We start from the raw sequence: 288,358 nt of genomic DNA on the forward strand, positions 1-288,358 counted from the left end.
CTAGAAAGACAGATGATACCTGGGAACATCGCCATCTGGAGGTACCCCTCCAAGTCACTCACCATGCTGACTTGGAAACATATTGCTGTCATATTCACTGTCGCTGGGGTAAAATCCTGGAAATCCCTCCCTAACAGCACTGTGAGTGTACCTACACCTCAGGGACTGCAGGCAGTTCGGGAAGGAAGCTCACCACCACCACCAGCAATAAATACTGGCCTAGCCAGTGACGTCCACAGGTTTTTTTGAGGATGTAACTAGTGGAACAGATAAGGGTGAACCAATGGATGTGGTGTATTTGGATTACTGGAAAGCTTTTGGTAAAGCCCCAGATTAGAGGTTAGTGAGCAAAATTAAAGCACATGAGATTGGGCGTAATATATTGGCATAGAATGAGAATTGGTTAGCAGACAGGAAACAGAGTAGGAATAAGTGGGTCTTTCTTGAAGTGGTGGGCAGTGACTAGTGGGGCCTTGCTTAGGTCCCACCTATTCACAGTATTCATCAATGATTTGGATCAGGGAACCAAATGTAACGTTTCCAAGTTTGCTGACTACACAAAATTTGGTGGGAATGTGAGTAAGCATGTTAAAGTAAGCACGTTAAGAGACTTCAAGGTGACTTGGACAAGTTGAGGGAGTGAGCAAATGCACACGGCAGGTGCAATATAATGTGGTTAAGTTGGAAGTTATCCACTTTGGTCGGAAAAATAGAATGGAGAGTATTATTTAAAGGTGATAGATTGGAAAATGTTGACATACAAACGGATTTGGATGTCCTTGTGCATCAGTCATTGAAAGCAAGCATTCAGGTACAGCAAATAGTTAAAGTGAATGGTATGTTGGCCTTCATTGCAAGAGAAGTTGAGTAGAGGAACAAGAATGTCTTACTGCAGCTGTACAGGGCCTTGGTGCGAGTATTGTGTGCAGTTTCCATCTCCTTACCTAAGGAAGGAGATACTCGCCATAGGGGGAGTGCAGCAAACGTTCACCACACTGATTCCTGGGTTGGCTGGATTATCGTATGAGGAGAGATTGGGTTGACTAGGCCTGGAAGAATGAAACAGGATCTAATTGAAACGGGGCTGGACAGACTGGATGCAGGGTTGCGGTTACCCCTGACTGGGAGGCCCAGAACAAGGGATCACATTGTCAGGATATGGGGTAGGCCATTTAGGACTGAGTTGAGGAGAAACTTCTTCACTCAGTGGCTGGTGAACCTGTGGAATTCTCTACCACAGAAGGTTGTGGCAGCTAAGCCACTGAATGCAATTAAGAAGGAAATAAATTTCTAGATTCTAAAGGCATCAAGGGGTTTTGGAAGAGTGTGGGTGTATGGTGTTGAGATAGAGGATTAGCCATGATCATATTGAATGGCAGAGCAAGTTTCCTGATAGGTATATCCTTTCAGTTCTGGTACCATCCTTGTGAACCTTTTTTTGATTCTTCTTCAGTGTAAGTATGTGGACTGGATCAAGTTTGAAATAGATGCTACATGGTCGTATAGCCTATTGACGTCCATTAGACTGCCTCACCTCCTGATCACCCAAAGCTTTTTCACGATCTACAAGGTACAAGTCAGAAGTGTGGTCTCTTCACTTGCGTGGCACCCATCCACCATCTTGAACATTAACTCCGCTGTCATGGGGGCACCATGGGTTGAAGTGTGTACCATCAACAAGATGCCCTGCAGCAACTTGCCAAAAGTTCTTTGATAGCACCTTCCAAACCCTTACCACTGATGACTGTAAGAACAAGGGTAGCAGATGCATGGGAACAAGTTGCAGGGGAGCAAGTTTCCCTCCAAGTCACACAGCTTGCTGATTTGGAACTAGAAACATAGACAATAGGAGCAGGAGTCGGCAATTTGGCCCTTTGAGCAATAAATGCTAGCCCTACCAGCAATGCCTGCATCCCATGAAAGAATAAAGAAAGGAAAACTGAACAGACTGGGGCTCTTTTACTGGGGCTCTTTTCTTGAGGAAAGGTAAGACTAAGAGGCAACCCGGTAGAGGTCTTGGAAGATTATGGAAGGGTTTGAGAAGGTTGACGTGGAAATATATTTCCCAACTAGGACCAAAACTACAAGATAATCACTAAGAGTGATTATAATGTGGAATTTGCTATCACAAACCTCTCCGTTTGGGCGGCACGGTGGCATAGTGGTTAGCAGTACTGCCACACAGCACCAAGGGCCCGGGTTCAATTCCGGCCTTGGGTGACTGTGTGGAGTTCGTATGTTCTCCCTATGCCTGCGTGGATTTCCTCCAGGTGTTCCAGTTTCTTCCCACAGTCCAAAGATGTGCAGGTTAGGTGGATTGGCTATGCAAATTGACTCTTAGTGTCCCAAGATGTGTAGGATAAATGGATTGGACGTGGTAAATATGTAGGGTTAAGGGGATAGGGTGGGGGAGACAGCTTGGGTAAGATACTCTGTCAAGAGAGTCAATGCAGACTTGACAGAGCGAATGTCCTCCTTCTGCACTGTAGAGATTCTACGATTCTGTAAGGAGTGGTTCAGGTGATTGGCATAGATGCAGTTAAGGATAAGTTGGATAAAGACAGTAAGAAGTTTAACAACACCAGGTTAAAGTCCAACAGGTTTATTTGGTAGCAAAAGCCACACAAGCTTTCGAGGCTCTGAGCCCCTTCTTCAGGTGAGTGGGAATTCTGTTCACAAACAGAACTTATAAGACACAGACTCAATTTACATGAATAATGGTTGGAATGCGAATACTTACAACTAATCCAGTCTTTAAGAAACAAAACAATGGGAGTGGAGAGAGCATCAAGACAGGCTAAAAAGATGTGTATTGTCTCCAGACAAGACAGCCAGTGAAACTCTGCAGGTCCACGCAACTGTGGGAGTTACAAATAGTGTGACATAAATTCTGATTCTAGGATCGCATGATAAAGACTCAGGAGGAAAAAAGCAGAAATATTTATGTGAAATAGTGTGACATAAACCCAATATCCCGGTTGAGGCCGTCCTTGTGTGTGCGGAACCTGGCTATCAGTTTCTGCTCTGCGACTCTGCGCTGTCGTGTGTCGCGAAGGCCGCCTTGGAGAACGCTTACCCGAATATCAGAGGCCGAATGCCCGTGACCGCTGAAGTGCTCCCCAACAGGAAGAGAACAGTCTTGCCTGGTGATTGTCGAGCGGTGTTCATTCATCCGTTGTCGCAGCGTCTGCATAGTTTCCCCAATGTACCATGCCTCGGGACATCCTTTCTTGCAGCGTATCAGGTAGACAACGTTGGCCGAGTTGCAAGAGTATGTACCGTGTACCTGGTGGATGGTGTTCTCACGTGAGATGATGGCATCTGTGTCGATGATCCGGCACGTCTTGCAGAGGTTGCTGTGGCAGGGTTGTGTGGTGTCTTGGTCACTGTTCTCCTGAAGGCTGGGTAGTTTGCTGCGGACAATGGTCTGTTTGAGGTTGTGCGGTTGTTTGAAGGCAAGAAGTGGGGGTGTGGGGATGGCCTTGGCGAGATGTTCGTCTTCATCAATGACATGTTGAAGGCTCCGGAGGAGATGCCGTAGCTTCTCCGCTCCGGGGAAGTACTGGACGACGAAGGGTACTCTGTCCACTGTGTCCCGTGTTTGTCTTCTGAGGAGGTCGGTGCGGTTTTTCGCTGTGGCGCGTTGGAACTGTTGATCAATGAGTCTAGCGCCATATCCTGTTCTTATGAGGGCATCTTTCAGCGTCTGGAGGTGTCTGTTGCGATCCTCCTCATCCGAGCAGATCCTGTGTATACGGAGGGCTTGTCCGTAGGGGATGGCTTCTTTAACGTGTTTAGGGTGGAAGCTGGAGAAGTGGAGCATCGTGAGGTTATCCGTGGGCTTGCGGTACAGTGAGGTGCTGAGGTGACCGTCCTTAATGGAGATGCGCGTGTCCAAGAATGCAACCGATTCCGGAGAGTAGTCTATGGTGAGCCTGATGGTGGGATGGAACTTGTTGATGTCATCATAGAGTTGTTTCAGTGATTGTTCACCATGAGTCCAAAGGAAGAAAATGTCATCGATGTATCTAGTGTATAGCACCGGTTGAAGGTCCCGTGCGGTGAAGAAGTCTTGTTCGAACCTGTGCACGATGCTCCACTTCTCCAGCTTCCACCCTAAACACGTTAAAGAAGCCATCCCCTACGGACAAGCCCTCCGTATACACAGGATCTGCTCGGATGAGGAGGATCGCAACAGACACCTCCAGACGCTGAAAGATGCCCTCATAAGAACAGGATATGGCGCTAGACTCATTGATCAACAGTTCCAACGCGCCACAGCGAAAAACCGCACCGACCTCCTCAGAAGACAAACACGGGACACAGTGGACAGAGTACCCTTCGTCGTCCAGTACTTCCCCGGAGCGGAGAAGCTACGGCATCTCCTCCGGAGCCTTCAACATGTCATTGATGAAGACGAACATCTCGCCAAGGCCATCCCCACACCCCCACTTCTTGCCTTCAAACAACCGCACAACCTCAAACAGACCATTGTCCGCAGCAAACTACCCAGCCTTCAGGAGAACAGTGACCAAGACACCACACAACCCTGCCACAGCAACCTCTGCAAGACGTGCCGGATCATCGACACAGATGCCATCATCTCACGTGAGAACACCATCCACCAGGTACACGGTACATACTCTTGCAACTCGGCCAACGTTGTCTACCTGATACGCTGCAAGAAAGGATGTCCCGAGGCATGGTACATTGGGGAAACTATGCAGACGCTGCGACAACGGATGAATGAACACCGCTCGACAATCACCAGGCAAGACTGTTCTCTTCCTGTTGGGGAGCACTTCAGCGGTCACGGGCATTCGGCCTCTGATATTCGGGTAAGCGTTCTCCAAGGCGGCCTTCGCGACACACGACAGCGCAGAGTCGCAGAGCAGAAACTGATAGCCAGGTTCCGCACACACAAGGACGGCCTCAACCGGGATATTGGGTTTATGTCACACTATTTCACATAAATATTTCTGCTTTTTTCCTCCTGAGTCTTTATCATGCGATCCTAGAATCAGAATTTATGTCACACTATTTGTAACTCCCACAGTTGCGTGGACCTGCAGAGTTTCACTGGCTGTCTTGTCTGGAGACAATACACATCTTTTTAGCCTGTCTTGATGCTCTCTCCACTCCCATTGTTTTGTTTCTTAAAGACTGGATTAGTTGTAAGTATTCGCATTCCAACCATTATTCATGTAAATTGAGTCTGTGTCTTATAAGTTCTGTTTGTGAACAGAATTCCCACTCACCTGAAGAAGGGGCTCAGAGCCTCGAAAGCTTGTGTGGCTTTTGCTACCAAATAAACCTGTTGGACTTTAACCTGGTGTTGTTAAACTTCTTACTGTGTTTACCCCAGTCCAACGCCGGCATCTCCACATCTTGGATAAAGACATCAGGGAGAAAAAGAACAGAGGATATGTTGATTGGGTTAGATGAAGTGGGCTACAAGGAGATTCCTGTGGATTATAAATGCCTGCATAGACCAGTTAGGCTGAATGGCCTGTTTCTGTGTTGTAGTCTTTTTAATTCCATGTAACATTTTGTCAAAGGGCACCGGCTGGTGTTATGAATGAGAACTCTGACCAATGACTGCGAAGGGAATACACCGTCTAGTTCCCTGGCTGACATTGGCCCGTTTGTGTACAGAGCAGAGATCAAACGGAGTTCCTACTCTGCATGCCTCACTATGATACGACACACTAATTTACCCACTCAATCGGCAGGGGAGCCCATGAATGTAATAATTGTGTACAGAGGGATTTATTCTCAGTCTATTGTGCATCTGCCTGTGGACAATTGTTTGTTGTGTAAACAGTTTTAAATACACTTAATTAGGTTCTAATGAGATACCTAAAGTGGCTTGTATTAGTCACTGTATTCCTTTCAAAAATTGTAATCTTACATTTGTTTTAAAGTTTATTTATTTGTGGCACAAGTAGGCTTACATTAACACTGCAATGAAGTTACTGTGAAAATCCCCTAGTCGACACACTCTGGCGCCTGTTCAGGTACACTGAGGGAGAATTTAGCACGGCCAATGCACCCAACCAGCACATGTTTTGGACTGTGGGAGGAAACCGGAGCAGCCCAAGGGAAATCCACGCGGATACAGGGAGAAAGTGCAAACTCCACACAGACAGTAACCCAAGCTGGGAATTGAACCCGGGTCCCTGGCACTGTGAGGCAGCAGTGCTAACCACTGTGCCACCGTTGATTATGAATCCTGACAACCTTTCAGTCACCAGAAAACCACAGCTAGATGTTAATTATTTAAGTCAGGGTGAGGTGCATCTATATAAACTTGCAGCATCACCTCCACCTCCCACCCCCACTCCAGTCTAGTTTTAAAAGACCCGGCTGCAAAGGGAAAGCCTCATTTTAATGAATGTTGATATTGAGGACAATTGGTGATCTTACACTACATCCATAGCACCAAGAACGACCGCCGTCTGCGTTCAAACCTTACTTCAGCAACTCCTGTATTTTCTTTCCTGTTATGCTGTAAACATTGTGTAACGCTTAATAATTACTTAGCCTAAATATGATGGGCCAAATGACGACCTTCTGCACCTAACAATTCTGTAAATGGAGGAGGAAGGCTAGGGAAATGTCCTCATGTAATGCGTTGTTAACACTTTCTCACAACTATCCCCAGTGAGCTGGCTTTATTAAAATAAATTAATAAAGGAATGCTTTGTAATTCCAGTAATTTCAAGTGGAAATAAATAGGTAAGGTACGTCCAAGTAAACACTTCTTGAAATGAACTCTCTCTATTAATGCCCATTTATGATTAAATTCCACAAGTACTTTCCTATAAACATGTTTATATATGTTTACTTACTATGTCATAATCATAATGGCTGTTTTAACTGTATAAAGCCATCAAAAACAATCAATACCTCAAGAAGTAGAAAATTAAGTTACTAGATGTATTTGCAGCAGATGTCCCATAAAGTATAAACTTGTAAATCTCACTGTTCAGTACTGAAATACTCATGATATTGTAATAGGAATTAAAATGCAAAGAATGAAAATCTTCAACCAAGTGAATCAAAAATACACACAACCTTTGGTGCAAATGTGAATCTTGTCATCAAATAAATTTTCACATCTTCTTGAAATCCATTGAACTATCTTGTCATCTTTCAATAGTGGTGTATACTATTTATTTAGCTCAGAAGAAGTCATAGGGACTCAAAATGTTAACTCTATTTCTCTCTCCATAGATGCTGCCAGACTTGTTGAGTTTTTCCCAGCATTTACTGTTTTTATTTTAGATTTCCAGCATCTGCAGCATTTTACTTTTATTATACCATTTGTTTTCTCTGTATGTAAGGCTTTGAAATTAGTTTGAGTTTGAATGTTTCTCGTAGAGTTATTACAGCAACAAAGGAGATCATTTGGCCCATCCCTGGAACCATTTTGGTAAATCTCCTCTGTGGCCTTTCATCCTTCCTGAAGTGTGGTGGCTTGAACTGGCCCAATGACTCTGGCTTACCATAGCTTTATAAAGGTTCAGCATAACTTCCCTACTTCTGAACTCAATGCCTCTTTATTTAAACGAATGTGCTACTATGCGCTTTCTTTCATGTTCCAATGATCAGTTTTGGATCAGTGTTAGTATTTTTGCTTCAGAGTAGCTTTGGAGGTCAGGTCCTTCTCCACATCATCTTAGAATAGTTTCAGTAGAGAAGGGGGTTATTCAGCTTCTTGCATCCATACTGGCTCTCTGTAAGTACAGCTCAGCTCCCCTCACTCTCCTGTGGCCCTGTCAATTCTTTCTTTTCCAGTAATTATCCAATTCCCTTATGAAAACCACAGTTGAATCTGCTTCCACCACACTCTCCTGCAGTGCATGCCAGATCCTAACTACTTGCTCAACAAAAAATCTTATGTAATCCAGACTCAAACTTAAGTGGGGTCTGTCAGAGGGGGGGGCCTTTTTGAGAACATTCTCTTCATTTTCAGGTGGATGTTAAAGCTTGCATGGCACTATTTCTCCCAGTGTCCTGGCTCACATTTAGCTCTTGAACAACACCAGTAACAAGTACTGTATGGTCATTTGTCTTGTTATTGATTGTGGGACATGCTGCGCACAAAATGGCTGCCACATTTGCCGACAATACCACAGGCTACACTTCAAAAGTAGTTCATTGTTTGTGAAGCATTTTGGGATGTCATTCTTCACTTCAATCTATTAGGCATGAAATGATTTCTTCTGATAATGTCACTCGCCTAACTATGCAGGAGAATTTGATGCAGAACAGCTTACTAACCAAGGACAAAAGATTTTAAAGCTGATGTCTTGGTGCCAAAAGCATTGTAAAGTGATCCTCTCATCAAACATTTCCATTTCTTTGTGTATTTTTAATCTTTCCTCGGTCTTCTGAAGATGTTAGTTAAGCCCCATTTAGTTAATCATGGCAGATATGTTCCCCAATATAGACTGAAACCATCTCGCCTCCATTTTGGATTTCTGTTTATTTGTTTAGGGTCAGATGGAAAAAAAAATTTTTTTTTAAAAAAATGTTTAACTTCTAACCATTTTTTTCTGGGCCCCTTTCACTCCTTTTTGCTTCCCGCTATTGTTTTGATTTGTATGTTTGTGTTTCCTCTTTGCAACCAGCCAGCGAAAGGAATAGACAACTGACCAGATGGGAAGATAAGAGCTGGGCTGGGATTGTGCAGAAAAAAATGGCTAACAGGAAAGCAAATTGGCCATGGAACAGGAAGAGACGGTTGGGGAAAGGCAAGAGAGCATATGGAGAGCCCAGGGGGAAAGAATAGCAGAAAATTGATTTTCCCCCATTGCCACTTTTGGCAAGGGGAGACACTCAACATTCACTGTAGTGCAGGCTGTGCAGACATTTCAAAAACTAAGTTAACTGCAGCAGTTGTGCATACTGGAACGTCTCTTTTTTTTAGATTGCAGTTTGCTCACGGGCTCACGGTGGTTTCCAAATAAAAAAAACACTTCCCTGCATTGCAGGAAGGCAAATTGTTTTAGAACGGTTTTCAAGTTCAGGAGTGTGTTTGGTCGTTTAGCCTCATCTGTAAATAAGCTAGGCTTGGTCTCCTCCTCAGGTCCCCATGCAGTGTGCACTATTCTACATGAGTGAAGCGAGCAGTTTGAGAGACTTGTCGCTGTGTCTGCTGGAGGGTGTGTGGCAGCACTCTTGGGTTGCTAGCTTGCGCCGATGCCAAACATTTGTTTCCTCCCCTCCCCCCAGCCCACAATGAAAAAGTGAAGGTTTGAAAGAATTTTCCATCACAGGCCTTTTTGTTATTGGAAAAAATATTTTGTGTTACATTGATCGTGTAGTGTGTTAATTTAAAATCTAACAAAGCTAAATGCAACCGTATTGGATTGTTTGGCCTGTTATGACATTTGTACGGATCTATCTTTTGATCTGTATAGACTATACATTACAGTGAATGGTGTTGTGATGTATTAATTAGAAAATAATTAAATCCACCCATACATTTTTCACTCCGGTTGTCTCCCTTCCTTCCCCGAAGATAGTGACAGACTAGCAGTCTGGCCAAGACTGCATTCTTTATGTGTGAGTCTAGGCAGCGCCAACAAGCCATTTGTGGGTCACATCATCACTGAGCTTTCAGCCTGCCCTCACCCGATGCACATGCGTACGTTTTCTACAGGGCTGAACTGGAATAGGAATCCTGGATGATTTCCCTCCTCCCACAACAGCCTGGAGATACTGAGGGCAATTATACTGCCAGTCCCCACACCCCAGGCCAGCTGCCCTGGTGCTGATCAGTGTCACAGAGCATATGTTTACAATTTTATCACTTCCAACAATCCTGTTATTTCTTGAGAATTTTTATTTTGGCTATCTCAATACTTGAATGGTTTTTGTTTTAAAAGCACCATATATATTTTTACCCTTATGTACTGAAACTTGTCCTTATGTTTGCTGAATTTATACATTGTGATTGCGCTGTAACCTGTTTAATGCTAGAACTGGAATTGGTGCTGTGGAACCGATGGATAGAACAGTCAGTTTCCTAAATTAAAAGGTCCCCCAATCGCTGCATTGTACACTTTGAGGAAACATGTCCTGTTATGCATTTTTCAGCCTTCTATGCAATCCTTGCTTTTCTCTATTCATAGCGAATAGCAGCATGGACTAGGGTTCATCTACCTCAAGATCTATAAATATGCTTTGCCTTTGGGTATTCTGACTCTAGAAATGAGACAACTGTACGTTCCTGAAAGTGTTTCTCACTCGTTTTGATTTTGGGGCAGCCAGGGTCCAAAAGAATTGTTAATCCGGCTCAGCGCGGCAGGCACCTTCTTTGCAGCGGCTGGCTACAGCTTTGAGGAATTCCGCTGGCACATTATTGATTTGTCCTGGACAAGATTCCCGCCTGCTGTTTTTAATCCCTTCTGCACTGTGACTGACTTGAGGAGCCACTATCAAACCAGAGCAGGACACCAACGTTTTATTTTGCTTAGCACTGAAGAGCGTTTCAGTCACTGTAAACTGTGCAGATAATTAACGCTGAGTGAAAATGTGGAAACTCTCAAGGTTGCAATCAGTCCTCTGTTCCCCTCCACGCGTGTCTCAATCCCATCAGTCAGACTCTAGTTAATTCTGCAAACGACATTCCTATTAGTGTTTTAGCTTATTTTTGTACCAGCGTCATTAATAAATAGTTCACTCCTGTGGTGTTTAATGGGTAAAAATGCTGTCTACAGTACCACTGAGCCCCACCGAGGTAATCCCTGGACTTGTTCTCTGATCTTTATTGAGGGAGCTGGCAGCAGGTGGGGCAAACAGTTAGATTCGCACTGCTCAAACTTCAAGCAATACCATCTCCTCATCACGTTCAACAGCATTACCATCAGTGAATTTCCCACCATCAATATTCTGGGGGCAGGGGAGGTTGGGGGGAGGTGGAGGTTAATCAAGCACCAGTAACTGGACGAGCCACATAAATACCATGGTTAAAGACAAAATACTGCGGATTCTGGACTCTGAAACAAAAAGAGAAAATGCTGGAAAATCTCAGCAGGCCTGGCAGCGTCTGTGGAGAAAGAATAGAGCCAAAGTTTCCAGTCTGGGTGCAACCAAATGAGAAAATGCTGGAAAATCTCAGCAGGCCTGACAGCATCTGTAAGGAGAGAAAAGAGCTGACATTTCGAGTCCAGATGACCCTTTAAGGGCCATTTTCTCTTTTGGTTTCAGATTCCAGCATTCACAGTAATTTGCTTTTATTGAGTCTGGATGACCCTTCCTCAGAGTTAAAGACAAAGAAAATAGATTTATACTGTGAGGGTGGGCAGGTGGGGAGGGGGCAGTAATAACCATTTACCATCACACTCCCTTTGTCCAATTACAGCCCCCCCCCAACTGCCCTATTCCCCCTCCGCCTTCATTGTATAAATCTTGTCGATTTTCTTTGTCTTTAGCTCTGACGAAGGGTCATCCAGACTTGAAACATTGGCTGTATCCTCTCCCCACAGATGCTGTCAGACCTGCTGAGCTTTCCCAGCATTTTCTGTAAATACCATGGTTACCAGAGCAGGCCAATAGCTGGACATTTTAAGGTGATTAATTCACCAGCTGACTCCACAAAACCTGTCATAGAAACATAGAAAATAGAAGATAGAGTAGGCCATTTAGCCCTTCAAGCCTGCTGCACCATTCCTTTTGATCATAGTTCTCCATCATCTACAAAGACAGATCAGGAATATGGTGGAATAGTCGACACTTGCCAGGATGGGTGCAGCTCCAACAACACTCAAGAAGTTCAATACAATCCATGACAAATAAGTCCACTTATTAGTCACTCCAACCACCACCTTAAAAATGTCACTCCATCAAACAACCGGTAGCACCAGTGGGTACTATCTACCAGTTACACTGCAACAACTCACCAAGGCTCCTTCGACAGCACTTTCAAAACCAACAATCGCTACTGCTTGGAAGAACAAAGCCAGCAGATGTTTGGGAACATCATTGTTTGCAAATTCCCCTCCAAGCCATATTACATTGCTGATCCTTCGCTGTCACTGGGTCAAAAACAGAAACTCCCTTCCTGACAGCTTTGTGGATGCACCTACACCAGATGAATTGCAGCAGTTTCAGAAGGCTGCTTAAGGATGGGAAACAAATGCTAGCTAGGCTTGCAATACCCACATCCCAGACAAAGCTTAAAAAACTGGCCCCTGTGTCTTTGAATTATTGAGGGGCAAAATCGGACAGTGTAGACACCTATGTAGGTCAGTCAAGAGGTATCAATCACAGTTCACTCATCTGGCCTGTGTTGCCACCTAACTATGCTGTGATGGTCATTTTCATGAGAATCATAACTTTTCACTATGTTCTCAGCTTGTTAACTGGCCTGTATTGGTCTCATATATACTATCCAATTATTTCATTGCTGGGAAAGTACATATGCAAATGCCAAATGAGAACACCATTGGGTTTGGGTATGATGCTCGTCACTGTTGAATAGCCCATGATCCCACATTGTCCAAGATCAGTGAATAAGGATATCTTCTGGGGTAAGCTATGTTGCCACTGCCTATGAACCTGTCCCAGCAGAGTTGGTATTTTCAAGAAAGGAAAAGGAAAATTAATGTACATTTTGATTTTTAAAAATAAATTACTTCAAATTAATGCTGAATAGCAATTCTTATTTCATACCATCAAGTGAGAGAGCTACTAGAGTACCATGAAGGCCTGGTACAATAATCTGCAGTAGCTGGTTCCCTATGCCTTGTAGATCAATTGCCCTCCTCACAGTACCTAACTAATTACAGCCAGTCCCTCTATCTACCTCCCATGTTCTAAAATCAGTCACAACTTTAAAAACTTTTTTTTTGATAAGTGGGGAAAGGCCCAGTGGAGATGTAGAGGTGCGCAGGGGAAGCTTTTTACACAGAGGGTGATGGGGGCCTGGAATGCACTGCCAAGTGAGGTGGTTAAGACAGTGACGTTAGCCACATTTAAGACTTAATCTTGATAGGCACATGAACAAACAGGGAATAGAAAAAGCGGTTGGTCTAAATAGGATAACGTGATCGGTGCAGGCTTGGAGGGCCGAAGGGCCTGTTCTTGTGCTGTACTGTTCTTGTTCTCTCTATATAGCAGATATAAAGGAGGTGTTCCCACTTAGGGACAGAGACCAAAACTAGGATAGATATGAAATATTCACAAATAAATCCAATGGGGAATTCAGAATAAATGTTTGTATCCGGAAAATGGTTAAAATGTGGAACTCATTACCACAGAGAGCAACTGAAGTGAGTAGCATGAATACACTTAAAGGGGACGCTAGGTAAGTGCCTGAGGAAGAAAGGAACAGAAGTATATTCTGGTCGGGTTAGATGAAGAAGGGGTGGGAGAAGGTTCGAGTGGAACATAAACTTGTTGGCGCTAAATGGCCTGTTTATGTGCTGTACTATGGAGAGGCGATGGCCTAGTGGTATTATTGCTAGACTATTAATCCAGAAACTCAGCTAATGTTTTGAGGACCTGGGTTCGAATCCCGCCATAGCAGATGGTGGAATTTGAATTCAATTAAAAAAATATCTGGAATTAAGAATCTAATGATGACCATGTTGATTATCAGAAAAAAAACATCTGGTTCACTAATGTCGTTTAGGGAAGGAAATCTGCCGTCCTTACCCAGTCTGGCCTACATGTGACTCCAGAGCCACAGCAATGTGGCTGACTCTCAATTGCCCTCCAAGGGCAACTAGGGATGGGCAATAAATGTTGGCCAGCTAGCAACAAATTAATAAAAAAAGACTTACATTTGCACTATGCTGTCGTTTCTGTTCACCTTATTTCCGTCCTTGGTATTTTCATTAAACATCTACCAGGTCAATTGCTGTACATCCTGGCCAGTCCTTTCTAGCTGCCGTACAGTGAAGGTCAATTACACTGTCCTACTACCTGCTTATCTGCGACGGTGGTCATTAATTAAGTTACCAATGTTTTCTGTCACATTATGATGATTCATCAATCGATCCTATTGATTAACTGCCATGCTACAGGGAATATATCAGTCTTATTTGCTTACTTGCCATGGGTGTTACAGTCATTTATTTTTACCTATCAAGTAATGGAGGTCATTCAATCATTTACACACTATTATATCATGGATGTTAGTTACAGCCAATGCATTAGCTGCTCACAAGGCATTGTGAATCAATCACAGTCTAACAGGCTGGTTTACATTGCAACCTTACTGTGTGCAGCTGTCATTTGCAGTCAATTCTGTAAAGTTCACAGCCCTCCCAAATTGTGTTTCTCATGTTAACCTATCTGTTATAGGTCCCATTGACACTAAATAATAATTCCCAGTTGGAAAGTTCGCACACATGGATGTCGGTTGCTGTTACAGTTTTGTTTGCACTTCAGCCCCACACTCCTGTGGGCACAAAGTGCAGGGGGGTGGGGAGGGGTACTTGTGAATCTGCTCCTGGTCCTGGCCAAATTTGCCATCAACAGGCCCAAGCAGTGGGTGATCGAGGGAGTAGTCCAACCTGACTGTCTGCCTCTCTACCAGTGTCACATTCATGGTCAGATGTCCCTGGAGAGGGAGCATGCGGTATCCATGGGCACCATCGAGGCCTTCCATGCCCATTGGCCGCCACAATGATTGGGGTACCTTTTTGACTCTTTTAATAATCATTTGGTTTAATGTTTTAAAATTTCATTTGTGATTTGCTTTTGTTTCAGGCAGTTCCCCTTTTACTATTTCCCGCAGCTTATTTAATTTAGTTTAATTGGTTAACTCAAAAGAGATGGCTGTCCGTTGCGAACAGGACTGTTATTGGGTGTGATGCTTGTTGCAGTCAAATAGCATGTCACCCTTACACATCAGTGCTGATGAAATGATGAACCATACTGCTGCTTGCTGGGCCGGCGGAAAGCACAGAGAGTCACATTATCTGTCACTTGTACCACCATCACAGACCTACTCATTGTGCTATAGTTACCAGGCTAGGATGATCTGCCTCAGTTGTGAGCTAACATACCACGATTGACCAGAATTGTCAATATTATTTGCCCCTCAACCCCTCTGTGCAGGGAGGCTAGTGATACTACCATGTGTGCATAAACATTTGATCCTATACTTCAGAACACAATTTTTAATACATCAAAATTGTATTGAAAAACATCTATGAATGTGAAAGATGTTGTACTGGGACTATTTGAACTGAATGTAAGTATTAATTCACGTTAATGAACAGTGTGAAGTTTTGCAATGGGACCTTGGATGACCAACTGTGGTACGTCACTCAACCTAATTAAAATACAATCAAAGAGTTAACAAATGACACTTTATAAACTAAGAGCATGGAGTATTATAAAACCGCACAGCAAATACTTGGCAACTGAAGAAGAAAGAAAATTAGGAAATGGCATACTTCCAAAATTAAATGAATGGTTAAACCTGGATTGATGAGCAGGTGGGGACTCAGCTATTATCTGTGAATGAGTAAGGACATTTAATTTATCTAAGATGCTAATTCATAAGCAAGGGATTAGCAACGTGTTTCACAGTCCATCCTAGCTCCCATTCATTAGAATGAAGACTTCAAGTTGGTTATCTCTACATCATGTACTTTATCTTAAACTGACATTACTCTAGTATCCTATACCAGAAAACTGTTGTACTCCTTTGAAGGATATGTTCAATGCAAATTTAATTGTATTGGGTGATGGTGTGTAATTAAGTTTCTCGTAGTTGCAATTTATTTTGCATTTTCCTTGTCACCTCCAGTGATGGTTCCCAGATTCAGCTGCAAATAATTTATGAGGCTTGTTGTTTTTAAAGACTAAAATAACATTGCTTTCTCATCCAATATTTTCTATAATGTGTACTATCCAAGTTCCCAACTGTGTTTTCATCGCACGTTGATTTAGACCGAGGTATCATCCGTGTTCCGGCACTTTGTGCTGTCTGAAGTTCACTGTAAGGTAAATTCATCATAATTCGATGCAACATTCCAAATGCAGTCTCGCCAACTTTCCACTTAATGCATCTCGTCAATTCTCCACTTAACGCATTTTAATGCTGTGCTTTCTTATCACTATCTCACACCATTTATACACTTTACGCAACTTCTCAAAAAGAATTTATAAATCTTTAATATGATACTCCCTTGTGTAATCATGATGTGTATTGTATTATTTTGTGTTTTCTCATTTAATAAAACATTCTCATCCTAGTACTTCAACTCTGTATATTGGTGACTTCTTTGTATGCCATTTTTCATGTTATTTATATGTTGCAGGTGTTCAGATAATGTTCAAGATGACATTCAATTAAAATTTTCAAGATTGAGATTAAGATCAATAGGTTTATATTGGTTAAGAATATCAAGAGCTAAAATGGGTAAATGAAGTTGAAATCTAGTTCAGTCACGATTTAATTGAAGACTCAAGGAGTTGAATAGCCTGCTGTTGCTCCTATTTAATAATTTCCCCTTTTATTTTGCATCCTTTTTTACTATCTCGTCCTGTCTAATCGCATTCAACTTTCCTCGGCTCCTCTTTCACATTATACCTGCACTTTCCATATTAGTTTCAACTCTTCCTTGCAAATATTTTAGTCCCAGTTCCGTTTATAGATGGGCTGTCCCACAATAAATTTAATTCCTGCCCATAACTAGTCTCCCTGCTCCTTGAATCTGAGTCTTCCCCTCCTACACCGTACCGAGCAACATGTTAATCTCGCCTAATCTGGTTGTTTCTGTGCCGGCCAGCTCATTGTGTTAGTATTAAGCTCGTCCATTGCTGGGTCAGGAAAATTGACCCTACAAAACAGTTGCCAACTGTGAATTGGATGTATTCCTGACTGTTTCAATGCATAAACTCACACTTTCAATATCTGTTTAAACAGTTTCTTTCCTCCCATGTTTGTTTATTCATTCCTGGGACATGGGCGTCGCTGGCTGGCCAGCATTTATTGCCCATCCCTAGTTGCTCTTGGAGAGTTGTTGAAAGTCAACCACATTGCTGTGGCTCTGGAGTCACACGTAGGCTAGACTGGGTGAGGACAGCAGATTTCCTTCCCTAAAGGACATTAGTGAACTAGATGGATTTTTCCGACAATTGACAATGGTTTCATGGTCATTACTAGATTCTTAATTCCAGATTTTTCTTTATTGAATTCAAATTCCACCATCTGCTGTGGTGGGATTCGAACACGGGTCCCCAGAAGATTAGCTGAGTTTCTGGATTAATAGTTTAGTGATAGTGCCATTAGGCCATCGCTTCCCCTTGGAGCAGACATGTCCATGTCTACCTATTTACAAATAATAAAATGCTATGCTCAAAGTACATGGAAACAAAAACATTTTTCAAGTCCCCCATGGGTTTTCCTCCTGGGTTGTTTGTGGCAGTGTCTAGAAGATTCATCTTCAATTCCTGGAGGCTCCAGGCCAATCCTGTAAAGTTCTACGAAGATTGAAACATCTGTCATTATTTCACAGTGAAATAGTAACAGGACCTGGAAGAGAGTGGTCATTTGCAGCAATATCTTTCATTCTGGATTGGGCCGGGGGCGGGCGGGGTGGGGGGGGGGAGGGATGTCAGCAAAATGTGAAAGTTGAATTTTGACAAATGGAACAATGTCTTTTTAAATAGTTTATTTTCAGGTTTTCTAGAAATGCGGTTTTGTATACAAGAGGATCATGGAGGCATAATACAGCTTTTAAATCCTGATCAGCAAAACATTAATCAGTTTTTCCAGATTATTCTTCAACAAACAAATGCAATATTAGAGATATAGATGTCTATTATATATATATATATATAGTCCCATTTTGGGATTCCTTATAACAGTTCTGCTGTTATTAAGTCAAAGGTTTGTCGGGAGCTGAAAATAGCTCAGATTAGGGCTTTCTCCTTCTTTCAGTAACCTCCACCCACCACTGGAGTTCAGTTGTTTGGATTAGAGCAAAGCCACATGGTGATGGGATGTTTTCACAATGGTCCAATGGTCAAGATGTTATTAAACCCTGTGTGTGTGTGTCAGAAAGATCATTCTCAATCTTACACCCCTTTAACCCCTCGCCTGCCTCTCTGCCTTGTGTATTACCTGGATCACCTCCCCCATTCTATCCTCTGTAAACTTGAGGTCATCCAAAACTCTAATGCCCATGTCTTAGCTCGCACCAAGTCCTACTCACCCAGCACCCCAAGGCTTGCTGACTTTACGCCAATCAATGTCTTGATTTTAAAATCCTCATCCTGTTCTCAAAGCCCTCCATTGTTCTGTCCTTCCCTATCTCTCATCTCCTCCAGCCCCAAAATGCTCTACGATCTGTGTGCTCGGCAATTTCTGGCCTCTTTTGATTGTTCTGTCATTGGTGGCCACGGCTTCAGCTGCTAGACCCCAAAGGTCTGGAATATTCTGCTTATCCCTCTGCCTCTCTACCTCACTTTCCTTCTTTAAGACACTCCTTAAAACCTACCTCTTTGACTCAGCTAAAAGCAAAATACTGTGGATGCTGAAATCTAAAATACAAACAGAAAATGCTGGAAAATCTCAGCAGGTCTGACAGCATCTGTGGAGAGTGAATAGTTTATTTATTAGTGTCACAAGTAGGCTTACATTAACGTTGCAATGAAGTTACTGTGAAAATCCCCCAGTCGCCACACTCCGGTGCCTGTTCAGGTACACTGAGGAAGAATTTAGCATGGCCAATGCACCCTAACCCAGCACATCTTTCAGACTGTGGGAGGAAATCAGAGCACCCGGAGGGGAACTCACACAGACTCGAGGAGCACATGCAGACTCCACACAGACAGTGACCCAAGCCGGGAATCGAACCCAGGTCCCTGGTACTGTGAAGCAGCAGTGCTAACCAGCCAATGTTTTGAGTCAAGATGACCCTTCATCAGAGCTGGAGAAGGCTCATCCAGACCTAAAACATTTGCATCAGACCTGCTGAGATTTTCCAGCACTTTCTGTTTTTGTCTTTGAACAAGATGTTGGCAACCCGACATAATATCTCCATATGTGACTCAGTGTCATATTTTGTTTTATAATGCTCCTATGAAATACCTTAGGATGTTTTTTTACATTAAATGCATTATACAAATTGTTGTTCTGATACCTGGTGGATACATTGGAAACTCATAGCGACAGTTTTTCATTATATCTGGTACGTGAACTGTTCTGCCATTGTAAAGGACAGTCTTTACTCATTATACTTCATGGACACAATAAATTAGTAATGGTTGATGTGCTACCCAATGACTAACAGTTCGTGACATCCTTTTGGTTAAAAGGACTGCTTCAATAATCTCACAGGAGACTGTTTTCCCAGTTGGAGCTATTTTGAGCTATCACATGACCCAAATTGGGATCCTAATTTAGCCGTACACAAATGTAACGCACATCCTTTTCAATTTGAAAGCTTAAGTTTCTGCTCTGATAGACTGCACATTGGTGGATCCAGTTTCAACTCAGCAAATTGGGGAGATCAATTAACCTTATTCAATTTGGCACTGTGGTTCCACTTGCATTTCCTGCTGGGAATAGTTTGGTTTCAACAAGAGATTGCAATCATTTCTTTCCACCAGTCTCCTCATAAATTGGAGTTAGAATATTGCTTACACTTTATGGATACCAGCAGAGGTGTGCATTCTAGGTGGATGGTACCAGATCACTTCATTAAACGTAAAGTTTATTCATTTCACATGGCTTAAGGAACAAAGGAATAGCATTGGCCCTTCCAACCTGTTCTGCCGTACGATGAGATCATGGCTGATCTGATACCTAGAACCCTCTACCCACCTTTGCCCCATCTCCCTTAATACCTTTGGTTAACAAAAATCTATCAACCACAGATTTACAATTAATTGGCCGAGCATCAATTGCAGATTGTGCAAGAAAGTTCCAAACCTCTATCACCCTTTGCATGAAGATATATTTCCTGAAAGGTCTGCCTCAAATTTTTCAGACTCTGTTCCTTGGTCCTACACTCCCCACCAGCAGAAATACTTATACAACAAAAATACAATACTTTTCACTGTATACTAATACATGTGAAAATAATAAATCAAATCAAATTAGTTCCTCTCTATCTATCCTGAGTGTTCACCTTAACATTTTTGAAACTTCCGCAAAATCACCCCATAAAGTCTAAATTCCAGGGAATCCAATCCTAGTTTGTGTAATCTCTCCTTGTAATTTAACCCGAACCAGGTAGCATTCTGGCAAATCTTCACTGTACTCTCTCAAAAGCCAAGATACCCTTCCTAAGGTGTGGTGCCCAGAACTGTTCCCAGCACTCCAGGCGTGACCTGACCTGGGCTTTGTTTAGGTGAAGCATGGTTTCGATCCACTTATTCAAAGTGAAGGGAAAGTTTCCAAGCAAAGGTTTTGGGGGAAAACACATTGTGAGGTGCCTTCTCCATTACCTTTCCAGCAGGAAACCCAGCAGTTCAGGAAAAAAGGTGATTCTACCAGTTCCAGTGGGATCCTTGAGATAGGTTTTCACTGAGTCTACATAAGGCAAGCCCATCTGTGGTGTGACACTCAGATCTAAACAAAACTGTTCAAGTTTAACAAGGAAATGTGCTCACACTTTTGGTGGTTGCATCTTGTTACTGGAGTGTCTGTTGTTGTTCCTACTCTCCTCCTGATCTTAATTACTTTTGAGTTTGTCTCTATTGTGGAGCTGAGGTTATCTATTTTGTAAGGTCATGTTCATTGTTCGATAATGATGCCACGCAGTGTCCTCATCCACTCATTCCTTCAGGCTTGTTGTAGACTGCCTGTAATAAGATCTTGTTCAAAGGACCATTTTTCCTTAGAGCTCAGCAGCAGTGGTGATATTTGGGTGAGCATTACCAAAGTCTTAGTGACCACCACCAACCACGTGAGTTCCTTGGAACATCAAATCCAGCCTTGATTCAGTGGTGTTTGGAGGATACAGCATACCAAAGATTGAAGGCCCTGTGAGGTAGGTGACCTTTTCCTTGAACAAAGCAATGGTTCCTAGTTCTAAATTACACATTTTATTAAAATCCAAGAGATACAGCAAAACGTACTGCTACTGTAGTCTGCTGAATAAATTATAAATAACGCCGATACCAAGACATAATGTTAATTTTACATGATTATTCTCAATATATATTTCTCCCATATATTAGAGTTGAACAGTAGACTTAAGTGGTCAAATACAATTAAACTAATGATCCAGGAAAAAAGTGTAACTTAGGGGAAATTCGCACCGAAAGTCAATGGATGTTTGGCTGCCTGTGATGGGTCCCAAAAATCCCAGTCTAGGTGTTAGTTGAAATTCACATCTTCTAAAATCATAATGCTAAGCAGGCGAAGGAGATCCCACTCCCCCAGTTTACCAGAGCAATACATGTTGGAAACCAGATTAACTGGCAATAACTTTTCTTGCAGAAAAAAACCTACATAGGTTAACTTTTGCATTTGTTGTTTTAAATAGGTAGCTGCATAGCTAGATAACTTGCATTCTGTTATTGTGAACCTAACAAGCAGCAAAGATCTCAGGGATAACACTGGCAAACAAAGGAGTACATTAATTAAAATAATGATTTTTTAAAAAAATTGCACAAGTAAAATGAAAAGATTCATTAAGACACAAAATATTTTAGTATAATCAAAAAATTAGAAAACTCAAATAGATGTTAGTAAACCTTCAATTTCTTTTTTAAAGTAGGTTTCAAGATGGGTTTCCTTCCCTCCCCAACCTCCTGGTGAGTTTTCTTGCTCTGATCTGCCTCTTTTAACTGTACTGTTGTTACAGCCATCCAGTTGTGATACATGGTTTTGTATCAATTAAACTTGAGGCAGCATTCCATATGACTCCTTTACCTCTCTTACTTTCTCTTGTACCACGCACCCCTATTTATAAAACCCAGAATGCTAGTGGCCTTTGTAAGGCATTACACCCACCTGTATTTGGACTTTCAAGGAAATATTTGTCGACTTTCTTATTTATTTATTAGTGTCACAAGTAGGTTTACATTAACACTGCAAGAGGTTACTGTGTAAATCCCTAGTCGCACCCATCAACTGTCGGATATTTTGTCCATGTCTTCCTGAAATGTTTTACTTTTTTCCAACCTTCTATGTTTTTGTTTTTGGGTGTGGGTTCATTTGACTGGCTTTTATCAAGAACAAAAGTGGATCCAGTACTGATCAATGGGGTATACCACTTCCCTCTTTTTAACAGATGAAATAACAATTCCCCTACTAACTGTTTTCGACTCCCAAACCAATTATCTATGTTTAGGCAATGTGAAAAAACAAAGCAAACAATATACTGGGATGGATGTACAGCCAGAAAAGGGGACGACTTTTCAGTTGAGGTTACGCAATGTGTTGGTCAGATGATGCTTGGTGGTACTTGTGTGTGGCCCTTGATGCCATGCTACAGAAGTGATGCGCAAATATTAGAGAAGAATAATGAAGAATAAACCCAAATGAGAGGATGATGCATTATGGGTGATGGTCACAAAAGCTCAATCCCTTACCCTAGACCGGCGGCATGCTGGCACAGTGGTTAGCACTGCTGCCTTACAGCGCCAGGGACCCGGGTTCAATTCCGGCCTCAGGTGGCAGTCTGTGTGGAGTTTGCACATTCTCCCCGTGTCTGCATGGGTTTCCTCTGGGTATCCCGGTTTCCTCCCACAATCCAAAGATGTGCAGGTTAGTTGGATGGCCATGCGAAATTGCCCCTTAGTAGCAGGGTAAATGCATTGGGTTACGGGGATAGGGCCTGGGTGGGATTGTCGTTGGTGCAGGCTCGATGGGCCGAATGTCCTGCTTCGGCACTATAGGGATTTATGAAAACAGTTTTAACTCTTGAAAATATAAATGGCAACCTTTTTCTGTATTAGCCCAAGAACTCCTGCAGACCATACCTTCTGTGTGTGTAGCATGGATAAGTCAAAGATCTGCCCCTAGCTCCACTGACCAGAATTTAAACAGTCAGTTTAAACTGGGTGAAATCCTGGGAAAGTTAGGTTCCAGATTTCTGCCATTACCACTCCTCCCAAGTCGAACTTTGACCTTCCTTCCTCTCTGACCCCAGAAATTTCCAGCTTCATACATTAGGGGCTTTGAAAATTGGCTGTTAAACTAGAACAAAGAGAACAAAGAAAATTACAGCACAGGAACAGGCCCTTCGGCCCTCCAAGCCTGCACCGACCATGCTGCCCAACTGAACTAAAACCTCCTACCCTTCCGGGGACCACCTCCTACCCTTCCGGGGACCATATCCCTCTATTCCCATCCTATTCATGTATTTGTCAAGACACCCCTTAAAAGTCACTATCGTATCTGCTTCCACTACCTCCCCCGGCAGCGAGTTCCAGGCACCAACCACCCTCTGTGTAAAAAACTTGCCTCGTACATCATCTCGTACAACTGTGAAAGGAAGATGACCAGAAGAATAATGTTCAATGCTGTCACGATGTTAAAGAAAAACCCTTGATTTTTCTCACGTTTTCTAACCGTAAGGTGGTGAGTTTAAATCTGAATAATATTCATCAGTTGAACACACTTCTGAGATATTATATGAATGGTAAGAATCTATAGCCACTCATTGGCATTACTTTGTCTCCTTCTTGGATCACGCTTCCCACCAAATGTTTGTGGGACAGATGATGAATATTAATGCGGTTGTCAGCTATCTAAATATCTCTGCAATTTTATCATGTGCTATAAAGCCTCACACCTTCAGAGCTTTGAAGGACGCACTCCACAGAACCTGAGGATTTTTCCACTTCACAACCATTCATAAATATAAAATTAACAGCACCCTTCTATTCTATCAAATGGTAGTCGTGTTAGAGGCAACACTGTAATAGAATCTTCAGTGAGCTTACACAAGCCTTTCTGCTCATGCATGTTTTTATAATTGCTTCCTAACCTTTAAACATACCCTGAAGCCATTTGTTATCCTGTGGATAATGAAAAAGATAGCGTTAAATATTTCCTTGTCTTCCCTCAAAATGTTGGACGGTCAGCACAGAATGCAAGCACCAGCAAACAATTTGATTTTGGTTTCCAACAGTTCTGCTCTGGAAACAGCTGTCAGAGGTTTTGCGTTGATGATCCAAATTTCTATTTTTTTTTGAGCCTTCCAATGTGCTTTAGGAAAGGTACTTTACATTCCTCTGCAGTTGGCTTTAGGGGAAATTGGTAACCAGAAACATACTTGTTCCCAGGTTTAACAGTCTCCCTTCCCCTCCCCCCATCTCTTCTCTTCTAAAGGCATTCACTCTTTGTTAGTGTTTGTCTTCAGCCCATTGAACCACAAGCCATGAAGAGCCTTGTCTTCTTCTCATCCAATGTCTTCACACACTGACTTCTAGTAAGGTGCAATCAGTAGTTGCAATCCTGGTTGACCTTCCCTCCTCCTTAATTCCGGGCTCTTCAGATCAGAACAGATCAACTGGAAGACCCCATATGTCTGCCAGCAGAGACCGCGCGAGTCTGAATAGAAAGAGGAACATGCTTAGGGCCTGTCTGGCTCTTGTCATGACGCATTGACCTGGTGTGCCATCAGTTTACAGGATATGAAAAATGGGTCTTTACCAGCTTAACACAGGATTCATTTCACAACAGCAGCAGTGAAACTTTTATCTAGATTTTACTCAAGATTATGTACATAATCTTCTTAAAGACTAATGCAGACTACCGGTTTAAAAAAAAAACAACTGAAAGATGACGGTATACCACAAAGCTAAAATAGATCATTTACTTTAAATTATATATGTATACAGTTTAATTGATAAATTAGCATCATTGGAACCAGTGTAGATCATTCAGCCTGTCCAATCTGTTCCACCAATTAACTGGGTTGAGATTGATCGGACACTGCTAATGAGTTTTTAGTTTTCCAAGTCTTTGTTCTTGTTTTAACTACACCTAAAGTAGAAGTGCATCATTTTCTGACAAATAAGGACTAACATACCCTTAACAATAGGTAGCAGGATGATATGCTGATGTTTTGTGTTACAGAAGAGTTCCTCTCTACAAACACCTCACGGCGAGAAGGTAAGATTACGCACGTGGAGATCGCAAAGTGATCTGTGTGGACAATGCCCTTGCAAATGGAGGCCTTCAAAAAGTCTGTAGTGACGATGCAAGTAAGGAGAGATCTACGGTGTGTAGGGTGGCGGCTTCTCATCAGGTGGAAAGTATGCCGGGGAGTAGCGAGGAGGAGTGTTTGGCGGCCACATGTAACTGGAAGCAGACTGTGAAATAGACTGTGAATCGTCAGATGGCGTGGAAGCTGAGAATATACTTGGATGCTGGAAAAGAGAAACAGTACATGTTAAATGCTTCAATTGCACAGTTCACCCTAATGTCTATGATGTTTATTGTTCACCTGGTAAAAGCAAAATACTACTGCTGGAATCTGAAGCAAAAACACAAAAATGCTGGAAAACCTCAGCAGGTTTGACAGCATCTGTGGAGAGAGCCAATGTTTCGAGTAAGGATGACCCTTTGTCAACTCTGAACGTAGCCCAGTCCACCACGAAAACCAGCCTCCTATCCATTGGCTCTGTCTACACTTCCCGCTGCCTCGGAAAAGCAGCCAACATAATCAAGGAACCCATGCACCCCAGACATTTTCTCTTCCAGCTTCTTTCGTCGGGAAAAAGATACAAAATTCTGGGATCACATACCAACGGCTCAAGAACAGCTTCTTCCCTGCTGCCATTGGACCTTTGAATGGACCTACCATATATTAAGCCGATCTTTCACTACACCCTAGCTATGACTGTAACATTATATTCTGCACCCTCTCCTTTCCTTCTCCCCTATGTACTCTATGAAAGGTAAGTTTTGTCTGTATAGCGCACAATAAATAATACTTTTCACTGTATCCCAATACATGTGAGAATAATAAATCAAGTCAAATCAAAAGCTGCAAGACCTGCTGAGATTTTCCAGTATTTACTGTTATTGTTTACATGGTGTTTAGCAGGAAATGTTCTTGTGCTATGCAAACTCACACTTACAGAATTTATCAAGCACTTATTACAATGATGCCTTACACTTTAACCTGATTAGGCACTTGTTTCAAAGACTAAAGCCATAACATGACAAGCACTCAGAGCTTAATAGAGTTAAAAAAAACAAACAGCAAATCTCGCAAATACAATTTTATCAACAAAACTAGCAGTTGCTTTCAAATGTAACAACAGATTGCAAAAGGAGGTATAAAAAGTTAACATTTATTTATTAGTCACAAGTAGGCTTACGTTAACATTGCAATGAAGTTACTTTGAAAATCCCCTAGTCGCCACACTCCGGTGCCTGTTCGGGTACACTGAGGGAGAATTTTATCATGGCCAATCCACCTAACCCGCACATCTTCGGACTGTGGGAGGAAACCGGAGGAAACCCACTCAGACACGGGGAGAACGTGTAAACTCCACGCAGATAATGACCCAAGCCGGGAATCGAACCTGGGTCCCTGGCGCTGTGAGGCAGCAGTGGTAACCACTGTGCCATCATGCTGTTTACTGGCGTTAAAACTTTGAAACATGAACTCTTTCTTTAAGGATATATTCATGTTCAGTTGACTTCCTGCTGGATAATCTGTAGTTTGGAGAGGAGGGTGGCTCTGAACTGAGAGAAACCCTTTGGTAGGGGGTAGCGTTAAGAGACTGCATGGCCAACAGTTATATATTGCTATTAGCTGGTGATGTACCAATCAGTAATTGACTATACCCTTAACTCCCAGGCATCAATCAGTTATACCATCATTGTCTTCCTCACGAGCATTGGAAATTTGATCTTTAGCCAACATTTACTGTGTGTGTCACAATTCCAGAAACCAGCTATTCAGCCCAATTGGCCCAAGCTGGTGTTTAGGCTTTAAGCGAGCTACCTAAGCCTCTTCCTCAGTTGCTAATGTGGATGAAAAAACCCAGCAAGAAAACTGATCTGATCTTTGAGTGAAGATAGGAAGGAAAATTGTGGTTGCGAGGTTTTGAAACTTAACAAAAAACCCCAAATTTGAACCAATAATGCCATGAATACACAACAGATCAGTCTGCATGTTGGAAAGAGAAAAGACTGGCCAATGATTTGGGTGTAAACCTATCATTAGAATCATGTGGAGTTTGTTATGTGCGTCAGTTCATGGGACAGTTTTAAATTGTTGGGAGCATACGACACAAAAGATAAGCCAAAGATACAATAATATCATTGCACTTTCAGAAATAAAGCAGAGTGGAATATGCCCCACTTCTAGGGTGAGGAGCTTACCCAGTTGTAAACTGCAGGGCCAAACTAATTGACAGAGGCAGAGGGGTGAGGATGTGTAAGTGTAACTGGCATCGTCTCATATTACCTAGAAGATATTGGGACTCAAATGGACTATGAAGAGAGTGCAGGGTTTGGGCTAGCAACTACCTGGAGACCTGACATAGCAATGCATATGGAATTTGTTACTGTTTGGGTGGTAGGTTCTAATTATTGTGAACAGTAGATAGAGTGGATGTGGAGAGGATGTTTCCACTAGTAGGAAAAACTAGAACCAGAGGCCACAATCTCAGGCTAAAGGGACGATCCTTTAAAACAGAGATGAGGAGGAATTTCTTCAGCCAGAGCGTGGTGAATCTGTGGACCTCTTTGCTGCAGAAGGCTGTGGAGGCCAGGTCATCCAATGTCTTTAAGACAGAGATAGATGTGTTCTTGATTAATAAGGGGGATCAGAGGTTATGGGGAAAAGGCAGGAGAATGGGGATGAGAAAAATATCAGCCATGATTGAATGGTGGAGCAGACTCGATGGGCTGAGTGGCCTAATTCTGCTCCTATGTTTTATGGTCTAACAGATTCAGCCATTGTAACTTGGATGTGGTTCAAAAGGAATATAAAAGTTAACAGTTGTGGTTCATTGCAAAGGTACATTTAAAATTTCCCAGGAGTGGCAAAGGTTATGTTGCCTGCCCAGTGTCAGGGTTAAAGACATCTCCTCACAGCTGGCAAAGAACTTGGGAGTGGGAGGGGAAAGATCCATTTGTCGTGGTCCAATGACATAAGTAGAACTAGGCATGAGGTGTGGCTGAGGGAGTTTGCCGAGTTTTTGTCTCCATTATATGGGGAATGCCCATGGTGAACGGCAGAAGAATGAAAAGCAAAAGATGCTCCAACCTGAAACTGATGCAAGGCAGTTTGCCGAGCTAGTTTCATTTGCCAGTCGAGAAAAAAATTCCAGCATTGCTCCAGTCAAAGCTGATTGCTAGAAACTTCCTCTGAGACCACGAGACAAATGGCAGATTTTCCGGCTGTTCCCGTCTCCAGAATCCTCTGGTCCTGCTGATGGTGACTCCCCACCACAGGGGAGGGTGCAAACAATGGGAAGCTGGCGGAGAGATCGGAAAATCCCTCTACCGGCCAATGGAAGGCCACCTCCACCGCTTGAAAACATAGTGAGATTGGGGAATCCTCCCCATAGCAGCAGAAGTAGGCCATTTGGCCCATCGAGTCTGCTCTGCCATTCAATGAGGTCATGACTGATCTGAAATCATAGAAATCATAGAAACCCTACAGTGCAGGAGGCGGCCATTCGGCCCATCGAGTCTGCACCGACCACAATCCCACCCAGGCCCTGCCCCCATATCCCTACATATTTACCTGCTAATCCCTCTAACCTACGCATCTCAGGACTCTAAGGGGCAATTTTTAGCATGGCCAATCAACCTAATCCGCACATCTTTGGACTGTGGGAGGAAACTGGAGCACCCGGAGGAAACCCACACAGACACGGGGAGAATGTGCAAACTCCACACAGACAGTGACCCAAGCCGGGAATTGAACCCAGGTCCCTGGAGCTGTGAAGCAGCAGTGCTAACCACTGTGCTACCGTGCCACACTGATATGGTGATCCACTTTCCCGCTTTATTCCCATAACCCTTAATTCCCTTACTGATTAAAAATCTGTCTGTCTCAGCCATGAACATATTCCACCCCAGTCAGCTTGATAAGTCTGATAGTGAGTGAGGTAACTTATCCACGAATCAGTGTAATTTGTAGAATTTCGGGAATACCTGATTTGATCATTGTTTTTGGGTGTTTTGCAGGCGCAGAGCTGGGGGCATTTCTCTGCCAGCAGCCATTGTTTCTGGAATTTGGTGCATTTTAGAATCGCATATGTCCCAAATTGGCACCCTCTTTTGCACTGAAAATGTTGCAAATTCAAAGCCAGAATATCATGCCATAGAGATTAGGGAGACTTCCAACTCATCACCTTGCCGAAAGGGACTGTCACCATTAGGCCAACGTCAGTCATGGAATTAGAAACTTGGTGCACATTGTGATTCCTATTCTGGAACTGGTACATTTTACGCACACCCATTAATGGGCCCCAGGTCTCATTTACAGATTCTTGCCCAGATGCTTGAAGGGCGAGTCTCACAGTTTGTGGCATGACATTTGACAGTGGAACTCAGGACAGCAGAGTCTGACTCCATCTGCTCTCGACACCTACACATTTTGACATAGCAGATCAAGTGCCTTCCCTTTGGAGCCTGACTACACTAAGGCTAATCTTAACAATGACTAGATAGATCAGCTATCTTCAAACAGACCAACCAGCATGTCTAAGAACCTTCTGGCCCATATGGCTAAATGCCTGATTGCATTATCGGAGAAGCCTGACTATTTTCACCTGAAAGCAATGCCAAATCTTTGAAATCAATGAAGTGTGTTTTGTCTGAAGACAGGTCCTTGGCTCATTGACCCACTACGCACCCCGGACATAGCCTCTTCCACCTTCTTCCGTTGGGAAAAAAATACGGAAGTCTGAGATCACGTACCAAACGTCTTAAGAACAGCTTCTTCCCTACTGCCATCAGACGTTTGAATGGACCTACCTTATATTAAGCTGATCTTTCTCTACACCATAGCTATGACTGTAACACTACATTCTGCACCCTCTCCTTTCCTTCTCTATGAATGGTATGCTTTGTCTGTATAGCGCGCAAAAAACAATACTTTTCACTGCATACGAATACATGATAATAATAAATCAAATCAAATCAATTGGTTTAATAATGCCACATGTATTAGTATACAGTGAAAGGTATTGTTTCTTGCGTGCTGTACAGATGAAGCATACCGTTCATAGAGAAGGAAAGGAGAAGGTGCAGAATGTAGTGTCACAGTCATAGCTAGGGTGCAGAGACTATCGTCTTCCAATCTGGAACAGGAATTGAACCCACACAGTTGGGGTTGTTCTGGATCACATGTTAGCTTCCCAGCTAACTAAGCTAGCCACCTGGTCCAATCAAAATAGTAAAGGAAAATGCGCTTAGCAAATATCACATTTCGTTTCATTATGAAGTATATAAGATATTGGAAGAAGATCCAGTAATATCGTCCAACCATTTTGACAGATACCTGAATATCGTATGGACTGTAAGGTGGCAGATGTGGAGGCCCAGGATAGAAGTTGGTATAGGCCAGTACCTGTTGTCCAGGATCGTACATTATGGGCGGAGGTGGAGGTTCCGGTGTGTAGGTGATCCGAGAAGCAGTTGGTGTCTGCTGGGGTAATAGCAGAGAAAGAGAGGTTTAACCATTTGGCTCTAATGGGAGTGAACTCATTTGATATCACTTCTGAAACAGCAACCTCCAGATTAACTAGTTAAACGTTTTACCCTAAGGCCGGAATTCTCTGGCCGTTCACACTGACGGGATCCTCTGGTCCCACCGGCTGTGCTTCCGCGGATTTCCCGGCAGTGTGTGGCGCCTGCAATGGGAATTCCCATTGACAGCGGCAGGACCAGAAGATGCCACCGCCAATGAACGGCACGCTGTCTCCCACCACTGAGAAAAACGCTGAGGGGAGGCCAGATAATCTCACCCTTAAATCTCTTCCGTTAAGCAGTTCTCAGGCTGTTATGGATGAAATCAAAGGTTGGTGTAATTTTTAAAAAAGACGATGGGGGTAATTTTCCCGTCCCGCCTGCCACAGGAATCGTAGCGGGCGGAGGGGCGGACCATGCAAAGGTCTGCTGATCTTGGGCGAGATTTTTGGATGAGTGCGGCCGGAAAATCCCGCCCTCTGTGTATTAAAACAGTAAGAGTTTTAACAACACCAGGTTAAAGTCCAACAGGTTTATTTGGTAGCAAATGCCATTAGCTTTCGGAGCGCTGCCTCTTCGTCAGATGGCAGATATGCACTCCATCTGATGAAGGAGCAGTGCTCCGAAAGCTAATGGCATTTGCTACCAAATAAACCTGCTGGACTTTAACCTGGTGTTGTTAAAACTCTTACTGTGTTTACCCCAGTCCAACGCCGGCATCTCCACATCATTATTAAAATAGGTCAGAATATTTCAGTAATGAAACCTAACCACACAAAATACATCAAAACATGGAACATTATAACCCCACAGTGCCAATGAGACGTAGATAACTAGGATGAGCAGTCAACCGAAAATGTTCTTTTAATCCGAATGCTCCCACAATATTACTCGAGATGTAGCAAATGTTTAACTATTTTGTTTACGTGCACTGTTTCACTTCATAAGTTTTAAAATTGTACTTGTGAGCTGTAGTTTAAAATGATTTATACACAAGAATTCCCCTCTCCTGCTCACCCTGTTTCCCGCTGATGTACATTCTGTTTGACATGGACAAAACTGTACCAACAGCCTTCCTTCTATACGATAAATGTTTCTATTTAGGTATTAGCTGCTCTCTGGCACTCAACACAGTCACTCCTCAGATATTTGAGCATCGAGAGTGAATGTCAGCAAGCTGCACCCCTTTCAGCAAGTATGAGTTGATTGTGACCAAGAGCAAAAGTCCTGGCTCATTCTTCACATTTCATAACTCTGCGGGGGGATATTGAGACCACTTATAGCAAGCGCAGGCCTAGCTAAGACCACCTATATAGCATCAACTGACCAACAGTTGACGAGAGCTGGGATTTTCCTAGTTGTGTGAATCATTGAACAATTGGGAAAAGATATCGACTCAGTGCTATAGGGGTCTGACTATGACTGCCGTTTGCAAACTACAGCTACTCAGCTAACATCTCCGGTTCTAGGCAGGGGATGCAGTTTGAGAAAGTGCTCAACACTTGCAGCTCTCCCAGTATTGTCACATTGAACAGAGTCACTCATATTCAATAGGATTTTGTGCAAGACTTCTAAAGCCTCTCCTCAATTGCTATTTGCCAAATGTCTACGTTTATGTTTAAGTTTATTTATTAGTGTCACAAGTAGGCTGACATTAACACTGCAATGAAGTTACTGTGAAAATCCCCTAGTCGCCACACTCTGGCACCTGTTCAGGTACACTGAGGGAGAATTTAGCATGGCCAGTGCACCTAACCAGCACGCCTTTCCGACTCAACGGCGAGGATGGTAGAGTAGCAATACTGGCAATCCGGCTCCTATCCTTACTTCTTGCATATAGATGGGGTAGCCCTTTGTGGATGATGCAGATTGGGTGATCACGAGTCTGCAGCTCATTTTACACTGTTGCATAAAAGTCAAGATCTGCACCATGGACTTCTCAGCATAGGGAACCCTGAATGCTTTTATTTTCCCCGAGTCCAGGGACTTGAAGAGCCGAATGCATTTCTGCACTGTAGGGATTCTATGGATTCTAACACTTATTGAGGAGGTCAGTGGTATCTTAATACTGTCGAAAAAGGTGCAATTTTTGCAAGAGTTCTTCACCTCTGCTACTTCTAAATGAATATTTAAATTTGATATCTTATTTAATGCTTCACAGACTTGGTCTTGCTCTTCTAGGGTTAAGCAGGCACTAGTCCCAAATGAGACGTCTTCTCAGTGATGATGAGCACTTAGCGAGTATTAGTCAAGACATTTTTTGAAACAGATTCTTTAACAAGGTCAGAATTCATTATTTTTCAAAAGGCAGCACATGGCCCCATACCAGTCTTGTTCCATCATCAGAATTTATTTTAAGCAGAATTTAGGCTTGTAGGATCATTTATTTTAAGAGGAAACAGAGGGAAAAAAAAATCAAAGAAACCACATAAGACGTAGGAGCAGAATTAGGCCACTCGGCCCATCGAGTCTGCTCCGCCATTCAATCATGGCTAATATTTTTCTCATTCCCATTCTCTTGCCTTTTCCCCATAACCCCTGATCCCCTTATTAATCAGGAACCTATCTATCTCTATCTTAAAGACACTCAATGATCTGGCCTCCACAGCCTTGTGCGGCAAAGAGTTCCACAGATTCACCACTCTCTGGCTGAAGAAATTCCTCCTCATCTCTGTTTTAAAGGATAGTCCCTTTAGTCTGAGGTTGTGCCCTCTGGTTCTAGTTTTTCCAAGTTTTTTTTTTCTAGTTTTTTAAGAGCCAAGTTAATTTTAAGATGTTCACTCAACGTACTCCCTAATTACCCCTTGTGGAAGTGCTAATCACTGCTGTCAGGCTAATCCTTGCAGAGGTAAGAAAGTTATAATAATTGTCCATTTATCACCTGGTTTTCAACACTTTGAAGCCAGAATGGTCAAGAGAATCGGCGATGGTTAAAATTCTGTAAAGAGGCAGCTAGAAAATACTAGCACTTTACAGCTCACTCATCTGTCTCTAAGCCATTTGCAATTTGCACTGGAAAGAGTGCAGAAGAGATTCACCAGGTTGTTGCCCAGGCTGGAGCATCTCAGCTATGGAGAGAGGCTGGATAGGCTGTGAAGTGGGAAATTAATAACTCACTAATTCCCTGGGAGGAAGAGTCAATTACTAGGGGGCATTGGTTTAAGGCGCGAGGGGCAAGGTTTAAAGGAGATGCAAGAGGCAAGGCTTTTACACAGAGGGTGGTGGATGCCTGGAAACTCACTGCCAGGGGAAGTAGTGGAAGCAGATACAATAATGACTTTCAAGGGGCGTCTGGACAAATACATGAATAGGATGGGATTAGAGGGATATGGTCCCCGGAAGGGTAGGGGGTTTTAGTTCAGACGGGCAGCATGGTCGGTGCAGGCTTGGAGGGCTGAAGGGCCTGTTCCTGTGCTGTAATTTTCTTTGTTCTGATAACGTTTTAGACAGAATATTTAAGGTACTGACAGTATCACCAGCAAAGAGTTAAATTATTCTTGAAACAAAGTTAACAAGCTAATGAAACAAATAGTTTACACATATGTGGATGCAATAAGAGAATTAATTAAGAAATTATAATTTTCAAACATATATGCTGATATTTTAAATGTATTTGAAATATTGAATGAATCGTTGTCTATTTCAGCCAAAAGAAGTTACTGCAAGGTATGATGGTAAAGGCAAAGAGTTCAGAGTCAAAGGCCTGGGAACCTTGGTAGTTAGCAGAATTCATATCAGAAAGTTTGTGGTGAGGGAACACATGTTGCAACTTTATGAATAGGGACATTCATTGTCTAGACATAGAACAGATATGTACCTGGATACAGGATCATGTGTATATCCAGTATGGCAATGTGGGAATGTTTACTTTGAACTCTAATATGAGCGCCTATAGTTACAAAGCAACAGGGAAGTGAGTTCAGCCAAGATGGGAGTCAGTGTCCAGATTAAATGGACGAACGAGATATTATTATGCCAGATGGTAAAATGCAATTGGCTGAGATATATGTCAGGAATTATTATTGATGTATGTTTACTAAATGTAATTGATTTTAAAATAATATGAGGCGGGAATGATCGATAAAAAAAATCTATAATTGATCAGTTTTTGATTGTACATGTCAGATTCATTGGCGAGGTTCTGTCGCTCTATTCCAGAGCTACTTAACCCTTTTGGTGATCTCCGAGCAGCTGCACATTGTGTTTTTGTTTTAAGTAGGTGTTATGTCCTTATACAGAGATATCTGCCTCGTGAGTTTTGTATTGCCTGTAGTTAAATACAGTATCGGCTATCTCAATTCACTCCATAACAGGCTGGGGTTGTTTCATAGAATCATACAGTGCAGAAGTGGCCCTTTGGTCCATCGAGTCTGCAGCGACACATTAGAAATGCCTGAACTCCCACCTACTCCCATCTGCCAGCACTTGGCCCATTGCCCTGAATGTTATGATGTGCCAAGTGCTCATCCAGATACTTTTTAAAGGATGTGAGGCAACCTGCCTCCACCACCCTCCCAGGCAGCGCATTCCAGACTGTCACCACCCTCTGGGTAAAAAAGTTTTTCCTCACATCCCCCCCTAAACCTCCTGCCCCTCACCTTGAATCTATGTCCGCTCGTGACTGACCCTTCAACTCAGGGGAACAGCTGCTCCTTATCCACTCTGTCCATGGTAGAGATCTTGTACACCTCAGTCAGGTCACCCCTCAGTCTTCTTTGCTCCAACAAAAATAACCCAAGCTTACGTAACTCTCTTGAGAGCTTAAATTTTCCATTCCAGGCAGCATGCTGGTGAATCTCCTCTGCACCCCCTCCAGTCCAATCACATCCTTTCGATAATGTGGTGACAAGAACGGCACACAGTGCTCTAGCTGTGGCCTCACCGAAGTTCTATACAACTCCAACATGACTTCCCTGCTTTTGCAATCTATGCCTCGATTGATAAAGGCAAGTGTCCCATATGCCTTTTTCACCACCCTACCCTACTAACATGCCCTTCCACCTTCAGAGATCTGTGGACAAGCATGTCAAGGTCCCTTTGTTCCACAGAACTTCCTAGTGTCCAACCATTCATTGAGTACTTTGTTGTCAAATTACTCCTTTCAAAGTATCATTTCACACTTTTCGGAGTTAAATTCCATCTGCCACTTATCTGCCCATTTGACCATTCCATCTATATCTTCTTGTAGCCCAAGACACTCCGCCTCACTGTTAACCACCCATCCAATCTTTGTGTCATCCCCGCAAAGTTATTAATCCTAACCCTCACATGGTCATCAATGTCATTTATATGAATGACGAATAATAGGGGGACCAACATAGATCCCTGTGGTACACCACTGGACATTGGCTTCCAGTCTTCACCGTCTGTCTCCTATAACTGAGCCAATTTTGAATCTACTTTATCAAATTACCTTGTATCCTATGTGAATTTAACTTCTTTACAAGTCTTCCATATGAGACCTTGTCAAAGGCTTTGCTGAAATGCATATAAACTACATCGACTGCACTACCCTCATCTACACACCTAGTCACCTTCTTCTCTTAGAGCAGAGAAAACTGAGGGGGAGCTGATTGAGGTGTACAAAATTATGCATGACATAGATAGGGTAGATAGGAAGAAACTTTTCCTCTTAGTAGATGGGTCAATAACCAGGGGGCATAGATTTAAGGTACGCGGCAAATTTCCAGTGTACTTGAGGAAAAACATTTTCACCCAGAGGGTGGTGGAAATCTGGAACTCACTTAGAAATCTTGGAAGATTTCACTGTCTGAAAGTGTGGTAGAGGCGGGAACCCTCACAACATTTTAAGTGCATTTAGATGAGCACTTTAAACATCATAGCATACAAGGCGTTTCCCACTTCTTGCCTCTCTTCTTTCTTGAATAAAGGCGTGACATTAGCATATTTCCAGTGCACCAGTATCTTTCCGGAATCCAGGGAATTTTGGAATATCATAACTAATGCATCCACTATCACTGCTATCACCTCCTTTAACACCCTAGGGTGCAGGCCATCAGGTCCTCAGGACTTATCTACTTTTAAACCCTTCAGTTTACTGAGTACCTTCTCTCTGGTCATAGTAGTTTCACCAAATTCCACTGTATTAACCATAGTTTTTGGGACAGTGTTGATGTAACCAACAAGTGTTGGTGGGGGAGGGAGTGGCATAGTGGTATTATCACTAGTCTAGAATCCAGAGAACCAGAGTAATGCTCTGGGGACCCGGGTTCAAATCCCACCACGGCAGATGGTGAAATTTGAGTCCAGTAAAAATCCAGAATTAAGAATCTACTGATGACCATGAAACCATTGTCGATCATCGGAAAAACCTGTCTGGTTCACTAATGTCATTTAGGGAAGGAAATCTGCCGTCCTTACACGGTCTGGTCTACATGTGACTCCAGACCCACAGCAATGTGGTTGGCTTTCAAATGTCCTCAGAAATGGAGGGCAATTAGGGATGGGCAATAAATGCGGGGCACAGACAGCCTATGAAATGAATAAAACTGCATCTGGAGTACTGTGTACTGTTTTGGTCTCCTTACATAATTGCATTAGGAGCAGTTCAGAGAAGGTTCACTTGATTGATTCTTAGGATGACAGGGTTGTCTTATGAGGAAAGGCTGGACCTATAACCAATGGAATTGAGAGGTGATCTTATTGAAAATATAACTTAGCAGGGTGGATGCTGGAAGGCTAGTTCCTATTATGGGAGAGACTAGAACTAGGGGGACACAAAGATAGGTACGGGAGTAAGTTATGAAGAAGACATGAGAAGTCTGCACGGTCACAGTACTGGGTTTAAAAATGAGAGGACTCCAATTAAAGATGAGAAGAAAACTTTTCTCTCACAGAGTCTTTAGTATGTGGAATTCTCTTCCCCAGAGACTGGGAGAGGCAGGGTCATGAATATGTTTGAGGCTGAGTTACATAGATTCTTGATTGACAAGGGAATCAAAGGTTACAGGAGGTAGACAGGAAAGTAGAGGTGAGGCCACAATTCAGATCAACCATAATCTTATCAAATAGCAGAGCAGGCAGGGAGGGGCCGAATGGCCTATTCCTAACTGAAATGTTACGCATAAAGGCGTAACAAAGGCCTAGACTCAATCCAGATTTAAAATCACTTCAATTCCAGTTTCCAACAGCCTCCCTGATCTATTCATCTTGAAACCATAGAAATCAGCAAAAGAATCAGAATCCCAAATTTACTTTAAAAAGGGAGGATATAGGTTACTTTTTAGTTTCACTCCAACTTGTAAGAAAAAGATCTGTGCAATATTTGGATCTTTAATTGTGCAAAGGATGATCTTTCCCTGCCTATTATTAATGAAAGCTGTTAGCCTTAGCCAAAGCTTCCTTCTCACGTAAGGGCTTAGTTACTTCAAACAAAGCAATAAATAATTTGTATGGCTTCTTCTTAATCCAACAACGAATTCCTCTACATTACTCACACACTCTTAATCACAAATGATGAAATTCCAGAGGATTACATGAGCACAAAATAATGCAGAATTGCAGAAAGAGTGAGACATCAGAGGGCCGCAGCCAGGATGAGTGCGGAGGCGCGTCCTCATGGGGGAACAGAGAAAGAGCGGGCTTTCATTTCAAAGGTTATTACAAATCTTTTCTTGGATCAAGTTACAGGGTAGTGTTAGAACAAATACGAGAGATTGTACCTTCTTGCTCAGTGAATTACTTTTGAATGGACCTACCCTGCATTAAGTTGATCTTTCTCTACACTCTAGCTATGACTGTAACACTGCATTCTGCACTCTCTCCTTTCCTTTTCCCCCTATGTACTCTATGAATGGTATGTTTTGTCTGTGTAGTGTGTAAAAAACAATACTTTTCACTGTTTGTTAATACATGTGAATAATAAATCAAATCAAAATGAAAGAAGAAATGGCTCGCATTTATAGCGTGCTTTTCATAACATCAGGTCACCCTCGGCACTTTGCAGATAATGAAGTACTTTTAACCTGTTGTAATGTAGCAAGTGCTGTGTCACATTCTTCACAGCAAGTTCCCACAAAGAGCAGTAAGATCATGATTCGATAACCAATATTGATTGAGGGATGAATATTGGCTGGGATATTGCGGAGAAATCTCCCGCTCCTCTTCACAACAGTGAATCATATCATCGAATCCCTACAGTGCAGAAAGAGGCCATTCAGCCCATCAAGTCTGCACTAACAATAATCCCACCCAGGGCCCTATCCCCGTAAACCCCACATATTTACCCTGCTAATCCCCCTGAAGAGGCATGGCCAATGCACCTAACCTACACATCGTTGGACCGTGGGAGCAAACTGGAGCACCCGGAAGAAACCCACACAGACACGGGGAGAATGTGCAGACTCCACACAGGTAGTGACCCGAGGCCGGAATTGAGCCTGGGTCCCTGGCACTGTGAGGCAGCAGTGCTAAGCACTTTGCCACCATGCCGCCCAGGTGATATTTACATTGTTTCGAGGGGGAAATTTTAGTTTAACGTCTCATGTTAAAAACAGCTCCTCTGACAATGCAGCCCTCTCTTCAGTACTGTGCTGGGAGTGTCAGCCAAACTGATAGATCGGAAGGAGACCCTCCCCATCCCTGCTCTGTAAAGGAGAAAGGCAAGTTTTTATTTGCTTCTACCTTGCACCAAAAATAATGACATCGTAGGTATTGTGACATTCTTCCAAAATAACTTGTATAGCCAAAGCAGAAAAAGTTCAATACCATATCTTTAAAGGATCCAAGGACTGCCGCTGTGATGATCCCAAGAAATAAGCCCACGATGTTAAGGATTGTCGATGACCATAGCAGATGATACAGGTGGATAACTTCCTGGCAACTTCCGACATCATTATACTCGTAATAACCACCCAAAGTGTCTCGACTGTATTAAAAGAATAAAAATAGATGAGAAAGTCTGGAGACTGTTGCATTCTCCATTCACCATCAAATATCCTCCACTTCCAACCACCAAAGCAAAAACAGGGAAGGTATATTCTTCCATCTCTGATATCCCATTCTACATCTAAGCAGGACATCCAACTTGACCAGTCATTTCATTCACTGACACCCAGGTAGTTCGGGTTTGGGTTTTTCAAGCATGTGAGCCAAGTTTTCAGAGCTGGAGTGGTCAGCATTTAATTGCAGCGAGTGAAACATCCATTTCTCCCACTAGCATCCTCCAGTATGGACGTACAATACTTTTCCAACCAATTAAAGAAACAAACTTGCTTAATGAACAAATATATTACAGCTCCCTCTGATTCAATTCATTCTTCATAAACGCAGTGCAGTGAGAACATCACAATTACAAAATGCAAAGATAACAGCTGAGGTATTAAGACTAATCTGTCACTAGTTACAAATCTGGGTATGAAGGGACCGATACCCTTCTGTGGAGACACATTCCAGCCGTCCCAAGGTATTACAATCCAAACTGAAACCAAACCTCTCTCTATTTATAAATATAAGTGCTTCCTAATGTGTGGGAAAGTTGGTAAAGACGCCGGATTCAATTATTTGTGAGGAATATCAAAACCTGTGCCAGCATACGGAGATACAGATTGAAATTTGTAATATCAAAAAAAGTGTTTGGGAACATGTTTTGGTGAGGAACATTTCTAAATCAATGAAGGTTAATGTGTAAAAGGGCTGATTCCACTTCTGACAAAATAAAATGCATGAATGACAATTCCAAATGGTTAAACACTGCAAAATATTGATGATGTTAACCATTGCATGTGCGATTATATAGCTAAACTGCTTGACGTTAAGTGACATACTCACCATAGTATGTATTTATAGTGCTTCTGGGAAGAAATGCAATTTCTCCTTAATTGTATTCCCAGTCTTCAGAGAGATGCACGATTTTATGTATTTTACCTTGGCACCCATTCATCCATGTCCAGGCAGCAAAGAAAATTGAGACTTGTTGCTTTATATATCCTGACCATAGAGTAGCAAGAAATATATTCCAGTGATTTACAGCGAGTGGCCACTGTTAACAGGGGAGAGGAGGGTGATGAGCCTGAACACACAGTCCTTCCTTCTGTCAGTATGAAGTTCACTCTATAGCCAAAGGTCCATTAATACAACAAATGAGGGAAGCCCATTCTTCCACTGACTTTATGCAACTCACCCAACAGTGCATTTTACTCACTTAACAGGCCAGGAATTGTGGAAGATCGAATGACAGTGCCCACTGTTACTAATTCGTAACAAACTCAGCAATTCCCAGCAAAAGAGCAGTGAGTTAGGGACTTTTAAGGGGCGTCTGGGCAAATACATGAATAAGATGGGAATAGAGGGATATGGTCCCCGGAGGGCAGGGGGTTTTAGTTCAGTCGGGCAGCATGGTCGGTGCAGGCTTGGAGGGTCGAAGGGTCTGTTTCTGTGCTGTAATTTTCTTTGTTCTTTGTTCTAATGCGATGTGAGGTAAAAATGTCCAATTAATGTCGTTCGCTCTGCAATGCGCCATTGCAGCAAATCCTGCCTCAAATTCTAGAAGAAAGGCCTCAGTAATTTTTCCACTGTCAACACAAATATTGAAGAAAACCCAGCACATTTTGAATTGATAACATACATTATTTATCCATAAGCCGCTACTTTCCATGCTGCGATATTTCCACAGTGCCAGGAGCTCAGAAGTTCTTATTTGTGCCAATGCTGATAATCGATCATCCCCAATGTTCAGAAAGGCAGAACAAAGTCCCTTTATCACTTTCTGTACCTGTCAGAATCACCCTGGATTATGCTTGACTTAATTTGCTTAACTTTTTGCTAAGATGAAGGAGAATCATGGAAGTAAATGCTTTGCAAGGCAGTAATCGATTCAAGGAATCCTGATATCATAAACCAAGAAAATCTAATTGTCTAAACTACAGAGGATGCCTTACATAGTATGTAACCGTACTATTGTACATTCGACAGTGCAGATTTGCCCACCAATTCCGATCTCCCTAAAGGAAAGAGGAGATTTTGAAGAACAGATGATATTGGTGGTAGTTTAAGTTAATTTATTTGTGCCACAAATAGACTTACATTAACACTGCAATGAAGTTACTGTGAAAATCCCCTAGTCATCACACTCAAGTTTTCAAGGGGCGGGAAAGTTCTGTCCCTGGAGTATGTTTTCCAGTAGGGGAGGCAGCTCATTGTTTGTGGCAGGATCTTCCAGTCCCGCTGATATCTATAGTGTTTTGCGTGGTTTGCCTGTCCCACTGTTAAGGAATCTGACATAGGAAGATCCCGCTGGTGGGAAGGGCTGGAAAATCCCACCTAAATAGTCACAATGTAGGCCCAAGAGTAACCTACCTGCTTCCTGTCTCACCCCAGGATGGTGCCTGAGAAAGGGTCAAAACTCTTGGGAGAATGTAAATAAGATTCCAAAGATGTGTGGGTTAGGTTGATTGGCCATGCTAAAATTGCCCCTTAGTGTCCTGAGATGCGTAGGTTAGAGGGATTAGCGGGTAAATACGTAGGGATATGGGGGTAGGGCCTGGGTGGGATTGTGGTCGGTGCAGACTCGATGGGCCCAAGGCCTCTTTCTGCACTGTAGGGTTTCTATGATTCTATAAGAATGCTATACTCACTATGTACACTAACATTAGTAGCATAGAAGTGCTTAAACAACTTATTGTTAAATTTTATTATATTTGATGACATTTTCAAATGTTACTAATTTTAACATGCTGCTGTGCCACAGGAGGAAGATTCTCTCCTCTCCCTCCCTGGATAAGCCGGAGAAACACTATTCCAACTGAACATGACCCATCTATGTTTCCCTGAAACCACCTTGTTGCTTTCTTACTGGAAAGTTCCTGAGCTGAAAGAGCCAACATGTTGGTCAGGGTTAAACAGCATCTGTTACATCGTTCGATTGATGTATTCGAATTTCCTCACAGTCACCTTGAGGAGGACAGAGAAAAATTGAAGAGTTTTTAATCCTTTCTTGGACCTGTTATCTGCTGTTATTTGGCTCCCATCAAATCTGCTGAAAGAAACTGGGCCAAGTAAACCAGCAGACCTTTTTGCAAGGAATTTCCACATTTTGCAATGCAACCCTGCATCAATGAATCCACCAATTCTTGTATATTCACAACCGAAGGAGCCATTATTCCTCACAGCATTTGTAGAAACCATAGAGATGTTACGGTGCAGAAAGAGGCCATTCAGCCCATCATGTCGGCACTGGCCCAAAGAGAAACGAGCCACGCATTTTACTCCCACTTTCCAGCACCTGATCTGTAGCCTTGCAGGTTACAGCACTCCGGATGCAGGTGAGTATTTCAGCCTCAACCACCAACTGAGGCAGTGAATTCCAGATGTTCACCATCCTCTGGGTAATAGGTTTTTCCTTACGTCCTTTCTAATCCTTCTAACCTTAAATCTATGTCTGCTGCTAATTGACCCCTCAGCTAGGGGTAAACAAGTCTTTCCTGTCCACCCTGTCTAGACCCCTAATAATTTGATACACCTCAGTTACATCACCCCTCGGCCTCCTCTGTTCTCAGGAAAACAACCCTAGTCTATCCAATCTCTCTTCATAACTGCAATTTTCAAGTCCTGGCAACATTCTTGTACTCTCTCCAGAGCAATTATGTCCTTCCTGTAATGTGGTGCCCAGAACATTATACAGAGTTCTAGCTGTGGCTGAGCCATTATTTTATACAGTTCCATCATTACATCCCTGCTTTTGTATTCAACACTTGGCCCAATAAAGGAAAGCATTCCACCTGCTTTCTTGATCAACTTGACCATCTGTCCTGCCACTTTCAAGGGCCTGTAGCCATGCACTCCAAGGTCTCTCACTTTCCCTACCCCTCTGAATATCTTCCCATATAATGAGTATTCCCTAGCTTTGTGTACCCTCCCCAAATGCATTACCTCACATTCTTCCGGATTGAATTCCATTTGCCACTTCTCTGTCCACTCAATCAAAGCACTGATATAATTCTGGAGACAACAGCTATCCTCTTCACCATCAACTATACGGCCATCTGCAAACCTCCCAATCATGCCACCCACATTTGCTTCCAAATCATTAATATACACGAAAAACAGCAAGGCCTCCAACACTGAGCCCTACGGAACACCACTTGAAACCGCTTTCCATTCAGAAAAACAGCCATTGCCCATTACCCTTTGTTTCCTGTCACTGAGCCAATTTTGAATCCAACCTGCTGTCATCTCCTGGATTCCATGAAATCATCAGTTTTCCAAGCAGTCTGCCATGTGGGACCTCACTGAGATTCATGCAAGCAACATCCTCTGATTACTCTCATCAATCCTCCTTGTTAATTCCTCAAAAAATTCTATTTAGTAAGATGATCTTCTCCTAACAAAAACCATCCTGACTATACCTGATCAATCTGTGCCCAAGTGACAATTTATCCTGTTTCTCAGAATTGTTTCCAATAAGTTGCCCACCACTGGGCGGCACGGTAGCACAGTGGTTAGCACTGCTGCTTCACAGCTCCAGGGACCTGGGTTCGATTCCCGGCTTGGGTCACTGTCTGTGTGGAGTTTGCACATTCTCCTTGTGTCTGCGTGGGTTTCCTCCGGGTGCTCCGGTTTCCTCCCACAGTCCAAAGATGTGCGGGTTAGGTTGATTGGCCATGCTAAAAAATTGTCCCTTAGTGTCCTGAGATGTGTAGGTTAGAGGGATTAGCGGGTAAAAGTGTAGGGATATGGGGGTAGGGCCTGGGTGGGATTGTGGTCGGTGCAGACTCGATGGGTCGAATGGCCTCCTTCTGCACTGTAGGGTTTCTATGATTTCTATGATGATGATTTCACTGAAGTCAGACTGATTGGCCTATAGTTTTCTGGCCTATCCCTCGCATCCTTTTTAAATGATGACACAACATTCACAGACGTCCAATCCTCGGGACCTCTCCTGTATCTAGTGAGTATTGGAGAATGATCCTCAGAGCACTCGTTATCTCCTCCCCAGCTTCCTTTAATAACCTGAGATACAATCCATCTGCCCCAGGTGATTTATCCACTTCCAAGGATGCCAGTCCGTCCAGTACTTCTTCTCTCACTGTGCTTATTGTACCTAATATTTCACACTCCTTCTCTTTAACTAGAATGTCTGCATCATCCCTCTCCTTAGTGAAGACAAAGTACTCATTGAGAACCTTGCCCACATCTTCTGCATCAACCCATGAGTTACAATGCACATCCATGATAGGCCCTAACTTTTCCTTCGTTATTTTCTTGCTTTTAACTCAATTTTAGGATTGTCTTTGATTTTATCTGACAATTTTTTTTCCTATCCTCTCTTTGCTTTCCTAATTTCCATTTTTATTTCACTCCTGCACTTTCGATATTCCTCCAGGTTTTCTGTCTTTTGTGACTGTAATAAGGTTTCTTTTCCTGCTTTATCTTGGCCTGCAAGCATCTGGATAACCAAGGGGGTCTAGATTTGGCAGTACCACCCTTTTTTTTGTGGGGACATGTCTACATTCTGCCTGTAGAATTCCACCTTTGAATGCCTCCTATAGATTTGACAGTTTTTCCTCTAAGAGCTGTATCCAGTCCACTCTTGCCAGCTCATCTCTCAGCTTTGTAAAACTTGTCTTCCCCCAATTTGGACCTTTTATTCCTGTTCTATCTTTGTCCTTTTCCATAATGATGCTAAATCTAACTGTGCTATGATGACTATCTCCAAAATGCTCCCCCACTGCCACTCCATCTACTTGCCCAGCTTCATTTCCCAAGACTAAATCTAGAATTGTGCCCCTTTCTTTGGGTTTGTTACCTGTTGGCTGCAAAAGTTCTCTTCAATACAAGTTCAAGAATTTTGAATCCTCTCTGCCCTTCATACTGTTTGTATCCCAAATGATATTAGAGTAGTGGAAGTACCCAATGATCACTGCCCTATTGTTCATTCACTCAGAAACCTGTCCACAAATTTGCTCTTCTAACTCCCGCTCATTATTTGGCGGTCTGATAATACACTCCTAATAGTGTGGCTGGGCCTTTTTTATTACTGAGCTCAACCCAAATGGCCTCAGTTGATGCTTTAAAAACTCTATATCCAGGGATGTTGAACTGCCAGTTAGAATCATAGAATCCTACAGTGCAGAAGGAGGTCATTCAGCCCATCGAGTCTGCACCGACTACAATCCCACCCAGGCCCAAACCCCATACATTTATCCTAGCTACTTCCCCTGACACTAAGGGAGAATTTAGCATGGCCAATCCACTTAACGTGCACACATTTGGAGTGTGGGAGCACCTGGAGGAAACCCACCCAGACAAGGGGAGAATGTGCAAACTCCACACAGTGACCCAAATTGGGAATCGAACCCAGGTCCCTGGCACTGTGAGGCAGCAGTGCTAACCACTGTGCCGCCATGCCGCCCCAAATTTTGCCCCTCTTTAAGCCATGTTTCCATTACAGTGATGATATCATGCTACCATGTGTCTATCTGCACCCTCAGCTCATTAGCATTATTCACTGTGCTCCTTGCATTTACCTTTCAACACTGCCAAATTCCTGTGCGTACACTTTTGTACACCGTCCTGCTTATACAGGTCCCACCTTCCCTACAACTGGGCCCGAGGCCTCAGAAACCTGATGTCCTCCAACCTGCTGTTCAATCAGTCAGTTCTCCTGTTTTATGCTCACTTGCATGTGGGATTGGGAGCAATCCTGAGATTACAGCCTTATAGGTCCTGTTTTTCAATCTCCTTCCGAAAATATGTTTTCAGGACCTCAGCTTCTTTCCTATCTCAGTCATTGGTACCAATGTGGGCCACGACCTTTGGCTGATCACCCTTTCCCAGGATAAAATCCTGTTGCCTCTCCGTGACATCCTTTACCCAGGCACAAAGGAGGCAACAGACATCCTGGAGTCACGTCTATGGCCACAGAAATGCCTGTCTGTTCTCCTATCAAATCCCCTGTCTCTGCTGCCCCTCCTGCCTTCCCATAGAGCAGAGCCATTGTGGTGCCACAATCTTGGCTCCAACTGCACTCCTCCGAGGAAGCAACACCCTCACCAGTATCCAAAGCGGAAAACCCAGAGCTCAAGGATCTGCAGCTAGTGACACTTCCTGCATATGTGGTCGTCTAGGACACCAGAGGAGCGTCCATTATTTATTACAAGACATGTATTCCATGTGACAGTCCTGCCATAGCTTCAATTTACTTCCCTTACGTTAACTTTATTTAACTTTGATTTACTTATGCAACTTTATTCCACCTGACCATAGCTTAAATTTATTTCCCTATTGCTCGTGTTTCTTATTTAAATGTAAGTAACCCCTTCTTTTAAAAATAATGTGTTTTTCTAATTCTCACCTATCTGATAATCCTCCCAAACAAGTTTCTCACCAACCAATGAACTTATGTTTCTCTTGTGATTTTGGGCGCTGCTGGTTGCCTGTCCCAGTGTCCTCCTCTCGCACTCTCCTCTAGGTGCTGCTGACCACCTATCCCAGTGTCCTCCTCTCGCACTCTCCTCTAGGTGCTGCTGACTACCTATCCCAGTGTCCTCCTCTTGCACCCTCCTCTAGGTGCTGCTGACTACCTATCCCAGTGTCCTCCTCTTGCACCCTCCTCTAGGTGCTGCTGACTACCTATCCCAGTGTCCTCCTCTCGCACTCTCTCCTCTCTTATCTTCTGATCAGACTTTTTCTGTAGCTGTCCCAAGACAATAGCTTTCTCTTGGTCAATAGTGATAGAAGCTATTGTTCTGCCTTTTTTTAAAAATTCCCCTGGATTCCAAATTCATTGAGATTGGTTTAGGAAATGAAAATGTCATATAATTGTAATTCTAAAGAGGTTTTTTGGCAGAGGCACGACATGAGGGACTTTGTGCTAAAATTAAGGCGAACGACATCCTGGGGAATATAACGAGATAGATTGCAAATCAGCGAGAGATGGTTAGAATCTAGTGATTCCCTCAGTAAGGTCTAATCTCTAGGGAGCTTCACCAGAGATCTGTGCCAGGTCACCTCCTGTTCATTAACAATTTGGGTGGAATATTGAAAGCAATTATTAAATTGCATCCCTATTCACTAAAGGAGAGGTTGCTGAAACTGTCACAGTAAAGTTGAAAAATTGGATAGGATAAAAATAGATCAAATGGAAATATGTAAAACGTTAGCAGTGCTTCAAGTTTGAAAGGTCACCTCTTCCAGATAGGATGCATTCTGGGCTGCTGAGGAATTTAAGGCTGGAGATAGCAGCAGCTGAGGCCACAATCTTTCAATCCCCCTTAGACACGGCGAATGCTGCCAGAGGAGAGGAGGATTACAGATGTTACATTCCTGTTCAGAAAAAGAGTGAGGGATAAACTCAGCAACAATAGGCCAATAGGTCTAATGTGGGCAGTAGGCAAACTCTTAGAGACAATATTTCAGGTCAAAATTAATTGTCACATGGAAAAATGTGACCTAATAAATTTGCAAACGGCAAATTATTTTTGATGACTGAGTTCTAAAGTAGCATATAATAGGCTTGTTAGCAAAATTGGAAGTCCGTGGTATCACATCTCTGACTCATCTGTGGAGGTTGGCCAAGCAGGGACCACGGCCGGTCCTGAATCTGTGGAGGATAGACCACTCTCTCCTTGGAAGGTTGAACTGAGGCAGTTGTTGAATTGGGTTCGAGACCACATACTTATTTGTTGTGTCCAATGGTTGTGTCCAATGGGATTTGAGTTGAAGCCCTGTGTGGAAGAGTTTTCCAGATTGGCCTTTTTGATGGGAGTTGTACCCTGGGTGGGCTGAATAGATCAGCATAAAGGGGCAGGTGGGGGGCATTGCAAACCTCTTCCATCATTTTGTGGGTTGTTTCACGTCAGTGGATATGTGGAGGAGTGATGTTTGCCAGGACAGGGGACCAAGGGAATGGTGTTGAGCGTCATGTTCCTGTAATGATACGCATGGTGGCATTCAGTGTGTGTGCCTGCGATGATCTTGACCAAACAGGAGCACAATATTCTGCTACTGAGTATGGGAGTGCGAGTGCTGAGGTTCGGAGGGTGGTGACAGCAGCACTCCACGTTGAGCCTAAAAGCTGTTTCTGGACTTGAACTTGGCTGCAGTTGTTTTAAGGTGTTCCTGGAAGGTGTTCCCAGGAATACAGAGTGACTGGTGGACCATGTCTTGCAAATACTTCAGTCACTGCAGACTCTGTTTTCTCTGCTGATGTCGACTTCATCACAACATACACAGAGTAACAGCTGTAGTTGTCGATCACCATTAGTGTGGACTCTCCTGATAGAAGTGGATCTAAGAACTCAACTGCTACATCCTCCCATAGACCAACCCTTAACAGTGTGCTGCATGCTGGTTCAGGTGGATTAGTTTGCTGACAAGTTGACATTCATGACATGATTTAACAAACTGCTCCACATCTTGCGTTATCCCCAGCTACCATATCTTGGTCTAGAAATTTTGCTTAATACCAAAGTTTCAAAAGAAAGCTTGACATCTTTCTGCTCTTTCTCAACCCTGAATCGTTCATTCTCTGCGCAACTTCCTCAGTCAGTCAGTCAGGGTAGTGAAGTTTGGGATTATATATAACACAATAGTTCACAAGTCTCAGAAAACTTCTCGTTTCACTGGCACTTTGCGGTTCTCTGCTCTCGCTTCTATCTTGTCTTTTTTTGGATTGATTATGTGATTAGCAGCATACCCTTCCAGCTCCTCCAGCTACCTGTCGCACTTCACACTGACTGTACTGGCATCAGCGTCGGATTAAATGGCTCAATGCTCCTGACTGTAGACACACCAGCTGCAGCAAATGCCACGACACAATCCTAACTATCTCTGCATTCTTCCTCATTGCCCACGTCACATCTCAGGCTAAACCGAATCACAGATTTAGCTGCAGGTATCACGTTATTCAATTGGCCATGTTGGTTCACTTTTGACCACGTACTATCTGACCTTGGCTGCCTTCACCAGTGTGTAACATGCAATACAGTACAACACAAGTATCCAAACACATTCTGTTACCATTAGCACACATGGTACGGAGGGGACAGTGACAGCATGGAGATAACATTCTCAAAGTTACGAAAAGCAGAAAGCAGGAGCGAACACTTGCATTCCCAAACTAAAGAAAAATAAAGAGTGATGTCCCCCCAGGGGTAGGTACTAGGACCACTGCTTTCTCTGATCGATATTAATGACCTGGGTGCCGCGATGGCATAGTAGTTAGTGCTGCTGTCTCACAGTTCCAGGGACCCGGGTTTGATTCCCCGGCTTGGGTGACTGTCCGTGTGGAGTTTGCACATTCTCCCCATGTCTGTGTGGGTTTTCTCTGGGTGCGCTGGTTTCCTCTCTCAGTCCAAAGATGTGCAGGTTAGGTGGATTGGCCATGCTAAATTGCCTCTTGGTGTCTCGGGAGCAAATATGTGGAGTTATGGAGATAGGGTCTGGGTGGGATTGTGGTTGGTGCAGACTCGATGGGCCAAATGGCCTCCTTCTGCACTGTAGGATTCTATTCTATGATTCTGTGACTCCCCCTATGTACTCTACGTACATAGAATCATAGAATCCCTACAGTGCAGAAGGAGGCCATTTGGCCCATCAGGTCTGCACCAACCACAATCCCACCCAGACCCTATCCCCGTAACCCTGCTAGCCCCTCTGACACTAAGGAGTAATTTGCCGTGGCCAATCCACCTAACCTGCACATCTTTGGACTGTGATATTATTAAACTAGAAAGAGTGCAGAAAAAATTTACTAGGATGTTACTGGGACTTGATGGTTTGAGTTATAAAGGAGAGGCTGGATAGACTGGAACTTTTTTCTCTGCAGTATAGGAGGCTTAGGGGTAATCTTATAGAGGTCTATAAAATAATGAGGGGCATAGATCAGCTAGATAGTCAATATCTTTTCCCAAAGGTAGGGGAGTCTAAAACTAGAGGGCATAGGTTTAAGGTGAGAGGGGAGAGATACAAAAGAATCCAGAGGGGCAATTTTTTCACACAGAGGGTGGTGAGTGTCTGGAACAAGCTGCCAGATGTAGTAGCAGAGGCGGGTACAATTTTGTCTTTTAAAAAGCATTTAGATAGTTACATGGGTAAGATGGGCATAGAAGGATATGGACCAAATGCGGGCAATTGGGACTAGCTTAGTGATTAAAAAAAAGACGGCATGGACATGTTGGACCGAAGGGCCTGGTTCCATGCTGTAAACCTCTATGACTCTATGAGGGCACAGTTTTGAAGTTTGCTGACAATACAAAAACTCAGAACTACAGTCAACTGGTGAACGTATCAAAATGAATTTGTTGCACTGAAAGAAGAAATGGGCAGATGCATGCCAGGATTTTCTCCCAGATTGACAAAGTCCGATGTTGTGTGGGAAAGATGGTGTTGAGCCAAGTGACAGCAATCACAGCCATGGCTCTTTACACTGTATAATGCGGGACATGGTGCATAAAGGCCAGCTGGGGTTCCACAACATAATACTGACGGGCGACCTCTGATTTACCCGCCCTGCCAACGTCTCAGCGTTTCGATGATCCGGGCGCCATGTTAGAAGGAAACATTCTTCATCCAAGTGCACCCTCTGACAGCGCCCTGGCACCACCCTCTCCTCACTAAGTGCCGTGCTCACCTCCGAGCTTTCCTTGGAGTTCTGCTCACCAGGTTCATGCCTCCTGAGACTTGTCATGCATTGCACCTGTAATGACTTCAATCAGGCCATTGAGGTTGGCCTATTGGAGTATGAACTCCCTGATTAAGGATCCAATTGATGGGTCAATCAGGGAGTCTTTGCCTTGTACTAAACCGGGAGTGTCAGTTCTTCTGGCACCCCCGGGGGTAGGCTGCTAGCACTCTGTGTACTGCTGTTGGAATTGTAAATGAAGGGATTTTGGTGAAGGGACTTCTGCCTCTGTTGGATTATTACAAGCACCATTCTGACATAATGCCACTGTGGACATATTATTTGATGTGGGGGTGCAATTGCGGTGTATGGGCCCAGTAAATGAATTTAATACAATTCCCAATAATGAATGGCCAGAAACGCGACCGGTCACCGACTGGTTGAAGGAATGATGGCTTCCTGCTTTTACATCGACCTGAAGAGCATCTACGGCCTTCCTGCAATAGTCTCAGCTCTCAATCCCAAACAGGAGTGGAAAATCCCAGCCACACTTCATGTCATAGAAGTGTGAAGTGAAGCATTTTGGAAGGGAGACTAAGGAGAGGAAAATAAAAACTGAATGAGAAACTTGTAAAGAGAGGAACAGAGAAACCTGGGGTGCTGTGGGTGAGTGTTAATGTACACGCCAAGTTGAGAAGCATGTTTAAAAAAAGCATACAGCTCTTGAGCTTAATAAAGAGAGGCGCAAGAAAGTTATGCTTAACTATCATAAAAATCATTGGTAAGGCCCCAGACAGAATATTGTGTAAATTCCAAGCAGCAAACTTTCAGAAGGATATGAAGGCCTGAAAGAGAGTGTAGGGATGGTTTACTAGAATGGTATCGGGATGTGGGATTCTAGTTATGTGGAGACTAGAGAATCGGAAAGTTAAAGTTTATTTAAAGTTTTTATTTATTAGTCACAAGGCTTACATTGCCACTGCAGTGAAGTTACTGTGAAAGTCCCCTAGTCACCACAGTCCAGTGCCTCATAGAATCATAGAAACCGTACAGTGCAGGAAGAGGCCATTCGGCCCATCGAGTCTGCACCCAATCCCACACAGGCCCTACCCCATATCCCTACATATTTTACCCGCTAATCCCTCTATCCTACACATCTCAGGACACTAAGGGGCAATTTTAGCATGGCCAATCAACCTAACCCGCACATCTTTGGACTGTGGGAGGAAACCGGAGCACCCGGAGGAAGCCCACGCAGACATGGGGAGAACGTGCAAACTCCAGACAGACAGCGACCCAAGCCAGGAATCAAATCCGCGTCCCTGGTGCTGTGAAGCAGCCGTACTAACCACTGTGCTACCGTGCCGCCCATTTGGATGGCTACAGGAATAGAGTAGGGCAATGGGGCTGATTGGATTGCGCTACAGAGAGCTGACATGGAGTCAATGGGCCGACTGGCCACCTATCTTGCTGTTACAACCCGATATGTTGGGCCTGTTCTCCTTACAGCAGGGAGATTTAATAGAAATGTTCAAGATCTCAAAGGGTTTTGTTAAGAGGAAATGAGAGTTGTTTCCAGTGATCGTGCAGATTAGTGTTATGGCACTTGGCAAAAGAACCAGAGGCGGGATGAAAAGTTGTTTTTAGACGCAGCTGATTGTTCTGGAATGCGCTGCCTGAAACGGTGGTGGAAACACATTCAATAGTAACTTTAAAAAGGAAATTAGATAAATACTTCAAAGGGGAAAAATTTGCACGACTCGGAAAAGAGACAAGAGTGGGACTCTTTTTTTCAAAGAGCGGGGACAGGTGGTGGCATAGTGGTATTGTCACTGGACTAGTTATCCAGAGACTCAGGCTAATGCTCTGGGGACCCAGGTTCGAATCCCACCACGGCAGATGGTGAAATCTGAATTCAATAAAAATCTGGAATTAAAAGTCCACTGCCTGACCATGAAACTAAGATAGATAAGTCGCCGGGTCCGGATGGGATGTACCCCAGGTTACTGTGGGAGGCGAGGGAAGAGATTGCAGAGCCTGTGGCGATGATCTTTGCGTCGTCGATGGAGACGGGAGAGGTGCCGGAGGATTGGAGGATTGCGGATGTGGTTCCTATTTTCAAGAAGGGGAATAGGGATAGCCCAGGTAATTACCGACCGGTGAGTCTAACCTCAGTGGTTGGTAAACTGATGGAGAAGATCCTGAGGGACAGGATACATGAGCATTTAGAGAGGTTTAGTATGCTCAAGAATACTCAGCATGGCTTTGTCAAGGGCAGATCGTGCCTTACGAGCCTGGTGGAGTTCTTCGAAAATGTGACTAAACACATTGACGAAGGGAAGGCGGTAGATGTGGTTTATATGGATTTTAGCAAGGCGTTCGATAAGGTCCCCCATGCAAGGCTTCTGGAAAAAGTGAGAGGGCATGGGATCCAAGGGGCTGCTGCCCGGTGGATCCAGAACTGACTTGCCCAAAGGAGGCAGAGAGTGGTTTTAGATGGGTCTTTTTCTAAATGGAGGTCAGTCACCAGTGGTGTGCCCCAGGGATCTGTTCTGGGACTCTTGCTGTTTGTCATTTTCATAAATGACCTGGATGAGGAAGCGGAGGGATGGGTTGGTAAGTTTGCCGACGACACGAAGGTTGGTGGGGTTGTGGATAGTCTGGAGGGATGTCAGAAGTTACAGAGGGACATAGATAGGATGCAAGACTGGGCGGACAAGTGGCAGATGGACTTCAACCCAGATAAATGCGTCATGGTCCATTTTGGTAGGTCAAATGGGATGAAGGAGTACAATATAAAGGGAAAGACTCTTAGTACTGTAGAGGATCAGAAGGACCTTGGGGTCCGGGTCCATAGGACTCTGAAATCGGCCCCGCAGGTAGAGGAGGTGGTTAAGAAGGCATATGGTGTGCTGGCCTTTATCAATCGAGGGATTGAGTTTAGGAGTCCGGGGATAATGATGCAGCTATATAAGAAGACCCCACTTGGAGTACTGTGCTCAGTTCTGGTCGCCTCACTATAGGAAGGATGTGGAAAAGATTGAAAGGGTGCAGAGGAGATTTACAAGTGGCATGCCTTATGAGGATAGGCTGAGGGAGCTCGGTCTTTTCTCCTTGGAGAGACGAAGGATGAGAGGAGACCTAATAGAGGTGTATAAGATGTTGAGAGGCATAGATCGGGTGGACTCTCAGAGGCTTTTTCCCAGGGTGGAAATGTTTGCTACGAGAGGACACAGGTTTAGGGTGCTGGGGGATAGGTACAGGGGAGGTGTTAGGGGTAAGTTTTTCACACAGAGAGTGGTGGGCGAGTGGAATCGGCTGCCGTCAGTGGTGGTGGAGGCAAACTCAATAGGGTCTTTTAAGAGACTCCTGGATGAGTACATGAAGCGTAATAGGATGGAGGGTTATACGTAGGTCTAGAAGGTAGGGATGTGTTCGGCACAACTTGTGGGCCGAAGGGCCTGTTTGTGCTGTAGTTTTTCTATGTTTCTATGAAACAATTGTCAATTGTTGTAAAAACCCATCTGGTTCACTAATGTCCTTTAGGGAAGAAAATCTGCCGTCCTTCCCTGGCCTGGCCTACATGTGATTCCAATAGCCTAGCAAGTCAATCAGCTCAAGGGCAAGTAAGGATGGATAATAAATGCTGGCCCTGCCAGCGACACCCACATCTCATGAATGAATTTAAAAAAGCTAAAACAAGGGACCAAATCCACCATGGTCTCTCCTGTCAGTGGGGTTCACTGGCAAGCAGGAATCCAAATGTCAGTTTCATCCTGGCGTCAATTTTATTCAGGATCTGCTGCCGGTACCCGCTGGAGGCGGACGTGAAAGTAATTTGCATCCTGCTAATGGGATGCAGATAAAGACCCAACTGGTATCTCCCCATTCCTGATTCTCCGGGACATCAGTGGGATGTCTGGAGCAACACGATGGTTAGCACTGCGGCCTCATAGCACAGGGACCTAGGTTGAATTCTGGCCTCAGGTCACTGTCTGATGGAGTTTGCATGTTCTCCCTACGTCCACATAGGTTTCCTCCAGGTGCTCCGGTGTCCTCCCACAGTCCAAAGATGTGAGGGTTAGGTGGATTGGCCATGCTAAATTGCTCCTTAGTGTCCCAAGGTGTGTAGGTTAGGGAAATTAGCAGGGTAAATACGTGGGGTTACAAGGATAGGGTCTGGGTAAGATGCTACATCAGGGAGTCAGTACAGACTCGTTGGGCCGAATGGCCTCAGAAGATGGGAATTTCCTGAACAATGCCTGGGGCTGCCTCTGGAGTTTGGGATGGAGGCCGTTAGTAACCTTGGCACACCGCAGCAGTAGGTGGAGGGTGAATCTTCTAGTCTCAGTGCCATGAAGAGGTCCACCTTCTTGCCTCAGAGTGTTCCTAGAGATCCATTTTCTTTCTTCAATGATGGGTCAGTGATGTTGGATGTCTTTTCAATATGGCAGCCAGATATGATGATGGGACTCGTGCCACCATGCCCACCCTGCCACTGAGTATGGCACAAAAGCCTCAGGTGAATAATTAACAAAGTCAGGACTGGAGGATATGGTATAGTTTCCTGCCAGCCTCTGCAACTGGAGGCACTCCATGTTCCTGCTCTGCCACAGCACTTAGTCCCAGATGGGAGAACTCTGGCCAAATTTATAGAAAATACAAAATTGTGCTGTAGAATAAAGAGCTTTCAATTATGAAATAGATGAGAAATGGATCTAAACAGGTTGGGTAATGGGCCCAACAAAACAAAAAATGGCAGTAAATATGGTTCAGTGTATGTACCTGTGCAGGTCTGTGCTGTAATTACGTTTGTGCGTGTCCTGAGCTGTACAGAATTACAAGTTGGTGTAGAATGGTTGGATGCAAGTCAAAGATGAAGTGACTCAGAAGATAGAAGGCTATGAGGCTGTGTTGTCCTGGGCACATGTTAATGAAAGGCTTTGGTGGGGCTGCATCTGGAGTATTGTGTGCCTGCTATTCCCTCCACTTCAATGAGGACATTTTAGCTCTGGTTTTGAGAATAATGAGAATGATTGTGGAAATGCATCGAATTACAGAAATAGATTTCATAACCTGAATTTCTCCCGCAAGTGGCTATTTAGGTGGGGGTATAAAATGGAAGGAATGGGCTTCCTGCCTTCCTCAACCCTGGGGCAGGCAAGGCCTCTGATGGGCGACCTGTCCTTGCCCCTAGTTGAGGCCCGTAAGTACCCAGTTAATGAGAACTTAGTGTCGGTTTCCCAGCCAGCCTCAACTTTAGGCTGGCAGGAGGATTTCCTGGGCATGGAGGGAAGTCCAAAACTGATTAGCTCATTGGCTCGATGGCTAGAGTGTGATGCAGAAAGATACTAACGGTGTGGGTTCAATCCCCATACCGGCAGTGGTAGTTCATGGAGACCTTGACTCATGCTTGATGGGAAGTGCTGCTCCTCAAGCTATATAACCATGTGTTTCACTCTAACAGAGACGCCTATGGTCCCTCATAGACAATGGTTAATTACCAGCGAGCACCAATACGTGATATGGAAGATAAAGAATAGGTTCCCTGGAGATCTCAGAATATCATCTGCACATCAAGGATGATGAGCAATAGAAGTGCAGACTGAGAGTGTTACACACTACATCTAAAGAAAATGGCTCTAATACGAAGTCATTGATTGGGATCAGAAATGTGGGTAAGTTATAAAGAATTCTCAAAAAATTAAATGTTTGTAGGAAAATTAATCAAAAAATATATTTTCACAAACTAGATTTTGTTTTTGAAAAGAGACTGAATGGAACAATTAACTTTGAAACCTTATCATTAAAATTGAATGACTCAATTTACCATCCAATTAATCCACTTATATGAATAAATATCCCTACTCTGCTCTCAAAGACATTTCCACAAAACAGGGGGGTGTCATCAGCAACTTCCCATATTCCTTTATGACAGACACAACTTTAGGGTAGTTTTAGGATAGACTGGCTGGAACCAGAGAACAGAAGGTTGAAAGGGGATTTTATAGAGTTTTTCAAGATCACGAGACAGAGTAGCTAGAATAATCAAAATACTCCAGATGTTGGAAATCTGAAATAAAACCAGAAAATGCTGGAAACACTCAGCAGGTCTGGCAGCACCTGTAGAGAGAGAAGCAGAGTTAATGGGTGGAATTGAATTCAGGCGACAGTGGATCTCTATCTGATGGAGAGCTGGCAAGAGCACCACGTTGCCCCCTTTGAGGAAGGCTCATGGTCTTCTGAGCCAGTCAGGCACTAAAGTGGCCAGCAATGCGAAACCTAGGGCAGAAATCCCACCGCTGGAGCTACTAGCCGATCAGAGGTGGCGGGATAAGGCCCTTAAGTGGGCATTAATTGCCCATTTAAGGGCCTAATTGGCATCAGGACATTGTCCACAAGCCACCCCGCCCTGGACTTTAAGGGAAGCAGAGGCAGGAAGGGGGCCAGGTACTCAGCTGGTACTCCCCTGCCTGACTATATGCCCCCCACCTCCAAACTCACCTCTGGCCAAGGGTAGCCAAGGGTAGAATTTTCCCATCCCGCCTGCCACGGGAATTGTAGCTGGCGCCACAGGGAGCTTGCAAAGATCCATTGACCTCGGGCGGGATTTTCCGACCTGGGGGAGGAGCGTGGCCGGAAAATCCCGTCCCCAGTGTTTCAGGTCTGTGTTCATCTGAAACTGTTCTCTTCCTGTTGGGGAGCACTTCAGCGATCACGGGCATTCGGCCTCTGATCTTCAGGTAAGCGTTCTCCAAGGCAGCCCTCACAACACACGACAGCGCAGAGTCGCTGAGCAGAGACTGATAGCCAGGTTCCGCACACATGAGGACGGCCTTAACTGGGATCTTGGGTTCATGTCACCCTATCTGTAACCGCCACAACTTGTCTGGACTTGCAAAATCTCACTAGCTGTCCTGTCTGGAGACAATACACATCTCTTTAACCTGTGCTTAACGCTCTCTCCACTCACATTGTCTGTACCTTTAAGACTTGATTAGCTGTAAAGACTCGCAGTCCAATCATTATTCTGTAAATTGAGTTTGTGTCTCTGTATGCCCTGTTTGTGAGCAGATTTCCCACTCCACCTGATGAAGGAGCAGCACGCTTCGAAAGCTAGTGGCGTTTGCTACCAAATAAACCTGTTGGACTTTAACCTGGTGTTGTGAGACTTCTTACTGTGTTTAGCCCAGTCCAACGCCGGCATCTCCACATCTGAAACTGCCAGCCCTGCTGACCATTTCCTGTTTCTATTTCAGATCTCCAGCAGCTGCAGATGTTGTGATTTGTGCGGACTGAAGGTTCATGGAAGAGGCCAGAAATATAGGAGCTCGGGAGATCTCGGGGCTGGAGGAAGTTCGAGAAAAAGGAAGGGGCTAGGAATCTGAACACAAGGGCAAGAACCTTAAAATCGAGGCAGTGTCGGAGTGGGTGCCAACATACGTCAGTGAACACGGGTGATGCTGAATGGGATTTGGTATACAACTGTGTATGGCTAATGCTTTCGACTGGAAAATACAAGTGCTAAACAGAGAACAGTTAACTCACATCAAAGCAGAAGTTAATTCAAAATGTACAAACCAACAGATTAATGTGAAACCCACCGGCCACACTTATAAAGGTCACAACAGTAACAGGTATTGCTCTTTATTTTCAGTATGCAGGGAGCACTGGAGTGGCTCAGGCACGTCACCTATTGGAAAGAAGAAATCCAGGTCATCTGACACGATGCAATAACATTTCATTTCTGTAATTAACCGGATCGGTTCAGCTGGTTTTTGTTTTCGATTCAACATTACGGTATTCGTTAATATAAATAATTTCCTTCTACTGAGTTTCAGTCAATCACAATCTTTCTGAGCCTGAAGATTTTCCAAAATAGAAGCAGTAAGAAGCCATGTGGCTCCCCTCAAGCTTTCCCTGCCACACCCCCCCCCCCCTCCTCGCCATTTAATAAGATCAAGGCATTTCGTAACATTATCAAACTCGTAACAAACAGGAGGAGGAGGAGGCCATTCAGCCCTTTGGGCCTGCCCCCATCATTCAAGAAGGCGAGGACTGATCTGATTGTGGCCTTAACCCAACCTCCCCCTTTCCCATCTGACCCCCATATCCCTCAATTCCCTTAGAATTAAAATAAAATCCAAAGGTTGCAACCTTGAATGTTCACATTGATTGTGTATTCACAGCCCCCCTGAGCTAAAGAATTCTAAAGATTTGCAAACCTCTGTGACGAAATCTCTCCTCACCTCACTCTTCCCTGAGATTATGCCCCTTGTGTCCGGCTTTCCAGCCCCTACCCTGTCAAACCCTCACAGAATCATTTATGCTTCAATGAGATCAACTCTCATTCTTCTAAACTCCAGAGTACAGGCCTATTCTACACAAACTCTCCTCATAGAAGAAGCCTCCCAGCTTAGGAATCAATCTAATCAACCCACATTACACCCCCTCTCAGGCCTGTGTATCCTTCTTCAGGTAAGGAGACCAAAATTGTACACAGTACTCCAGATGTGCTCTCACCAAAGCTCTGTACAATTACAGCAAGATTTCCTCACTGTTATATTGCCACCCCTTTGAAATAAAGGCCAACATAGGATTTGTCTTCTCAATTGCAGGGCGTACCTGCACTCTAATTTTGTGTTGTGTACAGGGCACCCACATCCCTCTAAACACCAACACTCAATACAACAGCAAAATACTGCACATGCTGAAAATCTGAAATAAGAAGAAGAAAATTCTGGAAACTCTCAACAGAACGGGCAACGTCTCCGGGGTGTGAATTGGGGTGAATGTTTCAGGTCGATGGCCTTTCATCAGGAGGTACCAACAACTGCCGAAGCTCAGGGTTCGAGAGCGCGAGGCATGGTTCCTCTCACAGCTGTGCACACAGGAATCTGAGTGTGTTCTTGATTCCATGTTGGTCACTCTGTAGTGGGTGGAGTGTTCAGGCAGAGAGGATATGGGTGAGCACCAGGCGGGGGGGTTGTAGGGACATATTGGTATTATCACTGAACTGGTATTCCAGAGACCTGGGGAAATGCTCTGGGGACCCAGGTTCAAATCCCACCACGGCAGATGGTGAAATTTGAATTTAATAAAAATCTGGAATTAAGAATCTACTGATGACCACAAAACCATTGTCGATTGTCGGAAAAACCCATCTGGTTCACTAATGTCCTTTCGGGAAGGAAATCTGCCGTCCTTACCTGGTCTGACCTACATGTGACTCCAGAGCCGCAGCAATGTGGTTGACTCTTAAAATGAGCCCTCAAAGGTAATTTTGGACGGGTAACAAACGCTGGCCCAGCCAGCGACACCCACATGCCATGAAAAAATTTTTTTGAAATTACAAACTGGTATTCATAAATATCAGTAATTCCCTTCTACTGACTTCAGTCAAATACAATCCCATACACTTTGAGCCTGAACTATTAACATTAAATCTAAAGATGTATGGGTTAGGTGCATTGGCCATGCTAAATTGCCCCTTAGTGTCAGGGGGACTAGCTAGGGTAAATGCATGGGGTTATGGGGAAATGGCTTGGGTGGGATTGTGATCGGTGAAGACTTGATGGGCCAAATGGCCTCCTTCTGCACTGTAGGATTCTATGATTATTTAAAAAAACAGGAGTTGGCTGTGGGGCCCCTCAAGCCCATCCTGCCGCTTAATAAGACCATGGCTGATCATAAAATTATAAGATCATAAATATAGGAGCCGGTCATTCGGCCCCTCAAGCCTGCTCCACCATTCAAGAAGATCAGGACTGATCTGTTAGTGGCCTTAACTCAACCTTCAACTCCGCTTTCCTATCTGATCCCCATATCCCTTAATTCACTTAGAATTCAAACATCTATAAATTGCAGCCTTAAATATTCACATCGACTCACAGCCCCCCTGAGGTAGAGAATCCCATAGATTCACAAACCTCAAGTGATGAAAACTCTCGGCATCTTAGTCTGAAATGGCCAACACCTTGGGCAAGTGCAGTCAGAAATAAATCCACACTATCACGGCAACTGTACTTCACAAGGGCAGAATTGTAGCTGTTACAGGACATTCGGCAGTCAGGGGATGCTTGGATGTTTCCACTGTCACAGAGGAGGGTCCTGAATGGCGCTTTGTCTCCCTGGTGGCTGGCTGACTGGGTGAACATATCACTCAATAGCCTGACAACAGCCCAAAGTTGTGGTCCATCTTGGAACCACTGACTTAGATAGAAAAATGAGGTCTTCCAGGTGACGATTCAGGGAGTAGGAAATTAATTTGAATTCAATACAAAATATCTGGAATTAGGAATCAGCCGATGACTATGAAACCATCGTCAATTGTTGGAAAAACCCATCTGGTTCACTATGTCCTTTAGGGAAGGAAATCTGCCGTCCTTACCTGATTTGGCCTACATGCGACTCCAGAGCCATAGCAATGTGGTTGACTATCAACTAACTGCCCTCTGAAATGGCCGAGCAAGCCACTCGGTTGTCACCACGACCTTCTCAAGGGCAACTAGGGATGGGCAATAAATGCTGGCCAGCCAGCGAGGCCCATGTCCCACGAATGAATAAAAAAAAAGAACAGGCCCTCAAGAGGTGGTCATCTCAGAATTATCCAGTTACCACGTGCTAGTCAATGTACAAACAGGAAGGTAGTGCAGGCGGGGAAATGGCAAGGAGGGAGATTTCTGGGACACCGGTTCTGGGACTTGAGAGATCTGAACAAGATGAACAGGTTTCACCTGAACAGAGATAGGAAACACATGTGGCTTGTGACAAGATTAACTAATGCTAAATGGGAGGGTTTAAGCAAATTTGATATGGAATTTTAGAAAATTAGGATGGACAAATTGCAATGGGATAAAGAACAACGCAGAAAGAATAGGAATCAGATTGAGGAAGAAGCGAAACAGACAAGCATGGTGTTGGATTGCACCTGTGTTAAGGAATGCATGTGTGAGGGGTTAAACATAGACAAGAAGAACATTAAACACTCCTGGCTATTCTGTACTCACTGGAGAAAGAAAATGAAAGAATCACAGAATCCCTACAGTACAGGAGGCCATTTAGCCCATCGAGTCTGTACCGACCACAATCCCACCCAGGCCCTATTCCCGTAAACCTCATTTACCCTCTAATCCCCCTGACATTAGGCTCAATTTAGCACGGCCAATCAACCTAACCCGCACATCTCTGGACTGTGGGAGGAAACTGGAGCACCCGGAGGAAACCCACGCAGACACGAGGAGAAACTGGAAACTCTGCACAGGCAGCGACCCAAGGCCAGAACTGAACCCAGGTTCCTGGCACTGTGAGGCAGCAGTGCTAACCACTGTGCCACCATGAAGAAGATAGGTAGGAGATGACGGCACTGTTCAAAGTTAACACTGTGGTTCTATAAAGGGTGATATGTTCGAGAGGCCAAAAGCTGATTGTATTTAATTACTGTTAAGGAACAGAAAAGGGGCCAGGAACAGTTACACCTGCACTTGGTTTGTTGTGCCTCTGCTGGCTCACGTCTCACATCAACGAGCTGGTGCACAGACAGCTTAGAACCTGCACAAAGTGAAGTCACTCACTCTCTGCAGCTTGGGGAAGTCCATTGCTTGCCTGCTCCTTCCACCAACTCTCATGAGAGAACATTCATGTCCTAACACAATGACGCTCTCCTCTGGGTTGATCTAGTTTCCTCCAGCATTTTCCTCATTCAATTTCACTGGAAGAATTTCAGATTGTTGGAAAAACTAAAATGTTTCCAAACTCTTATAGGTTTTAATAACTTGAAATAAGGCACTTTCTTTGCACACAGCTTGATCATATAGATTTGAGTCAATGGTTCCTCCACTAAGACTCAGGAGACCATTTCCTGGCTAACGGAGATATATTTTAATTTGCAACATGGTGGCACATTAGGACACAAAGCAATGGTGAGAAGTCTGTCTACTGACGGGATCCAGAGCAGGTGGTTCTGCTAATATGCACTAGAATATCAGATTGAAGTTCCTTCCTTCTTTTTGTCTTTCTAATATCTGTGCCAGTTTTGATGTTTCTGATGTCACAGGCATTGTAAAGACATGTGCAGGAAGTGCGCCCTCTGCAGTTGCAACATTACCAAACTCATCCTATCCTGCTCCCGACCCCTTTGTTGACCCAGTTTGTGACCTGGTGCCCCGCTACTGCCCTCTTGCAACCATGTTCTTGACCCCTCTCTCACTCCTGACCTTCACACCACCCCATTCCCAAACCCTCTCGACTCATTGCTGCCTCACTTCAACCCCTCTTCCCTTCCATCTCCTGACCCCTTCCCCTCTCCTGTTTCAGACCCCACGCTGCAATCGAGGCAGCAAGGGTTTGTGGGGCCAGCAGTAGGGGCTGGGGTTGGGGGAGGGGTGGAGTGAACAGGGAAGTAGAGTGCTGCCAAAGAGGCTGAGGGGTGCATGCTGGCCTGGGACACTGTGAAGGCAGACACCATTTTTGATATGGGCAACTGCTTAATCACTGATTATTCTGTGACTATGATAGCTTCACATGTGTGGAAAGTGCTCCCCATGCCTTTGCGATCTCAATAAATGCAGCCTTTTTTCTAACAATCATATAGAAATAGAGTAATAAAGGTTTACAGCATGGAAACAGGCCCTTCGGCCCAACTTGTCCATGCCACTTTTTTTTAAACCCCTAAACTAATCCCAACTGCCCGCATTTGGTCCATATCCCTCTATACCCATCGTACCCATGTAATTATCTAAATGCTTTTTAAAAGACAACATTGTACCCGCCTCTACTACTACCTCTGGCGGCTTGTTCCAGACACTCACCACCCTCTGTATGAAAAAATTGCCCTTCTGGATACTTTTCTATCTCTCCCCTCTCACCTTAAATCTATGCCCTCTAATTTTTGACTCCCCTACCTTTGGGAAAAGATATTGACTATCTAGCTGATCTGTGCCCCTCATTATTTTATAGACCTCTATAAGATCACCCCTCAGCCTCCTACGCTCCAGAGAAAAAAGTCCCAGTCTATCCAGCCTCTCCTTTTAACCCAAACCATCAAGTCTCAGTAGCGTTCTAGTAAATCTTTTCTGCACTCACTCCAGTTTAATAATATCGTTTCTATAATAGGGTGACCAGAACCGCACAGTATTCCAAGTGTGGCCTTACCAATGTCTTGTACAACTTCAACAAGATGTCCCAATTCCTGTATTCAATGTTCTGACCAATGAAACCAAGCATGCCGAATGTCTTCTTTACTACTCTATCTACCTGTGACTCCACTTTCAAGGAGTTATGAACATGTACCCCTAGATCTTTGTTCTTTAACTCTCCCCAATGCCCTACCATTAGCTGAGTAAGTCCTGCCCTGGTTCGATCTACCAAAATGCATCACCTCGCATTTGTCTAAATTAAACTCCATCTGCCATTCGTCAGCCCACTGGCCTGATTGACCAAATGTGCAACATTAATTGAGCTGGGGCTGTGGTTGAGGTAGCGAACAAGTATAAACTGCAACAAAATGATTGAAGACTGATTTGCTCTGATTAAAAATTTCTATTCTGAATTCGAAGTGGGCGGGAATGTCAGTGTGATACATGCTGGGTGCTGGAATGCTGAACAGACACAATGTTCCGCTGTTAAGCTCATTAATTATGCATCTGCGAGGAGTTCGGCGAATCTTATGGCGGGTGGAAATGCAGATGGAGACATCGCTCTCTGAGCAGGTGATGCAAGAAAGGGACATTTTCCCATTGTCTCCACTGTCCTCGAGACTCTATAGAGAGACCATTGCCTTGGCAGCATAGAAGGACTAACCACATGATCCCTTGTCAGCTATGACCATTCACCCAGGAGGATTAAGGTCTGGAGTTACAAGTTGGCTGCCCTCCACCAGTCGTGCCCCTTGGAGTTGTTTCACCTCCCTCCATCCCTGCCTGACTGCAGCCGAAGGCACATAATGAACAGCAGCTCCACACCTCACTGGGATCTCGATGTTATGAGTCAGGAATAAGCCTGCTGTAATGTGGGTTTCACCATAGAGAGAACACAAGTTGAACATTTTTGACATCCAGTTGCCTCATTCCTCTCCCATAGCAAGATCACCAAAGACCAATCTCTCTGTCACAACTGAACCTTCCCCGGACCTCACTGACTATCTCCTCCACCTTCCCCCCCCCCCCCCCCCCACTTTCCTGGGCACTCTCCTCAAGTCCACTCAGACATTCAATGAGGTCATAAAGATCAGCTTTCCTGCACTAACCCCATATCCTTTGATATTTTAAACATGTAGAAATCTACTTGTCTCAGTCTTGAACACACTCGATGTTTTGGACAGAGATTTCCAAAGGTTCACCAGCCTCAAAATATTCCTCTTCGTCGCAGTCCTAAATCGCTTACTCGTCAGTCTGAGACTGAGACTCTCACCATTTTAAAAATACTCAGTACTTCTGTTTTTCTGACCAAAGTGGTTAACTTCACATTTCACCACATTGCATTTCATTTGTCAAATTTTTTGCCACTTGCTGCACCTCTCCAGATCCCCTTGAAGTGTCTGCATCTTCCTCACAATTCACACTTCCCCCTAGTTTTGTGTCATTTGCAAACTTGCAAATATTACATTTAGTCCCCACATCCAAATCATTGACGAATAGCTGGGACCAAAGCACTGATCTTTGCGGTACCCCATTAGTCACAGCCTGCCAACCTGAAAATGATCCACTTATTCCTGCTCTCTATCCATTGACCATTTCTCAATCCATGCCAGTATATTACCCCAATCCCATGTTCTCTAATTCTGTTTACTAGTCTCTTCAGTGGGACCTTATTAAAAGCTTCCTGAAAATCTAAATACATCCGTCTCCCCCCTTGTCTATTTTACTCCTTACACCCTCAAAAAGCTCCAACAGGTTGTTAAAATTTCCCTTTTATAAATCCATAAGACCATAAGACAGAGGAGCAGAATTAGGCCATTCGGCCCATCGAGTCTGCTCTGCCATTCAATCATGGCTGATATTTTTCTCATCCCCATTCTCTTGCCTTTTCCCCCATAATCCCTGATCCCCTCTCTATCTCTGTCTTAAAGACACTCAGTGTCCTGGCCTCCACAGCCTTCTGCGGCAAAGAATTCCACAGATTCTCTGGCTGAAGAAATTCCTCCTCATCTCTGGTTTAAAGGATCGTCTTTTTATCCTGAGGTTGTGCCCTCAGACTAATGAGGCCATGTTGAGTCTGTCCAATCCTCCCATTATTTTCTAAGTGTTCTGTCATCGCATCCTTTACATTTTTCCTGCAACTGATGTCAGGCTAACAGGTTTGTAATTCTCTGTTTTGTCTCCCCTTTCTTTCTTAAGTATTGGGGTTACATTTGCTACCTTCCAATCTGCAGGAACCATTCCAGAGACCGTAGAATTTTGAAAGATGACATTAATATTAAATTATATTGATTAAATCATAAGATACGAGTCCAAGGTGGTGGAGGTAGTATATTGGTATGGATAGAGAATTGGCTAATGGGCAGGAAACAGTGAGTGGGGACAAGGGGTTATTTTTCAGGTTGGCAGCTGTAACCAATGGGGTTCCAATGGGATCAGTGCTGGAACTACAATTGTTTTCAATATATATTAATGACTTGGAGGAAGGAAGCGAATGTATTGTAGCCAAATTTACTGACGACGAAAAATAGGTGGAAAGGCAAGTTGCGAGAGGGATGGAAGCAGTTTGCAAAGAGATATTGATAGGTTAAGTAAGTGGGCAAAAGTTGGCAATTGGTGTATAATTTGGAAAAATGCAAATTTGTTCCTTTTGGAAGGGAGAACAAATTAACAGAGTATTATTTAAATGCAGAACAACTGCAGAAAGCTGCAACAAGGGTCTTCATAGAATCCCTACAGTGCGGGAGGAGGCCATTCGGCCCATCGAGTCTCCACTCACCACAATCCCACCCAGGCCCTATCCCCGTAACCCCACATATTTACCCTGCTAAACCCCTGGACACTAAGGTCAACTTATCATGGCCAATCACCCTAACCCGCACAGATTTGGACTGTGAGAGGAAACCGGAGGACCCAATGGAAATTCATGCAGACATGGGGAGAATGTGCAAACTCCACACAGACAGTGACCCAAGGCCGGAATTGAACCTGGGTCCCTGGCGCTGTGAGGCAGCAGTGCTAACCACTGTGCCACCGCACCGTGGGGGTACTTGTGCATGAAGCACAGAAAGCTAGCACACAGGTACACCAGGTAATCAGGAAGGCTAATGGAATGTTGGCCCTCCTTTCAAGGGGGTTGTCATATAAGAGTAAGGAAGTCTTGCAGCAACTGTACAAGGTAGTGGTGAGACCACATCTGGAGTACTGAGAGCAGTTTTGGTGCCTTTATTGAAGGAAAGATATTATTTCATTGGAGTCAGTTAACAGAAGGTTCACTCGGGTGATTGTCAGTATGGAGGGACTAACGAAAGGTTAAACTGGTCTAGACTCTACTCATTGGAATTTAGAAGAAGGGGAGGTGATCTCATTGAAACATACAGGATTCTTAAGGGGCTTAAGAATGGGAGTTCTAGGAACAGAGGGCATAGTCTCAGAATTAAGGGGTGCCAATTTCAGACAGAAATGGAGGAGGAATTTCTTCTCTCAGAGGGTTGAGAGTCTTTGGACCTCTTTGCCACAGAGAGCTGTGGGGGGCAAAGTCCTTGTGGATATTTAAGGTTGAGATAGATGGATTTTTCATCAATAAGGGAATTAAGGGTCATGGGCAAAAGACAGGAAAGTGGACGTGAGGAAGTTGGATCAGCCGTGATTTTGTTGAATGGCCCGATACTGTTCCTATTTCTTATGGTCCAATATGAAGTTATATTGAGTCTACAATACAGAAACATTCAGTGACCTATGAGCTTCCTCCCACACCTTTCTTACACTCCTGTTAGCATATCCTATTCTTTGTTTGTCATTTGGTTCCATCGTGTCACAAATGGATCTACAGTATTTGTCTTAACCACGCCTTGTGGGAGGGAGTTGCACATTATTAGTGACTTATATTTATGACCTCTAGTTTTTGAATCCTCTATATGTCGAAACATCATCTCTACACCTATCCTCTCAAACCCCATCATAATTTTATAGATGTCTACGATCATCTTTTCGCTTTCTCCTATAACCAGGTAAAGAATATCAAGCCTTGTTAAATCAGTAGTGACTCATTTGCCCTTAAAGTGACATTTTACATAACTGATGGTGTTTATTCTCTTCAACAAGGAGAAGGCACGTCTGCAGATACACAAAGAGAGCTGAGAGACTCTGCCTAATGTAGTCAGCAAATTAATGTTACCGTCAAAATCTCATTAGATGTCTTTAACATTTAACAGATCACTCATCATAATTATGCAATCATCTCTGCCTCAGTAAGACACTGGTAAACATTCCATTCGAATGAAATGTTGTGAATTTTATTCCAAATGCCCCCTTTATAGCGATAATCCAGAGGTCATAGAATCCCTACAGTTCAGAAAGAGGCCATTTGGCCCATCGAGCCTGCACCGACAACAAACTCACCCAGCCCCTATCCCTGAAGCCCCACGTATTTACCCTGCTAATCCCCCTGGCCAATCAACCTCACCTGCACATCTTTGGACTGTGGGAGGAAACTGGAGCGCCCGGAGGAAACCCATGCAGACACGGGGAGAACGTGCAAACTCCACACAGACAGTGACCAAAGGCCGGAGTCGAACCCAGCTCCCTGGCGCTGTGAGGCAGCAATGCTAACCACTGTGCCACCATCATGCCCTCTCCTTACAGATTCACCAGCACAAACACATTTTCACAATTTACCTATTCATTACTCATCCAATATATTAAATAAAAACCAGGATTTTGAAAAACCCACAATTATTTGAGCTTTTCTCTGTAACTTGTCACTCTTGGTATCTTCCTCGTGAATTTGCTCCAATGACTGATCTCCTTTTTTGAAGGGGTATCTAAGCCTGCACACATTAGTCACTGTAACATCATCAATGTACAAATCCTCCATTACATCCTTGCTTTGAATTCAATGTCCTCGGCACAAGGGTAATCAAAATAGAATTAGTTTTAAAGGCAATACAAATGGAACCTGATTACAACAAAAGGACAAAACATTAAACCAAGGACCTGAAATTAACTCTGCAGGTACATCACGATGATGTGTAAATGGCACACAGAAGGGTTCTCCTGGGATGCGTAAATGCTATTCTAGTCCCCTACAATGCATCAAGAGCACAACTGAAAGGCATGATTATGTTGCATCAACTGCATTATTTCTATCTCCTCTTTTCTTAGTTCTTTCACAATGAACCTCTATTTCTTTACTTCTTGTTAACCAGTCACGCCATCTTTCATTTTTTCTCTCATATATATGCACTTTGTTCCCTAACCCTTTACCCCAACCCATCATTAATCGACCTTTTACTGTCTCCAGTCACTGTACCGCACTTGAATCCCCCTTGAATAACTCCATAATGCCTACGCCAACAGTGTCGCACTCTTGGCATTTTTTGACAGGTCATCAACGCACCTCTCTGTGCAATACCAGTTGCCCCATTATCCTCCAGGTGCTCTGGTTTCCTCCCATAGTCCAAAGATGTGTAGGTTCGGTGGATTGGCCATGCTAAACTTCCCCTTAGTGTTCCAAAATGTGTAGGTTAGGTGGAATGGCCATGCTAAATTGCCTCTTAGCGTCCCAAGGGATGGCACAGTGGCACAATGGTTAGCACTGCTGCCTCACAACGCCAGGGACCCAGGTTCCATTCCGGCCTCAGTCACTGTGTGTGTGGAGTTTGCACATTCTCCCCGTGTCTGCGTGGGTTTCCTCCGCGTGCTCCGGTTTCCTCCCACAGTCCGAAAGATGTGCAGGCTAGATTAATTGGCCATGCTAAATTGCTCTTTAGTGTCAGGGGGATTAGTAGGGCAAATGTGTGGGATTACAGGAATAGGACCTGGGTGGGATTGTGGTCAGTATAGACTTGATGAGTCGAACGGCCTCCTTCTGTATTGTCGGGATTCTATGAAAGAAGTGCAATTTAGGTGGATTGGCCATGCTAAATTGCCCCTTAGTGTCCAAAGATGTGCAAGTTAGGTGAAAATTTGTGGAAAGGTTTAAGAAGGGCAGTGAATGGGGAGAACGTGCAAACTCCACACAGTCATACAAGGCTGGAATCAAACCCGGGTTCCTGGTGCTGTGAGGCAGCAGTGCTAACCACTGTGCCACCTTGCCACGCTGTCCTGCCCTACCTGTAGTAAATAAATCAGTGCACTTTGCTGTGTTTTGGTGAATAATCACCAAGGCCTTTGGGCAGAGAATTCAAGAAGAAGTGGTTAGAAAGATGCTTTGATGCGTAACTGAACCATACAGATCCGGAAGGTCTCATTCCTGAACCTTGGAATGATAAAGCTTCGTCTTAACCGACCTTGGTGTTCATCAGACGGTGGGTAGTGGGAGGGGAAGGAGAAAGAAATGAAAATATTAGCCACTTCTGATCAAAGCCTAAATGAAAACAGGAATGAGTTGTAGCCACAGCTCCAGTGATTAAATGGCCCAATGCCACATGTGTTATAATTTTAATCCAGCTGTCACAATGCAATCACTGTCTAAGCACGCACAAAAAGGCTAACTACTTGAGTGAGGTACTTTCTCTGAGGAAAATGTGCTTCAGGATAAGACACTGATAAGACCATGACACATAGGAGCCGAAATTCAGTCCATCTGGTTTGCTTCACCATTCAGTGAGATCATGACTGATCGGATATAATAGTCCTCAATTCCACTTTCCCGCCTTATCCCCATAACCCTTGTTTCCCTTATTGATGAAACATCAGCTTTGAACATACTCGATCCAGTCTCTACAGCCCTGTGTGGTAAAGAATTCAGTAACAGTTTTAACAACACCAGGTTACAGTCCAACAGGTTTATTTGGTAGCAAATGCCATAAGCTTTCGGAGCGCTGCTCCTTCATCAGATGGAGTGGAAAAACATGGCACATTTCCACTCCATCTGACGAAGGAGCAGCGTTCCGAAAGCCTATGGTATTTGCTACCAAATAAACCTGTTGGACTGTAACCTGGTGTTGTTAAAACTGTTACTGTGTTCACCCCAGTCCAACGCCGGCATCTCCACATCATGGTAAAGAATTCCACAGATTGATTACCCTCTGAAAGAAGAAATTCCTTCTTATCGTAAATAAGAACATAAGAACATAAGAAATAGGAGCAGGAGTAGGCCATCTCGCCCCTCGAGCCTGCCCCGCCATTCAATAAGATCATGGCTGATCTGACGTGGATCAGTACCACTTACCCGCCTGATCCCCATAACCCTTAATTCCCTTACCGATCAGGAATCCATCCATCCGCGCTTTAAACATATTCAGCGAGGTAGCCTCCACCACCTCAGTGGGCAGAGAATTCCAGAGATTCACCACCCTCTGGGAGAAGAAGTTCCTCCTCAACTCTGTCTTAAACCGACCCCCCTTTATTTTGAGGCTGTGTCCTCTAGTTTTAACTTCCTTACTAAGTGGAAAGAATCTCTCCGCCTCCACCCTATCCAGCCCCCGCATTATCTTATAAGTCTCCATAAGATCCCCCCTCATCCTTCTAAACTCCAACGAGTACAAACCCAATCTCCTCAGCCTCTCCTCATAATCCAAACCCCTCATCTCCGGTATCAACCTGGTGAACCTTCTCTGCACTCCCTCCAATGCCAATATATCCTTCCTCATATAAGGGGACCAATACTGCACACAGTATTCCAGCTGCGGCTGGGTGACTCCTTACTCCTGCGATTACGCGATCTGGCCCTCGACTCCCACAAGGGGAAGCAAGGAAGAAAGTTCCGAAGGACCAAGAGGAGAAACAAAAAATGAAGTACTCTCCGTGGAACCTGCACAATTATCAGTGTGGTAGATTCTTCCTAATCTGTCTAAAATAACACTCAAATCCGTAGAATGTTAGAATTTATAAAGGGGGTGGAATATAGCGATCAATAAAGCTACTCAACTATCCCTCCATTCTCAGACCCCACCCACACTGTCTGTTTGAACTGAAATACAATCCTACCTGTCTTGCCTTGGTCATGTGACCTTAGCCATGAGGCACTGACTGGAAGCCGCCATGTTATATTCCGTTCTAATGAACGATGATGACAATAAGCACTGTATTCTTTGAGCTCATAATGTGCCCTGCTTACTCCTGGAAAATTCCAGAAAATAAATAACTGGTTCAATTCCAGACACGGTCTGCCTGGACATTCCCACAGCGCTTTCTATGGGATTATTCATTTCCTCATTCCCAATTAACACATTTACGACAGATATCTGTGAGCCCATTGCCCTTGTACACACTCTGGCCATTAAGACTCTGGGAGACACAAAATGCTGCAAATACTCATCAGGTCGGACAGCATTCGTGGAGTGGGAGATAGAGTTAATGTTTTAGGCTGGAAGTGTTAACTCTGTTTCCCTCCATTGATAGGGTAGAAGCATGCCCTCGCATGAGTGCAAGGGTGGAGATCTCACTGCGCTCCTGCCTCTACCCCAGATAAGTCTGTGGCAGGAAGCCTGTGGATGGTCTTCCTTCTCCATTGGCAATTGAGGCCCTTAAGTGGGCAATTAATGCCCTATCCCTCCACTACTGATATTAACCCAATGGTGGGCAGGGGGCTTGCTGTGCGGAGAACACAAAAAGCAAACAGCCTCTCTGGGGGTGGGTCTCTTGTTCAAAAGGCACGTTATGTGTAACTGAGAGGCCTGGCATCATGAAAGTGGGGGCCCACTGAGAGCCACCCTTCTGCTCTTGCTGCCAACCTCCCTCCCTGCTTCCGTACCCTGCTAACACTTACCTGTGCATGGGTCTTCCTTGATCTGAGACCTCTGATTGGTGCAATACCACAGAGCTGCTGGCCTTTGATTGGCTGGCAGCTGTTGGTGGATGGCACTGCTGCCCATGTGTCTTTGATCGGGGGGGTGGGAGGGAAGTTCTGCTGTTGACCTGTTAAGTGTCGGAGTGGCACAAGATGCAGAGGATGTTCCCAAGAAAAGGCAATGCTGGGGTCTCATCTGCTCCTCAGCTGGTGACCGAGACCCCCCCCACCCCCCCACCCACACCCCTATCATTGCCGACACATGAATCCATCCAGGCTGTGTGGCTATTTCCAGTATTTTCCTTTATTCTTTCAGATTTTTCGCATCTACAGTATTTTGATTTTGGGAGAGACTGGCCGGGGGTGGGCGGGAGGGAGAGAAAGAGAGATTAAAATTAAACCATAAGCAGTCTTGTGGGAACAGCAATGTAGTGATTATGGTATTAGATTACAAACTCAGAGGTTGTGAGTTCAAATCTCAGTCGGACAAATCATGCTGACGTACAGTAATAAATGACATGGACCAGAAAATTCTCATAGAACCATAGAAAATTACAGCTTAGAAACAGGCCTTTTGGCCCTTCTTGTCTGTGCCGAACCATTTTTTGCCTGGTCCCACTGACCTGCACTTGGACCATATCCCTCCACACCCCTCTCATCCATGAACCCATCCAAGTTTTTCTTAAATGTTAAAAGCATTTACCACTTTATCCGGCAGCTCATTCCACACTCCCACCACTCTCTGCGTGAAGAAGCCCCCCCTAATATTCCCTTTAAACTTTTCTCCTTTCACCCTTAACCCATGCCCTCTGGTTTTTTTCTCCCCTAGCCTCAGCGGAAAAAGCCTGCTTGCATTCACTCTATCTATACCCATCAAAATCTTATACACCTCTATCAAATCTCCCCTCAATCTTCTACGCTCCAGGGAATAAAGTCCCAACCTATTCAATCTCATGTTAGGCTTCTGCTCCAGTTATGGCATTGGATGCAAATGGACACTTGCAATTGACCTCTCTGCTCTCAGTATTTGCTGGGGAACTATGATCCAAGCTTCCTGTGCTTGAATGCTCTCCTGTATTACTGCCACTAAAGTTGGTCCATGTAAGTACGAACATACTTATGCTCATATGAATTAGGAGCAGATAGGCATTTGGCTCATCAAGTCTGCTCCGCCATTCAGTGAGGTCATGACTGATCTGATGTGCCTTAACTCCACTTTTCTGCCTTAACCCTATAACCATTAACATACTTAACAACCCAGTCTCTACGGTCTCTGCAGGAAAGAATTCCACAAATTCACTACCTTCTGAGGGAAGAAATTCCTCCTCATCTCTGTCTTAAATGGGTGTCCCCTTACTCTGAGATGATGCCCTCTGGTGCTGGACTCTCCCACAAGGGGAAACAACCTCTCAGCATCCACCCTGTCAAGCCCCCTGAGAATCCGATATGTCTCAATAAGGTCGCCTCCCATTCTTCTAAACTCCAATGAGCACAGGCCCAACCTACCCAACCTCTCCTCAAAAGAAAATCCCTCCATACCCGGGATCAACCTAGTGAACCTTCCCTGGACTGCCTCCAATGCCTATATTTCTTTCCTTAGATAAGGGACCAGAAATGTTCACAGTATTCCAGGTGTGGTCTAACTGCATGACTGTAGCAAGACTTCCCTATTTTTATACTCCATTTCCTTTGAAATAAAGGCCAACATTCCATTTGCCTCCCCTATTACCCACTGAACCTGCATGCTAACTTTTTGTGATTCATTCAATAAAACTAAGGCTCATCTGATTGTGGCCTCAACTCTAATTCCACCTACCTCCAATAATCTTTGACTCCCTTGTTAGTCAAGAACCTATCTACCTCTGCTTTAAAAATCTCCAGTGGGCCGGTCTTCTCCGCTCCCTGAGGAACAAGAGTTCCAGAGATTCAGGACTCTCTGAGAAAAAGAATTCTCACATGGGAGACACCCTGGCCGGAATCTTACCATCGTTCACGGTGGCGGGATTTTCCCAACCCGCCGCAATGAATGGAGATTTGGGCGGCCGCCAAATTCTCCGACTTCGTTGCAGCGGGAGTGTGGCGTGAACGGTTTATGTTTTATACCATGTTCCCTCTTTCTAGTCTCTCCCACATGGGGAAACATCTTTTCAGCATCCACCTTGTTAAGTCTCCTCAGGATCTTGTATGTTTCAGTAAGATCGCCTCTTGTTCTTCTAAAAGTGAGTGCCAGCTTAGGTATTGCGGCCCTTAGTTGGGCTGATAAGGAAGTCATTTGGGAAATAACCATTGAAATTACAGCTGTACCAGCAGATGACAGGCTTCAGAAGCAGAGAGTGGCAAAGGAAGAAAACCTTTTGTAAAAAAAGGAAGGTGAACAAGTGCTGCTTGGAGTGGCACATTCTCTGAATATCCCTCCCTCTGGGGAAGTACCCAACCTCCCCAAGTATCTCCCACTGATCATAAAGTGCTTGTAGGGAGATAGATTAAAATGAAAGGCAGGAACCGAACTGAAGAAACAGCGATAATGAGGCCTGTCCACATGATTGAGAATTTTCAGACTTGCTATGTGTGAACCAGCAGCATTGATCAACCAGGAAGGCCAATGCGGCAGCAATGCTGAGCCAGGGCTGGAAAACATACCTCTGCATTGTAATCATCTGAAGGATATGGGGCACCACTGGAATAATACTGGCATCTCCCTGCATGGAAGGGCTTGATATCCTGTCACAAAAGAAGATAGGATTACTACTTCAAACTGTTGAATGCTTTACTTTCTGTATTTAAAACACTCAGACTTTGAAGAGCAAATTTAATTCACCCCTTTTTAGCAATTATATCAAAAAGTTTTTCTACATTTTTTATTTATTCGTGGGACATGGGTGTCACTGGCTGGGCCAGAATTTATTGCCCATCCCTAGTTGCCCTGGGAGGGCAGTTGAGAGTCATCCACATTGCTGTGGCTTTGGCATCACATGTAGGCCAGACCGGGCAAGGAAAGCAGATTTCCTTCTCTAAAGGACATTAGTGAACCAGATGGGTTTTTCCGACAATCGACAATGGTTTCATGTTCATCAGTAGATTCTTAATTCCAGATATTTTTTTTTATTGAATTCAAATTCCACCATCTGCCATGGTGGGATTCGAACCTAGATCCCCAGACCATTAGCTGAGTTTCTGGATTAATAGTCTAGCAATAATACCACTGGGCCATCGCCTCCCTTATTGATTTAGTTAGAAAGTCTTGTAGGGTAAAAGATCGATACTGGGCAATAGGACAGTCTTCTGTATTTGCCAACTGTTCCCAGTTGATGAGAATTCCTGGAATTTTGAGACATTGACCATTTGTGTTTTGCCCAAAAATCATCACAGGTCAGAATCCTCCAAACTTAGAATTGCTCTGAGCTGCTACTGCCTAATGTCACGAGGGCTGAGTGAGGATGAAGACTGGTGTTTAAGGAAGCTCATCTGTGTCATTTGCTGCAGAAATTACAACAAAAAAAGGGGAAGAAGTGATCGAGATCTGGAGGATGGAGGATGGGGTTGGAAGCTAAGGAGGAAGAGGTGTATTGGTTTCAGCTGGGCACAGGGTGCTGGGGAAGTGCCAGGTTGACTTGGGCAGAGTGCGAGGAAGAGAAGACAAAATGGGGTGAAGAATGTCAATGTGAGCTGGGGTGGATGGAGCCTGTGGAGTAGGAAAGTGAAGGTCTCCATTGGGTGAAGATTGGAGGCAATAAACAGTAACCCTGATATTAGACCATAAGACAATAAGATATAGGAGCAGAATTAGGCCATTCAGCCCATCGAGTCTGCTCCACCATTTAATTATGGCTGATATGATTCTCATCCCCATTCTCCTGCATTCACCCTGTAGCTCTTGAGCCTCTTATTAATCACGAACCTATCTATTTCTGTCTTAAAGACACTCAATGACCTGCCCTCCACAGCTCTCTGTGGCAATAAATTCCACAGATTCACCACCCTCTCGCTGAAGAAATTCCTCCTCATCTCAGTTTTAAAGGGGTATCCCTTCACTCTGAGGTTGTGCCCTCGAGTTCTAGTCTCTCCCACTAGCGGAAACATCCTCTCCACCACCACTCTATCTAGGTCTCTCAATATTTTGTAAGTTTCAATTAGATCCCCCCACATACTTCTAAACTCCACCGAGTATAGACCCAGACTCCTCAACTGCTCCTCATATGACAAACCCTTCATTAACAGAGGAGGAGAGTTTTCAGATGATGAACCCAAAGGTCCAGGTTTTGAGGACATACTGAAAAAAAAACCCTGGATATTTTATAAATTTTTCAACAAGTTTATCTTCTCACTTGACTTACTCAGTTAATGGTAGGGTGTTGGTGAGAGTTATAGAACAAAGAGATGTAGGGTACAGATTCATAGCTCCTTGAAAGTGGAGTCACAGGTGGACAGGGTGGTGAAGAAGGCATTCAGCATGCTTGGTTTCATTGGTCAGAACATTGAATGCAGGAGTTGGGATGTCTTGTTAAAGTTGTACAAGACATTGGTAAGGCCACTCTTGGAATACTGTGTACAGTTCTAGTCACCTTTATTATAGAAAGGATATTATTAAACTAGAAAGAGTGAAGAAAAGATTTACTAGGATGCTACTGGGACTTGATGTTTTCACACAGAGGGTGGTGAGTGTCTGGAACAAGCTACCAGAGGTAGTTGTAGAGGCGGGTACAATTTTGTCTTTTAAAAAGCGTTTAGACAGTTACATGGGTTTCGAGGGATATGGGCCAAACGTGGGCAATTGGGACTAGCTTAGGGGTTTAAAAAAAAAGGGTAGCATGGACAAGTTGGGCCGAAGGGCCTATTTCCATGCTGTAAACCTCTATGACCCCAACACACCCATCCTTGGAGTGGGAGGGAGGGTGTGAAAAAAAGTAAATTTTTTAGCATCTTTCACATCCTCAGGACATCTCAAAGCACCTTATAACCAATTAAGTACTTTTGAAATGCAGTCACTGTTGTAATCTAGAAATTTTGAGCAACTAGTTGATACACAGCAAGATCCCACTAACAGCATTGTGATAATGACCAGATCATCTGCTTTTTGTGATGCTCAAGGGATAAATTTGACTAGAAAAATGGTGATAACTCCCTTTCTCTGTTTGACAATCTTTTACACCCAAGAGGTGGTGGCACAATGGTATTGTCACTAGACCAGTAATGCTCTGGGCACCTGAGTACCAATCCCACCATGGCAGAAATTGAAATTTGAATTCAATAAAAAATATTGTTAATTATTTTATTGTAAAAACCCATCTGGCTCACTAATGTCCTTTAGAGAAGAAAATCTGCATTGTCATTCCAGGCACACTGTTAACTTAGCAGCATTCAGGAACTGGACTGAGATTGATAGTTTCATTTTGCCCTGGATCTTTACTTGTCAAAGAAGAAACTATCCGGTAGCGAGACTTAGCTTTACAATTGGTGCCAGGTCATTAGGAAACATCTCTTCATACAAAAGGGTAGTGGAAATCTGGGACTCTGTCCCCCAAAAGCGATTGAGACTGGGACTCAAGTGAAAACTTCAAAACCAAACTTGACGAATGTTGGTTAGGTAAGAGAAACGGAACCAAGGGGACTGACGGTGGTGTCGATTCAGTTCCAGACACAGATCAGATATGACTAATTGAATGGTCAAAGAGATCCTATTAGTGAGATTACTGGATTCCAACCTAGGCCCCAAAAGCCAATGTACTAAATCCACTGCATCACTCAGTGAATATGTTGTGGCCTCCGAGATAATGGACGGGATTCTCCGGCCTCCCAGCCGCACGTTTCCCGCTGGCGGGAGGTGGCGTGTTGTTTGCTACAGCTGATTCTCCGGTCCCGCTGCGATCAATGGGAATTCCCATTGACATTACCCCATGCGCTGCCAGCGGCACTGGAGAATCCCACTGGCGCGAACGGCCGGAGAATTCCGGCCAATGTATCACTTTGCCAGGACAATGAAGGATGGAAAATAATTGGTGCCAGTATGAATAGTAGGATTAGCAAATTAAGCAGGTTGAGTTCAGCATAAAACAACTCAGTGTGTGAAATGTTTGTTGCTCCGGGGATAAATATATATGGTCCATTATGTAAATATGTTTCTGTTCTCGGAAAGATTAAATGATATCTGCAATCGAAATGACAAGCTAAACAGATGCAACTGAGTGCAGTGATCAGTGTAAATAGATAGCAGCTGTTTCACTGCAGTGTTGATGGATCATGTTCTTACTGATAATTTACATCAAATTTATACACAAACAGGTCTTTCAGCCCAGCAGGACTATGGTAGGTTTATGCTTCACATCAGCTTCCTCCCACCACAGTCTCAAGCAATCAATTTACTCCTTGAAGTATTAAGGTTCACAATATTAAACGTCATGTGTCTCAGACCTATTAAGTATATTATAATTGAACTACACCGGACAACTGCACTAATGACGGATCTCAGCAAGCTTCAGCCTGAGCTGTGGGATATGTTACTAAGCTCAGCTTTACAGGCCGCTCAGAGCTTGAACAAATTAGAAAAATAGAAACTAGGAGCAGGAGTAGGCCATTCGGCCCTTCGAGCCTGCTCTGCCATTCAACATGGGCGGCACGGCAGCACAGTGGTTAGCACTGCTGCTTCACAGCTCCAGGGACCTGGGTTCGATTCCCGGCTTGGGTCACTGTCTGTGTGGAGTTTGCACATTCTCCTCGTGTCTGCATGGGTTTCCTCCGGGTGCTCCGGTTTCCTCCCACAGTCCAAAGATGTGCGGGTTAGGTTGATTGGCCATGCTAAAATTGCCCCTTAATGTCCTGAGATGTGTGGGTTAGCGGGTAGATATGGGGGTAGGACCTGGGTGGGATTGTGGTCGGTGCAGACTCGATGGGCCAAATGGCCTCTTTCTGCACTGTAGGGTTTCTATGATTCTTCCATGACCATGGCTGATCTGCTATCTCAATGCCATATATCTGCCTTCTCCCCATTTCCCTTGACGCCATTAAAATCTCAAAAATAATCAATCTCTTTCTTGAAGACATTCAGTGACTTGTCCTCCACAGCCTTTTCACTATCCGTCGAGTGAAGAAACCTTTCCTCATCTCAGTCCTAAATGGTCCATCCCATATCCTGAGATTGTGTCCCCTGGTTCTCGATTCCCCAGTCAGGGAAACTATCCACCCTGCATCTGTCCAGCCCTGTTAGAATTTGATGTGCTTCAATCAGATTTGATCTAAACCTTCTAAACTCCAGTGAATACAGGTCCAGTCGAACAAATCTCTCCTCATAGGACAGTCCCGCTAACCTTGGTATCAGCCGAGTGAACCTCCTCTGCAATCCCTCTATGGAAAATATATTCTTTCTTAGGTAAGGAGACCAAAACTGTACACAATACTTCAAGGTCTCACTAAGGCCCCGTATAACTGCAGCAAGATATCCCTACTTCCAAACTCAAATCCTCTTGCAATGGAGGCCAACATACCATTTGCCTTCCTAGCTGCTTGCTGCATCTGCCTCTCCACATTCATTGACTGGTGTACAAGGACACCCTTTGTAAATCCACACTTCCCAATATATCACCATTTAAATAATATTTTTCCTTTCTGTTTTTCACAGCAAAGTGTATATCTTCATATTTAGTTGCATTGTACTGCAACTAAATATGAAGTGTTTGCCCACTCACTCAACTTGTCTAAATCACCTTGAAGCCTCCTTGCATCATTCTCACAACTTTCAATTCTGCCCAGTTTTGTGTCATCCATAAACTTTAAAATGTTACATTTGGTTCCCTCACCAGGTCATTTATATCGTGGACTGCTGGGGCCCTGATCCCTGCATTACCCCACTCGTCACTGCCAGCCACTCGAAAAAAAAGATCAATTTCTTCGCAATGTTTCCTGTCTGTCAACCAATTCTCAATCCATGCAATTACCCCCTATCCCGTGTGCTTTAATTTTGCCTCATATGAGGAACCTTAAAGTCCTCTGAAAGTCCAAATACATCACATCCACTGGCTGTCCCTTATCTATTCTATGGTGTCTATTCTAAAAATACTCTAAATTATCTGTTTCAATAGCATTTGTAAGTCCCTTTTTCACCTCTTCTAAATGATAAACCGTAAAATTTCTGCATTGCCTAATACAGCTCCATAATTTTATGCACTTGCTCCTTATTAAAAACTTTTTACGAGGACCGGTGAAACAGCCCAGTTTTCTTCTTCAGGGAGGTACTTATCTTCAAGGTTTCAAAGACCTTCCAATGAATGAACAAAAAATGTTTTACTGCCTGTGTATAGTGATGGGTGTGTCTTTTGATCAGGGTTACTTTCTAAACTCACCATTGCTTTAGGGTCAGTATTAACTCAAACGTTGTGGTCAACGCATCTAAAATTGACTTATAGTCACCACATAACAGACAAGAGCTGAAGGTTACTGTTCCCGCAAGGAGAAAACAGTAGCAGACTGAACTATTTCCTTCCAACTACAACAGAAAAACATAATGGGAAATGCATTGGACTGTAGTGCTTCAGGGCACAATATTGCCACTATAATCACAATGGATCTTTGACAAAGTCCCACATGGGAGATTTATTAAGAAGGCTAATGCACATGGGACACAGGGTGGTCTGATAAGGTGGATTCATAATTGGCTTAGCGATAGGAGACAGAGGGTGGTGGCAGACGGCTGCTTTAGTGGCTGGAAGCCAGTGGCCAGTGATGTATCACAGGGATCCATGCTGGGTCCCCTATTGTTCGTCATTTACATGAATGACATAGATGACTCTGTGGGGCGTAGGATCAGTAAGTTTGCTGATGACACAAAGATTGGCCGGGTGGTTAACAGTGAGGTTGAATGCTTCGGTTGCAGGAAGATATAGATGAGATGGTCAAATGGGCAGATAAATGGCAGATGGAATTTAACTCTGAAAAGTGTGAGGTGATGCACTTTGGAAGGAGCAATTTGACAGGGAAGTATACAATGAAAGGTCTGACACTGGGAAGTTCCGAAGAACAAAGGGACCTTGGCATGTTTGTCCACAGATCTCTGAAGGCGGAAAGGCAGGTTAATAGGGTGGTGAAAAAGGCATATGGCACACTCGCCTTTATCAATCGGGGTATAGATCACAAAGCAGAGAGGACATGATGGAGTTGTATAGAACTTTGGTGAGGCCACAGCTGGAGTACTGTGTGCAGTTCTGGTCGCCACATTATAGGAAGGACATGAACACACTGGAGGGGGTGCAGAGGAGATTCACCAGGATGCTGCCTGGGATGGAGCATTTAAGTTATGAAGAGAGGTTGGGTAGGCTTGGGTTGTTTTCATTGGAGCAGAGAAGACTGAGAGGTGACCTGATGGAGATGTTCAAGATTATGAGAGGCATGGACAGAGTGGATGGGGAGCAGCTGTTCCCCTTAGTTGAAGGGTCAGTTATGAGGGGACACAAGTTAAAAGTGAGGGGTGGGAGTTTGAGGGGGGATTTGAGGAAAAACCTTTTTACTCAGAGGGTGGTGATGGTCTGGAATGCGCTGCCTGGGAAGGTGGTGAAGGCAGGATGCCTCACATCCTTCAGAAAGTACCTGGATGAGTACTTGGCCATCACATTCAAGGCTATGGGCCAAGTGCTGGCAAGTGGGATTAGGTGGGCAAGTCAAGGCATTTCATTCATCGGTGTGGTGGCCTCTTCTGCACTGTAGCATTCTGTGATCTCAAATTTCTCTAGGGTGCTATTAAAACAGTTACACAGCCAGGCAAAGCATTAGAATTTAATTTCAAGTACAGATTTCAAGCAATTGTAACATTAGCCAGATTGAAAGGCATTGTGCAAATATAAATTAATATTTTTATGTAAGACATAACAAACGTCCATGAGATAACTCTTCAGCCAGGACAAATTACATAAGAACGTAAGAATCAGGAGCAGGAGTAGGCCACCTGGCCCCTCGAGCCTGCTCCGCCATTCAATAAGATCATGGCTGATCTTTTCGTGGACTCAGCTCCACTTACCCGCACACTCACCATAACCGTTAATTCCTTTACTGTTCAAAAATTTATTATCCTTGCCTAAAAACAATGAGGTAGCCTCAGTTGCTTCACTGGGCAGGGAATGCCACAGATTCACAACCTTTTGTATGAAGAAGTTCCTCCTCAACTCAGTCCTAAATCTGCTCCCCCTTATTTTGAGGCTATGCCCCCTAGTTCTAGTTTCACCCGCCAGTGGAAACAACTTCCCTGCTTCTATCTTACCTATTCACTTCATAATCTTAGCTCTGAACCTAGCAGAAACTTCAATGGGTGCAAAGACAGCTGACCAATTTGAAAAATCAAAATGACTGAAACATTTGAGACAGAATGAGGATTATTATTACCATTATAACTCTGCCGTAGTTTGGTGAACAGACCACGACCCTGAGGCTGAATGCCAATTCTCAGCTGCCTCCCTCCCAGGACTCCATCATCAAACATAAAACCATCACTTCCCAGACCGTCACTGACCTCATCTCCTCTGGGGACCTTACCTCTCAAGTCCCTCAACCTTATAACCCCTGAACACAAACAAGCGTACCTCTACCACCTTTCCAAGATCCACAAACAGGGCCACCATGGTAGACATGTCATTTAAACCTATCATTACCCCGCCAAACACAATTTCTTCCTATTGCGATTCTTTCTTCTACCCCGACCAAAATCCTCAACTCTCCTGACACTCTCTGTCAACTTATTAGTTCCAAATTTCCTGGCCCTGCCCGTTTCCTTTCCCCCAAAGGCAGCCAGTCCCTTTATACCCCAGTCACCCTTCATTTCCTCCAAATAAAAAGGTGTTGTTATGGAAATCCATAAGTGCGCTAACTACAGCTGTCATTTTATGAGGTGCTCTGTTCATACTTCACTACTTTTGTCAGTACATTGCTCCCTACTCTCACTCTGCCCTGAAAAAATTAATTAGCTTTGCTTCCAATTTCCACCTTAACCTCACTCCTTTCACCTTCACTTCCAATTCTTCTCTTCCCTTCCTCAATCCCTCCATCTCCATCTCCAAAAATAGGCCATCAACTGACAGTGATTTTTAGCCCACAGACTCTCAAAGCTACCTACATTATAAATCCTCTTACGCCGTTTTCTGGGTGGGCTCTGGAGCGGCACGGTGGTTAGCACTGCTACCTCACAGCGCCAGGGACCCGGGTTCAATTTTGGATTCAGATCACTGTCTGTGTGGAGTCTGCACATTCTCCCCGTGTCTGCGTGGGTTTCCTCCAGACACTCCGCTTTTCTCCCAAGTCCAAAGGTGTGCAGGTTAGGTTGATTGGCCATGCTAAATTGACCCTAGTGTAGGATAAATATGTGGAGTTACGGGAATAGGGCCTGGGCGGGATTGTGGTCAGTGCAGACTCGATGGGCCGAATGGCCTCCTTCTGCACTGTAGGGATTCGATGACTGCCAAGTTTCTATGACTCTATTCTCTGTCGCATTTGTTCTAATGATGCCGTCTCCACACCAGTGTTTTCAATAGGTCTTCAATTTTACTAAACTGAGATGTGATTTAGCAAAGGTGGACAGGAATCAGCTACTGTATCCAATGGTAAATCAGCGTGAAGAGTATCCAAGGAGGAGGTAGAGAGAGTTTAGAACAAATAAGAAAAAAAGTGGGGCTGTGAAATCTAGCGCCCCTTAAATGTCAAGGATCATGCGGGATTGGATAAAGCAAAATTAGAAAGCTTACATCAGATAACGAGAGCTGAAAGGCTAGAAAGTCCAGGGGTCAAATTAAAAAGAGAAATTAGGAAAGCAAGGCAAAGGCACGAAAAAGTATGGACAAGCAAAATCAAGGAAAACCCAAAGATGTTTCATAAATAAATAAAAAGCAAGAGGATAACTAACACAGAGGACAGGGTAGACGCAGGCAAGATGTTTCCCCTGGTTAGGAGTCCAGAACTAGGGACACAATTTCAAACAAGTAGGAAGCCGCTTAGGACCGAGATGAGGAGAATTATTTGACTCACAAAGGTTGTGAATCTTTGAAATTCTCTAGCCCAGAGGGCTGTGGAAGCTCAGCCATTGGGTATGTTTAAAGCAGAGATTGACAAATTTCTAAATACCAATGACAGAAAGGGATAGTATGGGAAAAAGGCACTGAAGTGGATGATCAGTAGTGATCATATTGAATGGTGGAGCTGGCTCGATGGGCTGAACGGCCTACTCCTGTGTTCCCAAAAAGTCTATCAAAAAGGCAACCTGCGTGTTCAGGTGGAAGATAAGGACATGGTTCTCAATGAATACTTCACATTTATCAGGCAGAAGGGGACAATGCAGACATTGTGGTTAAGTGTGGATGAAATCTATCCCAGGCTGCTAAGGGACGGGAGAGAATAGTGGGAGTTTTTTACCATTATATTCCAATCTTCTCTGGTTACAGGCATGAAGCCAGAGGATGGAGACTGCTAACGTGAACAGTTATTTTAAGAGGGAGACCGAATTATTGCAGGCCAGTCAGTTTTGCCTTGGTGGTAGGCAAATTATTGAAAAAAATTCCAAGGGACAGTATTACTCATCATTCAGAAAGACATTGATTAATCAAGGATTGTTAGTACGGATATATTAAGGGAAGGTCATGTCTGACTGGATTGAAATTTTAAGGAAGTGACAAGGAAGGTCGATGGCAGTACCTCATTCAATATAGTCGACGTGGATTTCACCAAGGCCTTTGACAAGGTCTCGCATGACACACTGGTCAGCAAAGTAAAAGCCCGTGGGATCCAAGGGAAAGTGGCCAGTTGGATCCAAAATTGGCTCAAACCGAAGACTGACGGTCGGCAGATGTTCTTGCGAGCGGAAGGCGGTTTTCAGTTCCGAGCGCTCAGTACTCGGTCCCTTGCATTTCGTGGCACATGCTAATGATTGAGATTTCAATGTAGGAGGCCTGATTAACAAGTTTGCAGATAACTCCCTGTGTGGCTAATAATGAGGAAGAAAGCTGTAGACTGCAGGGAGGCATCAACGGACTGGTCAGGTTGGGAAGAAAAGTGCCAAATGGAATTCAACTCGGAGATGAGCAAGGTGATTAAATGGGGAGGACAACAAGACAAGGGAATACCCAAAAATGGTATGATACTGGGAAATATAGAGCAACAGGGGCTTTGGAATACATGCCCCTAAATTCCTGAAGATAGCAGGACAGGTAGACCTGGTGGCTAAGTAGACATGCAGAATAATTTCCTTTATTCGAGAAGGCATTGAATTTAATAACAGGAATCAATGTGAGGACTCTATAAAACTAGCTAGGCCACATCCAGAGTCCTCCACACAGTTAGAGTCACATTGTAGGTAAGATCTGATTGCATGAGAGGATACAGAGAGACTTACAAAGATTTCGCCAGCAAAGGAAAATGGATAGGCTGGGGTTATCTTCAAGTGAGGCAGACCTAATTGAGGTGTGTAAATTTATGAGGGAACCGGTCAATAACTGTTGGTTGGTACATTTTGGTGAATAAAAGAATGGGAGAAAGGGGATGATGTGCAAGAGGGAGAGGATTTGGGGCTCATATTCACAAAATACTAAAAGCAACAGCACAAAATGCTAAGGCCATTAAAAAAGCCAAAGGAATGCTGGGTAATTTGCAAGAAGTTTAAAGTATTAAAGTAGAGGTGTAATGGTGAATCTAAGCAAAAAGAACTACCAAGACCACAGTCAGAGGAGCAAATAGGAAGGATGTTGAGGTAATAGAGAGAGTAGAACCCAGATTCAACAGCTAGCTGGCCTGAGGAAATACAAAATATGAAGATTAAAAGGAAAAAAAACTGGGGTCATTTTCTCCGTGGCACAAAGCCAATTATAGGTCAATTTGATCGAGGGGTTTACAATCAAGTGTGAGGGAGGGACCAGAATAGAGAGAAGCCACAGGCGGCACAGTAGCACAGTGGTTAGCACTGCTGCTTCGCAGTGCCAGGGACCTGTGTTCGATTCCTGGCTTGGGTCACTGTCTGTGCGGAGTTTGCATGTTCTCCCCGTGTCTGCGTGGGTTTCCACCGGGTGCTCCGGTTTCCTCCCACATTCTGAAAGATATGCTGGTTTGGTCCGTTGACCCGAACAGGCGTCGGGGTGTGGCGACTAGGGGGATTTCATAATAGCTTCATTGCAATGTTAATGTAAGTCTTACATGTGACCAATAAATAAACTACTTTTACTTTACTTTGCCAACTTTGCAGTGACTGATAGGTCAAGACTGAAGGAGCAAAAAACAGAAAAGTAAGTTGTTTTCGGACAGTGAACAGGAGAAAGTTCTATTTATACCTTGGGTTGTGAGGCACTGCCAAAATGAGATTGTAGCAGAGACTTTGGGAACTTTAAGTAGGGAATAAATGGAAATGAGGGGCATAGATCAGCTAGATAGTCAACATCAAGGAGATAGTCAACATCAAGGTAGGGGAATCTAAAACTAGAGGGCATAGGTTTGTGAGAGGGGAGAGATACAGAAGCGTCCAGAGGGGCGATTCTTTCACTCAGAGGGTGGTGAGTGTCTGAAACGAGCTGCCAGATGCAGTAGTAGAGGCGGGTACAATTTTGTCTTTTAAAAAGCATTTCGACAGTTACATGGGTAAGATGGGTATAGGGGGATGTGGGCCAAATGCGGGCAATTGGGACTAGCTTAGTGGTAAAAACTGGGCGGTATGGACAAGTTGGGCCGAAGGGCCTGTTTCCATGCTATAAATCTCTATGACTATATGAGAACATGGTTTTGTACGAGGGAGGTCATGCCTCACAAATTTGGTTGAGTTTTTTGAGGAGGTGACAAAAATGATTGACGAGGGAAGGGCCGTGGATGTCGTCTACATGGATTTTAGTAAAGCATTTGACAAGGTCCTTCATGGCAGGCTGGTGCAAAAGATTAAATCTCACAGGATCAAAGGTGAACTAGCTAGATGGGTACAGAACTGGCTTGGCCATAGAAGACAGAGGGTAGCAGTGGAGGGGTCTTTTTCTGATTGGAGGTCTGTGACTAGTAGTGTTCCGCAGGGCTCTGTACCGGGACCTCTGCTGTTTGTGATATACATAAATGATTTGGAGGAAGAAGTAGCTGGTGTGATCAGTAAGTTTGCAGACGACACAAAGATTGCGGGAGTTGCGGATAGTGATGAACATTGTCAGAGAAAACAGCAGGATATAGATAGGCTGGAAAATTGGGCGGAGAAATGGCAGATGGAATTTAATCTGGATAAATGCGAAGTGATGCATTTTGGTAGATCTAATGCAGGGGGGAGCTATACAATAAATGGCAGAACCATCAGGAGTATAGACACACAGACGGATCTGGGTGTGCAAGTCCACAGATCCTTAAAGGTGGCAGCTCAGGTGGAAAAGGTGGTGAAGCAGGCATATGGCATGCTTGCCTTTATTGGACGGGGCATAGAGTATAAAAGTTGGCATATGATGTTAGACATAGAACAGTACAGCACAGAACAGGCCCTTCGGCCCACGATGTTGTGCCGAGCTTTATCTGAAACCAAGATCAAGCTATCCCACTCCCTATCATCCTGGTGTGCTCCATGTGCCTATCCAATAACCGCTTAAATGTTCCTAAAGTGTCTGACTCCACTATCACTGCAGGCAGTCCATTCCACACCCCAACCACTCTCTGCGTAAAGAACCTACCTCTGATATCCTTCCTATATCTCCCACCATGAACCCTATAGTTATGCCCCCTTGTAATAGCTCCATCCACCCGAGGAAATAGTCTTTGAACGTTCACTCTATCTATCCCCTTCATCATTTTATAAACCTCTATTAAGTCTCCCCTCAGCCTCCTCCGCTCCAGAGAGAACAGCCCTAGCTCCCTCAACCTTTCCTCATAAGACCTACCCTCCAAACCAGGCAGCATCCTGGTAAATCTCCTCTGCACTCTTTCCAGCGCTTCCACATCCTTCTTATAGTGAGGTGACCAGAACTGCACACAATATTCCAAATGTGGTCTCACCAAGGTCCTGTACAGTTGCAGCATAATCCCACGGCTCTTAAACTCCAACCCCCTGTTAATAAAAGCTAACACACTATAGGCCTTCTTCACAGCTCTATCTACTTGAGTGGCAACCTTTAGAGACCTGTGAATATGGACCCCAAGATCTCTCTGTTCCTCCACAGTCTTCAGAACCCTACCTTTGACCCTGTAATCCACATTTAAATTAGTCCTACCAAAATGAATCACCTCACATTTATCAGTGTTAAACTCCATTGCAATTATATAGAACGTTGGTTAGGCCACATTTGGAATACTGCGTCCAGTTCTGGTCGCCGCACTACCAGAAGGACATGGAGGCTTTGGAGAGAGTGCAGAAAAGGTTTACCAGGATGTTGCCTGGTATGGAGGGTATTAGTTATGAGGTGAGATTGAGTAAACTAGGGTTGTTCTCCCTGGAAAGACGGAGGTTGAGGGGCGACCTAATAGAAGTTTATAAAATTATGAAGGGCATAGATAGGGTGAACAGTTGGAAGCTTTTTCCCAGGTCATAAATGAAAGCACAAGGGGTCACAAGTTCAAGGTAAGGGGGGCAAGGTTCAGTACAGATATGCAGGGGACGTATTTTACACAGAGGGTGGTGGGGGCCTGGAATGCACTACCAAGCAAGGTGGTTGAGGCAGACACGCTAGGATCATTTAAGACTTATCTAGATAGCCACATGAACAGACTGGGAATAGAGGGATACAAATGGATGGTCTAGTTAGGAACACATGGTCAGAGCTGGCTTGGAGGGCCGAATGGCCTGTTCCTGTGCTGTATTGTTCTTTGAGAACACAGCTGGTATGTGGGCTTATTCTGCAATGTGCTGCTGGTGTAGAAGATAAACACCCCCAAATGCAGAATGGTTGGGATGAATGGCCTGCTGCTGTCATTATATGAAATCCTAGACAAGAAGGAATCCCTAAACTGTGAACTTCCTCATGATGGAATTTCCAGATTGATCAGTGTTTAGCTTTTCTTTTCCCCTCAACCCAAAAATGCATTGTATCCGATGAATAGCGTAAAACATATCCCTCCTGTCGGTTGTTTCTTAACTGACATTCCTACAAGTGTTATTAATGATTCATTGTAAATAGCAATGAAAGATTACGGGCGGGACTTTCCAGGGAACCCCGAAGGCGGCTCACCATTGGCCGGCTGTGGGATCTTCTTGTCCCGCTGTTGTCAAAAGGGGTTTCCTGTTGAACGCACCCCTTGCTGCTGAAAAAACACACGGCCAGCTGCGGCTTCAGCAGGACTGGAAGATCCCACAAGCATGAACGCCAGGAAAGTTCCCGCCCACTTACTGAAGTAACTGAGAAGGTACATGATTATCATGCAGTGTATGAGTGAAGGGACTTACCGTCTGCCAGGAAAGCAAACTGTTCAAATTAATGAGTTGTTTCAAAAATACTTGAAAACTGTGTGCCCCTTTAATAAACTTATGAAACCAGGACTTGGTCCATCTTTGGGCAAGGCTCACAAATAAAATCGTGAATGTGCAAAAGACATGATTCAACCCGAGGGAATTTAGCCTGGAGTTCTTGATTTCCAACATTTATCTCCATCTCATCTATTAAATATTTGGTAGAAGTAGTGCATGGACTATAGGTTCCTGGGACCAAACTCACTCTAGTAACCATGCTAATTCCAACATGTCAATGAAAATTAGTTGTCCCCATGGCTGCTAACTGCCCAGAAATCACCGGAAGACAAAAGGTAGTTTCCCAGTGTCTTAATACACAAGGTCATAGGAAAAACAAAACTGAACCTCATTGACAAAATGATAGAAGGGAGTTATACTTACAATGTGTCTGGCAGCAAATACACCATCAACAATGGCACAACAGAAAGACGCCACTACACCAAAACTGATGAACACGATCGATGCCACCAGCTACAGAAATAGAACGTACATTTAATATGACAGGAAACACAGGCTGGGTAGAAGATTCAAAAACTAAAAACAAGTTTTTGCATTTCTGCTTTGTTTTGAAAGACGTGAGGAAATGGATTACAGAATAAATAAAGATGCTTGAACAGACCAAAAGAAGTTAAGCATTTGAGAAATTAGACTAAAAGAAAGGGAACATGGACATTGCTGGCAGATTATCTGTGAAGTTGTCTGCATTTTAATGAACACCATTCATGACTTGTGCACAAATGGCAAATGCGCAGTTCCAGTTTTCCAAATGTTTGTTTTTGGTGGGGAGCCTTCCAACCAGGATCACATGAACCAGGAAATCACATGCGTGTTCCCGAGGTTTCCACTCACTAATTGTGTTCAAAGCAGCCAGGATTTCCCAGTACGTGTTCCTGGCACCTCACAAAGAGCTGCCATTCAGGAAATCAGTTTTACTACGTCAATGAGGCATGGTTTGCATCTTGTTAAGACGCTGTCACAGCTTTAGTTAAATTATAGAATGATAGGGTGGGATTTTCCAGTCCTGTCTGACCCGAGACCAGATATTCCCGCCCAAGATCATCGGACCTTTCAATGTTCCATCAAATTGACGATTCCAGTAACGTGGGACTGGAAAATTTGCCCCATTGAGTCACTCAGAACAAAGCCTATTGTGCCTCTGCCAGATCTTTGAAAAAATGTTGTCTAATCAGTCCTACCCCATCTCCACAGCCCTGCAAAGACTTCCTTACAATAAACTTAAGACAGATTCTTGCAGGATTATGGGAAACCATTACACATGTTTACAACAGTTTTGGAGCAAAAAAAACTGTACCCCTTAATGATTATTTCAAATTAGAAAACAGAATCTTTTCTTGTATGACAGAGTATTACAATATGGTTTAGATCATGAATATAGCCAACACCTTTTTAATCGACATAATCAGCCCATTTCCAATGTTTCATACAAGTTCAGGGCATTGTATCATCCTGCAAATAGATCATTATCATAGTCAGGTTAAATTACCTGTTATACAACCACAGGAATTGTCTAAGAAAATTTATTCTGGATTGTCAGACATCTAAACAACTGCATAGAAAACAGATATAGTGACAGCTACATTTAACTCGAGAGTATTTAGCACCACCAAATGTTGTATTGTCATGAATATAAAGTCACTGGTTGCAACTTGGAGTAGAGCTTCATTTCACCAGATACTGACCAGTGATTCTAAACCTTCAATGTAATGGTTAGCACTGCTGCCTCACAGCACCAGGGACCTGGGTTCAAAAGCAGCCTCGGGTCACTGTGTGGAGTTTGCATGTTCTCCAAGTCTGTGGGGTTTCCTCCAGGTGCTCTGGTTTCCTCCCACACTCCAAAGAAGTGCGGGTTAGGTTGATTGGTCGTGCTGAATTGCCCCTTCGTGTCAGGGGGGGATCAGCAGGGTAAATACGTGGGGTTATGGGCCTTGGTGGGATTGTTGTTGGTGCAGGCTTGATGGGCCAAATGGCCTCCTTCTGCACTGTAGGGATTCTAAGGTTATATGAATCAGTGGGTCTCTGGACTGCAAAGGATAGAAATGGGAAAAGTTCTAATGAAAAGTCATTGATCTGAAACATTAACTCTGTTTTTCTCTCCACGGATGCTGCCAGACCTGCTAAGTGTTTCCAGCGTTTTCTGTTTCTATGTTAGATTTCCAGCCTCTGCAGAACTTTACTTTTGCAGAATTAGCCAAGTACAAAAAAAGACAATGATTGAGATGAGGTTACATAATTTATATTATTAGCAATTGACCTTCCAATGAAACCTAATGGCTCAATCATTGCCTCAGGGTCCAGATGGAGACCTCAAGTCCACTGCTTACGCCATCTCTTTATATCCATTAGGCTAAGTTTGAATCTTGGAGAAAATCCAGTCCTTCATTTCAAACCTTACTCTGCACAAAATTAACACAAAGTGTAAATATTCAAAAGAAGGTGGTTGCATTCGCTTGGAACTTCCCCCATGAAAGCTCTGTATTTACAATTAGGAAATACAGCACGGAAGAGTGATCTCAAGGGGCCAAATGTTGTTCTCATGCTGCTTTCCCCGATGGAACCATTTATCTGGCCTTGCCTGAAAGAGCTCTCTGCCAGGGTTTGCCCCACTTTGGGAGCAGGTGTGCCGTGTGCCGTGAGTGCATCTTGCCAAGGTTAGCTTTGATAATGCTTTCAAGTTGCCATGCACATGGACTTTGTGAGGGCAGGGGTGAAATCACAATTGTACTGACAGAGATGCCTGAGACTGCAGGAGAATGGAGTACTGCGCAGGTTCTCCACACGGCGGCACAGTGGTTAGCACTGCTGCCTCACAGCGCCAGGGACCTGGGTTCGATTCCCGGTTTGGGTCACTGTGTGTGTGGAGTCTGCACGTTCTCCCCGTGTCTGCATGGGTTTTCTCCGGGTGCTCCGGTTTCCTCCCACAGCCCGAAAGACGTGCTAGTCAGGTGCATTGGCCATGCTGAATTCTCCCTCAGTGTACCCGAACAGGCGCAGGAGTGTGGCGACTAGGGGATTTTCACAGTAACTTCATTGCAGTGTTAATGTAAGTCTACTTGTGACACTAATAAAATAAACTTTTAAAAACTTTTTAAAAACTTTATTAGCCCAGTTTGGCACATGCCAAAGGATGAAATCACCAACAGGGCAAAGGGTAACTAGTTCAATTTAATCCAGATATAATAAATCAAGACACATTCAAGTAAAGTATAAAAGCAAAGTACTGCAGATGCTGGAATCTGAAACAAAATGCTGGAAAATTCTCAGCAGGCCATGTGTGGGGAGAGAATCGAGCCAATGTTTTGAGTCTAGATGACCAGGGTTCATAGAAATCATAGAAACCCTACAGTACAGAAAGAGGCCATTCGGCCCATCGAGTCTGCACCGACCACAATCCCACCCAGGCCCTACCCCCATATCCCTACATATTTACCCACTAATCCCTCTAACCTACACATCCCAGGACACTAAGGGCAATTTTTAGCATGGCCAATCAACCTAACCGGCACATCTTTGGACTGTGGGAGGAAACCGGAGCACCCGGAGGAAACCCACGCAGACACGAGGAGAATGTGCAAACTCCACACAGACAGTGACCCAAGCCGGGAATCGAACCCAGGTCCCTGGAGCTGTGAAGCAGCAGTGCTAACCACTGTGCTACCGTGCCGCCCCACTGTGCTACCGTGCCGCCCCTCTGCGGTTGAGGGGGTGGAATGGGACAAAGGGAATGTAAATGAGGATACAGAAGGCTGGGAAGGTGCTACAAAATGCCCATTAAGTGATCAGAATGTGTGAATGGCAGAATAGAGGTACAGATAGTTAAGGGGCTGCCTGAGGAATGTGGCAGTTGCCCTGAATGGGGGGGGGGGGGGGGCAAGAAGTAGAGCTAAAATGGAAAGTGGAAAAATAGGATTGAGAAAGAAGGATGATAAAATGGATGAACGAGACGAAAGAAAAGAAAATAAAACAAATGGAAATGGGGTGAAGGTGGAGGGGAGAGTTCATGCTCTGAAGTTGTTGAACTCAATGTTCAGTCCAGAAGGCTGTAAAGTGCCCAATCGGAAGATGAGGTGTTGTTCCCCCAGTTTGCTTTGGGGTTCGCTAGAACATTGTAAAAGGCCAAGGACAGACATGTGGACAGGAGAGCAGGGTGGGGTGTTGAAGCAGCAAGTGACAGGAAAGTCTGGGTCCTGATTGCGGATGGACTCAAGGTGTTCAACAAAGCTGTCACCCAATCTATGTTTAGTCTCTCCGGTGTAGAGTAGACCGCATTGGGAGCAGCGAATGCAATAGACCAGATTGAAGGAGGTGCAGGTGAAACATTGCTTCACCTGAAAGGGGTGTTTAGGACCTGGGACGGTGAGCAGGGAGGAGGGAAAGGGGCTGGTGTTGTACCTTCTACGATTGTATGGGAAGGTGCTGTGGGCAGAGGGTGAGGTGTTGGGGAGGAGTGGACCAAGGTGTCTCAGAGAGAGCGGAAGATGATCCTTTGAATTCAGAGATTGGTGGGGTGAAAAGTGAGGACAAGGGGGACCCTATCCTGGCTCTGGGAGTGAGGGGGGGGGGGGGGGGGGAGGTGGGGAGCAAAGTGTATTGTCTGTAACTGAAAAGGAGCTGTTGTCTTCCAACCAGCAGAGGATAGAAATCAAAATGTTAAAGTGCTTTGCATTGGCAGTTTACTCTGCCTGGAATCTGGCAGCTTTCGGAGTGACACAGATCTTTCTGGCACATTGTACCCCACAATGGCCTCGGCAAGTGACTCAAAAACATCCTGGCCCTCATCAGCTCCATCCCCTTTGTCATCTTCCTCTTCGGAGGAGATATTATGGTTCTCCATGTCTCCCTCAGCCAAGACATCTCTTTGTCGCCCTTGGTTACGCAAGGCGCTGCAACAATCTGAAACACTCTCTGTGGCAAGTACTGGACAGCCCCACCTGAGTGATCCAAACATCTGAATCTCATCTTTAAGAGCCCTACTGCCTGCTCAATCATGGACCTGCTGGGAGGCACATGCAGCATGGTGGCTCTCCTCAGCAGAACGTTTGGGTGGCAAACTGGCATCAAAGGCCAGGTCTTCTGGAGGTATTCCTTGTCCCCAAGGAGCCAGTCTGGCAATCACTGAGGTCCTTCAAAAGCTCTGGCACCTGGGAGTGGGTCAGAAACAAGGCATTGTGAGAGCTCCCTGGTAAGGGAGCACAAACATGCCAGCGTTGCGTCCTGTGATCACAGATGAGCTACATGTTCTATCGATGGATGTGACTGGTTGTTGCCTGGGAGCTCTCAACACCACATTCATTCAGTCAACAGTGCTTTGCACGAGTGGGAAATATGAGATTGCTGCAAACTCCAACTCCCACTCTTACAGCCTGGCTTTTAGAATCCAGGTAGAATTAGACAAATTGGTTCACTCTCCTGAACAGGACATCTCTCACCTCCCGCATCCACTTGTATGTTGCTGACTGGGAGATGCCACACAAGTCCCCAGTAAAGCCCTGGAAAGAGCCACTGGCAAAGAAATTTAAGATGTGGAGATGCCGGCGTTGGACTGGGGTAAGCACAGTAAGAAGTCTCACAACACCAGGTTAAAGTCCAACAGGTTTATTTGGTAGCAAATACCATAAGCTTTCGGAGCACAGCTCCTTCGTCAGATGGGGTGGATATCTGTTTTCAAACAGTGCAAACAGACACAGAAATCAAATTACAGAATACTGATTAGAATGCAAATCTCTACAGCCAGCCAGGTCTTAAATGTACAGACAATGTGGGTGGAGGGAGCATTCAACACAGGTTAAAGAGATGTGTATTTTCAATACACAGTAATCAGTATTCTGTAATTTGATTTCTGTGTCTGTTTGCACTGTTTGAAAACAGATAACCACTCCATCTGACGAAGGAGCTGTGCTCCGAAAGCTTATGGTATGTGCTACCAAATAAACCTGTTGGACTTTAACCTGGTGTTGTGAGACTTCTTACTGTGCCCACCCCAGTCCAACGCCGGCATCTCCACATCTTAAATTTCTTTGCCAGTGGCTCTTTCCAGGGCTTTACTGGGGACTTGTGTGGCATCTCCCAGTCAGCAACATACAAGTGGATGCGGGAGGTGAGAGATGTCCTGTTCAGGAGAGTGAACCAATTTGTCTAATTCTACCTGGATTCTAAAAGCCAGGCTGTAAGAGTGGGAGTTGGAGTTTGCAGCAATCTCATATTTCCCACTCGTGCAAAGCACTGTTGACTGAATGAATGTGGTGTTGAGAGCTCCCAGGCAACAACCAGTCACATCCATCGATAGAACATGTAGCTCATCTGTGATCACAGGACGCAACGCTGGCATGTTTGTGCTCCCTTACCAGGGAGCTCTCACAATGCCTTGTTTCTGACCCACTCCCAGGTGCCAGAGCTTTTGAAGGACCTCAGTGATTGCCAGACTGGCTCCTTGGGGACAAGGAATACCTCCAGAAGACCTGGCCTTTGATGCCAGTTTGCCACCCAAACGTTCTGCTGAGGAGAGCCACCATGCTGCATGTGCCTCCCAGCAGGTCCATGATTGAGCAGGCAGTAGGGCTCTTAAAGATGAGATTCAGATGTTTGGATCGCTCAGGTGGGGCTGTCCAGTACTTGCCCCAGAGAGTGTTTCAGTGTTGTGAGACTTCTTACAAAGAAATTTAAGGCAGCAGTGACTTTCAATGCCACTGGCATAGGATTCCATTCAAGACCTTGGGCCCCAGGTCATTATGGAGAGGGCAGAGGCAGATTTACAATGAAACACACGTGCCTTGGCACAGGTATCTGTTCAATGGGGGGGGACCCCCGCGCTGGCTGGTGTCTATGAACACCAATCAGAGCTTGATATGATCAAAATGAGCCTATCAGCAAGCAATGCAGAGCAACATCAGACTCTGATTGGTCCCCGCAGAGCGGGTAAACACTGGTCTGTATGTTCTTTGAGGTGATTCGGAGAGAGGGAGACAGCAGGGCTGAAGATCCTATGTCTTATTTAACTTAGTTTTGCGAAAAGCACAGCCAGGAGGTTTATCGATCTCAACCCAGGGCTGAGGAGGGCAGGGCAGCCAGTGAGAGGAGAGGAGAGGAGAGGAGGAGGTGAGGAGAGAGGTGAGGAGAGAGGTGAGGAGAGAGGTGAGGAGAGAGGTGAGGAGAGAGGTGAGGAGAGAGGTGAGGAGAGAGGTGAGGAGAGAGGTGAGGAGAGAGGTGAGGAGAGAGGTGAGGAGAGAGGTGAGGAGAGAGGTGAGGAGAGAGGTGAGGAGAGAGGTGAGGAGAGAGGTGAGGAGAGAGGTGAGGAGAGAGGTGAGGAGAGAGGTGAGGAGAGAGGTGAGGAGAGAGGTGAGGAGAGAGGTGAGGAGAGAGGTGAGGAGAGAGGTGAGGAGAGAGGTGAGGAGAGAGGTGAGGAGAGAGGTGAGGAGAGAGGTGAGGAGAGAGGTGAGGAGAGAGGTGAGGAGAGAGGTGAGGAGAGAGGTGAGGAGAGAGGTGAGGAGAGAGGTGAGGAGAGAGGTGAGGAGAGAGGTGAGGAGAGAGGTGAGGAGAGAGGTGAGGAGAGAGGTGAGGAGAGAGGTGAGGAGAGAGGTGAGGAGAGAGGTGAGGAGAGAGGTGAGGAGAGAGGTGAGGAGAGAGGTGAGGAGAGGTGAGGAGAGGTGAGGAGAGGTGAGGAGAGGTGAGGAGAGAGGTGAGGAGAGAGGTGAGAAGAGGTGAGGAGAGGTGAGGAGAGGTGAGGAGAGGTGAGGAGAGGTGAGGAGAGGTGAGGAGAGGTGAGGAGAGGTGAGGAGAGGTGAGGAGAGGTGAGGTGAGGAGAGGTGAGGAGAGGTGAGGAGAGGTGAGGAGAGGTGCCCGCGGGGTGAGGGAAAGAGCCGCGAGGTGATGAAACCAGCTGCAAAGGCTCAGGTTAGCCGTTGAGCAGCGAGGGGCGCAGGAGTGACCTGACCCCCAGGGCTGAGGAAGGCAAAAGCCTGCTCTTTCAGAAAATTAATTAAAATCAAGATCAGTTAATATGAAGCAACACTTATCAATTTGGCAGTCAAAAACGTAGAATATTGAGGGCAAGGCAAGAGGACGAAGCTCGGCAAAAAGACAGTCTGTTGTTTTACTTTAAAAAGTTCGAAGTGTGGAACAGTGCACAAACTGCACATTCATCCTCCTCCAGCAAAAGTACAAGTGCATGATCTGATGACTAGACTTGCCAACCTCCGTAGAAACCACATTGCCTGAAAAGGTTGAACAAGAAGTGGAATCTGGATTGGCAGTGAAACTACAAGATATTTCTCCCGTTGAAGTGAGAATTCATTTCATCAATAACGATGAGCTTTGCGCTTTGAAATCACCAGCTGATACTTTGCTGGCAATCTTTCCAAATGTGGAAACCTTTCTGAAAAGCAGTGCAGGCTGGGTCAATGAACTTATTCAAGGCTGAGTTAGATGTCTGACGGACAAGGGAGTCAATGGTTATGGGGGGAGCAGTGAGGAATGTGGAGCTCACATGGCAATCTGCTCAGCCATGATTTTAATCAATGGCACAGCAGGCTGGAAGGGCTGAATGGCCTACATAGAAACTAGAAGCAGGAGTCGGCCATTCGGCCCTTTGAGCCTTCTCTGCCATTCATTTTGATCATGGTTGATCGTCTAATTCAATATCCTGATCCCCCCTTCCTCCCATACCCCTTGATCCCTTTAGCCCCAAGAGCGATATCTAATTTCTTCTTGAAATCACACAACTTTCTGGCTTCAACTACTTTCTGTGGTAGTGAATTCCACACATTCACCACCCTCTGGGTGAAGGAATTTCTCCCCACCTCAGTTCTAAAAGGTTTACCCCTTATTCTCAAACTATGACCCTTACTTCTGGACTCCCCTACCATTGGGAATATTCTTTCTCAATCTACCTGTCTAACCCTATTAGAATTTTATAAGTTTCTATGAGATTCCCTCTCACTCTTCTGAACTCCAGTGAATATAATCCTAACCAACTTAATCTCTCCTCATCCCAGGAATCAGCCAGCTAAACCTTCGCTGTTCTCCCTCTATAGCAAGGACATCCTTCCTCAGATAAGGACACCAAAACTGCTCACAATACTCCAGATGTGGCCTCACCAACGCCCAATTGCAGCAAAACATCCCTATCCCAATACACAAATCCTCTCGCTATGAAGGCTAACATACCATTTGCCTTCTTTACTGCCTGCTGTACCTGCGCGCTTACTTTCAGCGACTGATGCACGAGGACTCCAAGATCTCGTTGAGTATCCATCTCTCTCAATTTACATCAATTCAAGTAATAATCTGTCTTCCTATTATTGCTACCAAAGTGGATAACCTCACATTCATCCACATTATGCTGCATCTGCCATGCAGATGTCCACACACTCAGCCTACTCCTGTGCCTAAGACCTATGCCCCTACCCAATGGAACGACCCTCTTTTAAAGCAAGCATCTTCCCTTGAAGCAGGAGGGGGAAGAGACAAGGAAGCAGCAGGGAAAAACTGGTCGCATCTGTGGAGAAACAGAGTGAACATTTCAAGGTCAGAAGCAGCAGAGCAGCAGCTGGAGGAGCAGCAGATGTGGAAAAGACAGAACTGCCTCTCCAATGGCAAATCCTGCTTCCTCCACTTTCACACGGACTTCCAAAATTCTTCTAATACTCTTTGGTAAATATATATATTTTTATATATATTTTTAGATCAATTACCCTGGGATTCATGCTCTCAAATGATGGAAAAAGGGAAAGAAGGGTGATGAGAGAAGAGGATGAGTATTTAGAGATGGTACGGCCAGGGAGGGGGAGAGTGAATTGGAAATAAAACCTCTGTCTATAGTCACATGGAGTTAAAGGTGAGTTAAAGGTGGACGAAGGTTAATATGGAAGTGTGCGCAGGGACAAGGGGCAAAGCAAAGGTTTCTGCGATTCTCAGATTCTGCAAGTATCCTTTGAGTGCAGGGTTAAAGTTTATTTATTAGTTACAAGTAAGGCTTACATTAACACTGCAGTGAAGTTACTGTGAAATTCCCCTAGTTGCCACAGTAGGTTCAGGTACACTGAGGGAGAATTTAGCATGGCCAATGCACCTAACCAGTACGTCTTTCGGACTGTGGGAGGAAACTGGAGCACCCGGAGGAAACCCACGCAGACACGGGGAGAACTCCACACAAACAGTGACCCAAGCTGGGAATCGAACCCGGGTCCCTGGCGCTGTGAGGCAGCAGTGCGAACCACTGTGCCATCGTGTCGCTCCTGGCGAGTGGCTAGTATCGAAACTAGTTCAATGGAAACAGGGAATCAGGCAAATCATCGTTTTTTTTTTCAACTTTAAAAATACATTAAAATAAAACTAAAGTTCCTGAGGGACCTGCATTAGGCAAGGTCTGCAGAACAACATCTCTGCTGGTGATAAGAATTGTTTGTACACCGAATAGAAATCATGATGGTTTACAACAGAGGTCTATAAAATAATGAGGGGCATAGATAGGCAACCTCTTTTCCCAAAGGTAGGGGAGTCTAAAACTAGAAGGTATAGGTTTAAGGTGAGAGGGGAGAGATACAAAAGGGTCCAGAGGGGCAATTTTTTCATTCAGAGGTTGGTGAGTGTCTGGAATGAGCTGCCAGAGGTAGTAGTAGAGGCGGGTACAATTTTGTCTTTTAAAAAGCATTTAGACTTTTTAACATTTAAGCTTTGACAAAGAGTCATCTGGACTCGAAACGCCAGCTCTTTTCTCTCCTTACAGATGCGGCCAGACCTGCTGAGATTTTCCAGCATTTTCTCTTTTGGATTTAGACAGTTAGATGGGTAGGATGGGTATAGAGGGATATGGGCCAAATGTGGGCAATTGGGACTAGCTTAATGGTAAAAACTGGGCGGCAAGGATAAGTTGGGCCGAAGAGCCTGTTTCCATGACTCTAATGATCCCTTTGAACCAGTTGCAGAATTTTAATCTGGCCATTTTTGCAGCTCTAAACATTTTCAGGAATTTCTGCTCTACAATATTAAGTTAGTTGGGAAACTTAAAGCAATGCACTGTGCAGCAGCAATATAAATGTTGCTGTATTAATAAATTGTACTCATTAGAAAGCAACAATGCTTTTAATTGTTGTATTTTTAATCCTTTTGACCTGATGAGCCATTTCTAACAGTGTTAAACAAGGGACATACTCATTTTGTAGAACTGGGAGTCTACATACTGATGTGGAGATGCCGGCGTTGGACTGGGGTAAACACAGTAAGAAGTTTAACAACACCAGGTTAAAGTCCAACAGGTTTATTTGGTAGCAAAAGCCGAAAGCTTGTGTGGCTTTTGCTACCAAATAAACCTGTTGGATTTTAACCTGGTGTTGTTAAACTTCTTACTGAGTCTACATACTGGCATAGAAACAAAAAATGCTGGAAAAACTCCGCAGGTCTGACAGTATCTGTGGAGAGAGAAAGAGTTAACATTTCGTGTCTATATCACTCTTCCTCGAAACTACAGCACTGCATTTAAACTCCAGGTCGCAAGTATTGAATCTTTCCCTCAAATATGAATTTACTGTCAACATATCCTTATAGTGCAATGTACAGAGAATGTCAATAAGGCAGTTACTGAAATCAGCCTTATTGTCTGTACAGAGTAGTAAATAAGCAATGGGAGATTAACAATATCGCACGATGCTTTAGTTTAGTAGTCATGGTGGAATCATCAATAGGACACACACAAACTAACACTGCATTATATCATTCCTGCTCTTAACATTAATGACCCATGGCACATACATATCGACTGATATTTGTAACCAGATGTCAACAATGGGAGTTATCATTTTACTAGGACCTTTCTGTGATTGGTGAATCGACTGATGAATCTTGAAAGGGGAAAAAATAGTTTTCACATTTGAGGGAGGGTTAAAGGGTAGGGACAGGAGAAAAGGCCTAGAAACAGGAGAAGCAAGAGGGGGAAATGATTTCTTTCCCTGGCTCTGGCAATTAGGATTGGAGGGCAGCACGGTAGCACAGTGGTTAGCACTGCTGTTTCACAGCTCCAGGGTCCCAGGTTCGATTCCTGGCTCGGGTCACTGTCTGTGTGGAGTTTGCACATTCTCCTTGTGTCTGCGTGGGTTTCCTCCGGGTGCTCCGGTTTCCTCCCACAGTCCAAAGATGTGCGGGTTAGGTTGATTGGCCAGGTTAAAAATTGCCCCTTAGAGTCCTGGGATGCGTAGCTTAGAGGGGTTAGCGGGTAAAATATGTGGGGGTAGGGCCTGGGTGGGATTGTGGTCGGTGCAGACTCGATGGGCCGAATGGCCTCCTTCTGCACTGTAGGGTTTCTATGATTTCTATGATTCTATGAAATGCTGGACTTGTCAGCGGCACCCGGATCACAGGAATAATTTTTTTAAATGTCTTATCGGTGACCAAAAAAAATCTCCTCAGTATTGTGTACGGTTCGGTTCATGGAGTCATCCACTGGTGAAATGCCTCCAGTTCATAATTTTAATGAAAAAAATCAATTTTGTCTTCAATGTGATTCTATTTTCAGAAATAGTAATTTCATCCCCGAGGTCTCTTAATCAGCTCTGTTCCATTTAATACACACACTAATTTTGTGTTTCCTTCTTCCAGTGTTAATTATCTTATATTTAATTACAATGGGTTTTGTCAAATCTCCTACTGGCCCAGTTACCTAAAACACCTTGCTTTTATAGTTTAGTTGCCATATTCTTCACTACATGACCTGCTTCATGATTTTGGATCATCTGAAAATTTAGAGACATCATACCATACACTCATGTAAATCATTCACACAGATTAAAATACCAAGGGTCACAAGAGCAATTCTACTTGTAACTTCTGCTACCACTGATGGCTACTCTCCATTTATTTTCCAATGTTATACATTGCATTCTATAATGTTTCTCCTTGTCTCAGTCATTAACTGCAATGTGGACCTTATCAAAAGTTTTCTGTAAATCAAATACAATATTAATTGCACCTCCCTTATCTTTATGATCAGTAACGTCAAAGTAAGTCGATTGCTAGGAACCCATGCAGAGAATATTCTCACAAATTGGGCCAGATTTTCGCAGGGGCACAAGGACTCCAGAGCCATTTAAAAAGTGGATTCCTGCACCCATTTCCGGCACCCCTAATTTTCAGTGGCATGGAATAATGTTACAGTAGCGATCCAGCTTCCTGCACTTCCAACCTGGCTGGCTCCCCTTATCCCCTCGCAATTGTCTATCGAGTCGAGTAAATTGTGCATGACGTGCGGTTCAGAGAAGCCAACTCATGGCACTTCCATGCCCATGTACAAGCACACACTCTGCATTGAAGCAATGAACTATATCGTAACAATGGGGTGTATGGAGCAATACATAATGAACCTTAGCTCAGAGACTAAAAATCCCATTAAAGGAAATACTTTGTAGGCACGGGTGCTGAGAAGTGAAAATTTTGCTTTATTGACAACTTTATGATGTTATAAAAAGCTATTTTTTTCTGTGATCTCTTTTGTCAATGGCTCAATGTTTATTTGCACAGGATAGAGATATTAAGTGCTTATAGCTTCTGCTATTGATACTTTAAAAGTCTGGCTGATTGACACCTTTTTAGAATTGCAGCAACAGCAGTATCTTCTTTTAAGAACATTATGGATAACTGTGACTCCTGCAGATTCCATTTACATCGGCATTTTTACTCTTCAATATTCTCCCATCCATCCTCATATACTAATTCACATTTTATAGATAAGCCCGACAGATTTGCTGTTCTTTCTGCCTTAGTGCCAAAAAGAATCTGTGAAATAACACTTGACTCCTGCTTACGAATAGAATGGAATTTCTTAAAGTTTCTTGTTGCTCATTAGATATTCAAGCATTTCCACCAGTGGAAATAGACACTCATTGAGTATCCCCTATCTGAACATGCTTAGCCTCTGATCTTAAGTTTTCTTCTACTTTCTACACTAAAATGTCTCACTATTTATTAATCAGATTTTGGTGGTGTTGGTTGAGGAATACATGTTGACTGAATTGCGAGAACTCCAATGTTCTTGGAATAGAATCATAGCATCACCACAGAGCAAAAGGAGGCCAAAATCTGCACCAACAGGAATTCCACCCAGACTCTCTCCCACATATTTACCTTGCTAATCTCCCACACACTAAGGGGCAATTTAGCATGGCCAATCAACCTAACCTGCACATCTTTGGAGTGTGGGAAGAAACCGGGGCATCAAGACGAAACCAAGTTGGGGAGAACGTGCAGACTCCACACAGACAGTCACCCGAGCTGAGATTCGAACCCGAGTCCCTGGCACTGTGAGGCAGCACTGCCAACCACTTCTCTTTAGAAAGTATCATGGGACCTCTCTTTCATCTGCCTATTTAATAAAGCAGCACCTCCAACAGTTCAGCACTCCTTCAAGCTGCAGTGAAATGTCAGCCTGGATTGTGTGCTCACATCTCTGAAATAGGGTTCAAGCTAATGACTCTCTGACTCAGAGGTATGACTGCTGCCATTCAACTGTCTGACACCAAGTGAACTATTAAACTCAGGGTAACTTTATTTCTAAATTCAGTCATCCAACTGCCCAGTAATTATTTTACTGGCTGTTTCTGAAATCTGTCTAAATGTTAAACCAGCTCCAGGCTCATTTAAAGTTAAATTTCGACCAAAGATTACAGCCTCAGTACAAATGCCTCTGGTATAGGGGCTCTTATCTGCTATGTGGTGTTTTAATCTCCTATTTCAGCATAAAGCCTTTGTTGCATAAACTGAAAATAATGCCTGTGGTTATTCTGTGGGTTCAAACTCTTTGTCAATGCTTGCAAAGGGTACAAGTGACCCTAGTTTCTTTTGTGCCACAGAGTGGAATTTGTTTATGCCCTAATTGGTCACCTTCATTGTGCCCGGACATTCACCCCGGACATTCTCTCTTCCACCTTCTTCCGTTGGGAAAAAGATACAAAAGTCTGAGGACACGTACCAACTGACTTAAGGACAGCTTTTTCCCTGCTGCCATCAGACTTTTGAATGGACCTGTCTCGCATTAAGTTGATCTTTCTCTGTACCCTAGCTATGACTGTAACAATACATTCTGCACTCTGTCCTTCTCTATGAACAGTATGCTTTGTCCGTATAGCGCACAAGAAACAATACTTTTCACTATATGTTAATACATGTGACAATAATAAATCAAATCAAAGGTCAAAGGGCCAGTGCAGGAATAGAAAAGGCACTTGGGTCATTAAGTCAAAGGAGTGGACGATTAAGATTAAAAAGATGGAAAGGAAATGAACAAAACTTATGACATGCTTCTCACTGCTCGAACAGCTTAAAAGCAGAAGTCCTATTTCGCTATGAGCCTCTTCAGAAGCAACAGACAACAAATTAAATAGATGGGAGATAATGGACAGGATTCTCCACATCCTGTGGCCTGTTTTCTGGCGGTGGAGGTGACTCGCAATTGGCTGCCGGCGAGATGTTCTGATCCCACTGATGTCTGCGGTGTTTTGCATGGCTCGTCCATCCCACCAGTGAGGAACTCACCAGGCTGGTGGGGATTTGGGGTGGTGGGTGGGATCACCTCCGATGGAAAAGGCTGGAAAACCCTGTCTCATGTATTGTCTATCACTTATAACAATCTAACCAAATTCCTTGAGCCTTTTCTGGTACTTCAGGGTTCAGAGTGAAACGCGGTGACCACGTTCAGTTTAATGGGTTGTAGCTGAAGCACTCAAGTCTGGGGTCTTGGTGAGGGAGGATAGTGGGGTGTGGGGCAGGTTCAAAAGGCCAGGCGGAGTGTGGGGAGGGGGGCACGGTTAAAGGGGGAACGCGATAACCTCTGGTGGGGTACTGCCTCCAATGGGAGCTCACCTAACGGAATGCTTTAACTACAATCCATTAAACTGAATGTAATCACTCTGGCTCTTTTACACTGATCATATTCGATACTCACTGACTAGTTAATGCCTTTTTGTATTCAGAGATCTTGGGAGAAAACATTGCGACTGATAAATATTTACACATTTCTATATTTCACAGGGCCCGAGGGATACAGATGCTTCATTCCAGAGCATGCAGCAGGTTTCCATTAGTCTTTTATTACTTACCATCTGTCTTTTATTTTCAAGAAGGTTTGCCCCAATCAGTCCCAGAAATGATCCAAAACCAAGCTGAAACAATCCAAAACCAATGAAAATTATATTGAGCACAAACCAACCAAAACACCAGTTTTAAAAAATTCACACTGCGCTTTTTTGACATCAAAAGTACTTCCCGATCTTGCTGAATTAGATTCGTTTTAATAACTCCACTCTTTCAGAATTTTTTAATGGGGAAAATGAAGGCAAATCGCCAGAGATTTGGCACCGACAGACACATGATGTAACGCTTTTAAAAGCTACATCGAACTTTTTAGAACGCTGAAGGCTTGGAGAAAAATTATTCCTGGAATGAATTACATCTGTGTTAAAGTAACAAAAAAGACAGCCCACATCCACAGGAGGTAGCAGAGGCCAAAATATGGTGTGATTTCAAGAAGAAATTAGATGTAGCTCTTGGGGCTAAAGGTATCAAGGGAAATGGAGGCGGGGGGGGGGGGGGGTGAAGGGGGAAATCAGGATATTGAAATTGATGATCAGCTATGATAGAGCAAGCTTGAAGGGCCGAATGGCCCACTCCTGCTTCTATTTTCTACGTTTCGATGTATGGTTTTACTTGTATTGTCCACTTCCTTATCATTGTACATATTTTCCTTTTTGAAGTTCCTTCCCCTCACACATCATTCCTACAGCTTTACTCTTTCTTTGAGGAACACGGAGTCCCCATACTGAGCCTCCCCGTTGACCTGTGGGGACACAGGCACTAATACACTGCACCACTGGATTGTTTAGAAGTTAAAAGGTGACACTACACACACAAAACGGTGCTTAACAAACCACTTCTCGAGATGCAGTAAAGTAATGCATAAGGTGGCAGAGTATATTTCAACGTGATTTATAAAAACGCACTGATATTAAACACTGAATCAAAATGTAGTGTAAAAAGGATAAAATCTGTGCCAGTGTTCTGTACCAGTGTGTTGCACCATTTATTATTAAATAGAGTAAAAGGTATAGCTACATCACTGTATCATATAAGTGTTTTCATGCTTAGATCATATATCACATAAGCAGCAAAAGCTTCTGCCATCGTGCAAACCATCAGATGTTGCCAGACATCATTCGTAAATCCTGCTCTCAACAGTATTGCTAAATTTGGGCAGTAGCAAGTCAGGATGTCAGCAGATATCCCCATGAACCCTCTGCACAGACACATTTACTCTGAAGCCTTTTCCTCACACAATGCTTCCTAATCCACCCTCACACTGCACCCTCAGCCCACATCCACCACAGCACTCACTGGACCTTCACAGCTAACATGTCACAGGAAATCGCAGCCAGAATCTCCATCATGATTTATAGATGGAAAATCATGGATTATATTCCCACAAACACAGCTTTCTGATCAGAGCAACAACAAAAACAAAAAAAATCAGTCCTCACTGGCCCAGTGAAGAATGTCTGCATCTTCCCTTCCACCAGTTAAAGTTTATTTATTAGTATATTACAAGTCTGCTAACATTAACATTGCAATGAAGTTACTGTGAAAATCCCCCAGTCGCCACATTCCGGCATCTGTTGGGTACACTGAGGCAGAATTTAGCACGGCCAATACATCTAACCAGCATGTCTTTCGGACTGTGGGAGGAAACCCACGCAGACACGGGGAGAATGTGCAGACTCCGCATAGACAGTGACCCAAGTGGGAATCGAACCCAGGTCCTTGGCATTGTGAGGAAGCAGTGCTAACCACTGTGCCACCATGCCCCACTGCCACCATGTGGACCTTTAACTGGCACCCCATGTCTCTGCACATATTTATTTTATGGAGCTCCCCTATCCTTGGGCTGGCTTTTGCACACCCCAGCTCCCCCCCGCAAGCCGTTATGAAGGCAGGGGGCACCAGCAGGCAGCCTGCCCACTGCCTAGCCACTTACCTCTGGCTGGATTTACATTTTGCAGGGAGTGTGAGGCTGAGGGAAGTATCAAGCAGCCTACCCACCACTGGGCCAATTGAGGCACTTAAGTAACCATAAAGATCTCACTGAAGCACCACCAGTAAATTTACCCACATTGGGGGAAGGCCCATACTCTTATGGGAAGCCCAGCAAGCTTTAGGTGTGTGGTCTGCTATTGGACAGTTAAAGAGGTGTACCTCCTTATAGTGCCACCTGTGTCCATTGGAGGCAAATCCCCATCAGGTCATCCCCTCTTTAATCCTTCTCCCCTGACTTTAGCACCCATCTCTCCCAGCCTCCCACAAGAACCTGACCCTGGATTCAGCTCCTCAGCACGGTGGGACTGCCTCAATCACACAAAATCAAGAGGCACAACTCCTGCCATATGTCATCTATATCAAATCTTTTATATTAATCAATAATTCACCTACCCTCCCCACACTCACAGGCTGTTGCCCCTGGATGAGGCATGCAGTTAATGCAGCCTCCCCTGTGTGACTGTCATAGAATCTCTACAGTGCAGAAGGAGCTGTTTGGCCCAAGTCTGCACCGACTCTGACAGAGAAAGATGCTGGGTAAGATACCCAGACCCTATCCCTGTAACCCCACATATTTACCCTGCTAATTCTCCAACACATCTTTGGACACTAATTTGGACACTAATTTAGTATGGCCAACCTACACATCTTTGGACTACTTCTAGTAAAGTCAAGAACTCTGTAACAGCAAGGCTCTTGAGCTCCAGTGTAGCATCAGAAACAGAGCTGGAAAGAATTCTCAGCACAAACAGCTCATTCTGCTCCACGCAAGCTTCCCACTTCATTTAACTCATGTCACTGTCACTTTCTACTCCTTTCGCCCTCGTGTAGTCCCCCTTAAACTCCTTCCATCCCTGTGATAACGAACCTTACACCCTCCTCTCTGGGTTAGGAAGTTTGGTCCTTTGGATTTGTAAATAACACTATATAAGTACAGTTTTAGGGTTATTGAAATCCGCTGAGTATTCGAGAGCAGTTGTGCAAAGGCAAAAAAGTAAACTTCGACAGATTTTGAAAAACTCGACATTGCAAAAATGTAATTTGAAAATAAACAGTCAACAGCACCTGTCTCTATTGCAATAGCGCCAGTGAAACAATAGACCCAGCAATAAAACGCGTGCTGGGTTAAAAACAAAAGTGATTGTGGTTAATAATCCGAACACATTCCCCCCCCCCCCCCCCTCTCTCTCCGATCCCACTACTCACAATAACCCCCGGGTAATATCCTCCAACGGAAACATTCAGAGTCCTGGTGGTCGCTGCCAAGCCGACTGTCAGAATTAACACCGAGGCGATCAGCAGGGCGCCACTCACCAAGACAGAAGCTTTCTTCCTTTTATTGAACAGCCCTGTGAAGATGGAGAAGACTCTTGTTACACTGCAACCCCCTCCCAGACTGAGCCACAGATTAACAACATGTCACAATACACACATGGGCTGAATGGGGAGAGGGATCTGGTGACACTGAGTGTGAGACTCAGTGGGAGAAGCAGGCTGGCAGTTTTCACCTTGCAGCACTTACCTACAGAATCCTGCAGGGTGAGTGCACTGGCTTGCTGAGTCAGTGGTCGCTGCATTGCTTCAATGACTGGCTTCAGGCCGCCCCAGCTGCGGGCACAGTGTGCATGTTGGCCTTTCCCACACCCTCTCACTCTCTCTGGGAGGATGGGAATCGCTGACCGGCCCCGCTTCCCGTTCCCCCTCCCCCGGCCGCCCCGCACTGCCGTCCCCCCGCCCCGCACTGCCGTGCGCGCATGCGCCCCGGTGCAAATCCTTGGGATTTGAAAAAAAGTGATGGGTTTAATTGGAGAATCCGCCTAAAAACAGGAGTTAAATGGCAGTGACAGACTCTTCCTGCTCCCCCCCCCCCTTCACCCACACAGCAGTGAGAAACTACACTATTTATTGCCCTGTCTAAAAATTGCTACAGGTTAAGAGGATTTCATGTTTGCAACATATTTCTGTAATGATACAAATTCAAAACATTAACCCGGCTGTAAATCAGGTCTAAGGACATGTGGGACAAGCTCACTCGGAATTACAACAGTTCATGGTGAATGGAAATAGAGGATTTGAGTGTTTGTTGTCCCTGCGACAGCTACAACATATTTACATTTTCTGAGTCTAACTCCAGGTTCATCCGGCACACACACAAGGAATGCAGCCATTCCTGGATTTTTATACAAAATACACATTTTTAAATACGTCCAATTCTCAGGGATGCGGGCGGTGCATTCAGTGCGCATCCTTCAATTGCCCTGGCAAGATATTCCTTGAATTGTTTGTTGCACTTGTGGTGATGCTGCTGCCATGGTCACGGGCTTAGTTAGGGAATTCCGGGGTATTGACCTGACTGAGGGCGAAGGAGCAGCGGCGGATTCCCAAGTGTTGCAGCTTTGGAAGGGAACTTGGAGGTTACACTGTTCTCACAACACTGTCACTCCTGTCCTTGTCACTGAAGGATAACGTGCTGCCGGAGGAACACTGTGATCTGCTGCAGTGCATCCTGTAGCTTTTACACAGTGCGGGAAACTTTCTGCATGGCAATGAGCGGCGAGATGACTTACATTGCGGCGGCAGCTTCTATTCTCAAGTGTCTGCTCTTGTAATTTAAGGCCGCTATAAATGGGTCTAATTCTAGAACATGTCCCACAGTGAGTGAGAGAACGTGATGTAGGGTGGTTTTACCGAGTTCAATGGCCAGGTCGCTGATTAATCAATCAAATTGCTGCGCCCTGAATGACGCTGAGAGGTGCAGTGGTTATCACTGCTGCCTCACAGCGCCAGGGACCCGGGTTCGATTCCCGGCTTGGGTCACTGTCTGTGTGGAGTTTGCACGTCCTCCCCGTGTCTGCGTGGGTTTCCTCCGGGTGCTCCGGTTTCCTCCCACAGTCCAAAGGGTTAGGTGGATTGGCCATTCTAAATTGTCCATTAGTGTCAAGGGGATTAGCTAGGGTAAATGCATGGGGTTATGAGGATAGGGCCTGGGTGGGATTGTGGTCGGTGCAATGGGCCGAATGACCCCCTTCTGCACTGTATGATTCTATGATTCTATGTTGAGTGTCATTGCAGTTACACGAATCCAGGTCAGTGGAGAGATCATAGAAAACCAGAGAAATTGGCAACAGGCCATTTGGCCCATCTTATTCACCCTGGCCCTCAAGGAACCATCCAGTCTTATCCTGCTTTCCAGCTCTTGATCTTTAGATTACGACATTCAAGTACTTAAAGTAAAGTTTTATTTATTAGTGTCACAAGTAGGCTTACATTAACACTGCAATGAAGTTACTGTGAAAATCCCCGAGTCGCCACACACTCCGGCACCTGTTCGGGTATGCTGAGGGAGAATTTAGCACGGCCAATGCACCTAACCAGCACGTCTTTCAGACTATGGGAGGAAACTGAAGCACCCGGAGGAAACCCACGCAGACACGAGGAGAATGTGCAAACTCCACACAGACGGTCCACAGAACATCTTGAGGGTTACATAGAACATAGAATAGAACAGTACAGCACAGAACAGGCCCTTCGGCCCACGATGTTGTGCCGAGCTTTGTCTGAAATCCAGATCAAGCTATTTCCTCCCTATCATCCCGAAGTACTCCATGTGCCTATCCAATAGCTTCTTAAATGTTCCTAAAGTTTCTGACTCCACTATCCCTGCAGGCAGTCCATTCCACACCCCAACCACTCTCTGCGTAAAGAGCCTACCTCGGACATCCTTCCTATATCTCCCACCATGAACCCTATAGTTATGCCCCCTAGTTACCGCTCCATTCACCCGAGGAAATAGTCGTTGAACGTTCACTCTATCTATCCCCCTCATCATCTTATAAACCTCTATCAAGTCTCCTCTCAACCTCCTCCGCTCCAAAGAGAAAAGCCCAAGCTCCCTCAACCTTTCCTCATAAGACCTACCCTCCAAACCAGGCAGCATCTTGGTAAATCTCCTTTGCACTCTTTCCAGTGTCTCCACATCCTTCTTGTAGTGAGGTGACCAGAACTGCACCATTGACCATTACCATTGACTAAAAACCAAACTGGATCAGCCATGTAAATACTGTGGCTACAAAAAAGGTCAGAGGCTGGAACTCTGCAGCAATTTAGCTCCTGACTCCCCAAAGTCTGGGCAGATGTCAGGAGTGTGATGGAATACTCTCCACTTACTTGGATGAGTGCAGCTCCAACAACACTCAAGAAGTATGACATCATCCAGAAAAAAGCAGCTGTTTGATTGGCACCCCATCCACAACTGTAAATGTTCACTTCTTCCACCACTGACGCACAGTGGCAGCAGTGTGTACCATCTGCCAAGGCTCCTTCAACAGCACCTTTCAAACCCACAACTTCTACTACCTAGAAGGTCATAGTTAGCCTGCAAGTTCCCCTCCAAGTCACATATCATCCTGACTTGGAACTATATTGCCATTCCTTTACTATTAGTGGATAAAAATCCTAAAATTCCCTCTGTGAAAGCACTGTATGTGTACCTACACCATATTGGCTGCAGGGGTTCAAGAAGGCAGCTCACCACAATCTTCTCAATCTATGCCAGGCCATTGCTTGACTAGCCTGTGGGATTAATCTTCAAACTTAGGCATTGGTCCCCAGATATTAGTAAGGGAGATTTTGCATGGTTATCTAGGTTGAATGCCAAATCTTGCCTGGTTCATTTCCAAAAGATTGGTCCACTTATTTCATTAGTTCTGTTCTTAATAGTGACTGTTCATAATTGAGATGCTTCAGAGGACATTAATAGCCATTCATATAGTGTGGGACTCGAGCATAGTGTAGATTACGATCAGATAGTAATGTAGGGTGGCAAGGTGGCACAGTGGTTAGCACTGTGACTCGTGGTGTTCCACAGGGCTCTGTACTGGGACCTCTGCTGTTTGTGATATATATAAATGATTTGGAGGAAGATGTAGCTGGTGTTATCAGTAAGTTTGCGGATGACACGAAGATTGCTGGAGTTGCAGATAGTGATGAACACTGTCAGAGAATACAGCAGGATATAGATAGGCTGGAACATTGGACGGAGAAATGGCAGATGGAATTTAATCCAGATAAATGCGAAGTGATGCATTTCGGTAGATCTAATGTAAGGGGGAGCTATACAATAAATGGCAGAACCATCAGGAGTATAGACACACAGAGGGACCTGGGTGTACAAGTCCACAGATCCTTAAAGGTGGCAGCACAGGTGGAGAGGGTGGTGAAGAAGGCATATGGCATGTTTGCCTTTATTGGATGGCGCATAGAATATAAAAGTTGGCATATGATGTTCCGGCTGTATAGAACAATGGTTAGGCCACATTTGGAATACTGCGTCCAGTTCTGGTCGCCGCACTACCAGAAGGACGAGGAGGCTTTGGAGAGAGTACAGAGAAGGTTTATCAGGATGTTGCCTGGTATGGAGGGTCTTAGCTATGAGGAGAGATTAGGTAAACTGGGGTTGTTCTCCCTGGAAAGACGGAGGATGAGGGGCAACGGAGGATGAGAGCTGTATAAAATTATGAAGGGCATAGATAGAGTGAACAGTGAGAAGCTTTTTCCCAGGTCGGAGGTGACGAACACAAGGGGTCACGGGTTCAAGGTGAGGGGGGCAAGGTTCAACACAGATGTCAGGGGGACGTATTTTACACAGAGGGTGGTGGGGGCCTGGAATGCACTGCCAAGCAAGGTGATTGAGGTGGACACGCTGGGATTGTTTAAGACTTATCTAGATAACCACATGAACAGACTGGGAATAGAGGGATACAAAAGAATGGTCTAGTGGGCACATGAGTGGCGCAGGCTTGGAGGGCCGAAGGGCCTGTTCCTGCACTGTATTGTTCTTTGTTCTTTGTTCACTGCTGCCTCACAGCTCCAGGGACCCGGGTTTGATTCCCAGCTTGGGTCACTGTCTGTGTGGAGTTTGTACATTCTCCCCGTGTCTGCATGGGTTTCCCCTGGGTGCTCCGTTTTCCTCCCACACTCCAAAGATGTGTGGGTTAGGTGCATTGGCCATGATAAATTGCCCTGAGTGTCCCAGGGTGTATAGGTTAGAGGGATTAGTAGGGTAAATATGTGGGGTTACAGGAATTGGGCCGAGGTGGGATTGTTATCAGTGCAGACTTGATAGGCCAAATGACTTCTTTCTGCACTGTAGGGATTCTATGTAAGGTCACCTTCCCCTGAAGAACATTAGAAAACTAGTTGTGTTTATACAACAATACGGCAGTTTACGGCTGTTTATATTGAACTTGATCATAGATGATCACATCAATAAAATTCAGTTGCACAACTTGCCGTAGAGAGACATGTGAAATCAGAATTGTTAGGTTCCTAGTTCACTACCATAACCATTACTTTACCAGACAAAGGATCGGTATGCAAAATCAAGAGTTACAGCATTGCCAAAACACTCTTGGTGATAGATATCTGAAGTCACTCATACACTGTACTTTTGGTGCTCTTAGCTTCCGCCAAGTAATGGCCATTACAGCATGGACAAGAACAAAACATTCAGAAAATATAGGGAAAGAAAAATGGAGGTAGAGTAGTAGAAAGAGATGATGCTCTTGAGTGGGCAAGGACAGAATTCATTTAGTTAGAGTTGAGAAGCAAGAAGCTTTAATCACATTAAAAAGGATATTCTTTGATCTGTGAATAGTGAGAAAGAGAGAAGGAAATTGGTAGGCAAGTCACAAAACTATATAGTGGTGATATTGCAGAAATTTGATTACCCAATTATCAATCAGGATACTAGGAGAGGAAATGGAAAGAAGGGTGGGAAATTCCTCAAATGTGTTATGGAGAACTTTTTTTTACCAGTATACACTTGGCCCAATATAAGGGTGACTTTCTGGATCTGGTACTGGCGGATGAGGTAAGCCAATTTGACCATACTGTTTCATACTAGGGTACAACATCTCTAACAATGACAATATCTCAGACTGAGGTATAGCCTCACTGACAATGACAATGTTCCATACTGAGGTACAGCCTCATTGGTGTTGACAATGTTCCATACTGAGGTACAGTCTCACTGGTGTTGACAATGTTCCATACTGAGGTACAGTCTCACTGGTAATGACAATGTTCCATACTGAGGTACAGTCTCACTGGTAATGACAATGTTCCATACTGAGATACAGTCTCACTGGTAATGACAATGTTGCATACTGAGGTACAGTCTCAATGACAATGTTCCATACTGAAGTACAGTCTCACTGGTAATGACAATGTTCCATACTGAGGTACAGTCTCACTGGTAATGACAATGTTCCATACTGAGGTACAGTCTCACTGGTAATGACAATGTTCCATACTGAGGTACAGTCTCACTGACAATGACAATGTTCCATACTGAGGTACAGTCTCACTGACAATGACAATGTTCCATACTGAGGTACAGTCTCACTGGTAATGACAATATTTCATACTGAGGTACAGTCTCACTGACAATGACAATGTTCCATACTGAGGTACAGTCTCACTGGTAATGACAATATTTCATACTGAGGTACAGTCTCACTGGTAATGACAATGTTTCATACTGAGGTACAGTCTCACTGGTATTGACAATGTTTCATACTGAGGTACATTCTCACTGGTATTGACAATGTTCCATACTGAGATACAGTCTCGCTGACAATGACAATGTTCAGCGAGGGTGATCACAGTTTATATCGGAAGGTAAATAGACATTCAAATAACAACCGTCACTTTTAAAATTTCATTTGTTAATAGAAAGAACCCAGAATGAAGCAATTGACGAGGCTTTTCAGGAAAAGACAACCAGGGCACATTTCCAAACATTCAGTGTTTAGCTGTAGTGGGAGAGCAATTTCTCACATGGATAAACAACAGGGCACAGATACAGTAAAACCCAACAGAAATAACACCTAATTACAACAGTATGAACGTAGGTCTATAATCGAAAGTTAGAGACTCTGGAAACTTTTTCTGAGGCTTGATCCAGAAAGTTATTTTCTTTCAGATTTTATTATCACTAAAAGTTATTGGATTCGTCTTCTCAACGCTGAGTGCAATATGTATAATAAACATATAGGCGACCCTTTCTTTCTCTGTTTATGGGAGTGTGTATTTAGATGTTGTGATTATGGACAAGTTTTACTGAACTTCAACTTGCCCCTTTGTACATTAATGAGTGCAGTTGTGCTCCACACAGAGTGTTATATGTGTTTATATATATAGATCCTCAGACCAGTTACCGTTTACCCAGGCACATGGGAATCCTGATTGACAGCAACACATTGACCAAAGGCGTACTTCCAGGAATTGGAAAGGGGCGCATTTCTTTTTGGAAAAAGTAATTGAAAGGTTCTCTCTCTCTCATTCTGAGATCAATGGACAGAAGTGACAGCCGTGAATTATTGAGCAATTTTGTGCAGTTGTGCACTTGAAAAAGACGGGGGACTCCACCTTAATCTCGGAGAGTTTCCACTTGCGACGCCTGCCAATTCTGATGGAAGCAAAGTTATTTTTTGACCCTTGAGTTTAATTCCTCTTCGCAAGGTCATATCCACGCTACATATCACCGTCCTCCTTCATTCGCTACAAGGAACACGAAGGTATTTAATTTGATGCTTAATGGGATTTGACATCTGAAATTCGCCCAGTGTATTGCAACCATTCTGGATATCGATTGTGGAACCTGTGCTAATATCAAATCTTTTATGTCTGGTAATGTTTGCGAAGACTTGGTAAAAGGGAATACTCGTTGTACCTATACGTTGGATCAGAATTCTTTTATTTTGTGTCTTATTAAAGAGCCATGGCGATGAATTCCGCACTTGGTGGACCAGAGGAACACCATGAGAACGATATTAAAACGCCGGTGAGTCCCTTGCGATGGGTATTAACGCAGCCTTTTCTGTAGCAGCTGTACCCTGGTTGTCGGCACACTGATTTAGAGCCATAATCAAACGGATTGCAAGTTTAAACAACAATGAAGAAACATTCAGCACTCTTTGTAATCTTTTCTGAAGAGTACCTTGGTTTTCAAGAATATGTTCCATTAGGAAATTAAGGAGAGGATATTGTGTTACAATAAGAAATAAGCGGTACTGTAATGATTTTTTTGCACTGATTTTGAACAGGAAGTGGGAGGAGTTGATATTAACACTGGGTTTGAAGAGATTCTAATATATCCATCAATCTAATCTGTCAGTGACCACACACATCACAGTTCAGTTCCAACATCTATCACCTTCTATAGTGTTTTACTTTATATAGAGACGTTTGAAATGGAAATGTTGATTACTTTAATCCCAGATTTCTCTGAGAAAGCAATGGTGATACTGTATATCATTATTCTTGATGTGGAGATGCCGGCATTGGACTGGGGTAAACACAGTAAGAGTTTTAACAACACCAGGTTAAAGTCCAACAGGTTTATTTGGTAGCAAATACCATTAGCTTTCGGAGCGCTGCCAATGTTTCGAGTCTAGAGCCTCTGACGAAGGGTCAAAGAACAAAGAACAATGCAGCACAGGAACAGGCTCTTCGGCCCTCCAAGCCCGCGCCACTCCCTGGTCCAAACGAGACCATTCTTTTGTATCCCTCCATTCCCACTCCGTTCATATGGCTGTCTAGATAAGTCTTAAACGTTCCCAGTGTGTCCGCCTCCACCACCTTGCCTGGCAGCGCATTCCAGGCCCCCACCACCCTCTGTGTAAAATATGTCCTTCTGATATCTGTGTTAAACCTCCCCCCCTTCACCTTGAACCTATGACCCCTCGTGAACGTCACCACCGACCTGGGGAAAAGCTTCCCACCGTTCACCCTATCTATGCCTTTCATAATTTTATACACCTCTATTAAGTCTCCCCTCATCCTCCGTCTTTCCAGGGAGAACAACCCCAGTTTACCCAATCTCTCCTCATAACTAAGCCCCTCCATACCAGGCAACATCCTGGTAAACCTCCTCTGTACTCTCTCCAAAGTCTCCACGTCCTTCTGGTAGTGTGGCGACCAGAACTGGACGCAGTATTCCAAATGCGGCCGAACCAACGTTCTATACATCTGCAACATCAGACCCCAACTTTTATACTCTATGCCCCGTCCTATAAAGGCAAGCATGCCATATGCCTTCTTCACCACCTTCTCCACCTGTGACGTCACTTTCAAGGATCTGTGGACTTGCACACCCAGGTCCCTCTGCGTATCTACACCCTTTATGGTTCTGCCATTTATCGTATAGCTCCTCCCTACATTATTTCTACCAAAATGCATCACTTCGCATTTATCAGGATTGAACTCCATCTGCCATTTCTTTGCCCAAATTTCCAGCCTATCTATATCCTTCTGTAGCTTCTGACAATGCTCCTCACTATCTGCAAGTCCTGCCAATTTTGTGTCGTCCGCAAACTTACTGATCACCCCAGTTACACCTTCTTCCAGATCATTTATATAAATCACAAACAGCAGAGGTCCCAATACAGAGCCCTGCGGAACACCACTAGTCACAGGCCTCCAGCCGGAAAAAGACCCTTCCACTACCACCCTCTGTCTTCTGTGACCAAGCCAGTTCTCCACCCATCTAGCCACCTCGCCCTTTATCCCATGAGATCCAACCTTTTGCACCAGCCTACCATGAGGGACTTTGTCAAATGCTTTACTAAAGTCCATATAGACGACATCCACGGCCCTTCCCTCGTCAACCATTTTGGTCACTTCTTCAAAAAACTCCACCAGGTTAGTGAGGCATGACCTCCCTCTCACAAAACCATGCTGACTATCGTTAATGAGTTTATTCCTTTCTAAATGCGCATACATCCTATCTCTAAGAATCTTCTCCAACAACTTCCCCACCACGGACGTCAAGCTCACCGGCCTATAATTACCCGGGTTATCCTTCCTACCCTTCTTAAATAACGGGACCACATTAGCTATCCTCCAATCCTCTGGGACCTCACCTGCGTCCAGTGACGAGACAAAGATTTGCGTCAGAGGCCCAGCGATTTCATCTCTCGTCTCCCTGAGCACCCTTGGATAGATTCCATCAGGCCCTGGGGATTTGTCAGTCTTTATATTCTCTAACAAACCTAACACTTCCTCCTTTGTAATGGAGATTTTCTCCAACGGTTCAACACTCCCCTCCGAGACACTCCCAGTCAACACATCCCTCTCCTTTGTGAATACCGACGCAAAGTATTCATTTAGGATCTCCCCTACTTCTTTGGGCTCCAAGCATAATTCCCCACTTTTGTCCCTGAGAGGTCCGATTTTTTCCCTGACAACCCTTTTGTTCCTAACGTATGAATAAAATGCCTTGGGATTCTCCTTGATCCTGTCTGCCAAGAACATTTCGAGACCCCTTTTTGCCCTTCTAATTCCCCGTTTGAGTTCTTTCCTACTTTCTTTGTACTCCTCCAGAGCTCCCTCCGTTTTTAGCTGCCTGGACCTAACATACGCCTCTCTTTTCTTTTTGACCAGTCCCTCAATTTCCCTGGTTATCCACGGTTCTCGAATCCTACCCTTCCTATCCTTCTTTTTTACAGGCACATGCCTGTCCTGTAGCCCTAACAACTGTTCCTTAAAAGACTCCCACATGCCAGATGTGGATTTACCCTCAAACAGCCTCTCCCAATCAAGAGCTGCCAATTTCTGCCTGATCCCACTAAAGTTAGCCTTCCCCCAATCCAGCACCTTACCCTTGGGACACCACTCATCCTTTTCCATCACCATCCTAAAGCTAACAGAATTGTGGTCACTATTTGCCACATGTTCCCCTACCGAAACTTTGAAGACCTGACCGGGCTCATTCCCCAGTACGAGGTCCTGTATAGCCCCCTCTCTAGTCGGGCTATCTACATATTGTTCCAAAGAACCCTCCTGTACGCATTTTACAAATTCCTCCCCATTCAGAGTCCCTGCTCTCAGCGATTTCCAGTCTATACCAGGGAAATTGAAGTCTCCCACTACAACAACCCTATTTTTCCTGCACCTATCCAGTATCTCCTGACATATCCGTTCTTCCACTTCTCTTGGGCTGTTGGGGGGCCTGTAGTACACCCCCAACATAGTGACTGTGCCCTTCCTGTCTCTAAGCTCCACCCAGAGTGACTCGTTACACGACCCCTCTGAATTGTCCTCCCTCTGCACCGCTGTAATATGCTCTCCAACTAATACTGCTACTCCCCCACCTCTTTTGGCCCCTCCTCTGTCTCGCCTAAAACACTTGTACCCCGGAATATTCAGCTGCCAGTCCTGTCCCTCTTTCAACCAAGTCTCTGTCACCGCAACCACATCCAAATTCCTCGTGAGCATTAAGGCCCTAAGTTCATCATCCAGACTCGAAACGTTGACTCTATTCTCTCTCCCAACAGATACTGTCAGACCTGAGGCAGCAGTGCTAACCACTGTGCCACCGTGTCGCTCTATTTAGGAGCGATTTAGGAGAGATTAAGGAAATTTAGGAGAGATAGCTAGAGTTGGGCTGGTGAATAGAACAACATTGTAAACTTACGCTAAGAGAGATATTAGTATCTTGACATCATATCAAATACTGCAAATACCTCAGGGATGAAAGAAGAGATGAGATGACAGAAACATTCTTACTTAATGCTCAAGGTCTAGGTTCAGGGAGATGAATTGTGAACTTTGACCCAAAGTCTGCTGATCATTTATAGAGATGTTTGCTAAAGTTGAGGTGAGCCTGAGGAATGACAACGATTTCTGAAATCTTTTATAGATCCTTCATTTGCAATGTTGATTTGAAATCCACCTGCTGAGAGAGGTCATGGTGTCACTCTGTTCGATATTCATCTCGTCCATGAGACTCACTTCCCATCCTCTCACTCTATTCCCACTAAACTGCTGATCACCTAACCTTTCTTCCTGGCTCCCCAGTCTAACTGACATTGTAAATGGTCCCCTTTTGGCGTCATGCATTGTTCCAACCCCCCTCCCCCCCACCCCCCACTGCCTCCTCAAAAACTCATTTTCGCCCCATGTGTGTCTTTGCAAACTACTAGCCAATGGTCACATTGCTTTCCTCTCCAAAGTCCATGTTCAACTTTTCTGTATCTCCATGTTGAATTTCTCCAGTCAGGTTTCAGCTCCTCCCATAGAACTGAAATGGGCCGAACTAAAGTCAAAAACTTTAATCTCTTGTGATTGTGATCATGACACAATATTCCTCCTCATATTCTTTAACCTCTCTGAAAATGTTGTCATGGTTGACCACACCATCTGCCTCCATTCCCTCTTTTCTATTGTCCAGTTTCATGGGATGACCCTTGCCCAGTTCCAGTCATACTCAGAGTATCTTCAGCACTGATTTCTCTTTTGCACTTAACCTTTAAGTAATCACTTAACCTTTAAGTAATCACTTAACCTTTCTTCCTGGCTACTGCTCCATCTCCAAAGTTCATTACTTCAGGAGTCTCCCAAGGATCCGTCTCTGCCCCTTCTCTTCCTCACCTATATGCTGCCCCTTGGTAATGTCAATTGCAGACAAGTTGCCTGCTCTCTATCCATCACATCTCTCAACCTCTCTGCTGCCTTTGTACTATCAGGCTTGAAGAAGCTGCAGTGAGCTTCAGCTGAGCAATGGGAAGACTAGGGCTATCATCTCTGATTCCAGCAATAAATCCTGCAGCCATGCCAATGAGACCAATCCCCATCCTTGGCCATTGTCACAGGCTGTTCACATCCTTGAATACTACTTGATGAAGCTTAGCTTTTGAATGTTTATCCGACCTATTTTACCCTCCATAGCATCACTTAACTTCACTGTCGACTCAAACAATAAGGTGCTGAAACCTTTATTTACGGTTTTGTCATTTCCAGATTTAACAATTCCAATACTTTCCTTAGCAACTGCTGCTCCATCTCTGAAGCCCCTTTTCTCCACTCTCTCCACCCACTGTAGAATTCAGCTCATCCAAAACTCTGCTGCCCATATCCTGCAGCGAAGGTTTACCAGACTGATACCCTGGATGTTGGGCCTGATGTATGAGGAAAGATTGAGTCGGTTATAGAACATAGAACATTACAGCGCAGTACAGACCCTTCGGCCCTCGATGTTGCACTGACCAGTGAAACCAATCTAAAGCCCCTCTAATCTACACTATTCCAATATCATCCATATGTTTATCCAATAACCATTTGAATGCTCTTAATGTTGACGAGTCCACTACTGCTGCAGGCAGGGCATTCCACGCCCTTGCTACTCTCTGAGTAAAGAACCTACCTCTAACATCTGTCCTATATCCCTTACCCCTCAATTTAAAACTATGTCCCCTCATGTTAGCCATCACCATCCGAGGAAAAAGGCTCTAACTGTCCACCCTATCTAATCTTCTGATCATCTTGTATGCCTCTATTAAGTCACCTCTTAACCTTCTTCTCTCTAACGAAAACAACCTCAAGTCCCTCAGCCTTTCCTCATACGATTTTCCCACCATACCAGGCAACATCCTGGTAAATCTCCTCTGCACCCTTTCCAACACTTCCACATCTTTCCTATAATGCGGCGACCAGAACTGTACGCAATACTCCAAGTGCGGCTGCACCAGAGTTTTGTACGGTTGCAGCATGACCTCCTGGCTCCGAAACTCAATCCCTCTACCAATAAAAGCTAACACACCGTACGCCTTCTTAACAACCCTATCAACCTGGGTGCCAACTTTCAGGGATCTATGCACATGGACACCCAGATCCCTCTGTTCATCCACACTACCAAGTATCTTACCATTAGCCCAGTACTCTGTATTCCTGTTACTCCGTCCAAAGTGAATCACCTCACACTTTTCCGCATTAAACTCCATTTACCACCTCTCAGCCCAGCTCTGCAGCTTATCTATGTCCCTCTGTAACCTGCCACTTCCCTCCGCACTGTCTACAACTCCACCGACTTTAGTGTCATCCGCAAATTTACTAATCCATCCTTCCACGCCCTCATCCAGATCATTAATAAAAATGACAAACAGCAGTGGCCCCAAAACAGATCCTTGCGGTACACCACTAGTAACTGAACTCCAGGATGAATATTTCCCATCAACCACCACCCTCTGTTTTCTTCCAGCTAGCCAATTCCTGATCCAAACCACTAAATCACCCTCAAACCCATGTGTCCGTATTTTCTGCAAAAGCTTACCATGGGGAACCTTATCAAACACTTTGCTGAAATCCATATACACCACATCAACCGCTTTACCCTCATCCACCTCTTTGGTCACCTTCTCAAAGAACTCAATAAGGTTTGTGAGGCACGATCTACCCTTCACAAAACCGTGCTGACTATCCCTAATCAAATTATTCCTTTCTAGATTATTATAAATCCTATCTCTTATAATCCTTTCCAAAACTTTGCTCACAACAGAAGTAAGGTTAGGATTATATTTGTTGGAGTTCAGAAGAATGAGGGGGGATCTTATAGAAACCTATTAAATTCTAACAGGACTAGATGGGTAGATGCAGGAAGGATGTTCCCAATATGGGGGGGCAGGGGGGTGGGGGGGGGGGGGGGGGGAGTCCAGGAACAGGGGTCACAGTCTAAGGATACAGGGCAAACCTTTTAGGGCTGAGATGAGGAGAGATTTTTTCATCCCAAGAGCCTGTGGCAGTTGAGGCTAAAACATTAACTATCTGATTTTTGACTTGTCCTACTGAAGTGCATGACATCACACTTCCACATTTTAAACTCTGTTTCGCCCAGTCACCCAATCTATCTATATCCCTTTGCAGAATCACAATATCCTCATCACAACATGCCCCTCCACCTATCCTCGAATCATTGGCATATTTGGAAACCTTACATTCTCTTCCTAAGGAAATTTGGCATGTCAGCTATGACTCTCACCAACTTTTACAGATGCACCATAGAAAGCATTCTTTCTGGTTGTATCACAGCTTGGTATGGCTCCTGCTCTACCCAAGACCACAAGGAACTACAAAAGGTCGTGAATGTAGCCCAATCCATCACGCAAACCAGCCTCCCATCCATTGACTCTGTCTACACTTCCTGCTGCCTCGGCAAAGCAGCCATCATAATTAAGGACCCCACGCATCCCGGACATTCTCTCTTCCACCTCCTTCCTTCGGGAAAAAGATACAAAAGTCTGAGGTCATGTACCAACTGACTCAAGAACAGCTTTTTCCCTGCTGCTGTCAGACTTCTGAATGGACTTACCTTGCATTAAGTTGATCTTTCTCTACGCCCTAGCTATGACTGTAACACTACATTCTGCACTCTCTCGTTTCCTTCTCTATGAACGCTATGTTTTGTCTGTATACTGCGCAAGAAACAATACTTTTCACTGTATGTTAATACATATGACAATAATAAATCAAATCAAATCAAATCAAATTTCTCCAGGTCATTAATGTAAATAGTGAACAATTGCAGGCCATGAACTGATCACTGCAGTACTCCACTAGTTACATCTTTCCACTCTGAAAAGGACCCATTTATTCCAACTCTCTGTTTTCTATGTGACAGCCAATTTTCAGTCTATGTTAATACACGTCCTGATTTCCATGGGCTATTACTTTATGCACCAGCCTCTTGTCAAATGGCTTTTGGAAATCTAAATACACTACATCTACAGGTTCCCCTCTAGCTACTTTTCCTGTTGCATCCTCAAAGAATTTGAGCAAATTTGTCAAGTATGATTTACCCTTCATAAAACCCTGTTGACTAAGTTTGATTATGTACAGCTTTCTTAAATGATTAGCTATTTCCTCTTTGATTATTGACTCCAGCATCTTACCAATAATAGATGTTAAACTAACTGGCCTAATGTTCCCTGCCTTCTGCCCTTCTCCCTTTTTGAACAAGGGAATCACATTGGCTCTCTTCCAGTCTTCTGGTACTGTCCCGGAATTTAGCAAGTTATGAAAAATTTCAAACAATGGGTCCACTATCTCTGCAACCACATCCATTAAAACCCGAAAATTCAGTTCATCAAATCGGTCCACCTTTACCCCTTGAGTTTCTCTAATACCTTGTGATTGGGATTTTTGTAAGTTCTACCATGTTATTTGAAATCAGCCCATCTGAAATCTTAGGGATATTTGCAATGTCTTCCACGGTGAAGATGGATGCAAAAAATTTATTTAGAATATCTGCTATTTCATTGTTTGCTGTTATCAATTCACCCGCCTCGTTCAGTAGAGGTCCCACATTTACCTTAGCCGCCTGATTCCTGTTTATATACCGATAGAAACTCTTCCTGTTTGTTTTTATGCTGTATGCAAGTTTTCTCTCCAAATTCATTTTCTCCCTTCTTATGAGCATTTTAGTCTTTTGCTGCTGGATCCTAAAAACTTCCCAGTTCTCTGGTCTAAGTATATATATTTATTTATTAGTCACAAGTATGCTTACATTCACACTGCAATGAAGTTACTGTGAAAATCCCCTAGTTGTCACATTCTGGCTAAGGGACAATTTAGCATGGCCAATGCACCTAATCAGCATGTCTTTGGAGTGTGGGAGAAAATCGGAGCACCCGGAGGAAACCCACGCAGACACGGGGAGAACGTGCAAACTCCACATAGACAGTGACCCAAGCCAGGAATTGAACCCGGGTCCCTGGCACTGTGAGGCAGCAGTGCTAATCACTGTGCCACTATCCCTTGACACTTTGTACGTCAAGAATGTGAGGAAGAACTTTTTTATGCAGCGAGTGAGAATAGCCTGGAATTCATGCCCACGAGGGTGGTGGAAGTGGAAATAATCAACTATTCCGAAAGAAATGTGGGTGGGTACTTGAAAGGCTTCCATTGGTGGCTATGCATTCAGTTAAGTGGGCTGTAAACTCTGGAATTCCCTCATTATATCTCACCACCTTACTTCCCTCTTTTAAGACACCCCTTAAAGCCTACTTCTTTGACCAAGCTTTTGGTCTTCTGTCCTAATATCTCAATGTGGTTCAATGTCATATTTTGTTTTATAATGTTCCTTTAGATGTTTTATTACATTGCAGGCCCGGTACAAATGCAGGTTGCAGTTGTTGAAGTCTTCTTCAACAATCCTATAGGATTTTATAATTGCATAGAATTCGCAATATTTTATAATTGTATAGGATTTTCAATATCTGTATCTTCAATTACTCCATAATCATTAATTTTATGTAAATGCTCTGACCCAAGGAAATATATATGTAAATCATAGAAATCATAGAAACCCTACAGTGCAGAAGGAGGCCATTCGGCCCATCGAGTCTGCACCGACCACAATCCCACCCAGGCCCTACCCCCACATAAATATGAAAAGTATAATACTATTATACGGTTACTTTAAAAAAAGGCAATTGTAAGTACGGGGAGAGACAGTGATAGCAATGCGGCTGGACTAGTAACCCAGGGGCCCACCTAATGCTCTGCAGACATGGGTTTAATCCCACCAGGGAGCCGGTGGAATTTAAATGTAATTAATACATCTGGAATTATAAAGCTAATCTTAGTAATAGTGACCATAAAACTGCCATTGATTGTCATTAATAACCCATCTGGTTCACTAATGTCCTTTAGGGAAGGAAATCTGCTATCCTTACCCGGTCTGGCCTACATGTGACCCCAGACCCACAGCAATGTGGTTGACTCTCAACTGCCCTCTCAAATGGCTGAGCGAGCCACTCAGTTGAAGGGCAATTAGGGATGCCATCGCTTCTCGGTCTTTTGGCTAAGATCAAGTGTAGTATGGTCGGCAGCCCATGGTCGGCCGCACTTGGTTGAGGTCATTAGGTTACACTGAAGCTTCATATGTTTCATATGAAGCAATTTTTTAAAGCGGCATCTTGGCCTTTTGGCTAAGATGCAAATGAGCTCAAGTCTTGGAGGAGGAACCTCCCCCTTCTCCAATCAGTTTGGCTCATGTAGATCAGGCCCAGGACAGGGTGGTTTGGTCGCTCGCCCTGTCTTGTCAGCCTGGATCTGAAATGTCTCAACTTGTTGAGACTCTGAATTGGATTTGATTTGATTGAATTGGAAAAGTATTAAAAAAAAATTAGGGATGGACAACAAATGCTGGCCTTGTCTGCGGCACCCACATAGAGTCATACAGTGCGGAAAAGACCCTTTGGCCCATTGAGTCTGCACTGACAATATCTACCACTGAAGGCACGCTGATCCCATTTTCCTGCACTTGTCCCATATTCTTGAATATTATGATATTTCAAATGCTCATCCAAATATTTTTTTAAAGATGTAAGGTTTCCAGCCTCAACTACCTTCCCAGGCAGTGCCTTCTAGATTCCCACAACTCTCTGAACGAAAAAGCTTTTCTCACAACCCCTCTGAATCTCCTGCCCCTTACCCTAAAACCTCTGAGCCAAGGAGAAGAGTTGCCCCCGACTTCACATCCTGTGGAAGAAAAAGAAACAACAGCTGCATGGAAACGTATATTGGCAGCACTAACTGGATTCAAAAATCAAGCTCTAGAGGGCTTCCATCTTTATAGAACAAAACCTGAGCCATTGCAGTCAGGAGAGGGGATTTTATTTTTTTGTTTGTTTTTACTTTCATCTAAGAACTGGAAAGATAAATCTTGATTCCAAACACAGAACAAGTTTGAAAGCGTCCAATATTACCTCAATAGAGTGGAAACTTGTTTAATTCAAAGAAAACACTCCTTATTTTGGTTGAATAGTGAATAGTTGGAGAGTGCTGTCCTGTGAACACTCCGGTTCGATTTAATATGGAAGTCTTTCATGAGGATGTGTGAAAACACCACCTATAGGTGGTGTGGATTTACTGCGGGAGGTGCACTGAAAACGTCGCACTAACTTGCAGCAGAGCAGAAGGAAGCACAGCAGGACATAGCTTGTCTAATTGTCACTCCTGAATGCGCTCAATTCAGTTATTATTCCATGCTGAGAAAGTCGGTAGAATTTAATTTGAACGATATTTTACTGCGACTATGTGCTGCAGAACAGTAAAGTATCACAGAGAGAATCTCTGTCCGAAGATGTTAAAGGGCCAGCCTGTGGTAGACAGAGTCTATGATCACTGATCGATACCTCCTCACAATCAGAAATTACATCCTATGCTAATTCCTTTTTACAGTTCACTAAATTAAGAATGTGAGCATTGAGAAACTAATGAATTGATTCCAGAAGGAGCCAAACGAGAATTGCGATGAAATAATGTCCAACTCAAACTCAAAACACAATGGTCGGAATTCTCCAGCCGTTCACGCTTCATCACCGCTGCCAGTGAGAATGGAGAATTTGGTGCTCAGCCAAATCTCCGTAAACCTCAGCGGGACCGGAGAATTTGGCCCAATGTCCAACATCAGGTGCGATTCTGCGATTGGACAGCACTTGCTAAACAATCCTGATTGTGCTAAGAATTACACTGCACCTGCATACCCACTTTCTAAGACTCATGCACAAGGACACCCAGATCCCTCTGCACAGATGCCTTTTGAATCTGTTTCCCATTTAAATAGAATGTGCCCTTTTGTAATAAGTCTTCGGAGGCAGAAGTCCCTTCACCAAAGTCCCTTTATTTACAATTCCAACAGCAGTACACAGAGTGCTGTCAGTCAGCAGTCTACCTTCAGGAGTGCCAGAGGAACTGACACTCCCGGTTAAATATAAGGAAGAGACTCCCTGATTGGCCCATCAATTGACTCCTTAATCAGGGAGTTCATATTCCAGTAGGCCAACCTCAATGACCTGATTGAAGTCATTACATCTTTTATGTTTCTGGCCAAAATGGATAACCTCACATTTATCCACACTAAACTCCATCTGCCAGTTTCTGGTCCATTCCCCTAGCCTGTCAATATCCATTTGTAAACTTTTTATCTCTTCATCACAGTTTGCTTTCCCACTTATTTTCATGTCGTCAACAAATTTCGCTATGTTACACTCTGTCCTTGCTTGTAGATCATTGATATAGGTTGTAAATAGTTGTGATCCGAGAACTGAACCCTGCGGGATCTCACTAGCTACAGATCCCCAACTGGAGAAGGATCCATTTATCCCAACCCTCTGCTTTCTATCAGTCAGTGAATCCTCAACCCAAGCCACTACTCTACCCCACACCACTTGGGATCTAACTTTCTGGATCAGTCTCTAGTGTGGCACTTTATCAAATGCCTTCTGGAAGCCCAGATAGATCACATCCACCGGATCCCTGTTATCTACCTTGCTGATTACATCCTCAAAGAACTCTAGCAGGTTTAAGAACATAAGAACATAAGAACTAGGAGCAGGAATAGGCCACCTGGCCCCTCAAGCCTTCTCTGCCATTCAATAAGATCATGGCTGATCTTTTGTCAAACAAGACTTGCCCTTCACAAAACTGTGCCGATACTGGTGAATTGAGCATTGCTTTTCCAGATGCTCAGTCACCTCCTCCTTAATGATTGACTCCAGCAACTTTCCCACCACAGAGGGCAAGCTGACTGCTCTATAGTTTCCCACTTTTTGCCTCTCTCCTTTCTTTAATAAGGGCGTGACATCAGCACGTTTCCAGTCCACTGGTACCTTTCCAGAATAAGAAGTTTAACAACACCAGGTTAAAGTCCAACAGGTTTATTTGGTAGCAAAAGCCACACAAGCTTTCGGAGCTGCAAGCCCCTTCTTCAGGTCACTCACCTGAAGAAGGGGCTTGCAGCTCCGAAAGCTTGTGTGGCTTTTGCTACCAAATAAACCTGTTGGACTTTAACCTGGTGTTGTTAAACTTCTTACTGTGTTTACCCCAGTCCAACGCTGGCATCTCCACATCATGACCTTTCCAGAATCCAGGGAATTTTGGAATATCATAACTAATACATCCACTCACTCTGCTGTCACCTCCTTTATTGCCCTAGGGTGTCGGCCATCAGGTCCTGGGCACTTACCTACTTTTAAACCCTTCAGTTTACTGAGTACCTTCTCCCTAGTTATAGTAATTCCACTGTATTAACTGCAGTTTTTGGGACAGAATTTGTATCTTCTACTGTGAAGACAGAGACAATGTATTGGTTTGGTGCCTCTGCCATCTCCGAGTTTCCCATTATTACCCCACCATTTCCATCCTCTAAAGGGCCAACATTTACTTTCACTATCCTCTTCCTCTTTATCTACTCATAGAAACTTTTGGTGTCGTGTTTATTTTTTCAGCTAGTTTCCTTTCATAGTCCATTTTAGCTTTTTTGATATTGTATTTAGTCACCTTTTGTTGGCGTCTAAAGTTCTCCCAATCCTCCACTGCCACTAACTTTTGCAGTATTATATGCCCTCGGTTTTGCCCTTATGTTATCCTTGATTTCCTTATTGAGCCATGGATGACATTTCACCCTTTTGCAATTCCTCGTCCTCTCAGGAATGTACCTTCATTGAGATGTCTTTAATACCTCCCTAAACAACTGCCACTGTTCTTCTACCATCCTCCACTTTAATACTCTTGCCCAGTCTACTTGGGTCAACTCTTTCCTTGGGCTTGCATAATTATCCTTGTCCAATGCTAAAAATCAAGTATGTGGTTCTGCCCTCTCACTTCCAATCTGAATTTGAAATTCTATCATGCTGTGATCACTCCTTCCAAGTGGATCCTTAACTACAAGGCCATTAATCAATCCTTTCTCATTAGATAATACCAGATATAAAGTAGCCAGTTCTCTGGTTGGCTCCATAACATGCTGCTCTAAGAAACAGTGCCTCATACACTCTATGAGCCCTTCCTCAAGGCTTGCCAAGTTGGTTAATCCAATCAATATGCACGTTGAAGTCACCCATAATTACCATTGTGCTCTCTTCACAAGGCCTTCTCATCTCCTGATTTATACTGTGCCCTACTTCTAAAGTACTGTTTTTCCTTTATAAGTGGGTATGATTTCCATTGACTTCAATTTCAATAGGGCTCCTTGATGCCAAACTCAGTCAAATGCTCCTTGATGTCAAGGGCTGACACTTTCACCTCACCTCATAAATTCAGCTCTTTTGTCCATGTTTGAACCAAGTCTGTAATGAGGCCAGGAGCTGAGTAGCCCTGGCAGAAGCTAAACTGAGCATCGATGAGCTGGTTACTGTTGTGTAAGTGCCTCTATAAGACCATAAGACGATAAGACATAGGAGCAGAATTAGGCCACTCAGCCCATCGAGTCTGCCCCGCCAGTCAAACATGGCTGATATTTTTCTCATCCCCATTCTCCTGCCTTTTTCCCATAACCCTGATCCCCTTATTAATCAAGAACCTATCTATCTCTGTCTTAAAGACACTCAATGACCTGGCCTCTGCAGCTTTCTGTGGCAAAGAGTTTCACAGATTCACCACTCTCTGGCTGAATCTCTGTGATCTCTAGATCACACAGATGATGTCACCTTCCCTCACTCTGCTGGTGATCTAAAGTTGACTAAACCCAAAGTTTTTTAAGGACAGATGATTCTTAAATGATCTGACTCTAAGATTGATACCCAAGGAGTGATCTGTTTATTTCAGAGAATTCCTCTCTATTGGTTATTTCAAGGAAAATCTCTGCCATTAGATTCACATTTGCCTGCATTTCTGCTATTGATATTCTTTACATATTAATGGCGTGGAGTCATTGCTCATCAGAGCAAATACTCCCACCTTTCAACCTTGGTGAAAACGTAGCTGTAATGAATCACAGTGAGATGGTGAAATCATCATCTTGATAGGAATGTTGTATTGATTTTAACCTAAGAATATACTCATAGACAGTCTGGGTTGATAATATCTCCCAACCCATGCAGTGATTTAAACCTGGCCTTTTCTAAACCCTGCACAGAAGGTGAGGCTGGGATGAAATGACAAATGTAAATTATCGCTATAGCGATGAATGGATCACTTGCAAATCATGATCAGCCTCCTTTATGCCACAACATTTTGTTTCCCTAACTTCTCTATATTTGGCTCATTTTCATAAACATACACTCACACATTTGTTCCTTTCCTGCCATTTACGGGAAGTCGGGAGATATAGTGGTATTGTCACTGGATTAATGTTCCAGAGACCCAGGATAATGCTCTGGGGTCCGAGGTTTGTATCCCACCACAGCAGCTGGTGATATTTGAATTCAATAAAAAAAATCTGGAATTAAAAAATCTGATGATGACCATGAAACCACTGTTGATTTATACAAAAACCCATCTAGTTCACTAATGCACTTTAGGGAAGAAAATCATGTGACTCCAGACCCACAGCAATGTGGTTGACTCTTAAAATGCCCTCTGAACAAGGGCAATTAGGGATGGGCAATAAACGCTGGCCTAGTCAGCGATACCCATATCTCATGAACGAATTAAATAAATTGAGCATTTTTTGCATCCCTTTAAAGCACTTTTGTCTCTCTTTTCACTTGGCATTGGGATAGACCTTGAATTTGTGTGGCATTGTCAAAGGGATGCTAATGAGTGGCAGCCCATCTGTTTAACACCTCTCAAGGTTTTTATTTCCATTAAAGTCAGTCAAATCAGCTGGATGAAACCTGAGCAGCTAGTTTGATATTGCCCATGTTACACTATCACTCAAAATTAACATAATCTCCCAGGCAACAATTTGGGACAGTCTGAGGATGTGATAAGTCTCCTAATAAATGAAAGTTCTTCCTCTTTATTTATTTAACCTGGTTTCAGGCTTGGGTCTCAAAGGTGAAAGAATAATTTCTCAGCACGCTAAGCTACCCATCATTCTAACTAGGAGCAGAAGTAGGCATATTCAGCCCTTTGAGCCTGCTCCGCCATTCAATCAGATCACGGCTGATCTCTCCCTGGTCTCAAATCCACCTCCACACCTGTTCCCCATACCCCTTTTTTGATTATAAATATATTCATTCTTGAAACCATTCAATGATTCAGACTCCACTGTGCTGTGGGGCAGTGAGTTCCACAAATTCACCACTCCCTGCGAGTAGTTCCTTCTCATCTCAGTTTTAAATCTACCGCTTCTCAACCTATACCTGTGACAGTCACCCATGGCTGGAATCGAACACTGGTCCCTGGTGCTGTGAGGCAACAGTGCTAACCACTGTGCCACCGTGCCACCCATAGCACCTTCTTTCTCCCCCAATTCAACATGTAACTGGAAGCAAGAATACTTTGGTGGAGTGGGGAGGTGGGGAGGGTGGAAGAAGAATCTATAGTGGCTTTGCAATGGAAATAATTTCAGATCCAAGAAATGCTGTAACATTTTGTTTTGCCTTAGGACAATGGAAAATGATAACCGCTTCCCCTTTTCCTGGCAAATTGTTCACTCATTTTTAATTCTTGCAATAGAAAGAAGGACTCAAATGGGCCTCATATACCAATAGCAAAAAATGAAAATGAATACCCATGAACTGCAGAGAATGCCCCCGCAGCCCCTCCCCCACTCCCCCCACATCCACACTCAGAAATATCAGTCGGTAGAGCAGAATTCAAATTTGACCAGAATAGTAATCGATTTTCCATTTTATTGCAAATTAATTATTCACAATTAGCCATAAAATGAATGCGCAATCCTTCTAAAAACGATCAGAGTTGGCCGCAAAACCTTGCATTTGTAGATTTTGTAGTGGACATCAGCAATTAAGTTATTCTGGGATATTTGATAACAAAAACAGGTTGAAAGTTGGTTGACACGCTGCGTTAGAAATTGGGGAGTATTTTTATTTTAAGTCTAATTTTATTGTTCGCCTCGAATTATTTTTCGCTGCAGTTTACACAAATAACGTCACCAGAATTTTGTTACCTGCCAGAAAGGACATTCAATTAATCTGGTACATTCCAAGCCTGGGATGGTTTGATTGAACTAATAGTTAAGGTCAGCACAGTGTATTCATTTGGTAGACAGATCACTTCATGTGTCTCCTGATTCTCTTCCTTATGTAGTACTGCAATTAATTTAATGGATGTCCAATACACTGGAAGTTATCTATCATTTTAAATAGGTTATTAAATAGATTTAGAATTGGAGTTTTAATGTGTAATGGAAACTATCATTTAAACTGTGATGGAATATATGTGATCGAATTGACTTTTGAAAAATGATCTTTTTGGTTTTCCTATTAAAATTCACAGGCATTTGTAAACCACTCGATTTGAGAAAATAGATTTTTTTTCACAGCAATAAGTTATAGATAGTTAATCCCGAAAAGAGACATTGAATTCCTCATCTCCTTTCTATGTTTTTCCCAATACAACAGAGTTTGGCTCCAGTATTGATAGGGGCAGGTTTGTTTGTGGGGATGGGGAATGCGACAGAGTTTCAGTCAGGATAGTGAAAAGTCCAGCTTCCCTGCAATGCTGAGAGGTTTGGATTCCACAGTTTGCGACCTTTTATTTCACCAGGCAGACTTGACTTGACTCTCATTGAGTAGGGAGCAGTCCACAGTGCCAGGTAAGGAACTTGCAGTTACTAGTGGGAGTATGAGCAGTGATAATGTAACATCCTAACTATGTTAGGGGTTGTGAGTTTTAAACAAAAAGAAAAGGACGTGGTTTTCACATGTAGATTCAAAGTAACGCACCAACAGGTTTACAGAGTAGAAACTGAACCTAAACAGCAGCTTGTGTAACACCCTAATGACATCACCATGAAATCATGTGACCAGCTCTTAAAGCAATCATACTACGATTTTTTATTCATTCATAGTACATGGGCGTCGCTGGCTGGCCAGCATTTATTGCCCATCCCTAGTTGCCCTTGGAGGGCATTTGAGAGTCAACCACGTTTAATATATAACAGGTGATCTTATTTCCAACTCCAGAAGAACGAGGGAGGTCACATTCCCGACCTGGGGTGGGCATCCGATCTCAACTCAGCGGGTGGGGGTTGGGCTCTGATCCTTAATTGGGGGAGGGAGAAGGTTTGGATGGATGGGGTGCTGATGGGGGAAGAGGTCTAATTCGTGGGAAGGATGTTAGCTTAGGAGGTCAGGAGAAGCACTCTTATCCCTCCTGAATTACAACCTCAAAACTGAACTCGCCTCTCTTTAGCTGCCTGGTTCCCTGGGGTGTGGTAAACTCTCCAGCCTGCGGCAAGGCTGGACCTCTGAATGGCCTGACCAAAAATCCATTTCTGGGTTGGCTGTAGGTTGGTTTGCGGAGATTCCTCTGTCAATGCTGGAGCCACACTTTCTCGTTCAGTCAAACAAACTGTTGCTTTGGGAAAATATAGAATGGAGATGAGGGATGAAGTGTCTCTTTTTGGTTAAACATGTGAAGCAGATCAACTGTGAGGCTCCTAGCCGCATTATTACGCATAATTACCCAACCACCCAGAAGCAGGTTGGCTTCCGCACCGTCAAAACCAGAGATGGGTGGGCTGTAGATTGATTTAATGTTACCTCACTGATCTCAACCCACCCATTTTTGGGGATTGAAGTGATCCCCAGGTGTCTTCATCCATAACCTGATCTTAAAGACTGAATATCACTTTAAAAAACATGGAACTTCTTGCTAAGGGTACTGTATGCATTTTTTAAAGTAAATTAAATAAAGCTACATTCAGAAGCTTTTAAAACAAGCCTATTAGTGTTCCTGCAGCCAAAAGATCTAACTTAATTCTTGGAGCCTCATGGGAGACCTGCCAACCACGCACATTTAGTGGGAATTCCCAATGGAAGTAAAAGTTAAAGTTCATTTATTAGTCACAACTCTGCTTACATTTACACTGCAAACAAAGTTACTGTGAAAATCCCCCAGTTGCCACACGCCGGTGCCTGTTTGGGTACACTGAGGGAGAATTTAGCATGGACAATACACCTAACCAGCACGTCTTTCAGACTGTGGGAGGAAACCGAACCACCCGGAGGAAACCCACGCAGGCACAGGGAGAACGTACAAACTCCACACAGACAGTGACCCAAGCCGGGAATCGAACTCAGGTCCCTGGCGCTGTGAAGCAGAAGTGCTAACCACTGTGCCACCATGCCGCTCACAGTTCATTCCGTTGGCATGGTCAGTTTTATGGGTGGATGAACTTTAGCACAAAAGATTGCAGAAACTCTTTTTACGCTGGATGCAATTTGTACTTAACATTTCACCATCTTCTGCACTCGTTCTGCTAATTTTGGGCAAATTAGACTGAAAAAGCCAAAACAACCATATGGAAACTCCAGGCTGCCAAGGATAACTATCCCCAAAAGTATTTTTAACATGAGTTTCTGGTTGACATATTCCAGTGAGACCTTCCTTGTAATAAGAAACATAGCAATTACCAAACCAAGAATGTCCACAGTCCATCTAGCTCACCTTCTAATATCCAAGTAGTTGCACGACACAATGATAATGGCGTTGTTGACTGAGAATAATTGACTCATTGGTGTATTAGTCAATGTGAAGCACTTTATTTCAGTGATATGTGAATAACACAAAAGCATTCATTACAGGAAATTTGACCTTCCACCACAGTTGATATTGCTGCTGTGTCACACTTTGGTGATGTAATCACCTAAAAAAATGCAGGTTAAATTGGTCCTGGGTAGGAATGCAAAATGAATAATGGTAAATCAGGAGCCCACCCTATATCCGCCCAACTTTCTTTTCATTGACTTCAATAAAGGGAGGAAGATTTTCATTTATAAAGTGCCTTTCACACCCTTAGTGCTCTATAATGAATGAAGTACTCTTCTGATCGTTGTTGTAGTGTAGGAAGCAGGGCTGCCAATTAGCAAACTCACACAAACAGCAATGTGATAATAATGACCAGATACGCTGTTTTAGTGATGTTGGTTAAAAGGTAAGTATTAATCAGGAAACTAGGGAGAACTCCCCAACCCTTCTTCGAAATAGTACCACACGATTATTTATATCCATCCGAGATGACAGATGGGACCTTGGTGAAATATCTCGTCCAAATGATGGCATCTCCAATGGTGCAACACCACCACTCTGCTGGAGTGTCGGTGTGGATTTTGTGCTCAAATCTCTGGTTCAACCCACAAACTTCTGACTCCGAGTCCAGAGTGTTACCAACTGAGCAATGACTGTCAATGGAAAAAAAACATTGTGTTTTGTATTGAACAGCTAACAATTCGCAATCGCTCGACTTTTGCATGACCAGGCAGGACCAATTCATCCCAGGACAGCTGTTGGACTTTAACCTGGTGTTGTTAAACTTCTTACTGTGTTTACTCCAGTCCAACGCCGGCATCTCCACATCATTGTTATTTGTGTCAGAGGGGAGACCACTACCACTTTCAACCTGTTACAACAGGGAAAGATTCATTCACATAGTGGCACTGCTGGCATTAGAACATAAGAACTAGGGCAGGAGTCGGCAATTTAGCCCCTCTCGTCTGCGCCGCTATTTAACACGATCATGACTGATCTCACCTTGGTCTCAGCTCCACTTACCTGTCCATTCACCGTGGCCCTTCAAATCCTTACTAATTCAAAATCTGTCCACCTCTTCCTTAAATTTACTCAGATTTGAACAATGTCATGGGGGCCATGCAGTTAGCAGCCCCTGGTACTGCCTTGCCCCAAGGGAATTGAGTTACGCCTGCACTGTGTGAATTAATTTCTCACCCAACATGTCCTTTGAGTAACCATGAGAAGGGCATTGGGCAAACTGCTAATGTGTAGTGACATTTCTACCCATAGAGGACAATTTTTTACTCTTCAACTTGTTTCCCTTTGAACGCAAACCACACATGGCAAGACATGCAATGAATGATTTGCAAAGAGAATTTTCAGTTCAAAAGTACCATGCACCGCTTTCATATAGGCACTGAGACATTTTAAATAGGAAGCAATGCCTCATTGTTCTTTTTAACCAAAGGTTTGTTGTATGAATATAATCTGTTTTGAACCCATGAAAATATATTATTTGTCTTCACAAAGAAATGTTCTTCAGTTAAGCAGGCAGTCTCTAAAGGGTATGATTTTCAAGTGCTATGTCTTAAAGTTTAAGTTTATTTATTAGTGTCACAAGTAGGCTTATATTAATCATGGAAACCATAGAAACCCTACAGTGCAGAAGGAGGCCATTCGGCCCATCGAGTCTGCACCAATAATAATTCCACCCAGGCCCTATTCCCGCTTAATTACCCTGCTAATCCCTCTACCTATCACATCTCGGGACACTAAGGGTTAATTTAGTATGTCTAATCAACCTAACCCGCACATCTTTGGACTGTGGGAGGAAACCAGAGCACCCAGAGAAACACTGCAATGATGTTACTGTGAAAATCCCCTAGTGGCCACACTCCAGTGCCTGTTCGGGTACACTGAGGGAGAATTTAGCATGGCCAATGCACCTAACCAGCATGTCTTTTGGACTGTGGGAGAAAACCAGAGCACCCGGAGGAAATCCACGCAGACACGGGGAGAACTCCGCACAGACAATGACCCGAACCGGGAATTGAACCCCTGGCACTATGAGGTAGCAGTGCTAACCACTGTGCCACCGTGCTGCCCAGCCTTGTATAACCTCACAGTAATTAGGAAGTTTTCCATGTAGCTGCTGAATGACTGATCAGACAATATCAAAGAATATCCTGGCAGGGAATAATCTGCTGTGGGACATTGCTGGACATCCGGCCTTTTGCAGACTGATACTAAAGCAGCGTTCTACCACTATGAGATGAAACTAAACTTACCATTGGTATCCCGTCTCCCACTGATTCAGGCAAACCTGGCTGGGGAGAAAGGGGACGATAAAGAACAAGTGGCAACAGGCACTGAAGTGAAGGAAAGCAAACACAGCAAATCCTGGGATGAAAAAATGCAAAATTTTAAAGTTTTTCTGTGGAACCCGGAAAAGAGAGAATTCTTGGGAAGAACATCCAGGAGTTGGTGTGAGTAAAACTAACTGTACGTTTGATGCTGGTTTACAGTGGCAGATATTCACAAAAAAGTAAGGCCAGTCAGAAGATAGTCAAATAGTCACTTCATGTATCTCTAAGCAATGGATTTACAGCTGTTTTCTGGTCCATGTCGGGGATTGAATTTTGATTTTGAAGACTATTTTGATTAATAAAAGCGAAAATAAGGGTTAAAGAATGAAAGAAAATGCTAATTATTAGACGAGTGCTAGTGTTACATGATGTCCACACCCAAAATACAATAGAAACTCTGTGCTCAAGCAGCATTCAGTTATGAAAACATTTTACAAATGACACTATACACTAATTAATACAGATTAATTCATACGTCAGTAGTGTATTTTTGTCAAACTATTAGGAGGGGTCATAGTGATAGCCCCTGCAACTGTGCTTGTGTGTGCATATCATGTGTGTTAAAATTCTTTGTGGAGTTCTACAAAAGTAAAGTAAAGTTTATTTATTAGTCACAAGCTTGGCTTAATATTAATACTGCGATGAAGTATTGTGAAAGTATTGTGAAAGTACTGTGAAATTCCCCAGTCACCACACTCTGGCACCTGCTTGGGTCAATGCACTTAACCAGTACGACTTTGAGACTGTGGGAGGAAACCGGAGCACCCGGAGGAAGCCCATGCAGACACGGGGAGAATGTGCAAACTCCACACAGACAGTGACACAAGGCAGGAATTGAACCTGGGTCCCTGGCGCTGTGAGGCAGCAGTGTGCCACTGTGCCACCCATTATAACCATCTCAAAAAAAAAGATTAATTCATAATCTTTATACAATATGAAAGGAGGCCTTGTGGCAGTGACTTGTATCCCCATCTCTGGGCTAGACACTCTGGGTTCAAGTCCCACTTCAGGACTTGATGGTGCATTCATAACATTGTCAAATGGATTGATTTTCAGCCTATAAATCCTTCCAATATGCCTGATGGCAGGCGGTAAGACTGGGTGAGTCTTCTGGTCAGCCATACTGTAGAAGGCATTGCAAATCACCACAGTACCTTGTCAAGCATAAGCACTGAGAAGTCAATGGAAGTCCATGATCACCAACACGCTCTGAGGGCAGGATACCTGAAGGAGGATACAGCATAGGAAATATCAGCAAAAAACAGCAAAAATGTAGGAAATGATTGTCACTTATTGTCTTTTAACTCATAGCATCCACCTGTTTAATAAAATTGATCGAGTCATTAGAAAAATCTTTCTTTACATTATATACATGCATCTCATAGAATTTGGTCATGGAACCACATTTGAAAATTTATATTTGTTCTGACTTGTAAATTCTTTCGCCAGGAATGGGATTTGTTTGCTCCAAAGCTGTAAATCTCAGAAGTTTCCAGATTGTTTCCAGAAGATTCCAGGGGCGGCACAGTAGCACAGTGGTTAGCACTGCTGCTTCACAGCTCTAGGGTCCTGGGTTCGATTCCTGGCTCGGGTCACTGTCTGTGTGGAGTTTGCACATTCTCCTCGTGTCTGCGTGGGTTTCCTCCGGGTGCTCCGGTTTCCTCCCACAGTCCAAAGATGTGCGGGTTAGGTTGATTGGCCGGGTTACAAATTGCCCCTTAGAGTCATAGAATAGAATCATAGAAACCCTACAGTGCAGAAGGAGGCCATTTGGCCCATCGAGTCTGCACCAACCACAATCCCACCCAGGCCCTACCCCCATATCCCTACATATTTGCCCGTTAATCCCTGTAACCTACGCATCCCAGGACACTAAGGGGCAATTTTAGCATGGCCAATCAACCTAACCCGCACATCTTTGGATGGAGTTTAAAAAGAGGGAGGTTATGTTGCAGCTGTATAAGGTGCTGGTGAGGCCACACCTGGAGTACTGTGTACAGTTTTGGTCTCCTTACTTGGGAAAGGATATACAGGCACTGGAGGAGGTGCAGAGGAGATTCACTCGGTGATATTCTGGAGTTGAGAGGGTTGGCTTATGAGGAGAGGCTAAGTAGGCTGGGGCTATACTCATTGGAATTTAGAAGAATGAGGGGGGATCTTATGGAAACATATAAGATTATGAAGGGAATAGAGGAGATAGAAGCAGGGAAGTTGTTTCCACTGGCGCGTGAAATTAAAACTAGGGGGCATAGCCTCAAAATAAGGGGGAGCAGATTTAGGACTGAGTTGAGGAAGAACCTCTTCATCTGAAGGGTTGTGAATCTGTGGAATTCCCTGCCCAGTGAAGCAGTTGAGGCTACCTCATTAAATGTTTTTAAGGGAAGGATAGATACATTTTTGAACAGTAAAGGAATTACAGGTTATGGTGAGCGGGCGGGTAAGTGGAGCTGAGTCCACGAAAAGATCAGCCATGATCTTATTCATTGACAGAGCAGGCTCGAGGGGCCAGATGACATACTCCTGCTCCTAGTTCTTATGTTCTCCCATCAATTATGCGTAGGTTGGAGGGATTAGCAGGTAAATATGTGGGGGTAGGGCCTGGGTGGGATTGTGGTCGGTGCAGACTCGATGGGCCGAATGGCCTCCTTCTGCACTGTAGGGTTTCTATGATTCTATGATTCTATGATTGTGCTAAGGAATGTAAATCATGGCTCCAGCTGTAGTGCTAGAACATCTTTACCAAGTCCATTTGAGACTCAGAAATGGTGATTAGGTTGTTCCGTCACTTGCAAGGTCACGACCTGAGCCGTTAGCTCTGTTTCTCTCTCCACAGATGCTGCCTAGCCTTCTGAGAGTTTCCAGCATTTCCTGTTTTTATTTTAGATTCCTAGCCTCTGCAGTAGTTTGCTTTAGGATTAGACTTTTTAAACCAGATTGTCTGTTAATTGATTTAAAATATTAAATTCAGAGAAACATTGAAACATAGAAGGTGGGAGCAGGAGGAGGCCATTTGGCCCTTCGAGCCTGCTCCATCATGGCTGATCCTGATCCTGCTTTCTCCCCATAACCTTTGATCCCATTCACCCTAAGTGCTATATCCAGCCGCTCTTGAATACATTCCAGCAACTTTTACACAGAGAGGACCAGAAATTATGAAAATCGGAAGAATGAAAGTTCCATTTAAACCCACTTTCATCTGAAGGTCTCATGTAAGACCTTTTCATGTCAAAATCTGGACAAGTTTGAAAAGTCTAATAAAAGCTTCAGTAATGTTCTTGCATGTCAGTGTCAGAAATGACTCAAAATAACCCACTGCACAAGTACAGGCATTTACAATGTGAAACTTCTGTTTACCTTTCACTGAAAGATTTACAGGATTGAAGTGTCTAATAATTTGTATATTTATTTCCAACACTATGGATTGTAACACTAAATTCTGCACCCTCTCCTTTCCGTCTCTATGAATGGTATGCTTTGTCTGTATAGCCGCAAGAAACAATACTTTTCACTGTATCCCAATACATGTGACAATAATAAATCAAATCAAGTGTGTGCAGTCACTGTAGCATAAACGTCAATAGTTTATCCAAAAGTAACTGAAACACATTGGGCCCAAATAAGTATTTGGCTTTCGAATACATCTTGTTTCAAATTAATGCAATTTTATTAGCCGGTAGTTGATGAAATGTGATTGGGACTATTTGCTCATGTTGAGGGTAAATGCCATTTGAGACACATAGTCTGTTTCCGTGTCCCTTCTATATATTTCCACTTGAAGCACTTCAGGAGAAATTTGGCAGAAATTCTGTTTTTTTATTCATTCATGGGATATGGGCGTCACTGGCTGACCAGCACTTATTGCCCATCCCTAGTTGCCCAAGGGCAGTTGAGAATCAACCACATTGTTGTGGCTCTGGAGTGACATGTAGGTCAGACCAGGTAAGGATGGCAGATTTCCTTCCCTAACGCACATAAGCGAACCAGATGGGTTTTCCCGACAATCGACAATGGTTTCATGGTCATCAGTAGACTCTTAATTCCAGATGTTTTTTATTAAATTCAAATTCCACCATCTGCCGTGGCGGGATTCAAACTCGGGTCCCTAGAACATTAGCTGAGTTTCTGGATTAATAGTCGAGCGATAATACCACGAAGCCATAGTCTCCCCTATTTTCTGCACAGGATACACGGATTCCACTACACCTTGAGTGAAATAACGCCAGCAGAGTGGGACTAGCTTCAGCCAATTTCCCAGCCTAATTCTCTAGAAAAAGCTCCGTGACTTACTTCAAATCAAAGCAGTTGAAATTCTGCTTGGCACTACTTTAGCATATTGGTCAATGCATTTACACACAATTTAACCAGGCTCTTTAAACTAGATTTGATTTCATTTATTATTGTCACATATATTAGGATACAGTGAAAAGTATTGTTTCTTGCGTGCTATATAGATAACGCATACCGTTCATAGAGTACATAGGGGAGAAGGAAAGAAGAGGGTGCAGAATATAGTGTTATTTTTGACTTATTTTCATGAACGCTTGCTTTCTCCGGCTGGGTGTGGCTGCTCCTTTCCTCCTGTATTCAGTTACCCTGCTATAGAGGTACTCTTTCCCTACTTAATGTTACCCTATCTAGATAACTCCTTGGACCAGGCTTTCAACATAGAGGCACATATTATTTTCTTATCTCTCCACTTTGAACTCACCTCTTCTACACGGATCATCCTGACTTGGAAATATATTGCCAGTCCTTCACTGTTGCTGGGTCAAAATCCTGGAATGCCCTCCCTAACAGCACCATGGGTGTACCTGCACCACATGGACTGCAGCGGTTCAAAAAGGCAACTCACTGTAACCTTTTGAAGGGCAGCTCGGAATGAGCAATAAATGCTGACCTAGCCAGTGATGTCCAGACCCCATGAATTAATTTTTAAAAATCAGGAGCATCCCCAACCCCAACATTTTTATATAATTATATATAAATATACAAGTAAAAATATGCGAGTAAATATATATATGCATGTCTAGATAAATGGTCATAATACCTGGGTATTTTGTCACATGGTATTCATAACATCCAAAATGATACTCGAGACATTAATTTAGTGAATTCCTTACAGTTCTGAGGTCATTTTGATGGTTAAGTGAAAACAGGTTGTACCTCCAGTTCCCAGCAAAGTGAGTTCAGGATTTCAGCCAGACCTTCAGGAAGAAAGAGCCATTCTATTGTGTAAGGATGTTAATGGGAACAAGTAAATGTAAAGCTGGTCTTTGTAAAAGTGATTTGAAGCAGTCAGTTTGTTTATAAACAGGATCACTGGTTTTTAGGTGTTTCCGGGAGAGATATGTGAGAAGCATCAAGTGAATGCTTAGGTATTCACCGCTGAAAAATAACTTTTGCAGCTGTGCCGATCAAAATGAGAAGCCTTTGTGTCAAGGCATTGATAACTCTTCACTGGTTTATGTGTCTGTAAAGATGTTGCTGGGGTAAAGGAATAGTGTGAATTTGAAGCAACTTCTTGTGTTTATATGGGGATCTATCCAGCCCTTTTGTCTGGTGTTCATTTTCCTTGTTTAATAAACATTTTATTCCTTTGCGTTAGAAGTTCGAGAACAGACTGTGATGAATTTGTTCAGTAATTTTCCTTGGCGGTTTCTAAAAAAAAGCCAGATTTCACTCTGGGATTTGACTTGTCCAGTATTAACCTCAGCTGGGATCATAACAATTGGAGTGCCAGTGCAGCTGTCGAGATTGGGGGATGCTCATCAAACTCAACAAAGTCGTTATGGCAACTGGAAGACAGGAAGAGATGTGTGAACAGATGCATAATCCAAGTAGAGACCACAAGGAGAGACCAATGGTGGAAGAAGTGGACATTAATCTATTGCAATAAAAACAGAAAATGCTGGATAAACTCAACAGGTCTGGTAGTATCTGTAGAAAGAGAAACAGAATTAATATCGACTCTTACTCTGTTTCTCTCTCCATTGATGCTGCCAGACCTGCTGAGTTTATCCAGCATTCTCTGGCATTATTTCAGATTTCCAGCATCTGCACTATTTTACATTTAGTTTAGTAACCTGTTGTGTCCTGGAAAGGATGAATCAGTGTGTGTGTGTTACTGACAGGAATATCTTTTTGCTTACTTTGCAGCACTTATTTTATTATTCTACCTTTGTTTGTATTCCGCTCTGGCGGGAATGTTTTCTCTGTGCCTGTATGGGATGCTGGCTACAATCAGTCCGTATACACCAAGATATCGCGACCGAGTCAACAATCCAGGTACCTAGCCATGTTACTGAACTAGGTGCTAAGGTGGGATAGCAGATATGTGGACTAATAAAATAGGACATTGTGCCATGCCTGACCCGACCCTGCCACAGTTTTACAAGCAGAGGTGGGGAGTCGTCAGGTGTTTTGCCTAGTTGAGCCGCAAAAGTGGGCATTGATTGACTACTGAAGGCCTTATACCACTGTTGCTCAAATTTAATGCATGTTAGAAGAGGCCTATGTTCAACTTTCAGCCCAACAGGTTTGATCCTGAACGCTACTGGCCAGTGAAAGGGAGTGGAGGATTCCCCCTTTCTGGGCCTCCGGTGCCAATTGGAGCCCCATCCCACAGTTTTCCTTCCCTGCAGTCTGCCCTGACCAGCATGTCCACCGCACAACCCTCACCTGCCAGGCCATACCGTGGGCGGCACAGTGGCACAGTGGTTAGTACTGCTGCCTCACAGTGCCAGGGACCCGGGTTCGATTCCAGCCTCAGGTCACTGTCTATGTGGAGTTTGCACATTCTCCTCATGTCTGCATGGGTTTCCTCCGGGTGCTCCGGTTTCCTCCTACAGTCCAAAGATGTGCGGGTTAGGTTGATTGGCCATGGTAAATTGACCCTAGTGTCAGGGGGATTAGGAGGGTATATATGTGGGGTTATGGGAATAGGGCCTGGGTGGGATTGTGGTCGGTGCAGGCTCGATGGGCCAAATGGCCTCCTTCTGCATTGTAGATATTCTATGATTCTTACCTATAGGTCCCACTGCATTGTTGAATGCCGCCTTGATACCCCTTGGTGCAGTACCTGCTATGGCCACTGCTCTTGGTGACCATGTTGATACTGCAAAGCTGCGGCCTCTCACTGACTGGCAGCTTCATGAGGTGGGACTTCCCCCTAAGCTGGGTGAAAACATCACCTCAGAACAATTAAAAGCCCATTGGCTGAAAATTTAAAGGGGGGTTGGTGGCAAACCAATTAATGGGAGGCGGGCTTGCCCTTGACAGAGGGAGAGAACCCACCCTCAATGTATAATTCACTCCCATGTTACTGAGTACTGAATCATAGGGAACACAAAAGATTACAGCTACAGCGTAAATGTAATAACTCCACAGAGGCGGAAGTTCCTTCACCAAGTTACTTTATTTAGACCATACATCTGTACACAGCCAGCTCTCCAGTTGCTCCCTGCTGAATGCAGGCTGGGAGTCTGACATACCTGCTTTAAATAGGGAGCATGAGGCTCCCTGATTTAACCATCAATTAAGACTCATCAGGTAGCTCTTTCCAATACCAACCAAATAAACTAACTCAAATTAACTAAGGGACAAATTAAAAGGGGCAGCTCCCCAAAAGGAGGGGGAACAGCCCGGAACAAAATCAAATCACAAAGGAAACTTAAAACATCAAATCATAATGTGATTTTCGGGGTTTATAATACTCCCCAGCCTCCGCGGTGCCCAACGGGCACGGAAGGCGTCAAAAGACTCATCAGGTATTTCTTTCAACACCAACCAAGTAAACAAACTCAAATTAACTTAGGGACAAATTAACAGGGGCAGCTCCCCAAAAGAAAGGGGGAACAGCCCGAACCAAAAACAAAGTAGAAAGGAAACTTAAAACATCAAACCAAAAGGTGATTATCAGGGTCGATAATACACCCCAGCCCCTGTGGTGCCCAACGGGCATGGAAGGCGTCAAAAGACTCATCAAGTAGTTCATACTCTAGGAAGTCAACCTCATTAGCCTGGCTGAAGTCATCACAGTAAAATTAGTAATTGCATGATACTTGTTGTCCAGCCATTGAAATATCAACTTCAGGATATTTTCAGCTCTGTAGCTGTCTCTCTCTCTCTGTCTCTCTCTCTCTCTCTCTCTCTCATGTGCAGTGTTCAAGAGCAGCTAATTATTACCACCCATGGAAAATGAGCCTATTTTACATGTACAGACAGTATCCTAAATTAAAGTATAAATATTCTACTGTACAGAGCAGTTGGAAATACTGATAGATTGCCTGTTTGATCTCACCTTGATGTGATCTGCTTGATGAAATTCTGGACTGTGCGTAATCTTTCCATTTTCCTAGGAGTGATGATAAGACCACATCTTGGTGGACTTACGATTGCATTCAACTCATCAGAGGAGAGCACATGGTCACATTATGTGAAAAGCCTGCATCAATTCCTTGAACGTAAGTTTCCGTATTTCTTCTTTAGGGCCAAAAGCACACAGCAATTGTCTGAATTTTAAAATTGCCAAACAAGAAAGCTTGTAATAACGGGAACCACGGGGCTGAGGCAGGAAATGGGGGTCAGCTCCACAATCCCACCTCCACCCTGGCTGTGTCCTCCTGTCACATTTTCATTCTGAGGAGGTGGGGGCACAAGTTTCTCCTAAAATAGGCTCAAGTCAGCAATCAGAAGCAGGGGAATGCTGAAATTGGTAGATTAGAAGACCTGACTTTGTCTACTGGGACATTAGCTCAGTTCTCAACATGGTCTTAGTTTACAGGTACAGATTAAATCCTAAATAATGAATCCCTAAATTAATTAAAGTGTAAATATGCTATTATATAGATCAGTCAGAAATAGTGATGGGCTGCAAGTTACTCACACAGCCCTCACCTCCCCACCCATGCCCATGCCCCTCTAAACCCCATGACCCTACCGTACATACCCCATCCATAACATTCTTGCCCCCTCGATACCCGCTATGTATCCTCCAATATTCACTCTTCCAGTATCTACCATCAGCACAATTCATGAGCCTGTAATAACACTGGCAAACCTTTGAAGTGTTTATGAAATTGTTAAAATAAGACATTCAAAATCATCTTCAAAACATTCCCCCCCCCTTATAAGATATAAAACTATCACTCAGACACAGTCATTCATGCTCACATTGAAAAAAGCTTTAATCTTTTTAACACTTCTTAATCTTGGCCAAATAAACAAACAGGTATTCAAAAACCACTTCAAAGAAAGATAAAGTTATTACAAGCTCTTAAAACTGTCAACCAGACAAAGAAATCAGTCTCCTTCAAAACTGTGTAAATAATCGCTACAGAGCTGAATCCGTTTGTGTGGTTTAGTACTCAGTCAAGTACTTACAATAGCACAGCTTTGTTAAAAAGGTTCTAAGATTGAAAACATTGAAACCTTTGAAGCAGGCTGAACAGATGGTCATCTGACTTCTTTGATTGTCAGGTCAGCTATCAGCTGGCCATTAAATATGTTCCTTAAATGCCCAGAGATGCACTACATGGAACACGTTTGTTTTAGCTTTTGCTTTGAATTAGTAACTACTGGGTTATTTTAAATTGAATTAGTCTGTCACATTTCCAGATGTGGAGATGCCGGCGTTGGACTGGGGTAAACACAGTAAGAAGTTTAACAACACCAGGTTAAAGTCCAACAGGTTTATTTGGTAGCAAAAGCCACTAGCTTTCGGAACAGGCTATTCCTTCGTCAGGTGGGTGGGAGTTCTGATCACAAACAGGGCACAAAGACACAAACTCAATTTACATGAATAATGATTGGAATGTGAGTCTTTACAGCTAATCAAGTCTTAAAGGTACAGACAATGTGAGTGGAGGGAGCATTAACCACAGGTTAAAGAGATGTGTATTGTCTCCAGACAGGACAGCTAGTGAGATTTTGCACATCCAGGCAAGTTGTGGGGGTTACAGATAGTGTGACATGAACCCAATATCCTGGTTGAGGCCGTCCTCATGTGTGCGGAACCTGGCTATCAGTCTCTGCTCAGCGACTCTGCGCTGTCGTGTGTCGTGAAGGCCGCCTTGGTATACCTACAGCACAGGGAACACTACGGTTCAGGAAGACGGCTCACTTTCCACCTTCTCAAGGGCAATTAAGGATGGGCAACAAATGCTGGCCTGGCCAGAGACGCCCACATCCCATGAAAGAATAAAAAACCCTACCCAATTCCCCTTTTAAAAAGAGCGGGGAGACTCGATTTCAATGAGAGATGGTGAGTGCCATGTTCTCATCACCCTGTATATAGTAACATTTTTGTCACCACTCTCTCGATTTTGTTTTGCTGCTGTCTGGAACTTGTTACTGGCAAGCAGACAAGTGAAAACAATCTATTACTCTACTAGTCTTGCCTTTTTTGTGACTTTCTTTTTATTCCTTCCAGCTTACAATGACAGTACCCAGGCTATTAAGAACATTCTGTGTTCTCCTGGACAATACTTCATGCAACAGATGGATGAAAGTGAAGAACGATTAGCTTGTCAGTTTAATCGGACCATGCTGAAAAACTGCTCTGGAATTGAAGATCCCACCTTTGGATATTCGGAAGGAAAACCCTGCATTCTCCTGAAGATGAACCGAGTATGTTGCTGGTAATGAGAGTACAGGAAAGCCATTATTCCTTTCCTGGTCAACTTGACAACAAACTATCCCGGCAGCATTGAGGGAGGGGTGAGCAGTGAGTGAGAGGGGGTGCACCTTGCACATTCAAAGTAACGTCTATTTATTAGTCATAAGTAAGGCTTCTATTAACACTGCAATGAAGTTACTGTGAAATTCCACTAGTCGCCACAGTCAATGCACCTAACCGTCACATCTTTCAGATTGTGGGAGGGAACTGGAGCACCCGGGGGAAACCCACACAGACACGGGGAGAACGTGCAAACTCCACACAGACAGTGATCCAAGCCGGGAATCGAACCCGGGTCCCTGGCGCTGTGAGGCAGCAGTGCTAACCACTCATTTTGCATCAGATGTTAACATTTGTCCATTTGGTTCTGTAGGCCTTACCCTATCGAAGCAAAGGGTGATTACTCTAACCTGGGCAGCACGGTGGCACAGTGGTTAGCACTGCTGCTTCACAGCACCAGGGACCTGGGTTCGATTCCCAGCCTCGGTCACTGTCTGTGTGGAGTCTGCACGTTCTCCACGTGTCTGCGTGGGTTTCCTTCGGGTGCTCCGGTTTCCTCCCACAGTCTGAAAGATGTGCTGGTTAGGTGCATTGTCCCAAACAGGCATTGGAGTGTGGCAACTAGGGGAATTTCACAGTAACTACATTGCAGTGTTAATGTAAGCCTTACTTGTGACTAATAAATTAACTTTACCTTCCATTTATATGAGGTAACCACAAATGGACCCATTAGGAAAGTGAATGCTCATGAGACACAGTATGTTCACTAATCACCCCAGCAACAGATCCTTGACATTTTGTTTGATTATAAACTGAGCTTATGATCCCATATATTCCCTAGCACAAAGTTTGCATATTTTCATCTCCATAAACTCATTAATCTCTGTTCCTGTTGCAGCTCATTTGCCACTGAAACCTTCATGCAAGTCCTTGCCACCTCTAGAATCTATTACTGCTCAACTATCTTGATGGGCCTCCCATCCTCCTTAAATTTAACTTATTTAAAACTCTGTTGTCTGTATCAGGTCCTGCTTGCCCTTCACTCTTATCCTCATTAAACTACATTGGTTTCAAATGATTAAAATTTAAAATTCTTAGACTTGTGTTTAAATCTTGCTGTGAACTTGCCCCCTCCCTATCTCTCTAACCTTTTACAGCCTTACAATCCCCCCCTTTCCAAATCTCCATTCCTGATTTACACTTCTTGCGCATCCTTGCTCTCTTTCACCCTACCATTGTTGGTCATGTTAGCAATAGGCGAGGTTTCACACTCTCAAATTCCCTTGCTAAACTTGTCTGTTTCTCCACTTCTCTCTGTCTTTAAGGCCCATCCGTCTCTTTGATGCTTCACCGCTCCTCCTAATCACTCCATCTTTGGATTGGCACCTGCTTTTTCATAAGTCTCCATGAAGCACTTTGAGAGATTTGTTGGCATTAAATGTGCTGTATAAATGCAAGTAATTGTTGTTGTAAATATTCTAACTCTTCTCCTATAATCAGGGTTTGGCCAGTTTTGTGTTCACTGAAGATTTGTTGACATTTGTTGCACGTGTCAATAAATCTTGGAACGTTAAAGGACCCTGGAATTTCCTAGTATCTGATAAATGGCTATCCTTTGGCACACACACCATCTGCTGATTGAATTAAGAAAGAATGTATGTTTACATAAGGCCTTTCATGTCCTGATGATGTCTCAAGGTGCCTTACAACCAATGATTGACTTCTGATGCGTAGTTGCTGTAATGTAAGCAACACTGCAGCCAAATTGCCCACGTCAAGGTCCCACGAACAATAAATAAATGGCCAGTTAATCTGTTTGGTCTTATTGTTTTTTAAAAACTTATTTTTCAAAATGTGAACATCACTGGCAAGTCCGACATTTATTACCAGTCCCTAGTTGCCCCTAAGATAGCGGTGGTGAGCTTTCTTTATTGGCTGCAGTCCACATGATGAGGGTGATGTTAGGTAGGGAATTTGTCTGAGTGAGGATGAACAAATGTCCAAGTCAGATGGTGTGAGACTCGATAAGGAATTTGGTGCTGATGGTATCCCCGTGCACCTTCTAGATGGTGGCGGTCATGGGTTTGGGAAATGCTTCGGAACTTGCTGAGGTTGAGGGATACATATTAGCCAGGACATCGGGAGAACCTTTTCACTTTTTTTGGAAAGGGTACATTTGATTGCTCATACCCATAAGGACATAGTTTTGATTTGATATCATCAATGTATCATTCCCTTCGTAAATCACTGAGGTATCGAACTAGATGATAGGTGCATTTTATGGGAATGGGGCATTGAACCCATTCCCTTCTGATTCCGAGTCAGCATTACCAATGAGCAAAATGACATTTTAACCATCACTAACTTGTCTTTAGAATTTATCAAGTGTCTATCCTAAATATGAATAATATCCATTATGCTTTTATCAACTGTTATCAACTATCACCTCTTCCTCTGCCTTTATGACATTATGATGATCAGTTATATCTGAGATGTATAGTATAATAAATGATGTGGAGATGCCGGCGTTGGATTGGGGTGGGCACAGTAAGAAGTCTCACAACACTTGATGAAGGGGCAGCGCTCCGAAAGCTTGTGATACCAAATAAACCTGTTGGACTTTAACCTGGTGTTGTGAGACTTCTTCGTATAATAAATACCACAGATCAATGTATTCAGCAATACAGGCTTTATATGGTAAACATTGGTTTTATTTTATTGTTTTTATTAAATTAATTTATACTCTATTTTCAGATCATTCAGCATGATCGGGAAGGTGAGGTGACCTGCCACAGTATCTTGCCACTGCCACACTATAACTGGCCATTATAGATGCAGGATATTATTGCCAAGTCTTTGGCTGGCTTATTTTCTGCCCCACTGTCAGGAAATGCCATCATTCAGGATCTGTGTTGAGATTACAACGTGATGAATAATGGATGTAAACCTGTATCATAGTGCTCTTTAGGTCCAGAGACTTAAACTAAATTGCTCCTTTTAAATCATTTTGTATTCATTTAGCATGAAGATCTTTTTGAATTGGATCAAATGTTTTAACGAGTCTTTAATTTTGCATTAACGAAGATGTGGCCTACAGAGGAAGTTCTCATTCTTATTCCCTTGTTTATATAAAATAAATATTCATGAGCATTGTGGTGATATTTGCTTCCTTCTATAGATAATTGGTTACCTGCCTGGTAAAGGAGTCACACCACATGTGACCTGCGAATTCAAGGTGAGTGGCATCCATGTCTGAACTAAATCTTGTGTTGGAATAGTCTAACCTCGAGTCAGAATACAATGGCTAGCTTTGAATTAACACTGGTTAACACTTGGATGATGCTTAAAAATATTACACATCGTGCTGACTTAATTATTAATCTGCTAGGTTATTCAAATAGTGATGTCAATTGATATTGAATTTGAATAAAATGCATTCCTTGAATCTCATTTTCTAAGGACTAGATGGAGACAAAATTTATTGCAAATAGGACTCTTGTAGCCATCAAGGAGAAAAGGGATTCTTTAGCTCAACAGTTTAGATCTGATTTGAGCCAATGTACCAGTGGACAGTGCACTAACCCACTGCCACAGTCATCACTTATCTATATTTGATAACTTACAAAGTTGCATCTACCTAGGTTTAAGTTATCACAGTGAATGTAAATGCAGCATGCGTACCTAATCTTGTGCTTCAGGTAACAATGCTTTGTGGAAACAGAGCATTAACCTTTGAATGTTTTCTCTATAAGTGGATTAATCCTTTGAACCGTTACTACATTGTTCATTAGTGAAGATGGAGAGTCTTTGGAGCACAGAGGCTATTTGGCCCATCCAGTCAATACGATCATATTTAAAATGATCAACTCACCAAAAAAAAAACTAGCTGCAGAAAGTTCATTTGTTTTCCAAATGGAAATCTCTTCCCAATCCGAAGAAGGAATTGACCAACTTCCCGAACTGTCTGTAAAGAAAAAATGGTTAGCATTTTAGATATAAACCCTTTTCATCACTAACAAGTTCTCAGTCTTGTTTCAATGTTGTACTTTTATCTATTTTTCTAAGTAACTGGCAATCGCTGTGAAAGCGCCAGCCTTGTCCCATGCCTCGGTGGGTAAAATACAGCATGTTGCTATTTTTAAATGGATGTACTGTTCTGAGGAAAACTATTTTTTAAGTATTTTCCCCAACTGGGACAAATTCCAAAGTGTTGAACACTTTGATATATAGCCCATTGACGTGCTGTAGCTGGGTTCGACTTTGAGTCCTTCATAAATCTTGCATGTTGTGCTTTGCGTCTTCTTTTGTTGCATTAATTGAACTAAAGAACATGAGCTTTATTTACAATCTTCCATTTGTTCTGAGGGGACGAGCTGATGTAACAGTTTAGCACACTGTCCTTATACTCTACAAACTGGGTTTGAATGCAACACAGGTTATTTGGATACATCCTGACATTGCTTGTGAGATATAATGAGATTGGATGGCACAGTGGCACAATGGTTAGCGCTGCTGCCTCACAGAGCCAGGGACCTGGGTTCAATTCTGACCTCGCGTGACAGACTATGTGGAGTTTGCATGTTCTCCCCATGTCTGCATGGGTTTCCCCCGGGTTCTCCGGTTTCCTCCCAAAGATCTGCCAGTTAGGTGAATTGGCCATGCTAAATTGCCCCTTAGTGTCAGGGGGATCAGCAGGGCTATGGGGATAAGGCCTGGGTGGGATTGTTGTCGGTCAAACTCGATGGGCTGAATGGCCTCTTTCTGCACTGTAGGATTTCTATGATTCTATATTAGTTTGGTCAGACTCAACTCAGAGCCAAGTAGGCATGGTCCTATAGCACAGAAATGTCCAAACAGACAAGAAATGGTCAGACTAACTAGGAAGGGCTGTATGAGATGTGGAAAAATTCCGACCTGTGAGTGATCTAGTTTGTGTTTAGGGCGCATTGCTAGGGCAGTTTGAAGGAAATAGCTACTCTGAAAGTGGCTGTTCCATGCCTGAGTGGGAATGCATGGTGGTGGCAGTAAAGTGCCCAAAATGGAAAAGTATTCACATTTACAAGTTTATTGAATTTGATGAACACCTGAGAAACTCTTTTTTACCCCTGCATTGAAGAATGGATTAGTTGTGCCTCCCTCATCTGCTGGCTTCTTTGAGATCACTATATTAGTGTGCAGCTAGTGAAGCTTTAAGAACTTCCTTGTGAGTTGGAAAATTCTACTCAGGAACCCTCAGGAACAGGCTACTCACTCAGTTTGAGCAACTTGCCAATACGCAACTGACAGCTGGACTTTTCTGACACCAGTGGATTGAAAATTGCATGGGGGTTCACCTAATGTCTCGGTGTAAGCTGAGAGACTTTGCCGTCGCACCTCTCTCAACCTCCTCAACCACCTCATACACCAACTCTACAGCAAACGCCGCAGCCTGGAAATCAAGATAGAGTCCATATTCTCAACTTGCGCTCAGGACGCAGACCAGCTGCGAAACTCTGCCTCTCCACATCGGTGTAAGCCTGCCAGGAGACTGGTGGAAACAATCATTTTTAGCTGTTTTGCTGTAGATTCTGCAGAAGTTAGGGCAGGAACCCAGGGAAATTTCAAAGCCCGTATCGCCCTGATGCCTCACTATTTATTTCTTTTTAATGCCTCTTCTCATGTGTGAAGGTTGACTGGGGTAGACTGTTAAATGCTTCTCAAATCAAATCATCTATCCAAAAGATGTTCTTTATTTTTGGTTAGGGATTTGTTTAATAGTTTAGACAAATGAAATTAATTCAAGTACTTTAAAGATATCCTAGTGTTCAAGTGGTAAGCAGCTGTTAACACATTTTTCTGTGATGGTTGCTCAAGTAATTTAATTCCCCACCATCTGAAAGCTAACATTCACAAAATAGCTGTCCTTACAGACTGTTAATTTCAAAAGATACTCATTACTTATCAACCTCAATTGCAATCCATTTCAAGCAAAAATTAATTAGCATCTAAAAAACCCCAATATTACAAGCCAAACACTGAAACATATTAGAGTTCTACCTATTCGTTTTACATTGTGTAGAATGTATAACTTCTATATACAATAGAAATGTCCCGTAGAGTCTAACCAGAAGCAATTATGTCTATCCATCAATCTGCTGAGAATTGGAGAAACATAACCATTGAATCTAGTGGAACATAGGAACAGGAGTAAGCCATTTAAGAACAAGAACTCAAAAACTCAAGAAATGGAAGCAGGAGTGGTCCATATATCCATCGAGCCTGCTCCGCTATTCATTATGATCGAGGCTGATCTTGGCTTCAACTCAATTTCCCTGCCCGTAGCCCTTATTCCTTGATTCCCTGAGAGATTAAAAATCTGTCTGTCCCAGCCTTAAATGTATTCAGCAATGGAGCATCCACTACCCTCTAGGGGAGAGAATTCCAAAGATTCACAACCGTTTGAATGAAATAATTTCCCCTCGTCCTAGTTCTAAATGATCAGCCCCCTTATCCTGAATTCCGCCCTTGTGCTTTAGATACCCTGAACGATCTCTGAGCATTTACCCTGTCAATTCCTTCAGAATCTTGTGTGTTTCAATGAGATCGCCATTCATTCTTCTGAACTCCAGAGAAATTAGACCCAATTTGCTGTTAGATCCCTTCAGCTCCTCAAACTGGTTATGCTATTCAATTAGATCATGGCTGATCTATATGGTAGTGTAGTTTAAACATCAATTGAGAAGGATAATAGAACACCTAGTTAGTAGAACACGTGGGGCGACACAGTGGCACAGTGGTTAGCACTGCTGCCCGGGTTTGATTCCTGGCTTGGGTCACTGTCTGTGTGGAGTTTGCACGTTTTCCCTGTGTCTGCGTGGGTTTCCTCCGGGTTCTCTGGTTTCCTCTCACAGTCCAAAGACACGCTGGTTAGGTGAATTGGCCGTGCTAAATTCTCCCTCAGTGTACCCAAACAGGTGCTGGAGTGTGGCGACTAGGAGATTTTCACAGTAATTTCATTGTAGTGTGAATGCCAACCTACTTGTGACTAATAAATTAACGTTTTTAGTTTGGAGTTCTTCAAAGATTCCAGTGTTATGAGCTATTAGAGAACATAGTGCTTTTAGTTCATGATACTTCTTTACTAAAAAATGATTGCTATATTTTGTCTCCACTAGACTTTCAGCAAAGAAAGTCTTCTTTGATCAGTACTCTTGAAAATATTGCTGAAATAATACTGTTAAATTAATGTAAATATGCTCTCGTTCCTTCCAGAAAGAAAAGAACAATGCTATCGTTCACTTCTATCCAAATAACGGAACCTTTGATCTCTCATACTTTCCTTATTATGGAAAACTGACACATGTAAGTAGGTTAAAATCTTCCCAATTCAGCTGCTAACTTTTCAATGTTCTTTTGATTTTTATTTGAAATGAGGGATTTATCATAATATTTACTGCCATGTTGATTTTCCTTCTTTCTCCCAATGCTAGGGGCTTTGGTGAAGAATGACCTTTCAGGCATATTGACCTTTATTATGAAGGGATTGGAGTAAATAAGTCTTAATTTAATAATGTTGGGTCTTAGTGAGACCACACACAGAATATAATGTACAGTTTGGTCCCTTTACCAAAGGGAGGAATTACTAGCACTAGAGGCAGCATGCCAAAATCTCACAAAATCGATTCATGTGATGAGGGCGTTATCCAATGGAGTTTAAAAGAGTGAAAATTGATTACATTGAAACATCAGATTTTTTGAGTGTTTTGAGTGGCCTGAAAGGCAGTTTCCCTCGGTTGGAGAGTCTAAAACTATGGGTCACAGTCTCAGAATAAGGAGTAAAGAGCCAACATGGATATGCTGTGAGGAATGGCCTCTCTGTGTTGCAACCATTCTATGATTCTATGAAGAAAATACCCTGATGAGTGAATGTATTCTGTTACCAGTATTTCAAACAATGCGGACTACTAGTAAAAGTAAAGATTTCTCATTGTTGAGTGGCACTTTTGAGTCAATTTAAAGGTGATACTCACATTATTGCAATCTGTAAACCTGTCAAAACTTAAATAAAATGGCCAATTACTTTTCATACTGTATTAAATCATAGAAGACAGGTGAGGAGAAATTATTTCTCTCTGTGGGTCATTTATATGTGGAATTCTCTTCCTCAGAAAACACTGGAGGCCGTTGAACTTATTCAAGTCTGAGTTAGATTTTTGATAGACGAGGGAGTTGAGATTAATGGGGAGCAGGAAAGTGGAGTTGAGATACAATCAGATCAGCACTGATCTTCTCAAATGGCAGAGCAAGCATGAAGGGCTAAATGACCTACTCCTGCTCCTAACTCCTATGTTCCACTTTCCTGGTGGAGTACAACGCCTAACAACAACCAAGAAATTTCAATGCCATTCAGGGCAAAGCAGTCCACTTGATTGACATCCCAACCATTCATCTTGAACTCCCGTGGGAGTTCAACTCCGTTATCCTGATGGCAGTTTACATCCCACCCCATGTGGACGTGAAGATCATGCTGGACGGAATATGCACCACTACGAATAGCTTTGAGACGAAACATCCCAAGGCCTTGTTCATCATGGCCGGGGACTTCAATCAGGCCAAGCTCAAGAGCGTACTACCAAGTTACCACCAACACGTCTCCTGCTCCACCAGAGGCCCAAACATCCTAGACCACTGCGACACAAATATCAAACATGCCGACCGCTCTATCGCCCATCCACACTTTGGCAAATCAGACCTCAAGCTGTGCTCCTGCTCCTGGCTTACAAGCAAAAACTGAAGCGGGAGAATCCATCAAGGAGAGTCATGCAATGTTGGTCTGAGGAATCAGCTGATCTCCTACGGGGCTGCTTGGAGTCAGTGGACTGGTCAGTATTTAAAAACTCTGCGACGAGCCTGAACGAGTTCGCCACTACAGTAACTGACTTCATTAGTAAGTGTGTAGAAGACTGTGTGCCAAAGAAGTAAATCCGTGTGTTCCCCAACTGGAAACCATGGATGAACAGGGATATCTACTGCTTGCTGAAGTCCAGGTCTGAGGCGTTCAAGTCAGGTGACATTGACTTATACAAGAAAGTCAGATACGATCTAAGGAGATCCATCAAAGATGCCAAAAGACAATACCGGACCAAGCTAGAGTCCCAGGCTGGCCACACCGACCCCCGCTGACTATGGCATGGTCTGCAAGACATAACAGGCTACAAGATGAAGGCATGTAAAATCGCCGGCTCCAATGCACCCCTTCCTGATGAGCTCAATGCATTCTATGCCTGTTTTGAGCAAGAGGTCAGCGAGAGCATGCCCTCCACCCTGGAAGCCCTGGATGAACCTGTATCTGGGGTCACCGTTGCAGGTGTCAGAGCAGCTTTCTTGAAGGTCAACCCACGGAAAGCAACTGGCCCGGATGGGGTACCCGGATGTGCGCTCCTGCGCGGATCAGCTGGCGGAGGTATTCACAGACATCTTCAACCTCTCTTTACAACAATCTGAGGCCCCTGTCTGCTTCAAGAAGACGACCATCATCCAGGTACCTAAGAAAAACCAAGCAGTGTGCCTTAATGACTATCGGCCGGTGGCTCTGACATCCATCATTATGAAGTGCTTTGAAAGGTTAGTCATGCCACGAATCAATTCCAGTCTCCCGGACTACATGGATCCACTACAGTTTGCCTACCGCCGCAACAGGTCCACAGCAGACACCATTTCCCTGACCCTGCACTCAACCCTGGAACACCTAGATAACAAGGACACCTATGTCAGACTCCTACTTATTGACTACAGCTCAGCCTTCAACACGAAACTCATTATTATTCCCATGAAACTCATCTCCAAACTCCGTGGCCTGGGCCTCGGCACCTCCCTCTGCGACTGGAGCCTGAACTTCCGAACTCACAGACCACAATCAGTAAGGATAGGAACAACACCTCCTCCACGATCATCCTCAACACTGGTGCCCCACAAGGCTGTGTTCTCAGCCCCCTACTATACTCCTTATACATCTATGACTGTGCGGCCAAATTCCCCTCCAATTCGATTTTCAAGTTTGCTGACGACACCACCATTGTGGGTCGAATCTCAAACAATGACGAGACAGAGTACAGGAATGAGATAGAGAATCTGGTGAACTGGTGGCGGCAACAATAATCTCTCCCTCAATGTCAGTAAAATGAAGGAGATTGTCATTGACTTCAGGAAGCGTAAAGGAGAAAGGCCCCTGTCTACATCAATGGGGATGAAGTAGAAAGGGTTGAGAGCTTCAGGTTTTTAGGTGTCCAGATCACCCAACAACCTGTCCTGGTCCCTCCATACTGACACTATAGTTAAGAAAGCTCACCAACGCCTCTATGTTGTCAGAAGACTAAGGAAATTTGGCATGTCAGCTACGACTTCACCAACTTTTACAGATGCACCATAGAAAGGATTCTTTCTGGTTGTATCGCAGCTTGGTATGGCTCCTGCTCTGCCCAAGACCGCCAGGAACTACAAAAGGTCGTAAATGTAGCCCAATCCATCACGCAAACCAGCCTCCCATCCATTGACTCTGTCTACACTTCCCGCTGCCTCGGCAAAGCAGCCAGCATAATCACGGACCCCATGCATCCCGGACATTCTCTCCTCCACCTTCTTCCTTTGGGAAAATGATACAAAAGTCTGAGGTCAAGTACCAACTGACTCAAGAACAGTTTCTTCCCTGCTGCTGTCAGACTTTTGAATGGATTTACCTTGCATTAAGTTGATCTTTCTCTACACCCTAGCTATGACTGTAACACTACATTCTGCACTCTCGCGTTTCCTTCTCTATGAATGGTATGTTTTGTCTGTATAGCGCGCAAGAAACGATACTTTTCACTGTATGTTAATACATGTGACAATAATAAATCAAATCAAAATCAAATCAAATCTATCCACTATTGGTGCACCAAGCTTCAGTGTGGACCATCAATACGATTCACTGTTCACTAGCACTAAGGCTGCTTCGACAGCACCCCTCAAACTCACAACCTCTATTACCCAGAAGGACAGGGTAGAAGGTGCATGGGAACACCATCACTTGCAAGTTCTCATCCAAGTCACACACCATTCTGACCTGGAACTTTATCGCCATTCTTTCGTTATTCCTCGGTAAAAATCCTGGGACTTTCTAACTAATAACATAATGGGTGAGATTTTCCCGGAAATTGGCAAGGGCGGATGGTGGGCGGGAAAAGCGACATTGAAGCTGCCGAAGGCAATGGTGGCTTTCTCCACCATATTGTGCAGCACACAGACGTATCGATGGCACGGCAGCTTCTGATTCACCCACCCTGCCAGAAACTTAGAAATGAGAGGATCGGATGCCATTTTTAAAGGCCACATCAGTGCACAGCAACCCCCCCCCCCAACATTCCCCTGGAACTGTGGGCACCCCACTGGACACTGTTCAGGCACTGCCTGGGCACCCCCGACAGTCCCTGGGCTGTGCCTGGGGTACCTGGGCAGTGCTAGGGGTGCCCGTGGATTCACAGGCAGTGCCTGGGCATGACCTGCTCCCCTGCTGAGGAGCATCTGAGCTCCCCTGGGAGGTCTGTTTGGCAGGTTCATGCCTTTGGGGACCAGTCATGATGCACGCCGTTCTGCTGTCACGCCGCTGATTTTGGGGTTGGGGGGATGGATTCCGGCGTATGGGCCTGATAATGATATGTGAATTTATTATAATATGTGAATTTATTATAATGATATGTGCATTTATTATAATGATGTTCCCGACATTGATCATCAGGAAACACGTCCCCTCACTGACAATTAAGGGGACAATCGCGCCAAGCATTTACGTCAATGGAAACATGACTTTGCACTTGTTGCGATATTTTCCACTCCTGTCGCTGAAACCCCACAATGCCAATAGGAGTGTAAAGTCCTGTCCTATGGGGTTTACCTCCATCACATGGACTGCAACAGTGTCAGAAGGTGACTTACCAGCACTTTCTCAACAGCAGTTCAGCAAGTGCTTTGGAGCAACAAACACATCCCATGGATGAACAAGCAAGAATCAGTGCAAAGTCATATATATAAAATATATATTCATATGGTTAGTGACAGCATCAGATTTTAAATCTTTTTTTAAATTCACCACCTTTGATAAAAGCATTGGAATATATTTTCTGATTTTCTTACTAATCCTATATTATTGGCAAGAAGGGTGATTAGAATGTCAAAGTCAGATCTTGTATATTTAAGAGGTGAAACATTAATGATTTTTGTCTTTTAATAATTCTAGGTAAATTATTCAGTCCCACTGGTGGCCATGCAATACGAGAATCTGGAAAAGGACAGTGAAGTCAGTATTCAATGTAAAATAAATGGGCCTGGCATCAAAAATGACATCTTTCAAGACCGATTTTCTGGCAGGATTTTGTTCACACTTAATGTTCAAGGATAATATGAAATGAGTGTTCCTTCCCAAAAAATATAGACACTTTTACAATATCTGGTGACTTGGTTTCTCTGCCAGGAAAGACTTGTATTACTAGCATGGCTGTTCCATCTGTAAAGTACAAATATTTAGCACGTTGACCTTTCCCCTCTTAAGTTATGAAGTAACCAAGAGATTTATTTGAAGATAAGGTCAGACTTTGTTTGACTTTGGTTTGGGTACATATCACAAATAAAACATGAGTTTCCATTATGTCAAATCATTAAAGCAAATAATTATCAAATTATAAAATGTTAACCTATGAAGTTGTTAAAACTTTGATAAAATTATTATAGTCTTATTCTTAAATTTCTTAGAAATAATTATTTGATGTCTTAATTTTTTTGCCAGAAATGTCTATATTCAGCATGGAGAGGGAAATAAAAATTTTATATTGAAATTAGTTGTTTTATAAGTATCTGTGTACCTCAGTAGACACAATACCATAATTATTATTATGTAAGAATACCAGGACTGGGTGAATCTCTGGCATCTCAACCTATACAAAACTGGCAGGAGGGGTGGGATCCTTGCAACTGGGAAGCAAATGAGGGGCTGAAAGGAGATGCAGTACTCAGGAACGGCAAGCTAAATAGACATGATGGGCAGGAGCACGGCGGGGAGTTGGGTAAACTTGTTGGATTAAATTGCATCTATTTCAATGCAAGAGGGCTGACTGGTAAGGCTGATGAAGTGGAGATGCCGGCGTTGGACTGGGGTAAGCACAGTAAGAAGTCTCACAACACCAGGTTAAAGTCCAACAGGTTTATTTGGTAGCAAATACCATAAGCTTTCGGAGCAATGCTCCTTCGTCAGATGGAGTGGTCTCTGTTCTCAAACAGGGCACAGACACAGAAATCAAATTACAGAATACTGATTAGAATGCAAATCTCTACAGCCATTTAAGACCTGGCTGGCTGTAGAGATTTGCATTCTAATCAGTATTCTGTAATTTGATTTCTGTGTCTGTGCCCTGTTTGAGAACAGAGACCACTCCGTCTGACGAAGGAGCATTGCTCCGAAAGCTTATGGTATTTGCTACCAAATAAACCTGTTGGACTTTAACCTGGTGTTGTGAGACTTCTTACAAGGCTGATGAACTCAGGGCAGAGATAGATACGTGGGACTGGGATATTATAGCCATAACTGAAACATGGCTAAGGGAGGGACAGAACTGGCAGCTTAATGTTCCAGGGAACAAGTGCTTTAGGCGGGACAGAGGTGGAGGGAAGAGAAGAGCTGGAGTTGTATTTTTGATTAAGAGGAGCATCGCAGCAATAGTCAGAGATGAAATAACCGAGGGATCATCCAGCGAGGCTTTGTGGGTGGAACTAAGAAATAAGAAGGGGATGGTGACCTTATTGGGGTTGTACTATAGGCCCCAAAATAGCCAATGGGAATTAGAAGAACAAATATGCAGGGAGATTGGGGAGGCTTGCGGAGTGATACGGTTGTCATAGTTAGGAATTTTAATTTTCCTAACATAGACTGGGACTGCCATAGTGTTCAGGGCTCAGATGGGGTGGAATTTAAGTGTATTCAGGAAAGTTTCCTCAGGCAGTTCCTCAGGAGGGTCCTACTCAGGAAAGGGCAAAACTTGACCTACTCTTGGGAAATAGGGCAGGGCAAGTGACTGAGGTGACGGTGGGGGACCACTTTGGGGCCAGTGACTATAGTTCTAGTAATTTTAAAATAGTTATGGAAAGGGACAAAACTGATCCACAGGTGCAAGTTCTAAATTGGGGCAAGGTGAATTTTGATGGAATTAGATAGGAGCTTGCGGGGGTTGATTGGAGTAGCTTGTTTGAGGGCAAAGGGGCCCCCAGCAAGTGGGAGGCCTTTAAAAGTGAAATAGCTAGAGTTCAGGGTCTATGTGCTCCTGATAGGGTGAAGGGCAAGGCTGGCAGGAGTAGCGAACCCTGGAGGACAAAACCTATTGAGGTTTTGGCCAGGAAAACGAAGGAGGCAAGGCTCAGGCACAAGCAGCTGGAATCAAGGGATTCCCTGGAAGAGCACAGGGGATACAGGAGTATACTCGAGAAGGAAATTAGGAGGGCAAAAAGGGGGCATGAGGTAGCTTTGGCTGAGAGGATTAAGGTGAATCCAAAGGGTTTCTTTAAGTATATTAAAGGAAAAAGAATAACTAGAGAGAGATTAGGACCCCTCAAGGATCAAAGTGCACACATGTGTGGAACTGCTGGACATGGTCAAAGCTCTCAATGAATATTTCTCCTCTGTGTTACTGTGGAGAAAGACATGAAGACTTGGGAACCTGGGAAAGTTAGTGGCGATATATTGGGGACAGTGTGCATTACTGTAGAGGAGGTGATGGACATGTTAAAAATGTATGAAGGTGGATAAATCTCCTGGCCCTGACCAGGTATATCCAAGAACACTGCATGAGGTGAGAGAAGAAATTGCGGGAGCCCTGGCTGAGATATTTGCATCATCATTTGTCACGGGTGAGCTATCAGAAGACTGGAGGGTAGCAAATATTGTGCCTTTATTTAAGAAGGGCTGCAAAAAAAAACCTGGTAATTATAAACCGGTAAGCCTAACATCTGTGGTGGCTAAGTTACTAGAGAGGATTCTGAGGGACAAGATATACAGACATTTGGAAAGACATTGTTTGATTAGGAGTAGTCAGCATGGCTTTGTGCATGGGAGATCATGCCTTACAAATTTGTTAAGAGTTCTTTGATGAAGTGCTTGAAGATTGGAGGGTGGCAAATGTTGTGTCTTTGTTTAAGAAGAGCTGCAGGGAAAAGCCTGGGAATTACAGGCTGATGAGCCCAACATTTGTAGTGGGAAAGTTGTTAGAAGGTATTCTGAGAGACAGGATCTACAGGCATTTAGACAGGCAAGTACTGATTAGGGACAGTCAGCATGGCTTTGTGAGTGAAAAATCATGTCTCATGAATTTGATTGAGTTTTTTGAAGGGGTAACCAAGAACGTAGATGAGAGCAGTGCAGTCGACATTGTCTACATGGACTTTAGCAAGGCCTTTGACAAGGTACCACATGGTAGGTTGTTGCATTTGGTTAAATCTCACGGGATCCAGGGTGAGGTAGCCAAATGTATACAAAATTGGCTTGATGACAGAAGACAGAGGGTGGTTGTAGAGGGTTGTTTTTCAAAGTGGAGGCCTGTGACCAGCGGTGTGCCTCAGGGATCAGTGCTGGGCCCATTGTTATTTGTCGTTTATATTAATGATTTGAATGAGAATTTAGGCGGCATGATTAGTAACTTTGCAGATGATACCAAGATTGGTGGCATAGTGGACAGTGAAGGTTATCTAAGATTGCAACGGGACCTTGATCAACTGGACCAGTGGGCTGATGAATGGCGGATGGTGTTTAATTTAGATAAATGCGAGGTGATGCATTTTGGTAGATCAAACCAGGGCAGGATTTACTCAGTTAATGGTAGGACGTTGGGGCGAGTTATAGAACAAAGAGATCTAGGGGTACATGTTCATAGCTCCTTGAAAGTGGAGTCACAGGTGGACAGAGTGGTGAAGAAGGCATTCGGCATGCTTGGTTTCACTTGTCAGAACATTGAATACAGAAGTTGGGACGTCTCGAAGTTGTATAAGACATTGGTAAGGCCACACTTGGAATACTGTGTACAGTTCTGATCACCCTCTTATAGAAAGGATGTCATTAAACTAGAAAAGTGCGGAGAAGATTTACTAGGATGCTACTGGGACTTGATGGTTTGAGTTATAGAGAGGTTGGATAGATTGGGACTCTTTTCATTGGAGCGTAGGAGACTTAGTGGTGATCTTGTAGCGGTCTATAAAATAATGAGGGACATAGATCAGTTAGATAGTCAACATCTTTTCCCAAAGATAGGGGAGTCTAAAACTAGAGCGCATAGGTTTAAGTTGAGAGGGGAGAGATCCAAAAGGGTCCAGAGGGGCAATTTTTTCATATAGTGGGTGGTGAATGCCTGGAACAAGCTGCCAGAGGTAGTAGTAGAGGCGGGTACAATTTTGTCTTTTAAAAAACATTTAAACAGTTACATGGGTAGGATGGGTATAGAGAGATATGGGCCAAACGCGGGCAATTGGGACTAGCTTAGTGGTTAAAAAAAAAGGCGGCATGAACAAGTTGGACCGAAGGGCCTGCTTCCATGCTGTAAACCTCTGTAAGTGACCAGGAAGGTTGATGAAGGCAGGTGGGGTAGACTAAATGGACTTCAGGAAGGCCTTTGATAAAGTTCCACATGTAGGCTGCTCTGGAAGGTTAGATCACATGGAATCTAGGGAGAGCTGGCAAATTGGATATACAATTGGTTTGATGGCAGGAAGCAGAGGGTAATGGTGGAAGGATGCTTGTCAGACTGGAGGCCTGTGACTAGTGGTGTGCCTCAAGGGTCAGTGCTGGGCCCGTTCCTGTTATCAATTTCAATGATTTGGATGAGAATGTACAAGGCATGATCAGTAAGTTTGAAGATGACACTAAAATAGGTGGTATTGTAGACAGTGAGGAAGATTATCAAAAATTGCAGCTAGATCTTGATCAGCTGGGGAAGTGGGCCGAGAAATGGCAAATGGAGTTCAATACAGATAAGTGTGAGGTGTTGCATTTTGAAAAGGCAAATCAAAGTAGGACTTTCACGGTGAATGGTAGAACCTTAGGGAGTATCTTGGAACAGAAGGATCCTGGAATTCAGGTGCCTGGTTCTCTAAAGATGGAGTCACAGGTAGCTAGGGCAGTGAAGGCTTTTGGCGTGCTGGCCTTCATCAGTCAGGGCATTGAGTGTAGAAGTTGGGAAGTTATATTGCAGGTGTCCCGGACATTGGTGAGGCTACACCTGGAGTATTGTGTTCAGTTTTGGTCACCTTGCTATAGGAAAGATGTTATTAAACTGGAGAGATTTACGAGGATGTTGCCTGGACTCAAGGGAACGAGTTATAGGGAGAGATTGGACAGGCTAGGATTTTTTTCTTTGGAGCCTAGGAGACTGAGGGGCGATCTTATAGAGATATATAACATCATGAGAGGCAATGGATAGGGTCTTTTTGCCAAGTTTGGGGAAATCGAGAACTAGAGGGCAGAGGAGAAAGAATTAATGGGAACCTGAGAAGCAACTTTTTTTTTTTTACACAGAGAGTGGTATGTACGTGGAATGAGCTGCCGGAGGAAGTGGTTGAGGCAGGGACATTGACAACATTTAAAAGGCATTTGGACTGATACATGGACAGGAAAGGTTTAGAGGGAAATGGGCCAAATGGGGTTAGCTTCGATGGGCAATTTGATCAGCATGGACCAGTTTGGGCCAAAGGGCCTGTTTCCGTGCCATAGATTCTATGAAAGTCCCATACAACACAACAAATGACTGAAGGTAATATTAAATCATTCAAAGGAATTCTTTCTTCATGGACCCAATATCGTGGCTTTATAAAGAACACAGGAACACAAGAATTGGGAACAGGAGTAGGCCCTTTGGCCCCTCAAGCCTGCTCTGCCATTTGGTAAGATCATGGTTGATCATTTTTAGACCTTGTAAAATGTTTTTCATCGTTCGCTGGAAGATTGAACAGGCTGACAATACCCCAAATGGCAGTCTAGTGTGTTGGTAAAGGCCTTTATGAGTATTAATTGTGAATATCTCTGGGAATCCTCATCTCGCTGTAATTGTAGGTAGGTATGACTCATATCAAGTTTCAAAAATCAGAGTCCTCTTGCCAATTTTGCGTTCAGCCTCAATCATCAACTTGGGCAGTGAATTCCAGATGCCCACCACCTTCTGGGTGAAAAAGCTTTTCCTTGTGTCCACTCTAGTCCTTCTAACAATCATCTTAAGTTTATGCCCCCTGGTAACTGGCCTCTCACCTAGGGGAAACAAGTATTTCCTGTTACCCTGTCTAGGCACCTCATAGTTTTGTAAACCTCAATTCGGTCATCTCTTAGCCTCCTCTGTTCTAAGGAAAACAACCCTAGCCTATCCAATCTCTCCTCATAGCTGCAATTTTCAAACCCTGGCAACATTTTTGTACATTTCCTCAGCACTCTTTGGAACAATTATTTTCCGCCTGTAATGTGGTGACCAGAACGGTACACAAAATTCTAGCTGTGGCCTAACCAGTGTTTTATGCAGTTCCATCATTACAGCCCTGTTTTGTATTCAATACCTCGCCCAAAGGAAAGCATTCTACATACATTCTTGACCATCTTGTCCACTAGGCGGAATATTGTTATTTTCTCTTCAGCTTTTAACACTATGCAAGCATTCAAGCTAATTGAGAAATTAAAAAACCTTGATGCCAATCCTACTTCACATTAGTGATTGCCTTCACAACAGGACTCAACAGATGTTAATTTTTGGGATTTACTTGGAGCCCATGTTACTGAATGCTGGGTCTCCTCAGGGTTGTGTACCTTTACCTTTCACCCTCCATATGATAGTTGATCAGATTAAAACGACAATATGATCCTGAAGTTGATGATACATATAGCTCTCAAAAGGAACTATAGGAACTCAGTAGAGAAGTTACTGAAATGGTGTATAATTCTCAAATGGAATTAAAAACAAGAGCAAAGAACCAGTTACAGACTTTAGGATAGATCCAGTTAACGATATTTTTCAGTTAAGCTACGGACATAAACACAAGGAGCAGTAGGCCATTCGGCCCCTTGACCATGTTCCACCATTCAATATCATGGCTGATCTATCAGTAACCTCAAACCTGCGTCCTGCCTACTCCAAATAACCTATCACCCCCTTGTTTACCAAGAATCTATCCACCTCTCTCAAAAATATTCAGACTCCGGTTTCACCGCCTTTTCAGAAAGGAAGTTCCAGAGACTTCCGATCCTCTGAGTGAAACCATTTCATCTCATATCTGTTTTAAATGGGCGACCCCATGTTTTTAAATAATGACCCCTAGTTCTAGATTCTCCCACAAGAGAAACATCCTCTCCATATGCACCCTGTCAAGACCCTTCAGGGTCTTATATGCATTCATGATGTGTATATTGAAATAGCTACCAACCACAAGTATCTAGGGTGTCAAAGTGAAATAACTCCTCAGAGGCCGGTGTCCCTTCACCAGATTCCCTTTATTTACAGACTTAACTCCACTCCTAAGAGTGCTTCAGGTACAAAGTCAGAATCCAGAATATCAGTCAATCATTACCTCAATCGGGGAGCTCATACTCCAAGAGGCCAACCTCATGGGCTTCGTTGAGGTCATTACACTAAGTAAATGACAAGTTGAATCAGAGGGAACAGCGTACAGCTGTGGTGTGCAAGGAATATACATAAATATTATATCCTTTTGAGTAGATCCCATAATTATAATCTTCTATACAACAGAGTGCTCACTTTTTTGGATGTCTCTCCTGATAAAGATCTGAGGAAAGTAGACACTTTCTAATAATCAGGGATTATTGAACCAGGCTGAAAGGGCATCTGATGAGCAGATCTTTGAAAAAAATCTGCCTTTGAAGAACTTTGATGAAAGTAAAAAGTGTCTTGAACAATGAGAATCACTCAGTTTGTCTCAGTTTTACTGCTGGATGAGTTCAGGGAAAAGATTACAATCCCTCTGATGCAGGACAAAGACATAAAAGCCATAATACCATAGCAGCTCATAATGAGAACATCTTCAGCAGCAAATAGATGGACTCTAATGCCTGTAGAGTTTATTTGAACATCAGTATCAGGAAGACAAGTGTCATGGTTGAAGATGTCACCATATCACCAATCAGCCACAATGTTGAATTCAGCATGCATTGCAAAGTTGCAGCTACTAAGTCTATGCTGAGTAACAGAGCGTGGAACAATTTTATGAAGCAGTCCCTTGGGAGCAAAGATGACAATCTTCCACTCTGGTTTAATGGCTTCTGAGATGGTTAATAAGTCTAATGTACAATCTGGAGACTTGGTCACATGCTGGCCAGGTGGTGCTAAAATGGTTGGGTCCATGGCTTTGGTGGAGTTATATTGCAGCTGTACGACAGAGGTTGATGGTTGTCAATGCAAGCTGAACAATTTCCTCTCTCGTCTGTAGATTATTTCCATGCATTTGGACACTTCACTGAAGGTGAACTGCAGTATTACAGTGTGGAAAATGGAAAGAGTTGGTGCAATGACACAGCCTTGCTTGACCCCAGTCTTCAGAGATAGGGCTTTTGGTGACTTGCCTGATGAGGACCAGTTTGCATATAATCATGAAGCAAAAGGGGATGGTGAAAAATCCGAGGGGTGCCAAATTTAAAGATATTCCATAAGCCTTTGTAATTGGGAAAATCAACTACAAGGTTGAAAAAGGCCATATTCAGTGGGTGGTGCAGTTCCTTGCACTTTATTTGAATTTACTGTACAATGAACAGCATAATATAGTCACGATCACTCTGCCTTTTCCCTCACCCCACCACCCACTCTTCTTTCCAGATGAGATATATGAGGCTGTTCAGCTGTGTTACAAGTGCATTGCCACTGTGTAAGCTGAGTAAGGGAGTGTAGAACAGAAGCAACCTGCTTGAGAACAACAAACTGGAAGCCCACCAAACCTACATCCTCAGTGAACTCCTCTACAGTAGTGATGGGCAGGGGAAAGGGAAAAGGTTGAAGACTGTTTTGACTTTGCTGTTCCAGATGTACATGATCTCAGCAGATCTGGCAGCATCTGTAAGGAGAAAAGGGCCGACGTTGAGTCCAGATGACCCTTCGTCAAAGCTAAAAGGCATAGAAAGTAGGAAATATTTATACTGCAGGGAGAGGGAATGAAAGATGAGTCATAGCCACAAAAACAAGGGGGAAAGCTGCTAATGGCAGCCCATAGAGAGAATAGAAGGTGTGAATGGCCAAACAGCAGAGAAACTGAAATCAGGGGGTCAGCTGTGACAGATGAAGGGGGGGGGGGGGGGGGTGGGAAATAAGAGAGAGAAAAAAGGTGGAAAGGGGAAGAAAAGGTAAGGAAAGGGGGGATAAAATGGGGGGAGGAAAGAAGAATAAAGACAAAGAAAAGGAAGAACAGTTAAAAAATTAAATGAAATGAAAAACAAAAGGGTCAAGGTGAGGTAGAGCTAATCATCTGAAGTTGTTGAATTCGATGCTGAGACCGGAAGGCTGTAATGTGCCGAGCTGGAAGATGAGATGCTGTTCCTTCAGTTTGCATTGGGCTTCACTGGAACATTGCAGCAAGCCAAGGGCAGACATGTGAACATGGAAGCAGAATCGTGTATTAAAATGGCAAGCAACCGGAAAGTCAGGGTCCTGATTGCTTTGCTAAGCACCTTCGGTCTGTGCGCAATCACCCAGTCTGCGTTTGGTCTCTGATGTAGAGACCACCACATTGGGAGCAGCAAATGCAATAGACCAAATTGAAAGAGGTGCAAGTGAAACACTGCTTAACCTGGAATGAGTGTTTTGGACCTTGGATGGTAAGCATGGAAGAAGAGGTAAAGGGGCAGGTGTTATACCTTCTGCGATTGCATGGGAAGGTGCCATGGGCGATGGGAGAGATGTTGGGTATAGTGGACTCGGTTATCCTGGATGGAACAGTCTCTGTGGAAAGCTGACACAGTGAGAGAACGCATTTGGTGGCGGCATCATTCTGGAGTTGGCAAAAATGGCAGAGGATTATGCTTTGCATGTGGAGGCTGGTGGATGAAACGTGAGAACAAGTGGGACTCTATCCTTGTTCTGGGAGGGATGAGAAGGGATGAGGGTCATGGCACGGGAGATGGACCACGCATTTTTGAGGGCACTGTCAACAACTGTGGGTAGGAAACCATGGTTTGGGAAGAAGGAGCACATAGCAGAAGTACTAGTTTCGAAAGTGGCATCATTGAAACAAATGCGATGGAGAAGGAGCAGAAAGGGATGGAGCCCTTACAGGATGTAGGGTGCGAAGCGCTGTAGTCTAGATAGCTGAGGGAGTCAGTGGGCTTGTAATGAATATTGGCAGATAGTCTACTGCCAGAAATGGAGACAGAAAGGTCAAGGAAGGGAAGGGAAGTATCTGAGATAGAGCAGGTGAAGATGATGGAAACTGGAAGCGAAGTTGATGAATTTTTCCAGGTCCGGACAAGAGCATGAAGTGGCACCAAAATAGTTATCACTGTACCAGCAAAGGAGTTGTGGGAGGGGACCCAGGTAGGCCTGGAACTAAATGTTCCATATTCCAAGTGCCAACTCTCAGATACTTCCTCCTACCTCCCCCCTGGACCATGACCACACCACTGAACGTCAAGCCAAGCCAATATCTCCAACACTGTCAAACAGCTAAAAGGTTTTGACAGGGAAGAAAAGTTAATGAACAAAAATTTTGACTTTGCTAAATCGAAGTGAGAATTTACCATGAGCTTGAAATGGAATTACATCTACAGTTAATGAACAGGATGAATGGACTGTGGACTTGAATGGGACGTTCTTAGCTGAGGTAAACATTAGGAATAAGAGGAAAAAAGAAACGCAAGGGAAATTTTACAATGCTATGATGTACAAATTCTGCGAATCTTGTTGCATTTACTGTCTTGTGGGGTTGAAAAATATTGTACGATGCTATTTTATTAGGATATTTATAAGTTTGTGTGAAGTGGATTTATAATGAGGTTTTACAACTCTAGCAAACACAGTGTAAATAAAACTGCCCGTTGCCCAGTAACAGAGGCCATAGGGAAACAGAAAGTAGTTGGGAGTTCAGTTGAAAGAAAGTACCCAATATAAGTAGCATCTCAGAATCTACTGGAACAGGCATAGAGAGATTGGAGATTAAGCCTCAATCTAAAGCACAGAAAGGGGGGGGAAGAGAGAAAGAAGGGGTAGTGTAATAGAGTTAATGTTTTGTTGTTTAATGAATGTTCCATTCTTTTGTTACAAGTTCATCCACTGATGTTTATTACTGTTCAGCAGTCACCCTCCACGTATCCAAACAAAAACATGACGATCCATCAAGCTGGGTTCCACTCTGGGGTCTGACTTGTCCAATAGTATCAGCTGCAATCATAACAGGACCATTGCTTTTTATGCCCGATAGCATTGCACAATTATTCAAATTGTAATTGCCAAAAGCAAAAACTTAATTTACTTTTTGTAATGTTTTCCCCAAGTTAGATTTTAATGATACTTCACCACCAACCAACCCCACCTCCTCCAATATTCCTGTCAATTACATGAATGGCGTGTGCTGGGCACCAACCAGCATTCTGCCAGGAGGCAAACGTGGCAATATAGAATCATAGAATCCTACAGTGGAGGAGACCGCCATTTGGCCCATCGAGTCTGCACCGACCACAATCCCACCCAGGCCCAATCCCCATAACCCCATTTATTTACCCTAGCTAGCCCCCCTGACTATAAGGGCACCAGAGTAGTAAATACTTTCATGAACTTTTTCTGGAGCATGAATGAGAGATCCAAGGTTTGATACTATAATTGGGAATTTTAACAGTCATTCTAGCCAATTGTTTTATTAGAAACAGTACCAATAAAAAATTCCCTTAAGACATGAGATACGAAAACTCACCCCCACCCATACAAGCCTTTCATTTGACGACACCTTCACATGGGAATCAAAAGCAGTTTAAAAATATGAACAACAGATGCTGTAGGATGACTGTTCCAACAAAGTATGCTTAATATTAATCCAGCTTTTGAACCAACTGAAATTGGAGACTGGGATAAAATGTTGCTCAGAGTGCCACCATATTGGAAAACTTTTCAGAATCACTGTTGAGATTCAACCTGCAATGAAAATGGTGTGAAATAGGTTTAATAGTTTGAAAAACGTAAAAGGTAGTGAATTCCATTTCTCTAATTGAACTTAAGAACGTTGTGTGTTAAGCACTGGTGGAATAAAGTTGATGTAGAATAATACAACAAGAGTGAGGCTTTTTATAAAATGCAGGACTGGGCAGGGGAAATATCACGTGAAAAATGTTTTAAAAATACTATCCTGTAACTTTCCCAGATTGTATGGCAAATAATTGTTTGCAAGGAATGAAGAATCATCCTAACACCAACTATTAAGCCAAAATGGATTGATCAGAACTAAATTAAAAAAGAGAAAGAATGATTGGGACTATAATTAAGTTGAATTTTTGTCTCACCTTCCGATTCCACTTCTCTTCCTCACCCCAGGCAGTAAAATTCACACAAAACTACACAATGATATCGGAGGGCAAGGAAGATACCCAAACACTGACAATCATTGACGTCCACAACCACACCAATAGGCAACTAATTTCTTTCTGGCCATTGTTCAAAATTCATGACAAATGAAAAAACAAGAGTTATTAGCAAGTTATACACAAGTGCTAAAACCTCAAAAAAAATAGCATTTTTCACCCAAAGTCAAATATAAGATTACATTTTTATTTCAAGCTTATAAATTTTAATGATAGTCGTGAAACTAAAAACAACATCCTCGCAAGTAACAATGTAGACAGAATTATATGGTTGAATTACAGATATTGAACTGCAGCATTGAGAAATCAGGTTTTGTCTCAACATTTACAATCTTTCCCCCAACTCTCATTTTACAACCAAAAAAGTCTTTAGGATAGGAAAAGATTATCTGTAACTACATTGTTCGTAATGTGGAAGAAAGATGTTGCGTCACTGAAGCACACTATTGCAACAAAATATACACCTTCGGGAATTCATAAATTTTTAAATACTGTATTTTTAATATTGCAGATTGCTTTGCTCCAGGTGTTTTTGTTTAGAGACTTGTCAGTCTTAAATAATTTCTATTCCAGTTATTGCCTTCTCTTTATACTCAAGATGGTCTACAAATAGACCTAGTGTTTATAGAAAATTCTGTGAACAAGTTTCTGAAAATGTACAAAGTTCCTCAAAAAGTTGCTTCAGGAAACTTCCTTAAAATCAATTTAAGAATCACGATACAGACTTAGTTTATTAGGTTACTATGGGGCCACAGTTCCTATGCTTTATTCGATCCAAATGCTCAAATTCAAAACCTGGGAGACACACATACACACACACACTAGCTTAAGTTTCACTTCAAGTTTGAATCTTCAGCTATTTGATCTTACTGGAAAATATTTTTAAATGCACTGTTTTGGAGGTGGAAGAATTTCACCTTCTTGTTAAATTATGACTAGCGAATTGTGAAGTGCATTTTGTATTGCTCCAAATAATCAATGAAGTAAACATGAAAAGAAAGACAACTGAACACCATGAAAAAAGAAACCATGGAGGACAAAACTGCTGTACTCAGTATATATTTTCAGGAGAGAAAAATCTGATGGGCAAGAAAAGTGTTTTGAATAACAAAACTATACATGAAACACTTTTGCTTGTAATCAACAGGGCAAAAGCAATACTTCTGAGGGATTCTTCACAACTTGATTCTATTTTCTTTACTCTCATTGTATTTAAATATACCTAATAAACCTGGGTCCAATACAAACGCCCCTTAATCTTTCCAATTGACTTTTATGAAGCACTGTAACCAGGAAATACAGCCATTCTAGGTTGCAGACTTTCCATAACCAACATTCAAATCATTAACAGGAAGCATGCTTCCACCAGGAAGACAGGAAATGCCTGCTATTCACAATTGAACTCTTCAGTTCCAGGAAACAATCCAGCAAACCACTTCTTCACTGATAAAAATAGACCAACTATACAGCACAAAATGGGCAGTGGGAAGTCCATCAGTTTAGGAAGTCAGCTGTAGTCAAGCTAAACGAGACATGCGTCAGATTTTTGTCCTATACCAATGTCCCACGAGAAGGATGCAAAGTTGTTCTTTTTCTGCTTGCAATCTATTAATAAGAAACGCACTTGTACAAGTGTTTTGCATGATCCCCATTTACCCTGCTGCGCACCTCACCTCCAACCTTCCAACAGCATGTAGCACAAGATCTGGAATTAGCCACACTGAGAAAAGTGATGCAAACACCCAAATTGGATTGGTGGATCAGAAAGCCAGGTGCACCGAAAACACAATTGTTGCTGCACTACGAAAGCAATTTCACTCCAAAACAGATCTGTACAGGTAGTAATCCCAGAAATACCACAGTGTAAATATTAAGCTTCTAGCTTAGTTGCAGAAAACCAAACATTTGTATACACACTGCAAAAAAAGGTTCTTAAATTCTATGGGTCATCCAAGAGAGTCTTTTCAATTAAGAATGTGTTTAATAAAAACTGTTGATTCCACAACAGGCTTTGTTCAGCATTTATTTGTAGGTGGTTACAAAGATAAGATGGGTAAAAAGATCTGCATCTGTTCAGTGAATACACCACTATACTCGTGTTTGAAAAGGTGAAATCAAGCTTTAAGAAGTACTTCATACATTACTGCTGCTCCAGAAACATACTAAATAGAACTATGTGGCACACTGTGTATTTGACCCAGTACCAGAAATTCTACTAAACCAATCACAGGATTGCCTTTTACAAAGTTTCCTGGCAACAGCAAAAAGCTTTTACATGACGTATAACACTTCAAACATCTTTTTCCGCACTAGCATATTTTTTTAATAAACGCTTTCTCCTTAATTATCCCAACTATTTATTCAAAACAACTTCTCCAAGTTGAGGAGATAGAACAAATCACTGACCCATCCATGACCACTTTCAATGCCTTTTGGTGATCCAACAGGAGGTGAACTTGTAGCAGGGGAGGTAACCAACTCCATTTCTTCCTCCCCTGAAATGGGGCTTTTGAGTAAGGTGCTACACCAGCTCAGCTGAGAATAGCAAAACTACAACATGTAAACATCAGTACCAGGCAGTGAAGCCAAAGATGTTACTGTGATAGCGCCCCAAGATATAATTGAACAACCAGTAGCTTTTATAGCTGCACTTGGTGCAGTTAGAAAACTCATTGTAGGTCCTCAACGGAGAAGCAAAAACTCCTTTAAAATTTCAACTGTTGCTCCTAAATTCAGAAAAGTATCTCAACAATTCTGTATTAAATGTTTTTTATGCTTAAATTAGAAGAGAATAGAATTAAGTTAAACCCCTCACAAGTCAAAATAACAATTCTTAAAGTCTCTCTGTCAGAGACAATTCTTTTCAGAGATGCCACTTTAAGCAACAGAAAATAGGAAGAAATGCAGAATGATCATTAATTCATTCATACTCTTCTTCGTCATCATCATCATCGTCATCTTCAATATAGGACGTAGGGGTCTCCATTCTGGGATCGGAATAGTGTGTACCATTGAAACTTCCTTGTGCTTGACTGGTCACTAAGGCCACTTCGGTATCAGTTGGTAAGGCTACTTCGTCACTTGCACCAAATGCTCTGAAAGTAAAATAATTTATTGAAGAGGATCAAAAAAAGAAATCTGAGGCGGAAGGGAAAATGCAAGAGAAATGAAAAGAAAGAAACAGAGGTGAGAGGGAACAAAGGACAGAGAGAGGAAGGGATAAAATAAAAATGGTAGTAAATAAGAGAAGGACTGGTCTGAATGCAGATGAATTCAACTATATTAATAGCGGACTTTTTTCAAAGCAAAAGGCTTCTGTTCTAGTTCACTCAGTCAAATCAAATGTTTTGATTTTTAAACTATTAGAAGCATTTTCATTCAAATGCTTGTAGAAAACAAACTGAAGATATAACATGAGAAAACAGAAGTCTTGGTACAGACAAATCTGATTAAAAGGCAAGTCAACTAGTGAAATTTTAAGACCGTCAAAGCCATGGTTTGAGGATGATATCAAATGAAGAGTGGCACAGTGATTAGCACTGCTGCCTCAACGCCAGGGACCCGGGTTTGATTCCTGGCTTGGGTCACTGTCTATGGCATTTGCGTGTTCTCCCCGTGTCTGCAAGGGTTTCCTCCGGGTGCTCCGGTTTCCTCCCACAGTCCAAAGATGTGCAGGGGGGTTGGGTGGATTGGCCATGCTAAATTGCCTCAGTGTCAGGGGGACTAGCTAGGGTAAATGCATGGGGTTATGGAGATAGGGCCTGGATGGGATTGTGGTCGGTGCAGACTCGATGGGCCGAATGGCCTCCTTCTGCACTGTAGGATTCTATGATTCTGTGAAGAACCAGAGATACAAACTGCCAAATTGAACAGCCTTGTATGGGAAATGGTTTCTTAAAATCTTCATTAGATTGTTGCTTCAAAGCTACAAAGGCTGCTTCAATATTGAGAGCAGAATAATGAAATGAAACCACCCAGCTGTGGTAAATCAGGTGTGAAAATTAAAGGTGAAGAAGGAGCTCCTGCAGACTTACCTATTGGACTGGAAGCTTGATGAAGATGTGGATGCTGCTACTGAACTTGGGCCTGAGTTAACATTTTGTACTCCTTTCGCCATTTCTGTATAACAAGGAAAATTAGTACTTATTTAACATTCCCAAAAATACTATGTTAGACTTTCAATTTAGCTGGATTTGGCATCAGGGATTTCGAAGTGGGTATGATGAAAGTTTGATTTCAAGTAGACTTGAATTTTTGTTGAATCTAAGGAATTCTAGAACCTTTGCAGCCACCTCTTTTAAAACACTAAAATGTAGATAATCAGGTTGAGAGTTGCTAACTTTTAGACCCATTAAATTCTTCAGTACTCATTCTTTACAATACCAATTTCTCCAAGTTCCTCCGTCTCACTAGACCATTGGTTCTCCACCATTTCCAGAAATGTTTTTCTATCTTCTAGCATGAAGACATATTCAAAGTTTCCATTTAATTATGTTTCTTTCTTTATTCCCCATTATAATTTCCCCGAGTCTCTGCCTCCAAGGTATCCATGCTTGTTTTCATTCATCTCCTCCCCCTTTAAATACATTTAGAAGCTTTTACTTGTTAGCAATAAACATGCTAACTTTACCCTCATATTGCATCTTCCTTTCCAAATTGGGGCGGTGCGGTGGCAGTGGTTAGTACTGCTGCCTCACCGCACCAGGGACCCGGGTTTAATTCCAGCCTTGGGTGACTGTGTGGAGTTTGCACATTCTCCCAGTATCTGTGTGGGTTTCTGCCGGTGCTCCGGTTTCCCCCCTCACTCCAAAGATGTGCAGGTTAGGTTGACTGGCCACAGTAAATTGCTCCTTATCATCCGGGGGACTAGCAGGGCAAATATGTGGGGTTACGCGGATAGAGTCTGGGTGGAATTGTGGTTGGTGCAGGAGGCCAAATGGCCTCCTACTGTAATGTGAGGATTCTATGAAATCAATTTATTGGCTATGTTCTGCAAAATTCTAATATCCCTTCATTTTTCAGGTCAATGGCTAAAGGAGTCAAATTGGAGAGGGGACCATTAAAATTGGCCTCCACCACCACTACCACTCAAGCAGTGGATTCCAGATCATAACCACTTGTTTTCCTGTTTTTATTGGGAATCATTCATATCAGTGAACCTGCCCCCAATGGGAACAATATCTGCTCTGGACCCCTCATTTTCAACACGTCTATTAAATCTCCTGTTAATCTACTGTTCTCTAAAGAGATCAGCCCCAGCTTCCCCAAGCTACTTACATAACTGAAGTCCCTCAGCCCTAGAACCAGTCTCAAATTCTTCCGATTCTCCCGAGTGCGCGATTTTGCAAATGGGTCAGAATTTTCCCATTGAGGTCAAACCAGCATTTTATCTCATCGTGGTTTCCTTGCTCTTGTACCCTATGCTTCTATAATATTTATAAAGCCCAGGATTCCCTATGTCTTTTAACCATTTTCTCAACCTGCCCTACAACCTTCAATGATTTGCGTATATATCCCCAGGTCTCTTGGGTTCTGCACTTTGGATAGAATTTTCAAAACTCATCCATGGGATTTGAGCATCACTGCTATGGCCAGCATTTATTGCGCATCCCTAGTTGCCCTCGAGAAGGTGGTGGTGGTGAGTCATCTTGAACCACTGTCATTCATACTGCTGTTAGGGAGAAAATTCCAGGATTTTGACCCAGCAGTGGTACAGTTCAAAGTTAGGATGGTTTGAGACATGGAGGAGAAATTACAGGTGGTGGTGTCGCCATGCCTCTGCTGCCCTTGTTCTTCAAGGCAGTAGGGGTCAAAGGTTTTGAAAGCGCCGAAGGAACCTTGGCAAGTTGTTGGGGTGCATCTTGTAGCTAGTACACATTGCTGCTGGTGGAGGGAGTGCAAGGTTAAGATGGTGAAGCTGTGCCAATCAAGCGAGCTGTTTTGTCATGTTTTGGAGTTGCTTCAGGTTGTGTAATAGCCTACCTAATTCACTAATGTTTTTCAGGAAAGGAAATATGCCATCCTACCAAGTCTGTCTACATGGCTCCAGATCCACATCAATGTACATAGAATCTTACACAGTGCAGAAGGCCATTCGGCCTATCGAGTCTGCACTGACCACAATCCCATCCAGGCCCTATCCCTATGCATTTACCCTAGCTAGTCCCCCTGACACCAAGGGGCAATTTAGCATGGCCAATCCACCTAACCTGCACATTCTTGGACTGTGGGAGGAAACCAGAGCAGACAGAGAATATTCAAACTCCAGGCAGTGACCCAAGCCGGGAATCAAACCCAGGTCCCTGGCGCTGTGAGGCAGCAGTGCTAACCACTGTGCCACCATGCCGCCACTATGTGGTTGACTCTTAACCACCCTCTGAGCAAAACCGTTACAATAAAAATATATTTTACGTATGGCTCTCCTCATTCTTTAGACCAAAAAATGTATGACTTCACTTGTGTACTTGTCATCTGTCACATGCTTATCCATTCCACCATCCTATGTCCTCTTGAAATCCATCAACAGCAGTTCACAGAACTTCTAAGTTTAGTGTAATTTATAAAATTCAGAAATTATGCCCTGCACACCCACGTCTGGATCATTTATATGTATCAAGTAAAGCAGTGGTTTGCGGATTGATTGTTGGGGAACCTTCCTCCAGTCTACAAAACAATCTTTCACCACTACTGTTTCCTGTTATTTAGTCAATTTCTCAACATGTTGCTATTGCCCCTTTTATTTTGCTGGCAAGTCTGTTATTTCATAAATATTACACCCTTTTCACATCTTTAAGACTTGGACATCGCTCAGTGACCAGAATTGTACACAGTACTTCACCTATAACCTGATTTGATGTTCTGTTCAGACTTGCTCATCTCCTGAGATTTGCCTCCAATCTTCCCAACATCTCTGACAAAAGAGCTCCAAGAGACAAATCAAAAACTTGCACAGGACTTTCCTCAAAGCAGTAAAATTGAAATTGTGTCAAGATAGGCAACCATTCCACTGGCAAAATAGCAAATCTCATGGAACGATAGCCTTTATAGGTTGAAATTCCACACTGGTAACTCCAGATTAGTTAAACATGCTTAAGCTTGTCATATGGCTGCGCCAACCAACCATTGAGTTAGACCACAAAGGAACATGAAATCCTGGAGCACTGGGCAAACCATTTGACATCAAGATCTCTCTGTGAAAGGACATATAAAGCCCGAGTGTGGCTAAACATGAGAAAGTTAAGTGCTGTTGAGAGAAGGTGAAGTCGATACATCAAGTGGAAAATGGGTATTGCAAAGCAGTCATTGGGAGATTCCACCATTGACTTTGTTCAGCATTATGAAACACAAGGCGAACATCTTGTACTGTTCGACGAGCAGGCATTCTCTGCAGCAAGGAAGAGGACGAGAACGGTTGCTTATCCAGGCATTGAAGAAGCTCTGCAAAGGTGATTCAAGGCAGCCTGAGCAAATGTTCCCACCTCCTGTCCAATCCTGCAGGAAAGGGGAGTCACCCTGGCAAAGAAGCTGGGCCACATGGAGTTCACCTACAGTAATGGATGATTGTATTGATTGAAGAAAAGGTATGGCATAGTCGTCTTGTGTGGTAAGCAGTGAGGGTGCAGCTGTCATGGCAGGAACAGACGATTGGTTTTGAAATGGTCTCACTCACATTTTGAATAATGCAGATGAAACCATCTTTTGTCAGACTGCTCTATAATGTTAAAAGATGAAACGTGCAGCAGCAACTGATCTCTCAGATTATGGAGGCCATCGATAAGGAGTACAATCCAACTGTTCTAGAGGCCATGTTCAGAGTGAAGAAAGCACGGAAGATGGAGACAGAAGCCACAAATGCCCACTGCTTCCACCATGCTTGGTTCAAACAGGTTATGGCTTTACAAATTGTGGGCAGTATGGTGGCACAATGAATGGCATGGTGGCACAGTGGGTAACATTGCTGCCTCTCAGTGCCAGGGACCTAGGTTCGATTCCTGGCTTGGGTTACTGTCTGTGTGGAGTCTGCACGTTCTCCCCATGTCTGCATGGGTTTCCTCCAGGTGCTCTGGTTTCCTCCCACAGTCTAAAGATGTGTGGGTTAGGTGGATTGGAAATGCTAAATTGCCCCTTAGTGTCGGGGGACTAGCTAGGATAAATACATGGAGTTAAGGGAATAGGGCCTGGGTGGGATTGTGGTCGGTACAGACTTGATGGGCCAAATGGCCTCCTTCTACACTGTAGGATTCTATTAAATCGCCAAGAATATGGAGGAGTTGTGAGGACAATTACCTGATTCCAAAGCACTTTTTGCTCACCTGTGGGAGGTTGGCCTGGAAATTCTAGTAGAGGTAACTATGGAAACCTACCCAGAGGTGGTCAATGCCGTTCGCTGCAGAACGGAACCGACAGGGTTGAAAGGTTATGGGGGTGAAGGCAGGAAAATGGAATGAGGAGCATATCAGCCATGATTGAATGGCAGAGCGGACTTGATGGGCCAAGTGGCCTAATTCTCCTCCTATCTCTTATGAACTTATGACAGATGATGCAATCGTAATGCAGTATGTTTGTCAAACAAGGAGCCAGATGACACTGAAGAGTCCGATGAATGCCTCTTTGCCTGTTTCCCTGCCTGCCTGTTTCCCTAGCCGATTACACAAGTGCTGTAGAGATGCTCTGGGATATTACATTGCAGCACGAAAAAACCAAAAGCATGTTTGTTTGTACTGATATGATGCAAAAACAGAAAGATGCTGGAAAATCTCAGCAGGTCTGGCAGCATCTGTGAAGAGTGAGTCGAGCCAATGTCTAGATGACTGTTCGGCAGAGCTCTGGCCCCCACCTACTAGCCTTGCCCCAACCCACAAAGGCCCCAAAAAAATGAATACTAAACTATACAGGAAAGCTTTGTGACAATCTGTGTTATATGTAGCTTTAATCACCCGAGCTATGGGTACAACAGATCTCATCATCCATGGGCTAGATTAATAAGTAGATTCCAAAACTTGATAACTACTTGGCAAGACAAGGTGCCAATGTCATTCTTTCCTTCCTGCAGTAGGCAGGGCTCTTTGCTGGCACAGGCCATTGGTAGCCAGGAGATACCCACCATGCTTGCAGACAGACCGTTAAGTGCTATATGCAAAAGTAGGATTATTTGTTTTATTACTGTTCTGACTTTTGAGTATTGGCACCCACAATATACAAGATATCAGAACCAGAGAAAAATTCCCTAAGATGAATTCAATTTCTATATAATCAAACAGTCCGATTTTACCTCCTTAATGACATTAACTGACAAGTCATTTATGTTTGCCTAAAAAAAGTCTGAGGTCACAACAACCTAAAAAAGTCTGAGGACACCTCTATAACTGTAACATTACGTTCTGCACTCTCTTGTTTCTTTCTCTATGAACGGTATGCTTTGTCTGTATAGCGCGCAAGAAACAATACTTTTCACTGTATGCTAATACGTGACAATAATAAATCAAAACAAAAAATTCAACTCACTTCTAAATAATTCATTGGAAGAAATTTGAGAAGGATGCTTGTATAAATTATACATCTTTCTTTTGACTAACTTGGAAATAGCAAAAATGCTTAATACAAATAAGCGTGCGTGGTAAAATTAGATAAATTATGCTAAGAATACATCATTCAGCACAATTTTACAACTATCTTTAATATACCAAAATCAAACATATGATGGACAGACCCCATGTATAAATTACAACCTGCCGCCCCATTTTACCTATTACATATGGTTCCAACACGTGGGGTATGAGGCTCTTAGCCATCTTCAACTCATCAGCAGAACAGCCACCAGACTCCAATCCAAAAGCCATTCGCATTCTCTTAAGAATTTCAATATCATCGTGGATTTCAAATGTATTATCAAAGTTAAAAAAATATTCGAACCTGTGAATAAAGAAGTGAAAATGTTGAACTTTCCACTTTTGGGAAACCCAAGAAAACCTGCTCCCAGTCTGCACTGGTAAGGCTCATTGGGAGTTGAAGCTCCCGGCCTCCAAGCTCAACACCAAAGTAAACTTGGGTTTTCAAAACATCTTCATACAACATATTTGATTAAAAAAAGCCAAGTTTGAACTTCATACACAACATAGTCAGATTTGCCATACTTACTTATCAGGAGAGATGCTGCAGTCTATGATTGTTTTTTTGCTGGTGTTGACTAAAATGAAGGGCAGCTGGATGGCAGTATTGGGAGAAGGAACCCTGCCAGATTGTTGTTCTACAAGGCGATTTCGCTGAACCAGATTCTTAAAGGCAATTTGCTATAAAATATAAATTGCTTGTAATTTAAACTCAGTTATGTACTTAATTAATTTTATGTACATTTACTTGCCCCTTTCTTTCTCAAAAACATTCAGCCATACAAGCCTTTCAGCAAAGGATAAGCACAGGCCAAGACTCCTATTTCTTCCTCAAATAGCACCACAGGATTTTCGGCATCTATCTAGGACCTTCTAACTCAGATGGAGGAGTGCTACCACTGAGCCAAATCAGACATCTTTCAAGAAGACCTCTGACATAACGTGGAATCTCCTGGACAATTCTTATAGAACTAATGTTATTCAAAAATATCACAATAAAGATGTAAGCTTGGTAAACCTTGAAAAAGACACTCCTTGGGGTGAGAATAAATTTAACCATTACATGGCAGTAATGTAAACTGCACAATGCTGCACATTTTGTAGCTTTATTTTACCTGCAGCAGCAACTCCTTAAGCTGTGACTGTTTCTGTTTAATTGTTTCCATTTTCTTCCGTTTCTCCATCTATTCACGGAAAAATTAAAAAGGTCCATCACTTGCTGTAGACTACAGACAACTTACACTTACATAGGACTTATAACATAGTAAAATGTTTCAAGGAGCATCACTAGAATGTTATCAAATAACATTTGACACAGATATTAGGGCAGGTAGAGAGACTAAAGTGGTACGTATTACCACTTTGCATGGAAATACCAGTCTTTCCTCAAGCCAAATTGGGATCTAAAGGATACCAGGGCAACAAAACAGTGACCTGGGACCCCCCAGTTGGCTTTCAGTCAGACAGAATGGAGACAAGCAGTGCTGGCAGCTGGGAGACTGAGCAAAGGAAATCAAAAAAGTGGATTTCTAGTGGCAACAGAAGAAACACACAGCAGTTTGAAAATGTAACTGAATTATGGAAAATAATTCAGCGTGCATCAATTCCCGTTCCAGTTAATCATGAAGGCCCACCTTTTCAACCTTGGGTCTCACTTGAAGTGTGCTGAGCTTTAGGTTAAAGCACCATTAGTCAGCTCTCTCTCTCTCACACACAAAGAGAGGAGCAGCCTCTGGTCATCTGGGATTATGGTGACTTTACCTTTTTACTACGCTTTATGGAGACAAAAGATCACTGTGCTCTTACCTCCAGATTTTGGCACTCTTGAGCTGAGTTTGTGGGAAGTCCTATCCACTTGATTTCCTTCTTCTCTTTGGAGATTATATTCATTGCCATGAGCACATTCAAGGCATCATATACACGACGTCTTATATTCTTTTGATCGTATCCCTGCTGTGCATTAGAGTTTGCATAATATCACTATATACAACCTTAATTTGCTCCAAAGTAAAAGTATTGAGACATATCATTCAGTGAAAGCCACATTGCACATACAATTGTGTCATCTACCATGGTTACACATGCACTCGTCAGGAAAGGTTTTTTTAGCCAAGCAAAGGTTACACACTTCTGCAAATGAGAGGAACTGCTCAAGTCTTGATTTAACAGTTTGCAAATTGGTTATCTGGCCACTCTCAGCAGCAGAACAGAGTAGCAGGAAGGGGCCAACTACAAACTAGGTACAGTTTACAGCTGTCCAAAACCTGACAGTTTAAGGCAGAAACAGATACTCTTTCTTTGCCTCTGGAGCACTGGATTATTTCAACAAAATGCTCTCACCAAAAATCAAATATGACAAGGAAAAAAGTTCTCAAAAACCCAGAGTATTTATTGTTAGCATAGCAGTGGCGCTCCTGGATTGGTAAACCAGAGTCTGGATTAACACTCTGAAGAACCAAGCTCAAATCCCATCAATTGGTGGAATTTAAATCTGATTAAATAAATCAGAATAAAAAGCTAGCATTAGCAATGGTGCCCAAACTACCAGATTGTTGGAATAACCCATCTGGTTCACTGATGTCCCTCGGAGAAAATTTGCCCTACCATTATCCAGTCTAGTTTACATATGATTTCATACTATACAAGAAATAGAAGCACCAGTAGGCCTATGGCCCACTGAACTCCTTTCAGTTAATAAGATCGTGGCTGATTTCACTGCACATTAACTTCACTTGCCTGCATGCTCCTCATAACCCTTGGCTCCCTTGTAAATCAAAAACCTGCCTGACTCATTCTTGAATATATTCAATGACTCAAGCTCCATTGCTCTCTGACCAATGACCCTCAAGTGAGGACATTCTGCCTCATCTCCTTAAATGGGACATGCCTTATTTTTTAAACTTTGGCCCTTAGTTCTAGATTCCTGCACAAGGGAAAACTTCCTCTCAGCATGCATTCTGGTAAGTCTCCTCAGGATCGTTAATTATAATCTCATGTTTCTACAAGGTAATCTCATTTTTCTAAACTCCAATGTGTATATCACTAACTTGCTCAACCTACCCTGTAAGATACCCCTTTCATCCTTGGAATTAGTCTCGTGAACCTTCTCTGAACCGCTTCCAATGAAAGTATATCCCTCCTTAAGACCTGGCAAGGCACTTCGTTGTATCAATTGCAAGTACTTTGGGTGCACCATTTGGACCTCACCAGTTCAAGATGACAGCTCACCATCTTTGCAAGAGCTATTAGAAATGGACAACTTCCCACAGGATCAAAAATTTTTTTTCCAAGGCCCCAAAGTGATTCTAAAATGATTACTAAGTATTTCCAACACAGGTCGCTTTGTCCCACCACCCAAGCTGAATTTCCCCACCCTTGCCCAGGAAGACTGAAGCCAAAAGTGAGATCAACACTATCACATGCTGAATTCAAACATGGAAATTTCCTGGTCTGTTTGGCTTAGCATCACATATTATAATTAATCAATAAATACCCAGTCACCTTGTTCCCATTCACCTCAGTCAATCTGAGGAACGTCCACTGTTGGCATCCTCTCCCAAAAAAGTAATTATACGAAGTAGTGAGAAATTCAATTCCAAAAATTGTCAGGGAACATTTAAGAACCTATTCTGGAAGGCTGAAGGTATTGATGTACAAGATAAATGGTCTCTTTTCATAGGTTAAGGCAATGTTAATGACCAATTATCATTTTGCTGCAACAGTATTTTTACACTCGTCACAGAGTAATAAAGTCATAAAAGAGTGTTTAAAAATCCAGAAAATCTTTCTCCTTCATAAATCAAAGGTTGCATAATACTATTTTACACTTAACTCCCAAGGAAATAAAGGTATTCTTCAATTTGCTTCATAAGAGAGTTAGATGATTTGTTAGGCAGAAAACAGGGATAATGGGTATGTATTCAAATTGAAAACAAATTATCCGCAGTCTCACTGGGTGCTAGAGCATAAATTGTTCACTTTTTAATAATTACTTTGATACCAGTAGGTAAGTGTACACTTTGGTCTAAACTTCTACAAACAGATGGGGATCCATTTCCAGCTGGGTTCCTTTTGCTGGAAAATGATCATCTTACTTAGGACTGAGATGAGGAGAAATTATTTCAAAGGGCTGCAAATCTTTGGAATTTTCAACCCTACAGAGTTGTAGCTGCCCCATTGTTGAATATATTCAATATCGGGATAAACAGATTTTTGGTATCTCAGGGAGTCAAGGGATTAGGAAACAAGCAGGTAAGTGGAGTTAAAATCCAAGATCAGCCACAATGGGTTACATGGTCTTCTCCTGCTGCCATTTCATGTGTTTATCATAATAAGAGAGCCAAGACTGAACAGATTGGTGGCATTGCAAGTAGCGTTGACCAGAGCATTAAATTACAGATACATTGATTATAGAGTGGGCAAAATTGTAGAGGTTGAATTTAAAGAAGAAAGTCACCCATTTTGGACACAAAATAGACAGATCAAAATAGTTGTTGTTTACAAAAACGTAGGAAACATGGTGGTCCAGAGACTTAATGGTCCATGTAAACACATCTCTAAAATGTTGCGCAGCTACAAAAAAACCCCAGGATTGTTGGAGTGTTTGCCTTTAAATTTTGAGTGTTGGAACTTAAAAGGAAGAATGTTTTGCTACCACAACACAAAGCCTCAGAAACAGAAACTAGGAGGAGTAGGCTATTCGGCCTTTTGAGCCTGCTCTGCTATTCATTTTGATCATCGAATTCAATATCCTGATTCCCCCCTCCCCCCATATCCCTTGAGCCTCAAGAGATATATCTAATTTCTTCTTGAAATCAGACAATGTTTTGGCCTCAACTACATTCTGTGGTAGTGAATTCCACACATTCACCACCCTCTGGGTGAAGAAATTTCTCACCTCAGTTCTAAAAGGTTTACTCCTTATTCTCAAACTATGACCCCTACTTCTGGATTCCCCCACCATTGGGAACATTCTTTCTGCATCTACCCTTTCTAATCCTGTTAGAATTTTATAAATTTCTATGAGATTTCCCCCCTCACTCTTCTAAACGCCAGTGAACATAATCCTAACCGACTTAGTCTATGACAGACCTGCCATCCCAGGAATCAGCCTGGTAAACCTTCGCTGTGCTCCCTCTATAACAAGGACATCCTTTCTCAGATAAGGACACCAAAACTGCTCACAATACTCCAGGTGTGGCCTCATCACCACACTATATAATTGCAGCAAAACATCCCTATGCTCAAATCTTCTCGCTATGAAGTCCAACATACCATTTGCCTGCTGTACCTGCGCGCTTACTTTCTGCAACTGATGGTCTCGTTGAGTATCCACTTGTCTCAATTTACACCCATTCAAGTAATGATCTGTCTTCCTATTATTGCTCCTAAAGTGGATAACCTCACATTTATCCACATTATACTGCATGTCATGCAGATGCCCACACACAGTCTGTCCAAATCACACCGAAACATCTCTGCATCCTCCCCATACCAAATTGTCATTACCGAAGAAAATGGTTAAGAATGTGCACCTTAATTGTGTTTCCTTCAATTACACACCTAATTTAGCAAGAAGACAATTAAATTTAGTTTTATCCACAATGAAGCAAACTTTTGATCACCCTATCTGATGGGCTCAGGTCAGTTTGTGTTCTAATGTCACTTAGTTATGAGGAGAGATTGGGTAAACTGGGGTTGTTCTCCCTGGAAAGACAGAGGATGAGGGGAGACTTAATAGAGGTGTATAAAATTATGAAAGGCACAGATAGAGTGAATGGTGGGAAGCTTTTCCCCAGGTCGGTGGTGACGTTCATGAGGGGTCATAGGTTCAAGGTGAAGGGGGAGGGGGGGAGGTTTAACACAGATATCAGAAGGACATATTTTACACAGAGGGTGGTGGGGGCCTGGAATGCGCTGCCAGGCAAGGTGGTGGAGGCGGACACACTGGGAACGTTTAAGACTTATCTAGATAGCCACATGAACGGAGTGGGAATGGAGGGATACAAAAGAATGGTCTAGTTTGGACCAGGGAGCGGCACGGGCTTGGAGGGCCGAAGGGCCTGTTCCTGTGCTGTATTGTTCTTTGTTCAAGGAGAAATGCCAAACTGGATTTGTATTCACCAGAATTTAGAAGCGGATTTGATTGTCTTTTGTTTAGAATTTTGATTGGAATTGATGGAGAAAAATTTCCACTGACAGGGGAGCCTAGAACAAGGATTCATACGTAACCTTAAAATCAAAGCCAGGTCATTAGGAGAAAGGTTAGGAAAATGGTAAAAATTTGGCACTCCCACAAAACTAGCAAGTACTAGCGCAATTTAGAATTTTAAATTTCGGATTAATTTTTTGCTAGATAAGAGTGGTAAGGAATAGGGGGCCATTGCAGGTGATGGAATTAGGATACAGAGCATCTAAAATCTCACAGCAGAACAATTTTGAGGGGTTGAACGGGTCACTGCTTTTCTTATTCTCAAACAATTTGATCAAGATCATATATACAAATTTCTATTTTATTGGTTATCAAATGAAACCATTAAACGGGCAAACAAAAAATCAATGGCAAGCAGGACATCGACTTTATTGAACTGCTGGATTATACTAGAAAGAATTGGGAATCTGTCAAATGTCCTTTTACTTCAAACATACAAACTGAAGAAAAACACTACTCTCTTATCTGCCTTCATTTGTTTTAAAGGATGTTGCAACAGGCTCGATGGGCCTAAATACAAGCAGCTCTGTTACACATTGTTCTGAAATGCAAGCTGATGAAAACTCAAATGATAAAAAAAGTTTGGGTGTATTAATACCCATTTCTACCACTAGAGAACATTTATTACACAGGTCACACAAGTCCTCTAGTGGAAGGAACTAGATGCAGCAATATTAAACTAAAAAAATCAACTGGAGAACACTCATACACTGAATCATAGAATCCTTATAGTGCAGGAGACGACCATTTGGCCCAGAGTCTGCACCAACTCTCCAAAAGAACATCTTACCTAGACAAGAGATAATCTGTCAGAAGGGCCAAATGCATTAACTCATTCCATGTCTAACGTTTGTCAATCGTAAACAAAGTTGGTGCAGATGCCAGATAACTTCACCAACATCTCTCTTCCTCCCCACACACTCATTCAATCCATTTTGAACACAGTACCTGCAGCTCACCTTGGCATCTCACTTTGGTCTTCCTACCTTTTTTCCCAGCAGGGCACCTTCCCAAGGTTATCGACCACAAGACATGTTATAATATTCTTGCTATAGCACAGACCATTACAATCCACCGGCCACTCCTCACTACTTACATGCTGATCACTGTACTCACAACAATACCAAATATTTATCCTGCATAACACAGTCACACATCATTTTCACACAGTTTTATGTAGCTCCCACCAGAATTTAATTTATGCAATGGACACTTGCCTCAAACTCTCACCAAACCATGTTCTGGATCTCCCAGGTACAGCAATGCATCTCCATTTCCTGTTCCCAATTCAATTTGCACACATTCATCAGTTTTCTCTCACACACTGCCAATTTCCTTCAACCTTCCTTCATTTTTCTACAACGTCACTTACATATGAGTTTTTGGGAAGCAGGAGTTGACTTTCTATTTATTCTTTTCAGCAGAGTCCATTATTGCAAAACAGCAAATAATTATCCATTCTTCATATGTTGGCCATATACCTTTGAGGATCATAATTCTACAGTTAATGCCCAACATGCTCAACAGCATCAATGTTAAGATCAGGTCAGCATATCTGCAACCTCTTTCAAAACCCAAACACTTCTTGAACCACTGAGTTCAAACACCAAAATGACCAATTTCTCAAGATTAGCATGCCTGCTGCCAGCTTCCAAAGCACATAGACTTGTCTTTCATTAACTGGATACGTCAACCTAACACCACCTTCAAGCAATTCTGTGATAATTCCTTATACTTCCAAGGTGTTCCCATCTTCATCCAACTCTACCTCATCTGTCAATGCTCAATCCAAAATATCCAACTCTCTGTTAACCTACTATATGTCAGGCCTTGATTTCATCATCTGAATGGATCAGTTGGTCACACCTGTTTCTGAAGTTTTACTCCCCACCTTTCATCACAGGTTCAAATTCAATTGTTCATTACTAATCCCTTAAATTTCTTACATTCTAACATAGCGCTATGCAACAGGTACTGCTTTCCATTTCTCTTGGATTATGCACCGGTGACTTTTCTTTCAGTCTTTCCATTTCCTCACAGCCAGGTTGATCAATAAGTTGCTTGCCAATTACTAACCTGAACTCTGTGCTTTACCAAATTGTCATTACCGAAGAAAATGGTTAAGAATGTGCACCTTAATTGTGTTTCCTTCAATTACACACCTAATTTAGCAAGAAGACAATTAAATTTAGTTTTATCCACAATGAAGCAAACTTTTGATCACCCTATCTGATGGGCTCAGGTCAGTTTGTGTTCTAATGTCACTAGAATGGAAGAATAAAATCCAGTCTCTTCTCATTTGCCCACCTTTCCCACCATCAACAAAAGAATTGTCTGTTGAGGAAGGATAATCAAATCTTCATTACAAATCTTCTCACCAAGCATACGCTAGCTTATTTCACAGTCCTGTTCATTGTAGGGGAGTCTACTACACACAAATGTATACGATTAAAACAATTTCCTGTACCTAGATTTACGAAAAGCTCGACAAGGAGTTAATATTGTGTGCGAACAAAAAATGCAGCCACTGTTAACCTGCTAAGCATCAAGAGTGCCTTACTTCATCAGAGCCAGATTCTTGGTTGTTGGTGTTACTGAATTCCGCAACAAGCTCATCCGCCACTTCATTGTAGGTAGTTGTTCCTTTCTGTTGCACTTTCTCACAGACCTTCATCGAGAAATGACGCAATCCTTTGCCATTTTTTTCACCCTTTTTATTCCTTTTACTGAAAAGTAAATTCAAACTTCAAAAATATTTCTGCCTTCAAAATCAAAGAACAAATCTTACAAGATATTTACTTACATGTCCCAACGGCGCTTCAAGCATTATCAAACAAAATTTGACACTAAAACACTGGTGGTGGTACCAGGACAGGTAACAAAAACTGTAATCAGAGTGTTAGGTTTTACGAAGCACCTTATAGGGTTTAGAGAGGGGATTCCAGATCTTAGGGCCTTCGTAGCCTGCATTCAATTGCCAATGTTGGAGCAACTAAAATCAAGGATGCATGAGGGACTCGACTGGAGAAAGTTACACAAGAACATAAGAAATAGGAGTATGCCATATACCCTATCAAATCCTCCAGAAATGTTTACATTTCAAAGAGATCACCTCTCATTCTTTTGAACTCCAACGTACAAGCCCATTTATCCTATCTTCATCATGAAATAACCCGCTCATTCCAGGAATCCAGTAAGTCTTCATTTTACTTACGCCAAGGAAAGCATTTTTTCCTTAGGTATAGTGATCAAAATTGTACACAGTACTCCATGCATGGTCTCAGCAAAGTCCTGTAAAATTGTAGCAGGACTTCAAACCCCATGCAATGTCATTTGTCTTCCTACTTGCTCCAGGTTACAGAACTAGGGAGGGGAAGGAAGAATGGGAACTTTAAAACTAAGGCATTGCTGGAAGGTGTCAACACAGGTTAGCAAGTACAGCAGTGATGGTTCAATGGGACATTGAGTATTGATATGTGGGCAGCAAAATTTTGGATGAGTTCAAGTTTGTAGATGGTGAAGATGGGGGCCTGGCCTGGAGAACTTTGGAAAAGTGTGATGATACTGTGCCTTTAGCAAATGTATTTCGGTCACGTTTCTTGTGAGTAGACGGTTTTATACTTCTGATTACGGTGCTGATTGTCGATAACTGGTAGCCCACATGCTGAGTGTGCAGAAGAATAATTGTTCCTAGTTATTGGGTTTGTTTTAATGTGTGTTAATGCAGTTTTCTTATTTTTTGGGTTGTCCCTGGGGTTTCAGGGTAGGGCTTAATTAGGCTGCTTGACAAGAGTCATATGAATGGGCGGAGCTAGGCTTAGAGAGAAACGGGCAATTTCTGTTTGAATTGAAAGGAGCATTTCTTTCTCTCTCCCTCGCCCGCTCTGGAAATTGTTTGAGATCTGCAAAAGGCAAGGAATGGTTTCTCCCTCTCTGGAGTTCTGCTGTTTAAAGACAAGTCTTTCTCTGGAGGCTGTTGTCCGAGAGTCAGAAGATAGGTGTCTCTCTGTATCTCTGTTCAGGGGTGTTAAAAGGCTGGAGGACTAACAATTTGCACAAGCCTGTGTGTTTTGCTAACTGATTCCGAAGCGGAGTTTATGTCTGTGGGGAATATTGCTTAAATTTGAACTAATAGAGATAGCTAGCAGTTAAGAATTATACCTTGTCACGTTCAAGCATTTCAATTGGTAATATTTATTCTAATTTCTTTTGGTTATAGTTGAACTGCATTGTTAAATGAAGTTTGTTTTAATGAAAGCTTCCTAAGTGGGTCAATAGAATCACACCTGAAGCAAAACACCGTCTGCTCGCACTAATGCGAGAATCAAAAATAATTGGAGTCTAGGCTAACTTCAAAACATAACTTGGAGTTTCTAATCTGGTCCCTAACAATAGTACAGTCAATACGTAACAATGGCATAGGTCAGGGTATCAACACAAAAGGAGCTGACAAGGTTGAAGATGGGTGTAATGTCTTTACTATGTTAGGAGTTGTAGGTTTTAAACAAAAAGATGTGGTTTGCACATATTTTCGTGCAAAAACTTGGCAAAGTCGGGCGGGAGATGGCTCTCTGGTGGGGGTGTGGGGGGAGGGAGGCAGGTCAGATGGCTCTCTGGTGGGTGGGGGAGCAGGGCGGAGGGGTGGTTCGCTGCCACTCCGTGTGTGTGTGTGTGTGTGTGTGTGTGGGGGGGGGGGGGGGCAGGGAGTTGCGATCGGTCTGGGTAGCGGGGGGGGGGGGGGGGGGGGGGGGGAATAAGGAGATCAGTTATGTTGTGGGGGTGGGGCAATGTCTGTGGGGGCCAGGGGGGAGGCATTATCCGGCTCAGGTGCGACGTGGCAGGTGAGTATTTTTCTTTTTTTTTTACTGCGTGCGTGCAGTTGAAGGCTCCGATCAGAGCTGCAGTGTTTTGGGCGCCTTAAGTCCCACCCACAGGCTTCTGCAGGGCGATTCAGAATCGCTGCTATTTTTTCAGGCAGAGTGAGTATGGGGGGGGGGGGGGGGGGGGGGGGGGCGTGGCCCTGAGAACGGGCTAAAAGTTGGATCTGAAACACTCCCAGTTTCAAGTCCGCCCAGCACTTAGAATCAAAATGGTAAAATAGGGTTCAAATTAACTATTCATTCTGGGACCTGTCAGTACAGAGTACCAACGACCTAAAACAGCAGCCTGCCCAACACTCTAAAGACATCACCATCAAATCATGTAACTGGCTCTTAAAACCATCCAACTATTACAATGGGTGACATAACATAGGTGGAAAATAGATGGTCTTGGTGAGGGAACGAATATGTGGTTGGAAACTCATCTCAGTCAAATAGAATGCCATGGTTGTGAGCAGTCTAACCCGTGTAGACAGATAGTGTTAGTGGTTAAAAGAACTAAGTTTCTTGCAGGGACTCATGATTTCTTGTACAGAAACATAGAACAGCAAAACCAACAACACCATCAGACTGGATAAGGTTGCTCTATTTTGCGACAAGAGTCTACCTATTTCAACATTAATGGGCTGCAGCCAAGCACTAAAAACCTCTACAAACTCATGCCCAAAATAATACACGGATGGCTGGAGTCTAAGCAGATATCCATGTTCATACCACGAACACTACACCTGAAATAACTGAACTGCAGCCATCTGTATCAATAAAATTTTGTAAACTAAACCATTTTGTGTTCAAAAGTTGGGATTTAATTAGTATTTACTGGTCAATCAATACTAGGAGACATTAGCAGGGGGAAGGCTGTTTACTTTCCTTTTTGTCTAGACCACCTCAATTGCAAACTCCAGGTAGAAAACCAAGAACAACAATCAGCTAGTTTTATCTGAACTTCACCTCACCTGATAAATGAAAAGCCATTTTGCCAATGCAAAACTAAGCAGGTTATATCTGAAGACAAAAATTATGACTATAGCACGGTTGTCTGCCATTTTGCTTCCAAGTCACATGGAGGAACCCAGAAAATAAGATTGGTCTTTCACAAGCAAGGCAAACACCCATGGCAGATTTCAGTGGATAGGACCCAAAAGTAATCAATTTTACTTGTTTCAGACTCTTTTTCGAAAGATCAACTGCCATTAAACAGGAGTAGACAAGTTATTATATGTATTTGCCATCAATTCAGTTAGCACATGGTTTGAGATGCAGAATAAAAATAGCTCAGCTGCAGCTTAACTTGTAACAAGCTCATGTCTTAATGGCTTTAGCAAAATTCTCAGATTAAGATTAGAAACTCAGTTCAAGCAAACATATTTATGCCAGGAGGGGAAGAGAGGGAGTCAGCATTTACAAGACGAGTCATTTGTGCACCAAACAGCATTCAATTGAAACTAACAAGACTGTTCTGTTAATTTAGGTCGTCCCAGAATTCAAAAGCAGTTTATGCAATTGTTTTTTTTAAAAATCCTTTTACAGGGTGGGGCTGGCTTGACCAGCACTTAGTGCCATCCCTAATTTTCCTTGCAAAGGTGGCGGTGAACTGCTGCAATGTGGTGTAGGTACATTCACGGTGCTGTTAGGAAGCAAGTTCCAGGTTTTTGACTCACCAACAGTGAAGGAACAGCAATATATTTCAAAGTCAAGATGGCATGCAACTTGGAAGAGAATCTCAGGGTGATGGTGGTCCCATACTTCTTGTTCTTCAAGGTGACAAAGATCATGGGTTTGCAAGGGGCTGTCAAAGGAGGCCTGTTGAGCTATTGCAGCATGTCTTTTATATACTGTAGCCACCAGTAGAGAGCATGAATGCTTAAGGTGGTAGAGGGGATACCGATCAAACAGGCTAGTTTGTTATGAAATGTGTCAAGCTGTTTGATTATTGCTGCAGCCATCTAGGCAATTGGAGAGTATTCTATCACACTCCTGACCTGCACCTTTTAAATGGTGGACAAGCTTTGGGGAGCCAGAAAATGAGGTATTTGTCATAGAATTCCTAGCTTCTGCTCTGTTCCTATAGCCACTCTACTCACATAGCTAGTTCAGTTAAGATTCTGGTCAGTGCTAACCCACAGGATGGTGGGGGATTTAGCGTTGGTAATACATTTAAATGATCTCTTATTAGAGTTGCTCATTGTCTGTTGCCCAAGCCTGAATGTTGCCGAGATCTTGCTGCATGCAGGCAAGGACTGCTTTGTTATCTGAAGGGTTGTGAATGGAACTAAGCATTGCACAATATCCCTAAAATTGATCAAATCTCTCTACCAAACACAGGAAGCTGTCATACTTTTTCAACTGGTTAACTCTGAATGTGAGGTGCTTCAAGGAATTATTTGGTAACTGCTCACAGGTCTGTAATGTAATTTATCAGATAAAATGGATTTAGTGTGCAGGGGTGGGGTGGTGCATGCTGGGTGTACTAGCATCCTCCCTCAATGCCAGGAATAGTTAATGCAGTTCCCCACCATGATGGACATAATATACCCAGACAGTTAAGTTAAAAGGTAAATCTTTATACGATATTTCATCACATACTAATATTTTGAGTATCTAATTCACAAGCAACTTGTTAGAAGGTGCCAATTTCTAAACTTTTGATCTTAATGTCAAGGTGCATTTCTCTAACTGTCAGGAGTTTCCACATGTACGGTATGCTTTGTCTGTATAGCGCGCAAGATACAATACTTTTCACTGTATACCAATACATGTGACAATAATAAATCAAATCAAAGCAGGATTTACAAGTTGCAACGTGTTGGGCAATTTTCAAGGAATTGAACTTTTCTTCATGCTGAAGATTAAAGAAATCAGTTGCATTTAATATCCCTTGCACCTTTCCACAGTCCCATGTTTGAATACTTGTAACAGGTTTCCTGTAACTTTCTCAGGCTTTTCAGTACGCTAAATGCAGGGATCCAAAAAAAAATCAGATCTTTCCTTTTTTAAACTTCTTAATTCTTGTCCAATGTCAAAATACCAGCAACTTTGATGGAACTAGACAGTTCATCATAGAAATTACCTTAGGCTATTGGAATAGAAACTAACCATATTCTTCACTGCATTTAGTCCAGGTGTTTTGAACTATATGCAATCAGTTAAGTCCTTCTATTTCTTCATGAAAGAGAATGCCACTTGCATTTGGAATTCTGGCAGACTACTGATAGTAAAAAAAAATGCCAATCTTCTGATGGGTTTAATACTTGGAGGGGTTGAAACATAAAGTCCCATGGCCTCAAGAAGGAAAGGAAGTTTGAAGTGGGTGGTAGCTTGCATGGATGGAGCGGTTCAGGCTTGTTTCTTTGAGGGTGAGGACAGCAGATTTGAAAGAGGACAAGTATTTGAAGAGAATTTTTAGCAATATCAGGAAGACAATTTGCGTGGCCAGCAGTTTATTGGAAGTAAAGGTAAAGTCACCACAGTTCCAGAATACCACAGGCTGCTCTCCCCTTTAAGGGGGGAGAGCTGACTGATGGCCATTTAACCCGAGGATCACCACATCTCAGGTGAGGGGCAAGATTAAGAAAGCGGGCCTCCATGAATAAACCTTAGCCGATACAGGAATTGAACACACGCTGTTGGCGTTGTTCTGTATCACAAACCAGCCATCCAGCCAACTGAGCTAACCAACCCCCTTTTATTGGGAACAGGGTGGAGGGAACAGAAAATTGAACTCATTGACAAGATGAGCTTGGAAAGGACATGAGGGGAGGTAGAAAAGCAACTGGGGAAGATATGAATTCAGGGATAGGGCAAGGGGAACCCTTAGAGAAAGTCAGGCTCAGTGGGGTAGAAGGGAGAGAAGCAGAGGCAACTGATAGGATGGTCGCAATTTTTGTAATAAAATAAGTCCATTCATTCATAGCACTTATTTTTAGAGTAGAAGGTATTTTCAAGATGGTTAAATGGAGAAAAAAACTGGATGTTGAAATTGTGGACAACAATGAAAAAGTGATGGAGAACATTGTCCAAAAATACTTTGAGATCTAGTCAGATCAGGGGATGAATTGCTAAACAATTTAGCAGTTAAACTTTAAATTTTTACTACTGGTGAAGTGCTCTTCCTTTGCCAGTTAAAGGATTCAAGTATGCTTGGACTTAGAATAGAAAAACCCATTTTTTGTGGATAAACAATTTTAATTATGCTTTGAGCATTGCAGTTTAAAGGATTTAGACACTTTTCTTCAAAGCTTCATGGCTCATGGAACCTTTTCTCCCAGACAGAATTTCACAAACTGTCTCTTAAAGTAGAAATGAGCTTCAATTAAACAATTCAATTAAACAAACGGGCAGCATGGTAGCACAGTGGTTAGCACTGCTGCTTCACAGCTCCAGGGACCTGGGTTCGATTCCCGGCTTGGGTCACTGTCTGTGTGGAGTTTGCACATTCTCCTCGTGTCTGCGTGGGTTTCCTCCAGGTGCTCCGGTTTCCTCCCACAGTCCAAAGATGTGCGGGTTAGGTTGATTGGCCATGCTAAAAATTGCCCCTTAGTGTCCTGGGATGCGTAGATTAGAGGGATTAGTGGGTAAAATATGTAGGGATATGGGGGTAGGGCCTGGGTGGGAATTGTGGTCGGTGCAGACTCGATGGGTCGAATGGCCTCTTTCTGTACTGTAGGGTTTCTATGATTCTATGAGACTGCACAAAAGTCAGAGTACACGATATAAAATACTGTTTAATTTTACAAATACACGTTTAAAAAAACTACTTAAAGTAAAGTCTGAAGAAATTTGTTTTCTTTACCCTGTACTCCATGGAGAAGAGTCTGATGCCTCACCCTGAGTTAACATGTGTATATTAGGACCATGGGGACTTCCCAATAAAACAGTAGGTGTTGTTGGTGCCCGTTGTGGTGTAGTAATTATCTACATAGAAAGTGGAAAAAAACAGAAAAGGATTAAAAACCTGGTTAAATTGTTTAAATGCACTTAAAACTATTTGGCAAGATCTTGGACCTACCAGGCATAATTTGCAGAACTCCATCTCAAACTGAAAATGAGCCTCAATTAAATTATCCTAGTTTAAAGGCTGGATGTGTAGTAAATTGAATATGCATGATTAAAAACTAGAAAATAATATACTTTAATCGCGATGCATTAAGTTTCAAGAGCAGTGGGATAATGCATTTGTTTTCTTGCATTCAAATTATTTATTTGCAGTTTTAAGATGCATGTTATAATTTATTTATATCACACAAATATTGGCTTATGAATTCCTGGTGCAGTAATAATTATGCAAGTATAAAGATATATAATTGAATGGTACATCAGAAATGCAACATGTTGGATCATAATGGCAGGATTAGGTCTGTGCCTCCGATTTCTCCAAAATGACAGGTTAGGGCAAATTTCTTTAAACAGAGAATTGTTTGACCGGGTGATGTCTAAGGCAGAGACCACTTCCATCCAAGGCAAAATAAATATTTGAACTGGGGGAGAATAAGTGGCCATAATTGGAAAAGGATTAGATTTGATTGCTCCAACAAAACTTCTTTCCATGTTGCCTGGTTCTACGCTATCAAAGATTGTTTAAAAAAGCCACTGATCCAACTGTGTTGACAGAGGGGCCAAAAGTCTGTAAATTTTTTTATCTCCCAAATTCCACCCCATACAAGGAAATGACAAGTATTTTTCTTTCCCATTCCCATTTAGGGCCCCTTGCAACAAATGCAATCCCAGAAACAAAACATGACTTCCTTCCAGGTCTCTGCCAATATTGATCTGAAGCTAGCCATCAGGAGGTATAAAAGAGCAGTTTAGTTGCTCTCAGGAAGGATCCTGTATGTTAACTCGAGAATTTTCAAAAAGCTATTACACTTATCGGCTGGTGTTAAAAATACCAGACCAATCGATTTTAACCTCTTTTAACCCATCACCCCCAACCCCAAACAATTTAACCCCATCCCAAATTGTGTTTCCTCCTCTTCTAAAAATGGATTTTCTCTGTTGGAATAAAATATCATTAATATAAAACCAAGAACAGATGTAAATGAAGGCATTGAGTGTTGGTAACCTAGTCACCTGTGTGCGTCTGAGGGCAAGGGTGAGGGGTGGTGGGCAAAAAGCTGAGAGGAGGTGACAGTCAAGCTTAATGCATTTTGAAAATTATGAAACTAGTTATTGGTGAAGTTCAAAAATCTAGAGATGTTAAGTCATACTGTAACACACACAGTCATCAAACAAAAGCAGCAACAAACAAACACTGATCCATGCTGAGTACGAGTTAGAATAGTACAAATCAGAGGATGCCACATTGGAATGGAAACCATACAGATTTTATGAGATCACAACGAAAGTAACATGTCCAGTTTTAGTTGCCAAGGCAGGAGAAACATTCAAATTTTAGAGATAATGCAGCGAAAAGGCACAAAGTAAATCTTTCCGTTGAAGAAAGATCAGTGAATCTGGGGTCTTCAGCCTTAAAAGGAGAATAATGAAAGCAGACATTACAGAAGGAAAAGATAATAAGTTATATAGAAGTGCAACACAAGAACATAAGAGATAGGAGCAGGAGTAGGCCATCTAGCCCCTCGAGCCTGCTCCGCCATTCAATAAGATCATGGCTGCTCTGATAGTGGGTTCAGTTCCACTTACCCGCCCGCTCCCCATAACCCTTAATTCCCTTAATGGTGAAAAATCTGTGACTTAAATACAGAATTCATTCTTTCAAGAAGATATTTAAAAGTAATCAAATCCCTACAAAGGGGCATAGGTTTAAACTGACAAAGGCAAATTTAGGAAGTCTGTGACAATTGAAATGAGTTTGCAAATATAGAAGAGCACCAAAAACATGCAATCAATTTAGAGGCAGATGCTGCGACAGGTCACTAAAATAATCAGGTCACAATGGACAGAGTTATCTTTCACATTGCTATTTATCTTGTCCTCATGTATTAATGTAGATAACCTCCCAGAAAAGCTCACTGAATAGTGAATAGGAATCCAACCTCTTCTCCCTCCTGACTCTGCACAATAGAGTGAGAAACAGGGCACAGTTATAATATCCTGATTACTGCTCATCAAGTCTCATCATTTTCAAAAGTGCCAACTTGGTTTTCAGAGCTACCAACACTCATTGAACCTTCAGAAGAGGCGAGATAAAGGGAAAGAAATGTTATACTGCAACAATCAACATTTGGTGTTTGAAAGCAGCATCCTTACCATCTGAGGAGCGTTACTAACATTTGATAGCCCCAGTGTTTTTGGCAAAATTTGTTTCCCTGGGGTGGTGAGATGCGAAGATGCTACTGTCACTAATGCAACTGTAAAGAGAAAGAGAGAGGTTGCAAGCACCAGCACCATCTTCTGGTATTCACATTAGCAATGGAAACATTTGGTAGTTCAAGATCTTCTAGCATCTGTATACTTGTCAATTACAAGAAATAAAAATGGAAGCCAGCTAGATGATAAGATATAGGCAAACAAGTTTCATAATTTTGTTACAACAATTATAACTTGTTTGTGCATTTTAAAAAAAATGAATGAAGCCAATGGATGCCAACAATATCCAAAACAACTAAATCTACTTTTGAAATTTTCATCTTAAATCAATGTTTTTTTCACAGAAGCCAAAAGCTGGAAGCAATCACAACACTATACTCGTTATGCAGGATACCTTGCTTTCAGTTTCAATGATCAATTTTTTGCTCCAGTCAAAAGAAAATGTAGATACTGCTCAGCAGGTAAGATTGAGACTATTATCCCAGTAGGGTGAGACATTTAGGACTGATATCATGAAGCCTTTCATGTAAAAAGTAAGCAATCTCATTATCTAGGTGTGGTAATATAGCCATAAAGACCAGACACTGGTCGAAAGACAGGTTCTTTTGTTAAACTAGATGATTTCAAGAAGGGGTGATTCATCCTGCCTCTGCACTCTTAGAATGAAGTGGGCAACAAAATTAGCCAGTTTTCCTGTATAACATCCAGTGATCCCTTCTAAAAAGTACGCGTGTGGATGTCAAGGGAGAACAGGACTGGGTTTAACTGGAATGCCCTCCTTAGTCAAATAGCTTGCCAACACTCACTGTCTAGGCTTACTTGATAAATAATCATTTAGGTGAGAGCTACTAAGTGCCAGCTGACACCTGTGAAAGGAACGTCTGAATCAACAGGACTCTTTTGTAAAGGGAGAAGTTGCTCAATGGATCCTGGTATTGTAAAAATTGCTAATTTACATCTGGAAGATTCACACATAAATACACATTTCACTTTGTTCTGTCCATGTCCATTTATACAACTGGAAATTGTGAATAATTTGAGTATTTCATTTTGATTGGTTATGAAACTAACAGCACCACCACTGGAGCTAGGCAATGTTATGTTAATCTCCACTTCAGTTGAAGTCCTAATGGCTTGTTCTTAACTTTCAGCTTGGGGTACATTTGCAGATAGCTAGAGCACAATGTAGATGGATTGACTCCATAGAAACAACTGATACAGGTACAGTATCCAAAGTCTGGCTACGGAAAACTGGAAATGTCCAAAGGCTGGATATTTTTGATACTCTGTTAAATCAGTGATGAGTCACCTATTTTGCAGGAGTCCCAGCACAGCAGACAGCATTTTTCCAAATGGCAGGCAGTGACTAGCGGGATACCATATCCTTCAGGGGTGCCTATCCAATGGAACCATAGAATCCCAACTATTCACAATATATATTAATGATTTAAATGAGGGAACTAAATGCCGTATCTCCAAATTTGCAAAGTAGGTGAGCTGTGAGGATGATGCAGAGATGCTTCAATGTGATTGGTACAAGATGAGTAGGTAAATGCATGGCAGATACTGTATTACTTGGATAAATGAGGTTATCCGCGTTGGCAGAAAAAACAGGAAGACAGATTCTCTAAGTGGCTATAAATTGAGTGAGTGGATTGGCAATGAGACTTGGATGTCCTCATACACCAATCGCTGAAAGTAAGCATGCAGCTGCAGTAGGTGGTAAAGAAGGCAAATGGTATGTTGGCCTTCATAACAAGGGAATTAGAGTACAGGAGCAGGGACGTCTTGCTGCAATTACACAGGGCCTTGGTGAGGCAACACCTGGAATAGTGCATGCAGTTTTGGTTCCTTTATCGGAGGAAGGATGTTGTTGCTATAGAGGGAGTATAGCAAAGGTTTACCAGACTGATTCCTGGGTTGGCAGGACTGACATACAAGGAGACATTGAGTTAGTTAGGATTATACCCGCTGGAGTGCAGAAGAATGAAGGGGAACGCATAGAAACCTATAAAATTCTAACAGGACTAGACGGGGTAGATGCAGGAAGGATGTTCCCGATGATGGGGGAATCCAAACCCAGAGGTCATAGTGCAAAACCTTTTAGGATTGAGTTGAGGATAAATTTCTTCAGCCAAAGAGTGACAAGACTATGAAATTTGCTACCAAGGAAAGCAATTGAGGCCAAAACATTTGATGCTTTCAAGGAGTTGGTTTTGGCTCTTGGGGCAAAGGGATAAAAGAGTACGGTGGTGGTGTGAGGAGGAGAAAGAGAGAGAGAGAGAGGGAGGGAGAGGCACGATCAGACTCGAGCTGGATGATCAGCCATGATCATACTGAGTGTAAAAACAGGTTCGAAGGGCCTGCTCCTATTTTCTATGTTTCTACCCAAGAGGCCTAATATCCATTTCATGCTCCATTTATGCAATTGGTTTGCCCTGAATGCCGCTGCCAAAGACAACAAAGCTTAAGCAACAGCTTAAGGAGTCATTGCCAACAATCTACCAGAAAATGTAAAAACACTTGCAGGCTTGAATAAAAAGTCAAGAGGTGAAGGAATGCATGAAAAACATGGTGTGCTGTTGGCCACAGAATTGATTGCTACATTCTCCTCCTTCCTGGTCACTGACCCCCCCATTTCCAGGCTATTCCCATGTTCCAACACCTGACAGTTACAGTGGGCTGAAATTAAAAGAGTCTTCACTGAGGTTCTCTGGAGATGCCCAGCAGGCATGTGCAGTTTTCCAGTCTGATGGCCAGCCTGATTACAAGTCCAAGTTCCAAAATCCAGGAAAATCCAAAATCTGGCAGTTTCAATCATGAGGGTGCTGGATTTTGGTCGCTGGACTTGCATCCAGGAGAGATGAGGAATAACTAAATGTATTGCTCTCTCTCTAGCCACATATATAAATATAAAACTGAGTGAATATTCACATCCTTTCAATTAATTGCTTAGCCATCAGCACCACCAGGCTACCAAGTTCTGCTAGATTCAATTCAGCATTAAATAATTCAGACAGCATGATACATTACAACACTAAAAAGCTGTAACACAGGTTGCTAGGACATAGTTTGCTCAAGCAGAGTTCCTAATCACAATCAAATTGTCCTGTGCTTGATATATGTATGAGAAGAATGGAGAGAAAAATCATGCTCAACCATTCTCACACATCTCCCAACAATTGGATTTGGAGTACAATTAGTAGACGTCTGTGAACAGATTATCTGCATAATGAAGAGAAATGGAGAAAATGTAACCGGTCTTTAGTTTGTGTTATCAATTTGCAGATTGCACTAGAAAGCCCCATTTTTCAGCTATTTTCTTCTGACTGCTCTATTACTCTCATCTTCTATCAATCAAGCAGGCAGCAACTAGCGAATGAACTCGTCATTTCTACCCACTTGTTTTAAAGCCAACTTAAATTTGCAGAACTCATCCCATTCCACCCTCCCAACATATGGGAATGTGCCGTCCCCCATGGGTTTTATTAATGATCAATACTTACTTTTTGCTGGACTAATATTCTGATCTGTAAAAACTTTTATTTCGCCATTACTTTCTATTATTCCAATCTATGAAAACAAACACAAGTATTATAAATAGTAATTTTATTTGAGTACAGTTTAACTAACAAAACAATGACAAGGTTGAACAATTCACTTCAGTACCATTTTTGTTATTTTTAGTTCATAAGATACAAGATATAGGAGCAGAATCAGGTCATTCAGCCCATCGAGTCCGCTCTGCCATTCGATCATGGCTGATAGGCTCCTCACCCCCATTTTCCTCCCTTCTCCCCATAACCCTTCAATCCATTACCAATTAAAACATTTTCTTCATTCTTTAATAGATGATAAAGACCAGAGACATAAAATTTGTTCCTGGCTTCTATTACAGTTATGTTATTTTGTATACAGCCATTAGCAATCCAATTCAAGGGAACGCTGGTCGATTTTCTTCCTCCCAGGTTTGAGAACTTTAGCTATCATCCATTTCTCAACCACATAGGGATGATCAGGAACTCAATCTGCAGGGAATGGCTGGTGTTAGCTCAAGTCATGCCACAAACATCTCAGTGTGTGTGTTATATGTCATTATATAGAGGAACAAATGTTCTTATGAAGCATGATGTCCCTGAAGATAGGGTGCAACCAAGATTAACATACCAATAAGCTGTAGATAAGACGTCTTTACAACATTTGTGGATGTGGCAATTCAGATAAACGCACTTCCTTATTAATACTGCACGGTCAGCAAAACTATCCTGTATGGTTAAATTCACTCCTCAAAGCAACACTTTCAGATCAATCTGAAGTAACAACTATAGCAACTTTGAAAACAAAATCTTGCATTTATATAATGCTTTTTACATCGCCTAGATATCAGTCAAGCAAGTGGGTGTAACTGTTCTAATGTAGGAAATATGACCTACACACAAAGCTCCAATAAACAGCAATGTGATAATGGCCGAATAATCCATTTGGAGATGTTGATTGAGGGATAAATATTAGCCAGGACACGAGGGAAAACATCTTTTCTTGCAGGCAGACAGATATTCGTTTTCATTCTGTTATGATCAGAAACTCCAAGGTATATTATGAAGTGAACCTAAACTTTAACATTTGATTTTGGCATTAGGGCGAGCACAAGGTGTTCCACTGCAGGTATGATGCAATTGGCCCACCAGGAAGCTTTTATCAAAACACAGTTAGAGACTAACAAAAATAATTAGCATAATTTTTACCAATTAAAATATTCAATCATGACAATGTATAATTCTTAACAGCTAGTTATCTCTATTGTTCCAATGTAGCAATATCACTATAGACATAAATCCCTTCTTTAGAATGTTAGCACAAAAAGCAGATATACTTACATCGATACTAGATTTCCCGCCTTTAACACCTCTGGACAGAGATCCAGACAGCAGTTTCCAGAGAAGGATATATCCTCAAACAGTAGAACTTCACAGAAGTAAATCTAATCTTTGGCAACTCCCAGTCTCCGGATTTCAGAGACAGAAAGGGTTACCTCACTCCGCAACTTCCAAAACAGCTCTCATACAGCAGAATCTCAGAAAGATCCACTCCCAAATAGCAGAATCTCAGAGAAAGAGACTTATTTCCTGGCAGATTCCAGTTTTCAACCTGAGGCAAAAGAGAGGCACTGCTTTCTAACAACTCAAAGTAGCATCGGACTTGATTCTTCTGTGTAAGCCGAGCTCCACGCAGTCATTTGGCCATACCTGTCAATCAACCTAATGAAGTCCTACTCTGCAAAACCCCAGGGGAACCACTAAAAACAACGGAACAGCATTCGTCCAGATTAAAACAAACAACCTAACAATTAGGAGCAATTATGCTGCCGCAACAACAATGCAGGGCTGCTGGATAGACAAATTTGTATCAGTAATAAAAAAAACCTGACAAATATAATCACAATTCATCTCATTCGAAAGACAGCACCTCCAACAATGCAGTATTACCTCAATACTGCACTTGTACCAACCTCGATTTTTGTGCTCAAGTCCTGGAAAGGAACTTGAACCCAGAATCTTGTGATTAAGGTGGGAGTGCTATCAAGTGAGCCACAAATGACACAATGTATAGCTTAAAAAGTCCCAAGGCGCTTCACAGGAGTGATATTAACCAGACTTTAACAGAGCAGAACATGCTCCAAAACATTGGGACTGATGACTGAAAATTTGATAGAGGTGGGTATTAAGGAGTGTGTTAAGGAGAGAAAGTGGAAGAGGCGGAAAGTTTTAAGAAGGGAATTTCAGAACTTCGGGTCCAATAAGTGGAGAGTATGGTCAGTGTAGCAACTGAAACAGGGGAAGTGCAAGAGGTCAGAAATGCAGGAGCACAGAGATGTCTGACGGTTGTAGGGATGGAGGAGGTTAGAGGGACAATGACCAGCAATGTCATGGATGGAATTTAAAAACAAGGATGAGCATTTTCAAAATCATGGCAATCCTGGCCAGGAGCCACTGTATGTTGACAATCACAGGGTACAGGCGGCAGTGTTTCAGATGAATTTAAGTTTATGGAGAATGGAAGATGTGCCTTGGAGATGTAAAGTCTAGAGGTAAACAAAAGCATAGTTAAGGGTTTCACAGTAGATGAGCTTACACAGGAGAAAGTGAGACAATAGTAGAGATGGAAATAGGCAGTCATTTGGCACAGAATCACAACCAGAAGTTCACCTTGCGCACGAAGGTTGTGAACAGTCTGCTTCAGCCACAGCCAGTTGCCTGGGAGACAGGTGTGATTAAGGAACAAAGGAAGACAATTGTTTTGGTCTTCCCAACATTTAGTTGGGAGGAAATTTCTCCTTGCTCAAATGGATGTTGGACAAGCAATTCTGACAATTTAGAGATAGTGGAATGGGCAAGGAGAAGGCAGTAAGCTAGAGATGGGTGTTGTATTATATATCGAATGTTGCATTAGTTGAGTGGTTTTTCCTCAAAAAATGCGTCAATTTCTTAAAATCAGGATACTTAAGCGACTGTCTTTGAAGGTCATTTCATACAGACTGGTTTGTGTTTCTTGAACTTCTTTTAAGCATTATTATCTAGCTTTTAACATTGGTGGCTACAGAACATCAACAATCAGTATCTGCAACAAAAACAAACTCAGCAGGTCTGGCAGCATCGGGGAGAGGGGAACAGTTACCTTCGAGTCCATATGACCCTTCTACAGAACTGAGGGATAGAATTATATAGCTGGAGAGGGGAGGTAGGGCAGAGGAAGGCCAGAGATGACAAAGAATTTCTTCTCAGGCCAACGAATCTGTGGAATTCTTTACTACAGAGGGTTGTAGAGGCTGGGTCATCAAGTGCGTTCAAGGCCGAGATGGACATATTTTCAACCAAAAAGGAATCAAGGGTAAGGGGGATAAGGCAGGAAAGTGAAGTTGAGGATTATCATATCCAAATCTCATTGAATGGCAGAGAAGGCTCAATGGGCCGAATTGCCCACTGCTGCTCCTATATCTTAAGATCTTATGGTCATGGATAGAAACACAGAAGATAGGAGGAGGCCATTTAGCCCTTAGAGTCTGCTCCGCCATTCATTACAATCATGACTGATCATCCAACTCAATAGCCTAATCCTGCTCTTTCCCCATAACCTTTGATCCCATTCGCCCCAAGTGCTATATCCAGCTGCCTCTTGAATACATTCAGTGTTTTGGCATCAACTACTTCCTGTGGTAATGAATTCCACAGGCTCACCATTCTGTGGGTGAAGAAATGTCTCCTCACCTCTGTCCTAAATGGTCTACCCTGAATCCTCAGACTGTGACCCCTGGTTCTGGACTCCCCCACCACCGGGAATATCCTCCCTGCATCTACTCTGTCTAGTCCTGTTAGAATTTTATAAGTCTCCATGAGATCCCCCCTCGTTCATCTGAACTCCAGCGAAAACAATCCTAACCGAGTCAATCTCTCCTCATACATCAATCCCGCCATCCCCAGACTCAGCCAGGCAAACCTTCGCTGCACTCCCTCGAGGGCATCCTTCCTCAGAAAAGGCGACCAAAACTGCACACAATACTCTAGGTGTGGCCTCACCAAGGCCCTGTATAATTGCAACAACGCATCTCTGTTCCTGTACTCAAAACCTCTCGCAATGAAAGCCAACATGCCAATTTGCCTTCTTTACCACTTGCTGCATCAAATGCTTACCTTCAGTGACTGGTGCACAGGGACACCTAGGTCCCACTGCACACTCCCCTCTCAATCTACCACATTCATATAGTAATCTGCCTTCTTGTATTTGCTTCCAAAGTGAATAACCTCACACTTATCTAAATCATACTGCATCTGCCATTGATTTGCCCACTCACCCAACTTGTCCAGATCATGTGGAAGGATCTCTGCATCCTCGTCACAGTTCACCCTCCCACTCAACTTGGTATCATCTGCAAACTTTGAGATGTTATATTTTGTTCACTCACCCAAATCATTAATATAAATTGTGAATAGCTGGGGTCCCAGCACCGATCCCTGTGGCACCCCACTAGATACTGTCTGCCAATTTGAAAAGCACCCATTAATTCCTATTCTTTGTTTCCTCTCTGCCCAACCAGTTTTCTATCCATCTCAATACACTTCCCCCAATCCCGTGCGCTTTAATCTTACATGATAATCTCTGGTGCAGGACTTTGACACTTTCTGAAAGTCCAAATATACTACATCAACTGGTTCCCCCATATCAACTTGACTAGTTACATTTTCAAAGAATTCCAACAGATTTGTCAAGCATGATTTCCCCTTCATAAATCCACGCTGACTCTGTCTGTCTGATCCTGCCAATGCTTTCTAAATGCTCTGCTCTAAAGTCCTCGATAATGGATTTGAGAATTCTCCCCACGACCAACGTTAAGCTATAATTCCGTTTTCTCTCTACCTCCCTTTTTCAATATTGGAGTGACATTCGCTACCCTCCAATCTGCAGGGTCTGTCTATAGTATCCTGGAAGATGACCGCCAATGCATCCACTATTTCTAGAGCCACTTCCTCAAGTACTCTGGGATGTAGATTATCAGGCCCTTGGGATTTATCCGCCTTCAATCCCATCAGTTTTCCCAGCACCATTTCTCTACTAATATTGATCTCCCTCAGTTCTTCCCTCTCACTAAAGGACAGGTCAAAGCCAAGGAGAGACTTAAAAGATGTCATGGGCATAAGACAAAGGGGATGTGAATGATGCCATTAACGACTGAAGTAGAGCTAATAATGGCATAAAGATAGTAGAATATGTTAAGAGAAAAAAGGTCAGTGCTCAGTGGGAGCAAAACTAAAAACAAGGGACAGGTGGCCATATGGGGGAGGGTGGGGTTGTATTGGGGCAGCCTAATGGAACCAAAAAAACAAAAGGAGGAAGAAATTGCTAAGCAGATTATGGATACGTGTGGGGGTCACAGGGTAGTTGTCATGGGGGACTTTAACTTTCCAAATATTGATTGGAACCTTTGTAGGTCAAATAGTTTGGATGGGGCACTTTTTGTGCAGTGTGTGCAGGAGGGTTTCCTGACACAATATGTGGATAGGTCGACAAGGGGTGAGGCCACATTGGATTTGGTACTGGGAAATGAACCGGGCCAAGTGTTAGATTTGGTTGTGGGAGAGAACTTTGGAGATAGTGACCACAATTCGGTGTCTTTTGTTATTGCAATGGAGAGGGATAGGGCCGGACAGCAGGGCAAGGCTTACAATTGGGGGAGAGGTAATTATGATGCGATTGGGCAAGAATTAGGGGGCATAAGATGGGAACAGAAACTGTCAGGGAAAGGCACTGATGAAAAGTGGAACTTTTTCAAGGAACAAATACTGGGTGTCCTTGATAGGTATGTCCCTGTCAGGCAGGGAGGAAATGGCCGAGTGAGGGAACCGTGGTTCACAAAAGAGGTGGAATGTCTTGTGAAAAGGAAGAGGGAAGCTTATGTAGGGATGAGGAAATAAGGTTCAGATGGCTCGACTGAGGGTTACAAGTTAGCAAGGAACGAGCTGAAAAAGGGGCTGAGGAGAGCTAGGAGGGGACATGAGAAGTCCTTGGCGGGTCGGATCAAGGAAAACCCCAAGGCTTTTTACTCTTATGTGAGGAATAAAAGAATGACCAGGGTGAGGTTAGGGCCGGTCAAGGACAGTGGTGGGAACTTGTGTATGGAATCAGTAGAGATAGGCGAGGTGATGAATGAATACTTTTCTTCAGTGTTCACCAAGGAGAGGGGCCATGTTTTTCAGGAAGAGAAGGTGTTACAGGCTAATAGGCTGGAGGAAATAGATGTTCGGAGGGAGGATGTATTGGCAGTTTTGAATAAACTGAAGGTCGATAAGTCCCCTGGGCCTGATGCAATGTATCCTAGGATTCTTTGGGAGGCGAGGGATGAGATTGCAGAGCCTTTGGCTTTGATCTTTGGGTCCTCGCTGTCCACGGGGATGGTGCCAGAGGACTGGAGAGTGGCAAATGTTGTTCCTCTGTTTAAGAAAGGGAATAGAAATGACCCTGGTAATTATAGACCGGTTAGTCTGACTTCGGTGGTTGGTAAATTGATGGAAAAGGTCCTTAGGGATGGGATTTACGACCATTTAGAAAGATGCGGATTAATCCGGGATAGTCAGCACGGATTTGTGAAGGGCAAATCGTGCCTCACAAATTTGATAGAATTTTTTGAGGAGGTAACTAGGTGTGTTGATGAAGGTAGGGCAGTTGATGTCATATACATGGATTTTAGTAAGGCGTTTGATAAGGTCCCCCATGGTCGGCTTATGATGAAAGTAAGGAGGTGTGGGATAGAGGGAAAGTTGGCCGATTGGATAGGTAACTGGCTGTCTGATCGAAGACAGAGGGTGGTGGTGGATGGAAAATTTTCGGACTGGAGGCAGGTTGCTAGCGGAGTGCCGCAGGGATCGGTGCTTGGTCCTCTGCTCTTTGTGATTTTTATTAATGACTTAGAGGAGGGGGCTGAAGGGTGGATCAGTAAATTTGCTGATGACACCAAGATTGGTGGAGTAGTGGATGAGGTGGAGGGGTGTTGTAGGCTGCAAAGAGACATAGATAGGATGCAAAGCTGGGCTGAAAAATGGCAAATGGAGTTTAACCCTGATAAATGTGAGGTGATTCATTTTGGTAGGACTAATTTAAATGTGGATTACAGGGTCAAAGGTAGGGTTCTGAAGACTGTGGAGGAACAGAGAGATCTTGGGGTCCATATCCACAGATCTCTAAAGGTTGCCACTCAAGTGGATAGAGCTGTGAAGAAGGCCTATAGTGTGTTAGCTTTTATTAACAGGGGGTTGGAGTTTAAGAGCCGTGGGGTTATGCTGCAACTGTACAGGACCTTGGTGAGACCGCATTTGGAATATTGCGTGCAGTTCTGGTCACCTCACTATAAGAAGGATGTGGAAGCGCTGGAAAGAGTGCAGAGGAGATTTACCAGGATGCTGCCTGGTTTGGAGTGTCGGTCTTATGAGGAAAGGTTGAGGGAGCTGGGGCTGTTCTCTCTGGAGCGGAGGAGATTGAGGGGAGACTTAATAGAGGTTTATAAAATGATGAAGGGGATAGATCGAGTGAACGTTCAAAGACTATTTCCTCGTGTGGATGGAGCTATTACGAGGGGGCATAACTATAGGGTTCATGGTGGGAGATATAGGAAGGATATCAGAGGTAGGTTCTTCACGCAGAGAGTGGTTGGGGTGTGGAATGGACTGCCTGCAGTGATAGTGGAGTCAGACACTTTAGGAACATTTAAGCGGTTATTGGATAGGCACATGGAGCACACCAGGATGGTAGGGAGTGGGATAGCTTGATCTTGGTTTCAGATGAAGGTCGGCACAACATCGTGGGCCGAAGGGCCTGTTCTGTGCTGTACTGTTCTATGTTCTATTAAGATGGAGGGGAAAGTTCAAAGTCGAAAGCTGTTGAACTCAATGTTGAGTCCAGAAGGCTGCAATGTGCCTAATCGGAAGAAGTGTTGTTCTTCCAGTTTGTGTTGGGCATCAGTGGAACATTACAGCAGACTGAGGACGGATATGTGTGCATGAGAGTAAGATACTGAGTTGAAATGGCAAGCGACCGGAAGGTTGGGATCATGCTTGTGGACAGAGTGAAGGTGTTCTGCAAAGCAGTCACCTAGTCTGTGTTTAACTTTCCCCAACATAGAAAAGACTGCATTGGGAGCAGCAAATACAATAGACTAAATTATGAAAAGTGAAACGCTGCTTCATCTGAAAGGAGTGTTTGGCCCTTGGATAGTGAGGAGGAAGAGAAATGGGCAGTATTGCACCTTGTGATTGCATAAGAAGGTGCTATGGGAAGGGGATGAGGGGTTGGGGGCAATGGAGGAGTGGACCAAGGTGTCACAGAGGGAGTGATCCCTGTGCAATGCTGTCAAAGACGGTGATGGGGAAAGATATGTTTAATGGTGGCACCGTGCTGGAGTTAGTGGAAATGGTTCTAGGAGGCAGAGGAAGGGGGTTGTAGTATCTGCAAACTGAGATTCATTCATGGGATGTGGGTGCCACTGGCTAGGCCAGCATTTATTGCCCATGTGGATTTGATTTGATTTATTATTGTCACATGTATTAGTATACAGTGAAAAGCATTGTTTCTTGTTCACTAGACAAAGCATATTGTACATAGGGAAGGAAAGGAGGGAGTGCAGAATGTAGTGTTTCAGTGATCATTAGCGCGTAGAGAAAGATCAACTTAACATGAGTTAGATCTGGTCAAAAGTCTGATGGCAGCAAGGAAGAAGCTGTTCTCAAGTTGGTTGGTACATGACCTCAGAATCTTTTTCCCAACGGAAGGTGGTGGAAGAGAGAATGTCCGGGGCGCGTGATTATGCTGGCTGCTTTTCCGAGGCAGCAGGAAGTGTAGACAAGTGTCAATGGATGGGAGGCTGATTTCCCTGATGGACTGGGCTTTGTTCAAGGCCCTTTGTAGCTACTTGCAGCCTTGGACAGAGCAGGAGCCATACCAAACTGTGATACAACTAGAAAAGTATACTTTCTATGGTGCATCTGTAAAAGTTGGTAAGAGTTGTAGCAGACAAGTCAAATTTCCTTTGTCTTCTGAGGAAGTAGAGGCGTTGGGTGTGCTTTCTTAACTATAGGGTCGACCTGGAAGGACCAGGACAGATTGTTGGTGATCTGGACACCTAAAAACATGAAGCTCTCGACCATTTGAACTTCATCCCAGTCATCGTAGACAGGTGGATATCCTCCACTACGCTTCCTTATTAGTCAGGAAAATGAATTGGGGCAATTGGGATTAAAACCCGATATGTCCCCAGGGCCTAATGCTTTGTATCCAAGAGTGCTCAAGGAAGTGGCCCTAGAAATAGTGATCGCGTTGGTGATCATTTTCCAGCATTCTATAGACTCTGGAAGAATTCCAGTGGATTGGAGGGTAGCTAATGCAACCCCACTTTTTTAAAAAGGAGGGAAAAAACAGGGGAATTATAGACTGGCTAGCCTGACATCGGTGGTGGGCAAAATGCTGGAGTCAATTATTAAGGATATAATATTTGAGCATTTGGAAAGCAGTGACAGGATCAGTCCAAGTCAGCATGGGTTCGCCAAAGAGAAATTGTGCTGGACAAATCTGGAATTTTGAGGTTGAGACCAGTAGAGTGAACAAGGGTGAACCAGTGGTTTTGTGTATCTGGACTTTCAAGAGGCTTTTGACAAGGTCCCACACAAGAGATCAGGTGAGCAAAATTAAAGCTCATGGTATTGGGGGTAAAGCATTGATGTGGATTGAGAACTGGTTGGCAGACAGGAAGCAGAAAGTGGGAATAAACGGGTCCTTTTCAGATGGCAAGCAGTGACTAGTGGGGTACTGCAAGGTTCATTAATGTATATTGTGAATAGTTGGGACCCCAGCTGTTCGCAATATACATTAATGATTTGGATGAAGGAATTGAATGCAATATTTCCAAATTTGCAGACAACACTAAGCTGGCTGGCAGTGTGTGCTGTGAGGAGAATGCTAAGAAGGCTGTAGGGTGACTTGGACAGGCTGCTGAGTGGGAAAATACTTGGCAACTGCAATGCAGATAAATGGCAGGTTATCCACTTTGGTGGCAAAAACAGGAAGGAAGATTATCTGAATGGTGACAGTTTAGGAAAAGGGGAAGTGCAACGTGACCTGGGTGTCATGGTGGAACAGTCGCTCAAGGTTGGCATGCAGGTACAGCAGCCAGTGAGGAAAGCTAATAGCATGCTGGCCTTCATAGCAACAGGATTTGAGTATAGGATTAAGGATGTCTTGCTGCAGTTATAAAGAGGACAGCAGAAACGCTTTAGGGATGTTCTCAAAGCATTCCTGAAGAAATCAAACATCCCCATCAACTCATGGAAGTCCCTGGCATATAACCGAACAGAATTGAGAAGCTTTATTCCGGAAGACAAAGTACACTGAGAGACTTCAAAGTTGAGATGTTGAACAGAGGGGGAAAAGCTCCAAACCTCTCATCTACCCGATCCTTCAAGCACCATGTGCCCCATATGTAGCACAATCTGTAGATCATGCACTGGACTTATCTGCCAACTTAGAAGCCTAACCAGAGTCAAAGCAAGTCATCCTCTATTCTGAGGTACTGCCCAAGAAGAAAATGCCAATAACCACAACCAGACTTATGTTGCTTAGTTTTCAATCGTTTTGCGCTGTCTCCAAACTCTCATGCTAATTTTCTGCCTTCAATTTCCAGCTCCTCTTTTCTTCCTTCTGAATCTTAAAGTTTATTTATTAATGTCACAAGTAGGCTTACATTAACACTGCAATGAAGTTACTGGGAAAATCCTCTAGTCACCACACTAAGGCGCCTCTTCAGGTACACAGAGGGAGAATTTAGCATAGCCAATGCACCTAACCAGCACATCTTTTGGACTGTGGGAGGATACCAGAGCAAACGCAGACTCCAAACAGTCAGTGACCCAAGCCAGGAATCGAACCCAGATCCCTGGCACTGTGAGGCAGCAGTGCTAACCACTGTGCTGCCCTAACAGCTTCTATCGACCTGCTTAGATATTTTAAATCCTCCCCAACAAAACTAGTAAACTTGCCCACAGGTATATTAGTCCCAGCATTGTTAGGGAGCAACCTGCCCAACCAGTACCCTCCAAAGAGGGTCGCAATGCCCAAGGAACTAAAACCCTCACTAGAGTACCATCTCTCCAACCTCACATTCATCCCTTTCATCCTATTTCTGTACCCAATAGTACGTAGCATTAGGAGTAATCATGAGATTACTATCTTTGAGATCCTGCTTCTTAACCTTTTTAACTCCAAGTCTGCCTGGCGGACCCTAACCCGTTTTGCATCTGTCATTGGTACAATTATGGACCTTGACCTCTGGCTATTCACATTCCCCCTCCAGAATGCTTGCAGCCTGTGATATCCTTCACCCTGGCACCAAGGAGACAACATACCATCCTGGAATCACATCTGCTACGACAAAAATGCCTTTCTGCTCCCTTAAACCATAGAATACCCTGCAATTACTACTTTTGACCTTTCCCCGCTGTTAAGAGGGGTTCAGAAAACCCTGGGATTTAAAAACTAATAAAAGTACTGAACAAGGGAAATTAACTTAGAATAAAGCACCAGTGTGCCTTATACTTACCTTATAAAGGTGCTACTTGCATAGACACTTACAGAACTACTGCTATGAAAATTAAACACATTTTAGATGTAAACAAGCATTTTTGAATGTATTGCACACCTTGGCCAAAATGCAAACTGCCCTGAAGCATAATGGGAAGAGTAAACTAGAAAGGCCACATTCTTTGTGAACAATAAGCCACAGAATGTGTTAACAAAAAAGTCATGAAGCTCAAAATCTCATACTTTTAAAAAAATTCAAAAAGTATATAAATATATATAAAATAAAGTATTCAATTCTTACTGATAATATGGCACATTGAGGCGATGAAAATGTCACCTTGTCAACTCTGGCTTACGGTGAGAAAGCAACCGTTGAAACTTATGGATTTACGCAAGTGACGTCGCTAAGCAACAGTAAGTAGGAACTTCCAGATCCTCTAGACCAATGAATTCCTAATTCTGCTGGAAGGTAGGATGCAATTGGCCTAGGTAAATAACGTGTACTAATGCAATTGGAGCATTCAGTTAGGATGACAGGGTAGTCGGGAGAACTGAAGTTTCGAAAATGTATAACCGTTTTGCCATTGCATTGTAAACTTCAGAAAGGAGTTAGCGTGTCTGGCTGCCTTTCTCCCAGCACGTGTTGGTCAATAAATAAGTCTTTAACCAACATACTGTCGTTTGTGAGTCCGTGTTTAGCTGAGTTCAGCTCAATACTCACTTAGCACTTGAGAGAAAACCCCCGCTTCACCCGCCTTCCCTATAAAGCTGAGCCTCCCATGTAATGGCTAATTATTTCTGTTTGTGTTATCAATTTGCCCATCTTGTTCCAAACAGTGTGTAATAAAGAGTCTTTAATCTCTCTTTTTACCATTTTCCTACTTTGACCTTATTTTTTGGCGTACTCGTACATTTGTATGTTCCTTCCCTCCTGTCACACACTAGTGATCATTACCTGCATCACTACCTTGCATATGCCTCGTCCTTTCTCTTAATTTTCCAAATCTCCCCTCAGCTGTTCAGTTCACAGCTCAGCTTTGGCTCCACCCTCCAGAGGAACCAACACTCTTATCAGCATTCAGAACTGAACTAGATAGAGAGAGATGCTCTCAGCGGTCTTCTGAACCTTCTGTTCTCGCAGTCCCTGCAAGTTGCAATGACAGAGTGCTAAAATCCAGGAATTTGGTAAGTGAGAAAATACAAAGCAGAGGGAGGAGGTGCTATTTTGGATTTCACAAAAAGGAATGGTCCAAGAAAGGGAGCTGGAGCCAGCAAGGCCAGAGATCTGAAGTCAGTTGGCAGTAATTAGGTGTGCAGGTAGGCTATTTTTAAAAAACATTTGCTCTTGGGATTTGGACATCGCTGGCTGGACCTGCATTTATTGCCCATCCCTAATTACCCTTGAGGGGCATTTTAAGAGTCAACCTCATTGCTGTGGAGTCACATGTAGGCCAGACCGGGTTAGGTTTGGCAAATTTCCTTCCTCGAAGGAGATTAGTGAAGCAGATGGGTTGTTACGACAATTGTCTCATGGTCATTAGACTTTAATTGTAGATTTTTATCGAATTCAAATTTCACCATCGGCAACATGTGTTTAAACTGCTGCCCCCTCTATACTGGGGCAATAGTTTAAACACATACTGGAAAGATACAAGCATCTTAAAACTTAAGAGTAACAAGTTAAGCTCTATAATATGGCACCTTCCCATGCAATCACAGAAAGTGCAATACCGGCCCTTTATCTCTTCCCTCCTCACTGCTCAAGGCCCCAAATGGCCCTTTCAAGTTAAGCAGCATTGCACTTGTACTTTCAATTTGATTTACTGTATTTATTGCTCCCAATGCAGTCTCTTCTACATTGGGGAGACAAAACTTAGACCGAGTCTGCAAACATGACCTCAACTTCCCTGTTGCATACCATTTTAACTCAGCACCTTGCTCCTATGCTCCCACCTTGGCTTCCTGCAATGCTCCAATGAAACAGCATCTCATCTTCCGTTTGGGCATGTTGCAACACTTGGGACTCAATGTTGAACTGGCAATTTTAGTTTTTGACCTTTCACCAACTTAAACCGCAGTTTTTTTTAAACATCCCATACATGTAATGCCTTAACGCCCCCACCCTCCTACCCCAAAAAGGCCATCTGTTTTTTTGTTCTTGAAGTTGTTACTTTTAGTTGCAATTTCTACAGCTCTAATTCATTCACCCTCCCTTTCAGTCCTGACAAAGTGTCAAAGGACTCGAAACAATAACTATTTCTCATCGGTAAAAGTTTGTGTTTTTGTCACAAGTTAGGCTTCATTAACACTGCAATGAAGTTACTATGAAATTCCCCAGCTGTCACACTGCCCATTTGGGTACACTGGGGGAGAATTTAGCATTGCCAATGCACCTAACTAGCATGTCTTTCAGACTGTGGGAGGATCTAGAGCACCCGAGGAAACCCACGCAGACATGGGAAGAATATGCAGACTCCACACAGACAGTGACCCAAGTCGGGAATAAATCCTGGGTCCCTGGCACTGTGAGGCAGCAATGCCAACCACTGTGCCACCATGCCAAGATGCTGGTAGACCTGCTGAGTTTTTCCATATCCTCTGTTCATATGATGATGGATAAGCATTGTGATATTCTAAACTTGAAATCTAATCAACTAACTGAAAACAAAATAAGGTAGATGATAGTGTGCAGCTATAGCACATGGGAACTGGTCCAAGGGAACCATGTCTGCAGCAAGTGTCTGCAGTTACAGGAATTTTGGTTCAGAGTCGTTTAGCTTTAGACAAACTTTGGGCATTGTGATCCATCAAGGGGGAGGAAAGTTACCTGAACACTGTTCCAAGAGGCAGTTACACTCCTAAGGCTAGGTACTTCAGAGTTGGTCTACGGTCAGGGGCAGGAGTGTGTGACTGTAAGGGAGGCAGGTATGGGGATCCAAAGGTAGCACCGGAGGAGCTTCGGCCCTTCTAATTTTCCAGCAGGTTCTATGTTCTTGCAGAATGTGTGGAAGAGTAGGGATTGCAGGGAAAATCTGCAAACTAACAACAGCACTGTGGTACAGAGTGACATACAACTGGATGGAGCAAGAAGCAATTTAATTTAATATGGCACAGTATATTTAACGAGACATACTGCTCTCTGCAGCCCAGAGTCAGTGTGCCCAAGGCTGTGCTGTCTGACCAGTGCCAGGGTCATGGACAGCTCTTCATGGCTGGACAGGAACTAGGAATGGGTAGGGAAAGATTCAGTTGTTATGGTCCATGTGGGTACCAATTACATTGGATTAAGAAAGAAGTTCTGCTGAGGAAGTATGAACAACTAGGGACTAAATGTAAATGCAAAGGTAATAAATCTCTAATACTACCTGAACTCCCAGAAAACTAGCATAATGTTGTTAAAATCAGAGCGTATGACTCAAAGATTGGTGTGGGAAAAATTAGTTTTGATTCACGGGACACTTATACTGTGGAAAGAGGCAGCTGTACCACTGGGTGGCCTTCACATGAACCATTCTGGGTCCAGCGCACGGGGAATTGTATAACTGGAGCCGTAGAAAGGGCTGTAAACTAAATAGTTGTGGGGAGGTTTGGCCTGAGGAGAGATTTGGAAAATTGAAGTGAAAGTACAAAGCAATAGGATAGGAGGAAAAGAGCATACAACTTAAGACTGCACCAACAAACAAGGTCAGAGTAGGAAAATGGCAAAAAGGCAGAACTAAAAACTCTTTAAAGTTTGCAGCATTTGGAACAAGATGGATGAATTGACAGCATAAGCAGAAATAAGTATATGATATGATAGCCATTACAGAGGCATGGTTGCAAAGTGACCACGGTTGAGGCTAATATTCAAGAGCATTTAACATTTCAGAAGGACAAGAAAAGAAAAGATGAGGTAGCTTGGTTAATAAAAGGCACAGTTGTAAGCCATGATCCTGATTTGCAGGATCTAAACGGGAGCGGCACGGTAGCACAGTGCTTAGCACTGCTGCTTCACAGCGCCACAAACCCAGATTCGATTCCTGGCTTGTGTCAGTGTGTGTGGAATTTGCACGTTCTCCGTCTGTGTGGGTTTCCTCCGGATGCTCCGGTTTCCTCCCACATTCTGAAAGACGTGCTGATTAGGTGCATTGATCCGAACAGGCGCCATTGTGGCGACTAGGGAATTTCACAGCAACTTCATTGCAGTGTTAATGTAAGCCTTACTTGTGACTAATAAATAAACTTTAACTTTAAACATAGAATCAGTCTGGGTGGGAAAATAAATGTCAAAGGAAAGAAGCAATTGTGGGGGACCTTCCCAACAATAGCTACCCTGTAGGACAGAGAATCAATCAAGAAATAATGAGGGCTTGTTCTTTTCATTTTATTACTCATGGGATGTGGGTGCCGCTGTCTAGGTCAGCCGCCTTCTTGAAAGACAGGTACTGCAAAAATAATGGGAGGCTTTGATCATCATATAGATTGGACAATTCAAATTGGCAAAGGTAGCTTGGAAGATGAGTTCATAAGAATGTATTTGGGACGGAATACATTTTGGAACCAACCGGGAAACAGGCTACATTAGATCTGGTAAAATATAATGATGTGGAGATGCTGGCGTTGGACTGGGGTAAACACAGTAAGAAGTCGCAACGCCAGGTTAAAGTCCAACAAGGTTATTTGGTAGCAAAAGCCACTAGCTTTCGAGCGCTGCTCCTTTGTCAGGTGAGTGGGAATTCTGTTCTCAAACAGGGCATATAAAGACAAACTCAATTTACAAAATAATGGTAGTGTCTGCAATGGTCTCCCCAATGTACCATGCTTCGGGACATCCTTTCCTGCAGCGTATCAGGTAGACAGCATTGGCAGAGTTGCAAGAGTATGTACTGTGTACCTGGTGGATGGTGTTCTCACGTGAGATGATGGCATCCGTGTCGATGATCCGACACGTCTTGCAGAGGTTGCTGTGGCAGGGTTGTGTGGTGTCGTGGTCACTGTTCCACAGATGAATGACCACCGCTCGACAATCACCAGGCAAGAGTGCTCTCTTCCTGTTGGGGAACACTTCAGCGGTCACAGGCATTCGGCCTCTGATCTTCGGGTAAGCATTCTCCAAGGCGGCCTTCACGACACACGACAGCGCAGAGTTGCTGAGCAGAGACTGATAGCCAAGTTCCACACACGAGGACGGCCTCAACCGGGATCTTGGGTTCATGTCACACTATCTATCTGTAACCTCCACGACTTGCCGAGGCTTGCAAAATCTCACTAACTGTCCTGGCTGGAGACAATGCACATCTCTTTAACCTGTGCTTAACCCTCTCTCCACTCACATTGTCTGTACCTTTAAGACTTGATTACCTGTAAAGACTCGCATTCCAACCATTATTTTGTAAATTGAGTTTGTGTCTTTATATGTCCTATTTGCGAACAGAACTCCCACTTACCTGACGAAGGAGCAGCGCTGCGAAAGCTAGTGGCTTTTGCTACCAAATAAACCTGTTGGACGCTAACCTGGTGTTGTGAGACTTCTTACAAAATATAATGAAACAGAATTAATTTAAGGACTCGTCGCAAAGGATCCTATAGATAAGTGTGATCATAACATTCAATTTGATAGAGAGAAATGTAGTTCTGATACTACTGACTAAAACTTCATAAAGGCAATTAAAGGGTAGATAGACAGAGTTGGCGGACGTGGAATGCAGAAACAGGTTGAAAGGTAAGATGGTAGAGAAGCAATGGCCGAGTTTTAAAGATTTTAAGAAGGTATTTCATAACTCTGAACCAAGATATATTCAACTGAGAATGGAAAAACTGATGCACCATCTGTGGCTAACTAAGAAAGTTAAGGATGGTATCAAATTTAAAAATGTACAATGCTGCAAAGATTAATGGCAGGATAGAAGATTGGGAAAAGTAGAAACTAGCAAGGCAAAAATGGGGGAAAATCAAACAATGGGAGAAACCGAAAGAAAATGGGAGAAAATTAGCAAGAAATATAAAAACAAAGTAAAAGCTTCTACAGGTACATAAAAAGGATAGAAGATAATGATCATTAGAGGGCAAGACTGGGTAATTAACAATGGAATAAGGAAATGGCTGAGACTTTGAACCTGTCTTAGCAGTAGAAAACACAAAATGGGGCCTAAGGGGGGGGGGTATAGAAAAACAGGGGTAAATGAAGGGAGAAACATAAAACAATGACGAGAGAAAATATATTGGGAAAACTAATAGGACTAAAGGCTGGTGGGTCCCCAGGACCAAATGGCCTGCATTCAAGAGTCTTAGAGGAAGTGGCTGCAGAAATGGCGAATGCATTGGTTGCAATCTTCCAAGATTCCCTAGATTCTAGGAAGGTCCAAGCAGCTCGGAAAACCACAAATGTAACATTATTTGAGGGAGACTGGAAGCAGGAACCTATAGGCCAGTTCGTCTAACACCTGTCATTGGGAAAACGTTAGAATCCATTACTGCGGAGGCAATAGTCTGACACTTAAAAAATTACAACATCAGGCAGAGTTAGAATGGTTTTGTAAAAAGGACTGTTTCACAAATTTATTAGAGTTCTCTGTGGATGTGACAAGCAGAATGGATAAAGGGGAACTAGTAGCCGTGTTGTATTGGATTTCAATTGGGAATTTGATAAGGAACCACATAAATGATTACTACACAAAATCAGAGCTCATGGTGTAGGGGGTGATATATTAGCATTAATAGTTCTGGATGGCATAGTGGCACAGTGGCGAGCACTGTGAAGCATCTGGGTTTGATTCCAGCCTTAGGTGACTATTTGTGTGGAGTTTGTGCAATCCCCCATATTTGTGTAGGTTTCCTCCGAGTGCTCTGGTTTCTTCCCACAGTCCAAAGATGTGTAGGTTAGGTGGATTGGCCATGGTTTGTGTGAGGGGTTACAGGGATAGTGTGGAGGGGAGGTGGGTCTGAAATGATGCTCTTTTGGAGAGTTGGTACAGACTTGATGGGCCCAAAGGACTTCTTCTGCACTGAAGGAATTCTATGAATAGAAGATTGGCCAACTAACTGAAAACAGAGTCAGGATAAATTAGTTATTTTCATGTAGACAAGCTGTAACTAGTGGAGTGCCATAGGGATCGGTACTGAGGTCTGAACTATTTTATGATCTTTATTAATGACTTGGATGAAGGGACTGAAGCCAAATCTGCAGATGTTAGAAAGATAGGTAAGAAATCAAGTTGCGAGAAATACATGAAAGGTCTCAAAAGGTACATGAAGCAAGTGGGCAAAAATTACCAGAAAATGAAAGGAAGGGACAAAACATGTGAATGTCATTTTGCAACCAGGAATTATACAAGTGTAGGAAAATTTGATAATAGAACAAACTTAAAGATTTTGTGTCTGAATGCACAAAGCATTCAGAACAAAATTAATAAGAACAAAGAACAGTACAGCACAGGAAACAGGCCCTTCGGCCCTCCAAGCCTGTGCCGCTCCTTGGTCCAACTAGACCAATCGTTTGTATCCCTCCATTCCCAGGCTGCTCATGTGACTATCCAGGTAAGTCTTAAACGATGTCAGCGTGCCTGCCTCCACCACCCTACTTGGCAGCGCATTCCAGGCCCCCACCACCCTCTGTGTAAAAAACGTCCCTCTGATGTCTGAGTTATACTTCACCCCTCTCAGCTTGAGCCCATGACCCCTCGTGATCGTCACCTCCGACCTGGGAAAAAGCTTCCCACTGTTCACCCTATCTATACCCTTCATAATCTTGTATACCTCTATTAGATCTCCCCTCATTCTCCGTCTTTCCAAGGAGAACAACCCCAGTCTACCCAATCTCTCCTCATAGCTAAGACCCTCCATACCAGGCAACATCCTGGTAAACCTTCTCTGCACTCTCTCCAATGCCTCCACGTCCTTCTGGTAGTGCGGCGACCAGAACTGGACGCAGTACTCCAAATGTGGCCTAACCAGCGTTCTATACAGCTGCAACATCAGACTCCAGCTTTTATACTCTATACCCCGTCCTATAAAGGCAAGCATACCATATGCCTTCTTCACCACCTTCTCCACCTGTGTTGCCACCTTCAAGGATTTGTGGACTTGCACACCTAGGTCCCTCTGTGTTTCTATACTCCTGATGACTCTGCCATTTATTGTATAACTCCTCCCTACATTATTTCTTCCAAAATGCATCACTTCGCATTTATCCGGATTAAACTCCATCTGCCACCTCTCCGCCCAATTTTCCAGCCTATCTATATCCTGCTGTATTGCCCGACAATGCTCTTCGCTATCCGCAATTCCAGCCATCTTCGTGTCATCCGCAAACTTGCTGATTACACCAGTTACACCTTCTTCCAAATCATTTATATATATCACAAATAGCAGAGGTCCCAGTACAGAGCCCTGCGGAACACCACTGGTCACAGACCTCCAGCCGGAAAAAAAAAATGAAGTAACAGCGCAAAGAGAGACGAAGGGTTATGATTTGGTGGCAATTACTGAGACATAGTTACAAGGAGACCAGGGCAAGGAATTGAATATGCAAGGGTACTCAATATTTCAGAAGGATAGTCAGAAAGAAAAAGAAGGTGGTGTAGCTTTGCTAGTGAAGGAAGGGATCATTGCTATAGTGAGAAATTATATAAGCACTGGAGATCAAAATGTGGAATCAGTTCAGGTGGAAATAAGAAATAGCAAAGGAAAGAAGTCACTAGTGGGAGCAATCCATAGGTCCCCAAACAGTAGTTCTGCAGTGGGACACAGTATAAACCAGGAAATACTGGGGACTTGTAAGAAAGATGCAGCTATAATCATGTGGGATTTTAATTGGATTAACCAAATTGGAAAAGGTAGCCTCAAGGGAGAGTTCATTGAATGTATTAGAGATTGTTTCATGGATCAATATGTTGTGGAACAAACCAGAAAGCAGACTATCCTGGATTTGGTATTGTGTAATGAACAGGGATTAATTAATGACCTCATAGTTAAGGATCCTTGAGGGAAGAGTGATCATAGAATGATTAAATTCAAAATTCAGTTTGAGGGTGAGAAACTGGAGTCCCACACTTGCAAAACTAATTACGCAGTCGTGAGGACAGGCTTGGCCCTAGTGGATGTGCACTGGTAGATATTCAATGCCTCCCAACTAAAATACTTTCCAGAGAGGAAAAAAGGATTGTAAGAGGAGAAAATATACATCCATGACTAAGCAAGGAAGTTAGACAACAAAGACAAAATATAATGCACACCAAATTGCAAAGGCCAGTGGCAGGCTGGAAGATGTTGGAAAACTTGTAAAGAGATCAACAAAGGGTTACTAAAAAAGTAACTATCCCTTTAAAATAGGGAAGTCTTCCTATAACTGTAGAGAATTGATCTGACTATGCCTAGAATACAATGTACAGTTCAGATGTCCTTACTTGAGACATATACTTGCATTGGAAGCAGTTCAGAGAAGGTTTGATAGGCTGAAGGGGTTGTCTTTTCAGGAAAGATTGAGCAGGTTGGGTTTATATGCATTGGAATTTAGAAGAATGAAACATGATCTTATTAAGACACAAAAGATTCTGAGGTGGGTGTTGCTATGATAGATGTTGAGGATATTTCACCTAGTGAGGGAATTTAGAACTAGGGAGTTAAGAATAAGGAGTCTCCCATTTAAGAGACAGGTGAGCAAGAATGTCATTTCAGATGGTCATTAGTGTTTGGAATTCACTCCCCTAAGGAGTAGTAGAGGCTGGGTCATTGAATATATTCAAGGCTGAGTTAGACCGATTTTCGATCAATAAGGAAGTCAAAGGTTATAGAGGATAGGCAGGCAACTGGATTTAAGGTTACATTCAGATCTGCCACAATTTTATCAAATGGTGGAGCAGGCTTGATGGGCCAAATGTCCGAATCCTGTTCTTATTTTCTATGAGTTCTTAATCTGTGGGGTGATCACTTCCTGAAACATGCAATGCAAAAAATACTCATTCTCATGGACGGACTGCAATGACATTAGCTGTTGCACAGCTCCAAAGCCCATAGCTCACACTCCTCCAAATGACGTCACTTCCTGCAGCTATGGTAATCCAGGACACTGGGAAGCCTTCTGGAGTTCCGACATGGCACACAACATGGATTCCCCAAGACTGGAGTGCCTTACATGCTGCAATTTGTTAGATTAACCCATTTAATATCAAAATATTCTTATTACTTTTCTTAATTTACTAAACAAAACGTTCTTCAGCTATAGTTGGCTTGTTCAGTTATCTAATTATAGTCTTCAACCTATTTGATAACCTTGAAGCTATTTACCCAAGGTATTAACTTTTATCATTGGAAAGTAATTTAGACCAAACACCTAACTCTGGAGAGGGGGAAACAAAGTTCTAACACACACCAATAATTTGCAATAGCTTATCTTCCTGGTCCCACATCTCTACTTCTGGTACAGCCCAAGAAATAATCCCCCCTCCCCCCCATTTCTTATCTACATTCTATCCTTTGGCGATATCGTTCAGAAACACTGTTAATGTTCACAATTATGCTGATGACACAAAACACCACCTCAAACATCACATCTCATTTCCTCCACAGATGCTAAATTGCCCCAATCTTGTCCAACAGATGAAGGTATGGAACTCGGAGAGAAATTGCAAGGTTCTTGAGCAAATTGACATAGGGAAGCATAAGCTTTGGAGGTGTTGGCAGACTTAAAAGTGGATAAATCTCCAATCTATTGTGTCCCAGGATACTGTAGGAGTGCAGAGGGACCTGGGGGTCCTTGTGCATGAATCGCAAAAACTCAGTTTGCCGGTGATCAAGAAGGCAAATGGAAAGTTGGCCTTTATCGCGAAGGGGATGAAGTATAAAAGCAGGAGGTCTTGCTGCAATTGTACAAGGTACTGGTGAGGCCGCAACTGGAGTACTGTGTGCAATTTTGGTCCCCTTATTTGCGGAAGGATATATTGGCCTTGGAGTGAGTACAGAGAAGGTTCACCAGGTTGATACCGGAGATGAGGGGGTTAGCTTGTGAGGAGAGATAGAGTAGATTGGGCCTGAACTCGTTGGAGTTTAGAAGGCTGAGGGGAGATCTTATAGAGACATATAAGACAATGAAGGGGCGAGACAGGGTGGAGGCAGAGAGATTCTTTCCACTTAGAAAGGAAACAAGAACTAGAGAACACAGCCTCAAAATAAGGGGGAGTCAATTTAGAACAGAGTTGAGGAGGAACTTCTTCTCTCAGAGGGTAGTGAATCTCTGGAGTTCTCTGCCCATTGAAGCAGTTGAGGCTACCTCGTTAAATATGTTTAAGTCACAGGTAGATAGATTTCTGATCAATAAGGGAATTAAGGGTTATGGGGAGCGGGCAGGTAAGTGGAACTAAACCACTATCAGATCAGCCATGATCTTATTGAATGGTGGGGCAGGCTCGAGGGGCTAGATGGCCTACTCCTGCTCCTATTTCTTATGTTCTTATGCAAGGGAGGAGATTGCAGGGGCTCGGACTCAAATTTTTAATTTCTCTCTGGCCACAGTCCTCCAGAGGACTGGAGTACTGTAATGTGGTTCCGCTATTTAAGAAGGGTTGTAGAGATAAGCCAGGGAACTACAGACCAGTGAGTCTCACATCAGTGGTAGTTTTAAAGTTTACTGATTTGTGTCACAAGTAGGCTTACTACAATGAAGTTACTGTGAAAATCCCCTAGTCGCCACACTCCGGCACCTGTTCAGGTACATTGACGGAGAATTTAGTATGGCAAATGAACCTAATCAGGATGTCTTTAGGACTGTGGGAGGACACCGGAGCACCCAGAGGAAACCCAGGGTGAATGACACAGTGAGAATGTGCAGACTCCACACAAACAGTGATCCAAACCAGGAACTGAACCCAGGTCCCTGGCACTGAGGCAGCAGTGCTAACCACTGTCACCATGCTTCCCCAGATAGGGAAACTATTGGAGAAAATTCTGGAGGAGAGAATTTATCTCCACTTGGAGAGGCAAGGCTTAATTAGGGATAGTCAGAATGGCTTTGTCAGAGGGAGGATCATGCCTAACAAATTTGATTGAATTTTTTTTGAGATGGTGCCCAGGTGCAAAGATGAGGGTAGTGCAGTTGATGTAGTTTATATGGATTTCAGCAAAGCCTTTTGTCTACGTCCCATAGGGGAGACTTATAAAGGTAAATGCACATGGAATACAGGGTAAATTGATAAAGTAGATTCAAAATTGGCTCAGTTGGGGAATTTCACAGTAACTTCACTGCAGTATTAATGTAAGCCTTACTTGTGACTAATAAATAAACTTTTAAAAAGTTGTAAGCTGATGATAGAAGACTGCTTTAGTGACTGGAAGCCTATCACATGGATCTGTGCTGGGCCTCTATATGGGGGGTAGAATTAGTAAGTTTGGGAATGACACAAAGATTAGCCAACCACTCGGCCAGAGTGTCTTGGGCGACAAGACGGGCTGGTCAAATGGACAGATAAGTGGCAGATGGAATTTAACCCTGAAAAGAGAGAGGTGATACACTTTGTAAAGAGTAATTTGACAAAGTAGTATCCAATGAATGGCATGACACTAGGAAGTTCTGTGGGACAAAGGGACCTTGGCATGCTTGTCCGTAGATCTCAAGGCGGAAGGGCATGTTAGTAGGGTGGTGAAAAACATTTGGGGCATTTGCTGTATCAATTGAGGCACAGGTTGCAAAAGCAGGGAAGTCATGTTAGATTGTATCGAACTTTGGTGAGGCCACAGCTAGAGCACTGTGCGCTGTTCTGGTCGTCACATTATAGGGAGGATGTAATTGCACTGGAGTGGGAGCAGAGGAGATTCATCAGGATGCTACTTGGGTTGGAACATTTAAGTTATGGAGAGAGATTGGGTAGGCTTGGCGCGTTTTCGTTGGAGCAGAAAAGACTGAGGGGTGACCCGATCAAGGTGTACAAGATTATGGGGCATGGACAGAGTGGATAGGGAGCAGCTGTTCCCCTTAGTTGAAGGGTCAGTCACGAGGGGACACAAGTTAAAAGGTAAGTAGCAGGAAGTTTTGGGGGTGATAAGGGAAATAACTTTACCCAGAGGGTGGTGAAGATCTGGAATGCGCAGCCTGGGAGAGTGGTAGAGCCATGTTGCCTCACAACCTTTAAAAAGTACCCGGATGAGCAGTTGGTGCGACATAATATTTAAGGCTTTAGGCCAAGTATTGGTAACTGGGATTAGGTGGAGGTCAGATGTTTCTCACGTGTCAGTGAACTTGATGGGCAGAAGGGCCTCTTCTGCACTATACGATTCTCTGAATACTGAATGAACAGAAATTCCCCAATTAAATACTAATAAGACAAAAGCCATTCTCTTCAGTGCCCACTACAAGCTCCAAAACCAAACTACCAACTCCATCCATCTCCAACAACTGTGAGGCTGAAGCAGACTGTTTGCAAACTTGATGTCATACTTGACGCAGATGTTTTGGCTACATTTCTATGTCATCTTCAAGACCACCTACTTCCAACAAGTGCCCGACCTCAACTCATCTGCAGCAGGAAACCTCAACTATGCTATTTTTACCTCTACACTTGACCACTCCACTACATCCCTGGCCAGCTTCCTACATTCTGTAAACCTGGGGTCATCCAAAACTGTGGCCCGTGCTCTTAATTGCACCAAGTTCTGAACACCAATTGCCATTGCGACCACTGACCAACTATAGCTCCCAAACAGACCATACCTCAATCTTTCTTGCTTTTAAATCCCTCACCTGTGTAATACCCACCAGCCTCACAGCCCTATGCGGTATCTACACCTCTAATTTTGGCAGCTTGAGCACCAGGGATTTTAATTGTTCCATCAATGGTGGCAGTGCTTTTAGCAGCTTAGGCCCACTCTGGAATTCCTTCCCTACACTGCTCCACATCTCTCTCCTTTACATTCTTAAAATCTGCCTCTTTGACCAAGCTTTTAGACCATCTGCCCTAATACGGTTTGCATGGCTCAATTTCAAATTTTGCCTTAAACACACCTGCAAAGTATCTTGGTATATGTTATTATATTAGAACTGCGATATAAATACAAGTTATTGTTGGTGTATAAAGTATAAACTAAGAGATAATCGTCATTTTATTTAAATAATTAACATGTAAAGATACAGAAGAACTTGACTGAATTTTTTGAGGAAGTAACTGTGTCGATGAAGGTAGAGCAGTTGATGTCATATACATGGATTTTAGTAAGGCGTTTGATAAGGTCCCCCATGGTTGGCTCATGAAGAAAGTAAGGAGGTGTGGGATAGAGGGAAACTTGGCCGATTGGATAAGTAACTGGCTATCTCAATGAAAACAGAGGGTGGCGGTGGATGGAAAATTTTCAGACTGGAGACCAGTTACCAGCGGTGTACCACAAGGATCAGTGTTTGGTCCTCTGCTATTTGTGATTTTTATAAATGACTTGGAAGAGGCGGCTGAAGGTGGATCAGTAAATTTGCGGATGACACCAAGATTGGTGGAGTAGTGGATGAGGTGAAGGGCTGTTGTCGGCTGCAATGAGACATTGATAGGATGCAGAGCTGGGTCAAAAAATGGCAGATGGAGTTTAACCCTGATAAGTGCGAGGTGATTCATTTTGGTAGGACAAATTTGAATGCGGATTACAGGGTCAAAGGTAGGGTTCTGAGGAATGTGGAGGAACAGAGAAATCTTGGGGTTCATATCCACAAATCTCTGAAGGTTGCCACTCAAGTGGATAGAGCCGTGAAGAAGGCCTAGAGTCTGTTAGCATTTATTAACAGGGGGTTTGAGTTTAAGAGCCGTGGGGTTATGCTGCGACTGTACAGGACCTTGGTGAGACCACATTTGGAATATTGTGTGCAGTTCTGGTCACCTCACTGTAAGAAGGACGTGGAAGCATTGGAAAGAGTGCAAAGGAGATTTACCAGGATGCTGCCTGGTTTGGAGGGTAGGTCTTATGAGGAAAGGTTGAGGGAGCTAGGGCTTTTCTCTTTAGAGCGGAGGAGGTTGAGAGGTGACTTAATGGAGGTTTATAAGATGATGAGGGGGATAGATAGAGTGGACGTTCAGAGACTATTTCCTCGGGTGGATGTAGCTGTTACTAGGGGGCATAACTATAAGGTTCGTGGTGGAAGATATAGGAGGGATGTACGAGGTAGGTTCTTTACTCAGAGTGGTTGGGGTGTGGAATGGACTGCCTGCTGTGATAGTGGAGTCGGACACTTTAGGAACTTTCAAGCAGTTATTGGATAGGCACATGGAGCACACTAGAATGATAGGGAGTGGGAAAGCTTGATCTTCGTTTCGGAAAAGGTTCGGCACAACATCGTGGGCCGAAGGGCCTGTACTGTGCTGTACTGTTCTATGTAACTACTAAAGCACATCATGGACAATGAACTAATTCACAGGTAAATCAGCTTGGATCTCAAATATTAATTATATAATCAATCATTTTTTAATGCAGTGTGTTATAATGATCTGGCATGCACTTGCCTGAAAGGGCAGGGGAGCAAATACAATAGTAACTTTGAAATGGAAATTGGATATTTACTTGAAAGTAAACCTGTAAAGGTATAGGGAAAGAACAAGGGTGTGGGACTAATTGGACAGCTTTATCAAATAGTCAGCACAGATACAATAGGCCAAATGTACTCCTCCTATGTTGTATAATTCTTAGAAAATCTATTCCAAGTTTGCAGTGAGTACCTCAGAAGTCAGCATTGGGTCCATTGCTCTTACTGATATGCACTGGACCTGGACTAGGGGACACAGGATGTAATTTTATGGTTTGCAGATGACATGTACCTACTGGGTATAGGTCACAGCATACACTATCCCCAAGTGGAACGCAATTTGGGATTGGCGACTCCAGAGCACACATGACAGTCTAGACTGGTACCTATAATGTAATTGATTCCGTATATAATAACGAGAAACAGAGATTTTTTGTTTAAGGTTACTTTGTTGTAGCTTTACTCTAAATGTAGAAGAAATTAAATCAGAGTTGCCATTCCACATCCCTATCCAATGACCTCCTGGAAGGACATGTGGCACAGATTGGGTTTGGTTATTTCCACATATTTCTTCAGCCCCAGCCCCTTATATTGACCATCCAAGATCACTTGCAAATACCCACTTCGGTAGTTCACCGTCAGACCAAAGTTGCCTGTAAAGCAATAATCCAGAAAGAACTGTTGCCTTGCCAAATGAAAGGGCAAGAGAAAAACATTTTTTTAAAAATTAGCTGACATGATAAATTTACTTAATGAATTAAGTCCATACCAGCCTCTAGCTATTAAACTGGTGAGGATTTTCTCCTGTGGAGATAGAGAAAGCATTTATCAATCACACAGACCCTCTCTTTACAGGGATAATAAATTAAACTGTTGACCACTAAAATTTAGCAGCCAAACAATTTAGCAGCAAAGATTATCAGGCAATTATGACTTTTGACACAGTGATGCAGTAAACTGTTTACTGTGTAACAGCATAGAATTATCAATCCTACACAACTCCTCCTTAAATGGCAAAAAAGGCGAAGGGCCATGGTTCACACTGTAGGTCATATCCTGATTTAAGAGAACAGCAGGAAGTATTACAAAGACAGAAAATGCTGGAAACGCTCAGCAGGTCTGACAGCATCTGTGGAGAGAGAATAGAGCCAACATTTCAAGGCAGGATGACCCTTTGTCAGAGTTTCGTCAGGATGACCTTTCATCAGAGTATTTTGCTTTTTTTTATTAAAGCAGGAAGCATTGACGAGCAAAGTTGAAATTTTAAATGGCTCAGGATCACAGGAGGAAGAAATAATCTGGGAGTGGGTTAAACTTTTAATTTCAAAAGTGTGGGGATGAAGCATTCATGCTAGAATGAGATGTCTGTTGATGTAATCCAGAATATTTTCATTATCTATTCAGATCTTTTAATACATTGTATTGAGGGGTACAGTGCATTGGCAGAATTCCTGTTTTGTAGGTGAGGCATTAAGTTAAGGCCCCATCCAGCTGTTCAAGAGGACATAAAGATCCATGGTACTTGGAAGAACAGTGGATCCAGTGGTACTATGTATCTGAAGAACAGTTGATCCATCATGGTACTATTTGAGTAAGGAGTTTTCCTTTTATCTTGGTCAATATTCCATTCTCACCAATTACCACAAAAAAGATCAAATCATTCATCTCACTTCATGTTGGTGAATCTTGGCCGCCAAATTTGCCAATAACCACAGCTCAAAAGTAATTCTTTTGATGTAAAGTATGTCAGCAAAGTCCTAAGAGATTATAAATAGAGGCTGTCTACTATCCTACTGCAAATAAGGTGAGTGTTAGTTGATGTTAAAGAATATTGTTTTGCAATAGTTTATGAATAAGGCTATATTTCTGGCAAAATACAAGACTTACATCTTTGGCCATGTTAATGATTCTTTTATTGCTGAATTTTGGATACTTCTGTTGCCAAAGCTAGAACATGTAGGATTTCACCTAAACAGTACCTAAATAGAAAAGAATGGAATTAAATGAATATTTAAGTCAGGTTCTTTGTTCCAAAATTAAACAAAAATTGTTACGCATGTCTTAATTCAAATCAGTTCCACATAAATTAAACATTCTTAACTGGCTTATCATATATAAAGCTACATTACAATACAAAACAACATTGTAATTTTGCTCAGCTATGCAGTCAATCCTTTTCATTATATTCTGTGGCTTTTAACTTTTTAAAGATTATAGACATTTGCTTGAAGTAATATTTGGAAATATTGCTAAGCACAAATACCATAGGCAATGGATAACTAAAGCTTGGTAATGTATGCAAGCAAAAACTTAATTTGGAAATTACTGAAACAGATTGCTGGGGCCTAGTACTCCCTAAGCAACTAGGTAAATGGTGCAAAACCTGATAAAATGATCTGCAGTTCATATTATGTACCCTACATCAAAACCTTTGATCACCAGTATTACTTTTGCAAAGTAATGTCAAATACAAAAGGAATGAGGATATATTGAGACAAAACGTTAACACAACTGATCCTGCAGATCACCCAGCAACAAGGCCTCGCCAGGCCTCATGGCCTACCCACCAAATACAGGAATATGAAATACAAACACTGTCACATTTAATAATCGCAAGGATTTTGTTTTCGTGCTAAAGACCCAGTGCTTTCCCCGGGTTCTATCCGCCCTGCTGTTGTCGAGCAGAAAATAAAACATTTTGAAAAAAAATTACACTTTTTACTTTGCAAGCATGCTCGAAGCAAACCTTTTGAGAGCTTTCCTTCATCAATATATTTTGTGGCTTTTCAAATTTCATATATGATAGATATAAAAAAAACTCTGCACATTTACAACAAAAAAGTTCGGACAATTTTAAAAGAAAAGTTTGGGGAAAATTAGCCTGCAACTAAACTGTTTTTGTCTTTCCTCTTTTCCTGATGCCTTGCAATACCCACTCTGCTGCTGTGTTTGGAGGCGTTTCAATTTTTTTAAAATTAAAGCATAAGCGAAATTCGTGCGTTTAAATAATTTTGGCTGCATTTGCAGTTCACCCTCCCCCCTTCAACTTGGGATCCCGACCCCGGTCCTCTCGACACCAACCCCTCCTCTGGAACCTATAGGCCTTGAAGCCAGGGGCTCTCTTACTGTAAACAACCTAATCCAAGTCTGCAAAAGCAGCAGTAGATGGGATTCATAGCGACACTGGATGATTATAGCTTGGAAAGGGGCGAAGGCTGGGGAAAGTGAGGGGGGGGTTAGTTTACATACATTAAAAAGGACGTATAATTCTCTCCCCTCCACTCCTTAATTCGGGTCTGAAAGGAAATTAAACAACGAGAAAAGCCTTCTAGGAAAACCGCCGAGAGATAAAATCTCGACCAGTAAACTTAAGAAAAGCTCAGTTAAATCTAAAATTAAGCCGATCACATTTTTTTTCTTTAGAAAGAGCGAGTTAAAGCGATGATACCTTTTAATAAATATAAATCTGTCGGTTCCACGGGCGGCGCTTTCTCAGTTTTTGTTCCCCCAGGGGGGGTGGTGATGGTGTTAAGAGGAGGGGGAAATAAATTTAAAATAAATATAACAGCAATCGACGAATACAGAGAGCAGTGGGGGGGGAAGGGGGCGAGTGAAGCTAACCACCGCGTCTCGTCCAGCACAACAAGACACATCAGGGGAGTGGATTGAAAATAAAAACTCCTCAGCCCCGATAAACTGGAATTACATTGTCATTATCCTCTGGGCGGAGGGGGGGGGGTTAGTTTTTTTTTGTTTTGTCAGTATTTTCGGTGCTGGTGTTTTAAACAAAAAGGAGGGAGCCAAGGTGTCCGGATCGCCGTGTGTTGATAATTTTTTCCTCTCTTTCAGGCGGCTGTGGTGAACTTGCTGCTGCTGCCGCCCTCCCCCCGCTTGCTCTGGGCTCCCAGCCTCGGCGACGCACCAACTAAAATGAAGCCGCTTCCAGCGGCTCGCGACTGTTTTCATCCTCAACCGATCTTGGCGGTGTCCGGCTCGCGCCGCCCTCCCATTGGCTGCCCGCCGGGCCCCGCCCCCTGCCGCCTTGCCATTGGCCCGCCGGCCCTGCCCTCGCCCGCCGGTTGGCTCTCTCCGCCGGCCAATCCAACCGGGGAGGAGGCGGGCGGATGCCGATTATTGGCGGAGCCTCGGCCAACGCGCCGTTTCCATTGGCCAGCGGCTGGCCCCATGGCTGGAGGCTTTCCATTGGCCGGCCGCCGGAGCAACCGCCTCCTCTTTTTTGAAAGTCACCGGAGCGCGCGCGCGGGGCGAGCGAGCGTCTCAGAGGCCGGGTTTACCTCAAGGAAGATAATATTCGGCAGCAATCAAACTCCAGTTAGGTTTAACTTCGAATTTCTGCAGGTACAGTCAAAGAGATATACAACACGGAAACAGCCCAACAAACCCCTGCCGACCAGGTTTCCTAAACTGAACTAGCCCCATTTGCCTGCCTTTGGCCCGTATCCCTCATAAACCTTTCCCATCCATGCACCTGTCCAAATGTCTTTTAAATGTTGTGTTTAAAGTTTATTTGCGTATTAGTGTCACAAGTAGGCTTACATTAACACTGCAATGAAGTTAGTGTGAAAATCCCCCAGTCGCCACACACTCCGGCGCCTGTTCGGGTTACACTGAGGGAGAATTTAGCACGGCCAATGCACCCTAACCCAGCACGCCTTTCAGAATGTGGGAGGAAACCCACGCCGACATGGGGAGAACGTGCAGACTCCGCACAGGCAGTGATCCAAGCTGGGAATCAAACGTGGGTCCCGGGCGCTGTGAGGCAGCAACTGTGTTGCCCATTGTACCTGCCTCCACCACCTCCTCTGGCAGCTCATTCCATACATGCACCACTCTCTGTCTGAAAAAGTTGCCTCTCGGGTCCCTTTTAAATCTTTTCCCTCTCACCTTAAACATATATGCTCTAGTTTCGGATTCCCCTACTCTGAGGGAAAAGACCTTGGTTATTCACCTCTCATGATTTTATAAACCTTCACAAGGTCATCCCTCATCTTCCGGGGAAAGAAAAAGAGTCCCAGCCTCTCCTTATAATTCAAACCTCCAAGTCCTGATAATATCCTTGTAAATCTTTTTTGCACTCTTTCCAGTTTAATAACATTTTTCCTAGAGCAGGGTGACCAGAATTGTACTCAGTATTCCAAATGTGGCCGTACCAATGTCTTGTACAGTTGTAACATAACATTCCAACTCCTGTGCTCAGTGCTCTGACCGATGAAGGTAAGTGTGCCAAACACCTTTACACCACCCTGTCTACCTGTGACACCACTTTCAAAGAACCATGTACCTGCACTCTTAGGTCTCTCTGTTCGACAACACTCCCCAGGGCCCTACTATTAACTGCGTAAGTCCCTAGGTACATCCCTGGGTAGAGTCACAGGGTGCATCTGGCTGAGGTAAAACAGGCAATCAATTCCCAATAGTGGTGAGAAGTCCCAATGGACATAGTGCATGTCAATCTGCAGTTCATTCCGCCACACTGAGAAACTCTTGAATTTAGGCTGCATTGGAAATGGTCTAGGGGCATAGTTGGACAGTTGGTTTCAGCAGGTGAAGTGAGAGTGACCACCATTGACATTAAGTCAACATTTGACCAAATTGCCTCTTAGTGTCCTGGGATGCATAGGTTAGAGGGATTAGTGGGTAAGTATGTAGGGATATGGGGATAGGGCCTGGGTGGGATTGTGGTTGGTGCAGACGAGATGGGCCGAATGGCCTCTTTCTGCACTGTAGGATTCTATGATTCTATGAAATAGGACATCAAGGAGCCTTTGCAAAACTGGAGTCAATGGAGATCAGAGGAAACCTCTCCACTGGGTTGCGGCAGTGACAAACAAATCAAAATGAGCAAACAGCCTACTTAAACTTGCCCTCACCAGCTTACCAGTCACTTTTATCCAGAACAGTATTAGCACAGTCCTTCTCTTCACAATGAGAATACCCTCGGTTGTGTTGTGTGGTGCTACCTAAATGGGATAGATTCAGAACAGATCTACCAGTATTCACGAGGTGCTGTTGGCCACAAACAGCAACATAACTCTAATTGAGCGCAATCTGAAACTTCGTGGCCTGGCATCGATTTCACATTACCTAGCACAAAGGAAGATGGTTGTAGTTGTTGGAGGCCAATCATCTCAGTCCTAGGACAATAGCTGCAGGAATTCCTCTTTTGTCTTGGGCAGTTCTCAAATTGAGGATGACCCACTTTCACTCTGGTTCAATGGATTCTGAGATGTCTGATAAACCTATGCATCTTCAGCAGTTTCAACAATGACTTTTCTTCCATCATAAAAGTCAGTAGGGATGCTCATTGACTGCGAAATGTTCAGTACCATTCGCAATTCCTGGGTACTGAATTAGCCTGTGCCAATGTGCAACAAGACCTGTACAACATTCAGACTTGGGCTGATAAGTGACAAGTAAAATTCATGCCACACAAGTGCCAGGCAATGACCATCTCCAACAAGAGAAACTATAACCATCTCTTGGCATTAAATGGCATACCATAGCTGAATTCTCCACTATCAACATCCTGGGGTTACCATTGGTCAGAAGCTGAACTGGACCAGACATAGAAATACTGTGGCTACAAGAGCAGGTCCGAGGCTGGGAATTCTGTGGCCAGTCACTTGACTCCCCAAATTCAGTCCACCATCTACAAGACACAAGCCAGGAGTGTGATGGAATACTCTTTGTTTACATGGAGGAGTGCTGCTCCAACAACACCCAAGAATCTCAATACCATCAAACAAAGCAGCCAGCTTGGCCAACAGCCCATAAATCAACTTAAACATTCACTTGCTCTACTGCTGATGTAGAGTGACAGCATATGTAGAGTACCATATACAAGATGCACTGCAGCAACCCCATCAAGGCACCTTTAATCCTGCCTGTCACACCAGCAACCATTGCTATCTAGAAGCAGAAGGGCAGCAGATGTATGGGAACATCACCACCTGCAAAATCTCCTCGAAGCAACACATCATCTTGTCTTGGAACAATTTTGCTGTTGCACGGTGGTATGGAATTGGAAGGGATTGACTCTGGGAGTTCTTCATATTGAGTAAAGACTCTCATGAAGTCTCATGGCATCAGGACAAACATGGGCAAAGAAACGTCCTGCTGATTATCACCCATGGCCCTCCCCATGTTGATGAATGAGTACTCCGTGTTGAATACCACTTGGAAGAAGTACTGAAGGTAACAAAGGCATAGAATATACTCTGGCTGTGGGACTTCAATGTCCGCCATCAAGAGTGGTTTTGTAGCACCACTACTGATAAAATTAGTTGACTCAGTAAGGGTTTATCTCCCAGACTGGGCTAGCAGCAAGTGGTGAGAGAACCAACATGAGGGAAAAACCTATTTGACCTTGTCCTCACCAATCCAATGGTCACATCTGTCCATAGCAGGATCAGCACAGTCCTTGTGGAGATCAAATCCCATCTCAACCATGAGAATACCCTCTCTTATGTTGTGTGGTACAACCTCTATAGTAAATGTAATAGATTCAGAACAGATCTACCAGCTCAAAACTGGTAGCTGTGAGGTACTTTTGGCCACAAGCAGCGACAAAACTCTATTCAACCACAATCTGCAACCTCATGGCCTGCATATGTCTCACTTTACCATTGCCATCAAGCCAGCAGACCAAACTTGGTTCAATATGAACACAGGGGACATGCCTAAAAATTAGATGCCAACCTAGCGAAACTACAATGCTACTTGCATGCTAAATGTGATAACAGCATGCTATGGACAGAGCAAAGCAATCCCACAACCAATGGATTAGATCAAAGTCACATAAGATTGTGAATGGTGGTGCACAATCAATTAATTAACCAGAGCAGGATGCTCCACAAACAGCCCCTTCCTCAATAGTGTAGGAGCCTAGCATCCCACAGCAAAAGACAAGGATGAAGCATTTGCAGCCACCTTCACCGAGAAGTGCCAAGTGAACGATCCATCTTGGCCTCCTTCCAGGGTTCTCAGCATCACAGATGTCAGTCTTCCGCCAGTTTGATTCATTTTACATGATATCAAGAAATGGCTGAAGGCATTGGATGCACGAAAGGCTAATTAACCCTGACAACAGTTCAACTATCGTACCAAAGATTTCTGCTCTGGAACTAACTTCGCCCTAGCCAAGATGTTCCAGTACAGCTATGACCTGGGTATCAACTTGACAATGTGGAAGATTCCTCAGTTATGTCATGTCCACAAAAAACAAGTTAAATCTAATCCGGCCAATTACTGTCCCATCAGTCGAATCTCAATCATCAGCAAATTGATAGATGGTGTCTTTGACAGCAGTTATCAGGTGACACTTGTACAGTAAAAACCTGCTCTCTGATGCCCAGCTCGGGATCTGCCAGGACTGCTCGGTTCCAGACTTCAGAGTTCAATTTCAGAGGCAATGTGAAAGTGACTGCCCTTGATGTCAAGGCATCATTTGGCATCAAGCAGATTGAGCAAAATTGAAATCATTGGAAGTCAGAAAAAACTCCGTTGTTTGAAGAGATACCCAGCACAAAGAAAGATGGTTGAGGTTGTTGTAGGCCAATCATCACAGTCACAGGACATCACTATACATGTTCCTTATGGTAGTGGCCTAGGCTCATGCATCTTCAACTGATGATTGCACAGTGTTCATTCTGAAGCAGTCTTTGCCTGCTTGTCAGTGAGATTTAGACAACATTCAGGTTTGGACTGATAAGTGACAAGTAAGTTTGTGCCACAGAAGTGCCAAGCAATGACCAATCATGCCTTTCATTTTCTACAAGTCCATCAAGAATGATACAGGAGCTGCAGGAGATTGAGGAGTCCACAAGAGAAGGTTGTGCACTCTGAGGAACCACTATCACATAATTCATACGTACCTTCCACCAGCTCAGATACACACACACCTCAATGGGACTTCAAATGAGCCAGTGAAATTGTCATATGATGAGGTACATGTCACATGTGAGTAGATGTTGGAGACAGGGACAGCAGTAGAGAGTCCTTGTCAGAGGGTGCAGGATACTCTGAGCTCTGCTTAGTTTGACACTAATGCTGAGGCTTGGCAGTCATCAATGAAGAGGGCTATTCTGGAGCAGCAGAAAATGTATAAGGTTCTATCTGCAATTCCAGAGACACTGCACAGCCTGGAGAAAGATTAGAAGAGTTCATCTCAAACATCAATACCATAATGTCTCAAGGGTTGAACTGACTTCTACCTTCATGGAAAGAATGACTGCATGCATGGAAAATCAGACAAGGCTGGGAACAAAGGCCTGCCTTTGCCTGTCGAGTTTGCCATAGTCTACACCTTCCTCCTTCTGCAACTCCGGTTCTCTCTGCATTGTGATGTTTTGCAAGGCAGAGCAGGTCAATACTATTTTCAAACCCTCGCTGGCCTAATTGAAGGATGCCTCAAATCTGTGCGGGCACCTGAAATTTACCTTCAGCAACCCAATGATTTGAGTTCTTATGATCATGTGGCTTTGGTTGTACCTTTGCTCTGTATCTGAGATAGGACTCATTGTTGTCATCAGATACATCCTTAGAAAGTAGTCCTTCTCTTCAAGGAGCCAACCTGCTTATTCTATTTGGAAGTGCAAAGAAGATGTGATTAATTCAAAATGAAGGCATCATGACAATTTCCAGGATATCCTGCACAATCATGCATGAAAACCTTTAGTGATTATGTACTAGCTGAACGTTGATAGTGTGGAATCCGTTTCAAATGACACAGACTGTTAGTTGATCTGAGGGCACCTTGATTGCTGCATTATGTAGTCTGTGACTCCTGCACAAATAGGAATCCAGCCACTTCAGTAAAAGCAAAAACCCTCCGGTTCTGCCCCCATCAATAGCAAAGTGGACATAAGTGGCAACCCTGATCAGCATGGTTTTGGTCACTTGAGAGATGCATTTGAGGGCACTGATTGTGAAATCCTACAGATATCACCAGCTTGGAAAAAGTCAAAATCAAAGAAATTCAGGACTGTGCTGACCTTAACTTCCACTGACAATGCATGCCCAACTGGTTTACTGGGAAGGAAGTCTTGTTCCAGGAGACATAAGCTGTCCCAATGCTGCCATATAGGCTGACAACAAGGAAAGCAGACCAAGGTGAGTGAAATTCAAGATGGATGAAATAACTCCCAAAAAATTAGAAATCATTTATAAAGCAATGAAAGTACATAAAGTACTATGAACACAAGCCTTTCACTTAGGCAGCAAATCAGCTTTGCAGTTTCACTCTTTAAAGGTTTTCCAGCCTATCAGTGCTTGCACTTTGTTGACTGGATGCTGGGTTAAAATTTGTATTAATTTGTTAGTTACATATTAAATTACAGACTGCTCCACAGGGCTTTTCTGTCCTCCTTTTGCATGCACACAGAGAAAGGCCAAAAATGAGCAAGATCATGGTGGATTTCTGACATCCCAGCATGTTTTGGACAATTAACTCTCCTGCCCCACTTGCACCCAAACCTGCAACCCCCACATTCCCCTGGCAGTTAACGTTCTACCGTTCAGTTAGTTTGTGGTTGATGTGTATTGCAGCTTCCTTTACCTTCGCTCTATATCCCTTGATATCCTTACTTAGAAAAGCTAAGCTAATGACAATATTTGTTTTCTTAAACAAGTTAAAATAGATCTAATTGATTGAGAAGACATATAATACATGATAAGCAGGTTCTCTGCAACAAGGCGCAGGTGTCTAGATGGCCATGTTGCCTGCCCAGTGTCAGGGTTTGGGATTTCTGCTCTGGGCTGGAGAAGAACTTGCAGTGTGAGGGAGAGGATCTTGTTGTAGTCCATGTAGGTACCAACGACATATGTAGAACGAGGAAAGAGATTCTGCATCAAATTGTGAGGAGCTAAGCACTAAATTAAACAATAGAACTTCCAAGGTTATAATCTCTGGATTATTACCTGAGCGTGTGCAAGTTGGCATAAGGTAAATGATATTAGAAAGATGAAAACGCAACTCAAAGGCTGGTCTGGGAGAAGTGGGTTTTGGTTTGTGGGGCATTGGCATCAGTGCTGAGGAAAGTGGGGGCTGTACCATTGGGACGGTCTGCACCTGAATTGTTCTGGGACCAGTGTTCTTGCAAACTACATAATTAGAGAGTAAAGAGGGCATTAAATTGGAGGGGCAGTAGGGATGGCTCTGGGGAGAAATTATGGAGTCTTACAACACAAAAAGATTTGGCAGCATTACAATGCAGCCTTTTAAGTAAGTAAGATACCCAAAGTGTGACAGGAAGGGACAGGGTGTACAAGCATTAAAAAAAAGCAACAATAGGATCAAAAAGGGAAAAAATGGTAACAAGACAAAATTAATGGCTCTTTACTTAAATGCACATAGTTTTTGGCACAAAATAAATTAATTAACAACATAAATTGAGGTTAACGGATATGATCTTATAGCCATTACAGAGACATGGTTATAAGGAGATCAAAACTGGGAACTAAATATTCAGGGCTACTTGACTTTATGTAAGGATAGACAGGAAGGAAAGGATGGCGGGAAAGCTTTGTTTGTGCAAGATTGATAAGTACGATTGCAAGAAATGATCTTAGATCATAGAAACCCGACAGTGCAGAAGGAGGCCATTCGGCCCATCGCGTCTGCACCGACCACAATCCCACCCAGGCCCTACCCCCACATATTTTACCCGCTAATCCCTCTAACCTACTCATCCCAGGACACTAAGGGGCAACTTTTTTTTTAACCTGGCCAATCAACCTAACCCGCACATCTTTGGACTGTGGGAGGAAACCAGAGCACCCAGAGGAAACCCACGCAGACACGAGGAGAATGTGCAAACTCCACACAGACAGTGACCCGAGCCAGGAATCGAACCCAGGACCCTGGAGCTGTGAAGCAGCAGTGCTAACCACTGTGCTACCGTGCCGCCCTAGAAGAAGTAAAATCCCTATGGATGGAGGCAAGAAATAACAAGAGGAAGAAGACACTGGTGGGAGTGATCTATCAGCATCCTAACGGGGAACTGTGCTGTAGGATGAAGAATAAATCAGGAGATAACAAAGGCATGTAAAAAAAGGCAATACTTTAAACATTGGCTGACTTTAATCTGCATGAGAATTGGGAAAATTAAATTTGTAGAAGTAGCCATGAGGAGAATTTATAGGGTGTATTTGGGATAGTTTCTTAGAATAATATGTTGTGGATCCAACCAAAGATCAGGTTATTTTGGATCTGACAATGTGTAATGAGGCAGGTTTAATAAACAATTTCAGAATAAAAGATCCCCGAGGAAACAAGTGATCATAACATAGTCAAATTTAGCATTCAGTTTGAGAGTGAGAAACTTGGGTCAAAAACAACTGTGCCAAACATAAATAAGGGTTATTATAAAGGAATGAAGGCAAAGTTGGCTGGAGTGGACTGGAAAAGGAGTTCAGAAGGAAAGATGGTTGATCAGCAATGGCAGACATTTATGAAAATAGTTCATGACTTGCAACAAAGATACATCCCAGTGAGGAGGAAGGATTCTAGGAAAGGGATAAATCAACCATGGTTAACCAAGGAAGTTAAGGTTAGTATTAAACTGAAAGAAAAACATATAATGTGGCAAAGATTAAGCTAGATGATTGAGAAAGTTTTTAAAACCAATAAAATATGACAAAAAAAAATAAATTATGAAGGTAAACTAGCAAGTAATATAAAAACGGACAACAAAAGCTTCTTTAAATGTATAAAAAGGGTGAGAAAGGCCAAAGTTAACAGGTCCCTTAGAAAATGAGGCTGGATAAATAATAATGGGGAACTAGGAAATAGCAGAGGCATTTATTATGTATTTAAGTGGTTGTAGGTTGCTTTAAGAACTGATCACATGATTTGATGGTGATGTCATCAGGCTGTTGCACAATTTGCTGTTTTACTTTCTGTAAGGCCAGAGCTCTTGGAATAACCTTGTTGTTAGTTTTAATTTGTATGTGAAAACCACATCTTTACTTTTTGTTTAAAACCCTCAACCCCTTAGTTAGGGCTCTACGAAAAGAAAATAATAAAATCATAGAATCCCTACAGTGTAGAAGAAGGCCATTCAGCCCATTGAGCCTGCACCAACAACAATCCCACCCAGACCCTATCCCCATAACCCCACGTATTTACCCTGCTAGTCCTAAGCGACAACTAAGGGGCAATTTAGCACGGACAATCCACCTAACCTGCACATCTTTGGACTATGTAAGGAAACCGGAGTGCTTGGAGGAAAGCCATGTACACACGGGGAGAACGTGCAAACTCCATACAGTCACCCAGGACTGGAATTGAACCCAGGTCCTTGGAGCTGCGAGGCAGCAGTGCTAATCACTCTGCCACCGTGCCGCCCAAAAATTGGTGATGAGTTGCAATTTTGTTTTATCAAAAGCATCGAGAAAAGATCCTCAGCAGAAGAAAATACATTGTGGGTCCTCGCACTTCAAATATTAGAACACTGGGCCCAGAGAAGCAAAAACAGGATTATCGATTAAAGTGCCAGTGCCAGGAAGACCAAGTAAGAAAAAAGCGCTCTGTGGTTTTAAAAGAGGAGGTTTTTCTGATCAGAGAAGGGTGAGATTCCAGGCAGTATCTGGCATATTTGAAAAGAAGGGATGCTATAATGGCTGTGGCCATTTGAAAAAAATCAAGTCAGTCGATCTCCATGGTAAGAAGGGGAGTACTGTGAAGACAGTAAAAGAAATTGAGCAGTTTTGAGTCGCTAGTGCCTGCAAGAGAAATGGCAGGTCAATTAGGATTCATTGGGCCTTTCAATGAAGAAAATTATTCATGGGGTTCCTGTGCCGAGTGGTTTCAGTACTTCGTACAAGCAAATAACAAGCTATAGTTAAGAAAGCCCACCAACGCCTCTACTTTCTCAGGAGACTTAGGAAATTTGGCATGTCCGCTACAACTCTCACCAACTTTACAGATGCACCATAGAAAGCATCTGGTTGTATCACAGCTTGGTATGGCTCCTGCTTTGTCCAAGACCACAAGAAACCACAAAGGGTCGTGAATGAAGCCCAATCCATCACGCAAACTAGCCTCCCATCCACCGACACCGTCTACACTTCCCATTACATAGAAAAGCAGCCAGCATAATCAAGGACCCCACGCATCGTGGACATACTCTCCTCCACATTCTTCCGTTGGGAAAAAGATGGAAAAGTCTGAAATCACGTACCAACCGACTCATGAACAGCTTCTTCCCTGCTGCCATCAGACTTTTGAATGAACCTACCACGCATTAAGCTGATCTTTCTCTACATCCTAGCTATCTCTGTAACAGTACATTCTGCACTCTCTCCTTTTCTTCGTTTTGTCTGTATAGCGCCGAAGTAAAATTCCTTCACTGTATACTAATACATGTACTTGGGTGCTTAGTTCATCCAGGAACCAAAACGTATGATGACTTGGCAAACATTCTTGAAGAGCATTCCTCTTCAAAGCTACTGATCATTGCGGAACAGTTCAGGTTCCATGAAAGGAATCAAGTGGAAGGTGAAAGCATTGTTCAGTTTGTGGCAAACTTAAAATGGCTAGCACAACATTGTGAGCTTGGTGAGTCATTCAAAGATATTCTTTGAGAATGTCTCCAAATTGAGACTATCCAAAAGACGATTGTTTACTGAACATGCTTTGACAGCAGTAGAAATTGCAGGATCGATGGAACTGGCTGCTAAAGAGGCTTCTCAATTTGGTGCAGGAATGAAGACGCGCAAGTTGGAAACTGTCCATAAGAAGTCAAAATAGCAACAGGCATGTCATAGATGTGCCAAAATGGGCTATTTAGCGAGTGAATGCTGGAACGAGGAATCAGTGCAAGAATTGTGGCAAAGTGAGTCACATTGTAGAAGCTTGTTGGGCTAGACCAGCTTCTCCTGAGAAGAATATTCAGAAGAAGAATCTGCTACCTTTAAGAAGAAGAACAAGTTGCATTCCATGAAAATAACTTACAACTTGGAAGGAAACAATTATGAATGTGAAGAAGAGAATGCCCAGAAATATGATAAAAAGCTCCAACTGAATGTCTTCTCCGTACAAGGTGAATCACATAGATTTTGGGTGTTACCGAAATTAAGTGGACAATCTATTCAGATGGAGGCTGATACTGGTGCTTCTATACCTTTTAATTTCTTAGGCAACATGCCAACAAAAGTTGAAGCATCTTCCATTAAAACCTTCTGATGTGATTTTAAGGTCATACACAGACTGGTGCTGTAAAAAGCTTACATCATGGTCAACATAGAGTTGAGTGGACAAATGGTGGATTTGCCTCTCAATGTGGTCCATGGTAATTTTCCAGCTCTATTTGGGAGATCATGGTTGGAGAAGATTAAGCTTAACTGGAGTGCTTCCAAGAGATTGATCAATGCCAAAACAGACCCACAGCATCTTCTGGATAAATAAAACAATATATTCAAAGAGACACTAGGTTCAGTGAAGATAGTTCAATCTTGAGTTCAAGTGAAACTCAAGATAAAGGCTAATATTCAACCCAAAAGCCTCAAAGCAAGAGTTGTGTCATATACAATTTATCCCAAGGTTGAAGAAGAATTAGTATGACTTGTTACATCCTGGTGTGTAAGAACTGTTACAGAGAGTGACTGGTCTACCCCCATTGTACCAGTCTTGAAACCAGATGGCGCAGTTCTTATTTGTGGTGATTTTAAAACAACCATAAAGCCAGCATTGTATGCTGATCAATATCTATTTCCTTTGATTGAAGATTTGTTTGCTGAGTTATCAGGTGGGCAGAAATTCAGCAAGAGTGATCTTTCATAAGCATATTTACAAATGAATGTAGACGCTGAATCTCAACCATTGCTTACCATTGTTAGTCATTAAGGTCTTTTTCATTTTAAAAAATTGCCTTTTGGAATAACATCTGCACCAGCCTTATTCCAAAGATTGATGGATCAAGTTTTAAGTGGTCACTCTGGTGTACAATTTTACCTGGATGATCTTCTAATTACAGGGTCCTGTGAACAGGAACACTTGAATAATTTAGAAGCAACGTTGTAACATCTTCAAGCATGTGACCTGTGTATCAAGAGAGAAAAGTGTGAATTTTTCCAGATGTCAACCCAGTATTTGGGTCATGTTATTGACAGTAAAGGCCTACATACAGCACCTAAAAAGATAGACGCTATTTTAGAAGCACCATATCTGACGATTGTGACGCAATTGAGGTCCTTTCTAGAATTAGTAAATTATTATGGCACATTTATTCCTAACTTAGCTACTTTATTGAAGCCATTGCATAATTTACTTTGTTTGAAACAGAATATGAGAAAGCATACAAGGAAGTAAAAGATCGAAAGCATTCATTCATTTTAATCCAAAGCTACAATTACTACTTGGTTGCGGCGCTCCACCTTATGGAATAGGGGCACTAGTTCCACATATTATATCTTCAGGAGAAGAACAACCAATTGCCTTTATTTCATGTACTCGTATTAATGCTGAATCTAACTAAACTCAGCTAGAAAAAGAAACACTGAGTATTACAGTGGAACCCCGATTTAACGCGACCCGATTTAGCGCGAATTCGGATAGAACATAGAACATAGAAAAGCTACAGCACAAACAGGCTCTTCGGCCCACAAGTTGCGCCGAACATGTCCCTACCTACTAGGCTTATCTGTAACCCTCTATCTTACTAACTTCCATGAACTTATCCAAAAGTCTCTTTAAAGACCCTATCAAATCCGCCTCCACCACCACTACCGGCAGCCGATTCCATGCACCCACCACCCTCTGAGTGAAAAACTTACCCCTAACATCTCCTCTGTACCTACTCCCTAGCACCCTAAACCTGTGACCTCTTGTGGCAACCATTTCAGCCCTGGGTAAAAGCCTCTGAGAATCCACTCTATCAATACCCCATAACATCTTGTACACCTCTATCAGGTCACCTCTCATCCTTCGCCTCTCCAAGGAGAAAAGACCTAGCTCTCTCAACCTATCCTCATAAGGCATGTCACCTAATCCAGGCAACATCCTTGTAAATCTCCTCTGCACTCTTTCTATGGCTTCCACATCCTTTGTAATGAGGCGACCAGAACTGGGCACAGTACTCCAGGTGGGGTCTGACCAGGGTCCTATACAGCTGCAGCATTATCTCCCGATTTCTAAACTCAATTCCTCTATTGATGAAGGCCAGTATTCCATACGCCTTCTTAACCACAGCCTCCACTTGCAACGCTGCTTTGAGTGTCCTATGAACCCGGACCCCAAGATCCTTCTGATCTTGCACACTGCCAAGCGTTTTACCCTTAATATTATATTCTTTCATCCTATTCGACCTGCCAAAATGAACCACCACACACTTATCTGGGTTGAAGTCCATCTGCCACTTCTCCGCCCAGTCTTGCATCTTATCTATGTCTCGTTGCAACTGCTGACATCCCTCTACACTATTCACAACCCCACCAACCTTTGTGTCATCAGCAAACTTGCCAACCCATCCTTCCACTTCCTCATCCAGGTCATTTATAAAAATCACAAAGAGCAAGGGTCCCAGAACAGATCCCTGGGGCACTCCACTGGTGACCGACCTCCATGCTGAAAAAGACCCATCTACAACCACTCTTTGCCTTCTGTGGGCAAGCCAGTTCTGAATCCACAAAGCAATGTCCCCTTGTATCCCATGCCCCTTCACTTTCTCAATGAGCCTTGCATGGGGCACCTTATCAAACGCCTTGCTGAAATCCATATAAACTACATCTACCGCTCTTTCCTCGTCTTATGTGTCTAGTTCCATCTTCAAAAAATTCAATTAGGCTCGTAAGGCATGATCTGCCTTGGACAAAGCCGTGCTGGCTATTTCTGATCATACTATTTCTCTCCAGATGTTCATAAATCCTGCCTCTCAGGATCTTCTCCATCACCTTACCAACCACTGAGGTTAGACTCACTGGTCTATAATTTCCCGGGCTATCTCTTCTCCCTTTCATGAATAACGGAACCACATCCGCAATCCTCCGGAACCTCTCCCGTCTCCATTGATGACGCAAAGATCATCGCCAGAGGCTCAGCAATCTCTTCCCTCGCCTCCCACAGTAACCTGGGGTACATCCCATCCGGTCCCGGCGATTTATCTAACTTGATGCTTTTCAAAAGCTCTAACACATCCTCTTTCCTCATGTCCACATGCTCAATCTTCTCAGTCCACTGCAAGTCTGCACCACAACTACCAAGATCCTTTTCCACTGTGAATATCAGTTCTATACAGACTTTCCCACCATCACATTTGATATGTCCTACTCCTTCATATCTTATCCTCTTGCTCTTCACATACTTGTAGAATGCCTTGGGGTTTTCCTTTATCCTGTCTGCCAAGGCCTTCTCATGACCCCTTCTTGCTCTTCTAATTTCCCTCTTAAGTTCCTTCCTACTAGTCATATACTCTTCTAGATTTCTAACATTACCTAGCTCCCTGAACCTTTTGTAGGCTTTTCTTTTCTTCTTGACTAAATTCATTACAGCTTTCATGCACCATGGTTCCTGTGACCTAGCATAACTCTCCTGTCTCATTGGAACGTTGCTGTGTAGAGGTCCAGCCAAATTATTCTTGAAAATTTGCCACATTTCTTCTGTACATTTTCCTGAGAAAACCTCCTTCCAATTTATGCCTCTAATTTCCTGCCTAATAGCCTCATAATTGCCCTTACTCCAAATAAACACTTTCCTAGCTTGACTGATCCTATCTCTTTCCAATGCTAATGTAAAGGAGATAGAGTTAGGATCACTATCCCCAAAATGCTCTCCCTCAGAGAGATCTGACACCTGCCCAGGTTCATCCCCTAATACCAAATCAAGTACAGCCTCTCCCCTTGTAGGCTTATCCACATACTGTGTCAGGAAGCCCTCCTGAACACACCTAACAAACTCGTCCCCATCTAAACCCCTTACCCTAGGGATATTCCAATTGATATTTGGGAAATTAAAATCTCCCATCATGACCACTCTGTTATTATCACATCTCTCCAGGATCTGCTTCCCAATCTGCTCCTCCACATCCCTGCTACTATTGGGCGGCCTATAGAAAACACCCAGTAAAGTTATTGATCCCTTCCTGTTGCGAACCTCCACCCACAGAGATTCCGTAGACAATCCCTCTGTGGCATCCATCTTTTCTACAGCCGTGACACTATCACTGATCAACAGTGCCACACACCCACCGCTTTTGTCTCCTTTCCTGTCCCTCCTGAAACATCTGAAACCCGGCACTTGAAGTATCCAGTCCTGTCCCGGAGATAACCAAGTCTCTGTAATGGCCACCACATCACACTTCCAAGCAGTGATCCACACTCTAAGCTCATCCATTTTGTTCACTACACTCCTTGCGTTAAAATACACACATCTCAACCCTTCAGTCTGAGTACTCCCCTTCTCCGTCACCTGCCTATCCTCCCTCTCACACTGTCTACAAGCCCCTTTTATTTTTAAGCTAACCTCCTCTCTCCCAGTCACCTCATTTCGATTCCCACCCCTCAACCATTCTAGTTTAAACACTCCCCAGTAGCCTGAGCATAGGTATATCATTGTAACAATTTGTTGTCATGGCCAAAGAAGTAAAGGGGGGGGGGGATGTTTTATATTTAAGTAGTTGTAGGTTGCTGTAGGAGCAGATCACATGATTTGATGGTGATGTCATTAGGCTGTGGCACAGGCTGCTGTTTTACTTTCAGTTTGTTCTCTGTGTAGGCCAAATCTCTCAGAATAAACCTTGTTGTAGTTAGTTTGAATCTACTTGTGGAAACGACATCTTTTTGTTGAAAGCCCACACCCCCTTACATAGTTAGGACATTACAGAGTTAAACAAATATTTTGCGTTTGTCTTCATTGTGGAAGACACTAATAGAATTCCAAAAATATTAAATAATCAAGGGGCAGAAGTGGGGTGGGTGGAGGGTTGGGGAGGTAGGGAATTAATACAGTAACTGGCACTGGAGAAAAAGTACCAGGGAAACTAATGGGGCTAAAGGCCGATAAGTCCCATGGAACTAGTGGGTTGCATCCCAGGATATTAAAGGAAATAGCTACAGAGATAATGGATGTACTAGTAGATGCAGAGAGGTTGCTTCCCTTTGTGGGAGAGTGTAATGCCCCAACTATGCTTGGGGTTGTGGGTTTTCACAAAAAGAAATGTATATGGTTTACACACGTAGATTCAAACTAACATTGAAGGAGCTGTTGCCTGTGCATAATACAAACTGAAACTAAGCAGGAGCCTGTGAAACATCCCATGACATCATCATCAAATCATGTGACTGTCTGTTCAGGCGATCATGCAACAATTTAAATAAAAACAGATTCTAGGACGAGAAGACATATTCTCAGAGTAGGGGTCACCCATTTAAGATGGGGATGAGGAGGAATTTCTTCTCTCAGAGGGTAGTGAATCCATGGAATTCTTTACCACAGAGAGTTGCAGAGGCTTGGTCGTTAAGCATGTTCAAGGCTGAGATGGATGAATTTTTAATCAGTAAGGGAATTAAGGGTTATGGGGATATGGCGGGAAGGTGGAATAGAGGATTTTATCTGATCAGTCATGATCTCATTAAATGGCAGAGCAGGTTCATTGGGCCAAATGGCCTACTTCTGGTCCTATAGTCTTATGCTTCAGAGTATCTAAAATGTATAATAAACATTTTGAAGGCAAAAATGGTGACACATTTAAACATCAACAACAAGCACATGGTTTGGCGCTTGGAATTCCCCACATGGTGGCATCCTAATGATGTAATTGTTGAAAAGATAGAACTCCTTCAAGGGAGGAAAATGGAAACAATCATCAGGGTTAGCCCATATTACTTTCAACACTTTCGAGAGACACAGGGCAGCAATCAGCCTTTGAACAGGACTTGCGATCTTTTGGCCAGCAATGGCATGGAAAGATTGAGGACTTAGGGAAAAATATATTGGTTTTAGTATCATTAAAGATAAACACGCTTATTTTAAATGTGCTTTAAAACAGATTTGTTGTACTCAAGTTTGTGAAGTTTAAAAAAAATCAGGTTGAAATTGTCTTGTAAGCCTTGTTTGCAAGAAATAAAGTGCATATGCCATAAATATTTGTTCAAGAATATATAACTAAGAGAATGACTTTGCAAACCTTCAAAGCAAACAATAAACATTGGTCGACAAGAGGAAGTTGACTTTGTCAGATAGGCTTAGTGGAGCAAGGATAGCATCATGAAATACCATGCAGACCATTGCCGTTTGGTGTCTTGATATTTCTGCAGGGTTGCACAGAATTTAATTGGAACTGAATAAATTCATTGAACAGTTTGATGCCAGATAAAGATACTGTTTTGGCTTGTAGATGATAAGGAGGAAGAAGGTTGAAAACGTTTGAGCAATGTCAGTCAACAAGATTCTCTACACCTGTATCCAAGATTTTTATCTTCTTTGGCAGAATAAATAAGTACCAAGGAGACATGGGACCATATTCCCATTCATGTACTTGCATTTCAAGTTACTGTAAATTTGATGGTATGCTTTAAGATTTGTTCCCCAAGGCCTTTTCAACCATAGCGAACCACAGAATTCAAAGAGGATAAGGGCAGTACATAAGAAGTAGAAGCACAAATAGGATCGATTTACCTGGATTTCAAGGGCTAATCTGACAAAGTTTGAAGGGTGCATATAATCCACGGCTATATAGTACAAAATTGCGAGCAACAAATTAGTCCTTCAACTTTTTAGTATACGCAGAATGAAAGAATGAACTGCTGGCACTGGTCACACCTTCATAGGCAATGTCCACTGAAGATATTAATGACATACTATCTGCATCACTGGCAGCAGATGGAATTTGGAGAGTTTGATAAGGTCTGGGAGGAGAAGGTGACTCCACGCTGTACAAGATGCTTTTTCATTTTTTTTATTCATGAGATATGGGCATCACCAGCATTTATTGCATGTCCCGAATTGCTCGTCTGTATATCTTATTTGCAAGTCACATGTTCTTGAAGAAGAATCCTATATGAGGCAGGATTGCTGCCCTGCTTTCTGCTGACTAATTTCCCAAAAGTGCCTTTCGATGGTCACTAGCTTCCTAATTTACCTTTAATGGGACCATATGTCCATTTCAGGAAATCACCTGGGCACCTGAAAAAAAATTAAGCCGTGAGACCAATTTATGCGCAGATTTTACACAGGTCATCCAAATACTAAATTGGTGCATTTAGCATTTTAAGACTAAAAAAGGAGTGCAATGTATACAATTTCTACCCCAAGTAATTGGACTCTTCATCATCTGGAGGCCCAGCCACTTAGGTTGGTTGCAATCATAAGTCCAGGCCATTACAGGGAGAGGAAAGAGAATAGAGGCATAGTGGATCTGTAACTGTTAAGGGAATTAAAATCTTTCTCAGTTTCATAAAAGTCATCTGATCATGCTTCATCAGTGCTTTATAAGTCATGCTCCTCACCAATTGAATCACCACATACTCTATCTCAGTGAAAATTGGGGTCAAACAAGGTTGTGTCATTGCACCAACTCTTCTCCATTTTCGTCACTGCGATACTGCACTGCACCTCTAGCAAATTACCACAGGTGAGATAATCTGCAGAACAGTTTGAAAATAGACAGTAAACGGTTCAATCGATGCCACCTTCAATCCTAAACTAGAACCACTTCAAATTCAGTCATAGAGCTTCAGCATGCTGATAACAGGTCATTGTTAACTCCTGCGAAGCATATAAGAAATTGGGCCTTTTACTAAACAGCTGAAAACTAAGGTCATCTTGCAACCAACTCCCACAGCAAAACACCACTCCCTGTTGATTAAGATCAGTGGTGAGATTTTGGAAAATGTGGACCATTTCCCTTATCTTGGGAGCCCCTCTCAATGAAGGTAGGCATAGACTACGAAATTCATCATCGTCTCCAATGTGCAGTTTAACCTGTGGCCAATTGAGGGAAAGAATATTTAAGGACTAGGATCTCAAACCGAGACTCAATTCATGGTTTACCAAGCAGCAGGTTTCTACATGCTTTGGAGACTTAGACGACCTACAGCAGGCACCTCAAAACATCCAAGATCCTCTAAATCTGGTGGCAAGAAAGACATTTCATTAAGGAAGAAATAGCAGGACACCTGGAAAAGAATGGTTCAATCAAGCAGACGCAGCATGGATTCATGAAGGGAAAGTCATGTTTGACTAATTTACTGGAATTTTTTCAGGATATAACGAATGCGGTTGACAGAGGGGAACCGGTGGATGTGGCGTATTTAGATTTCCAGAAGGCATTTGATAAGGTGCCTCACAAAAGATTGCTGCATAAGATAAAGGTACACGGAGTTGGGGGTAAAGTGTTAGCGTGGATTGAGGATTGGCTATCTAACAGAAAGGAGAGAGTCGGAATAAATGGGTGCTTTTCCGGCTGGCAATCAGTGACTAGTGGCATGCCGCAGGAATCGGTGCTGGGGCCTCAACTATTTACCATATACATAGACGATCTGGAGGAGGGGACCGAGTGTAGGGTAACAAAGTTTGCGGATGACACAAAGATGAGTGGGAAAGCAAATTGCGTGGAGGACACAGAGAGTCTGCAGAGAGATTTGGATGGGCTGAGTGAGTGGGCAAGGATCTGGCAGATGGAGTATAACATTGGTAAGTGTGAGGTTATCCACTTTGGAAGGAATAATGGTAAAATGGACTATTATTTAAACGGTGAAAAATTACAACATGCTACTGTGCAGAGGGACCTGGGGGTCCTTGTGCATGAATCACAAAAACTCAGTTTGCATGTGCAGCAGGTAATCAAGAAGGCAAATGGAATGTTGGCCTTTATCGCGAGAGGAATGGAGTATAAAAGCAAGGAGGTCATGCTGCAACTGTACAGGGTACTGGTGAGGCCTCACCTAGAGTACTGTGTACAATTTTGGTCCCCTTATTTAAGAAAGGATATATTAGCTTTGGAGGGGGTACAGAGAAGGTTCACCAGCTTGATTCCGGAGATGAGGGGGTTAACTTATGAGGAGAGATTGAGAAGACTGGGCCTGTACTCATTGGAGTTTAGAAGGTTGAGGGGAGATCTTATAGAGACATATAAGATAATGAAGGGGCTAGACAGGGTAGAAGCAGCGAGGTTATTTCCACTTACAATGGAAACAAGAACTAGGGGGCATAGCCTCAAAATACGGGGGAGTCAATTTAGAACAGAGTTGAGGAGGAACTTCTTCTCCCAGAGGGTAGTGAATCTTTGGAATTCTCTGCCCAATGAAGCAGTAGAGACTACCTCGTTAAATGTGTTTAAGTCACAGATAGATTTTTAACCATTAAGGGTTATGGAGCGGGCGGGTAAGTGGAACTGAACCCACTATCAGATCAGCCATGATCTTATTGAATGGCGGAGCAGGCTTGAGGGGCTAAATGGCCTACTCCTGCTCCTATTTCTTATGTTCTTATAGTCCTACATATCCCAAACCAACTTTCCCAGCATCAACCACCCAGCCCTGCAGGGTGGGACATGTAATTTGCATGCCTGGCACCTGACTACTGAACTGCTCTACCTTAGTCTCAGCAGGAGACTTCTTGGAGGACAGTGGGAACATTTTAGGGATATCCTCAAAGCACCCCTGAAGAAGTAAAACATACCTGTTGATTCTGGGAGACCCTGGCTTGTGACTGTTCAAAATGGAGATGGATCATTTGGGAAGGCACTGAACACATTGAGAGACTTTATTAGCAATCCGCAAAAGTGAAGTCAGGTGACAATAGGAGCATACAAACCTCCAAACAACCATCTGCTCAACCCTTTCAAGCACCACCTATTCAGTATGCAAGAGTCTGTAGATCATGCATTGGGCTTATCAGCCACCTCAAAACCCACATATGGGGAGGCAATGGCATAGTGGCACTGTCACTGGACCAGTAATCCAGAGACCCAATGTAATGCTCTGGGGATCATGGAAAATGTTGAAATTTGAATTCAATAAAAATCTGGAATTAGAAGTCCAATGATGACCATGAAACCAATGTTGTAAAAACCCATCCTTACCTGGTCTGGCCTGCATGTGACTCCAGATCCACAGGAATGTGATTGATTCTTAAATTCCCTCTGAAATGGTCTAGCAAGCCAGTCAGTTCAAGAGGAATTAGGAATGGGCAATCAATGCTGATCTAGCCAGCGGAGCCCACATCTCATGAATGAACTTTTAAAAATGGAGTGGAAGGAAGTCTTCCTCCATCCAAAGAGATTGCCGGAGGAGAAAATGTTGTTATGCAGAGAAAATGCCTTAAGGTTTTTGTTTACTTCTGAATTACAGATCGATAAATGTGCAGTTAAAATGCATACCTCATTCTACACCATAATGTAGAAAGAAGACTTGGATTTTATGGTCAGTGCTGAATGAAAGGCACTGTTCATGCATTTACGTTTCCCCATAGTCTTTCTAAGGGCCTTGCACTGCAACTTGCACTAATTAAAATAAACATTTCAGCATGGGTGGCACAATGGTTAGCTACCTTGGTGTGGGGGATGGGGGCATCAGCAACAGAATTGTGCTGGAACACAATCTCTGACTCATAACCTGACACCTCCCCCACTCTACCGTTACCAGTAAGCCAGGGGATGAACCCTGGTTGAATCAAAAATGCAGGAGGGCATGGCAAGAGTAGCATCAAGCATTCCTAAAAATGAGATGTCAACCTGGTGAAGCTACAACAGAGGTCTAATTACGTGCGAAACACCAAGTGATAGAGCTCAGCCATTCTGCAACCAATGTATTAGATCTATGCTCTGCAGTCCTGCCACATCCAGTCGTGAGTCATGGTGGACAATTAAACAACTTACTGAAGAAGAAAACTCCACAAATATCCCCATCCTCAATGAATGTGGAGCCCAGCACATCAGCGCAAAATATAAGGCTGAAGCATTCGCAATAATCTTCAGTCAGAAAAGGGCGGCACGGTAGCACAGTGGTTAGCACTGCTGCTTCACAGCTCCAGGGACCTGGGTTCGATTCCCAGATTGGGTCAATGTCTGTGTGGAGTTTGCACATTCTCCTCGTGTCTGCGTGGGTTTCCTCCGGGTGCTCCGGTTTCCTCCCACAGTCCAAAGATGTGCGGGTTAGGTTGATTGGCCATGCTAAAATTGCCCCTTAGTGTCCTGGGAATGCGTAGATTAGAGGGATTAGCGGGTAAAATACGTAGGGATATGGGGGTAGGGCATGGGTGGGATTGTGGTTGGTGCAGACTCAATGGGCCGAATGGCCTCTTTCTGCACTGTAGGGTTTCTATGATTTCTATGACATCTATGACAAAGCAACCTGCTTGATTGGCATCCCATCCACAAACATTCACACTCCTTCTCTACCGATGGGCAGTGGCAGTAGTGTGTACCTTCTACAAGATGCACAGCAGGAACTCACCGAGGCTCCTTAGGTAGCACCTTCCAAACCCATGACCACCACCCATCTAGAAGGACTAGTGTAGCAGACACATGGGAACACCACCATCTGGAAGCTCCTCTCCAAGTCATTCCCCATCCTGACTTAGAAATATATTGCTGTCCTTCACTGTTGCTGGGTCAAAATCCTGGAGCTTCCTCCCTAACAGCTCTGTGGATGTACCTATATTACATGGACAGCAGTGGTTCAAGAAGGCAGCTCCATCTTCCCAAGGGCAATTGGGAATGGGCAGTAAATGCTGGCCTACCATGACACCCACATCCCATGGATGAATGCAAACAACTGTGGCTGGCCAGGAACCCCTCTCACTCTTTACCGCCTGGTACCAGGCTTATTGGATGGATTTACAAGTTGATAATCAACCTGTTTGGCCACATCATGCACACACCTTCCATGGCCATCAAGTCCTGATGTGGGAATTGAACCCGGAGCCAGAGGTAGGGACACTACCACTGCACCACAAGACCTCCCCCTGTGCATTATATAGGATTGATATTGGAATCATAAATTACCGTGGAAGAATGGGAGTAAGTGAAAATGCATAGACGGAACATAACAATACAGTGTTTAATTCACCACCTAGCAGTCAGTAAATGTTCTAATTTGTTCAGAATAGACAAAGATAAGTGAGTTATGCTTTTGCATTGAGATATTAACTGCCATATATACATAGCATTGATAAAGTGAAAGCTTTTCTTATGTTAGATATAAATTCTGTGCAGATGCATGGATGATCATAAGCAATGTTCATGGCACCCAAGGCAGAAATCCAAATGATGCAACTTTGATTTATTCTTGTAAAGTTTCAGTGTTGACATGCTGTTTTACTATGGGTGGGGAAAGAGAGCCGTCAAACATTCAGACATACACGGGCAGTGCTATATGTCATGAATCAGACATCACTTCTTTTAATCTCTTCAAACAAAATGGCCTGGGTTTTGTGGTCAGTGGTGAAGCAAGAGTGCCTACAGTTGACCTCGAAGAAGGCCACCCACAAAGATCCCATGATGTCTGTAGTTGGCTTTTCCCCTTTCCTGATGACTGTTGCAATATAGCACCAAGTGAAGGGGATATTTTGGCATGAAGAAGAAATGATATTCATGAACAGCCAGTCATATTTAGGTACCCTCACAGACCACAAACCAGGAATTTAAAGTAATTATGCAGGATTTTCCAGCAGTAGAGGCAGCTCATGATTGGCCGTTGGTGGGATTTTCCAGTCCCGCCGATGTTTACAAAGTTTTCCTTATCTCACCTGTCCCAGGAAATCCACCACGGGGGGATCACCTTCAGTGGTATCGGAAGATCCTGCCAGTGGGAAAGAGCAAAAAATCATGCCCATTAAATTGCTTCAACTTTTAACTTAAAACTTCAGGTAGTGAAAAAGTGACTATGATTGGAAATTAAAACAAAGACAAACTTTTTAAAAAGTATGATTTTAAAAGTGTTAATTTTTTAAAATCATTGCGGAGAAATCTGAAATCTGACACAAATATAAAATTAGCTTTTCAGGACCATGAGGGTGTTTAGTAGTAATTATGAAATTAGTATGCATTTATAAACTTAGTTTCACCTCAATCACAGGATGTAGTTTTCTCACGAAGACTAACAGCAAAGAAATGGAAGTTTTAATCAAAGCATGGGCCTGAATTTTTAGGGTCTCAGGTCAACATATCCCTGCTGACTCCGAGAAACAGGTTGCCATTTTACACTCTAACAAGCAGTGTTTGGCATAAGTTGTGACTTCTGCCCCTCAATCAGATTGGCTGGCAGCTCTTCAGTCTCTCCAGCAACAGCATTGCAGTAGCCGGAAGAGGCATTGCACAGAGCTGCCAGAGTCAAAGTCCTGTGAACCGAATGTCCAGATAAGTGTCAGGGGTCTTTATTTTCAGGGTCCCCCTCCCGTGGGCTGCCATCCAACCAAGAGCCTAAAAATTGTGGCTGGGTAGGAATTAAGTAACCGCCCCGCCCACTACAATTCACCTACAATGGAGATTGCAGTCTGTGGAGGCCTTGACAGCACACCCAATGGAGGAGCACAAAATCATTGATAGTAACTTGTACATCTCCACACTATTCTGCATATGTGCAGACTTTGGAAGTTGCAGTCAGTTTTGGGTGGAGTAATGACAGTGAGCATTGACAGTTTTCCGTCACTACCACAGAACCGGTAAAATATAGTGGCCAAAAATTTCCCATCCCACCTGCTGCGGGAATCATAGCAGGTGAGAGAAAATTCGGCAAACCATTTAAAGGTCCATTGAGCTTGGGTGGGAATGTCTGGTTTTGGGGCGTGGGCGGCTGGAAAATCCTGCCCAGCGTTTCCTTATTAAAGCATACATCTAGGATATAATGATGTAATAAAATATAACATCATGCAATATAATAATGTCATAAAACAAACCATCAGGATTTGTTGATGCTGCACCATATGCATTTTGTGTTGAGGATTTCCAAAACCTACTTTTATAAAAACAATATATGACATTTGGAGACAATTATATTTTGCTCCATTTATCCTACTTTAAAATAAACAATGGCATAAAGTTGAATGAAACAAAGTTCTGTGATTCAGAAGCACATTAGCAGCAAGATGTACTTCAAGAAATAGTGCATCTATAAAAGTGGCAGAAATAGAATACACCCACGTATAAGTACAGGTGTACAATTATTTTAAATGATACAATTTTTCATTGTTGCAATAGACAACTGGGTTTGATCCATATGTTCAGACCACCACCTCACAGGGACATGTTCACAGAAGCAATTTGTTCTGTAAGTTAAGCTCAAGCAGGGGTCATCTTGACTATTGGGAAAAGCTTGTATTACAATTTGGATGCTTTCCCAACTCTCTTGTGTTTTCAGCAAAACACAACTTCCAACAGCAGATCTACATTTACCATGATCCTAAATTTATACCCTGAAGGAGGCAATGAATGGGCTTAGTTAGCCACTGGCCTAACAATTATTCTTTTATCATAATTTTACAGCAAAGGTGAGAAAGGTTTCTTACCACATACTACGAAAAGCAGAAAATGCCGCTCTACAGGATGCATGGTTCGGACTAAAACCAGATGAGCACATTGATTTACAAGATTTATAAGTCGCAGAAGCAAAAGGAATGCAGAAAAAAATGATGTATGGCATGCAAAATATTTAAACAGTGTTTAAAAACAATAGCATGTCTAAAGTCCGTGTACTTATCAAAGTGAGGGATATTAGTTTTGGGGACTGGAACACTTCCCGTTTCAGGCATCCACCATCACCATCAGGCAATTCCAGGTCACAGAACACAGCCAGATGCAGACTAAAGCTTTTATTCTAAACCTCAAGCATGCTTCAGTGCCAGCCTGTAGACTGTATTACAATGGTGCAACAAATTTTTGCCATTTCGAACAACAGGCATCTGAGTGAGATTGTCAAGTTTTTTAACGTGAGCATTGCTGGCTAGGCCAGCATTTATTGCTCCTCCAATTGTCTTTGAGAAGGTGGTGGTGAGCTGCCCCCTTGAACTGCTGCAGCCCATGTATGGATACACCCAGATTGCTATTAGGAATGAAGGTTCCAGATTTTGACCAAGCAACAGTGAAGGAGCCAGTGAGGGATCTAATTATAGCAATCAAATTGAAACTGGTAAAATTCATGTAGAATCACAATGGCCAGCACACACAGGAGACATTTTGATAGCTTGAACTGGACTTGTGAAGCTGAAAGGCTGACTTCTAACCCTGAACATTGCAGAAGTACCAGCAAATTGGAACCAGGCTAAAGTGATGCTCAAAAAGAAAAGCACAGGTAATTCCAAATCCATCAGTTTTATTTCAGTTACATGTAAAATAATGGAATTAATTTTCAGGGATAATCTTGATCTGTGCCTCAGTAATCTCATTAACAGTAGATATCACAAAAGGGGAAGTTCCAATCTGATGAATCGCCCTGACTTCTATGAGTAAGTGACAACCCAAGTAGACTGTGGGAAGCCCTATGATGTGATGTATCGTGTCTTACAAAAGCTTTTGATAAGGTTCACACAAAAGTTTGTTAATCAAATTCAAAGCTGACTCAGGGTAAACCCTGGGAATGGATAAGAAATTGGCTGAAGGGTAGAAAACACTGAACACTGTTTAGGGAAGTTGTGTTGAGTTTAGTGGCAGTGAAACTGAATGGAGTATCTCATGCAACAGTGCTGGGACCATTAGTGTTTCTAATTTAGGAACATAGAAATTAGGAGCAGAAGTAGGCAATTCAGCACTTCAAACCTGCTCCGCCATTCAATCAGATCATGGCTGATCTCTCCGTGGTCTGAAATTCTCCTCCCTACCTGTTCCCCATGTCCCTTTGACCCTTTTTTTTTAGAAATGTATCTATCTCCTTCTTGAAACCATTTAATGATTCAGATTGCACTGGGCTATAAGGCAGCGAGTTCCACAAATTCACCACCCTTTGCGAGAAGTAGTTTTGCCTCATCTCAGTTTTAAATCTACCGCTTCTCAACCTATACCTGTGACCTCTTGTTCTAGATTGCCCCCTTTTAGTATTTTATACCTCAATCAGTTCTCTTATCCTTCTAAACTCTGATCCATGGCCTTAACTGGGCTTTCAAATAAAGTTGAGTAGCTACCCACTGCACACAGGTGGATAGCCATTCCACCCCTGACTTTGCCTTCCCTAAAGTGTTTCACTTTAATGGTGCCAGCAAACCAGCATGCTGGCTAATGTTGCAAAGTACCTGCCCACCCATTTCTTTCCCCACCCCAACAGCCTGCAAAATCCTGCCTATGGACTCAGAAATTCAATGTAAAGTGGTCAGATCTGCAGATAATCCCAAGCTAGGCGGGTAAGTGGAATTGGAAATGCAGATCAGAAATTATAAATCAGTTCAGACAAAATTTCCAAGTGCACGAATAAAACTTAATGAAATGTAAAGTGAAAAACGTAAATTTTTTTTAAAGGCAATGGCCTAGTGCTGTTATCACTAGACAATTAATCCACAAACTCAGCTAATGTTCTGGGGACCTGGGTTTGAATCCTGCCACGGCAGATGGTGGAATTTGAATTCAGTAAAAAAAATCTGGAATTAAGAATCTACTGATTGTTGATTGACAGAAAAACTCATCTGCTTCACTAATGTCCAAAAGACATGCTGATTAGGTTCATTGGCCATTCTAAATTCTCCCTCAGTATGCCCGAACAGGCGCTGGAGTGTGGTGACTGGGGGATTTTCACAATAACTTCATTGCAGTGCTAATGTAAGCCTACTTGTGACACTAATAAATAAACTCAAACTTAATATCCTTTAGGGAAGGAAATCTGGCTGTCCTTACCTGGTCTGGCCTACACGTGACTCCAGAGGTGCAGCAATGTGGTTGACTCTCAACTGCCCTCCAAGAGTAACTAAGGATGGGCAATAAATGCTGGCCCAGACAGCAATGCCCATGTCCTGCAAATGAAGGAAAATAGATAACAACAACTTATAATTATATTGCTTTTTAATACACTAAAACATTCCAAGGTGTTTCAAAGAAGCTTTATAAAGCAACATTTGACGCTGAGCCATGTAGGGAAGTATTAGGGAGGATGATCAAAAACTTGGTCAAAGTGGTAGGTTTTAAGCAGCACCTTAAAAGTAGAAAGAGGCAGAAAGGTTCAGGGAAGGAATTGCAGAGCTCAGAGGCTTGGTGGCTGAAGACACATCCACCAATAGTGGAGCATATGAAATTTAGGATGCTTAAAAGGCCAGAATTAGAAAAGCATGGACATCTCAGATGGCTGTAGGGCTGGAAGAGATTAGAGAGAGAAATTCTGCGGATCAAGGTGCTGTTTAACTGCAACTCTATCTGCAAGTAACAGAAAGTATACTGCATGAATGCCCAGAAAGCTAAGAAGGAAGCTAAAATACACCAGTCTTGGTGGACTTCTTGCTAGATAAGTCCAACAATGCAGAGCAGCAAGCAACAAAGCCAATGGGATGTTGAACTACAGAGATTATAAGAGTTGAAAACAAGCCAGAGGAGGTAATGATCAAACTGTAAAATGTTTAGTGGGACCTCTCTTTGAACACTGCATCCAATTTTGGTCACTGCAAAAAAAGAGCGATGTTGCAGTTGCCAATGTTTAAGGTCTGAGTCATGGACAAGGATTGGATTAATTTGATTTTTTTAAGTTTGGAAAGGAGCATTGTCAGAAGTAATACGACTTGGCATAAAAGATTGTTAAAAGTATACAACCAGTTGATCTAGAACATTCCTTCAAATTAACCTGTAGGGATTGAACTAGGGAACATAAATTTGCAAGCTGCAAAATGGCATTTGGCAGGATAGCTCTTTTTTGGCCTGGACTGAATGAACTCCTTATTTGCTGTAAACGTCTGTAATTCTATGAACTCTCTCTTTTGGCTCCCAACTTCCATATAGCTAATTAGATATGGATGAGAGTACACTGAAAATCTGCAGTGGGAGCTCAGAAACAGTGTCAAAATGGAACTTTGCCAATTAAATATGACACAGGAGGAGCAGAACCTATATCAATTTACAACTAACAAAACAGATGCTGAAATGACACCAATAAAGGTGCTGTCATCGTCAATAGCATGTCTAATCAATAATTCAATTTCTTTACAAGCTGGAGTGGTTGATATTAAGTTCCACAACAATAATTACACAATCACATTTCAACTATGTAAAGTTCATTGGCACTCTTCACCTATCTAAATAACCGATTTAGCAATCTAGAAGAAATTACCCTACCTACTCGTACCTGTAAAATAGTGATGGGCAATCTAGTCTAGTGAGTGGGCTGCATGAATGGCCCTCCTTCAACTCAATGGGCCACAAGATTGAAATTGGGCTTGTTCATTAACTATGACTCTTGAAAAAGATTGAATACCTTTGATTTACCAGGCTGATTCCAGGGATGGCGGGATGTATGAGGAGAGATTGACTAGGCTAGGATTATTTTCGCTGGAGTTCAGATGAAGAGGGGGCATCTCATAGAGACTTATAGACAGGGTAGATGCAGGGAGGATATTTCCGATGGTAGGGGAGTCCAGAACCAGGGGTCACAGTCTGAGGATTCGGGACAGACCATTTAGAACGGAGGTGAGGAGACATTCCTTCACCCAGAGTGGTGAGCCTGTGGAATTCATTACCACAGGAAATAGTTGATGCCAAAACATTGAATGTATTAAAGAGGCAGCTAGATATAGCACTTGGGATGAATGGAATCAAAGGTTATGGGGAGAAAGCAGTGTTAGGCTATTGAGTTGGACGATCAGCCATGATCGTGATGAATGGTGGAGCAGGCTCGAAGGGCCAAATTGCCTCCTCCTGCTCCATCTTCTATGTTTCTATGTTAATACATGTCGGATATTTCATAACTAGTTACAAAAAATGCTTAATTATTCATATATTAACAGAACTCTCATCAACTCCAAGTGGTAAATGTTTACTCTAGATTGGATTCAGAGCTCTCACAGTCAATATTACGTGCAATCAACACACACCTCACTTCACATGCACTTGTTTTAGGTGCATATCTCTTCAGTCATACTGGTAGAATCCATTATAAAGGAAGTAATAACAGGAAATTTAGAAAGTCAAAATGCAATCAACCAGAGTCAGCATGGTTTTATGAGAAGTAAATCATGTTTGACTAATGTGCTTGAGTTCTTCAAAGATGTAACAAGCAAGGTGGATAATGGGGATCCTGTAGCTGTAGTATATCTGGACTTCCAGAAGGCATTTGATAAGGTGCCACACAATAGGTTATCAGACAAGATTAGTTCACATGGGGTTAGGGGTAATTTATTAGCTTGGATCGAGGATTGGCTAACCAACAGAAAGCAGAGAGTGGGGATAAATGGGTCTTTTTTGGGTTGGCAAGATGTAACTAATGGGGAGGCACAGGGTTTGACCCGAGGGCCCCAATTATTTACAATCTATATTAATGACTTGGATGCAAACTCGAGGGGCTAAATTGCCGACTCCTGCTCCTAGTTCTTATGGTTTTCATGAAAAATTTACACGGATGGAGACCAGTGGAATGTGGCAACTCTGCATGTGGGCAACAATCAACAAAATGTCTCATGGGCTGCACTTAGAATCCTGATGGGCTGCAGGTTGCCCACCACTGCTGAAAATAGTATTATTTATATTGTTTCTAGCAGAGAAGAAAGAGCATTCCACAACTGTGGTACAATTCAACAAAACGTAAAAAGTAAACTACCTCAAACAATAACTCTATCCCAAAGGATGGTGGAGGCTGGATCATTGGATGTATTCAAAATGGAGGTGGATGAATATTTGATAGATTGAGGAATAGAGGGCGATGGGAAATGGCACAGAAAAGGAGTTGAGGCTGGCATAGATTAGCCATGATCATATTGAATGGAAGGGCAGGCTTGAAGGGTCTGGTAACCTACTGCTGCTTCTATTTCTTGTGCTTTTTTGTGTAAAAATGTCTATTTTAGCAAGGGACAGAGTTGGGAATGTACCAGGGTTTAGTCTTTTCACATAACCATCCTATCTCCTACATGTGAAGAGATTCCAGCATCCTTGGCCTCCTCATAACCCATATTTACCAGGCACTTCTTCAACCTGGTGTCCAACAAGATTCCTCACAGCTGCAATCTCATTCAACTGAATATTTCCAGTTCACCTCCCACCCCAACAATGAGAAAGCCGACCAAAATATGTAGAATTCTATAAGGCTCTTAACAATTATATTTTTCAAACATTTTAACAGTAATATCACATGTAATACAATATTTTGTATTGTGCCATGACCTGAGAAAGCATGCACATCTTTATACAACTTTACAAATCACATATATATTGGGCAGGATTTTACGGCCTCGCTCATCGTAAAATCCCGAGGTCAACGGACCTTTCCATTGTCCGTCCCTCACCCTCCCTAATTCCCATGGCGGGTTGGGCGGTAAAATTCCAGCCATTATGTTTTCTATTTATATTTGATAATGCCTCAAGAAGGACAATAACATGCACATTGAAGAGTTTGGAATTGATTGAATAGGTATTTTATTAAGAAGCATTTGTAATGTCTTAAAACTACTTTTTCTGAAATTTCCTGGTACAAATTGCAAAACTTTAAAAAGGAAGGAAGTGAAGACATTGGCTTTGACTGTTGGTGTGAGGAAACACTAACCTGTATTTTACACATGCTGTAAATGCCAGACCACATTAATTGTTAGTTTATAAATATACAAGTATTTTACAAACTAATCTTTACCCCGAGTGATAGGATCCTGATGTTTGGAGATCTTCCTTCCTGGTGGAGAATTAAAAAAATACAACGGATACCAATGACACTTCAGCAGGAGACACTATCCAGGGGAATGGAAGTGGAAAACACACAAGAGGATTACAAAACATTTCAAAGTGTTACAAACAGTAAAGTGCAATGCTATTTACATTTGCTCCAGAGATCAAGATGCACTCTGAGGTGCTTCAGTTCAGTAATAATGAGAACATTACAAACATTTGAATATTTTCATTACAGAGAGTACAATTCAAATATTGCACTCTGCAATGCTTCAGTACGGTTACATATGGTTAGGAATAAAGCACACAGTCCGAGGGCTTTTTCATGATTGCCAGCATCTCATTGGCTGAAAGGCCTTTACCCAGGCCTTGGTGACAGCTGTGCCAATTTTGAGTGCATCCCTCAGCATGTTGTCCTGGACCTTGGAATGTGCCAGTCTGCAATATTCGGTTGAGGACAATTCTTTGCACTGGAAGATCCACAGGTTTTGGGCAAAGCAAAGAGCATCTTTCACCAAACCGATGATCCTCCAGCAGTAGTTGATGTTTGCCTTGGTGTGTGTCCCTGGGAACAGCCTGAGAGCACGGAGTCCTGCGTCACAGATGAACCTCAAAAAATACCACTGCATCTCTCCAGATCTTCTTCGCAAAGGCACATTCCACAAGGAGGTGTGTGACTGTCTCTTTCCTGCCTGCAGCCACTTTGAGGGCAGCATGCCGTAGCTCCGAGACTTTCGGTATGCATAAAGGATTTGACGGGGAGTGCTTTTCTCACCACCAACCATGCTAGGTCTTGGCGCATGTTTGAAAGTTCTGGTGATGAGGCATTCTGCCAAATGACTCTGACAGTCTGCTTAGGAACCATGAATCATAGAAACCCTACAGTGCAGAAAGAGGCCATCTGGCCCATCGAGTCTGCACTGACCACAATCCCACCCAGGCCCTATCCCCATATCCCTACATATTTACCCGCTAATCCCTCTAACCTACACATCTCAGAACACGAAGGGGCAATTTTAGCATGGCCAACCTAACCCACACATCTTTGGACTGTGGGAGGAAACCGGAGCACCCGGAGGAAACCCCCACGCAGACACGGGGAGAATGTGCAAACTCCACACAGACAGTGACCCAAGCCGGGAATCGAACCCAGGTCGCTGGAGCTGTGAAGCAGCAGTGCTAACCACTGTGCTACTGTGCCGCCCCATCTGACAGGATCCATGATGGACTGGGAAACATTACTGATAGGAAAGACAGTGGACAGGCAATGGCAGGCATTTAAAGAATGAATAGGTGAACTCCAGAAGTTGTTTATTCCTGTTTGGTGCAGGAGTAGTAAGGGAATTGTGACCAAACCATGGCTTACTAGGGAAATAAGAGATAGTATCAGATTCAAGGAAGAAGCATACAAATTGGCAAGAAAAAGCAATAGGCCTGAGGATTGAGAGCAGTTTTAAATTCAGCAAAGGACGACCAAGAAGTTGATTAAGAAGGGAAAAATAGAGTACAAAAGTAAGTTATCGGGGAACATAAAAATTGACTGTAAAAGTTTATATAAGTATGTAAAGAGAAAAAGATTGACAAAAACAAATGTAGGCCCCTGATGGATAGAAAGCTGGTTAGCAGATAGGAAGCAAAGAGCTTCACTGCAGGGGTTTCTTAGGATAGTATCCTAGGCCTGCTGTCTTCAGCTGTTCCAGTCAGAACCAGGAGGATTTATAAGAGGGAATAAAGAAATGGCCGAGGAATTGTATTCATACTTTGCTTCAATCTTCACGAAGGAAGACATGAATAATGTACCAGAAGTTCTAAGAGAAGCAATTTTTAGTGAAGAGCTGAAGGAAACCAGTATTAGCAGAGAAATGGTTTTGGGGAAATTGATGGGATTGAAGGTGGTTAAATCTCCAGGTCCTGATAATCTTCATCCCAGAGTACTTAATGAAGTCACCCTGGAAATAGTAGATCCATTGGTTATTTTTCAAAATTCTTTGGACTCTGGACTGGACTGGTTCCTACAGATTGGAGAGTAGCCAATGTAAGCCTGCTATTCAAGAAGGGAGGTAGAGAGAAAACAGGGAACTATAGACCAGTGAGCCTAACGTCGGTACTGGAGAAGTTGCTGGAGTCCGTTATCAAGGATTTCATAACTCAGCATTTGGAAGGCAGTGGTATAATCAGACAAAATTGGCTTTGATCTTTGGGTCCTCACTGTCCACGGGGATGGTGCCAGAGGACTGGAGAGTGGCGAATGTTGTTCCTCTGTTTAAGAAAGGGAATAGAAATGACCCTGGTAATTATAGACCGGTTAGTCTTACTTCGGTGGTTGGTAAATTGATGGAAAAGGTCCTTAGGGATGGGATTTACGACCATTTAGAAAGATGCGGATTCATCCGGGATAGTCAGCACGGATTCGTGAAGGGCAAGTCGTGCATCACAAATTTGATTGAATTTTTTGAGGAGGTAACTAAGTGTGTTGATGAAGGTAGGGCAGTTGATGTCATATACATGGATTTTAGTAAGGCGTTTGATAAGGTCCCCCATGGTCGGCTTATGATGAAAGTAAGGAGGTGTGGGATAGAGGGAAAGTTGGCCGATTGGATAGGTAACTGGCTATCTGATCGAAGACAGAGGGTGGTGGTGGATGGAAAATTCTCGGATTGGAGGCAGGTTGCTAGCGGAGTGCCGCAGGGATCAGTGCTTGGTCCTCTGCTCTTTGTGATTTTTATTAATAACTTAGAGGAGGGGGCTGAAGGGTGAATCAGTAAATTTGCTGATGACACCAAGATTGGTGGAGTAGTGGATGAGGTGGAGGGCTGTTGTCGGCTGCAAAGAGACATAGATAGGATGCAAAGCTGGGCTGAAAAATGGCAAATGGAGTTTAACCCTGATAAATGTGAGGTGATTCATTTTGGTAGGACTAATTTAAATGTGGATTACAGGGTCAAAGGTAGGGTTCTGAAGACTGTGGAGGAACAGAGAGATCTTGGGGTCCATATCCACAGATCGTTAAAGGTTGCCACTCAAGTGGATAGAGCTGTGAAGAAGGCCTATAGTGTGTTAGCTTTTATTAACAGGGGGTTGGAGTTTAAGAGCCGTGGGGTTATGCTGCAACTGTACAGGACCTTGGTGAGACCACATTTGGAATATTGTGTGCAGTTCTGGTCACCTCACTATAAGAAGGATGTGGAAGCGCTGGAAGGAGTGCAGAGGAGATATACCAGGATGCTGCCTGGTTTGGAGGGTAGGTCTTATGAGGAAAGGTTGAGGGAGCTCGGGCTGTTCTCTCTGGAGCGGAGGAGGCTGAGGGGAGACTTAATAGAGGTTTATAAAATGATGAAGGGGATAGATAGAGTGAACGTTCAAAGACTATTTCCTCGTGTGGATGGAGCTATTACAAGGGGGCATAACTATAGGGTTCGTGGTGGGAGATATAGGAAGGATATCAGAGGTAGGTTCTTTACGCAGAGAGTGGTTGGGGTGTGGAATGGACTGCCTGCAGTGATAGTGGTTATTGGATAGGCACATGGAGCGCACCAGGATGATAGGGAGTGAGATAGCTTGATCTTGGTTTCAGATAAAGCTCGGCACAACATCGTGGGCCGAAGGGCCTGTTCTGTGCTGTACTGTTCTATGTTCTATGTTCTATAATCAGCATGAATTTACAAAAGGGAAATCATGCTTGATGAATCTATTGGAATTCTTTGAGGATGTAATTAGTAGAATTGACCGAGGAGAACCAGTGGATCTGGTTTATTTAGTCTTTAAGAAGGCTTTCGATAAGGTCTCACATAACAGACTACTATGAAAGGTTAAAGCACATGGGATTGCAGGTAATGTCTTAAGATGGATAGAAAGCTGGTTAGCAGATAAGAAGCAAAGAGCTTCACTGCAGGAGTTTCTTAGGATAGCATCCTAGGCCTACTGTCTTCAGCTGTTTCATCGATGACCTTTCTTTCATCGTAAGTCAGAAGTGGGGACGTTTGCTGATGAATGCACAGTGTTTAGAACCATTTGAAACTCTTCAGATACTGAAGCAGTCCATGCCCAAATGTATATCCAGGCTCGGGCTGGCAAGTAACATTCACACTGCACAAGTACATGGCACAAGTCAGAAGTGTGATGGTATACTCTCCACTTGCCTGGATGAGTGCAGCTTCAACATCACAGAAGACGCTCAACACCATCCAGGGTAAAGCAGCCTGCTTGATTGCTACCCTTTCCACAAACATCCATTCCCTCCACCATCAATCAACAGTGGCAGCAGTGTACCATTTACAAGGAATTCAAAAAGACACCTGAGGCAGCACCTTCCAAACCCACAAATGCTACCATCAAGAAGGACATGGGCAGCAGATGCATAGCAACACCACCACTTTGAATTTCCCCATCAAGTCACTCACCATTCTGACTTGGAAATATATTGCCATTCCTTCACTGTCACTGGGTCAAAATCCTTCACTGTCACTGGGTCAAAACTCCTTCCTTTACAACACTGTGGGTGTATCTACACCTCGATAACTGCAGTAGTTCAAGAAGGCAGCTCACCGCCACCTTATCAAAGGCAACTATGGATGGGCAATAAATGCTGGTCTACCCAGCGACGCACCCATCCCATCAATGAATTTTTTAAAAAGCAGTTTGGAAAGCAAATTACATTTGCCGTTTATTGCCAGACATTGGAGTACAAGATAAAGAGGTCTTGCTACAATTATATGGGACTTTGATGAGACTACCTCTGCAATATTGTGTGCAGTTTTGGTCTCCATATTTAAGGAGGGATATAATTGCATTTGAGGCAGTGCAACAAAGGTTCACGAGATTGGTTGGGTTGAGAGGGTTGTACAACAATGAGAGATTAAGTAAATTAGATCTATATTCTCTGGAATTTAGAAAAATGGGAGGTAGTCTCTTGAAACATACAAGATTCGAAAGCGGCTTAACAGGATAGACAGTGCAAGATTCTTCCCCTGGCTGAGAAATCTGCAACATGGAGGCACAGTCTCAGGAGAAGGGGTCCCACCAACTAGGACTGAGAAGAGGAGAATTTCTTCATTCGAAGAGTTGTGAATCAGTGGAATTACAGAGAGTTGTGGATTCTCCATCATTAAAAATGTTTAAGGCTGAAACAGACACTTTTGGTCTCTCAGAGAATCATGGGGAGTGGGCAAAAAACTGGAGTTGAAACCGAAGATCAGCCATGATTGTATCGAAGGGTGGAGCAGGTTTGATGGGTGTTTGGTTTACTGCCCTTATTTTTCATGTTATGTTTTTAAGGGATATTGAAGTGAGCAAAGAAGTACACATACCATTGACAAATGTATTTCAAACATGGAAATCCATATCAATGCTTCTATTTTTGGCCGATGACCACCACCTCACCACCTATGACTGCTCGTAATTCCATTTCCTTTGTTGGGCTTAAAAAATTTTTTTTTTTTCATTTACAAGTGTCTGTTTTGATCATATATTAAAAATCTTATGCTTGGTGCAGACTGACTGATGCACGTCAATCGAACTCAAGACACAAGGCTTCGGTAACTGAAGGCTTTTATTGCCTAACAATGAAACTACTAGAACGTAAGTACACCACCCCAGACTGACGAGGTCCCGCCCGAGCAGGGGGTCTTATACCTCTCCCAGGAGGCGGAGCCCGACTGGGATGTGCCACAACAGTAACAACCACAGGTGTATTAATCCCACAGTGTGAACACCCTAGCCCAACAACAACATTAGAACAACCCCACAGTGGAAACCAACGATGGTTCACCACATTCACCCCTCCTTTGAGAACAAAGGCCGGCGGGGTGCGAAAACAGACTATACAAAAAAAAAGTCAACAGATTACAAGTCCAGACGGTCTGGAGGACCGCACCGTCGTTGTGACCTCCTCAATACCGGCGGTGACACCGGAGTAGGTGCTTGCGGTGGCGTTCTCTCCAAAACAGCGTCCGGCTGTCCTCTCGCGGACTCACGGGCCGGTTGACCCTGATGAAGCGGTAGTGCAGGGGATCCCGGTACATTCTGCGATGGCGCCGATCTCCGGGTCTCAGGCAAGCTGTACAGTGGAGTATAACTGTTATGCACTGGTCCCGGTGCTGACCGCGCCACGTCCGGGGGAGAAATAAGGGATTCGTTACTGGGGGTATGGGAGCGACAGGAGTTGCTACGTCCCCTGTGGGCGCCAGGTCTCGGATCGAGACTGTGTCCTCTCGCCCGTCAGGATATGCCACATAGGCATACTGAGGGTTGGCGTGGAGGAGGTGGACCTGTTCGACCAAGGGGTCGGACTTGCGGGCCCTTACATGTCGCCGCAGAAGGACGGGTCCTGGGTACGTCAACCAGGCTGGTAAAGATATCCCCGAGGACGACTTCCGAGGGAATGAGAACATCCTCTTGTGGGGAGTAGCATTGGTTGCCGTACACAGGAGGGAGCGAATGGAGTGAAGCGCATTTGGGAGGACCTCCTGCCAATGGGAGACTGGAAGGCCTTTGGACTTCAGCGCCAATAGGACAGCCTTCCAGACTGTAGCATTCTCTCTTTCCACCTGTCCATTGCCCCTAGGGTTGTAACTCGTGGTCCTACTAGAGACAATCCCGTATGAGAGCAGGAATTGCCTCAAGTCATTACTCATGAACGATGAGCCCCTGTCGCTATGTATATAGCTGGGGTACCCGAACAGGGTAAAAAGATCACGGAATGCCTTGAATACCGTGGCAGTCGACATGTCCGCGCAGGGGACAACAAACGGGAACCGGGAGTACTCGTCTATGATGTTAAGAAAGTACACGTTCCAATCTGTTGAGGGAAGGGGGCCCTTAAAATCCACACTCAGCCTCTCAAAGGGGCGAGTGGCCTTGACCAAATGTGCCCGGTCAGGTCGGTAAAAGTGCGGTTTGCATTCCGCGCAAATCCGACAGCTCCTTGTCACTGACCTGACGTCCTCCACCGAGTAAGGCAGGTTGCGGGCTTTGATAAAGTGGTAGAGCCGAGTGACCCCAGGATGGCACAGGTCATTATGGAGGGCGTTCAAGCGATCCTCCTGCATAGTAGCGCATGTTCCGCGCGAGAGGGCATCCGAGGGCTCATTGAGTTTCCCTGGACGATACATAATATCGTAATTATAGGTGGAGAGCTCAATTCTCCACCGCAAGATCTTGTCATTCTTGACCTTGCCCCTCTGCGTGTTATTGAACATAAACGCCACAGACCGCTGGTCCGTGATCAGGGTGAACCGCTTCCCCGCCAGGTAATGGCGCCAGTGTCTGATGGCCTCCACAATGGCCTGGGCCTCCTTTTCCACCGCTGAATGCCGAATTTCGGGACCTTGGAGGGTGCGGGAAAAAAACGCGACGGGCCTGCCTGCCTGGTTTAGTGTGGCGGCCAGGGCGAAATCAGATGCATCGCTTTCCACCTGAAAAGGGATGGATTCGTCCACCGCGTGCATCGTGGCTTTCGCAATGTCGTGTTTCAATGCCTTGAAGGCCAATTGGGCCTCTGGCGTGAGTGGAAAAGTCGTGGACTTAATAAGCGGACGGGCTTTGTCCGCGTAGTTGGGGACCCACTGCGCATAATAGGAGAAGAAGCCTAGGCATCGCCTCAGTGCTTTTGCGCTAGCGGGCAAAGGAAGTTCAGCAAGGGGGCGCATACGGTCGGGATCAGGGCCAATGACCCCGTTTTCCACTACGTATCCCAGGATGGCTAACCGGCGCGTACGGAATACACACTTCTCCCTGTTGTAGGTCAAATTCAGGCGAGATGCAGTGCGTAAAAAGTTCTGGAGATTTGTGTCATGGTCCTGCTGATCACGGCCGCAGATGGTGACATTGTCCAGGTACGGGAAGGTAGCCCGCAGCCCGTTCTGGTCCACCATTCGGTCCATAGCACGCTGGAAGACCGACCCTAAGAAACTGATACAGACGACCATCCGCCTCAAAAGCCGTGTAGTGTCGGTCCTCTGGGCGGATGGGGAGTTGGTGGTAGGCGGACTTAAGGTCTATGGTGGAGAACACCCGGTACTGCGCAATCTGATTGACCATATCAGATATGCGCGGGAGAGGATACGCATCCAGCTGCGTATATCGATTAGTGGTCTGACTGTAATCAATGACCATCCGGGGTTTGTTCCCGCTCTTAACCACCACAACCTGTGCTCTCCACGGACTAACACTGGGCTGTATGATCCCTTCTTTGAGGAGCCGCTGAACCTCAGATCTGATGAAGATCTGATCTTCAGCGCTGTAACGCCTACTTTTAGTAGCGATGGGCTTGCAGCCTGGTACCAGATTCTTGAATAAAGAGGGTGTGGTGATCTTTAATGTGGAAAGATTGCATGCGGGGCGCTTTGGACAATTTGGAGGCTGGAGCTGGTCCCCTACTGTCAGCGAAGGGAGTGGCCCACCGTACTGTAGGATCACACTCTTCATGTGGACCATAAAGTTTAGTCCGAGGAGAATTGGTGCGCAAAGATGCGGCAACACAAGGAGCCTGTATCGCTCGTAACTGGCGGCATTACCTGGCGGGGAAGCGGTTCACCCTGATCACGGACCAGCGGTCCGTGGCGTTTATGTTCAATAACACGCAGAGGGGCAAGATCAAGAATGACAAGATCTTGCGGTGGAGAATTGAGCTCAGGGCCATTGTGATCTCCTGGACTCGTTTCGATCGCCTCAGGGGGTCGGAGAGGAATTTCCCAGATTTTTTTTCCCCATATTGGCCCTGGGGTTTTTCACTCTGGGGTTTCGCCTCTCCCTGGAGATCACATGGTCTGGAATGGGGGGGGTGGGGGTGAGTTAATAGATTGTAATGAACAAAGCATCGTAGCTGTGAGGGACAGCTCGGTGGATAGGATATTGGTATGTAGATAGGCTGGAAAATTGGGCGGGGATCCTGGATTCAGGATTCAATCCTGGACCGGGGAGCGGCGCGGGCTTGGAGGGCCGAAGGGCCTGTTCCTGTGCTGTATTGTTCTTTGTTCTTTGTTTGTAAATTGTGCCCTGCACTTTCAGAGTTACCACACAACGTCCTTGAACAGGGACAGACCGGGACCGTGATGCCATAGAAATTGTCTGTTTGGCAGGTTGAACCTGGAGTCCACACCTCTTTACAGTGTCAGGGTGAATAAAGCTCTCAGTGCTCCCGCTGTCAAACAGACAATAAACTGTACGACCATTTACCTTTATGTTCATCATTGAACAGTCAAGCCTGTGGTGCTTAGCCTGGTTCAGGGTGATCGACGCCACTGTTGGCCCTTGGACGTCACTGCAGGCAGCTGAGGTCGATGCTGAGGACCCCTGCTGGTCGCTCCTGGTCGTCGTCGACCAAAATGGCCGCCCCCATGAATCGCACATGGTTGAGGGCGCCAAGCGTAGCGACTCCTGGTGGTCATCCTCCTCCGACTCCGTCGACCACAATGGCGTCGTCCTGGACTCGCACGTGGACGGACCCCGTGGGTACTTCGACGTCGATGGTGATGATCCCCGTTCTGGAGGGTCACAGGCTGCACTGCCGTTCTTGGGCTTTGATCTGCAGACCTTCGCGTAGTGCCCCTTTTTACCGCATTGATTACAGACCACCGCTTTAGCAGGACACTTTTGTCGTGGATGCTTGGCTCCTCCGCAAAAGTAGCACCGCGGGCCACCTGGGGCTGCCGCCGTCGTCGGGTCTACATGGGAGCACGCCATAACACTGCACTTCGAGCCCGTGGGGCGAGGAGGGATTTGTGACTGCTCCTGCCACGTTGTCTCCACGTGGTCCTCCGGATACAGGACCAAGCTCTTCGAAGCCGCCTCAAGCATTTCAGCCGTCTCCATAGCTTGGGTCAGGTTGAGATTCCCCTTTTCCAGCAGCTTGAGACGGATGTACGAAGACCCTACCCCTGCCACAAACGCATCTCGGGCGAGGTCGTACATATACTGCTCAGCCGACACAGCTTTGCAGTCGCAGCCCCTGGCAAGCTGCAAGAGCTCATTGGCGTAATCCTCCATGGTTTCGCCCGACTGCCGACGTCGTGTAGCGAGGAGGTAACGAGCGTGGATCTCGTTGGGAGGTCTCGTGTAGCGCTTTTTTAAAAGCTCGAGGGCCCTCGGGTAAGTGGTGGCCGCACGGATCGCGAGGTAGACAGTGTCGTTTACCCTCGCATGGAGGACCCGGAGTCTGTCGTCATCTGTGATGACCGCTGCAGAGGCTGCCAGGTAGTCCTCAAAACACTTCAGCCAGTGGTCGAAGGTGTTAGAGGCGCCCACCGCACGTGGATCCAGCGTCAGACGCTCTGGCTTTAGAATTTGTTCCATACTCTCCTTTCCGTCGAGAGCTTAGTGTTAGGCAATAAAATTGATGCACGTCAATCGAACTCAAGACACAAGGCTTCGGTAACTGAAGGCTTTTATTGCCTAACAATGGAACTACTAGAACGTAAGTACACCACCCCAGACTGACGAGGTCCCGCCCGAGCAGGGGGTCTTATACCTCTCCCAGGAGGCGGAGCCCGACTGGGATGTGCCACAACAGTAACAACCACAGGAGTATTAATCCCACAGTGTGAACACCCTAGCCCAACAACAACAGAACAATCCCACAGTGTGAACACCCTAGCCCAACAACAACATTAGAACAACCCCACAGTGGGAACCAACGATGGTTCACCACACTGACTAAAAGCCTTACTTCCTGTTGTCAACGTTTTGAGTCTTGTGTCAATGTTAACACTGAAAATTAGTAAGCAAGCATTTGTAATGGGAAAACTCAATTTAAGCATCAAAGCAATTTCCCCCCTTTTCTTGTTTGTCTTAATGTAGTCACAGGTTTCCTACAGCTGGTGGTGCTATAACTTACCATTGTATCCAAGATCATCACCTAACAGAATTATGAACAATGGTTCTGTTGTTCCATTTACATCTCCTGTATATTTATCTTTTGCTTCTTTACTTGTCCCGTTATCATCTCTTTTTGTCTTTCACCACCATCCCCTTTTGTCATTTAATCTCAGAAGCAACATGCTGCAGATCTTGGAAATCTGAAATTAAAACAAAAACTACTGGAAACAGCAGGTCAGGCTGCATCTGTGCAGAAAGAAACGGTTAATTTTTGAGTTGGATGGTCTTTCATCAGAACAGTTTCTGTTTTTATTTCAGATTTCCAGCACCTGCTGTAATTTGCTTTTTTTCCAATCACATACAGCAGGTACAAAGTCTTTGCAACCATTCCTTTACACAATTTTACACAGCTGGAAGTAGATAATTCTATATTGGGATTTAATTTACTGCAGTAAGATACCTAACACTAGCTGCAATTAGTTAGACTTGCATGTTTAAGTTTCTACAATTTGTGTGTGGCAAGTTGTGAACTGATAGCAGTGCATCAAGGACCTAAATGAACAGGACAAACAACTGTACATTTCCTTAACCAATCTGAAAAATTGTGAAATTAACAGTGCAAGAACTAAGAAGGAAGTGTGAACAAGAGTGGGTGCATGCAATGTCAAATCAAGTACAGGAAGAGAAATAGAGAGGGAGAAAGATTGGATTTAGTAAGAGAAAAAAGAGAAAGGAAAAGTTAAAATTAGCTCTACGTTTTTAAAATCTCCAAATCCTGAGGGATTGAGACTCCACACTTATAAAAGCTAATTTTCATTGTTAGAATGTTGTTCAATAATAGTTAACTAACACTTATCACATTGTTAAAGAGTACTTAGTATGAAATGGACAAGACTTCACCTACTGTGATGATTTTAGTTTGCATCTGCTGTGGAAGTACAGCAACTTCATGTCATTCCATACATTTTAGAAGTGAAACAGAGAGAAAGATACTGTTTTCATGAAGCAGTACATCTCAAACTGCAACTTTTGCACGCTGTGTTTAAACACACAACTGCCTCACAACTGATGTTGGTGTGTCATTTGTGTATAAGTAACAATGTGTGCCATTAATCTTACTATTACACTGACAGGAGATTCTGGCTCATCAGAAATTACAGTAAGAGTTTTAACAACACCAGGTTAAAGTCCAACAGGTTTATTTGGTAGCAAATGCCATTAGCTTTCGGAGCGCTGCTCCTTCGTCAGATGGAGTGGATATCTGCTCTCAAACAGGGCATACAGAGACACAAAATCAAGTTACAGAATACTGATTAGAATGCGAATCTCTACAGCCAACCAGGTCTTAAAGATACAGACAATGTGAGTGGAGGGAGCATTAAGCACAGGTTAAAGAAATGTGTATTGTCTCCAGACAGGACAGCCAGTGAGATTCTGCAAGTCCAGGAGGCAAGCTGTGGGGGTTACTGATAATGTGACATAAACCCAAGATCCCGGTTTAGGCCATCCTCATGTGTGCGGAACTTGGCTATCAGTTTCTGCTCAGCGACTCTGCGCTGTCGTGTGTCGTGAAGGCCGCCTTGGAGAACGCTTACCTGAAGATCAGAGGCTGAATGCCCATGACTGCTGAAGTGCCCCCCCACAGGAAGAGAACACTCTTGCCTGGTGCTTGTCGAGCGGTGTTCATTCATTCATTGTTGTAGCGTCTGCATGGTTTCCCCAATGTACCATGCCTTGGGACATCCTTTCCTGCAGTGTATCAGGTAGACAACGTTGGCCGAGTTGCGAGAGTAGGTACCATGTACTTGGTAGATGGTGTTCTCAGGTGAGATGATGGCATCCGTGTCGATGATCCGGCACGTCTTGCAGAAGTTGCTGTGGCAGGGTTGTGTGGTGTTGTGGTCACTGTTCTCCTGAAGGCTGGGTAGTTGGCTGCGGGCAAAGGTCTGTTTGAGGTTGTGCGGTTGTTTGAAGGCAAGAAGTGGGGGTGTGGGGATGGCCTTGGTGAGATGTTCGTCTTCATCAATGACATGTTGAAGGCTCCGGAGGAGATATCATAGCTTCTCCGCTCCGGGGAAGTACTGGACGACGAAGGATACTCTGTCCACCGTGTCCCGTGTTTGTCTTCTGAGGAGGTTGGTGCGGTTTTTTGCTGTGGCGCGTTAGAACTGTCGATCGATGAGTCGAGCGCCATATCCTGTTCTTATGAGGGCATCTTTCAGCGTCTGGAGGTGTCTGTTGCGATCCTCCTCATCCGAGTAGATCCTGTGTATACGGAGGGCTTGTCCGTAGGGGATGGCTTCTTTAACGTGTTTAGGGTGGAAGCTGGAGAAGTGGAGCATCGTGAGGTTATCCGTGGGCTTGCGGTACAGTGAGGTGCTGAGGTGACCATCCTTAATGGAGGTGCATGTGTCCAAGAATGCAACCAATTCCGGAGAGTAGTCCATGGTGAGTCTGATGGTGGGATGGAACTTGTTGATGTCATCATATAGTTGTTTCAGTGATTGTTCACCATGAGTCCAAAGGAAGAAAATGTCATCGATGTATCTAGTGTATAGCATCGGTTGAAGGTCCTGTGCGGTGAAGAAGTCTTGTTCGAACCTGTGCATGAAGATGTTGGCATATTGAGGTGCGAATTTGGTCCCCATGGCTGTTCCGTGTGGATGAAGAACTGGTTGTTGAAGGTGAAGACATTGTGGTCCAGGATGAAGCGGATGAGTTGTAAAATTGCATCTGGAAACTGGCAGTTGTCGGCGTTGAGTACTGAGGCCGTTGCAGCAATGCCATCATCGTGGGGGATGCTGGTGTAGAGTGCTGAGACATCCATTGTGACGAGGAGTGCTCCTGGTTCAACTGCTCCATGTGTGTTGAGTTTCTGTAGGAAGTCCGTAGTGTCGCGACAAAAGCTGGGGGTTCTTTGTACAATGGGTTTCAGGATGCCCTCGAGATAGCCGGAGAGGTTCTTGCACAGGGTCCCATTGCCCGATACGATGGGACGGCTGGGTGTGTTTGCCTTGTGTATCTTCGAGAGGCAGTAGAGATGTCCAACGTGGGGAGTACGTGGGATGAGAGCACGGAGGGTGCTCTGAAGGTCCGGATCAAAGGTCTGGATCAGAGTGTTGAGTTGACGGGTGTGTTCTTTGGTCGGATCTGTGGGTAACTGTCTGTAGTGTTTCTTGTTGTTCATTTGTCGGTTCACTTCTTTGCAGTAATCCGTTCTGTTCAGTATGACGATGGCCCCTCCTTTGTCTGCTGGTTTGGTGACAATGTTGCGGATGGTCTTGAGAGCGTGGATGGCGTTGCGTTGTGCTTGGGTGATGTTCGAGGCTGTCTTGTGAGCGCGGCTGATGAATTTGGTGTTGACGAACCTCCTGATGGCTTGGGCATACATGTCAAGTCGAGGGCAGCGGCCTCCCGGAGGAGTCCAATTCGACTCTTTCCTCTTTGGCTGCACTGCGGATCTCTCTGTCGGCTGTTCCGGTTCATTGGCTGTCTCATTCTGTTCGCTGTTGGCCTCTTGGGGTTTGTGGAAGAACTCCCGCAGCCTCATTCGCCTGATGAATTCCTCTGTGTCTGCTGCGAGGCTGATGGGGTCTATTTTGGTGGTGGGGCAAAAATTTTGCCCTCGGCTGAGAACTTCGATTTCATCTGGTTGAAGTGTGTAGTCGGACAAGTTGACAATGGACTTCCCTGCAGTGGTACTGTTTTCTACTGTGGTACCGGGGGAGGCTTGGTTGCTGCTGGTGGTGATGCCGAGTTTCTCAAGTTTCCTGTTCTTGGTGTGCATGTAGATGGTGTAGTTCCGTTGTCTCGTCTGCTCAGCAGAGTTTCGCAGCTGGTCTGCGTCCTGAGCGCAAGTTGAGAATATGGATTCTATCTTGGTTTCCAGGCTGCGGCGTTTACTGTAGAGCTGGTGTATGAGGTGGTTGACGAGGGTGAGAGAGGTGCGACGGCAAAGTCTCTCAGCATAGTCTGTGTTATAGGTTGACCTGAGTGGGTTCGTGATCCGTAGTCCTTTCGGTATCTTGTCTGCTTTCTTGCATCTTTGTAGAAACTTGATGTCTGTGTCGATATGCGCGATCTTCTTGGAGATCTTCTCCACTTGGAACTGGCAGTTTGCGGTGTCGATGGTAGTCATGATGTGGAGATGCCGGCATTGGACTGGGGTAAACACAGTAAGAGTTTTAACAACACCAGGTTAAAGTCCAACAGGTTTATTTGGTAGCAAATGCCATTAGCTTTCGGACTTTGGACTCATGGTGAACATGAATCCTTTGGACTCATGGTGAACAATCACTGAAACAACTATATGATGACATCAACAAGTTCCATCCCACCATCAGACTCACCATGGACTACTCTCCGGAATCGGTTGCATTCTTGGACACACGCATCTCCATTAAGGACGGTCAACTCAGCACCTCACTGTACCGCAAGCCCACGGATAACCTCATGATGCTCCACTTCTCCAGCTTCCACCCTAAACACGTAAAAGAAGCCACCCCTACGGACAAGCCCTCCATATACACAGGATCTACTCGTATGAGGAGGATCGCAACAGACACCTCCAGACGCTGAAAGATGCTCTCATAAGAACAGGATATGGCGTTCGACTCATTGATCGACAGTTCTGATGCGCCACAGCGAAAAACCGCACCGACCTCCTCAGAAGACAAACACGGGACACGTTGGACAGAGTATCCTTCGTCGTCCAGTACCTCCCTGGAGCGGAGAAGCTACGACATCTCCTCCGGAGCCTTCAACATGTCATTGATGAAGACGAACATCTCGCTAAGGCCATCCCCACACCCCGTCTTCTTGCCTTCAAACAACCGCACAACCTCAAACAGACCATTGCCCGCAGCAAACTACCCAGCCTTCAGGAGAACAGTGACCACGACACCACACAACCCTGCCACAGCAACCTCTGCAAGACGTGCCGGATCATCGACATGCCTGATAAAGGCATGTGCTTTCTATTGTTCCTTAGCCAGGTCATGTGCATTACAACACAGTGTAATAAGCTGTATGTTTATACAAAGCCAAGCCTTATGAACTCTGCACATATGACTTGGGTTGCAGTACTGTTCAACTGCACAAATTGACTACTACTGATTTGGTTAATTGGGGTAGAAACTGAATGGTGCCCCAACCAGTGGAGGAGAGGGAGTGAGGGAATGGGGAGTTGGGAAATTGGCTGGTCTCTTTGGTTTACGACTGTCAAGCTGTGGGTGTCTGTTACGGCCCCGAGCCAGCTCACAGATCATAGGAGGCACCAAGATAACCAAGAGGTTGTGAGAAGAGTTCCAGGAAGGCAATCAGGTCATGAAGAGTTGGGGAGCAATGTCGAGAAACAGCCAGAATCTTATGAGGAGAGGGAGGCACCCTTTACTTGAGAAACTAAACACAGCTTGCACCGTATAGGCAGTTGAAAAATAATTTTGCAAAGGAGCCCCGAATGAGCATTGGGATCTTTGCATATGCAAACATGGTGCATAGAGTTTGGAGCCGTTACTAACCTGGTGAATTTTGGTGCAGAATAAATGTACTGGCATTATATGCCATATTGAAGTATTGAAGGGTGACATGGTGGAACAGTGGTTGGCACTGCTGCCTCACAATGCCAGGGACTCAGGTTCAGTTCCGGCCTTGGGTGACTGTGGGGTTTGCACATTCTCCCCCATGTCTGCATGAGTTTCCTCTAGGTGCTCTGGCTTCCTCCCACACTCCAAAGATGTGCAGGTTAGGTAGATTGTCCTGCTAAATTGCCCCTTAGTGTCCAAACATGTGTAGGTTAGGTGAATTGGCCACGGTCAGTGCATGGGGTTACGGGGATAGGGCAGGGGAGTGGGTCTAGGTAGAGTGCTCATTTGGAGGGTCGGTGCAGAGTCAATGGGCCAAATGTCCTCCTTCTCCACTGTGCATTCTATGGAATTCTTGGGTACCCTTTTTGCACCAGCAGAATGGATGGAGTGCAATCCAGTTACATTACACTTCAAAACACTGCACCCTATGCCTTTGGAATGATGGTTAAGAAACTGGATATTAGAAACATAGAAAATTGGAGCAGGAGTAGGCCATTTGACACTTTGAGCCTGCTCCTCTATTGATTATGATCATGGCTGATCATCCAACTCAGTAACCTGTGTGGTGGACTTCAGTTGTGCCTTTGTCCTACTTGGACCACCGTTGTGTGTTTGTTATGCCTGGGCACATCCCCTGCCGGCTCGGCGCCTCCCCTTATCACCTCGTATAAAGGTGGCTGTCTCCTCCCCCTTGTTCAGTCCGGGTCGGTTACCTGTTGGGATGTGCTCCTGATTCTGTTATGAATAAAAGCCTACAGTTGTACTGGCACACAAGTAGTCTTTTGCCTAATTGATAGTGCATCAACCTGTTCCCGCTTTCCCCTCATATCCTTTCACCTCTTTAGCCGTAAGAGCTAAATCTAACTCCTTCTTCTTTTGCCCTCAATTGCTTTCTATGGTAGAGAATTCCACAGGCTTACCACTTTCTTGGTGAAGAAATTTCTCATATTTGTCCTAAATGGTCTACCCTGTATCCTCAGACTGTGACCCTTGGTCCTAGTCTCCCCCACCATGGGGAAGATTGTTCCTACATCTACCCTGTCTAGTCCTGTTAGAATTTTATAGGTTTCAATGAGATCCCCCGGCATTCTTCTAAACTCCAGCAAATATAATCCTCACCAACTCAATATCTCTCATACGTCAGTCCCGCCATCCCAGGAATCTGTTTGGTAAACCTTTGCTGCACTCCTTCCATAGGAAGAACATTTTTTCTCAGATAAGGAGACCATGGAGGTCAGGAGATTAATGAAAATCTTAAGGAGGTAGGAAGGGAAATAAAATACTGAGAAAACTTATTATTTTGTATGTCTGGATCCCTTCTGAATAATGAAACACTATGTATTGTCTGTCACTAGGTGGCAGCATTACCCTTCACCTTCCAAAGATGTACGGGTTAGGTTGATTGGCCATGATAAAATTGCCCCTTAATGTTTTGGGATGCATAGATTAGAGGGATTAGCGGGTAAAATATGTAGGGATTGGGGGGTAGGGCCTGAGTGAGATTGTGGTCGGTGCAGACTCGATGGGCCGAATGGCCTCTTTCTGTACTGTAGGGTTTCTATGATTTCTATTACATATTACAATATTGTACTCATGCATTGTTCTACTCTGGCTGCCTAGTACAAAAGCTGTGACCAGGTCACTGAGCAGCCAGTACTAATCACTTTCCTTATAGACAACTTGCTGATTGAGAGGTTCGAAAATCCAGCAAGACCTCCGCACCTTGCAGCCATGCAAAGGGGAGGTCGGTCTTTTGAAGAGGTCTTTGGAGAGTAGGTCAGTGAAATAGCAGCCAGCAGGTTGTTGACCTGGCCCACGGTTCTCCATGGAAATAAAAAGAAAGACTTGCCTATCTCCAAGATTAGTACAAAGAAAAGAATGGATAAACCCGTAAATGGATTTTATGGGGAGCAGTTCTGGGCTTAGTTTTAACGAATGAAGAAGGTGGCAGAAGTACCAGAGGCATTGTAGCACAGTGGTTAGCACTGCCACCTCACAGCGCCAGGGACCCAGGTTCGATTTCGGCCTCATTATGATCATGGCTGATCATCCAACTCAGTAACCTGGTCCCACTTTCCCCCCATATCCTTTAATCTCTTTAGCCCCAAGAGCTATATCTAACTCCTTCTTGTTTTGCCCTCAATTGCTTTTGATGGTAGAGAATTCCATAGGCTTACCACTCTTTTGGTGAAGAAATTTCTCATTTCAGTCCGAAACGGTCTACCTCAGATTGTGAGGATTCCCCCACCATCAAGAAGATTGTTCCGACATCTAGCTTGTCTAGTCCTGTTAGAATTTTATAGGTTTCGATTAGATCCCCCTCATTCTTCTAAACTCCAGCAAATATAATCCTATTGACTCAATATCTCCTGTTTGTGTGGAGTTTGCACGTTCTCCCTGTGTCTGTGTGGGTTTCCTCTGGGTGCCCCAGTTTCCTCTCACAGTCCAAAGATGTGGAGGATAGGTGGATTAGGCATGGTGAATGCGTGAGGTTGTGGGAATAGGGCAGGTGTGTGGGCCTGGGTAAGATGCTCTTTCAGACAGTTGATGCAGACTTGATGGGTCAAATGGCCTCATTCTCCACTGCAGGGATTTTATGGAAAGCATTTTAGTGATAACAACTCAGCTAAATTTAGCTTGGTTTTTAAAAAGGCAAATATAGACCAGGAATGTGAGTTCTTGACTTGGAGAGACCAATTTTACTAAACTGAGGGGCAGGATTTTCCAATCCCACCCACTACAATTCTCACAGTGAGTGGAACTGTAAAATACCACCCAAGATGTGATTTAACAAACGTGAACTGGAATCAGCTACTTGAAGGGAAATCACTATCAAAGCAGTGGAAGGCATTCAGTAAGGAAATAGTGATGGTACAGAATGATTATATTTGCGCAAGAAAAGGCGGGATTCCAAAATCTAGAACCCTTGGAGTATCAAGGAACATACAAGGGGAAGCTTATGTCAAATACCGAGGGCTCAATGTTGCAGAAAACCTCGAGAATAAAAGAAGTACAGGCATGAGAATTAAAACATAAATTAGGAAAGCAAAGAGAGGGCATGAAAAAATACTGGGAGGCAAAATCAAGAAAAACCCCAATATGCTTTACAAGTACATAAAGAACAAGAGCCTGACTCAGGAAAGAGTAAGATTCACTAAAAACATAACCTGTGCATTTAGGTGGAGGCTGTGGGTATGGTTCATAATGATTATTTTGCTTCTGTCTTCACTAAAGTGGGACAATGTAGATGGGAGAATTCCTGGGCTTTGAAACCTGACCTTTATAAATGGCCATGCGCAGGCCCG

The 288,358-nt window shown here is 43.5% G+C and overlaps 3 protein-coding genes and 1 pseudogene across 11 annotated transcripts; 2 read left to right on the forward strand and 2 right to left on the reverse strand.

Moving 5' to 3' along the window:
* Positions 1–17,657: 17,657 nt before the first annotated feature.
* Positions 17,658–110,288, reverse strand: tmem255a (transmembrane protein 255A). Of its 4 annotated transcripts, XR_013497670.1 has the most exons (10): positions 110,069–110,288; positions 109,753–109,895; positions 106,560–106,622; positions 90,844–90,933; positions 75,693–75,773; positions 58,787–58,875; positions 39,329–39,488; positions 30,414–30,560; positions 24,969–25,308; positions 17,658–24,487 (listed from the first exon to the last, which is right to left on the reverse strand). XR_013497670.1 is itself a non-coding variant. In XM_078211841.1 (9 exons), exons 1-9 carry the CDS (start codon positions 110,121–110,123, stop codon positions 25,156–25,158), a joined length of 978 nt encoding a protein of 325 aa, XP_078067967.1. In that variant the 5' UTR covers positions 110,124–110,288; the 3' UTR covers positions 17,658–25,155. The 4 variants fall into 4 exon arrangements, 3 of the variants coding, with proteins under 3 accessions (XP_078067967.1, XP_078067965.1, XP_078067968.1); XM_078211841.1 differs by having other exon boundaries at positions 17,658–25,308; positions 30,414–30,557; XM_078211839.1 differs by having other exon boundaries at positions 17,658–25,308.
* atp1b4 (ATPase Na+/K+ transporting subunit beta 4) lies at positions 109,986–162,638 on the forward strand. Its single transcript, XM_078211843.1, has 10 exons — positions 109,986–110,085; positions 116,749–117,125; positions 117,325–117,391; positions 139,070–139,238; positions 145,275–145,403; positions 147,476–147,580; positions 149,548–149,744; positions 152,972–153,028; positions 157,045–157,134; positions 162,044–162,638. The coding sequence occupies exons 3-10, from the start codon at positions 117,329–117,331 to the stop codon at positions 162,203–162,205; spliced, it is 972 nt and encodes a 323-aa protein (XP_078067969.1). The 5' UTR covers positions 109,986–110,085; positions 116,749–117,125; positions 117,325–117,328; the 3' UTR covers positions 162,206–162,638.
* On the forward strand, positions 127,167–127,372 carry LOC144493233 (U2 spliceosomal RNA; annotated as a pseudogene).
* An 11,910-nt stretch (positions 162,639–174,548) lies between the features above and the next one.
* tfdp1a (transcription factor Dp-1, a) lies at positions 174,549–236,883 on the reverse strand. Of its 6 annotated transcripts, none has more exons than XM_078211834.1 (12): positions 236,379–236,883; positions 234,818–234,909; positions 205,857–205,923; positions 202,291–202,391; positions 199,874–199,995; positions 192,762–192,927; positions 185,797–185,940; positions 185,106–185,174; positions 184,520–184,671; positions 184,128–184,294; positions 178,417–178,501; positions 174,549–177,477 (listed from the first exon to the last, which is right to left on the reverse strand). In XM_078211834.1, the coding sequence occupies exons 2-12, from the start codon at positions 234,827–234,829 to the stop codon at positions 177,303–177,305; spliced, it is 1,260 nt and encodes a 419-aa protein (XP_078067960.1). In that variant the 5' UTR covers positions 234,830–234,909; positions 236,379–236,883; the 3' UTR covers positions 174,549–177,302. The 6 variants fall into 6 exon arrangements, with proteins under 6 accessions (XP_078067960.1, XP_078067959.1, XP_078067964.1 ...); XM_078211833.1 differs by having other exon boundaries at positions 185,797–185,943; XM_078211838.1 differs by lacking the exon at positions 178,417–178,501.
* Between the last annotated feature and the right edge of the window lie 51,475 nt (positions 236,884–288,358).

The sequence above is a fragment of the Mustelus asterias genome, chromosome 4, assembly GCF_964213995.1.
Source record: "Mustelus asterias chromosome 4, sMusAst1.hap1.1, whole genome shotgun sequence".
Classification (NCBI taxonomy): Eukaryota; Metazoa; Chordata; class Chondrichthyes; order Carcharhiniformes; family Triakidae; genus Mustelus; species Mustelus asterias.

Excerpts from the sequence above, each read along its gene's own strand:
- atp1b4 (XM_078211843.1), top strand. The coding sequence starts at position 117,329 with ATGGCGATGAATTCCGCACTTGGTGGACCAGAGGAACACCATGAGAAC. Across the intron at positions 149,745-152,971 it reads TTCTCCTGAAGATGAACCGA|ATAATTGGTTACCTGCCTGG; the intron begins GTATGTTGCTGG and ends TTCCTTCTATAG. Across the intron at positions 157,135-162,043 it reads ATTATGGAAAACTGACACAT|GTAAATTATTCAGTCCCACT; the intron begins GTAAGTAGGTTA and ends TAATAATTCTAG.
- tfdp1a (XM_078211833.1), bottom strand. Across the intron at positions 202,392-205,856 it reads GAATATTAGTCCAGCAAAAA|TTGCATTAGTGACAGTAGCA; the intron begins GTAAGTATTGAT and ends TTCTCTTTACAG. Across the intron at positions 184,672-185,105 it reads TTAAGGAGTTGCTGCTGCAG|CAAATTGCCTTTAAGAATCT; the intron begins GTAAAATAAAGC and ends TATATTTTATAG.
- tmem255a (XM_078211839.1), bottom strand. The coding sequence starts at position 110,123 with ATGCAGCGACCACTGACTCAGCAAGCCAGTGCACTCACCCTGCAGGAT. Across the intron at positions 109,896-110,068 it reads CACCCTGCAGGATTCTGTAG|GGCTGTTCAATAAAAGGAAG; the intron begins GTAAGTGCTGCA and ends CCATCTTCACAG. Across the intron at positions 30,561-39,328 it reads TTGGATCCTTTAAAGATATG|CAGACACCAACTGCTTCTCG; the intron begins GTATTGAACTTT and ends CTATTACCCCAG.